Source organism: Muntiacus reevesi, chromosome 3 (assembly GCF_963930625.1).
Source record: "Muntiacus reevesi chromosome 3, mMunRee1.1, whole genome shotgun sequence".
Lineage (NCBI taxonomy): Eukaryota > Metazoa > Chordata > Mammalia > Artiodactyla > Cervidae > Muntiacus > Muntiacus reevesi.
The window spans coordinates 258,610,467-258,898,824 of record NC_089251.1 but is presented as its reverse complement, the minus strand read 5'-3'; the positions used below and the strand labels follow the sequence as shown (position 1 = coordinate 258,898,824).

The 288,358-nt window shown below is 36.8% G+C and overlaps 2 protein-coding genes across 3 annotated transcripts; one reads left to right on the top strand and one right to left on the bottom strand.

The window, feature by feature from the left end:
• The first annotated feature begins 11,552 nt into the window (after positions 1–11,552).
• LOC136163511 (cyclin-I-like) lies at positions 11,553–13,175 on the top strand. Of its 2 annotated transcripts, none has more exons than XM_065927945.1 (2): positions 11,553–12,334; positions 12,414–12,731. In XM_065927945.1, the coding sequence occupies exons 1-2, from the start codon at positions 11,877–11,879 to the stop codon at positions 12,583–12,585; spliced, it is 630 nt and encodes a 209-aa protein (XP_065784017.1). In that variant the 5' UTR covers positions 11,553–11,876; the 3' UTR covers positions 12,586–12,731. The 2 variants fall into 2 exon arrangements, with proteins under 2 accessions (XP_065784017.1, XP_065784016.1); XM_065927944.1 differs by having other exon boundaries at positions 11,555–11,833; positions 11,991–13,175.
• Positions 13,176–70,722: 57,547 nt separating this feature from the next.
• FSIP2 (fibrous sheath interacting protein 2) lies at positions 70,723–205,162 on the bottom strand. Its single transcript, XM_065929002.1, has 23 exons — positions 205,064–205,162; positions 204,595–204,720; positions 198,082–198,243; positions 197,325–197,414; positions 196,214–196,353; positions 191,750–191,891; positions 188,141–188,251; positions 173,499–173,625; positions 165,568–165,588; positions 160,844–160,956; positions 159,960–160,005; positions 158,445–158,551; positions 154,871–154,931; positions 122,709–122,766; positions 117,557–117,593; positions 105,548–114,491; positions 94,140–103,618; positions 90,891–91,382; positions 89,245–89,345; positions 82,057–82,100; positions 78,744–78,787; positions 74,471–74,540; positions 70,723–70,862 (listed from the first exon to the last, which is right to left on the bottom strand). Exons 1-23 carry the CDS (start codon positions 205,160–205,162, stop codon positions 70,723–70,725), a joined length of 20,754 nt encoding a protein of 6,917 aa, XP_065785074.1.
• Positions 205,163–288,358: the final 83,196 nt, after the last annotated feature.

The following is a 288,358-nucleotide window of genomic DNA, read 5'->3' as shown; positions in this document are numbered from 1 at the left end:
GAGAAACCTGGAGATGCTTCATATCTCACCTGCAGCGGGACTATTCTCCTCAAACTTACATTTCCTTCAAGATTGTCATTTGGATGCTTAAGAGTTACGTCAGATTTTCTCAGACAGTTCTACACATTCCATGGGAATTGTATTTATATAGACATTTCTGGTATTTTCCAGTAATCGGTTTGAAAATATTATCTATTTGGCAGTTAGTTATTCATTTATTAATGGGCTTCCCAGGTGGTGCTAGTGGTAGACAACCCATCTGCCAATGCAGCAGGCATAACAGATGTGGGTTTGATCCCTGGGTCAGGAAGATTCCCTGGAGGAGAGCATGGCAACCCATTCCAGTATTCTTGCCTGGAGAATCCCATGGACAGAGGAGCCAGGGGGGCTATAGTCTATGATGGTGCACAGAGTCAGAAATGACTGAAGTGACTTAGCATGCACCCACATTTATTAACTCTATTTTTCACTTTCTCTCAATGGACTTCAGTGAGTAAAAATGATTGTCTGGATATTTTGGCATTGAATTAATTTAATCTTTACTAAATGAATATACATTAATTATGGGATATAAAGTTATTACAGAAAGACTTGTTATAGTTTCAGAATCACCATGATGTTTGAATGAATGTGATAACTTTTAAATAAGGATGCCATTTAAAATGTTGAACTAGTTAATATGAAACAAAATATGTGAAAGAGTGCTTTATTCTGTATATTTTTTATTTATTGGCATGATTCTTGGAATCCTACTAAGTCTACTTACTATCTGATCATGGGTTTTATTTACCATTTTTTGAAAAAATTAAAAGAGTAGAAAGACCAGGAGAGCAGGGGGAAAAGGAGAAAAGAAGTAAAGAAAAGAAAAGCCGCAAGGGGCAGATGCAATCGACAATAGAGAAAGTGAAGTGAGAAACAATGTCAAAAGTTTATCTTACATGAATCGTGTTTTTCCTGCTTCTGCTAGTCATGCAGACATTTCAAAATTTCTTTGAATGTGCATATTTTCTTCCCAGAGGGGCTTTGTCCACGTCGTTTCTCTGCCTAAAACATTTTCACTATTCTGTTGATCTTACCCTTCAAACCTGAACTGAACATCATATCCATAAGGAAACATCTCCTAGAAGTTCTCCTGTTTTATGTGCTCATCTTTTTTTTATACCATCATTCAATGGCAATATTGTAATGTGAGGTTTATTTCAGAATATTCCACTTTGGGGTTTTTCTCGTTGCAGAAAATAGAGCTTTGGAAATGAGCAAAATAAATGGTCAGTGCTTCTCCTCCTCACCAGTCTTAGCTGAATGCTAAGAGAAGAGACGCAAAATTTTATAGTCAAGAGAACAATTTCTTTGGTAGGTAACATGTTTGATAACTGGAGCAGAACTAGGCATCTGAAAATTTTCAAGTGTGCTCAAGTTGCTTTTCATAGAGCTAATTCAATGGCCAATATGTTGTTTTGAATTCAGTTCTTAGAATTAACAATTAGTGAGTGTGTGTGCCTTGATTAAAAACACTAATAAAGAAAAATTACTTTAAGGGAGATTATTTATAATAGAAAGTGCACAGTATTTAAATTCACAAGATATGATTGGATCTAAACTTTGCTGTTTACTAGTTACATAGCTGTAAGAAAATAATTTAAGCACTCAAGCCTTCTGTTCATCGTCTATAATAATAATTATAAATGCTTATATACTAAGAAGGCTGTTAGTATGATAAAACAGTAGACTCTAAATGTTATAAACTACAAGCTCTAAAGTTATATTAGAAATATACAGCAATAAAAAGTTAGTTTATGATTAAGTACGCCATTAGCTTTATAATAGAAATGGTCATATATTAGCAATTTCCAACCCCATGGGCTATACAGTCCATGGAATTCTTCAGGAAAGAATACTGGAGTGGGTAGCCATTCGCTTCTCCAGGGGATCTTCCCAACCCAGGGATAAAACCCAGGTCTCCCACACTGCAGGCGGATTCTTTACCAGCTGAGCGACCAGGGAAGCCCTCTTTATATGTTAATTAGTTATATATGTAGGCAGAGTTCCAAAGAATGGCCAGGAGAGATAAGAAAGTCTTCCTCAGCGACCAATGCAAGGAAATAGAGGAAAACAATAGAATGGGAAAGACTAGAGATCTCTTCAAGAAAATTAGAGATACCAAGGGAACATTCCATGCAAAGATGTGTTTGATAAAGGACAGAAATGGTATGGGCCTAACAGAAGCAAAAGATATTAAGAAGAGGGGGCAAGAATACACAGAAGAACTATACAAAAAAGATCTTCATGACCCAGATAATCACGATGGTGTGATCACTCACCTCGAGTCAGACATCCTGGAATGTGAAGTCAAGTGGGCCTTAGGAAGCATCACTATGAACAAAGCTAGTGGATGTGACCGAATTCCAGCTGAGTTATTTCAAATCCTGAAAGATGATGCTGTGAAAGTGTTGCACTGAATATATCAGAATACTTGGAAAACTCAGCAGTGGTCACAGGACTGGAAAGGTCAGTTTTCCTTCCAATTCCTAAGAAAGGCAATCACAAAGAATGCTCAAACTACCACACAATTGCACTCAATCACACACACTAGTCAAGTAATGCTCAAAATTCTCCAAGCCAGGCTTCAGCGATACGTGAACCATGAACTTCCAGGTGTTCAAGCTGGTTTTAGGAAAGGCAGAGGAACCAGAGGTCCAATTGCCAACATCTGCTGGATCATCAAAAAAGCAAGAGAGGTCCAGAAAAACATCTATTTCTGCTTTATTGACCATGCCAAAGCCTTTGACTGTGTGGATCACAATAAACTGTGGACAATTCTGAAAGAGATGAGAATACCAGACCACCTGACCTGCCTCTTGAGAAACCTATATACAGGGCAGGAAGCAATAGTTAGAACTGGACATGGAACAACAGACTGGTTCCAAATAGGAAAAGGAGTATGTCAAGGCTGTATTTGTCACTCTGCTTATTTAACTCATATGCAGAGTACATCATGAGAAACACTGAGCTGGAAGAAGCACAAGTTGGAATCAAGAATGCCGGGAGAAATATCAATAACGTCAGATATGCAGATGACACCACCCTTATGGCAGAAAGTGAAGAGGAACTAAAAAGCCTCTTGATGAAAGTGAAAGAGGAGAGTGAAAAAGTTGGCTTAAAGCTCAACATTCAGAAAACTAAGATCTTGGCATCTGGTCCCATCATTTCATGGCAAATAGATGGGTAAACAGTGGAAACAGTATCAGACTTTATTTTTTGGGGCTCCCAAATCACTGCAGATGGTGATTGCAGCCGTGAAATTAAAAGACGCTTACTCCTTGGAAGGAAAGTTATGACTAACCTAGACAGCACATTAAGAAGCAGAGACATTACTTTGCCAACAAAGGTCCTTCTGGTCAAGGCTATAGTCTCCCAGTGGTCATGTATGGATGTGAGAGTTGGACTGTGAAGAAAACTGAGCGCCAAAAAATTGATGCTTTTGAACTGTGGTGTTGGAGAAGACTCTTGAGAGTCCCTTGGACTGCAAGGAGATCCAACCAGTCCATCCTATAGGAGATCAGTCCTGGGTGTTCATTGGAAGGACTGGATGTTGAAGCTGAAACTCCAACACTTTGGCCACCTCATGCAAAGAGTTGACTCACTGGAAAAGACCCTGATGCTGGGAGGGATTGGGGGCAGGAGGAGAAGGGGACAACAGAGGATGAGATGGCTGGATGGCATCACTGACTCGATGGGCATGAATTTGAGTAAACTCCGGGAGTTTGTGATGGACAGGGAGGCCCGGCATGCTGTGATTCATGGGGTTGCAAAGAGTTGTACAGGACTGAGCGACTGAACTGAACTGAATTGAAATACAGGGATTAAATGATGTTTATAATCAAGTTATATCAGAATATGGAGAAAGTAAATCCAGTATACAAAATTTTTCTTCAGGTATTAAAAAAAAGTAAGTTTCAAGCATCAAATATAATTGTTTTGCCTGTGCTTATGATCTTTCTTTCTGCATCATACCTTATGCCCCAAGTTTCTTAAATTCTTAGTCTCTCAAATTTCTCTTATGCATTTTAGTTTCAATTTCTGATTTTTGAGCTGGGAACACAGACTGTAAATAAATACAGAATATACTCAGTATAATGATGACAAATATTAAATACTAGACTCCCCAAAATACCACTGAAATGACTTATTAATAAGACAAAGGTGAGTCCTTTACTTTCTTTTTTAAGAGTGAGCACTACCTAGATAAGAGACACAGCATCACAGAGGGAGACCAAGAGTTGTGAGATTTATGAAAATTTTGATATTATTGTCTGATTAGGATACAATTAGGATTGGGTAAAAAATGATATGATAACTCAGGACTTGTGGATACAGCAAAGTGAGGGTTTTGAAGAAAGGGTTTAGAAGAGTCTAGGCCTGGAAAATTCCATGGTCAGAGGAGCCTGGTGGGCTACAACCATGGGGCTGCAAAAAGTTGGACATGACTGAGAAACTGAGCACCAGGACATCATAAGGTAGTTCTAATTATTCCACTTCTGAGTATTTATTCAAAGAAAGCAAAAACACTAATTTGAAAAGATATATGCACCCCTATGTCAATTACAGTGTTGTTTATAAAAGCCAAGATAGGTAGGCAACCTAAGGTCCATTGATCAGTGAATGGATAAAGAAAATGTGGTGTGCGTGCGCGCACACACACACACACACACACACACATATGTCACTTTTATGATGACAGATGGCAATTGTCAAAGTAGACTTATTGTGTTGATAATTTTGTAATGCATATAAGTGTTAAATCACTATTTTGTACACTAATTTAATATTGTATGTCTAGCATACTTCAAAAAAACAAACCAAGAGTTTGGGGAAAGAAAAAAATCATTTGGGATTGTTGATTTAATTACTCAATTATCTGATGTTCAATGAAGAGATCTTTCACGAAGTCCCTGAAATGAGTAATAAAATTCTTTATGGCTTTTTTCTTCCTTGGCAAGAATTTCCCAGAAAACACAGCAAAAACCTTGAAAGCCATAACTACTTTATGTAAACTTGGTCACGGTGATGAAGTAACTAAGTCACATAAATATAGACAGTAAACTGTGTGGATATACCCTCAGTTCAGTTCAGTTCAGTCGCTCGGTCGTGTCTGACTCTTTGCGATCCCATGAATCGAAGCACGCCAGGCCTCCCTGTCCCTCACCAACTCCTGGAGTTTACTCAAATTCATGCCCATCGAGTTGGTGATGCCATCCAGCCATCTCATCCTCTGTCGTCCCCTTCTCCTCCTGCCCCCAATCCCTCCCAGCATCAGGGTCTTTTCCAATGAGTCAACTCTTTGCATGAGGTGGCCAAAGTATTGGAGTTTCAGCTTCAGCATCAATCCTTCCAGTGAACACCCAGGACTGAACTCCTATAGGATGGACTGGTTGGATCTCTTTGCAGTCCAAGGGACTCTCAAGAGTCTTCTCCAACACCACAGTTCAAAAGCATCAATTTTTTGGCGCTCAGTTTTCTTCACAGTCTAACTCTCACATCCATACATGACCACTGGAAAAACTGTAGCCTTGACCAGACGGACCTTTGTTGGCAAAGTAATGTCTCTGCTTCTTAATGTGCTGTCTAGGTTGGTCATAACATTCCTTCCAAGGAATAAACGTCTTTTAATTTCATGGCTGCAATCACCATCTGCAGTGATTTGGGAGCCCCAAAAAATAAAGTCTGATACTGTTTCCACTGTTTGCCCATCTATTTGCCATGAAGTGATGGGACCGGATGCCATGATCTTAGTTTTCTGAATATTGAGGTTTAAGCCAACCTTTTCACTCTCCTCTTTCACTTTCATCAAGAGGCTTTTTAGTTCCTCTTCACTTTTTGCCATAAGGGTGGTGTCATCTGCATATCTGAGGTTATTGATATTTCTCCCAGCAACCTTGATTCCAACTTGTGCTTCTTCCAGCTCAGCGTTTCTCATGATGTACTGTGCATATAAGTTAAATAAGCAGAGTGACAATATACAGCCTTGACATACTCCATTTCCTATTTGGAACCAGTCTGTTGTTCCATGTCCAGTTCTAACTATTGCTTCCTGCCCTGTATATAGGTTTCTCAAGAGGCAGGTCAGGTGGTCTGGTATTCTCATCTCTTTCAGAATTGTCCACAGTTTATTGTGATCCACACAGTCAAAGGCTTTGGCATGGTCAATAAAGCAGAAATAGATGTTTTTCTGGACCTCTCTTGCTTTTTTGATGATCCAGCAGATGTTGGCAATTGGACCTCTGGTTCCTCTGCCTTTTCTAAAACCAGCTTGAACATCTGGAAGTTCATGATTCACGTATTGCTGAAGCCTGGCTTGGAGAATTTTGAGCATTACTTGACTAGCGTGTGCGATGAGTGCAATTGTGTGGTAGTTTGAGCATTTTGGGGGATTGCTTTATTTAGAACTGGAATGAAAACTGACCTTTCCAGTCCTGTGACCACTGCTGAGTTTTCCAAATATTTTCAACATATTGCGTGCAGCACTTTAACAGCATCATCTTTTAGGATTTGAAATAGCTCAACTGGAATTCCATCACCTCCACTAGCTTCGTTCATAGTGACGCTTTTAAGGCCCACTTGGCTTCACATTCCAGGATATCTGGCTCTAGGTGAGTGATCACACCATCATGATTATCTGGGTCATGAAGATCTTTCTTGTATAGTTCTTCTGTGTATTCTTTCCACCTCTTCTTAATATCTTTTGCTTCTGTTAGGTCCATACCATTTCTGTTCTTTATCGAACCCATCTTTGCATGGAATGTTCCCTTGGTATCTCTAATTTTCTTGAAGAGATCTCTAGTCTTTCCCATTCTGTTGTTTTCCTCTATTTCTTTGTATTGATCACTGAGGAAGGCTTTCTTATCTCTCCTGGCTATACTTTGGAACTCTGCATTCAAATGGGAATATCTTTCCTTTTCTCCTTTGCTTTTCACTTCTCTTCTTTTCACAGCTATTTTTAAGGCTTCTCTGACAACCATTTTGCCTTTTTGCTTTTCTTTTCCATGGAGGTGGTCTTGATCCCCGTCTCCTGTACAATGTTATGAACCTCAGTCCATAGTTCATCAGGCGCTCTTTCTATGAGATCTAGTCCCTAAAATCTATTTCTCACCTTGACTGTATAGTCATAAGGGATTTGATTTGGGTCATACCTGACTGGTCTAGTTGTTTTCCCTATTTTCTTCAGTTTAAGTCTGAATTTGGCACTAAGGAGTTCATGATCTGAGCCACAATCAGCTTCCAGTCTTGTTTTTTCTGACTATATAGAGCTTCTCCATCTTTGGCTGCAAAGAATATAATCAATCTGATTTTGGTGTCAACCATCTGGTGATGTCCATGTGTAGAGTCTTCTCTTCTATTGTTGGAAGAAGGTGTTTGCTGTGACCAGTGCGTACTTTTGGCAAAACTCTATTAGCCTTTTCCCTGCTTCATTCCATACTCCAAAGCCAAATTCTCCTTTTACTCCAGGTGTTTCTTGACTTCCTACTTTTGCATTCCAATCCCCTATAACGAGAAGAACAGCTTTTTTGGAGTGTTAGTTCTAAAAGGTCTTGTAAGTCTTCATAGAACCGTTCAACTTCAGCTTCTTCAGCATTACTGGTTCGGGCATAGGCTTGGATTACCGTGATATTGAATGGTTTGCCTTGGAAATAAACAGAGATCATTCTGTCATTTTTGAGATGCATCCAAGTACTGCATTTTGGACTCTTTTGTTGATCATGATAGCTACTCCATTTCTTCTAAGGGATTCCTTCCCACAGTTGTAGATATAATGGTCATCAGAGTTAAATTCACCCATTCCAGTCCATTTTAGTTCACTGATACCTAAAATGTTGATGTTCACTCTTGCCATCTCCTGTTTGACCACTTCAAATTTGCCTTGAATCATGGACCTAACATTCCAGGTTCCTATGCAATATTGCTCTTTACAGCATCCGACCTTGCTTCTATCACCAGTCACATCCACAACTGGGTATTGTTTTTGCTTTGGCTCCATCCCTTCATTCTTTCTGGAGTTATTTCTCTACTGATCTCCTTTAGCCTATTGGGCACCTACCGATCTGGGGAGTTCCGCTTTCAGTATCCTATCAATTTTCCTTTTCCTACTGTTCATGGGGTTCTCAAGGCAAGAATTCTGAAGTGGTTTGCCATTCCCTTCTCCAGTGACCCAGATATACCCTAAATGGTTTCAATTCTCACACATCTTAAAAATGGACATTTAAAATGTAAATAAATTATTGAAAACTATTTTCTCCAAGTTAGTGTGACTGTTCAGTGTGTGTGTGTGTGTGTGTGTGTGCATATTGGTATACTGGATGCGTATTAAGGTTTATAGGAGAGAACAATATTTGAGAGGTCATCTGCTGTCTGTTTAGGGATGATAATCCACTTGAGCTTCCCCGGTGGCTCAGTGGTGAAGAATCTGCCTGCCAGTGCAGGAGTCACAGGTTTGGCCTTGGATTAGAAAGATTCCCTGAGGAAGGAAATAGTAACCCACTCCAGTATTCCTGCCTAGAAAATTCCATGGCCAGATGAGGCTGGTCAGTTACAGTCCATGGGATCTCAAAGAGTCAGACACGACTTAGCAACTCAACAACAACAACAAGAAGCACTTGAAAGCAAGAACAGTATTTTATTCATATGCCATATTTTGTCTTTTGGTTAGAGGGACCAATTATCTTTTTCTGCAATATATATGCATGTAAATTTTAGTAAATCAAACCAGTAAATACCAAAATATAAAATAATAATATGAGAAAGAGTGTAACATGTCGGGAACCGGCGAGAGAAACCCCGCATGTGATAAGGTCTGCGTTCAAGGAACTGGCACGCAAAGGCGTCCGGACTTCCGGGGGATTCTTGGGACCGCCCTGCCATACACTCCCAGGCCTTCGTCCTTTCATCTTCTGATGCTTGGCGTTCTCCTATGTTCCCTAAAAGCTAGTCTGGCTCTTACCTAAAAGCCCTCCTTGAAACCTCTGCATGGCAGCAACGCAGTCCCTGGGGGCACATGGGTCCCAATAAACAGGCCTATCTATTCCATAAGCAACAGTAGATAGAGTCCGTTAAGAGATTGAGAAGATTCCTTAGGGTGTGATCAGGAGGGAATTCATGAGACCTCTGACCCTTAGGATTACTTACCAGAGCTAAATCCTCCCGGGGCTGATCTTCCCAAGATAAGGTTTGTAGATGGCTTTTCACAGTTGACTAGCTGCTGCCATTGAATTGTTTTAAAGTTACGTGTAGGTATTGACTGTTCTGGAAAGTTATTTATGGTGTAACCCATGGTTATGCACCTGGTACAGTCTTATCACCCACCCCCCCATTGCCCCCCCCACCCCGCCTTAACCTCTTTAAAGGATTATTGGTTTTAGGGTATATAAGCCCTGATGTAAAAGAATAAAGTAGTCTTGATTCTGCACTCAATCAAGGCTCGACTCGCTTTCTTTTCTTCGCAGACGCCGCTCATCCAAAAGGAAACTCTGGACTCCGCCAGGGCTGGACCCGGGCAGTAACACTACACAAAGATATACACCTGGTTAGTATTTCCGACTGTATAAAATATGGGTTCTTGGCTCAAAGAGATAACTGAATTTAGGCAGTTTGGATAGATATTATGGTATGGATGATGTCTGTTCTGGGACATGAAAGACATATAGACTTTCAATAATTAAAATCATCAAAGGCAGTCATATATACGTAGATGAACAAGAGTGCTAAGGTGGCACCTGGTACATAGTAGGTACTCAATGATTTGAGTAAAATTACAAGTGAGTTATGTGTTGGTAAACATTCCTGGTGGCTCAGATGGTAAAGTGTCTGTCTACAATGCAGGAGACCTGGGTTTGATTCCTGGGTCGGCAAGATCCCCTGGAGAAAGAAATGGCAACCCACTCCAGTATTCTTGCCCGGAAAATCCCATGGATGGAGGAGCCGGGTAGGCTACAGGGTTGCAAAGATTTGGACACAACTGAGTGACTTCACTTTTATGTGTTAGTAAGTAGACTCGTGATCTTTAAACACAAATTTCCTGTAAGATATTAATGGGATATTTGATTGAAAAACTATTTGGGCAAGGTTACAAAAAACATTAAGTAAGATAATGAATGTAGACAGTTTTCTTACAGGTAGTAGAAAATTGATGACTCTTGCACAGAGAAATCATTTGAGGGTGTTTTTTGAAAGAATAAGAAAGAAACACTATGCTGGGACAATTCAAAGAAGAGAAGCTGGTAGTGGTGGAAGTAGTTGGAAAGAATGTCAATCTAAAATGGAACCAGAGGTATAAAATGGAAAATCTCAGCATGTGCCCTCAGGTAAACAAAACTTAAGGACTGAGAAACTGATTCCCTGTAAATGCTTGATTTACAGATGACTGATAATGGAATTTTCTTAAATAATAAGGAGTGGTTAAGGTTGCCTCATATCAACGTTGGGAAAATTTCCTTATGTTTTCCAGAGGCATGAACAAGAAATGACCCAGGTCTGGATGGTCTTGAAAAAATAAGCTGAATTGAAATTTGTTGATATGATTGGACTGGACTTGTCTGCTCAAGGAATTTTCAAAGCTGGTCCCCTCTGTGTGTTTTTATTTTAACAGACTCCGAATGCACTTTCTCTTTATATTCCCTGTCCATATATACAGCCTACCTCAAACCCTCAGTGGGCTTACCAGTTTGCCTGTCTGGAATTGTAGTTCCTCTGTTATTCCAGAATAAACTTTTCCTTTTGACAATTTTCAGCTTGCTTTGTTTTATCTTAAAAGTTTAGACTGACAGAAGTTTAATACAATATCCCATAAAGAGCAATATGCTACCTTTGTCTTAAGAGGAAGGACAATAAATGGTTGTTTATTGAACATTTAAAATATGTGATTCATTATGTAGTGTTTTGGAAAACTGTAGTAATTTAATGCACAGCACTCACCAGCTTATACTTGACTATGACAGAAAGGATGTTACCTGGTTAGATCTTGACATCACTTTTAGGTTATTTACAAATAAGCTGAAATGCATATTAAAAACACATAATTTTTTCTGGATATAAAATTATAAACTTAATTCTAATTTATCAACTATTTACCATTCTGTTCTTATAACTGGACATGTGAAAAGGGTGAACATCTTTGACAGGATAAAAGGGGTTATAAAATGTTTAATTAAATCCAAGCATTGCTGTTGATAATTTTGTGGCTAACTTGAGATGCAGTGGTTAATGTGATTTAATTTGTTGGCATTAAAATCCTAATTAAAAAGAGGAGTACAGCCCCTCCCTCCCCAGCCTTCCCCGCGAGCGGACGCAGCATCGCCTCTGTCTCGCTTTTTTCTTATTTTTCTCCCCCCTTTCCCCTTCCTTTTTTTTTTCTTTTCATTTTTCCCCCCTTCTCCCCCTTTCACCATTTCCCCTCGGAGGCGCTTCCCCTGGGCAGGGGCAGAGCCGGTCTCACCCCCCGCCTCTCCCCGGCCCCCGCCGCCCTATGGCGAGAGGGAACCCCCTCCCCACTCGGGCACAAGCGGCGGCGGCGGCCTCAGGTCCGGGGGCGTCATGGAACTAATTCGCTGACCAAGCCACCGGCTGCAGCCGCGCGTCCCGCTCGAGCGCCAGCGCCCGCGCCCTCCGGCCCGCTTCCCCCTCTTCTCGCTCCTCAGTCGGCCCGGTCCTGGTCCCGCGCGTCTCGCCGCCGCGCGCAGAGGAAAATGAGGTGGTAACGGGCCCCCGGATGACCCCTCGTCACCACTTTGAGGTCTACAGTTCTGCCGGGGTGGAGGAGGAGGAGGAAGAAGAGGAGGAGAAGGTAGCTACATCAAGCTGGGTGGCAGGCAGATCCAGAGGATATCATGAAGTTTCCAGGGCCTTTGGAAAACCAGAGACTGTCTTTCCTGTTGGAAAAGGCAATCTCTAGGGAAGCCCAGATGTGGAAAGTGAATGTGCCGAAAATACCTACAAATCAGAATGTTTCTCCATCCCAGAGAGATGAAGTGATTCAGTGGTTGGCCAAACTCAAGTACCAATTCAACCTTTACCCAGAAACATTTGCTCTGGCTAGCAGTCTTTTGGACAGGTTCTTAGCTCCTGTAAAGGCCCACCCAAAATACCTGAGTTGTATTGCGATCAGCTGTTTTTTCCTGGCTGCCAAGACTGTTGAGGAAGACGAGAGAATCCCAGTACTGAAGGTGTTGGCAAGAGACAGTTTCTGTGGCTGTTCTTCATCTGAAATTCTGCGGATGGAGAGAATTATTCTGGATAAGTTGAATTGGGATCTTCACACCGCCACACCATTGGATTTTCTTCACATTTTCCATGCCATTGCAGTGTCAACTAGGCCTCAGTTACTTTTTAGTTTGCCCAGTCTGAGCCCATCTCAACATTTGGCGTTCCTTACCAAGCAGTTACTTCACTGTATGGCCTGTAGCCAACTTCTGCAGTTCAAAGGATCCATGCTTGCCCTGGCGATGGTTAGTCTGGAAATGGAGAAACTCATTCCTGATTGGCTTCCTCTTACAATTGAGCTGCTTCAGAAAGCACAGATGGATAGCTCCCAGCTGATCCACTGTCGGGAGCTTGTGGCACATCACCTTTCTACTCTGCAGTCTTCCCTGCCTCTAAATTCCGTTTATGTCTACCGTCCCCTCAAGCACACCCTGGTGACCTGTGACAGAGGAGTGTTCAGATTACACCCCTCCTCTGTCCCAGGCCCAGACTTCTCCAAGGACAACAGCAAACCAGAAGTGCCAGTCAGAGGTCCAGCAGCCTTCTGCCACCATCTCCCAGCTGCCAGTGGGTGCAAGTATGCCTCTGCTAAACGCAAAGTGGAGGAAATGGAAGTGGACGACTTCTACGATGGGATCAAACGGCTCTATAATGAAGAGAATGCCTCAGAAAGTGTGGGTTATGTGTGTGGCACTGATCTATCACGGCAAGAGGGACAGGCTTCTCCTTGTCCGCCTCTGCAGCCTGTTTCTGTCATGTAGCAGCAAGGGTTAGCTTCAAGTGCAAAAGCTAAGGTAGATGACTCTGGGGAGGGGAGCATGGAAAACCAGGATAGGCTATGTAAGGTATATATCTTTTCAGGCTGATTTGAAACGAGTCAGAGAAAAAAACCCAGTTGATTTGTATGACTAATTATAATTCAACAATATTTAAGCACTTAAAAACCAAAAAAAAGTCTAAAATTAAGATCAAAAAAATTTTAAGTAAAAAATTCCTTTGTGGTAAAAAAAAAAATAAAAAAAAAAAAAAAAAGAGGAGTACAGCCTTTTGTCATACATTAAATGAATTTTCTCTGGTGTGGTCCATATGGTATATGACTTAGGCAGATATTTTCATAATAAAATGATGGGGGAGAAAAGCCTTTACATTTTTAACAACAGTAATTAAACCATATAGGTTTGTTGGCCAAAAAGCCATTGTAAAAAGCCATTTATATATTTCCCTTTATAGATTATTTTAAAGTTAAGTGGAAATGAATAGATATTTTGAAGCAGGTTTGCAAACATATTAGTAAGTTTCACTGGTAGCATCATAAATGAAAACATAAAAATTATTGAATGTGTCATTTGTGCAGAATTCTTTAAATAGAAAGAAGATAACACATAAATTATACTCTAAAACATTCAAGGTGGAAAAATGACTAGTAATTTGTGTTATCTTTTAAAAAAGCAATCAAATTCTCCTTGAAATTTTGTTATTCATGCACATGTCAACTACTTGAAAAGAGATTTTTGTCTTAATTACTTTCTGCATTCCCAATAGTACTTTTTATATTTTAGCTTATTAATTACTTAACCATTATTGATAAATTTATATTGAATATAGAGATTGTTTAGATCAAAGTTATAGTAGCTAAATTAACAAGCATGTATCATTATATTTTATAGTAATTTATTAAAAATTAACTTAGAGTTTGCCTTTTAGGCCCTATACAAAAAGTCTTTATTTCTCCAGAAATCATCTAAATTTTATTTTCCTGGGTTTTATAATTTTGTTTGTCATATCTGGGTATTTAATCTACCTGGGGCTCACTTTCATATATGATGCAAGTTAGTGATAACAGCATCCTATTTTTTTCATGAAGTGAGTTAAATTTCCCCCCAAAATTTATGGAACATTGTATTGCTTTCACATTTATTTCTGATGATACATCTACACAAATCATACTGATTCCTGGATTCTATTTGTTCTATTTATCTATATAAGTTCATTACTCTCGTAATTGCAATGATTCCAGCTAACTTAACAGCATTTAGGGTGCATTTTCCTTGGTTTCTCTTATGTGTGTTCCTTTTAATTTATTTTGCTCACTGTGGGCATTGGTTTTCCCATGTAAAGCTTAGGACCCTTTTATATAATTGCATATTTTTTTCAAATTTCTTTACATGTATAAGTTAAATTTATTATTTAAATATATATACTTTATTTTGGAGAGATTGGCATCTTTTCAGTATTAATATTTTTCATCACTGAATGAAAATGATATATGTCTGCATTTATATAGGTGTTCATTTCTGTTCTTTAACTGGATTTTTAAAAAATATGCATAAAGGTATTATATATTTTTGTTAGGTTAATGTATTTATGCTTTATGTTATCATTGATTACCTTTATATTGAAATTCATAAACTCTTCTTGGATCCAACATTTCCTTTTTCTGTTTGTAGTCACTTGTTTCCATTTATGTCACAGAATTTAAATTGTTTGAGACTTTATCCTTGTATGGCTTTAAATCATATCATATTTTCATAAATATCACAGTAGTCCTTGAATTCTCATTTACATGGGCCTCAGAATTCTCATTCTGTATAACTTAACTTACACAGAAAGTTTCTTGAGAACAAAATTTCAGTACTGAGTCTGTTGTTATTTTTCTTTATGAAAACCTTGCACTTTTTTCTGTTTAGTTATATACATTGGTTTATTTTATAGATTCCACATATAAGTGGTAAAATACAGTATTTGTCTTTGTCTGACTTATTTCACTAACAGTAATAGTCTCTAAGTCCATCCTTATTGCTGCAAATGACTATATTTCATTCTTTTTTAAGGTTCAGTAATATTCTATTACATATGTATACCACTCTTCTTTATCCATTCTTTTGTTAATAGGTTCTTTTTGCTTCCTGTACCTGGATATTTGTTTCCTTCTTCTGGCTTGGGACAGAAACATTGAATTTTTGTTCAGAGTAGTAATTATTGTTATAGTGAGCAATGCAGAATTTGGCAAATGTTACTAGCTTCCATATCTTAACGTTGAAGTGCAAATATACAATAAAATAGCAAGATATCAGAGAAGGTTCCTCTTCCCAGTGTGTAGCATCTTTCCTTTTGGGGAATTACTCTCTTGCCTGTTATGTCATCCTGGTAAGGCATTTCCAGGTTTTAGAGGGAATGATAACCAAGATTAGACCAATTATAATTTCTCTTTGTCAGCAGTGTTTGTCAAAGAACTATGCATGTAATGTAAACGGTGCCAATGAAATATACTCTCAAATATTAATTTTAAGAAGCAAAGAAAGAGGATGAAAACAAACTTCTGAGCCTGCTAAACTATGAGACATAGTGGTGAGGCCTGTGGTGGCCCTCTCACCTATTTGGAATGGTGGGAGCCCATCCGTGGAACTCACAAAAGGAGCCCTACACAGTAGGAAGCAAAGCTGAGTAAGTAGGAGAGGAGAAGCCTGCATTCATTTTCTCTCTTCAGATTCTCAAATTAGGCACTATATTTTCTTTTCTTAGAACTTGTCTGAGAGGTATTGGTATCATTTGCCATCAAAAGTTTCCTAATTCCTAATCTGATACTTGAAGTAAAGTGTTATATCTGACAGGCTCTAAAGTATGAAATTTTTGGTGGTGTCAGAAGGATGGGAATATTTTAACACCTTCCCTAATAGATGGGAATTTGGCAATCCATATTTGGTAATAAAGTCCCTGCTTAAATTATCTGTGTGTGTGTGTGTGTGTGTGTGTGTGTGTTGGGGGCAGACGTATGTTGTATGCCTTCAGAGATTGGAAGTTTAAAGATCTAAATAGAAAAATGTCAGACTGTAGAATTGTGTTCACTCAACCATGTGACCTTTAATACTGTCTTGAAAGAAATAGGGACAAAACTTTACTGAGAAGCAAAGACCTTGGAGGATCATTCAGACCATTGTGAGAACTGTGGCTTTCGCTTTGAGTGAAATGGGGAGCCACTGAATGGCTCTGAAAAATAGAGTAAGATGATCTCAATAATGATTCTAAAGGCTCACTCTGGCTTTTGAGTAGACAATAGACTTAGAAATAAAAGGAAAGACCAATGAAAAATCTGTAATAATTACCCAGCTGAGGAATGGTGGTAGTTACTAGCTTTGGATATAGCAAGAAATGGTCAGAGTTTTAGATAATATGTGTCTGTCAAGATATGCTAACTATAAAAGATGACCAGCCAATGGGCAATCACATACTGATCATCCAGAGAAACTGAGTGACAGATAACCTAACATACCTATGAATACTGATCCCTTCCAACACCATGAAGATGCCTGCATGCCCTTTTCAACTCCCTTGGTGAGTACAGTACCAGGTGGATATATATGAGAGCCTTTGCTCCCTAGAGGGCAGAATACTTAAGTAAATTTCTCCAGGTTCCACTCAACATGATTTCCTATTGTCATACTGAAAGGTTGTTGCTGAACGATAAGACGCCGGGATTCTTGGCCTCCGGTGGAGACGAATTCAATCCAGGGCCAGAGACGCGGCTGGATCGCTCAAAGATTTTGTGTAATAAAGTTTTATTAAAGTATAAAGGAGATAGAGAAAGCTTCTGACATAGGCATCAGAAGTGGGCAAAAGTCTTAAGTCTTTAGCTGTATGTTATATAGTCACTCACCATCTGTTAATGAAAAGAAAGGAATGTCATAAAATTTAGAATGGCACCAGATAATTCATCCCTGGCCATAAAATGATTGACTTGAATCTTGTAGAAGGGCAGATTACCAACAAATAGTTTCATTTAAATAGATTAGGGGAACAATACCTGAGTAAGTAGGTTGGGCCATTTGGCGGAACCAACTGGAAGATAGAGTCTGGGGTACATTAACATAGCTTAAGACAACATTTCCATAAGAAAAAGAAATGTATTGGTTAACTTAAGGTTTGAGAGTAGTTAGCTTCAGGTGAAACCAGGTGTCATGGCAACACAGCATTTTAAGAGAAACCTCCTTTTAAATTTGTATAGAGAAGAAAAAATATCTCTGGTTTGTTTCCTCCTGCAGCTTAAGAGAGATAAAAATGTCTGGCACTTGCAGCCTCTTTCCTCCGTTTGGAGACCCCTGGCCTTCCTCCCTGTTACCCTCTCAATACCAGCCAATAAAGGTACAAGTGTTCGGTGATGCTGCTCTATTAAAGCTGTATATTACAAATATAGACCAAAAGAGCTGACAGATACGTTGTGACTGTTTATTAATGTATCCACTTAAACCTAAACATTTTTTAATGTGTATTGTTAAACTGGTATTCTGTTGTTTAAAAAGAATTTAAATGTTTATATATATGCACTTTTCAGTCTACTACAGAGATAATCTATTAAAAGAAAATTTGCTTTTAGCCATACAGAGTTGTATATTTCCCTCTTGAGAATTGTATTGTCATACTCATTAAGTGGTGCATCTGAGAAGAATGAAAGTGCTAATTATGTTTATAATGAATAATAATAATATATAAATAAAATGGGTTGATGTCACATTAATAAATAATAAGAACATTAAAAAAGGTTTACACTATGCTTATTGTAGCAAGTATTGTTAATTTGCACCAACATTTTAATTTTCACCTGTAATCTAGTGAGAGAGATATCTCAGTGATGTGAACTAGATACAGAGAGGGAATCAGACAATATTATATTTTTTTTATTTAAGAATTATTCTGGACTTATGTATTTTAATGAAGAAAATTATTGATTAAAACCTTGTTGGCCAAGTTGTTTTCTCATATTACAATCAAACTAATAATTTGCATTTCCTAGAGTAAGCAGTTTTGAAAGCTAAGCTATTTTATTCTGTATAATACTAATTTTTAGCAAGATACTTATATAAAACATGGCAAATATTAGATTCTATCAAAACCTCACTGGAAGTTCTCAGAAACTCATAAACTGGTTCTCAAACTGATAAGAAAGTATGAAGAACTGAGAAAACCCAAAACATTTTAGAAAAAGAAGAGCAAATTTGAAGGATGTAAGCTGCCTGATTTCAAGATTTACTATAAAACTACAGCAATTAAGATAGTGTACTATTACTTAAGTATTAGATGTTTATATTGGTGGCATGAAATAGAGAGTTCAGAAATATTCCTGCACATATGTGATCAAATCAGTTTTGACAAAGGTGCCAGAGAAATTCAGTGGGAGAAATGATAATCCTAAAAAAAGTGATGACAGGAAAGTTGAGTATTCACATGGGGAAAAAAATTGAACCTAAAGGCTCAATTTACACATTTATAACACTTAATTCAGGGCTTTCCAGGTGGTGCCGTGGTAAACAATTTACCTGCCAATATGGGAGATGCAGCAGACATGGGTTTGATCCCTGCGTCAGGAAGATCTCCTGGAGTGGAAAATGATAACCCACTCCAGTATTCTTGCCTGGAAAACTCCATGAAGAGAGGTGCTTCGTAGGCTACAAGTCCAAGGGGTTGCAAACAGCCAGACATGACTGAGCACATACAGCAATGATACCAAAGTTAGAGTTGATCAGTGACCTAAATGTAAAAGATAAAACTGTAAAACTTCTAGTAGAGAACAAAGAAATAAATCTTGTGACCATGGAATAGGCAAATACCTCTTAGACTGGACCAAAAAAAAATCACGAACTATAAAGTTAAAAAAAAGGGGGGGGGCGACTTTATCAAAGTCAAAATAATGATGCTTTTCATTTGTCATTGTAAGAAAATAAAAAGGCAAGTCATAAAATGGAAGGAAATATTTTCAAAACATTTCTGATAAAGGTCTTGTGTATGGATATATAATGTACACTTATAATTCAATAATAAGAACACAATCTAAAAGTTGATGATAAAAAGATTATGTTGTTGCTATTATAGTTTTGAAAGTATTTTCTTCCATTCTATGGCTTGCCTTGTGACTTATCTACTGCTGTGCACCGAATTACCCAAGACTTAGCAACCAAAACCAGAAACATCTGTAAGCCCAGAATCTAGAAAGAGTTAGCTAGATTTCCTACCTCAGAGTTTCTCATAAGATTGCAGTCAAAGTAGATGAAGGTTTCAGTCATTTTCAAACTCAACTGGGAGTGAATTAGCTTCCAAATTCATTCTCACAGAGGCTGAAAAACCTCAGATCTATTCGCAGCCTCAGTACATGGACCTCTCTCCACAGAGTTGCCTCAAGAGAGGGCAGGTGAGTGACCCAGACAGAAATCTTTTAGTAACATAATCTCAGAGTGACAGTCCATTATTTCTGTCTTACTCTATTCATTAGAAGTGAATCAGTGAATTTAGGGCATATGCAAAGTTAACACGTTACATAAGGGTGTGACTACCAGGTGACAAAGAATGTTGGGGATCATCATAGAGAAACCAACTGCAGTATACTCCCTGGACCTCTTCCTGCATACAAAATACTCATATTTGGGCTTTGTTTACTTGTTTTTTTAATAGACCTTTTTTTTAAAAAAATTGAGGTATAATTGACAATAACATTATATTTGTTTTGGGTATACAACTTGATTCAGTATTTGTCTATATTGTAAAATGACCACAAGTTTATTTACCATCCATCACATGTATAGTTAGAAAAGTCATTTTTTTGTTGTTGTTGTTGCTGACAGCTTTTAAGATACATTATCTTAGCAACTTTCAAATATGCAATACAGTATTATTAACATCCCCATGACGTATTCATTTTATAACTGAAAGTTTGTGCCTTTTGACCTCCTTCACCCATCCCCTACCCCTGCTAACTCTGGTAACCACCAGTTTCTTCCCTGTATCTATGGGTTTGACCCTCGTTTGTTTACTTGTTTATTTATTTATTTTTTTGATAGTGTCTGATTCTTTGAGACCCCATGAGCTGTAGCCCACCAGGCTTCTTGGTCAGATTTTCCAGGCAAGAACACTGGCGTGGATAGCCATTCCCTTCTCCAGAGGATCTTTCTGACCCAGGGATCAAACTCAGGTCTCCTGCATTGCAGGCAAATTCTTTATGGTTTGAGCCACTAGGGAAGGCCTATTATAAAATAAGAAAGATCAAATGGTTTTTTTCTTTCTCTGTTAGACATTTCACTTAGGATAATGCCTTCAAAAGGGCAAAATTTCATTTTTTTGTGATTGAATAATATTCCATTATATATAAATTTGCTACAACTCCCTTATCCTCTATTCTACAGAGATACACTGAGGTTGCGTCCATATCTTGGTTATTGTAACTGTTGCTGCAATGACCATGGGGGTGCATATATCTTTTTGAGTGAGTGTTTTTCCTTTATTTCAGATAAATATGCAGAAGTAAAATTGCTGGTAAATATGATAATTCTAGTTCTAATTTTTGTGGAACCTCCATGCCATTTCAATAGTGACTGTACCAATTTGCATTTCTACCAACAGTACACAGGGTACTTTTCTCCATATCCTTGCCTACATTGGTTATTTCTTAACTTTTTGATTATAGTTACTTTAAGAGGTATGAGGTTATAATTCATTGTATTGATTTGCATTTGTTGAACATTTTTTCATGTACCTGTTGGTCATCTGCATGTGTTTTTTAGGTCATCTGTATGTTAAGTCCATGAATCAAGGCAAATTGGAAGTGGTCAAACAGGAGATGGCAAGAGTGAACTTAGACATTTTAGAAATCAGTGAACTAAAATGAACTGGAATGGGTGAATTTAACTCAGATGACCACTATATCTACTACAGTGGGCAAGATCCCTTAAAAGTGATGGAGTAGCCATCATAGTCAATGAGAGTCCAAGATGCAGTTTTGGATGCAATCTCAAAAATGACAGAATGATCTCAGTTCATTTCCAAGGCAAGACTTTCAAGATCACAGTAATCTAAGTCTATGCCCCAACCAGTAATGCTGAATAAGCTGAGGTTGAATGAAGTTCTAGAATGAGGTTCTATGAAGACCTATAAGAACTTCTAGAATTAACACACCCCCAGAAATGTCCTTTTTATTAAGGGGATTGGAATATAAAAGTAGGATGTAAATGGATACCTGGAGTAACAGGCAAATTTAGCCTTGGATTACAGAATGAAGCAGGCAAAGGCTAATAGAGTTTTGCCAAGAAAACACATTGGGCATTGCAAACACCCTCTTCCAACAATGCAAGAGAAGACTACACATGGACATCACCAGATGGTCAATACAAAAATCAGATTGATTATATTTTTTGAAGCCAAAGATGGAGAAGCTATATCCAGTCAGCAAAAGCAAGAATGGGTGCTGATTGTGGCTCAGATCATGAACTCCTTATTGCAAAATTCAAACTTCAGTTGAAGAAAGTAGGGAAAACACTAGACCATTCAGACATGACCTAAATCAAATCCCTAATGATTATACAGTAGAAGTGAGAAATAGATTCAAGGGATTAGATCTGATAGAATGCCTGAAGAACGATGGATGGAGGTTTGTGACATTGTGACAGGGATCAAGGCCATTCCAAGAAAAAGAAAAGCAAAAAGGCAAAATGGTTGTCTGAGGAGGCTTTGCAAACAACTGAAAAGAAGAGAAACAAAAAGCAAAAGAGAAAAGGAAAAATATACACATTTGTATGCAGAGTTCCAAAGAATAGCAAGGAGAGATAAGAAAGCATTTCTCAGTGATCAGTGCAAAGAAATAGAGGAAAACAATAGAATGGGAAAGACTAGAGATCTCTTCAAGAAAATTACAGATACCAAGGGAATATGTCATGCAAAGATGGGCACAATAAAAGACAGAAATGATATGGACCCAGCAGAAGCAGAAGATATGAAGAAGAGGTGGCAAAAATACACAGAAGAACTGTACAAAAAAGATCTTCATAATCCAGATAATCATGATGGTGTGATCACTCACCTAGGGCCAAACATCCTGGAATGCAAAGTCAAGTGGGCCTTAGGAGGCATCACTACAAACAAAGCTAGTGGAGGTGATGGTTTTACAGTTGAGCTATTTCAAAGCATAAAAGATGATGCTGTGAAAGTGCTGCACTCAATGCCAGAAAATTTGGAAAACTCAGTAGTGGTCACAGGACTGGAAAAGGTCAGTTTTCATTCCAATCCCAAAGAAAGGCAATGCCAAAGAATGCTCACCTACCGCACAATTGTACTCATCTCACAGGCTAGTAAAGTAACACTCAAAATTCTTCAAGCCAGGCTTCAAATGTACGTGAACCATGAATTTTCAGATATTCAAGCTGGGCATAGAAAAGGCAGAGGAACCAGAGATCAAATTGCCAACATCCACCAGATCATTGAAAAACCAAGAGAGCTCCAGTAAAACATCTACTTCTGCTTTATTGACTACGCCAAAGCATTTGACTGTGTGGATCACAATAAACTGTGGGAAATTCTGAAAGAGACAGGAATACCAGACCAATTGACCTGCCTCTTGAGAAACCTGTATGCAAGTCAAGAAGCAAAAGTTTGAACTGGACACAGAACAATAGACAGGCTCCAAATCAGGAAAGGAGTACATAAAGGCTGTATATTGTCACCCTGCTTATTTAATTTATATGTAGAGTACATCATGAGAAACACTGGACTGGATGAAGAACAGACTGGAATCATGCTTGCCAGGAAAAATATCAACAGCCTCAGATATGCAGATGACACCATCCTTATGGCAGAAAGTGAAGAAAAACTAAAGAGCCTCTTGATGAAAGTGAAAGAGGAGAGTGAAAAAGTTGAATTAAAATTCAATGTTTGAAAATGAAGGCATCTGGTCCCATCACTTCATGGAAAATAGATGGGGAATCAGTGGCTGACTTTATTTTTGGGAGCTCCAAAGTCACCGCAGATGGTGACTGAAGCCATGAAATTAAAAGATGCTTGCTCCTTGGAAGAGTAGCTATGACCAAGCTAGACAGCATATTAAAAGGAAGAGACATTACTTTACCAACAAAGGTCCATCTAATCAAAGCTATGGTTTTTCTAGTGGTCATGTATGGATATGAGAGTTGGACTGTAAAGAAAGCTGAGCGCCAAATAATTGATGCTTTTGAACTGTGGTGTTGGAGAAGACTCTTGAGAGTCCCTTGGATTGCAAGGTGATCTAATCAGTCCATCCTAAAGGAAATCAGTCCTGAATATTCATTGGAAGGACTGATGCTGAAGCTGAAACTCCAATACTTTGGCCACCTGATGTGAAGAACTGACTCATTTGAAAAGACCCTCATACTGGGAAAGATTGAAGGCAGGAGGAGAAGGGGACGACAGAGAATGAAATGGTTGGATGGCATCACTGACTCAATGGACATGAGTTTGAGGAAACTCCAGGAGTTGTTGATGGATAGGGAGGCCTGGCATGCTGCAATCCACGGGGTCACAAAGAGTTGGACATGACTGAGCGACTGAACTGATACTCATGACTTCTTTGGAAAAAATATTAAGTTCCTTAGCCCTTTTAAAATTGGGACTGTTTGTTCTTTTTCTATTGAGTTGTTTGAGTCTATATATATTTTAGATATTAACCTCTTATCAGCTATATGATTGCAAGATTTTCTCCCATTCAGTAAGTTGCCTTTTCATTTTGCTGATGATTTCCTTCATGGGCAGAAGCTTTTTAGTTTTATGAAGTCCCACTTGTTCATTTTTGCTTTTTTTTTGTCTTTGCCTTTGGTATCATATGATGCTTATATGATTTTTATCCTTCATTTTGTTCATATGGTATATCACATTGATTGGTTTGCAAATGTTGAACCGTTTTTGCATCCTGGACTAAATTTCACTTTATCATTGTCTATGATCCTTTCAATATATTGATATTTTTGTTAATAATTTGTTGAAGATTTTTGCATCTATCAGGGATAGCAGATTGGCTGTTTTTTGTTTAAACAGGATGTGTTATGATTGTGCTTTTATGTTCACTAGACTCTCAATCATAAGTTAGTTTAATGAAACCTTTATAACTCAGTTAAGGAAGTGGTTTGAATAGAATGTTTTTAATCATTCCCTTATTCTTAAAATGTGTTTGTATTAACACATGTACAAGTATTTGCTTTCAAAGAAAAATGTCTTTTTAATTTTGCCAAATGTCTTTCATTTCTTTTTTGATTTTAAATAAAACACTAGTTTTTTTAAAAATATAATATACTCTGATAACTGCCAAGTAATTCTTCTTTAAAATGACTTAGCATAATCTTTATTTATATTTCTCATTCTCTAATCTGAATCAAATTGCTACTTCTAAATTTGAGAAATATGAAACTGATATAATTTTGAAATATGAAATAAAATGATTTATTTTTCAAATTTTGTAAGAAATCATGTTTAATAGCATCAGTGGATATTCATCAGTTGATCGTTTGATTTTCCCGACTTTGAATTAAATATTAACTACTTTTCATTTCAAACGGTTATGAGAGACTTGAACTTTCTCCTCCCTGTGCTTTTCAAGAAAACAATGAAGTTTGGATGATTTTTGAAAACTCTTTTCCAATTCCAAACAGTTCTGTTTTCTGATATACATCCTATAGCTTTCCTAGTGGGCTCTTTATTGCATTTTTTAATCAGTTCAAAGTCCAGAATCTTATCACATAAATCATGTCCACACAAGGGTCAGTTCAGTTCAGTTGCTCAGTCGTGTCCGACTCTTTGCAACCCCATGGATTGTAGCACTCCAGGCTTTCCTGTCCATCACCAAATCTGAAGCTTGCTCAAAATCATGTCCATTGAGTCGGTGATGCCATCCAACCATCTCATCCTCTGTCGTCCCCTTTCCAACCCACCTTCAATCTTTCCCAGTATCAGGGTCTTTTCAAGTCAGTCAGTTCTTCACATCAAGAGGCCAAAGTACTGGAGTTTCAGCTTCAGCATCAGTCCTTCCAATGAATATTCGGACTGATCTCCTTTAGGATTGACAACTTTGATCCTCCAGTCCAAGGGACTCTCAAAAGTCTTCTCCAACAACACAGTTCAAAGGCATCAATTCTTTGGTACTCAGCTTTGTTTATAGTCCAACTCTCAGATCCATACATGACTACTGGAAAAAACATAGTTTTGACTAGACAGACCATTGTTGGCAAAGTAATTTCTCTGCTTTTTAGTATGCTGTATTGGTTGGTCATAACTTTTCTTCCAAGGAGCAAATATCTTTTAATTTCATTGCTTCAGTCATCATCTACAGTGATTTTGGAGCCCAAACAAATAAAGTTAGCCACTGTTTCCCCATCTATTTGCCATGAAATGACGCGACCAGATGCCATGATCTTAGTTTTCTGAATGCTGAGTTCTAGTTCAACTTTTTCACTCTCCTCTTTCACTTTCATCAAAAGACTCTTTAGTTCTTCTTCCCTTTCTGTCATAAGGGTGATGTTATCTGCATATCTGAGGTTAAATTGATATTTCTCCTGGCAATCATAATTCCAGCCTGCTCTTCATCCAGTCCAATGTTTCTCATGATGTACTCTGCATATAAGTTAACTAAGCAGGGTGACAATATACAGCCTTCCTTTCCCAATTTTGAACCAGTCTTATTCCATGTCCAGTTCCAACTGTTGCTTCTTGACCTGCATACAGGTTTCTCAGGAGGCAGGTCAGTTGGTCTGGTGTTACCATCTCTTTAAGAAATTTCTTTAAGAAAATTATTTAGGAATTTTCCACAATTTGCTGTGATCCACACAGTCAAATGCCTTGATGTAATCAACTAAGCAGAAGTAGATGTTTTTCTGGAGCTCTCTTGCTTTTTCAATGAACCAGTGTATGTTAGCAATTTGATCTCTGGTTCCTCTGTGTTTTTTAATCCAACTTCATTTCATTTGTTATATTCTTAATTTTAAGATCATGTACTTCCTGGAGTGGCTGGAGATTTTTTAAATCTTCAAGTTCTGGTTTGAAGAAAGAAAGAACCTTCTTTCTTTCCATTTATCTCTTTCCTCTTACAGTTCACTATTAGCATCATAATTCCTAGAAAGTAGGCTGTACCTTCAAAACTTTTCTTATACATCTCATTTGTTAACATATTTCTTTTCTTAAACATCTCTTCAGGGAGATCACTCATCTCATTAAGCACATGTTCTAGTTTCTACACAATCCATTTTAGTGTTGTTAATCTTTCTGTCACTAAATTCACCTTATTCCTGTTTTCAGAAATACTTTCCTCATTTTCTAATTCCTTCACCACAGTATAAAATCCAAAGTTCCACAGACAGAATGTTGAAGGCACTTCAAGTTTTTACTAACACTCTCCTCAAAGTCCACTGCTCTTTTCGAAGCTTTTTCCACATTTTAGGTTTTTGTAATGGCAGTCCTCACATTCAAATACCAAAGTCTGAATTAGTAATCTACTTTTGCCTCATACATTACTCCAAACGCAATGGTTGAAAATAGCAAACATTTATTATTTCATGGTTTCTGTCAGTCAGGAAACCAGACACAGATTTGCTGGGTATTTCTGCTTCATGGCTTCTCAAGTGTCTGCAGTCAGGGTGTGAGCCGGGACTACAGTTGTCTCATAGCTCAACTAGGATAGGATTCACTTCCTGACTCTCTTTCACAATTCTTGCTGGGCCTCAGAAGTTCTGCTTGTCGGCACAGTGACGTGGACCTCTCCACCTGGCTGCAGCTGGTTCACTTCTGAGTGGGCAGTCCAGGACAGAGCACAAGAGACTGAATCTCGTGTCTGTTGTATCATATTCACTAGAAATGAGCAAATAAGTCCAGGCCATATTCAAGGGTAGAGTATTACAGAAGGGTTTGAATCCCAGCAGGCAGGGATAGGGGAGGGATGAAGTGGGTAGTATCTCCAAGGCTACATCCTGTAGTAGTTTTTTATACATATATATGAATGATTGCCTGTAAGGTGATTTGGGATTGTGCATAATATTGGGTTAAATATTACCACAAAGTGAAAGATTTAAAAAAAAAAATACTATATACTTCGTATCTTAAAGAGGAATCCACAGATCTTGAATGAATGGAAAGTTTCCTCAATGTATCTTCTAAGTTATAATTTTGCTTCATTTTAGTCACTCAGTCTTGTCCAACTCCATGCACTGTAGCCCTCTGGACTCCTGCGTCCATGGGATTTCCTAGGTAAGAATACTCAAGTGGGTTGCCATTTCCTTCTTAAGGGGATCTTCCTTACCCAAGGATCAAATCCACATCTGCATTTCAGGTGGGTTTTTTTTTTTTTTTTTTTTTTTTTTTTAACCACTGAGCCACCAGGGAAGCTCCAAGGTATAATTTAGCAGACTACTTAGATGTTGTTGAAGTTAGGTTTTCTCATACTTCCTAGGTCATGTTTTGTATACAGATATACTGTGAAGAAAAAGATATCTACTTAAAACTGTGATTGTCTTAAACGTGTATTTTTAAACTGATTTTCCAGTATAGGAATTTCAATGCTTGACTTGTTCTCTTATGCTATCACATCTTTTCATGTCCTGTCTTCACAGTGTTCATGTTTATATACTAAGGTTTATTGCTATATAAGAATTTATATTCCACTCCCCCCTAGTTCTGAGAAAACATCCTGTATCAGTCAGGGTCCCGTTTTAATACAGAGATTAAACACAGTCAGCTGTTTTCACAGGTGGAGCCCAACAGAGGATAAAGGGTGCTTAGGACACACAGAGAATCAAAACTGCATAAAGTTCCTACCATTGTTTAAACAGGGAAACCAAAGGGAAGAAGTGCTATCATGAGTCTGGTAAGCCTGAGTAATCCTGATTCTGATGCTTGGACCTGTGATGGAGGGCTGTGACTGATGATGTTCAGAGAGCAGATGATAGGTGTATGCAAGTCGGTGCTTCTGAAACTCTGACTCCTCAGTTCATGTTCCTGGCTGCTCTTCATGCTCCAGAGGGGGAGACACATGACCGCGAGGTGTGTCAAAAGATGCCGGATTCTAGATCTAACTCTCCTAACCAGAGAGAGGTCAACCAGACTAGTGAGCTCCTCATTCTAGCTTTCTAATCTTCCATCAGTGACTAGTAGGAGAGAGTAATTCTCAGCTGGTAAAGGAATTGGCTGAATATAGTTTGCAGACAGAGGGGTAGGCTTGATCGAAGAAACTAAAGGCCAAGTTTCCTAACAGAAAGTGTAGTGTTTTGAGGTTAATAATGACCTGCCCACAGATAAAGTTCTGTGAGCTCTTAAAAATGTCATAATGGTTTATTTAGATATTGGTATAACAAAATTGCCCCAGGTTGGGTTTCTGATAAACAGGTACTGAGAAAGAATTGGCCTGCAAGATATTTATTAGAGATTAATATCTATTTCCCTGGTGGCTCAGACAGTAAAGAATCTGCCTGCAATGAGGGAGACCTGAGTTTGATCCCTGGGTCGGAAAAATCCCCTGGAGAAGGGAATTGTAACCCACTCTAGTATTCTTGCCCGGAGAATTCCATGGATAGAGGAGCCTGATGGGCTACAATCCATGGTGTTGCAAAGAGCTAGACATAACTGAGCAACTTTCACACACATACACACACAGACACACACACACACACAGTATCAGTAGTGGGAGGGAAGAGAAAGAATGTAAGAGAGCCAACTTCAGCATCCACCAGAATTACCCAGAAATTGCTAATATCCACTCCTAGAATATCTGATTCAGTGTTTCAGAGATCAGCTGAATCTGCATTTTTAAAAAGATCCCAGTTACACTGCTGCTGCTGGTCTGGTCTTTAAGTCGAAAAACTCTTGAACTGTAATGACAACACAAAAAAAGCCTTGGTCAACCTGGAAAGAAGCTCTCAGGAGTGTTGCCCATCAGATCATACCCAGCTGGGCCCAAAGGATCGGTGCTTGTCTTCTTATCTCTTTCAGTCTGGATACAGGTGCCCTGGGAAGGGCATGAGGGTTGGATAAATTCAGCTCTTTGCAGCTGAGGCAGGCTCTGAGGAATTATGAGCTGGAAACTGCAGACCTTCTCTCTACTGTTAGGCAAGTAAACCTTCCTGATGGAAGACCTGGTTGTACATCTCTACGTCTACCAAAAATATTGAAATAATGTTTCTTTGTTGTCGACCATTCTAAGTGTTTGAAATTTTCAATTAAATTAATGTAGTGTCCAATATTCAAATCAAATACAAATTTTAGAACTGCAGTTCCTCACAGAAGCATTACACAATGGAAAGAAATAATGCTTATAAAATGAATGTGATATCTCTGTGTCCTCATATTGTTCTGAAATAATTGTGCAATAAATCTATAAACAGAGCTATTTTACAAAAATAATACAGGATGCAATTAAGGATGTTAGAGCTCTTTTGAAGGATATAGACGTAAAGTCCAGGTATAATAGGTAAAATTTATGATTCAATTACACAAAATACTCACTTTGTTGCAAACATAAACCATGTTCAGACCATGGTTGGTCTAATTATGAATTCATACTGAAACCAAAAATAAGCTTGTTGATAAACTATAGCATATTTCAACATTAATATTAAAGTATATTTAAATATACTGTATCTTCAGATTAATTTTGGAATCTACATATATTTTGAAGCATTAAAACTTTCTGTTTGCACATATCCAGGACCACACAAATATATTTTATTCAGAAGGTAACTACCAGGTTGTTATTATTTTGAGAAATGAATGAATCATTCACTATAGTGAATTTTAATGCATAAAATTATCCCTTTTATTTTGAAATCCAATCTTAAGAGAATGAATTAGACTTTTTATTGTCAGCTGCACTTTGCAAATCCTACTGTTGCTGTGTACATCTCAGGTGTTCTTTTGTAATGGCCATTCTCAGCTAGGCACTTCCAACTCTATGACTTACTAACAAGCTTGTTCAAAAGTTGCCGTGAAAACTCTGATATTCAGATTAAAAGATGCAACACCTAAAATAATCATAAACCTGGTTGAAATTAATGACAAGATCTAAGGAAACTTATTATACGAGAATGTCCCATTCTCCATGTTGTTCACTTTGAAAACTAAAAGTGACTCCTTAGAGATTTGGAGCTAATCTTCATACAAGAAATGATATGGGAAAAGAGCTAAGATGCCAGAGGAATAGGACGGGGAGACCGCTTTCTCCCCTACAATTCATCAAAAGAATATTTGAACGCTGAGCAAACTCCACAAAACAACTTCTGACTGCTAACAGAGGACATTAGGCATCCAGAAAAGCAGCCCATTGTCTTCAAAAGGAGGTAAGACAAAATATAAAAGATAAAAAGAGAGACAGAAGAGTTAGGGACGGAGACCCATTCAGGGAAGGGAGTCGTAATAGAGGAAGTTTCCAAACCCAGGAAACCCTCTCACTGGCAGGTCTGGGGGAAGTTTTCGAATCTTGGAGGGCAACCTAACTGGGAGGAAAAACAAATAAAACCCGCAGACTACATGTCTAAAAGCAACTCCCAGCAGAAAAGTACCCCAGACGCTCGCATCCGCCACCAGCAAGTGGGGGCTGAATGGAGAAGAGTGGGTGGCAATACTTAGGAACAAAGGAAGGACTGAGCAATTCCAGAGAAAAGCTAGCTGGCGGCGGACCGGCCCATTCCCCGCTGGAGGCAGGAGGCAGGGGGTAGGGGAGAAGGGCAAACTCGGTCCCAGAGACGGCATCCCCTACCAAACTGCAAACAGGCTCCCAGTCTCTAACCAAAGACTTCTTGAGGTTCTGGATGGTTGACATCCGCCAGGAGGGTCGCAGCTAGAGATCAGCTCCCCAGAACAGACACAAGGCGCACCCAACCAGCGCGCAGAAACTGAGGCTGGGACCACGGAGGGGATAAGGCACACCACACCCGGGAAGAGTGCACTTGTCAGGCTCCTGGTTGCCTGAGCTGCTCCAGCTGGGGAAGGCACAAAATGCAGGCTCAACCGAATCTGTGCTTTTGTGGAGTACCTGAAAACTGGAACCGCACGCAACTCAGGGCCCACTCCCTATAGAGCAGCCTGGAGCCTGAGCAGTGTAAACGGGGAAAGCACACACCAGTGAGCGGGGGCAAACCCAGTGTGGCCGGAACACTGCTAGTGCTCCCCACACAGGCCAGCGATATTTGTCTGCAGCCCCTCTCCCTCCCCACAACACGACTGAACAAGCGAACCTGAACAAGAGACCACTCCGCCCGCTTGTGTCAGGGCAGAAATTAGACACTGAAGAGACCAGCAAACAGAAGCCAAACAAACAAAGGGAACCACTTCAGAAGTGACAGGGACAACAGATTAAAATCCCTGTAGTTAACACCAACTATACCAGAAGGGGCCTATAGATATCCAGAAGTGTAAACTGGAACGAGGAGCTATCTGAAACTGAACCAAACACACACTGCCTGCAATAGCTCCAGAGAAATTCCTAGATATATTATTACTATTTTTTTGTTAATTAAAAAAAAATTTTTACTGTTTTTTATTTTTATTTTTTAATTTTTCTTCTATTTTCTTTTAAAATGCCCTATTACTCCTCTATTACTCCTTACTTTTTATTTTCTTTTAAAGTCCTCTGTTACTCATCTCTCACTCCTTAATTTTCATTTTCATTTTCATATATATTTATTTTTTCTTCTTTAATTAAAATTTTTTTTCTTTTTTTAAGTTTTTTTCTTTTATTTTCTTTTAAAGTCCTCTATTACCCCTCTATTACTCCTGAATTTTCATTTTTATTTTCATATATTTTTACTATTTTTCTTTTTAATTAAAAAAATTATTTTTATTTCTTTTCTTTTATTTTCTTTTAAGTCCTCTATTACTCCTCTATTACCCCTTAATCTTCATTTTCATTTCACTATAACCTTGCAAAAAAAAGAAAAGACCATATTTTTAAAGCGAACTTCATATATATTTCTTAAATTTATTGTGTTTTTGTTTCTGTTTTTAATATTGTATTTTTAAGAGTCTAACTTCTACTCTAGATTTTTAATCTTTGTTTTTCAGTATTTGATATCAATTTTCGACATTTGAATCCAATATTCAGTACTCATTTTTACTCAGGAGTGTGATGACTACTCTCTCCCCGTTTTGACTCTCCTTTTTCTCCCCCAGATCACCTCTATTTCCTCCCTCCCCCTTCTCTTCTCAATCCAATTCTGTGAATCTCTGTGGGTGTTCTGGGCTACAGAGAACACTTAGGGAATAGAGTACTGTATAGATCTGTCTCTCTCCTCTTTAGTCCCCCTTTTTCTCCTCCTGCTCATCTCTATCTCCTTCCTCCCTCTTCTCTTCTTCATGTAACTCTGTGAACCTCTCTGGGTTTCCTTCACTGTGGAGAATCTTTTCACCATTAACCTAGAAGTTTTATTATCAGTGCTGTATAGTTGGAGAAGTCTTGAGACTACTGGAAGAATAAAATTGAAATCCAGAGGCAGGAGACTTAAGCCCAAAACCTGAGAACACCAGAGAACTCCTGACTACAGGGAACATTAGGCAATAAGAGATCATCCAAAAGCCTCCATACCTACACTGAAACCAACCACCACCCAAGAGCCAATAAGTTCCAGAGCAAGACATTCCACGCAAATTCTCCAGCAACGCAGGAACATAGGCCTGAGCGTCAACATACAGGCTGCCCAAAGTCACACAAAACACATAGACCCATCTCGAAACTCTCCACTGGACACTCCATTGCAATCCAGAGAGAAGAAATCCAGTTCCATGCACCAGAACACCGACGCAAGCTTCCCTAACCAGGAAACCTTGACAAGCCAATCGTCCAACCCCACCCACTGGGTGAAACCTCTACAATAAAAAGGAACCACAGACCTCCAGAATACAGAAAGGCCACTCCAAACGCAGCAATCTAAACAAGATGAAAAGGCAGAGAAATACCCAGCAGGTAAAGGAACATGAAAAATGTCCAGCAAGCCAAACAAAAGAGGAGGAGATAGGGAATCTACCTGAAAAAGAATTTAGAATAATGATAGGGAAAATGATCCAAAATCTTGAAAACAAAATAGAGTTATAGATAAATAGCTTGGAGACGAGGATTGAGAAGATGCAAGAAAGGTTTAACATGGACTGGAAGAAATAAAAAAGAGTCAATTAAAAATGAATAATGCAATAAATGAGATCAAAAACACTCTGAAGGGAACCAACAGTAGAATAACAGAGACAGAAGATAGGATAAATGAGGTACAAGATAAAATGGTGGAAATAAATGAAGCAGAGAGGAAAAAAGAAAAAAGAATCAAAAGAAATGAGGACAACCTCAGGGACCTCTGGGACAATGTGAAACACCCCAACATTCGAATCATAGGAGTCCCAGAAGAAGAAGACAAAAAGAAAGGCCATGAGAAGATACTCGAGGAGATAATAGCTGAAAACTTCCCCAAAATGGGGAAGGAAATAGTTAGACAGGTCGAAGAAACCCAGAGAGTCCCAAACAGGATAAACCTAAGGCGAAACACCCCAAGACACATATTAATCAAATTAACAAAGATCAAACACAAAGAACAAATATTAAAAGCAGCAAGGGAGAAACAACAACTAACACACACAGGGATTCCCATAAGGATAACAGCTGATCTATCAATAGAAACCCTCCAGGCCAGAAGGGAATGGCAGGACATACATTAAAGTAATGAAAGAAAATAACCTACAACCCAGATTACTGTACCCAGAAAGGATCTCATTCAGATATGAAGGAGAATTAAAAAGCTTTACAAACAAGCAAAAGTTGAGAGAATTCAGCACCACCAAACCAGCTCTTCAACAAATGCTAAAGGATCGTCTCTAGACAGGAAGCACAGAGAGGTTGTATGAATGCAAACTCAAAACAACAAAGCAAATGGCAACGGGACCATACTTATCAATAATTACCTTAAATGTAAATAGGTTGAATGCCCCAACCAAAAGACAAAGACTGGCTGAATGGACATGAAAACAAGACCCCTGTATATGCTGTCTACAAGAGACCCACCTCAAAACAAGGGACACATACAGACTGAAAGTGAAGGGCTGGAAAAAAAATATTTCACACAGAGACCAAAAGAAAGCAGGAGTCTCAATACTCATATCAGATAAAGTAGACTTTAAAATAGAGAGACAAAGAAGGACACTACATAATGATAAAAGGATCAATCCAAGAAGAAGATATAACAATGATAAATATATATGTACCCAACATAGGAGCACTGCAATATGTAAGACAAAAGCTAACATGTATGAAAGGGGAAATTAACAATAACACAATAATAGTGGGAGAATTTAATACCCCACTCACACCTATGGATAGATCAACTAAACAGAATATTAACAAGGAGACACAAACTTTAAATGACACAGTGGACTAGCTAGACCTAATTGATATCTATAGGACATTTCACCCCAAAACAATCAACTTCACCTTTTTCTCAAGTGCACACGGAACCTTCTCCAGAATAGATCACATTCTGGGCCATAAATCTAGCCTTGGTAAATCTAAAAAAAAAAAAAAAAAAAAAATTGAAATCATTGCAGTCATCTTTTCTGATGACAATGCAGTAAGATTAGATCTCAATTACAGGGAAAAACATATTAGAAATTCAAACATATGGAGGCTAAATAACACACTTCTGAATAACCAACAAATCATAGAAGAAATCAAAAAAGAAATCAAAATATGCATAGAAAAGAATGAAAATGAAGACACAACAACCCAAAACCTATGGGATACTGTAAGCAGTGCTACGGGGAAGGTTCATAGCATTACAGGTTCACCTCAAGAAATAAGAAAAAAGTCAAATAAATAACCTAACTCTATTCCAAAAGCAAGTAGAGAAGGAAGAAATGAGGAACCCCAGGGTGAGTAGAAGGAAAGAAATCTTAAAAATTGGGGCAGAAATAAATGCAAAAGAAACAAAAGAAAAGAAACAAAAGAGACCATAGCAAAAATCAACAAAGCTAAAAGATGGTTTTTTGAAAAGATAAACAAAATTAACAAACTGTTAGCCAGATTCACTAAGAAACAAAGGGAGAAGAACCAAATCAACAAAATTAGAAATGAAAATGGAGAGAGCACAACAGACAACTCTGAAATACAAAGGATCATAAGAAACTACTACCAGCAGCTCTATGCCAATAAAATGGACAACTTGGAAGACATGGACAAATTCTTAGAAAAGTATAACTTTCCAAAACTGAACCAGGAAGAAATAGAAGATCTTAACCGACCCATCTCAAGCATGGACATTGAAACTGTAATCAGAAATCTTCTAGCAAACAAAAGCCCAGGACCAGATGGCTTCACAGCTGAATTCTACCAAAAATTTAGAGAAGAGCTAACACCTATCTTACTCAAACTCTTCCAGAAAATTGCAGAAGAAGGTAAACTTCCAAACTCATTCTATGAGGCCATCATCACCTTAATTCCAAAACCAGACAAAGATGCCACAAAAAAGAAAACTACAGGACAATATTACTGGTGAACATAGATGCAAAAATCCTTAACAAAATTCTAGCAAATAGAATCCAACAGCATATTAAAAAGATCATACATCATGACCAAGTGGGCTTTATCCCAGGAATGCAAGGATTCTTTAATATCCACAAATTAATCAATGTAATACACCACATTAACAAATTGAAAGATAAAAACCATATGATTACCTCAATAGATGCAAAGAAAGCCTTTGACAAAATTCAACACCCATTTATGATTAACACCTCCAGAAAACAGGAACAGAAGGAACATACCTCAACATAATAAAAGCTATATATTACAAACCCACAGCAAACATTATCCTCAATGGTGAACAATTGAAAGCATTTCCCATAAAGTCAGGAACAAGACAAAGGTGCCCACTCTCACCACTACTATTCAATATAGATCTGGAAGTTTTGGCCACAGCAATCAGAGCAGAAAAAGAAGTAAAAGGAGTCCAGATAGGAAAAGAAGTGAAACTCTCGCTGTTTGCAGATGACATGATCCTCTACATAGAAAAACCTGAAGACTCCACCAGAAAATTACTAGAGCTAATCAATGAATATAGTAAAGTTGCAAGATATAAAATTAATACATAGAAATCCCTTGCATTCCTATACATTAACAATGAGAAAACAGAAAGAGAAATTAGGAAACAGTTCCATTCACCATTGCAATGAAAAGAATAAAATATTTAGGAGTATACCGACCTAAAGAAACAAAAGACCTATACATAGAAAACTATAAAACACTGATGAAAGAAATCAAAGAGGACACAAATAGATGGAGAAATATACCGTATTCATGGATTGGAAGAATTAATATTGTGAAAATGAGTATACTACCCAAAGCAATCTATAGATTCAATGCAATCCCTATCAAGCTACCAATGGTATTCTTCACAGAACTAGAACAAATAATTTCACAATTTGTATGGAAATAAAAAAAAAAACCTTGAATAGTCAAAGCAATCTTGAGAAAGAAGAATGGAAGTGGAGGAATCAACCTACCTGACCTCAGGCTCTACTTCAAAGCCACAGTCATCAAGACAGTATGGTAATGGCACAAAGACAGAAATGTAGATCAATGGAACAAAATAGAAAGCCCAGAAAGAAATCCATATAACTACGGACACCTTATCTTTGACAAAGGAGGCAAGAATATACAATGGAAAAAAGACAACCTCTTTAACAAGTGGTGCTTGGAAAACTGGCCAACCACTTGTAAAAGAATGAAACTAGAACACTGTCTAATACCATACATAAAAATAAACTCAAAATGGATTAAAGATCTAAATGTAAGACCAGAAACTATAAAACTCCTAGAGGAAAATATAGGCAAAAAACTCTCTGACATAAACCACAGCAAGATCCTCTATGACCCATCTCTGAGAATATTGGAAACAAAAGGAAAAATAAACAAATGGGGCCTAATGAACCTTAAAAGCTTTTGCACAACAAAGGAAACTATAAGCAAGGTGAAAAGACAGCATTCAGAATGGGGGAAAATAATAGGAAATGAAGAAACAAAGGATTAATCTCAAGAATATACAAGCAACCCCTGCAGCTCAATTCCAGAAAAATAAATGACCCAATCAAAAAATGGGTCAAAGAACTAAACAGACATTTCTCCAAAGAAGACATACAGATGGCTAACAAACACATGAAAAGATGCTCAACATCACTCATTATCAGAGAAATGCAAATCAAAACCACAATGAGGTACCATTTCACACCAGTCAGAATGGCTACTCTCCAAAAGTCTACAAGCAATAAATGCTGGAGAGGGTGTGGAGAAAAGGGAACCCTCTTACACTGTTGGTGGGAATGCAAGCTAGTACAGCCATTATGGAGAACAGTGTGGAGATTCCTTAAAAAACTGGAAGTAGAACTGCCTTATGACCCAGCAATCCCACTCCTAGGCATACACACCGAGGAAACCAGATCTGAAAGAGACACGTGTACCCCAATGTTCATTGCAGCACTGTTTATAATAGCCAGGACATGGAAGCAACCTAGATGCCCATCAGCAGATGAATGGATAAGGAAGTTGTGGTACATATACACAATGGAATATAACTCAGACATTAAAAAGAATACATTTGAATCAGTTCTAATGAGATGGATGAAACTGGAGCCCATTATGCAGAGTGAAGTAAGCCAGAAAGATAAAGACCAATACAGTATACTAACACATATATATGGAATTTTAAAAGATGGTAACGATAACCCTATATACAAAACAGAAAAAGAGGCACAGATGTACAGAACAGACTTTTGGACTCTGTGGGAGAAGGTGAGGGTGGGATGTTCTGAGAGAGTAGCATTGAAACAAGTATATTATCAAGGTTGAAACAGATCACCAGCCCAGGTTGGATGCATGAGACAAGTGCTCAGGGCTGGTGCACTGGGAAGTCCCAGAGGGATGGGATGGGGAGGGAGGTGGGAGGGGGGTTCAGGATGGGGAACACATGTAAATGCATGGCTAATTCATGTCAATGTATGGCAAAAACCACTACAATATTGTAAAGTAATTAGCCTCCAACTAATAAAAATAAATGGAAAAAAAAAATTACTTAACTTAAAAAAAAAAAAAAGAAATGATATGTTTTCTACAAAAGGGAACATATAAGCTATATTGTTGACAGTCCTACAAGATTTCTTATGTGAATATTTTATATTGCAATACCAAATGAAGCAACTCAATTGCTATATTTTGGTATTATTTATTCTACTCTTTATGTACTTAAAGCATTAGAATATATGAATATGGAAAAAATATTTTAGGAATATTATTCCAATAATATTTATGTCTATTTTAGTTACATTTAAATGTGCATAGGTAAATGTGAGTTTATGTGTGCTTTTGTATCAATGAGTCTTTATGCTCTTGGATATGGGTATGTATGGATAGTTTGAATATGATGTTAGAATAATGGATGTAGAAATGAGAGAAGGTGCAAAGTGTTTATGAATGAATTGGTGTTTACATATTTGAAAAGTTCCAGTTCTTGTCCCTCTCAGTCTTCCTTTTATCCTGAGAAGAGGAGACCTCTCTAACCTCTCTGTCAGATTTCCCTTCTGACACCTGCTTTTGGGGCCCTGCTATTTCAGGGTCTCTGACTACAAACCTGGCTCTGAAATAGTTATGTCCACATCACCTGGGAATCATAGGAGTCCTGTTTTGTGTATAAACAAGGCAAAGATGGCCTCTATCTATTGGCCCTATGTTGGTTATTTCTTCATAACAGGCTGGGGGCCCTTTAGCTCAAAAGCCCACAGTCACCAATGTCAGATATTTTAGATTAGGCCGTTTAGAGACTGTCTGCTTTGCATACTCTGCAAAACTGCTCTCAACACCTTCTAGCATCCATATTATAGACCTCAGTCTATACGAGAGCCCAGGCTGCTACAGTCCTTCAGCGCCTCCAGCCCAGAGAGTACTGAGCTCTGACTGCTGGGTCAGAGGCTGTGTCCCCACAGTGCTACTGAGCAAAATCACCTGTGCTGACAGATTCTGCTACTTACATTAGAGTAAATAATATTTTACTACTTAAAGTTTTCTTTTAGAGCCACATTGATGTTTGGTCACAAAACATTTTTTTCTCTTTTCCTTCAATACTAATAGCAATAAGAAGAATATTAAGAATAAGAACTCATTTATTAAGTGCTTGTTATATTGCAGGCTTTTTCCTAAGCATTTGTATATATTAATTCTCACCAAAAAAAGTCAGCTTTGCTGTAGGTCTTTGTATTATTCCAACTTAAAGATGAAGAAATTTAATCACAGAGAGGTTAAATAATTTCCCCAAGGTCATAGAACCAAGATCAAACTCAAGCATACCTATCTTAGATAATTACAACCTTGCTTGCATTGGATTTCACTTTACTGGGCTCTCATCTGTTATTAAAATTATAGCAAGACAAACAGAAATAAAAAACCTAAGCAAAGTAATACCTTCTACTTACTTTTGTTTTAAAAATTCTCTCCAGAACTGTTCTCATTATAGCACCTTAGATGAACAAGGCAAATATAATAGTTCATCTTCTTTTATACATGCCACATATGTATATATATACACATATATGGAAAGGCATCCCCAGTGTTTCAGAGATAAAGAATCTACTGGTAAGGCAGGAGATGTGTGTTCAATCCCTGGGTTGGGAAGATTCCCTGGAGGAGGAGACGGCAACCCGCTCCAGTATTCTTGTTGGGGAAATCTCATGGACAGAGGAGGCTTAGGGACTATAGTCCACAGGATCGCAAGGAGTCAGATATGATTGAGGGACTGAGTACAAATACTTATATGGGGAGAAGGGAGGGGGAGACATTGATAAGGATAATTATTTTTCTTCTATCTTGCCCTATACTGCTAAGAGCACCCAGTGTAATACTTTGGAAATAAAATCAGGTCATTGCTTTGCTCAAAATATTTCATGGTTTCCATTTGTCAATATGGCCATGTTGTTCTTGACACAAACATACTAAAAATTCACTGACATGCGTGGCAGTCCACAAAGTTCCTTCTATCAAACACACCCTTCTACATTTCCCTCTGACTTTTCTTCTCTTTATTTTCAGGTCTATGTTTAAAGGTTACTTAGTTGACGAAGTTATTCCTGGACCTCTCCCTATAGAACACACTCCTCTCTGCAGTATCATTAATTCTTACTTTACCCTAATTCTTCTTTGCAGAATTCATAGGGCTCCATAATGCAACTATCAAACCAGGGATTGTGTCTGTTTGGTTTACTATTGTATCCCCAGTGTTTAAAATAGTGACTAGACTGTATTCAGCACTCAGTACTTATTCCTTATGTAAATGTATATTTATAGCTAACTTTGATGAGATATTAACCAATGTGCTGGGTGTTATGTTTAAGTGGTTTAAATATATGGTACATAACCATGAGAGGAATTCCATGCCATAGAGAGAAAACAGCCAGCTTATAAGTGACAGAGGTAGGATTTGACATTAGGTAGATTTTAGAGATTACCCTATTAATCATCATATCAAACTACCAGACTATGAGAAATCTCTTTTCGTGTTTAAATTATTCTCTTCTCTGAGGTTTTGGTATTCTTCATTCTTTCAAATAAAGAGAGCAAATTTAATTAACCTGGTTGAGAGTTTAAAATACTGTTTTCTTCAATCATTAATTCTATCAATGCCATGGGGTATATGCCTTCTCTAACATGCTGTTACAAGTGGTTAGTTGATTTACCCCCCCCCCCCTGGGGAAAATGTGGCAAATTAATATATATATACTCTGCCTTTAGGATCTCTAATCTAACCTTGTGTTATGCTCTATCTGTGACTTGCATTCACTCTCCTCTGGGAAACTCTAGGCTTAGACGTTTCTCACCTCAGTGTCTTATAGTACCTCCATGCTTATTTCACTTAATTTTGTGCTCTGTGAATACTTTTCCTACTTTACAATGTAACTTTAATGCTAACTATATATTTAATGTTAATTTTACTTTCAATTCCACATATAAACTCAAAAAAAATGCAAAAGAGTATATGTTTCTTGGGCTTTATTCAGGAATTGACAGTATAACTTGGTCATAAAATTCTGCACTAATGTTTCACTGCTTTCTCACTGAGAGATTGAATATATAAATGGACAGTAGCCAAACTAACCTGAGCATTTGGACTTTTTAATCAAATAGAAATTGATAAAGAGGCCAGACAGGAAACTCAAGCAAGGATTTATTGGGACTCGTGCTGCAGTAAGGGGGAGCAAAAGCAAGTAACAGTTGCCCTTGCTTTCTCCTTGAGGGTGGGGCAAGCTGGTTCCTTTAATGGGGTGAGGATAGGGGCAGATTCATGGGTCAGCCTGATGGGTAATCTGCCCATCCTCTTGGTGGCTGTGTGCAGGGATCATGTGCAGTACCCTGCTTTTGCTCCTGGAACCTCATAAATGTCAGTTTGTTTTTAGACTTTTTATATCTTACTGTTCATTACTTGCCCCAATTGTGCATACTTGCAGTTATTTTTAATGCCTTAGAGTTTGTTTGTATTCTGTTGCTCAAGGAGGAGATGTTTGTCTAGGAGCAAGGACTCTAGTAAAGGGTTCCAGGTCCCAACCTGTCTCAAAAGTATATATAACAGTAGAATTCTGACCCTCAACCTGCAGCAGCCAATCCAGGAAGCTAAATAACAGCCTCAGTAACCTTTGACCCAAAATAGCCAGGACTTGATGGGTAACTGGGAGCTTCTCTAATTTTTGCCCCTGCTTCAGATTTAGGATCCAACCAATTATACAGAGTGCCCGCTTCTAGTTTGCTTACAGCTTCTCCACGGCAACAGCCTCCAGTCAGAGGATACTTGAAGCCTTCCCTTCCCTTTTTTGCTGTATAAAGCTTTCCTAGTAATCTGTCTGCCTTTGAGTCTCTGCCAGTCAAAGAGTTGATGGCTGACTTCCTTGCTATCTCAAGTTCTGAGTAAATAGCATTTGGATAATTCAAATGAGAATATCTCCTTCTCATTTGGATAGTCTTTTGTTATTTCCACAGTTCCTTTATTAGACTCTTACAATTAAACTTATTTTAGTTGCTTCTAGAGTATGTGTTCCTAATATTATATTTAAAATGTAGACTTTCACCTATTTACATATTTATACATTTTATTCCTGAACACCCATTTTTGAGACTGTAACTATGGAGAGAGTGTCAGTCAAGGACACAACCCCCCACTGCTGGACTGGCCTTGATCACCTGTTTATCAGCATTCCTAAGGGAGGCGCCTTCATGCAGAGACCACAGCTGAGGCATATTTTAGGTGCCTCAGCTGAAACATTCTTACTAAGAAATTGTCTCCACTCTGACTCAGCACATTTTCACTCCTAATACATCTCCTTCCCGCAGCTCCTAGCTACCTAAGCCTATAAAAGGCAGGAGAGCTTTTTTTGCTTCCTAATTTTTTTTTCTTTTTCAGGATCCTCAGCAATGAGTTGGTTCCCCCACTGTGTTGGGTAATCTAACTGACCTGCTCTCGGTAGCATTCCACGGGGAGACATGGAACACTGGTTAGCTTGTCCTGTTTTCTTTGCCTCTTGCCTGCACTGTCACAGTATTATGGGCTCAATTGTGTCCCTGAACAGTTTGGGACCCCTGGAGAGAATTTTAGGATGAAGACACACAGAGGGAAGATCAAGTGAAGGTGGCTATCTACAAGCTCTGGAGAGAGGCCTCAGAAGAAATAGCCCTGCCAACATCTTGATTTCTAACATCTAGACCTGTAAGTTTAAACAACCCTGTGGTATGCTGGTCCCTTGTTATGGTAGCCCTAACAAACAAATACACACAGTAAGTGAACAAAGGCTTGATTGACTTTAGGTATGGTGCATTGTCCTGATCTACCTACCACCTTGACACCTGGCAGCTCAACATTTTTTCTCATCCATGTATAAAGGATGTCTTTTGAAGAATGATTTTTTTTTTTTAATGAAGTCTCAGTTTACAATTTTTTTCTTTTATGCTCCATGTTTTGTTTAGTTTATCAAAAAAGAAAATCTTTGTTAGATAACAAACTGCTTTCTTTGTGACATTTTATAGTTTTTGGTTGAATGTTTAGGTACGCTTTTCATTTGAGTTCATTTTTTACGCATGGTGTGATAAAAGGGAGAATGCTCAGTCTCCCATACAGATTAAATTTAATTGCTTTGGTATCTTTGTCAGAAATAAATTGAGCCTATATATGCGGGCCTGTGTCTGGATGTTCTATTTTGCTACATTGGTGTATACATCTATCTTTCACTAATACCAGTTTTTATTTTGTAACCTTATTCTCAAACTTACGTGGAATAAGTCTTTAAGAATTTTTTTTTTTTTTTTTAAATCATTGTTGAATCAGCTTATCAACTTGTATATTTGGGGTTGTCTTTAATGCATAGTTGAAATGGGGGGGGCTTTACTATCTTAAAAATGTAAAATGTTTCAGTCCATGAATAATGAATATTTCTCTATTTTGTAGCCTTCATTTTCTATCACTAATGATTTGCAATTTATATTGTTGGGAAATAGTGCATCTTGGGCATTTTATTTCATGTACAGTGAATGGAAATTGAAATGTTTTACTTCTTAATTCTCACTGGTTAGTAAAAATACAACTGATTTTAGTATTTTTATCTTTTATCCTTGAACTTTGCCAAATTCATTCATAAATTTTAGTATTTTTGTGTGGATTGCATGGAATTTTCTATTTGCATAATCATACTCTCTCAGTTCAGTTCAGTCGCTCAATCTTGTCTGAATCTTTGTGACCCCCATGGACTGCAGCATGCCAGGCTTTCCTGTCCATCATCAACTCCTGGAGCTTGCTCAAACTCATGTCCACCGAGTTGGTGATGCCATCCAACCATCTCATCCTCTGTCACCCCATTCTCTCCAGTAGCATATTAGGCACCTACCGACTGGGAGAGCTCATCTTTCAGAGTGAGAGTCAGTTCTTAGGCAGGTTGATAAAAAGTCTGGGGTCCCCAAAGAGGTCAGAGAGGTCTGGGGTTCTCAAATAGGAGATGGGGTCTGGAATTCTCAAGGAGGAGGAAAGGACAAATGAATTTTTCCTCTACCTTCCTTAGTCTTAGTCACATAAAATGTTTTTTTCTTTAAGCCCAGAACTGACAATTATACAACAAAGAGCTCAGTTTAAATTCTGTACTAAGGATTATATAACAACAATGTATCCTGCTTAAGGATAGTTTCTCCTTCTTGAGAACCTTCTGGCTAATACTGTTATTTTAGGATGTATATTCAGAGAAGGCAATGCACCCCACTCCAGTACTCTTGCCTGGAAAATCCCATGGACAAAGGAGCCTGGTAGGCCGCAGTCCATGGGGTCGCCAAGAGTTGGACAGGACTGAGCGACTTTACTTTCACTTTTCACTTTCATGAGTTGGAGAAGGAAATGGCAACCCACTCCAGTGTTCTTGCCTGGAGAATCCCAGGGACAGGGGAGCCTGGTGGGCTGCCGTCTATGGGGTCGCATAGAGTCGGACACGACTAAAGTGATGCAGCAGCAGCAACAGCAGAATGTATGTTAAGGGAGTAGTTTCGGTACGATCTTGTCTGTAAGTTCTAATCCTGTCATTTTAAAATGTAAATTGTGGCAGTGGGCCTAGTAAGATCTTTACAAACTTGAGACATTCATTTGATTTGTTGTAATAACCAATTAAAAAGGTATATAGCAAAAAAAAAAGTATATAGCTCCCTCGCTAAGAATAGCAAGGGGGGCACGCTCCATCCCCCTTCTAGAAGTGGTCTATGTCAGAAGCTTTCTCTGTCACTTTTCATACTTTAATAAAACTCTGCTCCACAAAAGCTCCTAAATGATCAAGCCTGGTCCCTGGTCTGGAAACTAAAACTTCTTCAGAGATCAAGAATCCGATACCTTCCACTACCAAGTGTCGCATCTTACTGCCTTTCATACTGTTCATGGAGTTCTCAAGGCAAGAATACTGAAGTGATCTGCCATTCCCTTCTTCAGTGGACCACATTTTGTCATCACTCTCCATCGTGACCCATCCTTCTTGGGTGGCCCTACACAGCATGTCTCAAAGTTTCATTGAGATACAGAAGGCTGTGATCCATGTAATCAGTTTGGTTAGTTTGCTATGATTATGGTTTTCATTCTGTCCTCCCTTTGATGGATAAAGATAAGAGGCTCATACTCTCTGCAAAAATTTATTTCTTACTTTCCTGTCTTTGTCTTTTATTGATGTTTTTGCCTTATCGCAATTGCTAGGACCTTCAGAACAATGTTGATCAGGAGTGTTGAAAGTGGGAATCTTTACCCTTTTCCTCACTTCATGAGAAAATATTCAGGTTTACTTCATTAATGAAGATATAGGCTATACATGTTTTTAGATTCATTTGATCAGATTGTGGAAGTTTCCTATTTTTAATAGCTTTGAGATATAATTGATATACATGCTGCATATATTTATTTATTTTAATTGAAGTATACATGATTTATGTTGCATGTATTTAGTGTGTACAATTTGATGAATTGGGACAATGAAATCACCATGAAGGAAACAATAGAATGGGAAAGACTAGAGATCTCTTGAAGAAAATTAGAGATACAAAGGGAACATTTAATGCAAAGATGGGCTGAAAAAAGGAGAGAAATGGTATGGACCTAACAGAAGCAGAAGATAAGAAGCGGTGGCAAGAATACACAGAAGAACTGTACAAAAAAGTTCTTCATGACCCAGATAATCACAATAGTGTGATCACTAACTTAGAGCCAGATATCCTGGAATGTGAAGTCAAGTGGGCCTTAGAAAGCATCAATACGAACAAAGATAGTGGAGGTGAAGAAATTCCAGTTGAGCTATTTCAAAGCATAAAAGATGATGCTGTGAAAGTGCTGCACTCAATATGCCAGCAAATTTGGAAAACTCAGCAGTGGCCACAGGACTGGAAAAGGTCAGTTTTCATTTCAGTCCCTAAGAAAGGCAATGACAAAGAATGTTCAAACTACAGCACAGTTGCACTCATCTCACATGCTAGTAAAGTAATGCTCAAAATTCTCCAAGTCAGACTTCAGCAATACGTGAGCCATGAACTTCCAGATGTTGAAGCTGGTTTTAGAAAGGGCAGAGGAACCAGAGATCCAATTGCTGACATCTGCTGGATCATCAAAAAAGCAAGAGAGTTCCACAAAAACATCAATTTCTGCTTTATTAATTATGACAAAACCTTTGATTGTGTGGATCACAACAAAAGATGGGAATACCAGACCACCTGACCTGCCTCCTGAGAAATCTGTATGCAGGTCAGGAAGCAACAGTTAGAACAGAACATGGAACAACAGACTGGTTCCAAATAGGAAAATGAGTACCTCAAGGCTGTATATTGTCACCTGCTTATTTAACTTATATGCAGAGTACATCATGAGAAATGCTGGACTGGAGGGAGCACAAGCTGGAATGAAGATTGCTGGGAAAATATCAATAACGTCAGATATGCAGATGACACCACCCTTATGGCAGAAAGTGAAGAGGAACTAAAAAGCCTCTTGATGAAACTGAAAGAGGAGAGTGAAAAATTTGGCTTAAAGCTCAACATTCAGAAAACTAAGATCATGGCATCTGGTCCCATCACTTCATGGTAAGTAGATGGGGAAACAGTGGAAAGAGTGTCAGGCTTTATTTTTTTGGGTTCAAAAATCACTGCAGATGGTGATGGCAGTCATGAAATTAAAAGACACTTACTCCTTGGGAGGAAAGTTATGGCCAACCTAGATAGCATATTTAAAAGCAGAGACATTACTTTGCCAACAAAGGTCCATGTGGTCAAGTCTATGGTTTTTCCAGTGGTCATGTATGGATGTGAGAGTTGGACTGTGGAGAAAGCTGAGCACCGAAGAATTGATGATTTTGAATTGTGGTGCTGGAGACGACTCTTGAGAGTCCTTGGACTGCAAGGAGACACAACCAGTCCATCCTAAAGGAAATAAGTCCTAAATATTCATTGGAAGGACTGATGCTGAAGCTGAAACTCCAATACATTGGCCACTTCATGCGAAGAGTTGACTCATTGGAAAAGACCCTGATGCTGGGAGCGATTGGGGGCAGGAGGAGAAGGGGATGACAGAGGATGAAATGACTGGAGGGCATCACCAACTCAATGGACATGGGTCTGAGTAAACTCTGGGAGTTGGTGATGGACAGGGAGGTCTGGCAGACGGCGATTCATGGGGTCGCAAAGAGTCGGATATGACTGAGCGACTGAACTGCACTCAACTGATGGTATAAGATCTAAGATCTGTAGTCAGCAAACTCGAGATGCAGGAGAGCCAGTGGTCTAAGTTTTAGACTGGGTTTGACTGCATAAGACTGATTACTTGAAGACAATGAAGCAGTGAGAAATAATTTTTTCTTATTCAGACTTTTAGCCTATTCACCCCTTCAGTGGGTTGGATGAGGCTCCTACACGAGTCTTCTTCAGCACCACAGTTTGAAAGCATCAGTTCTTTGGTGCTCAGCCTTCTTCATGATTCAACTCTCACATCTGTACATGACTACTGGAAAAACCATAGCTTTGACTAGATGGACCTTTGTTGGCAAAGTGATGTTTTTGCTCTTTAATATGCTGACTAGGTTTGTCTTAGCTTTTCTTCCAACAAGCGTCTTTAATTTCATGGCTGCAGACATGGTCCACAGTGATTTTGGAGCCCAGGGAAATAAAATCTGTCGCTGTTTCCACTGTTTCCCCATCTATTTGCCATGAAGTGATGGGACCAGATGCCACAATCTTAGTTTTTAAGTGTTGAGTTTTAAGCCAACTTTTTCACTCTCTTCTTTCACCTTCATCACGAGGCTCTTTAGTTCATCTTTCTGTCATTAGGGTGGTGTTATCTGCATATCTGAGGTTGTTGATATTTCTCCTGGTAGTCTTGATTCCAGGATGTACTCTATCCAGCCCTGCATTTTGCATGATTTACTCTGCATATAACTTAAATAAGCAGGCTTGACATATTCCTTTCCCAATTTTGAATCAGTCCGCTGTTCCATGTCTGGTTCTATTGCTTCTTCATCTGCATGCAGGTTTCTCAGGAGGCAGGTAAGGTAGTCTGAATTTCCCATCTCTTTAAGAATTGTTCATAGTTCATTGTGATCCACACAGTCAAAGGCTTTAGTATCGTCAATGAAGCAGATGTTTTCTGCCTTGGTTTTTTTGTCTTGCCTTTTCTATGATCCAACAGATGCTGGTAATTTGATCTCTGGTTCCTAAGCCTTTTCTAAAACTGGCATGTCCATGAGGAATTTCTCGGTTCACATACTGATGAAGCCTAGCTTGAAGGATTTTGAGAATTACCTTGCTAGCATTTGAAATGAGTGCCGTTGTGCAATAATTTTAACATTCTTGGCAATGTCCTTCTTTGCAATTGGAATGGAAACTGACCTTTTCCAGTCCTGTGCCACTGCTCAGTTTTCCAAATTTGCTGGCATATTGAGTGCAGCACTTTCACAGCATCAACTTTTAGGACTTGAAATAATAGCTCAACTGAAATTCCATCACCTCCATTAACTTTGTTCATAGCAGTGCCTCTGAAGGCCCACTTGACTTCACATTCCAGTATGTCTGGCTCTGGGGTGAGTGATCACACCATCATGGTTATATGGGTCATAAAGATATATTTTGTGTAGTTCTGTGTATTCTTGCACCTCTTCTTAATATCTTCTGGTTCTGTTAGATCCATACCATTTCTGTCCTTTATTGTGCCCATCTTTGCATGAAATGTTCCCTTCGTATCTCTAATTTTCTTGAAGAGATCTCTAGTCTTTACCATTCTATTGTTTCCTCTATTTCTTAGCATTGTTCACTAAAAAGGCTTTCTTATCTGTCTTTGCTGTTCTTTGGAACTCTGCATTCAGATGAGCCTTTCTTTACTTTTTCCTTCGAGTTTCACTTCTCTTCCTTTTTCAGCTATTTGTAAAGCCTCTTCAGACAGCCATTTTGCTCTTTGTATTTTTTTCCCCCCTTGGGGGTGGTTTTGATCCCTGGCTCCTGTACAGTGTTATGAATCTCTGTTCATAGTTCTTAGGGCTATGTCTATCAAATCTAAGCCCTTGAATCTTATTTTTCACTTCCACTGTATATCATACAGGATTTGATTTAGGTCATACCTGAATGTTTTAGTGGTTTTTGCTACTTTCTTTAATGTAAGTCTTAATTTTGCAATAAAGATTTCATATATATATATATATATATATATATATATATATAGATAGATAGATAGATAGATAGATAGATACACTTAAAAAATCATATACATATTTTCCATACCAAGAAACTAGAAATTTTATAATAGCCTGAAGTATCCATTTTATCTTTGTTTTCCAGTTTTACTCACATTTTTTGGACACATATTGTATGTTAAATCAATGCTTTTTAAGTGAAAATATAACTTCATATATCTATACTCTAGAAATTGTAAAAGACAGGATTATGGGATTATTCAGATAATGTAAGATATGCCAATCTACTTCCCATATTATGTAATGTTTTCAAATTACCTTAGTCTTAATATTAGCATTTTCATGTTATAGGTTGTTTCTAACTTCTGATTATTTTAAATATTTTGCTTTATAAGGGAGGAAAATTACATTCATAAAAAAAATTCTAATGTGCATGTGCTGTTGAGTGGTTCTCAAAATTTGTAGTCAGGAACATCTTAGATCTACTTTTTCTAATGCCAAAGAAGAGAATGCTATTACTGAAGTCACTTAACATATCCAATTTGACCATAGCCAGAATATTTGCATATTTTCTCTCTACTTCAAAATAGTCTCCTGATACAAGTAAATTTTATAGTCATTTACCAATATAATAATAAACTGTCATGACAATGAAAAGTAAATTTCTTTACCTACAGTAATAAACTATCAAATAACAAATTTGACCCACATTTCATTTACCTACGTTTAATGATAATTTATGAACATTTAAAAAATATTCCATGGAAAATATTTATTCTAAAATATTTAAATTTAGAATATATAGTTTTTAAAAATATTTTAAATTTAAACTTTAAATTAGTAGACCAGACAAAAAGAACTCATTAAATTATATGTAGCATAAGCAGAGCTCTCTGCCCATTTGAAAAGATGAATATACTATGGGCCTGGTGTAACACACTCTATAACATATTTTATGGAAGGGGTTCTCGAAACTTGCTCTCAGAAAAAAAATTCTTAAAAATTGTGGAGAACCTTAATGTGGGTAAGTTCTATCTACGTTTAAGTTAATTTTTACTGGAGTATAGTGGCTTTACAATGTTGTGTTAGTTCCTACTGTATAGCAAAATGAATCAGCCATGCATACACATGTATCCCCTCTCTTCTGAACTTCCTTCCCATTCAGTTCACCGTAGTGTTGTTAAGTAGAGTTCCCTGTGCTATACAGTATGTTCTCAGTAATTATCTATTTTATACATAGTATCTAATTAATAATATGTATATGTATCTAATAGTGTATATGTATCAATAATAATCTCTTAATTCCTCTTCCCCTCCCCTCCTTCATATGCATATATGTGTTCTCTATCCATATATTTGTTCTCTATGTTTTTGTATTTCTGCTTTGCAAATAAGATCATCTATATCATTTTTCTAGATTCCATGTCTCTACAAATGACCAAATTTCATTCCTTGTTATGGCTGAGTAGTACTCCATTGCATATATGTATTACATCATCTCTGTCCATGCCTCTGTGATGGACATTTAGGTTACTTCCATGTCCTGGCTGCTGTAAATGGTGCTGCTATGAACATTCAAGTACCTGTATCTTTTTGAATTATGGTTTTCTCTGGGCATATGCTCAGAAGTGGGAATGCTTGGTAGTTCTAATTTTAGTTTTTTAAGGAACTTCCGTAGTGTTCACCATAGTGACCATTATCAATTTACATTCCCACCAACAGTACACGAGGGTTTCCTTTTCTTCACACTCCAACATTTGTAGATTTTTTTAGTGATGGCCATTCTGAATGGTATGAGGTGATACCTCACTGTAGTTGTAAATTGCATTTCTCTAATAATTAGTGATGCTGGACATCTTCTCATGTGTTTGTTGGCCATCTGCATGACCTTTTTTTTGGAGAAATGTATATTTATTTCTTCTGCCCATTTTTTTTACTTCTTTTTTTTTTTTTCTAATGTTGAGCTGCTTGAGCTGCTTGTATATTTTGGAGATCAATCCCTTATTAATTGCTTTATTTGCAGATATTTCCTTCCATTCTAAGAGTTATATTTTTGTCTTACCTATGGTTTCCTTTGCTATACAGAAGCTTTTACATTTAATTAGATTCCATTTGTTCATTTTTATTTTCATTACTGTAGGAGATGGGACAAAAAATCTTGTGATTTATGTCAAAGAGTGTTTTGCCCATGTTTTCCTCTGAGGGGTTAATAGCATCTGGCCTTACACTCAGGTCTTTAATTCCTTTTGATTTTATTTTTTGTGTATGGTGTCAGGGAGTGTTCTAATTTCATTCTTTTACTTTTAGCTGTTCAGTTTTCCCAGCACCACTAATTGAATAAACTGCCTTTTCTCCATTATATATCCTTGCCTCTTTTGTCATAGTTTATGTGACAGTAGATGTGTGGATTTATCTCTGGTTTTTCCATCCTGTTTCACAGACCTAGAGTTACATTCAGGTTTCTTTTATACTAAAAGGGGAGAGGGTATGGCTGATTGCTGCAAGCTTGGTACAGGCATCCTTTGTTCTGTATCTATCTGTTCACTGGGCTGTTCTCAACGTTCCTGTAAACCTCCAACAAGACAAGTGTTATTCTCTATTCTGCAACTTTTTATCTTTATATGGGTGGGAAAATGTTACACTTTTAAAGGTCAGAGCCTTGAGAATGGGTTATCATATATATTTCAGGCTACAGGCAACATTCTTTTACAAAGGTGCAGAACCAGAATGACTAAGCATGGGCAACAAAGCACATGGGTTGGAGCCAAAGGCATAAATCCAATATGAATAGACTTGTTTTTCTCTGTTATACTCTCATTTCTATCTTATATAGCTATTAAATATATACAAAAATGTAACATAAACTGTAAGGTGATATCCAAATATAAGCTATTTCAATGAAATGTGAACACAATGTTGGCTCTTACTTGTTGACATATGCATTAATAAATTCAAGATACATACCTGAATTCATGAATAGATGATGTCTTGGTCTCTATTATCCAAATATTAGTGTGAGAATGTGATTGCAGGTTGATGGTTCAAAAATAACTTGGATAGTTGCATGGTTTCTCTAGAGAGCAATGGTATTAGAAAATTGTCTAACCATAGATCCTTAAAATCTAATAGTTGTTGGAAAATACAGATAGTTCTAAAGTTTATTGCTTTGTGGTAGCAGCAGTGGACTACATTTGGCACTCAGTTGTTATCAGTGACCTAAGTGAAATAAGATAGTTTCTTGGTAGAGCAGCAGTAGCAGTGAATTCAAAAGGAAAGGGCTTAAACATTTTCCACAGTAAACTTAGCATGCCCTTGGAGGATAATATAGCTGATACAGTGGCAACCTAATTTCCCAGTGAGTATTCACTTTAGCCATACCAGCTGCTAGGCTCTACCACTAACAACAGCTTTGCTATTAAATAAAGATAGTCATTTTTGTAAAGAAGTAAATTGCTTTATTTATTACTGATGTTCTTGCCTCATATATTGAAACATTTTGTCACAGCTGGAGAATGCAGCTGCTTTTTTCCTTATATTGCAATAAAAAATAAATCATAAGAGAAATATATTAGAGAGTAAAATAGTTTATTCAGTGTTTAAAATAGGCTGTCAGCAAGTTAGAGATATATAATTTTCAGAAAATGAGTAATTTAAAGCAAAATGTATTGATAATGATCAATTATCTGATTATATTATAGTGTTATTTTGTAATTAATTTCTTAGTTAAGACAAAGAATATCCATATTTTAGAAATTTTTAAAGAAATTAGTTTGAATTTTGGAATCCTTTGTGTAATCATCTATAAAACATTATCAGATGTAAAATTTTTATAAATATATCAGAGTCTGGCACATACTAGCAGTGTGAGTCTTAAACACAAAATATAGTTACTCTGAATAACATGATGAATCTGTTTAGAATATCAAAAAATGATTTAACTAAACTGCACTCCTCAAGTCAATAAAAAGCTAATTTCATACACTCTTAGTTTTTTTTTCCTAAGGTCAGGGATCTTTAGACTTGGTGTTTCAGGCTCAGAGGAAATTGATGTGCTCCAAAAGGAATGTATACAAAATGCTTTTGATCATGAACTGAACTGACTAAACCCTAGTGCATAAAATACTTTAGTTGACTAGAACCTGGTAGAAAGTTTTCAACTAAAATTGCCTAATGGCTTTCTAATAACATAATTTTAAAATGAGTAAAAACAAAATAATAACTTCCCTTTTCAACTATGAGAGAGCAATGGACAGGATTTACCTTCTCTACTTAGGCAAAATCAAAATCTAGAGTTAGGCAAAAAACATGAAATAATTATTTTCAGGCATTGCACAAAATGCAGTGTATGTCTGTGATCCTTTGAGAAAAGTAAAACAAACAACATGAATCTTGTTAATTTTTCTAATTACCTGAAAATAGTTTTTTCACTGCAATGAAAAATGGGCCTCTGAGTATGGACTGGGGGAAGGTGAGAATTTTACTTTTTCTTATGTTTTATAGCATATGGAACATCTACATAAGACTCAATAGTGGAGTGACTATTTCTGGCCTGTGAAGGAACATTAGGGCATTCTTCTAAATTATGGAATTGAGGATATTTGATCTGGATGAAAATTATCCATGAATTATATGTCAATTTAATGAAAAAATTGATAATGTTAAATTGAACTAAAATTCATCAACATACTATGTAGCAAAGTAGCTGTTATTTAGAATAAATGGTTGTAAATCTGGTCTTAAATTTTATAATCTGTGACCTTAGATAAATCTACTAATTTTCTCAATCTCTTGTTTTCTCATCTGTAAAGTGAAATTGCTAAACAAAGTCAGTAGTTGATAATAATTGGAATAAAAGTTATTGAGCATCATTTACATACCTCAGTAATTTTGACAACATTTCTGTGAAATGGGAATTTTTAGTACCCCATTTACAGTGAGAATAAGCAACCTGATCAAGGTAGTGGATGAAAGAGAGGTAATATGCACACAGGTACGTTTGTTTCTCAACTTTGTCGTTATTCATCACATTGTAACATTTAAATATTGGATTAACCAAAAACCACTTGTTTGTATATGTACTTCATGATAGGAATACAAAATAGTAAGATAATTAATGTAATAACAAAAAGAATACAGTTATTCTAAATATTTACAAAGCCAAATATGAAAAACAAAGATTCAGTCTGATCTCTTGGGCCAAAATATTTTGTCAGTTCAATAAACTTCAGTTATGGCAATGTTATTCTGCTCATTTAAGAGAAGTTCTGTTTAGTGGGGTTAAGCCACGGATAATAATTTATGTATATATCATATATTGAAAATTAAGCATGGTTTATTTTTTGCTATTTAAAATTATAGCATAGTATTCATCCTTGTACAAATATCCTTTTATATAAGAGTTTTGAGTTATTTATATAAAATAATTTATTGAAAGTATAAAATTCTATGTGCATGTGTGTTCAGTCATGTCTGACTCTGCAACCCCATGGGCTGTAACCCACCAGGCTCCTCTGTCTGTGGAATTTTCCAGGCAAGAATACTGGAATGGTTTGCCATTTTCTCCTACAGAAGATCTTTCCAACCCAAGAACTGAACCTACATCTCTTGCATTGGCAGTGGATTCTGAAGGTAAAGTTCATATCCATCATGCCAAAAAGATTCCTTATGCACCTTTGCAGCCTATTCATTCATCTTCTCGTGGATTCATGTATCACTAAATGTTCTTTGTCACTATGTATGTTTCCATTTTCTGGAATTTTACTACAAAATATAATCAGTTTAGATGCTCAGTCGTGTCTGACTCTTTGCAACCCCATGGACTGCAGCAAGCCAGGCCTCCCTGTCCATCACCAACTCCTGGAGCCTGCTCAAACTCAAGTCCATTGAGTCGGTGATGCCATCCAGCCATCTCATCCTCTGTTGTCCCCTTCTCCTCCTGCTCAATCTTGTCCAGCATCAGGGTCTTTTCCAATGAGTCAGTTCTTCACATCAGGTGGCAAAAATATTGGAGTTTCAGCTTCAGCATCAGTCCTTCAATGCATATTCAGGACTGACTTCCTTTAGGATTGACTGGTCTGATCTCCTTGCAGTTCAAGGGACAAAATGTAGTACTGACATTTTTTAAATATATTTTTACACAGGAAAGTGATTTTTAGATTTATCCATGTTGTTGCATGTGGCAGTAACAATTCATTTTACTGATTACAGAGTTGTGTATCATTGTATAAATAGACCATTGTTTTCAATCAACTTACCTGCTGAGTATATCATGTGCTTACTGGCCATCCATAAATATTCTTTTATAAAACTTTTGTTAAAATACTTTGCCTACTTGTGAAAAATTTTTTTTCCTATGCTAGATGGCAAAGAAGTTCCTAATATTTTCTTTTGGAACTTTTATATTTTAGCTTTTACACTTAGATCTATGATCCATTTAGGGTAAATTTTTGTGTATTATGTGAGGTAGGAGTTGACGTTGATTCTTTTTGTTTCTTTGCTGTATGGATATCCATGCTTGTGTAATCAGTCACGTATGATTCTCTGCGACCCCATGGACTGTACTGACAGGCTCCTCTGTCCATGGAATTTTCCAGGCAAAAATACTGGAGTGGGTTGCCATTTCTTCCTCCAGGGGATCTTCCTGACCCGGGAACTGAACCTGCATCTTCTGCATTGATAGGCAGATTCTTTATCACTGAGTGACCTGGGAAGCCTATGCATATCCATACGGAATAAATTTAAGTAGAAAGTTTGTAATACCAACTCATCTTTTTTCCCCTATTACCCCAGTGTCTGCTGACTTCATCTAATTTCTTCTAATTATTCTTGAACCATGGTGGGGGGAAATGTAACTCCAAAAAAAGAAGTTTACAGTTTTTCATGTTCTTTTCTTCCCTGAACTCTTGAGTAATAACACAGAGGCTGGTTCAAATCCAAGAAAACATTCTCCCAAATGCTTTTGGCTTTGTGTTTGAATCCTTTTCCTTCTGTCTTTGTTCTCTGTGTTTACTGAACTGAGTGGGTAGATGGTAGAAAGTGGTTTTTCCTCATTCAGTTTTTTTTTTTTTTTTTTTAATCTTGCATCAAATTAGGTAGTTGATGACATTTTCTAGCACTACTACAAACAATATTAAAATGATATTTTAGAAATGATACTTGCTAGTTGACCATTATTTAATTTAACTGGCTTCCATGATGACTCAACATGTGAAGAATCTGCCTGCAGTGCAGGAGACAATGGGTTTGTTTCCTGGGTCAGGAAGATTATTTAGAGGATGAAATGTCAACCCACTCCAGTATTCTGGTCTGGAAAATCCCATGGACAGAGGAGCCTGGACAGCTACAGTCCAAAGTGTTGCAAAGAGTCAGACACAAGTGAGAAACTGAGCCTGCACATGCACATTATTTCACTGCTTGTATTCATTTAAAGTTATCTTAGGATTTTTGTCACCATTGTTTAGTTCCAGCATATGTTTAAAGTTTTCTATAAGTAATTTTTTCTTTTGTTATTTTGTCAAGTTTTGGCAAGTAATGGTAGAGGGAAGGTATTTGCTATGTGGTCAGCTGCTGACATATTCCCTAGTTTTGGAGTATTCACTCATTGACAAAATTATTCAGAAGAAGAGTTTCAATTCTTCCCTTGGAAACATCACTTCTTAGTGTTTAATATTTAATATTTAGCATCATAGAAAGATTTTCTAAACATCCTTAATAACAGGTTCTATCTACTTCACCTATTTTTCTGATATATATATATATAATTTTTTCCTTGTATTTCACTTCCTGTTTTTCGTTTTTTTTTTTCTAGTCACAGCCAAATGATATGAGTTAATTTTTTGGCCCAATGAGATCACTTAAACTTTTGCCAGTTCATATGCTAACATTTAGGAAAGAATTAAAAATAGGTATTTAGTAATGTTTTTTAAATGAATTAATTTAGGAAAGTCATCAGATAAACAGCTATTACAGTGTAGGTCTTATTCTCCAATCATGTAGTACTTTGCTCAAATAGTATGACAAAATTCAATGAGAGTGTACTGCTTATACATTGCACATTTGATTAGACTAGTGTTAACAGGGTTTTGGAAATGTGTTGCCTTTGCTTATTTATTAGGAATTCATTAGAAATAGGTTTTGAAACATCTTTACCCATACAGTGGTTGAAATTGAGGAAAAGTAGACAATGTCCTTTTGTTCCTCTGTACAGATTTCATTTTGTTTAAATATTAATAATCTTAGGGAAATGCAATGAAAATTTAATTCATCTTGTGTAAATGAGCTAAACATATTGATTACTGTGCTATACTGAGCATCAGAACAATGCACTTATTACCTAATATGTTTTATTAATAATTAAACATGGACTCCCAGCTTAGTCAAAATGTAACAGAGAAGCATAATATTTGGCAGTTCACAAATATGTTTGAAAGGCAAGTATTTAAAAGAAGCACTAAATGGATATTTGTGAGAGAAGTTATATTTTTGTCTTTTTTTCCTCATGTTTATTTTATAGGAAAAAATTAGTTGATAAAATTCTGACTATAAATCTGGAAATTTATAAAATTAAAAAACTGATTTTCTTCACATAATGTAATTGTGTAATATGGTGAGGGGTTATGCAACTAGGAACTAAGCACTTCTGTGGAAGATAGAAAATTAAAATTTATGTTCTAAAATTTACCTACACATTTGAGGTACTGAGAGAAAGGTGACTTATAAGTATGCATCTTTATATAATTATTTTTCTAACATTGCTAAACTTACCCTTATTTCAAGCATTTTAATGGTTAAATGTTCTTGAAACTCTTTGACATTGAAATATAAAAGAAATTATTTTTAATGTTAAAATTTGTATTAAAAAGATGGTAACAATAACCCCATATGCAAAACAGAAAAAGAGACACAGATGTACAGAACAGACTTTTGGACTCTGTGGGAGAAGGCGAGGGTGGGATGTTCTGAGAGAATAGCACTGAAACAAGTATACTGTCAAGGGTGAAACAGATCACCAGCCCAGGTTGGATGCATGAGACAAGAGCTCAGGGCTGGTGCACTGGGAAGACCCAGAGGGATGGGATGGAGAGGGAGGTGGGATTGGGGGGATCAGGATGGGGAACACATGTAAGTTCATGGCTGATTCATGTCAATGTATGGCAAAAACCACTACAAGACTGTAAAGTAATTAGCCTCTGACTAATAAAAATAAATGAAAAAAAAAGATATATAATATTTGTATTTTATGAGGTATTTAATTTCACTTATTAATTTTAACCCCAAGAATATTTTATAAAAAAAATGTTCCCCAGAGCTAACACAACTTTTTCAATTTCCTATAACACCTTCCAGACTTCTGCTTATATACATGCCTATTTATAAAAGTTTCTTTACAGGTTTTTAAATCTAACTTCCAGATTCTTTTCTACAATGTTGATATAATGTGGTTCTTTACCCCCTGGAGAAGGAGATGACGATCGACTCCAATATTCTTGCCTGGAGGATCCCATGGAGTGCTGTGGCGGTTCTGGTAACCTTCAGTTGTTTCAGGCCCCCTGATGACATCCACCAATGAAATTCCTCACCCCAAATTTAATTTTTGGTCAGAAAGTTTAAAGCTGCCTTGCAATTATAATAGTGTTTAAATATTTATATGTGTGTGGGTGTACTTGAATGGGTGCATGTTTATAAAAAATTCATAGCATTGCTAATTTATTTGATATATTTAAGAAGTTTGGTGACAAATTTTCTAATCATTATGTTTTTCTTCACACTTTGTTTGAAATACTTGAGTGTTTGATGTTTTAAATTTAAAAGTCTGATATATCAATTTAAAAGAGTTTTGTAGGTGACAGGAAGACTTTGTTGTCTATATTGAGATGTAGAAGTTTTGAATGCTTGAGAAAAATAGACTAATTATTTGCATGTAGCTTGAACTAACTCAAGGAACTTGCATAATGAAATTTGTAAACCATGGTAAATATTTAAGGTAATTCTCTACCCTCAAAGTGATAAACTAATTGAGTATTATTTGAACAAAGAGTATAAGTAAAAGTGAGTACCTTTAATTTCAACACAGATTTCTATATATACAAGTGATTATTGTGACAGATTTTTAAGTTGTGTTACAAGTTGAAGAAGACTTAGGTTTATAAATTTAATAACTGAAGACTAAAAATAAAAATGCAACTATTAATCAGTGAACTTTTGAGCCTATAGTACAGACACTGTACTGTTGTTAACTCAGTGCCTGTGTCCCAATTAAATAACACATTCCAAAAATCTGATCCATTGTATCACTGCACAACAAACTTGGTATTAAGAAAAAGAAACAGAAATCAGGGAAGCAGGAATAGAAAATCAGATGGAAAAGGGGAGTCTAAGAACTGATTATATAAGATGGTCAGGGATGGAGGAGTGGTCAAGAAGTCAAAAAAGATTGAGGGTTGATCACCATTTTCCTCAAAGTTTTATCAAGGGGCCCATCTTGCCATATGCTTAACTTACATCTGAGATTCATAGTTTTTACTTGCTTTAATTAAATATAACCAGCAAATAAACTTAGATCCTCTTGGATATGTGAGGGTGAACTCATAATTTTGCATTATTCCAGTAATGCGTCTCCTTTGTTATGTGGGAAAAAAGGAAGTCTAATATTAAAGTACAATTTGATATAAATTTAGGAAAAAATCCACAAAATTTCCTTGGAAATTATATAAGCCAGCAATCTGACCATGCTGTAATGGGAAATTGCACATTGTATTTAGTAATGATATCTGCATAAAACAATTAACCTGGTAAGCTCCTTATTCAAACTGATGCATAAAATTCACAGCATTGAGATAGGAAGCTTTGCATGCTAAGTTGCTTCAGTTGTGTCTGACTCTTTGTGATCCTATAGATTGTAGCCTGCCAGGCTCCTCTGTCCATGGGATTCTCCAGGCAAGAATACTGGAGTAGGTTGCTATTCCCTTCTCCAGGGGATCTTCCTGACCAGGGATTGAACCTATGTCTCTTAGGTTCCTGCATTGGCAAGTGGGTTCTTTACCACTGGCGCGACCTAGGAAGCCAGGACAAGATAAAAGAGGGAAGAAGTCAGTTTTATTATAAGAATGTGAACAGATATGAGAAAAGTTTATATAATGCAAGTACAATAAGAAAAAGTGAGGGAAAACCTAGTATTTGAAGTCTTATTAGTATTATTAAATAACAGTACTATTTCTGCTTTATTGACTATGCCAGAGCCTTTGACTGTGTGGATCACAATAAACTGTGGAAAATTCTGAAAGAGATGGGAATACCAGATCACCTGACCTGCCTCTTGAGAAACAGATCAGGAAGCAACAGTTAGAACTGGACATGGAACAACAGACTGGTTCCAAATAGGAAAAGGAGTAGGTCAAGGCTGTATATTGTCACCTGCTTATTTAACTTATATGCGGAGTACATCATGAGAAATGCTGAGCCGGATGAAGCATAAGCTGGAATCAAGATTGCTGGGAGAAATATCAATAACCTCAGATATGCAGATGACACCACTCATATGGCAGAAAGTGAAGAAGAACTAAAGAGCTTCTTGAAGAAAGTGAAAGAAGAGAGTGAAAAAGTTGGCTTAAAGCTCAACATTCAGAAAATTAAGATCATGGCAGCCGGTCCCATCACTTCATGGGAAATAGATGGGGAGACAGTGGAACAGTGACTGACTTTATTTTTCTGGGCTCCAAAATCACGGAAGATGGTGATTGCAGCCATGAAATTAAAAGACGCTTGCTCCTTGGAAGGAAAGCTATGACCAACCTAGACAGCATATTAAAAAGCGGAGAAATTCCTTTGCCAACAAAGGTCCATCTGGTCAAGGCTATGGTTTATCCAGTGATCAAGTATGGATGTGAGAGTTGGACAGTGAAGAAAGCTGAGTGCCGAAGAACTGATGCTTTTGAACTGTGGTGTTGGAGAAGACACTTGAGAGTCCCTTGGACTGCAAGGAGATCCAACTAATCCATCTTAAAGATCAGTCCTGGGTGTTCACTGAAAGGACTGATGCTGAAGCTGAAACTCCAATACTGTGGCCACCTGATGTGAAGAACTGACTCATCTGAAAAGACCCTGATGCTGGAAAAGATTGAGGGCAGGGGGAGAAGGGGATGACAGAGGCTGAAATGGTTGGATGGTATCACCAACTCAATGGACATGGATTTGGGTGGACTCCAAGAGTTTGTGATGGACTGGGAGGCCTGGTGTGCTGCAGTTCATGATGTCACAAAGAGTCAGACACTACTGAGTAACTGAACTGAACTGAACTACCATGAACTAGATTTAAAACTAGCAGAGATAGATTTTCTATTATTCTGTTTACTTTCTCTTTTGCATCCCTATAGTGTCATGATAAAGAATATCCATAATAAAGAATTGCAGAAACTGTAAAAAATTGCATTTCTTCTGAGTTGTCAATGAAGATTACAATTTCAACCTGTCAATTTTACTATATTTCCATTCCCAAAGTTTATTTTAAGAGGGTAACAGAAGGACTGTATCTCACTGGCCACCCATTTCTTCTCATCATTGCTTTTTTTCACATACCTTTAAAAACATTACATCCAACTGTCTAGGTTTATCTAATGAAATAGGTCTTTCTGCTTTCTGCATTACATGTGCATAGTAAGTAACACTTCTCACTTATTGATGCTTTTCTCAGTTGAGTTATTCTATGACCAGTTCCAGTTTGATATCACATCTTCAGTTGAGGCTTTTAAATTTCTCTTGTGATAGAACATAGAATATTTGACATTTAATATATATTTGAAGTGTAAGATTCAAAGGCATGACATTCACAGTGTCAATAAATCATCCCTGCTATTTCCAAAAATGTCTCAGTAGTCCAAGTCAAAACTACCACAATTAAGCAGTAATTGTAAGCAGTGATCCCCATTCCTATCTCCAACCCTTGTTCCTGGTAATGTTTAATCTACCTTTTATCTTTATGCATTTGCCTATTGTGTACAATAAGTAATTTAAGTAGAATATATTTTTGTCATGAATCTGGATTATTTCACTAATTTAGAATAATATTTTAGAGGTTCATTTCTGTTGTCACATGTATCAGGGCTTCATTCTTTGATGGCTAAATAATATTCCACTATATGTATAGATCACATTTTTTGGGTATATTTATCTGTTGATAAATAGGTGAGTTGTTTCCACATTTGGCAAATAGTACTGCAATGAGTGTTATTGTATAAGTGTTTGAGTTCCCATTTTCAGTTCTTTTTGGCATATATATAGGAGTGGAATTGCTGAGTCACATGGTAATTCTATGTTCAGCTTTTTGAAGAACCACCAAACTTTTCCACAGCAGCTGCCATTCCCAAAAACAATTTACGAGTATTCTGTTTTCTCTATGTCCTGGTCCACTCAACTTTCTTTTCTTTTGTCCTTAAAAAAAAAAAAAAAGTTATCTTAGTATGAATGAAATAGTAAATGATTGTTGTTTTGATTTCAGTTTCCTAATAGTTAATGAAATTGCATGTCTACAAAATCTTATGGCCATTTTTATATCTTATTTGGAGAAATGTCCATTCAAGTCTACACCCATATTTTAATTGTTTTTGAGTTGCATGAGTTCTTTGTATATTCTAGACATTACACCTTTATCAGATACTTGATTTGAAAATATTTTCATCCATTCTACAGGTTGTCTCTTCACTTTCATGATAATATTCTTTGCAGATAAGTTTTTAATTTTCAAGTCTAGATTTGTTGCTCATGGTTTTGGTGTCATATTCAGTAATCCATTGCCAAAAATATAGGATCATGAAGATACTTTCCATTTATTTAGTCCTTTTAAAATTTCTTTTCTGAAACGTTATAAACTTTTTATTATAAGTCTTTCACATCCTTTCTTGATTGATTCTTATTTAGGTGATATTGTGGGAACTGCTCTTAATTTTCAGGAGGGGGTGTATTTATTTCAGGTACATAGAAATAACAGTAGGCTTTTTGTATTTATCTTCTATCCTGTAACCTTGCTGACTTCACTTATTAGTTCCAGTAGCCTTCTTGTGGATCTTCTTTGGGGATCTCTACTTATATATGCAAGCAGAGATAGTTTTACTCTTTTCTCTCTCACTTCAACAATTAGACAATTTATTGTCTAATTGCTTTGGTAAAAAAGTTATACTATGATGTTGAATAGTAGTGAATGAAACAGGGCATTAAACACCTCCCAACAGAGAAAAATCCAGGACCAGATGACTTCCCTAGTGAATTATATGGAACACTTAAATGGGAATTAACACCAGTATTTCTTAAACTTTTCCAAAAATCAAGAGGAGGAAGGAACATTTCCTAATATATACTATGAGGCCAGGATTACCCTGACACAAAGCCATATAATGACATCACAAGCAAATAATTAAATATCAATATTTTTTATGAACAAAATCCCTGTCCATCATCAACTCCTGGAGTCCACCCAAATCCATGTCCATTGAGTTGGTGATTCCATCCAACCATCTCATCCTCTGTCATCCCCTTCTCCTCCTGCCTTCAATCTTTCCCAGCATCAGGGTCTTTTCCAATGAGTTAGCTCTTCGCACCAAGTGCCAAAGTATTGGAATTTCAGCTTCAGCATCAGTCCTTTCAACGAACACTCAGGACTGATCTCCTTTAGGATGGACTGGTTGGATCTCCTTGCAGTCCAAGGGACTCTCAAGAGTCTTCTCCAACACCACAGTTCAAAAGCATCAATTCTTCTGCACTCAGCTTTCTTTATAGTCCAACTCTCACATCCATTTGTGACTACTGGAAAAACCATAGCTTTGAGTAGATGGACCTTTGTAGGCAAAGTAATGTCTCTGCTTTTTAATATGCTGTCTAGGTTGGTCATAGCTTTTCTTCCTTGGAGCAAGTGTCTGTTAATTTCATGGCTGCAATCACCATCTTCCGTGATTTTGGAGCCCAGAAAAATAAAGTCAGTCACTGTTCCACTGTTTCCCCATCTATTTGCCATGAAATGATGGGATCAGATGCCATGATCTTAGTTTTCTGAATGTTGAGCTTTAAGCCAACTTTTTCACTCTCCTCTTTCACTTTCATCAAGAGGCTCTTCAGTTCTACTTCACTTTCTGCCATAAGGGTGGTGTCATCTGCATATCTGAGGTTATTGATATTTCTCCTGGCAATCTTGATTCCAGCTTGTGCTTCATCCAGCCCAGAGTTTCTTACGATGTGCTCTGCATGTAAGTTAAATAAGCAGGGAGTCAATATACAGCCTTGACATACTCCTTTTCCTATTTGGAACCAGTCTGTTGTTGCATGTCCAGTTCTAACTGTTGCTTCCTGACCTGCATACAGGTTTCTCAGAGGCAGGTCAGGTGATCTGGTATTCCTATCTCTCAGAATTTTCCACAGTTGATTGTGATCCACGCAATCAGTAATTGCATGGAAAATCTCATTTCCTGTACAGCTTTATTTCCTCTCCTTCCCTGGACTTATTGTATGCACAATACATATAAGCATTGTAAAAATATATATTTATACATGCTATGGCCATACCATTGAATTATTATTTTAATGTACTTGTCTTTAAAATCTTATAGGAAAAGATGCAGCTACGAACCAAAAATAATCTCTCTCTCTCTCTCTCCCTCTCCCTCTGTCTGTCTCTCTCTTCCTCCCTCTGGTTAATTCTCTGGAATGTAGGAACCGCTGAGCTCACTCTCCTGTCTGGACTTTCAAGATCTCCTTGAGAGGGCGCCCTGTGCCTTTGTGAGCGGTGCAAGCCCTGTTCTAGGGTTTTACTGGTTCTCTGTGTGAACCAGGGAACATTAGCTTCTTCCCCTCTTTCAGTTTCTTATCGTCCACTGCTGACCACCAGGTTCTGGTCCATTAAAGGACCACAACATCTATCATCTCTTTTTTTCAATCTGAAGGATTCTTATCAATTCTTGTAGGGTAGGTCTAGTGGTAACATAATTCCTCAGTTCTTATTTATCTAGGGATGTCTAATTTCTCCCTCTTTTAGGGACAGTTTTGTTTTATGTAGAATCCTTAGTTGAGAGTTTTCTTTTTTCTTTAACACTTTAAACATGTCATCCCACTGTTTTCTGTCCCACATAGTTAGATGAGAACCTACCTGTTAATCTTACTGAGGCTCCTTATAAATGAATGTAAGGTATCACTCTCACTGGTTTCATGATATTTTGTCCTTTGACAGGTTGATTATATTTCTTGGTGTAAGTCCCTGAGTTTACCCAGTTTTGGAGCTTACATTTGTAGATTCATGAATTTCAATAAATTTGGAATGTTTCTGGCCATTATTTATTCAAATATTCTGTTCTTTTTTTCTTCTCCTTCCTGTATTCACATAATGCATATTTTGGTCTGCTTGACAGTATCACATAGGTTCTTATCTCATATATGTTCTTTAGGCTCTATTTATTTTTTTTCTGTTCTTTAGATTGAATAATTTTAATCTTTCTATCTTCAAGTTTACCTTATTTATTTCTTCTATATTTTTAGTCTTATGTTGAACCCATCTAGTGAATTTTCCATTTTCATTATTGTGCTTCTCATCTCCAGAATCTATGTTCCATTTTTTACATGCTATTTATTTATTATTATGGTAAAAATATAACAAAATCTACCCTTTTACTTATTTTCAGTGTAACTCAGTGACATTAAGTACATTTACAGTGTTCTGCAAACATTACCTCTCTCCATTTCTAGAATTTTTCCATCATTCCAGAAAGAAACTCTGTGCCCATTAAGCAGTAACTTCCCAATCCACACTCTTTCCAGTTCCTGTTAAAATCTGTTCAACTTTTCTCTATAAATTTTCTGCTTCTGTGTAGCTCAGATAAGTGGAACAATACATTAACCTTTTTTGAGTCTGGTTAATTTAACTTAGTGTAATGCTTTCAAGGCTCATCACTGTTGTAGTGTATATCAGAACTTTATTACTTTTCAAAGTTGAATAATATTTTATTGTACATTTATACTGTATCTTGCTTATCTCTTCACCTATTGATAAATATTTAGATGTTTTCACCTTTGACTATTGTAAATAGTGCTGCTATAAACTTATCTGTAAGTATTTGAATCCCTGGTTTCAGTTCTTTGGGTATTTACCTAGAAGTGGAATTAATAGAATATGTGGCAATTCTATGTTTCACTTCTTCAGAAACTGTCATACTTTTCCACGGTGGCTGTTGGAGTCCGTTTTATAATTTTTACTTTTTTATTGATACACTCATTTAGTTCATGCATTGTTTTCCTGATTTCCTTCAGTCTTTGTCCAGGTTTTCCTTTGGCTTTTTGAGCATATTTAGTATAATTGTCGGAGAAGGCAATGGCACCCCACTCCAGTACTCTTGCCTGGAAAATCCCATGGACCGAGGAGCCTGATAGAGTGCAGTCCATGGGGTTGCTAAGAGTCGGATGCTACTGAGCGACTTCACTTTCACTTTTCACTTTCATGCGCAGGAGAAGGAAATGGCAGCCCACTCCAGTGTTCTTGCCTGGAGAATCTCAGGGACGGGGGAGCCTGGTGGGCTGCCATCTATGGGGTCACACAGAGTCGGACACGACTTAGCAGCAGCAGCAGCAGTATAACTGTTCTATGATCTTTATATATTACTGCAAAGTTTGGGCTTCCTGAGGGAAGGTTGCTTAATGTTTATTTTGTTCTTCTACAGGGGATATGTTTCCCTATTTCTTTGTATTCCTTGTGGGAATCTGGGGGGTTGATTTTGTTGTTGTTGAAAACTGGAAAATTGTGATTCATAACGTGGTAACCCTGGAAATCAGGTCTCCATCTTTTCCACGTTTATTTGTTTGTTTGTCTTTGATTGTTGAAGGCTATAGTAGCCCATTTGTTTAGTGAATTTCTTAAACTATAGTTTCAAAGGATGTATTTCTTGTCTTCTGTGGTCACTGACGTCTGTTCCTTATATTAAGCTAGAGTTTTAACAGAGGTTCTTTGAACACCAGAAGCTAAAAAGCACACATCCTAGTCTTTGCAGGATCTATGAGGGGAACTACTTAAAACACTTAGCTAGGCTTAGCTAGCCTAATGATTGGCTTGAAGTGAAAGCTTAAGGTGTTTCATATCTTTTCTGAGCATGAGTTTTGCTGTGGGCATGTGCATGGCTTTCTGTATTCCTCTCATAGATGCTTCTGAATGTCTTAATTTCTTAATGAAACTACATTAACTTTTGTTCCTCGGATTTTGGTATCTGTTTTATGTTTCCTTCATATTTTACCCCCTAAGCATCTGTGAGTTGTTAGCTTGGTTTGCAGTTTTTTGAGTGATGTCTATTGATTTTCTGCTCTGAGTTCCCAGTTAGGATGAACTGGGAACAAGTGCTTTGCCACTATTTCATGCAGCTCCCACATAGTTTGTAACAGACAAACACAGCAATTTTCCAATGAAGTCTGCTCTGCTCCTTCCAGAAGCAGGGTCCAATGACTTACACACAAAGAATGCAAGTTTCTTTCTTTTAGGACTGCCACTGTGCTGGGGAGAGAATGAGCAAGGACAAGTAAAAACATCATACATTTTTGCTACCATTTTCCAGTTACCTTTTTCTTGATTCAGTGTTTGATTAGTTACTGTAAACATTTAACTGTTTCACAAAGTTCTGAAAAGTTGAGTTTGACAGTTTTTGCTTGTCAGTTGTTTCTGTAGGGGGTTGGGAACTTTGAGCTGCAATCTAGACTGATGTTGAGAGGTTTTCACAAATGTGACTACGAAGTGTTCTGAAAATATGTCTGGATCCATTTTGATTGGCTATTTCTAAGGTAAGAAAAAATTTTTACTGAAAATTCAACTTCAAATTTAATCTTGATGTAAGTTTTTCTAATTCAAGGTAGCACGTACATGTGCCTTTTCAGAAATGTATTCAATAATAAAATTACAAAAAAGATGAATATTTGAACCTTATGTATTAATTTTTTGTAATATATTTTTAAACTTCCTTAGTAAAATTTCACTGCTTGTTTGGCTACACTGCATGATTGTGGGATTTTAGTTCTCCTACCAGGGACTGAACCTGGACCACAACAATGAAAGTACCAAGTCCTAACCACTGGACTCCCAGAAAACTCCCCAAAGTCATTGTTTTTAGAACTATTTTTAATATCTTTAATATAAAAGTATGTTTGATTAGTACTAGTATCTTTAATATCAAACTCAGTTAACTTATGGGTCCCAAATTTTCACAGTACATGAGTCAGGAAACTACCACCATGGGACATACCTTGCCTACCATCTCATTTTGTGAAATCTGTGAATTAAGGATGGTTTTATAATTTGTTTAATCACTGGAAAAAAAAAAAAGACGTTCTGTGATGTAAACATTTTAAAATTCAAATTTTACTTTTCATAAACTGAATTTCCAGCCATATTCACTTGTTCATACATTAACTATGGTTGCTTCTGTGCTAGAAAGGCATAATGTAATAGTTCTGACAGAGACCATTATACTCTCCAAAAGTATGATGCTCACTATCTAGCCCTTTATGCAAAAGATTTGCCAACCTCTGTATTAGTACAGCAGAAATGGAATAAAAAACCTGAGAAATTATTCCCATGCTTTATGGATTTAAAAAATATTTTTCAGTATCAAAAGTTCATTACTTATAGAAATTTAAGCTACTACAGATTTTATCAGGTAATATGCATTTCCTTCAACTCAGTCCTTGATATTTTTAGTATCTTTTCTAATATTAGCTAAACAGCTACAAAGTTTATTCAACACGTGACATGTAATAGAAACTTTTCTGGATTAAGGTTTTTCCTTGAACTTAAATTTATGAATAATTTAAATCCCTTTTTTCATAACTTTGACAGCTTCAAGAATTCTGAACTTTATGCTTCTTTTTCTACCTCAGTTGGAGAAAATTGGGAATTTCTTTTATCATTAAAAACTTATCAGAGAGTACATTATTCTTACATGTTAAATCTTTAGAGAAGTATGTGAATCAGAGTGCCTTTGAATCAGATTTGCTAAAGATTTGCTTATTTCCTTATCAACATTTGAAAACATGGATAAGAGCTTTGATTAAAAATAATTTACAGTAAAACTTTATGTTAAAAGACAACCTGAAAGAATGGGATTTCTAAAGCTGGGGACAATCAGTGGTTTGTTTGGATGACATTTATAAGGATACACTTGAGTGTCAATTTATGCATACTGGTAGAATTAGTTCTCCTGAAAATAGTTTTCATCTGGACTGCCAATCATTTCTTATCAACTATCATTTTTTAAAAGATCTACATCTATAGTGTACATGATTTTGTATGATCTTTGAGATCAAATAATTTATAAGAAATTATTATAAATAGAATAAATGATGAATTGAGTATCTTCATCATCACTGGAATATAAAAATTCTTTACAATTACATTTTTTCCTCTGGAACTATCTGTCATAGCCTCACTGACTAAATTTATTAAAGGAAATCCAACTGTGTAAAACAAAATTTTCTCAGATGTTTCTGCTTTAATGCTGGCTACTGTCAAGAATATTATATAGAGAAAAGAAGAGATATCACATTTTCTGAAAATGTATGAGTCAGCACTGGGATAGCCAATGGTGATAACTGACATTCTTTATTGTTTGGTCCACCTTTTGGATCTTTTAAAAAAGACTTTTAGAACCCAGGAGCAAACATGCTGAATACATTTGGATCCATATCACCAAGTAGGAAGTTAACTGGTATTAAAAAATTTCCTTTATCACTGTACTAGTGACGCATCTTGTTAAGTTTTCCTCCATGCGTTTTATGTTCTTACAAATAGAATGTTGAGAGCTGTGTTCCTATAAGGTGTCTATATAAAGAATTTAGTAACTTTACTGATCAGTGATTTGTTTATTGATGGTATTTTATCCACAAACGTACCTTGTCTGAAAGGGTTTTTAAGGAGAGGGGTCATCCTATGTATATATAATATTTCTACAGTGATTCTTTACTTCTTGATGGTTCTTTATCAATAGTTACATATTTTTATTTGTGAGGTGTTTTATAAACTGATGAAATTTTACCTGTAGTTGGTAAGAGATACTTCTTATTTGAACATACAAATACATCTTTTATAGTGAACCAATCAGTTTCATATCTGTCAGAATTCAGCTTGAGTTTTATCTCAGCTTGCTAACTATTTTGGTGAACATACCCTCTGAAAATTTAATAGGAAAAAATTCAAGTTCATTTTCTGGTGGGTAATGAGGGCTGATTGATTTACTTGATATACTTTTTGTCTCTTTATTTTCATGGCATGCATGTAATACCAGCACTCAGCATCTCCTTATACCAAAATTCTAATCAGAAGCATTGTCAAAATTTTGCTACTCAGGCCTCTCTTTCTCCTGCTCTTAATTTTTTGCTCAGAGTTATAAGAATCATCTGATTGGACACTATGTTATGTTTTAAAAAACATTTTATTTTCTAAGGGAAGTAAGCAGAGTAATATCAGGTATAAAAACTTCAGTGCTCATTCTGGTGAGGTGGTGAGGAAGATCTGAAAATATTGGTGTTAATATTTCGAGAAAACACCTTTGACAGAGCTGAAGATACCTTTGCCAGCATTTTAGATCCTTGTTTGGGAACATCAGACCTGGAAGTTTCTGTGGACAAAGCAAAGATATTTATTAGACATTCTAGTTGAGGCAGTAATACCATAGGATTAATGATTTAGAATTCAGAAATTGACATTTATAAAATAAATTATGGGATTTAAAAAATATTCACAAAGATTTTGTTGATTTGATTCTTCTAACACCCCTGTGAAGGAAACAGAATGATATCTCCATTTTTGGTTATGAATCTTGATGAAGTCAGAAACTGTGCCTATGGTCACGATAGTAGAAAGGCATCATCCTTTGACAGGGTCCAGCTTTCTGACTCTCATGGCATCATCATGCCTGCTGTACTCAGATGCTTCTCTAGTCAGGTGTTCAAAGAATACCTTTCTTTTTCTAGCAGAAGAACCTCTGAAAAAGGCTAATGAGCGAAACTCACATAGAGTACTGATAACTTTCAACTCTACACAGCGAGACTGTCTATTTCAGAGTGCTCAGTTGAAAACAGAAGTGCATTAAAACTGCTGTTATTTCTCACAACTTTGGGCAAATTTTTAGTTGACTGACTTCAAGTGATTTTTTTGTCATGTGAAAGAAGACTGTATGGATAATAAAAGTTTCCATTTGGAATTATTGTTCTGTATCACTTCTTCAGGGCATGGACTCTTAGACAATATCATATTAAAATTTAAAAATGAGTATTTTACATGTAAAGATGGAGGTGAATATTTATGTATTTTTATGAAAACTTATGATAGGATGTGACAGGACATGAAAGCACACATAATAGTAAAAGCCCATCTTTTCTTAATTCTAGTACATGCCAGAATTCAAGACTATACCTTTTATAGTTATTAGATTTGTTTTTTCTAGCAAGGTGATCTTCTACAGTTAAAGCTAAAATGTTGTTTACTCACTAAGTCATGTCTGACTCTTTTGTGACCCCATGTACTGTACCCTGCCAGGCACCTCTGTCCACGGAATTTCCCAGGCAAGAATACTGGAATGGATTGCCATTTCCTTCTCCAGGGGATCTTTCTGACTCAGGGATCGAACCCAGGTCTCCTGCGTCTCCTGCACTGGCAGACAGATTCTTTACGTCTGACCCACCTGGGAAGCCCCTTAAAAGCTAACACAGCTAACAGCAAAGTTAAAGCTGTCAGACGTGAAAAGTGAAAGTGTTAGCTGGTCAGTCGGTCCCACTCTGTGACCTCATGGACTGTAGCCCGGCAGGCTCCTCTGTTCGTTTAATTCTCTAGGCAGACATACTGGAGAGCGGGTTGCCATTCCCTTCTCCAGGGGCTCTTCCTGACCCAGGGTTCAAACCTGGGTCTCCTGCACTTCAGGCAGATTCTTTATCATCAATCACCAGGAAGTCCAAGAAAGCCAACAGAATAAAGAATAAGAGAAAGTATGTTTAGGTTTTCTGTGCATGCCCAGCTGGTCAGCTGTGTCCGACTCTTTGCAACCCTACAGACTGTGGCCCACCAGGCTCTTCTGTCTGTGGGATTTTTTGTTCAGGCAAGAATAGTGGAGTGTGTTACCATTTCCTTCTACAGGGGATCTTACCAACCCAGGGATTGAATCTCCTGCATTGGCAGGCAGATTCTTTACTACTGAGTCACCTGGGAAGCCTCTGTGTAGATTTTTACCATGCTATTGTTTTTTAAATTATCTAAAAATTAAAAAGGAAAAAGCCAAAATCTGCAGGAAAAAGAAGTATGGATGAAAGAGAAAAATGTACATTCTGAAAAGGAAAGGTAAAAATTTTTCTAACATGACTGAGGCATTATGACAAGGCTTCTGAAATTCTCATTGGAGAGGTAAGGGTTAATGTTCTGAAAACTTGGTGGTCTTGTTAAAAATGCATATTTCTGTGCATCATTACTCCAAGATACTAACTTAGCCAGTCTATAAAGGGTCTGGGAATCTTCACTGTCAGAAAGGTATTCTGGGTGGTTCCAGTGTTGTAAAGCTGTTTCTAGAAACACCAAAGACTGCCCAAATCCATATTCTCTAATAGAAGACTGGTGGGTGGCTGGTGAACTAGGTTAATAGCATCATTCGCAGAGTGATCAGTGAACTCTGTGTTTATCAATTAATGGTTCTTTTCACAACAAAACTATAAGCTATCTTTGGTCATTACCCACTGAGAGGGTAACAGGCAGGAAGGCCAGGGGTCTCCAAATGGAGGAAAGAGGCTGCAAGTGCCAGGCCTTTTTCTCTTAAGTGGCAGGAAGAAACAAACCAATGATATTTTTTTCTTCTCTATACAAATTTAAAAGGCGGTTTCTCTTAAAATGCTGTGTTGCCCTGACACCTGGTTTCACCTGCAGCTAACTACTCTCAAACCTTGAGTTAACCAATACATTTCTTTTTCTTATGGAAATGTTGTCTTAAGTTATGTTAATGTACCCCAGACTCTATCTTCAAGTTGGTTCGCCAAACAGCCTAATTTACTTACTCAGGTATTGTTCCCTTAATCTATGTAAACGGAACTATTTGTTGGTATTCTGCCCTTCTACAAGATTCAAGTCAATCGTTTTATGGCCAGGGATGAATTATCTGGTGCCATTCTAAATTTTATGACATTCCTTTCTTTTCATTAACAGATGGTGAGTGACTATATAACATACAGCTAAAGACTAGGAGGGGGGTACTCTATTGCCCCCTTCTGATGCCTATGTCAGAAGCTTTCTCTATCTCCTTTATACTTTAATAAAACTTTATTACACAAAAGTTCTGAGCGATCCAGCCTCGTCTCTGGCCCCGGTTGAATTCATCTCCTCCGGAGGCCAAGAATCCCGGCGTCTTATCGTTCAACAACAACCTTTCACCACTGAGGACCTAGTTCTGGGATGCAATGGCAACTATATGGATCCACAGTGTAAAGAGAAGACAGAATGTAGGATAAAAGTAAGAAGATATGTTTTTGAACCCTAAAAGCTCTTCATTTGTTGGCTGTATAACCTCCGATAGTTATTTACCTCCATTTTCTCATTTGTAAATTAGGGTTCTAAGACTTGCAGGGGGAACATTATATGGTGTAGGAGATATAAACAAGTTTTGTCCCATTCATCAGGTGTTTTGAAATTATGTCATAAAATCTGAAAGCCAGGATTTTTCACACAAAATTGTCTCTACTTTCTTCTGAAAAAGGCTAAGACCTGAATTAAAAGGCCTGGCAAGAAGCCAGCATGCCAATGACTGGACCTGAGTAACAGCTCCCTTCTTTAGATGGGGCATGCCATGGACCCCTGCTCAAACTACTGTTCTTGTTTGTCATTTGTGATCATTTGAGTATGTCAGCTATGGTCATGCTGAATGAGCTCAGGCTTTGAAGTCTGGCAGATCTGTATTTGAACCCCAGTGCTGTAGCTTACTAGCTTGGGGTGACCTTGAATAACTTATTCTCACTTTCTCTTTAGTAAAATGAAGATAGCTGATACCTAATCAATGTTAGATCCATTACCCATTACCTCTTTGGTTTAAGAATTGCATAGTAAACTGCAAGTGGAAATAATATCTTAATATTTATATATAATATTTGTATTTTTATATATAGCAATCTCATACTGATAACATGCATCAAAACTGCAAAGGAGAAACTACTCATTCTAGAAGTAATATTAAAAGCATAACATATTTTGTACCTGAAATGACTTCTTTTGAGGGATTCACACTGTGAAGAATATTCTTGTTTCCTTCAAAAATGGTGACAAACTGCAAGACAAAGTACTGATTCAACCTTTTGTTAGATACTACATACTAGAGATATCTAAAAATCCTCAAGAGATGTAGCATAATCATTATGGCATTTTATATGACTTCTGTGTTCTGCAGTTACAATTATTCTCTGAGACTCATACATTTTGCCAATTATATGGCTAGGACTGACCCTTATCATAGATATGAACCTTGACTACCAAATAATTGAAGGCTCAGGTATCATAAGAGACAAAAATATGTCAGCTTTGTCTCTCCCTCCTCCTCTTTGAGATAAATTGCAATGAGTAGTAAGTTACAGATTATTTTCTGATAATAAAGACAAGAGAAGGAAATAGATGTTTATTACATAACTCTTAACTTCCTTTTATGGAAGGAAAGCTGTTTCCAAAGAGAAGTCAAGTGGCTGTGTGGATCTAGAGCAGGGAACATGGCTCAGATACTAGCTTTATTCCAGATGACTTTATCACATCTTTGAATGCAAAAGAAGCAATTTCCCCAGCAAGGCATGAAATAGCCTGGAACAGGTAGCAAGATTTCATTGTAGCTATTCTAGAATACTAGTAATTTAAAAAGGAAATGTCAATAAAGTAAGGCTAAAATGCCTTGCGTATAGGTTATGCAAAGACCACCAGATGTTAATGAGTTCTACCACAGTTCCTCCAAGAAGATTTGAGGCAGAGTTTGAGATATTTTGAACAGGATGCTTGAAGAATAAAATGGAGCAGAGACTGTGTAAAGAACTTATTCTCAGCATTGGCTGCAAAGTAGAATTATCTATGAAATTTTTTTTTTAAATATGAATCCCTGGGTCCCATACCACCATGGAATTGAAGTCCCTGAGGGTGGGGCAGATATTGATACTAAAGAAAAACACATGACTAATGTGTGAGAATCAGAGTTGATAATACCTATTCTATAAGGAGGAAGCAGATGCTACCATGTGTCTCAGGTGAATAAAATAACTTAGGTTCTGCTAAGAACTTCCAGCATTACATTAGATTCAAGAGTATCTGCTGTTACTTCATGAAACATTGTTAACATAATTTTTTAATAAAAATTTATAGGTTGTTTTAAAAATTTTATTGTAGTTGTTTTACAGTGTTAGATTTTACTATGTAGCTAAGTGAATCAGCTATACCTGGATCCCTCTTTTTTGGATTTTTTTTTTTTCCCCCATTTAGGTCACCAGAGAGCACTGAGTTCCCTGTGCTATACAGTAGGTTCTCATTAGTCATCTATTTTATACATAGTAGTGTATGTACGGCAGTCCAAATCTCCCAATTCATCTCAACCCTCACTTCTCCGCCACCCTTGGTAACCATAAATTTGTTCTCTACATCTGTGTCTCTATTTCTGCTCTGCAGATATTTTCATCTGTACCATTTTTCTAAATTCACATGTGATATTATACAATATTTGTTTTCCTCTCATATTTACTTCACTCTGTATGACAATCTCTAGGTCTATCCATGTCTCTACAAATGACCCAATTTCATTCCTTTATATGGCTGAGTAATATTCCACTGAATATATATGTTCCACATTGTCTTTATCCACCTCTCTGTTGATGAACATTTAGGTTATTTCCATGTCACATCTATTTTAAACAGTGCTGCAATGAACATTGGGGTGCATGTGTCTTTTGATCATGGCTATTCTGACTGGTGTGAGGTGATACCGCGTGGATTTGATTTGCATTTCTCTAATAATTAGTGATGTTGAACATCTTTTCATGTGTTTGTTGGCCAACTGTATGTCTTCTTTGGAGAAATGTCTATTTAGGTCTTCTTTCAATTTTTTGGTTGCATTATTTCTTTGATATTGAGCTGCATGAAGTGTTTGTATATTAAGGAGGTTAATCCTTTGTCAATTGCTTTGCAAATATTTTCTTCCATTCTTAGGGTTGTCTTTTTGTCTTATTTATGGTTTCCTTTGCTGTGCAAAAGTTTTTAAATTTAGTTGGGTCCTATTTGATCTTTTTGACTCACCTCCTAGAGTAATGACAATGAAAACAAACATAAATCAATGAAGTCTAATTAAATTTAATATCACTTAAAGTTTTTATTTGAAAATTTAAAAATATTGCCTATGTTGGAGTTGACATCTTTGTCCTTCCCCTTTAAAGTTATAGACCCTGTCTTAGTTCTTTGTATGTTGAGTAATATTGTATTGTATCCTGACCATTTTAAACAATTTATATGATTTTAAGAACTGTTAAAATCCTCTGTAGAGGGTTGACTTTTTTTTTTTTAAGGTAGTTAATTAACCCATTAAAGTTCAGAACACACATCCTACCCTGTCTTCTGTGACTGTGGTTCCAATGTAAATTTAGTTTTCAGAGTCTTGGCAGTATTTTTTAGTGTGTATCTCTATTAAGACTGTAGTTCAATTTCTCATAGCCTTTTGTCTATAGAACCTCAAGTCAGTTCCTTGCATGCACATCTCAGGAGACTTATAAAAACAGACTTGGAGGGGCTCCTTTTTCATGTCCCTCTTTGATTTCAGTGTCTCTGATTCTCAAGAGTCCCCTATTCTGACTCTATGTTTAGAATGCTATGGCTCTAGCCTTCCTGTGTACTGTCTCATACATCCCATGATGGTATCGATGTCCAGGGTAAAGTAACAAAAGAAGGCAGAGAAAAACATAGCAGGTTTCCCCCTAGTATTCTTCATGTTGCTGAAGACTAATTCCTCTGGTCAGAGAGAAATATTTTCTCTCAGTCTTAAGTGCCTCACAGCTTCATTGCCACTGTTGTGCAGGTTCATGGCTAAAACTTCCCTTCAGACAGGGCAGAAGAAGGGGAAAAAGTGTTCAGTGAAAAGTGAGCTTCCCTACTTTCCATTTCACAGGTACTTCTTCCTGATTCTGGTAAGAGAGCCATGGTTTCTCTTGGAGCTTTCTTATTTTATCCATTCCCTCTATGTAATTACAGGATTTGAACTGCCCTGGGCCTATGCTAGGAGATGTGAGAGGAAAAAACACATGAAACTCATAATGGTTTTGGAGTTCTGATCTCCTGCCTCAAACTACTGAATTACTTGCTTTTCAGTACCCTCAGTAGTTGTCTGGAGAGTTTTTAATCAGTGAGAGACACAATTGGAATGTGCTTTACTTTACCTTACTCAGAACTGGGCTGAATAAAAATTTTAAGCATAATTTTACCATGGAAAAGTGTTAAGTAAGGAAAAAGGACAAGAGCCAAAAGGGTGCAGACTAGCCAGCAATTCAGTTTGGCACAAGAAATGGCCTGTTAATCAGGTCCTTGGACTAGAGATTGTCTCCATTTTAGTGACATATGATTTTACTTGGAAAATATGGCCTAAGTGAAGCCTGAGGTTGTCAAATAGATGTTTAAGTTAAAAAATGAATATTAGGTTGAGTGAGGAACTAACCCAACATCTTTAGAGATGTGGTAAAAGTTATTTTAAGTATGAGTTGTAAGATTTGACTCTGAAAATTACTCTGGTAATGAGAAGTGACTCATTACCAATGAGAAGTAATGAGAAGTTACTGATTACTCAATCAATGGATTGTCTGTCATGGGGTTGGGGAGATTTGCTTAAAAATAGGATTAAATTGAGCCAAGAAACAACCACAACATAAGAGGATTTGTTAGCTTGAAGATTCATTGGAAAGTTTCTAAAAAGGATTAGGAAGCAGGACACTTTCTAAGTTTACACTGGAGCATAGCTCGGTCTTCTGGAAAACTGTCTTCAGGCAGTCAGTCCTTAGGAATGCAGAGAAATAGATGGAATCAGCATTTATCTCTTATAACCTGCTCTCTTCCATTTTTGAAGCTTCTGTTTCTTCCCTGCCTCCACCAAACCCCTCACTTGGGTCTACTTGCCCTAAGAAGGGCCACGTGACACATTCCTTCTCAGATTTCCTCCACTGACTGTGGTAACAGTTAAGGAATGGAATTGTTTTCAGGTGCTAAGAAAGAACAGTGGCTTATCCTGTGCACTTATGCAAGGAATGATAGCTTAAGGCTAAGGTGAGAATTGACGGATTTCTTGTGTACCATGGACAAGTCTTAGCCTGGAGGAGAGATTTGAGCATGAAGAAATTGCAAATAGGGGAATATTTCCTGGTGCCCCTCAAACAGTACCACACAGTCATTGATTTGACCTTGAAAAATAAAATATACCCAAATGGCCTCATATATTCTAATTAGAGGCTATAGAAACAATACTTACCTTAACACTATTTGAATTTTCTGGCATTTGTTCCTGAGAACTTGCTGTGGAGAGGAAGAAAAAAATAGGAAAAAAAATACTATTCTTTCTGAGGCACAAATAATATTGACACAAACCTCATCTTTTGTTTTTCACTGAAAAGTCATAATTAGGCTAATAGAAGAAATTGTTTTAGTACATTGACAATGTGAACAAAACTGAAATAGGTGAGATCCTTAGATGTATGTGGCATATTTTAGCCCTTCTTTTAGGAATTATGAAAGATGAAGTGTGATGTCATAGGAAAGACAGATTCTATAACTTAATAACTATAAATCTATGAATGACCATTCAATCCCTATGTGCCTCTTTATTATTTATTTTGCATATAAAATAAGAAGTTACCCTATACGTGATTCCTTAAGGGCCTTTCCAGTTTTAGCGCTCTTTGATTTTACATAGCTAATTAAAAGCAGACAATTGGAACAAAGAGGAAGCTTATTCTAAGAGCTAGTCTTATGAAAGATTCTGAGTGAGAATGAGGAGAATTTTGAGACAAGGCCAAGAGGGAACCTGGAGGAGTTGCTGCACAACTGAAAGTTGCCTGGCCTTCAGGGGAAGTCAAGACAGCAGTTAGACAATTCAGCCCAACAAGGTAGAAATGATACCATGAGATAAGTCTCAAAGACCCACCACTAAGACGGCAGTGCACCTGCTAGGGCATCAGAAAACCCGAGTTTAAGTCTTAGCTTCACTGCTTAGAGCTGTGTGGATACCAGTGAATTTAATGTGACTTCTCTCTCAGTTTCCTCCCCTTTGTAGACTGTCAACGAGACTATTTTCCTGTCTCTGTCTCAAGAAGACTTAATATCTCATGTATAAAAAACTATGCATTTTATAGACGTGTACTCATCAAGAGTCAACACATGTCTGTTAGGATCAATTTAGGTTCTGGGGAAAAAAAAAACAAAACAGTAGCAAGACCTCAGTTAATTCAAGAGAAGAGCTAATTATCTGACTTACCTGACAAGGTTGGCAAAATTTCACTGTTGGTTAATAATATTTCTAAAGTATCTAACTCTATATTGCACATAACTGAACTGACTTTTAATAACTGAGGACATTTGGATTTACTACCATGGCTATCATTCCAACCACTAGTTTTTATCTTTCTAGGTTAGGTGACTATCAACTTTCCAGGATGTACTAGGAATTTGTTTTGATGAAAAGTCACAGAAAAATTCCTGCTAGTTTAGGATCCTAGGATATTCAGATTGAAGTCATTTGAGATTTTCATCTATATTCTATATAAAACTATAAACTAAAATTAGGAATATTTTATAGTGTATATGAAACTATAAACTAAAATGTTCAACCTTAATCTTGTCATTCAACTCAAGATTTAAATATCCTATGGCTCATGTGACATCTCAGCTTTAATATCTAATATCTTAACATATTCAAAACAGAATTCTTATGCACTCTCTTTAGTTAGTCCCATAGTCTCTCTTATTTACTGCCTCCTCCTACTATAAGCTTGTTTTAGGCCCTTGGGGATATGGCTGTGATCTTCATGGAGCTTATATTCTAGAAGGAGATAGTGAAAAAAACAAATACAAAGTCTGTCATACAGTAATAAGAGCTAGGGAGACAAAAAGCAAAGAAGTGAAATATGCAGTGCCATCTTGACAATAAGGTTACAATTTCAAAGAGTGTGGTCCAAGAAGACTTCACTGAGAAGGTGACATCTGAGTTTCAGAAGGTGAAGAATAAGCAATGTAGATACAGGAGGAAGAGCATTACATGAGGATTAGCAAGTGGACAGATCCTGAATTCCTGGAATGTTTAAGGACTAGAGAAGGTCATTGAGGCTAGGACAGGGTGAGCCAGAAAGGGAAACCAAGGAGGTGATAATAGGGGTTTGGGTTGATGTCCAGATGATGTAAGGTTTTGCATGCCACTGTAATTTCTTTGGTTTTTGTTTCATATGGAATGGGAAATACTTATACCTGTAATTATCTTGGCTGCTCTGCCTCAAGTTACAAGGTAAATTCTATGATGTTGAGGACTCTATCAGTCATGTTCAAATATGGGATTTTAGAACACAAAGGAGGTGCTCAGTGAATTTCTGAATTAATGAATTGGACAGCTTCAATATTACTGAAGGATCTAAGAATTTAACTTGATCATTGCAATGAAACTGGAATAAACAAAACACTGAATTTAGGGTCATAAGACTTGGGATCTAGACTAGGCTCTGCCTGTGACTTAAAGTAACCTTGGACAAGTCACTTCCTCATCCTTAGCTTGAATTTCCTCATGTAAACAATGAAGGAAGTTATATTAAGTGATTTTTGTCTGACTCTAAACAGCCTAGGATTCTATAATATGGGAATCATACAGTGATTATTTTGAAACCAGGTTATAGTACGTTTATAGAATTCTGGTATACTTACTGTTATTTTATGAACCATCTAATAAAAACGATTTCCTCTTTCAAGTTGAGAGAATATGTTTCTTAAGTAACACCTTGAGTGAGCTGTATGTTCAAAATACCCAGGGTAAACTTGTGGTTCAGATTTAAAGGCCACTTTATAGTAGGCACAAACTCAAATTCTTGGACATGCTACCACTGCTAGAACCATGTTAATTACCTGAGCTTTCAACAAATAGAGTGCTAGACAGTCCTCACACAAATGCTCTAAGCACTCAATATAATTATAGGTTGAAAAAAGAAAACCAAAAAAACTAAGTGAGGTCCATACTGCTGCTGCTGCTAAGTCACTTCAGTCATGTCCGACTCTGTGTGACCCCATAGATGGCAGCCCACCAGGCTCTCCCATCCCTGGGATTCTTCAGGCAAGAACACTGGAGTGGGTTGCCATTTCCTTCTCCAGAGGTCCATACTAGCCACATTTAAATGTAAGCATATGAATTTAGCTCTAAAGGCCTTTTTCAGGGGTACATTTTGATTTGGTTAAGCACAAAGAAAGGATAAGTTCTCAAATAAATTGTTAAATCCTAGTATCATGGTTTCTGGTTCAGCTAGAAACTATGATATATACCCTGATTTTGTGGATATTTCTCACAGGAGCATGGTAAACATAAATTCATTTATCACATCATATTCTTGACCAAAATCATTAATAATAACATAAAATAGTTCACTAATTTTAACACCTGCATGATATAGTACTGGATCCTTTCTAAAAGTAGGTGAGCTCATAGGAAAAAGTAGTATCAACTTAAGGCTTGATAACTTAAACTGATCAGAGCAGTAGAGTATCCTTCTTAATAGTTTCTACTTTAAATTAAGAAAAAGAATAAATCCAACCTTCCAAAATTTTAGTTCTCTCTGCAGTATGATCTTCAGTTTCACTAAAACAGAAGAGAAAAAGAACATTTCATTTTTTTGTGTATTTAATGAATCAAGAAATTACTGGTTAAGTAAAATCACAATCGGTCCTCATTCTCCATACAGCGGTAAACCTGGAATAATGTATCAATGAGTTTCCAAGTCAAATGCAGATTAATTCTAAATTGACTTTCTTCCCACTTTAAAAATTCTGGTTAAATACACATAAAATTTATCATCTTAACCATTTTTAAGTGTGCAGTTTTATACTTGAGTACATTCATATTATTGTGCAACTATCACCATCATCCATCTCTGGAACTTCTTCATTTCCCCAGAATCTGAAACTCTGTACTCATAAATCCTAATTCATAAATACTAACACAGTACACCCCTCTCTCTCCATCCCCTGGAACCCATATTTTACCTTATACCTATGTGATCTGACTAGTTAGGTATCTCATATAAGTGGAATCATAAATTTGCTATTTTGTGATATTTAGCATAATGTCTTCAAGGTGACATGTCCTTGTCAGGATGCCCTTCCTTTTTAAAACTGAGAAATATTCTGTTGAAATTATATTTCATCTATACTATACTATAGTACTATATTTTGCTAATCCATTCATCCATCAGTGGACTCCTGTGCTGCTTCCAAGATTTGGTTATTGTGAATAATGATGCTATGAATATAAATATAAAAATATTTGTTTGAGTCCACGTTTTCGATTCTTTGGGAATATATACCCAGAAGTAGAATTGCAGATCATATGATAACTCTGTGTTTAATTTTTTTCTTTTTTTTTACAAACTCTCATACTGTTTTCAATAGTGCCTGTACCATTTTAAGTTTCCAGTGCATTGTGCGAGGGTTCTGATTTCTTCATATTCTTGCCAAAAAAAAAAATTGTTTTTTGATTATAGTTCCCTCATGGGTGTGAAAGAGCATCTCGTTGTGGTTTTGATTTGCATTTCCCTAATGATCAGTGATGTTGAGGATATTTTTACCTGTTTATTGCCCATTTATATATCCTCTTTGAGGAAGTATCTATTCAAGCTGCCCTTTGCCTAATTTTTTAATCAGGTTGTTTTTTGTTTTTGTTGAGTTATAGGAGTTCTTTATATATTCTGGATAGTATTTCCTTATCAGATATATGACTTAAAATTATATTCTCCCATTCTATGTGCTGACATTTTATTCTCCTTTGAAGTGCAAAAATTTCTAATTTTGGTACAAACTTATCTAATTTTTTTCTTATTTATTAAAAAAAATTTTTTTCTTACTGCTTGTACTTTTAGTATCATATCCAAGAAATTATTACTAAATCCAATGTCATGGACCTTCCCTATATGTTTTCTTACAAGAATTCTACAGTTTACTTAGGTGTCTTTGACCCATATTGAATTAGTTTTTCTACATAGTATAAGGTAAAGGTCTACTTCACTTTCGTATGTGGTTACCTAGTTTTCCCAATGCCATCTGTTGAAAAGACGTTTTTCTCTATTTAATGGTCTTGGGATGATTATCAAAAAGTATTTGATGATATATTAAGGATCTGTTCTGGGTTATTAATTTTATTCCATTGGTCTACATATCTGTCTTTATGTCAGCACCACATTGCTTTGATTACCATGATTCTGTAATAAGTTTTATAATCAGGAGTTCAAGTTTGTTCTTTCTTTTCAGGATTGTTTTGGCTACTGGGAGTCCTTTGAGATACCATATAAATATTCAAATGTATTTTTTCTTTTTCTGCAAAAAGTCAGAATTTTTATAAGGATTCCATTTAATCTGCACAATCCTTTGGGTATTATATATTGAAATCTTAACAGAATATTTCCATTAATTTGTATCTTTTTAAACTTCCTCCAGGTATGTTTTTCAGTTTTCATTGGAGTATAGAAATGCAATGGTTTTCTTCTGGGTTGATTCTATATCTAGCAACTTTGATTAACTCACATATTTCTTTTAAAAGCATTTTTCTTTTTGTTTTGGTATGGCATTGTTAGGTTTTCTACATATAAGATAATATCATCTATGAGCAGAGCTCATTTTAACTCTCTTCCAATTTAGATACCATTTATCCCTTGCCTAATTGTTCTGGCTAGGACTTCTGGTAATACATGAATAGAAGTGATGACAGTGTCAGCTATTGTTGAATAAAACTGGAGAGAGTAGACATCCTTTTCTTCTTTCTGATCTTAGAGGAAATGCTTTCAGCTTTTCATGGTTATATATAATGTTACCTGTAGGTTTGTCAGATATTACCTTTATTATGTTGAAGAATGAAATCCCTCACTTGCTCCACTGCTGCCTTCCTTCCTATTAGTTGAGGTTTTGCAGAGACACATTTTGATTCCCTTTTGGTTTCCTTTCATGCATATTTTATAGTTATTTTCTTTGTTGTTAACACAGAGAGTACATATAACATCTTAAAGTTATGATAAGTTGATATCAATTTAACCTCAGTTGCATACAAAAACTCTACTCCTTGATAGATCAACCGCCATCCCTTTGTTACTGCTGTCCCAAACTATGGCTTTATATAAATTCCATTTAGTCTTTGGGCTTCCCTGGTGGCTCAGATAGTAAAGAATCCACCTAAAATTATTATAATACTGGTTTTTACATTTGTCCATATATTTAACTTTACAAGAGAATTTAAAATTTTCATATGGCTTTGAGTTACCATCTAACATCCTTTAGTTTCAATTTGAAGAACTTGTGTTAACATTTCTTGCATTTCATTTTCTATTTTAGAATGTTCTGATTTCTCTTTCATTTTGAAGAGTATTTTTTACTGGTAATAAAGTTCTCACATGATAGTTTTCTCTTTTAGCCCTTTAAATATATAATCTACTGCCTTCCATCCTGCAAGCTTTCCTCTGAAAGTTTTACTGACAGTTTTATGGAGATCTCTTGTACAAGCAATTTCTATGGTGCTACTTGAAGATTCTCTTTTGTCTTTAGCTTTTGGTGGTTGTGATTATGCCTCAGGTAGTCTCTGTGTACTTATGTTACTTAAAATTCACTGAACTTATGATTTGTATATTCATGCTTTTTCAAATTTGAGGAGGTTTTAGCCATATTTCCTAAAATAATCCCCTTGCCCTTTTTCTCTCTTTTCTCTGGAACTCACCATAGTGTCTGTGTGTGGGTGTGTGTGTATTGGTATGCTTGATGATATCCCTTAAGTTTCATAGAATCTGTTCACTCTTTTTTTCAGCCTCTTCTTTTTGCTTGTCAGACTCAATAATTTCAAGTGACTTGTGTTCAAATTCACTGATTATTTCTTCTGCTTGATTGTGACTGCTTTTGAGCCCATCTAGTGAATTTTACAATTTAGTTGCTATATTTTTCAGTTACAGAATCTGTTAGTTTTGACCAGTTCCTTTTTTTAACAGGTTTTAATCTCTTAATTTTTATTTATATTATTTTTTTGGTATACTTTTCCTTTGACTTCCTTTAGTTCTTTGTGTTTCATTTATTTTAAAATCTTTGTTATATGTCCATTTGGTGTGCTTCTCCACAGACATTTTCTGAGGATTTGGTTTCTTAAAAATGTGCCAAATTTTCTTGTTTTTTAGTATACATTGTGATCTTATGATGGAATTTGAGCATTTAAAGAAACAATTATCTATTCCAGCTTTTGGAGATTGGTGTAGAAACCCTTCATTAATTAGCAGAATGGGGAACCTTGGGAACAGATGGAGGTAAAGCCTTCAGGTGTTCATTTTGTTCTGGGCCTATGTCCTTCTGGGCCTATGTATGTACTTTTGTTTTTCCTTCTTCACTTTTCCCTACCTGCTGTTAAATGTTTTGTTTCCTAAGAGTATCATCATGTTTCTTCTCAGTTTAGTGCAGTCGCTCAGTCGTGTCTGACTCTTTGCGACCCCATGGACTGCAGCATGCCAGGCCTCCCTGTCCAACACCAACTCCTGGAGCTTGCTCAAACTCATGTCCATCAACTCAGTGATGCCATGCAACCATCTCCTTCTCTGTCGTCCCCTTCTCCTCCTGCCCTCAATCTTTCCCAGCATCAGGGTCTTTTCCAATGAGTCAGTTCTTTGCTTCAGGTGGCCAAAGTATTGGGAGTTTCAGCTTCAGTATCTGTCTTTCCAATGAATGTTCAGGACTGATTTCTTTATGATTGACTGGCTTGATCTCCTTGCAGTCCAAGGGGCTCTTAAGAGTTGTCTCCAACATCACAGTTCAAAAGCATCAATTATTCAGGCTCGGCTTTCTTTATAGGCCAGCTCTCATATCCATACATGACCACTGGAAAAACCTTGGCTTTGACTGGACGGATCTTTGTCAGCAAAGCAATGTCTCTGCTTTTTAATATGCTGCCCAGCTGGTCATAGCTTTTCTTCCAAGGAGCAAGCGTCTTTTAATTTCATGGCTGCAATCACCATCTGCAGTGATTTTGGAATCCAAGAAAATAAAGTCAGCCACTGTTTCCCCATCTATCTGCCATGAAATGATGGGACCAGAGGCCATGATCTTAGTTTTCTGAATGTTGAATTTTAAGCCAGCTTTTTCACTCTCCTCTTTCATCAAGAGGCTCTTTAGTTCTTCTTCACTTTCTGCCTGAGGTCTCTTCTCAGAGCCTTAGCTATTCTGCTGTTTCCCTCTATCTCTAATCTCTTGCCTTCAGGTGTCTGCACATCTGTAGTCCCTTGTGATTTCCATGCACCATGGCATCCATCTACCGACTTCTGTGGCTTCCAGGCTTAGAGCCAAACTATGCCATCATTCCCAATCTGTGCTTCTTCAGGTGAGACAGAAATAGTCTCTCAGGTAGTCCACAGATAGATCCGAACATTGCAAATAAGTTCCAATCGGCTCTTTCCACTCCAAGAGAAAAAACTGAGAATTGGACCATTTCTTCCCAACTACGCCACATCATTTTGCAGAAGGGGATTGGGCAATGATAAGAAAAGTGAGTGGAATTTCCTGCCACTTTGAATGTGGCCTTTCTTTGGGCATTCCCTTGGTTGATGCTGTTATTTGATTGGTTTCTAGAGCTCTTATGAAGTTGTTTTATCAGTCTGTAGTTATTTTTGTTTCTACAAGAAAATAAGGGTTTGCATTTTCTTGGCTTGCTAGCTTGCTCTAAATTGACTTTTATTTGGTATTATCTGTGCCCTCTGTCTTCATTGATATAAATAGTAGAGGAGTGCCTGCATTACTATTTTGCCTGTTGATACAATCAATCATTATTTAGGAACAAGAGGCAATAATTTGGCCAGGAAAAAATGTCCCAAAATAGTGTGTCAAAAAGAACTGCATCATGATGTGTGGGGAAAAATTATAACCAGGTGGATTTTTCTATTTATACCTATTGCTTCCCCCACAATAGAAATACTTCCATTTCTAGGTTATGAATACTCTTATAAACTTAAGAATAATTTTAGGCAACTTCTGTTCTAGATATAGTTTCTAATTAGATTTCAAGTCTGTTGCTGTTGTTCAGTCACCCAGATGTTTCTGGTTTTTTGCAACCCAATGGACTGCAGCATGTCAGACTTCCCTGTCCCCCACCATCTCCCGGAGTTTGCCCAAGTTCATGTCCATTGCATTGATGATGCCATCCGGCCATCTCATTGTCTGACACCCTCTTCTTCTGCCCTCAGTATTTCCCAGTATCAGGGACTTTTCCAAAGTATTGGCTCTTCACATCAGGTGACCAAAATACTGGAGCTTCAGCTTCAGCATCAGTTCTTCCAATTTGTATTCAGGGTTGATTTCCTTTAAGATCAACTAGTTTGATCAACTTGCTGTACAAGGGACTCTCAGGAGTCTTCTCCAGCACCACAGTTTGAAGATATCAATCTTTCAGCGCTCTGCCTTCTTTACGGTTCAGTTCTCACAACCATATGGGACCACTGGGAAGACCATAGCCTTGACTATATAGACCTTTGTTGGCAGAGTAATGTCTCTGCTTTTCAACACACTGTCTCTGTTTGTCAAAGCTTTCCTGCTGAGAAGCAATCATCTTCTGATTTCATGGCTGCAGTAACCATCACAGTAATTTTAGAGCCTAAGAAGAGGAAATCTGTCACTGCTTCCACTTTTTCCCCTTCTATTTGCCATAAAGTAATGGGGCTGGATGCTATGATCTTAGTTTTTAAAATTTAGTTTTGAGCTGACTCTTTCACTTTCTTCCTTCATTCTCATCAAGAGGTTCTTTAGTTCCTCCTTGCTTTCTGAGATTAGAGTGGAATCATCTGTGTATCTGAGGTTGTTGATGTTTCTCCCTCCTATCTTGATTCCAGCGTGTAACTCATCCAGCCCAGCATTTCTCACGATGTGCTCAGCGTATAAGTTAATAAGCAGGGTGACAACAGACAGCCGTGGTGTACTCCTTTCTCAGTCCTGAACCAATCAGTTGTTTCATACCGGGCTCTCACTGTTGCTTCTTGACTCACATACAGGTTTCTCAGGAAATAGGTAAAAGGGTCTGGTATTCCCATCTCTTTAAGAGTTTTCCACACTTTGTTATGATCCACACAGTCAAAGGCTTTAGTGTAGTCAAAACAGAGGTAGATGTTTTTCTGGAATTCCCTTGCTTTCTCTATGGTTCAGTGAATGTTGGCAATCTGATGTCACAGCTACACAGTTCAGACGTTGCTCTGATAATCTTCCAAACTTGGGTTGCCTTTTCATATAAACGGTGTCTATCTATACAGACCCACATCAAACTACATTGTTTTCTAGAATTCATCTCTGAATGCTCCAACTTACACTGTTCCCTGTCTTATTTGGATTCTTATTTGGATTCATACATACTGGAACATTTAATTACTTAAAGAGAGTTGAGTAGGAACCCTTTGGGCCGAAAGGCACTGGGTCGCATTCGTATCTGCACTATCTTCCAGATTAAAAAAACAAAACTGTAACACACTAGCAAACTCTTAATTCAAGACACTGTTAGACTAGGAAGAATGTAGAAGGCAGGTAACTAGGAATGGGGCATCAGATAGAATGAAAAGGCCTTAGAGAATGAGCACAGTGGAGAGGTAGGGGAGGAAAGGACAAGAAAGAGTGAAGGAAGTTGTAGGGTTGAATACTTGCCCAATCAAGTATTACCAGGGCCTTCATTCTTCCCAGAAGCATTACCCTCATCTCAGATTGCTATTTTATATTGCTTTAATTTCATATACCTGGCATATGAAATCAGATCTTCTTGGTTGTATGAAGATGAACTCATAACTCTGTGTATGAAGTAATGTGTCGGCTCAGTAATAAGAATTTTTTCTTCTTTCTGGAAAAAATGCAAGCCATGTATTACATTTGATATGCACTTTATCATATACTTGGCATTTTCTCCCCTCTTAACATACACTATAATTAGAAAAAGTTTCAGAGATTACTTAAAAATGGATGGAACCTATAGTTCTAATTAAAATGTCTTTTTCCAATATCGGTTTTAGGAAATGGCTAGTGAAAGGTTCTAGATGATAATGTTGAAGGTTGAGTAAATGCTAAAGATAAACATAGCACAAAGTTTGATGTATATGGTTTTCTAATTCTATACTTTACAGGTATTTTATGAAAACTTAGTTCAAAAAGAACAGAGATACAACTTTGGTCAGTTCAGAAGCTTGTCAACCCAATCATGTGAACCTGTACTCTGATCTGTTTGTTGGGAAGTCATGTGTGACTTTAAGGCCATAACTTTTATAAGTTATTGTTATAACTTTTATAGTGTTGTGTCTATTATAATCTTGAAAAAATAGACTACTATTACTGGGATTACTGCTTATATAATCCATTTTTACTTTTGTTAATGTTATAACAATTATTTAGTTATCTGTGAAGCCAGTACTTCTGAATATGAGGCTCAAGGAAACTACTCTGCAGACTGTATCTAGTCATGTAATCACATTGATTCCCAAAAAATAGTTCAGAGTATGTGTTAAGATGATCTACCTGGGAAGCTTTTGAACTGAACAGAGTTGTATTTGTTGTTTCTGGTTCATCTCAGCTTTTGTGTTAACCTGGGAATCATGTCAAATGGATAATCGATAGGATTATCCCACCAGGAAACCCTAAATCAAATATACTTTTCAAAAACATACTTCGGTATATGTTTTTGAACAGGAACCACCCAAAGAGTCACTTAAGTTCAAACCATTATGTGAGGCACTTGGTACCAGGGATGAAAGTTGTTCTCCATGAATACAGAGGAGTTTATGGGCTGATTGCAAGGGTGATGTTTAAAATATTTTGATTAACTTGTTAACTTTGGGCAAGTTGGTTAAGTAACATGTAGGAAAAAAAATGCTATGTAACTTCCCCAAAAGATGCATAGCTATGAAAGATGGGATTCAAACCCAGGCCATCTGAAGTTGTATTTTTTCTTTTTTTTAAATTACCTCCTACCTCGACCCATCTTCTGGTCCTGCCCTACTTGTTGAAAATGTATTTACTAGTCAAAATATAAAAGGGATGAAATTTTCTAAAATACAAAAATAATTAACTTTCATTTCTCTTAAATACCTTCCTTTTCTGTCATCCTTGGCTTTTAATTATTCTATGTCTGTTTTATTATCTGCTTTCCTTCAATTGTGTTCTATGCATGCTGTAAATATTTTTAGAAAAGTTTCTTTCATTTTGCAAATTTTTCTTGCATACTTTATACATTTCTTGCATACTGTAAATGTTGCCAGACTTAGGAAGAGACTATCTGGAACCATTTTAGTATTTTTTTCTACTCAGTTAATGGGTGCATTCTTGGACAGAATCTCTTAAGACCTCTACTCTTTCCACAAACATCTGGTTATTGAGAGTTATGGTTCTCACTCACCTTACTCTGTGACTTTTCCTCCCAATTAGAATTTGTTTCAGTGAAGGTTCCTGAGCAGGGGGACATGTTGAGTTCAGCAACAGTTCTTTTAATTTGTTCCTTCTTAGGTTCTATGACATGGTTTGACATTGCTCCAGTATTTTCCACATTTGCGCTGGGCTTACATTTACTTAGTGAAAAAAACTTTTTCAGACTCCTTGTGCTTTGTGTTGGCTTGGGAGAAACAGCTTTGCTTTCTACTGGCTTTGTGGAATCTTTCACTTGATCTTCAGTATTTTCTCCTGAGTGTTCTTGTACAATCTCTCTTAAAACAACTTCATCTTCATCAGATGAAGTTAGCTCCTCTTCTATGGTACTTTCTGAGATTTCTTGTTCAATATCATGAGCTACTAACCGAAGGATAAGTTCTTTTTTGTTCTGAACATCTTTTAAAAGCTCCACTTTGGTGATATCAGGCTTTCTTATATTCTGAAATGAATTTCTGCAAACAGCCTAGAATTGAAGGTATAATGAATATCAGAAACAAATGCCTCAATCACTTTTCCTGTGATTCTGTTATAAAAGAGCTATTTCAGTATGATTTCTAGTTTTAATGTAAAATAATATCTTCAGATGCTATGTTTACATTAGCAATATTTTAAAAAAGAAACATGAAAATTGTAAGAAACATTTGTTGGTATCATTTCTTTTACATTCAGGGATTGTATGTAATCTATCATACCATTTTATTAATCTACCATAATTTACTCCAGAGTTTAATGAAGCACTAACACAGGTTCTTCTTTGTCTCTTTTTCCTTAAACTTTGTATCTTGTTGCATCATGTATACTTTTTTTATTCTTTTACTTTGGAAGTTTGTGAGAGAAGTAGACATGATGATATATTTTTCTAAAAGTGTGGATAGGTTATCAAAAAGAAACTGAAATATACATATTTTCAATAGAAAAGCAATGTATTATCTGCTCTTGATTTTTAAAAATGATGAATGACCAAGATTGTGAAAGTCTCTGACTCTTTAACCTCTATTATTCCACTCTTGATTCTTTGGATATGTTTTCCAAAAGAATCTTCAAAACATAAGTCTTCATTTTTTCCTCACCTCCCTAGACAAATCTCACCTTTCAATTTCAATGTCTAAAGACAGATCTAAATGTCTAAAGAAAAGACAATTGAGTAATATAACATCCCCATTTCAGTAGCCTTTGATGATGCCACAGAACCTCCAAATTGTTCCTAATCCTAGACCTCAACATTCCTTTGGAACACTGCAAGCCAATTTTTAAAATATTGGTACCAGAAAAGAATATTTTCTATGGAAACAAAATACCCAAAGAGTCTCCTTAAGAACTTAAAACATAATCAGTTTTGATTTTCTGTGTTATTGGCGGGGGTGGGGTGGGGCAGTGGTTTAGAAAATCCAAAATCATTCTATATGGCTTTGAAATGTTACTATATATAGTTTTAACATGTACATTCCTCGTGTGTTAAGAATTTATGGTATCTCAAAACAGAAAATAAAGCCCTGGGGCACAGCCAACAAATACCTAGATTCTATCCTCTAATCTACTGTTGTTTAGTCTTTTTGTCCCTGTGCAGGAGATTGATAGCATGGATACCCAGACTGGGTCAAATCATGTCTTATCAGAGTTGTCTAGGTCTGCTTCTTTATTTGTGCTTTATTTTTTGGATGAATTTTCTCCTCCTTAAGAGGAAAATGGCCATTATTTTTGTTTAAATATTCTCTTCCTGCTTTCTGTGGTCTATAAATGACTTAATGAAAGAGAATGGGTAACCAAGAGTGAGATTTGTGACAGACAATTCTACATATAAACTATTTTTCAGCAATGTTATTCTATGTCTTTTAACACAAATTTTACTAATGGATTACATATATATATATATATATATGTATATGTATATATGAATGAAGACTACCAAAAAATATGCTAATACAAATGATGAGAATCCATGTAAGGAGTAACTTTTAGATCTTAAAAAAACCAGTCATCTGGTTCAAAAAAGTTAAGGCCAAGATTAAATTAATATGTTTTTCCATAATAACCTCAGTACTTGGATATGAAAACATAAGAGCCAATTAACATATTTAACAGCCCTGATACCTAGTTCAATGGGTTGCAGGACAGTGCTGGAGAAAATTTAATTCAAGTGTCTGCTCCAGGGAGAAGAGTTCTATAAAACTTGGCTCATTGTGCAAACATAGATTATACCACTAAGCACACTCATTCCTCTTATGAGAGAACACGATCTGTACAAGGGGCTCTGATAAAAATGTGTAGATTAGTGTAATTCCATTGGCCACACCATCCTTTGTCCTCAGTTGTATAGTTTCCTTCTAACAAGAACATCATTTTTGCATTTTAAAGTTTCCACTACTTTAATATATTTGGGGCCTAAATATGGAACTGCACAGCAGAATTAGGGATTAAAACAAGAGGAAACAGATTCATAAATATGGAAACATTAAAGCAGCTAAATCTAGAAGAAGTATAAGAAGAAACTTAACACTTCTTGAGATTATAGAGGAACCTGAGGAAGACTATTAAAGTGAAATAATAAGAAACTAGTATTATCTAAGAGTTTGTATTCTGACGTGTGTTGACAAATGTTGCTAAAAGTAAAAAGAGTAGTATTACTGGTGTAGATCCTTATATTTGAGAAACCTATTTTAGATAGTTTTATTATTTTAGTCAGCACGATTCTGCTGTCAAGAGTGTGTGTGTGTGTGTATGTGTTTGTATGAGAGTTGCTCAGTCATGTCCAACTCTTAATGACCCCATGGACTATAGCCTGCCAGGTTCCTCTGTCCATGGAATTCTTCAGGCAAGAATACTGGGATGGGTTGCCACACCCTTCTCTAGGGCATCTTCCTGACCCAGGGATTGAAACCCGATCTCCTGAATTGCAGGCAGATTCTTTATTGTCTGAGCCACCTGGGAAGGCCGGTCAAGGGTATATCCCTGTATTCTCATTATTCTTTTTGTTTTTTTAAGTTTAAATTGATTGTCCTAGGAAAACTAGCCTGAGACTTTTAGAATGAGCCTCAGAGTTGGTGTGGCAAGTCCCAGTAAGTCATGTAACTATACAAATAAACTTGTGCCACCAATTTTCCTGTTGGGCTGGACAATAACAAAAACAGAAGACACATTCTCAAATATCCATCTGAGGAACAGAACATAACAACCATTTCTCACTTTTTTTTTTTTTTTTTTGCTATTTTTTTATACTTACCTCAAAGGGTTTTATATCTAGTCGTCCTGTCTTAGTCAATGAGGTCCGTCTTTCTCTCTTCAACTCTCTTACAGTAAATGTGCTTGAAGGATAACTTCTTCCACTTACTGATGCTCTTCTCAGTTCTGCTATGCTATGTCCGGTATTCTTTAAACATTCTGTCTGAAGTTTCTCAAGGGGTTGAGTTTTTATAGAAATTACTGCTAAGTGTTCTGAGATAATGTTTGGATCTATTTTGAGGGGTTTACTCCCAACATGTGGAACTATTTTAATTGTAGAGTCCTCTACAATTGAATATTTAGTTAATTCTTTATCTAAGTCAGGAATCATGTTAACAGAATGCTCTTGTGCCTTTTGAACAATTCTGTTAATGTTTAGATCTCCAAAGAAACCAGCATTTGAATTCTTTGGACTAACTGAATCAAAGGGAAAATTTGAAACTTCATTAATAATTAAATTAGCCACTTTTTTAGGGAAAACTCTGTTTGTACTTTTTATATCATGATAAAGATCCTTTTGTGTTCCAGATTGTTGTAGTACATTACTATAAATAGAATCAATAACCTGAGAAACCATTTCTATACTTTCTGGATTTAGAAAGTGTTCTTCAGAATCATCAGCAACAAGACTAATATTACTTTTTGAAATTTCAGCCGTCACAGATTTTGTCAGTTGAGATGCAATTTTATTTAATTCAGGTTTTGACAAGTTTTTTGTATGTTGGCTTGAGCCACTTGGCAACCTTATTATTTTAGCCAAGAACAAGGCCAGTGCTTCCTCTAAAAACATGGCATCTAACATAGAACCTTTTTTGGATGAAGACTTTTCCTGGGACTTAAATTCATCAACCATTTTGACTACTTTTTCCATAATTTTAACAGCTTCCAGAGCTAATTCTGGACCTGAAAATTCTTCCTGTACTTGAGGCTGAAATTTAGATTTGGAAATTTCTTTCACCATTAAAAACCCTATTATATCAGAGAGGACATTACTCTTACCCATTAAATCTTTAAATATAGAAGTGAGCGAGCCAGAGTGTTTTAAAATACTGGTATAAACAGAATTAACTACTTTTTCAATAGCTTCATTGTCAGCTAAAGGTGCAGTAGGTATTTCCTCTGCCAGTGATACAACTTTAATCTTATTTTTGGAGATAATTTCTTGTATTGAATTCAATATTTTTGATGTTACTTTTTGCATTTCAGCTTCTAGGGATTTGGGTCTTTCCTTATCGACCTTTGGAAACACAGATAAAAGCTTTGATAAAAATTTTACAGCAATTTCTTCTATTATGTTATAAGGCAGTATACGTGCCTGCGATGGATGAGGCTGGGGAATGTCAGTCGTTTGGATCACATCTTTAAGAATATTTTCAACAACACTGTCAACTTCTGCACACTGATACGGTGTTAGCTCTCCAGAAAAGTAGTTCTGCAACTGATTGCCAGTCACTTCTCGTCGAATTAAGTCAACTATGGTTTCTGAAAGAATTCTACATCCACTGGCTGCACAATTTTGTATACTCTCTTGTGACCCAAATTGTGACAAGAGATTATCATAGAGTCCATGAACCACTAATTGAATAATTTCATCATCATTGGGATGTAAGGATTCCACATACTGTATAATCATATCTTCATCTTTGGAGATCTCTGTTGTAACTGTACTTAGTAACTTCATTTGAAGGAAATCCAGTTCTGTAAACCAGCTGCCCTCAAATGTTTCTAATTTGGTGTTTGATACTGTTGAGAAAATTTTAGATAAAAGAGTAGAAATCACATTCTCTAAAAATTCATGAGGCAGCATGATGGTATATGGTGATGATGTCTGACATTCTTTGCTGGCTGTTTGAGCCACTTTTTGGACCTTTTTAACAATATCCTTAGTTTCCAGAGGCAAACATGACAAAGCTGGAAACTCATCACACAATATCAAATTAAGCTTATGTTGAAAAATTTCATTTATCATTGCACTTGTTAGTCTTCTTGCTAAATTTCCCCCTTTACTCTTTATATTCTTACAGATGGAGTCTTGAGATTTATATTCCTTCAAAATATTGCACACAGAGGCATGGACAACTTTGTTGACCAATGTTTTATCAATTGATGACATTTTATCTAAAAAAAGTATCTTATTTGAAGAGGGTTTTTCAGCCATTGTGTGACTCTTATCCACAGTTATTCTCTTAACAGTGCCTGGTGCTTCATCTATATTTGATTCTTTATGCCTGGGATATTCCTTAGGAACTGATGACACTTTATCTGCAGATGGAAAAAACTGATATTCTTTATCTGGCCTAAATACCTTAATTTGAGCATCAGAAAACTCCTTTAACAGGGAATCAATAAGTCTCATAGCTGTGTCATAGAGTTCAGCTTGATTTTCATCATCACATACATTTTGACATCTATCATATGTTTGTGTTTCTGGTGAGGAAGAAAAGACCAATTTGTTAACCATTTCAGTAATAACATCTTCTAAAAATTTAGCAGGGAAAACTCCAGGTTCACATTTTGGTGGGTACTGAGGGCTGTCTGGTTTACTAGGTTCCTTTTTAATATCCTTAACTTTCACTCTGTCATTTTCCCTTTTCCCTCCTCTCTCCTTCTCCCTCTCTTTTTCTATTTTGCTTGCATTCTCTTTTTCTTCTTTCTCTTTGGCAGGGAGATTTTTGTTGGCTGACAGGGATAAATCCTTTGTTAAAACAGACTGTGCAAAATCCTCGCCAACCTCTTGAGTTCCAGGCAATGCTTGAGTTATAGGTGATGCTGAATGACTTGGAAGACTTTGTTGTTTTAAATAATCTGCTGATTCTTGAGAATGGTACATTCTGAAGATATTGTCATAAATATTTTCAGTGACATTTTGGACTAATTCATAATCTGAGTACTGTCCTTCCTTTGTGTCTCTTTGAGCTGAAGAGTCTTTCTTTTCCTCGTCGTTTGGCTTCTGGGTAACTGCTTCTGAAAATCTCTCTATTGTGTTCTCTGTATTTCTCACTTTGGCTATCAAAGATGACTGAAGGGGGTTGTCTTCTGTTTTTAATGAACTTTCTGTTTTGTCAACCTTCTTCTCATTGTCTGTTTTAAAATCTAGTTGAAAGATTTCCCTTTCACCATCAGTAGCTACTGGAAATTGTGTGTGTACCACCTTACCTTGCCCCTCTTTATCTGAAGCTGATATTCTTTTCTTGTCAGTTTCATTATTTTCAAGTGTTCCCTTCAAATATGGCTCCCCTTTATCTTTAGTTTTCACACTAGTAGTTGGACAAGTAACTTTGGATACATTGTATTTTTGAATTGGAATTCCCATCTTGTTTTTATTCTCTTTATTTGCCACACCTGCAGCTGGCCCTAACAGGTTAACTATGTTGCTTTTCATAATACTAGTTACAGAGGTAAGGACTGGATCTTGGATATCACCTGTTTTCATTGATGTCTTCTTAGTTTCAAAACGTTTCTTTTTGCTCATTGCACCTTTATCTACTTCCAAAGCATCCAATACATTTTTCTGGTCTGAAGTTAGAGACCCGTGTTTACGTGACTGTTCTGGTAAGGTAAGTTGATTCTCTTTTAAGCATCTGTTTATCTGTGTAGAAGTTTGCTGTGGAAGGTGTTTAACCCTTTGAGTGATGTTATCTGGATTTAGAAATGAAAAGAAAGTAGACCACCAGTCTCCTGAAAAAAGTGGTTGAATCTTGAAAGCAGAGATTGCTTTCTGGGCTAAAGTAGCAATCATTTCTATAACAATGTTATTTTTACCATTCTTCTGAATATCATTAGATTCATACGTTCCTATGAACTGATCATACACAAAATCGGATATCTTATCAACTGTCTCTTTATCAATTGGTGGAAAAGAAAACATTTCTTCAGCATTTGGCAGAACTTTAATTTCACTTTTCCTAAATTCTCCTATCAGAGAGTTTGCAAATTTTATAGCCAAGCTCACAACATCTGACTCTGGTTTTTCTTTTTTCTTAATCTCTTCAGTAATACTTGGAAGAGAATAAAATTTGCAAACAAGGTCAACAATTACATCTTCCAAAAATGTAGCTGAATATAGAGAAGGCTGTGTCTTTTTCTTACCAGGTATAGTATGTACAGAGACATGGTCATAATTAGATAAGCTATTGGAAGATGATTCTTCACTATGTAAAAATGGCTGCAGATGATGATCCATGATTTCCTTCATAATGAAACCAGCTATTTTACTGAGGAATGAGACTCCATTTTTGTCTGCATCTTTCTGGACTTCAGCTTGAAATTCAGATTTTTTCAAAATATTATTACATATAGAGTTAATCAAATCTTCAATCACTTCTAATTGCACACTTTCTGCATTCTCCTCTGCTGTAGCAAGACGGATCTCATGTTCAGAAATTTCTCTGATGATTTCATCAGTTAGTTTTGATGCTGCATCCATGAACTCATAATCTGAAACATCTTCCTCTTTCAGTTCACTTTCAGTGTCAGTCAAAGGGAAGATATGCACTAGAAGCTTGTAAATCATATCTTCTAAAAGAGAACGTGGCAACACAGTAATACATGATGGTAAGGCATGGCTATCTCTCATGATGACATTGAGTACATTTCTGATGATTTTATCAGCTTGAGGAGAAGAATAGGAAGAAGATATTGATTCTCCTGAAACTAATGACTTTACCTGGTAGTCATACATTTCTTCCAAAAGGAAATTATATATTTTTCTTCCAAAACAAGCAGTGTCACTTTGCATAGCCCTATATATTTGAATCAGAGATTTATATTCATCTAATATTTTTTTATAAGTAAGGTTCACTGTTCTTTGAACCATTTCTTTATATTCTTCTGAAAAACACATATCAGCATCAAAGCTATCTGCAAGAAAAATCTCTGCTGTGGTGAACTCCAGAACAATTGATTTTACTAATGTTGTAACAATGCCAGTAACTTTGGCTTTTATTGTATCTGGGTTTTCAGCAGCCAAGACATTGTGTGAGAATGCATAAAGGAGTTTACATAAAAGTTCAGAAATTACTTCTTCCAAAAAGACAGCTGAGTTCATGATGAAGGATGGCTCTTTTTCTTTAGGACCTAATACTTTCTGTTTATAAGTCTGATCAACTGCAGCTGAAAGGAGAGTTTTATCTCCAGATAAAAATGACTGAAGATGATGGTTAAAGATTTCTTTTATTATAAAACTTGCTATTTTTGAAACAGGTATATTACGCATATCTTTTTTATCTTTTGTAAGAGATTGGTATATACTTGAAGAGGAAAGAGCAGAATAAATGGAATCAACCATGGATTCGATATCTTTTTCTGAAATCATACTATGTTTTTCATTCCCATGTTTAATAATACATACTGCATGTTTTGAAATTATTGACATGATTTCATTTATCAGTTTTATGACTGGATTACTTAAGTCTGATTGAGAAGTATCTGGGTGTTCTGTACTGGAGGCAAATGGACTCATCTGAGATATAAGCTGAGACACAATTTTTTCCAAATGAGTATGTGATAACATAGTAGTATATATTGTTGAAGCCTGTCTTTGGGATCTTGATTTAGTAATGTCATGGTGAACTTTCCTTATCAAAATATCAGTACTAAGTTTGGCTTGTGACCCAAATGGAAGCTTTTCTCTAAGATTCTGATGAATTTGGAAATCAGAGGTTTCTGATAGGATGATTTTAGTTATCTTTGCAGCCAGTGTCTTTGTATCACTTAGAAAATTTTTATCAGGCATTATTTCCATTTCATATTCTTGCACAACTTTGCTGTACACCTTGTCAATAATGTTTTTGACTATATCTCTCTCTACTGGAGGCAAACATAAATTTTTCTCTGCATTCTCTAAAATGCTAACTTTAGCTTTTGAGAATTCCTCTGTTATGAAATGTATGAGCTTTTCAACTTTATCAAATAGTTCATCTTCTGAATCTCTTATTGATTTTGTTTGTACAATGCCTAACCCCCTGTGGAATATTTTGCTTAAAACCCCAGAAATTACATCTTCCAAAAAAGCTGAGGTATACACACTGGCATAAAACCACTGCCTTCTCTCATCGCCCAGATACATGTATGATGAAGGTAATGACTTTCCCTCCACAAATGGCTGAAGATGTTGTTGACAGACATGTTTAATGATAAAACCTGCTATCCTGTCAATAAGAACATCATTACTACTTATGATACTTGGCTCAACTGATTCTTGAGACTCAGAGTTTAAAATATTTTTGAATACTGAGTCCACAAGATGGTGGATATCATCTTCTGAATAAAGAAACTTGGTTTCTTCTTCATCTTTTGAGAATCGAATTTCATGTTGGGAAATTTTCCTTCGAATATCACTGATTATATCTGAAGCAATTTCATTGAAATTAGCTTTTGATCTATCTTTTGGAATTTCTCTGTTTGCAACAATGCTATGTGCAGAGGGAAAAATTCTAGATAATAGTACTCTGATTATGTCTTCTAAAAATGTGTATGGCAGCAAGGTGTTATATGGAGATAAACTCTGACTTGGCTTGGTAGATCCACTGATGTTACTAAGAATGTCTTGAACAACATTGTCAGTTGTTGAAAGAGAATATGAAGATGACAAATTCCCAGAAAACAGTGGATGAAGAAGGTAATCTGAAATAGCTGCTACAACTAAGTTGGTAATTTTTTCCACAAAAATACTGCTGTCTTCAGACTCTTTATCAAACTCAGGATGGAATCCATACTGTTTTAAAACATTTCTATAAACTGAGGTGACCAGTTCATCCACAATATCTGTATCCACAGAGGGGTAAGACTGTTCTTTGTCATTATATAGAAGGTGAACTTTAGCTTTGTCAAAATGATTATTTACTGAGTATATAATTTTTTGGGTCATGTTTTCCAGCTCAATTTCAGTGTTATGCTTTGGACTGAAAACTTTTGACAAAAGTCTGGCAATAATTTCCCTTACAAATGTCTCAGGGTAAATACCTGGAGCTAATGGTGTCTGGGGTCTATGTGACTCTATGACTTCATTGAGAACTTGTTTAACCATATTCGAGATAGCATCTGAAGGAGTCTTTGGACGAGGTAAACCTTCTCCACACAAAAATGGCTGAAGGTGATTTTCAATAATCTCTTGGATAATAAAACTGGCTATTCGGTCAACCAAAACTGGGCTTCGGCTGAGTATACTTTTCTGTATTGAAATAAGAGAGTCATATGCTTGCATAATATTTCTATAAACAGAATCCACCATCTTCTGGAGGCTTTTTCCTTTACACAGATATTGATTATCATATATAGTGAACCAAATTTTATGTTTTGAAATGGCTGATATAACCTTATTTATTATACATGTAGACATCTCATTAAAATCTGAACTCATGAAATAATTTTTTTCCAAAGAGGAATCTTTACTGGGTGGAGGAATGAGTTGATATAAAAGTCTTCTGATGATATCTTCTAAAAATGATTGTGATAACATGGTGCTATAGTCTGTTAAAGACCTAGGTTTGGAAGTAAATTCTCTCAGGTTATTTTGAAGTTTCTGTAATATAATTTCAGCATTGAGAGGGTAATATGAATTGTGTAACAGCTTTTCCCTGAAGCAAGTTGGGAGTTGGTAGTCCAAAATATCTAACAATATGCTATTAGTTATTTGTTCTGCTATTGAAGTACTGTCACATGCCAGATTATCACCACAGGTCACTTTTGATTTATATTGCTGTAAAACACCATAATAAACTGAGTCAACAATCCTACTAATAGTTTCTTTATGGACTGGTGGAAAACAGAGCCTTTCTTCAGAATTCTGTAAAACAGTGACCCTTGCCTTATTAAACTCATTCACTACACTGTTGACAAATAATGTATTCATCTCATTGAGCTGGGCATCCGTGATGTTTTCATTTTTGCCCAGCAGTGAAATAGAGAGATTAAAAAACAGTTCTGAAATTATGTCCTCTAAAAATGTGGCTGAATAAACACCTGTATTCATATCTCCTGGATATTGCTTATTATGGATGGCAATTGTATTCATATCCTTTGTTTCCTGTCTTTTAAGAGGTGGCATATTAGCAAAATTTACTGAATACTTCTTGCCAAATGGTGCTTGTATTTTGGAACTAACTACACTGGGATTATTCAGGGGTCCTGTCAAAGCATGGACATAATAACTCATGGGTCCTAAGGAGCCTCTAGCTTTTTCCAATTCTGTTAATTCTGGCCTTTTTGCTTTTATAAAACTAGACTGTATTTCTCTTGCTCCATACTTCAAATGCTTGTTTGCAAAAGGTGGACTTTGGGGGAGTTGTATACCATGACGTAGTTTATCCATCAACGATTTAACCAAGCTGTGGGAGATAACAGTAAGCATAGAGTCTGATGACAATAAATCCTGATCCATTTCTGCCAGATTTTCCAAAATGTCTGACATATAATCCCCTTGAAATTGTTCACAGTCCATTGCTCCATTACAGCAGTCAAATTCTTCATCTACACTTTGAAGTATTTTTAAAAGTTGACATTCTTCTGCTGATACCTCTTCAGAGAGAGGGCAATTATCAAGAAAGACAGAGTTTGTGCATTTTTCTAAAAGTGTTCTGATTAGTTTCTCACATACAACATTGAGAAGGAAAACTGATTTAGGGGAGAGCCCTAAGTTATTTCCAAGTGTGTTATTACATTGCTCTTCATATGATGATGAGAAAAATGTTCTTGCTTTTATTTCAGAATCCATAGCCTCATCTGGCTGTTCATCTGGTAAAAACAAATCTAAAACAATACTGAAAACTCTGTTGACTATTTCTTTGGATTCATGAGTTTTTAGGCTACCAGTCAGACTATCTAACTTGTGTGCCAAATAATTTAATTTATTTTTTTGAATGATATGATCAGTTTGGTGAGTAGCTAATCCCCAGTCTCTGGAACCTTTCTGTCTTTGCATGGTATTTCTTCTGTTGCAAATGGACACACTATTACTTCTAAGCATGGGAAATGGTCTGTTTCTTCCACTGTTTTCAAGGTGATGGTTTAACCCTATTTTTTTGGACAGTACATGAATCACACCTATTAAGAGGTCCTGAAAGAGATCATCAAAGTCAGAAGCACCTACTCCTGGGCAGTAAATGTACTTTCTTGTTAATGAAAACATTTGCTGTGCAGTGTCAGTCTTTATGATGTTACTATTTAACAGGATTTCAGTGATGATTTCAGAGATACTTAGAGCAAGTTCTCCAACAGAAATTGATCTACTCTCAAACACTTGAGAATCAATTGAAATAATAGTGTCAAATGCAGCATTTTGTCTTTCCGATGTTTTCTCTTTTACTCTAATATCTGTGATGCTGCCAGAAATGCTTGACATTAAATGGCAAATGACAGACTCAGTGAGATGTTCACAAAATTGATAAAGTGAAGAATCACTATATATGCTTCTTAGAGGCGATTTTGATTCATATTTTTTCCTTGACAGTGTAGAAACAATAGACATCTTCTCACTGGAAACTTAAAAAAGAAAACATTACCATTTTAGTATGCATTAAGGGACATGTGGAAAATTCAGTATTTTGATAATTACTTATGTATGAATTTCATCTTTGGAACACCTCACTAAAAAAAAAAAATCTAGTCAAGAAAAATACTGGGTTTTCTTCAGATACTTATTTCTCACCTGTGGAATCTTAATTTTAGCCATAAAGTTGATATTCAAATATCAATTAATTTTAGCTATAAAGTTGAATTCAAATATCTAAGTCTACTGCTGGTATCTGTTTGCTTAGATGGTTAAGGTGCTCTAAAGAGCTGGAATTCCTGGGGCAGAGAAATGATTTCCAAGTGTAGTGTAGTGTTATATCTTAACAAGTGCACAGTGATCTCTGTGGAATCAGGCAAGACCAGCGGAGAGTGGAGGCTTTAAGCTGTACTTTGACAGTTAGACGGGTTTTAGATATCTTGAGGTGAAGGAAGTAAGGAAACGGAGCTCCACATGGAAGGAGCATGAGTGACATCACTGAAAAACCCTGGACATGTCTGGGAATGGAGAAGAGACATGATAGAAAGAAGGGGCTAGTGGTAATGAATCTGATCTGCCAAGGCAGTTTTGATCAAACTGGTTTGATCCCTGGGTCGGGAAGATCCCCTGGAGAAGGAAATGGCAACGCACTCCAGTATTCTTGCCTGGAGAATCCCATGGGCGGAGGAGCCACAGTCCATGGGGTCACAGAGTCAGAGTTGACCTTGTCACTAAACCACCACAGAGACAAACACCAATGGGATGGGATTACGAATCTTATCTTCTCCTGTTTTCTTTGTTTTTCTTTATTCTCTAAGTTCAATTAGGCGGTGCTTGAAGAAATTCTACTTATAAGCTTGGAATTGCAGACACACCCAACTGTCCACCTTGAAATAATACCAGTTTTAATTACAGGAAATGGCCTCATCGTACAGGTAGTTAGGACTGATAATATGTGTTCTACTATTTCAATGATGGTTAGGTGATGTATCTAGACTGGTAAAGTAGCAATGAATTACTGGTGACTGGAATTAATGATCCAGCTCAAGGCTATAATAGTGTTAGATGGAATTTTATGAAACCGCCAATAATTATCAGGTTTGACATCATGTGGCAATCATATAATTCAACCAAACATATAGATGTATGCATGCTCAGTCACCAAGTTGTGTCTGACTCTTTTGCAACCCTGTGAACTGCAGCCTGCCAGGCTCCTCTGTCCATGGAATTTTTCCAGGCAAGAATACAAGAAAGGGATACCATTTCCTCCTCCGGGAGAACTTCCTGACCCAGGGATCGAACCCATGTATCCTACATCTCCTGCATTGGCAGGCAGATTCTTTACCACTGAGCCATCTGAGAAGCTAAATATATATAGATAAGTCTATCTTCACCCCCTTTTAAAAAAATGCTTTCAAGGATATGTATAGAGTATTATACCTAAAAGGAATATAATAATACTGGAATACAAACAAAACAAGAGGCTTAATACCACTGTTCTTATAAACTGTGACTAACCATAGCAATGGCTTCAACTGTACACCTTAAAGTTGAAATACAACTTTCAACCAGTTACCTCTATGTTTGGTATAATTATAAAGAAGTCACGCATGAGAACTTTATAAATGTTTAGAACTCAGACCTCAAGTTCAAACCAAAATCTCCTAATTTTCAACAGTCACATTTTCTCTCATCTGCAGATATGGAAAAATTAGCAATACACCTTTTCAGATTCAAACCATATGAATGTTTAACTTTTTTTTTTTTTTTTTTTTTTTTAGTATCTGGTTATATTAAGAAGTGATTAAACACCCTCCCTCTAAGGCTGTTTTCAGAAAAACAGTAAATGAAGCTTCTTGAACTGGAGCTCTTTTACATATATTTGATTATTTTCTTTCTAAACTAAGCCCACTCTTACTTACCTCTAGTTTCAAAGTTCTTGAAATATGTGACCACAGATGTGGTGACATGTCTTGATACCAGATGAATTTCATTTGGACCCAGTTCATGGTCAGCAAAAGCAATGACTTCAACTTCCTTCAGAGGCTTTATTTTCAGGTAACTCTTATTTTCCCATTTTTGCAATAAAGAAAAATCTTCCCTTCTGACCTCAGCTTTTTTGTTTTCTTCTTCAAGTATATAGCTGATTCTTTTATCCCACATTCTAAGCAGACTTTTCTCATTCTTTTGTCCTCCAGATGTTATAGACAAAGGGTTTTGCTTTGATATGAAAAATGGTTTCATTGTTTCCGTGCTTTCACTAATGTGTGGTTGATTTGGAAATCCATAGCTTGACAGCACAGTACTGACAATATTTTCTGCAGCTAAACAAATCTTGAGTGGAGAAACAGTTGTCTGAATTTGGCTAGGCTCAACAACTGGTTTGGAGATCTCGTAATGAAACACTCTTGGATTTTCACCTTTTCTCATTTCTATAAATGACATTACTTGCTTTAATGCTGTTTCTGTGGATTCATTTGCTTTCTTTAGCAGTTTTTCTAAGACACTCCCTTCAGGGAGGGAGCTATTTCCTTTCATAGCTTGATCAAAATAGCCCAAGTCAGATTCCTTTGGGAGAGTGTCTAGGACTTTGTTTCTAGAAGATGAAGGTCTATTTTCTGAATCAGGCCTTCTCATTGGCTCTGAGTTTCTAACTGTGTCTTCTACAGAGGCTCTGGAATATGAGGGTAAATTTGATGAAGACTTATAGCTTTTTTTCATATTTTCCTCTGAATAAAAACCCAAACCTGGAGCACTGCTTTGTGGAAGATTATTCCCAAAACTTACTTCCTTTAACTTTGACATGGGCATTTTCGTATTAGTTGCTAACTCAACCTGGTTAACAATGTAAGTATTTTCTACTCCTTGAAACAAATTTTCCTTGGGAAGGTTTTTGATTATAGACTCACTGAAATGAGCACACTGGTCCATCAGCGTCCCAATGATCTCACTTGCTGCAGTGTTCTCTTTTACTATGCTGACAGAAGATGGTTCCTCTTGGCTTATTTCTTTGTCTAGCTTGTTCTTAATTACACCAAGCATGTTGCAGACAATATTAATAGCATATGTAAGTAACGCTGAATGGAATGAATGAACCTGTAGAAGGGTATTCTGTACATTTTCCTTGGAAACAATGGTACTTGACTTGGATTCATTAGAAAAATTTTTCAATGGTTGTAACTTTGGCAACATCTTTTTGCTTAATAGTCTTTGTTGGACAGGAAAAAGATTTTCTACAGGCATTTTCACTATTTCAGAAAACTCATATTTAGAGGTATGTTTAAACTGTAAGTCCACAAATGACTCTAACATGTTTAAAACCCGTTCTACAATTTCTTGAACAATTTGGTTGCTAGAGCCCAAAGGACTTTGGTCTTTGGTTTTAGTGTTATATACTGGTACATTGCTGAGGGTGTCCTTGGTTGGAAAATCATATTTACTTTTAGTAGTAATGTGTTCTTTCCTATTTGCTGGAGTTTCTTTACCATATAGGGTGGGCATCTGGGACAAAAAGCACAGCTGTAATTTTTCAAACAGCATTTCAACAATTTCCCTTCCAAACATATTAATTTGTGCTTTAGTGTCTTCAGCTCTAGTAGAAGCTCCCTTAAAACAACTATGAAATCGGTTTTCACAGTCCTCAAGATGTGGCAGATTTAAAAGCGAAAGAGAATTTTCTAATTCTTTTGCTTTTATTGAAATTTCAGTCAAACCATTTTCAGCTATCATCAAGAGCTTACACTTTTCGTTTTCCATGTCATTTGATTCAGTTTGCCACTTGTCAAACATTTTTTTAAATATACCTTCTTTAGGAAAAATCTGTTCTAACTGTGAAGAAACATTTTCCAAGTAAAAACAGGCTTGTGGTTTGGCAAGAGACTTTGCACCTATATTTCCCTGTGAAAGTTTGGGATCATCCAGATGTGAGAATTTGATAGGATTAGCCGAATTGTGGTTATTGATCACATATAATCCTTGCAAAACTGTATTAACTATTTTATTTGCTGCCATGATTTGATCAGATGGTAAAGCTCTATTGTTTACCATTGCTCTAGTTCGTGTCACCTTTTCCAATTCTTTAACAGTTGCTTTCAGGATATTACTTATTATATTCTTGGCATACATTTTTAGCTCCGAAGTAGGCAGTTTCATTTCCAGTAAGTTTTTGGCATCTCCTGATGATAGGATGTGTGGCAGCCTGATATCCGTCTTGGCCCAAACGTCTTTTGGGGTCTTCTCTCCAGGACTTAATTTGGTCCTGCTCTTGGCCTTAGCACGACTAAGTCCTATGTGTGGTTTTGTTCTAAATTTAGGCAAAGGAGTAACTTTTGATCTTGCTTTTAAACTTGTTGTAACACTTGGCTTAGGGCTCACTTTAGAACTGTGTAGTCTTAAAGGTTGCAACTCATCAGAACAACCTTCAAGGGACACAGTCCCTTCTAGATAAAATGAGGCAAAATTTGTGATCTTATTGAGAACCACTTGAACTAGATCTTTCCCCACTTGTGATGGTGAATATCGTAAAAAAGTATTTTCCAATAGAGAGATATTTCGACTGTCTGCATAAGGATAAACCTGTGGTAGCACAAATCTAGTGACACTACTTCCTATTCCTGCTTTAATTTCTTTGATGCATGGTGATTTCTTTGGTAAAATATTTTTGTCAGCTGGTTCTCCTTCATTATTTTCATATAATGATGTCACGATTACAGAGTACATTTTCCCCAAAACATTTTCAATTATGTCACTTGCCGCATTGTTGATATGTGATTGACAGAAGTTTTTATGTGTTATGTCTGATGTTTTAGAGTTAGGTATAAAGTGGGGTATTTCATTAAAGGAAGGCAAGTGGCCTATGATTTCTATTATTTTTTGATACACTTTATTTATAACTTCTTCCACTGCACTGAATAATGCAGTTCTTTCTTTTTGTTTTGATTTTTCATTTCTCATAAATATTTCTTCTAAAACAATTCTTTGGCTTTCCCTTTCCCATGACATTTGGTTTTGTTCTAATGCATACTTTGAAGACAAAGACAGTTTGGTGTTTTTTTCCTGAGCTCTTTGTCCCAGTGATATTTCATTTGATACGGTGAACTGTGAAAATAAATTAGGATTGTCTTTTGAGTAAAAACTGATTTCCTTTGCAGATCTTTTATTATATAAACTCTTTAAGATACCATTGATAATTTCACTTACAATGGTAATTTCTTGGAATGAAACATTGTTTGGATATGGATGCATCTTTTGGATTTCAAGGTCTAAGTCATTTTTAATAAAATTCAAAATGGCACTGGCAATGATGTCAGAATATTCCTTAAGACTAGTTTGTGATAGATGAATTGTAGATCCAAGTTTTTCTCTGTAACTGGCAAAAGTGGAATCCATGAGCTCTTGGCTGAGAATATTTTCATTTGATATTTTCAGAATACTCACATTTGATTCCACCTGGCTTGGTTCATGAAAGATGATGCCATCTTGCTTACAGTTTTCCAGTTCTGGTCTCAAAAATGACTTTTTTTTAGGCTGGAAAGCAAGCATAATTAACGAATCTATTCTTTCTGTGGCAAATGATTCTAACCAATTAAAAATACTTTGAGTGATGAAGTTAGCACTTTCCTCACATGAATCAGGAACAAATTTCTTGGGGTCTTCTTTCTCTACTATAGTTATCTGGCTATCACTAGCATAAGCTGGTTTAAGAATTTTTGAAGATGGAAAATGCTCTGTTTTCCTTTCACTTTCTGACTCCATAAGAAGAGACTGCCGACACTGTGCTTTTGGAAACGTATTACAAAAGGTCAGAGGCAATCTAGTAGAAGTAGGATCCTTTGCATTTATGCTAAGCATGACAGCAGAACTGAGATTATGAAGTACAATATCTACTATATCATTGGATATCAAAATAACATCAGATTTAGGGACTGAAAACTTTGGAAGAATTTTATTTACACCCTCAATGTCAGAATTTGCTCTGGGATGTTTGCCAGCTATGCTACATTTCAAAGTGGGTGTGGCAAATGAGAGATTATTCTGGTTGAGTGTTTTTTCATAAATATCACATAAGACACTTTCAATGGTATCCTGTATTTGAAACTGAAGTACTTTTCGATACTCAATCTTATTAAACAGTTTTTCAATAATACCTTCTTGCTGATCTGAACTGATCTCTTTGTCAGAACTGTTCTTGTCACATTTTCCTTTGGATGATACAATATCTAACACTGTGTTAACAATTTGACTTGTAATACTTTCAGAAACCACAATATTATTCATTAAGAAAGGAGTTTCCTTCTCTTTATCTAATTCATTTTTGATTCCTTTTAAAATTTTTCTGGCCACTTCTGTTGCATATGTATTTAATTTGTTCAAAGAGACCTGACAAAATGAGTTAGCGTTTTGTGACATAACATTATCCACTGAGCAAGAGGAAAACTGACCCTCAGAATACAAATCTTTGGCTGACAAAGCTTTGCTTAATGTACTCTTATCCTGTTGAACAGGTAAAGCCATTGGAACTGTGAAGTTGATTTGGGGACAAAAAAGAGACTGTACTTTGGAAGTAGCAAAAGTTTCTAAACTCGTTAATATTGCCTGCACGATATCTTCAACTATGTTTCCTTTAGCCTGTCTGTCAATGTTGAATCTGGACTGAAGAGAATAGGGATTCTTGTTCAGTGCAGTGATGGAGGGTTTTCCTCTTCCATAGGTGTGTTCATGGAAAGAAACATTTGCTGAGAACGTGATGGTTTTATAGCTATTTTCACTTGCAATTGTCTCTGTCTTAGCAGCTGTATAGAGTTTATCAAATACAGTTGTAACAACATCATCTGCCACTATGGTTACATCTGCTTCAGACACCATCATTTTATCTATAAATGGAACAGATGTTTGAGCAACTGGCTCACCAACATTGTGAGGGATGTCGCTTAAAAGGGAGTGGGAGAGAGAAAGCATATTTAATTGACTGACCAAAGCATTTTGAAAGATCTCATTCAAAATATTTCTTATAATGGGAACAACTGGAGATTTCTGTGGTTCTTTGAGCTTCACTTCAAGTTTGTTTAAGGTTCTTTCTAGAACCCACTGTTGAAGAGAATCTGATTGAGTCTCTTCTGTTAGTGGTATTCTCTCACCAATGAATTCTTTCTCTGTGTTTGTAGCATCTTCTAGAAATGAATCTGATTCAGCTCCACCAGGAAGAAAATTTCCATAGATTGGCCTATATCCATTAGTTTCACTGTCTCTCTCTTTAGGTTCAGTTTCATTAAGCATATCTGAGGATACTGCATCTAAGATTAAACTGACTATATTCTCTAGCATTTGTTTCTCAGGTGGTGGTGTTTTCACACTTGTCCTCAAATCTAACGGGTTCATATTTAATTCTGTTTGAATAGCTTTCAAAATAACACTTGATACTTTCTTTGCATTTGTGTATAAAGCTGACTGCAATAGTTCTTCATGTGCGTCTGTGAAAACTCTGAGGCTTTCACATTCCACGTTCATCTTACTGTTTTTTTTATTTTCATCGTTAGTAGAATCCAGAGTTTCTAAATTTCCATTGGCAAACCCTTCCAGTTTAGCAAAAACCATATTAAGAATATCTGAAGCTACCGCTTTTAGCTTATTTGAATGCATTTCTTTTGTGCTCCCTGTTTTGGAAGACTTGGCAGCAATAGGTTTTTCCATGCTTTTAGTCATCTCTTTATTACCCTCTTGAACCATCCTGGAAACTATGCTGGAGATTATTTCAGTGCATTTGGCCATTTCCTCAATAATTGAAGTAAATGATAGGTTGTCAATATCGAGAGGCTCTGAGATAGCTTTACATCCACAACTGACAGAACTAGTATCTGTGTCGACACTACATAATTTTGCAATGATATATTCCAAAATTGTTGTGGAAATGAGCTGAATATTAGACTGCAATTCAGTGGCTCTTTGCTGATTCTTATCGGTCTTCTCTCTGCTTAGCTTAGAACAAGATGCCTGACAGTGAGGGTGAGCCCCTATGAGCTTGCACAACATTTCATAGAGTGTTTCCCCAATATTATCTAACACTTGTAATCTGGAATTCTCTTTGAGATCATTTCCATTAATGACACTATGGAGAGCACATGGAGTAGCTAAAACTTTGTAAAAAGATTTTTTATCCTGTCTGCTTGGCAAAATGTTCCCTTTATCAACATTATCAGATCCATGTGAAGCTGCTGGCTTTGAGTTATCTGAAGAGAGTGAAATACTGCTTTGATCTGAATGTCCACTTGATAGTATTTCACAAATACAAGTTAATAATGGTGATTCCAAGATGTCACCATTGAGATCTGAGACATGAGATTCTAATTTCTTAGTGTCAGTAAAACATCCTTTACCTGTGAGGGATTTGGTATGGTTTCTTTCCCTAAGATTTAGGTTTTTCTCACTGAGTTCTAGTTCATTCTGGATAGCATGCAAAACGATGTTTACCACTTTAGCTGTGTAAGTACTAAGTTGAGATTGCAATGAAGATTTCTCTGCAAGTGAAGGTTTAGAGCCCATTTGCAATTTTGGACAAATAAATAACTTCAGCTTTTTAAAAACTGCATTAATGATCTTATCAGTAATTTCATCTGCAAGTTTTGGTTCACTCTCTTCAGATTTTAACAGGGAAGGTTTTGCCAGATCTCCATCGAGTAAAGATAAATATTTCATTTTCTTTTCACTATCGAACCATTTTTTTAGTGGTTTTTTATTTGGTGCTGCTTTGACCATATGGAGAGTGTCAGGACTCTCTAGAGAAGCTGGATGAACTGATGATGAAATGGAATTTTTGGTGGTACTGGGAATGCAGCTTGCATTATGAAGTATGTTTAATATAGTGTCTGTTATTTCCTGAGCTACTGTACTAATTTCTGACACAGAAAACAGCTGGTCCATCCACTCTTGATGTGATGGTTCATGAGATTTTTCTGAAACAAGAACTGAAGCTTTGTCAGTTCTGCTTTCTAAGTGACCAGGAGGAACAGAAGATATATCCTTGAGCATTTCTGTTAAAATACTTTTAACTGTGTTTTCTGAAGCCTTTTGTATTTGATGCTTTTGATCTTGGCTGAAAAGTAGAATGTCTTTATTTAAACAGGGTTTTTCCTTCAAAATTTTTCTATCCTTAAAAAATGGTAACTCAGTCCTTAATCTGCGACTATGAAACGCAACTTTGCTTCTTGGAGAAGTAGGCTTTGTAGGTAGTTTGCTATTTCTTTGGTATTCTAGACAATCATTTCCTTTTGTAAACCAATGCTCAGAAATTTGTTCTTGTGATTTTGCTTTTTCATCTTTGAAAGATGAATCAAGCACATTTTCCACAATTCTGTCTATTTCTTCATTATCATCTTCAGAATAAAGGACCATGCCAGGAACATTAACAGGTGGAAATGGTCTTCCAGACCTAGGGCCATTAGATAATCTAGTGCTAGTGAGTCTGTATTTTACTTCAGTGTCAGAAGGACTTCTCAGTGTAGAATGTCTACATTTTTGATTACCTGCTTTTACTGGTTCCTGATGTAGCTGAGTAAAGATATCATCAAGCAACTTAAGGAACACTACTGTTTCTTCAGATGCAATAAGTCTCTCATTATTAAGTTCAGTTTGTACAAATCCTAGTATAGTGCTGATTGCTTCCTCTATATAGCCAACCAAAGAGGACTGGGAAAGAATATTTGACATTAAATTTTGTATCTTTTCTTTAACAATTAAATTAGCTGCATCAAGTTCAGGATTACATTTCTTTTTGTCGGCTTTTATATGGCGCATACATGTTGGGTCTGCCACATGTTGCTGATAGGAAAGTTTAGTTGCCTCTTCAAGATGAGGAAGCTCAGTTTGCTTACAAGCTGTAAGAGTCATCAGCTTTTCTAAAATGGCATGCACCATATCCTCTGCAACATCACACATGGGTTCCGCAGTAGCAGGCACTGAAGCTATTAAAGGTTTTTCATATGATAGAGTGAGAGATTCTCCACTGGGTGTTAGACTTGGTTGAATGTTGGCTGATAAATCTTGTGAATATATCTGGACACATTTTTTCTCAACCGCAGACTGTAGCTTCTCAAGCATATTTTCCACAATTTCTGAAGCTACTGAGCAGATATCAGCATTGGAAACCAAGTCTCCTCTTATAGGCTCACTTTGGTCAACAAAAACTTCAGCAGTAACAGAAGAAATAGAGGGAATGGCATGTGTTAAATCAGACATTATTTCTTGAAAAATACTTTCCAAAATCAATTCAGTTTCCCCTTTTAAGTGACACTTAAAGTTAACAAAAACATTCTTTAAACTCTTCATTTCATTCATGGCTTTTGCTTTTTGATCAGAAAACAATGGTTTCTCTAAACCATCTGTTTCAGTGGCAGCATCCTTTGATTTTTTGGGGCCTGTTTCAAGTGATGCTAGAAGATGACTATCAGATTTACAACTTCTGAGGTCAGGGTATGTATATATCATGCTTGTTTCATTATATTTTATTCCATTTGTTACAGACTGTCCTGTAATGTGACATGTTTCTCCCACAACTGCTTTTTCCACATGGGCAGATGGCTTTAATGGTGTGGTTGATCTCCTTACTGATATGTCAACTGCAAATGCACAGGGCTCTCTCTTAAATGATTTCGTTGTTGCAGAAGTGTAGCTTCCATATGTAAACTCTTCACTGCATGTGCTACAAAAACTCGAACTATCTGAGGAGAGGACAGAGTCATCAGACACTGGATATGTATTATTTTTCAACCTTTCTTCATACTTTGTGATGGCTGGGTATAATATGCTGGTAACTGTAGCCACAACCCAGGTCATTATATTCTGAATTATGCTATTCAGTTCTTCAGAAGTTACCTGGTTTGAGGCAAGCAGGAATGAAAAGAAAATCATTTAACTATCTACTCTAGGATGCAACAGAAGGTAATATTTGATGTTTTATATCAAACAATGCATAGCTTGATATCATCATGGTTATAAAGAGAACATGGTAAATATATATATTTAGAATTTCAAATTAATTTCAAGTTGGTTTATTCTCTACTAAAGTTAAAAAAATATATATAAGTTTCCATTTGGCTCCCATTCCCTCAGAACATTTTTACTTATTTATTTTTTCCTAACATTTATGGCTGGGATAAAAGAATTTTTGGTTAAAAAGAAAGAAAATGAAAAATCACTAAATTGCTGTCTAGACACATTATATTACATGCATGTATTTTTTAAAGAAGAAACATAGTGTCTACAACCTAGCAAAATTATTTTAAAATGATCCAGGTTATTTCTAACAAATTATTTCTCAAACAGATATGGTCAAACATTTGGGTGCCTTCAGAGGCATCTGTCTAGCTAAGAGTAAGGATGGAAAAGAAGCCAGCTCTCCTCTCATTCCCTGATGCAGAGGTGAGCCTGTGATTTGTTTACAGGGAAAGGACTACAGCTAATTGTTAAGAATCTAATAAGCAAAAAACAAAACAAAAAAAAGTTCATGCTTTATGGAGATTGCATGGGTTTGTATCTAACAAGATACTATGAATGGAAACTATGAATGTCATAGAAGGCAAAGAAAAGGTGATACAGTGATACAGTGAAGGAACAAATGAGTTTAGATAGAAAATAAGGGAAGCTAGAATTGCAATTCAAAGAGTCAAGAGGGTTGAGCAAGGATAGGTTTAGAGAATTCCTCCTTTTGAGCTTGATATAAAACCTCAGGGACTAGATTTGAATGACCATTTCCTTAGTGGTCAAAGGTGCTATCCTATGTTTAAGTTTGGGCTTTCCAGATAGCTCAGTTGATAAAGAATCCACCTGCAATGCAGGAGACCCTGGTTCGATTCCTGGGTCAAAAAGATCTGCTGGAGATGTGATAGGCTACCCACTCCAGTATTCTTGGCCTTCCCTTGTGGCTAAGCTGGTAAAGAATACGCCTGCAATGCAGGAGACCTGGGTTCTATCCCTGGGTTGGGAAGATCCCCTGTAGAAGGGAAAAGCCACCCAGTCCAGTATTCTGGAGAATTCCATGGACTGTACGGGGTCAGAGTCAGTCAGACATGACTGAGTGCCTTTCACTTACTTAAAGTTAGACTAAGAGCCTCAGTAACAGAATCCATACTTCTGCTATGTACTAAAAACATACTTTGGATTTGTATTAATAAAAATCCTCTTGCCTATAATAAACTAATCAGTTCAGTTCAGTCGCTCAGTCATGTCCAACTTGTTACGACCCCATGAATAGCAGCACGCCAGGCCTGCCTGTCCATCACAAACTCCCGGAGTTTACTCAAACTCATGCCCATCGAGTCGGTGATGTCATCCAGCCATCTCATCCTCTGTCGTCCCCTTTTCCTCCTGCCCCCAATCCCTCCCAGCATCAGGGTCTTTTCCAATAAGTCATCTCTTCGCATGAGGTGGCCAAAGTATTAGAGTTTCAGCTTCAGCATCAGTCCTTCCAATGAACACCCGGGACTGATCTCCTTTAGGATGGACTGGTTGGATCTTGCAGTCCAAGGGACTCTCAACTAATAGTCTGTTCAAAATTGTTATGACTCTTAAAACAAAAACTAGTAAACATAAGTAACTGGCAGCAAAGCCTGGAAAGCTGTCATGTGGGCAGGAGAATAAAAAAAAAAAAATAGGATTTCTGTAATGGGGCTGTTCACACCCAAAATACTGCCTTAAGTCAGCATAGAAAGCAGAGACATCACTTTGCTGACAAAGGTCAGTATAGACAAAGGTATGGTTTTTCCAGTAGTAATATATGGATGTGAGAACTGGATCATAAAAAAGGCTGAGTGCTGAAGAATTGATGCTTTCAAATTGTGGTGCTGGAGAGTCCCTTGGACGGCAAGGAGATCAAACCAGTCAATCCTAAAGGAAGTCATCCCTGAATATTCATGAGAAAGACCTATGCTGAAGCTCCAATACTCTGGCCAACCTGATGTGAAGAGCCAACTCCTTGGAAAAGACCCTGATACTGGGAAAGACTGAGGCAGGAAGAGAAGGGGGCAACAAAGGATGAGATGGTTGGGTGGCATCACTGACTCAACGGACATGAGTTTGAGCAATCTCTGGGAGATAGTGAAGGACAGGGAAATCTGGCGTGCTGCAGTCCATGGGGTCACAGAGTCGGACACGACTTAGCAACTGAACAACAAGCACACAGTTATACCCATATTAGGCCAATAATCAAAGATAAGTTAACATCTATGCAGCATACTCTCTTTGACACATGGTGTTTGGGGGCACCCCAGGGAAAACCATTATATTCTGCTCTAATCCTTGAATCTTCTCATACATTTTGCATTTATTATACAACATCCAAAACATTATATAACATCCAAAATGAAATGTTTTGAATAAAAACAATTTACTATAATCTACTATGACATATAAACTGAGACATTCAATATATATATTGCTTTTTGCTTTTCTTACTACCAGAGATCATAAATGATAGAACTACATTATTATTCTTAGGGTAAGTATGACATATGAAAGAAAGCTATTCCTAATATGTTTTGCTCTTAGGTGATTAGGTCCCTTCCCACCAAACTGACTCGGGACAAATACAGGCATCCCAACTCATGAGCCGAGTCTGCAAAGTGATGTGTAGTGGCTTCCCACGTTAAGAATGGGTTTATGGTTATTTGACACTATTCTTATAATGGCTAGGTCCCTGAATGCTCCTCCCCTGACTTCCTGCCCAACTCCATGAGACCTCTTCCTGAATGGGCAAAATTATCTTTTTATGAGAACCTTACTGCAAAATCTAAGAATTAACTGAAAGTTAACTTTAAAGAAGAAAAAATGGGCAAAGAGGGACATTAATATCAGTAAATGATTGCATAGTTTTTTTTTCTACTATTAAACATTTAAAATTATCATTAATATGCTGCTTTATCAATGAGTTTTATGATACATACTTTTTCTTGCAAGTAGTTTTGTAGGAGATGCTGTTTTCTGTAAAGTCAAGAAAGGTTGATAATTTTGCTATTATTTAGGGTCAAGAATTTATGTAGCTTTTTCCAAAACTTATAATCACTGAATCAGTTTTTTCTCTTTATATCTGAAAGATTTTTTTTAACAGAAATTCAGAAGAATAAACTGTATTTCCATCCCCCACCACCTATTTCTCTTCCTTCTTTGATACTGGCCCATATGCCTTAATACTCAGAAGCAGAATTATAGCTGTTGCATAAAAATGTCTATTTGAAAATTCTACTTCTGACCCACTTTAGACATTCCTGCTGTGTGGTCCTCTGGGAAAGGACACAGACTTGGAGGGAGAAGGTACGCTAGTCTTTCATGTTTGCTAAAAGGCAGCATGAAGTGGCAAGACTGACCAGAGCTTCAGATAATCCTATACTTACCCTTTCAAATCCCATAGTTTTACCTATGCTTTCATCAAACAGCAAGGAATTATGTGATAACTATTCAATAACCATGGGTTAAAATAATACATTTATAGCCCTCTTAAATAGAAATTTAGATGTAGCTCTTGTCTATGTATGACAATATTCTATCATTTATTCTAGTCAGATTTTTATCATGATAATGAAGTCAACAATGCAATTTTCTCACTGGTAACAAGAACTCAATGAAAATTATAGAATAGTTAATAAAACAAAATCTAAGATTTAGTTCTTACTTATTTTTGTATATTTCAGGTATTTATTTTCATGTATTTCAATATAGGCCCTTTGTTTATCTTTTTCATAATTACTCATAATAAAATTAATACACCTTTTTTTTACTTTTTCTAGTCCTGTACTTTGCATTATAAAATCAGGCACTGAGTTTGTGTTGGGTGATGAGACATTGAGTTTGCAGTGATGAGACATGGGCTCCTGCTCCAACAGCAATGAGTGTCTCTGAACTGTGAGGTCACATGCAAAGGAAACAGATTTGGAATGAACTCAGTGTTCGCTTGCTCATAAACTGGATTCTCCCAAGATCTCTGGAGAACATGTATACAGTTAAATAGATGCTTTCAGAAGGGTGACGAGATGGCAGAGTAGAAGGACTTGAGCTCATCTTCTCTCAAAAAAACACCAGAGAGGCAACTAACTGCTGAACAATCATCCACAGAAAAGACTAGATCTACGAGAAAAAAGGTATTCTACATCTAAAGACATAGCAGAAGCCACAACGACACAGTAAGTGTGCTTCTGTGAGATAATCAAATCCCATATACACTGGGTTGGTGACCCACAGACTTGAAACATATTGCAGTTTCTCCCAGAGGTCTGAGAGTTCTGAGTCCCACATCAGGCTTCCCTGCCTAGGGGTCTAGCATCACAAGTAGGAGACCCCATGGAATTTGGTTTAAAGGCCAGCAGGGCTTGACTGCAGAAGCCCCAGGACTAGGATAAACAGAGACTCCACTCTTGGAGGGTGCATGCAAGGTTTCACATGCACTAGGACCCAGAACAAGGCAGTACCTCCATAGGAACCTGGGCCAAACCTACCTGTGGGTCTTGAAAGGTCTCGCTGGAGTTGGCGGAAGTCCCAGGGAATATTCCTCAGTGTGAGCTCTCCAGGAGGTCACCATTATGGCACTGAGAGTTGGCCCTATCTAACAGCCTTCAGGCTTCAGTGCTGGGATACCTCAGGCCAAACAACCAACAAGATGGGAACATAGCCCCACTCATCAACAGAGAGGCTGGCTAAAGTTGTCCTGAGCCCCGTGGCACAGCCCTGTCCACCACGGGCACAAAATCCAGCACCACCCACCAGTGGGCAGGTACCAGTCCCTCCCAACAGGAAGCCTGCACAAGCCTCTAGACTGACCTCACTCACCAGGGACAGACAGCAGAAGCAAGAACTATGATCTTACAGCCTGTGGAACATAAACCACAAACACAGAAAGTGAAACAAAATGAGCCATCAGAGAAATATGTTCTAGATGAAGAAACAAGATGCAACCCCAGAAGAACAAGTAAGTGATGTAGAGATAGGTAATCTACCTGAAAGAAAATACAGAATAATGTTAGCAAAGATGATCCAAGATCTTGGAAAAAGAATGGAAGTATACACTGAGAAGATATAAAAAATGTTTAGAAAGCACTAGAAGATTTAAAGAACAGAGAAAAAATAGCTAAAATAAAAAATACACTAGAAGGAATCAATAGCAGAATAAATGAGGCAGAAGGATGAATAAGTAAGTTGGAAGACAGACTGGTGGAAATCACTGCTGCAGAACAAATAAGGAAAAAAGAATGAAAAGAAATGACAGTCTAAGTGATTTCTGGGATATTACACACACCAACACTCCAATTATAGGGGTCCCAGGAAGAGGAGAAAGGGCCTGGGAAGGTATCTGAGAAGACAATAGCTGGAAAAATCCCTAACATGGGAAAGAAAACATGCAAGTCCAGGGAGTGCAGAGTCTCATACAGAATAAACACAGGGAGGAGAGCACAGAGGCACATACCAGACTGATAAAACTTTAGACAGAGAAAATAATTAAAGCAGCAAGGGAAAAGCAACAAATAACTTACAAGGGAATCTGTATAAGGTTATCAGCTGATTTGTCAGAAGAAACTCTGCAGTCAGAAGGGAGTGGCATGATATATTTAAAGTAACAAATGGGAAAAACCCACAACCAATAAGGCCCTTGTTCACATTTGAAGGAGAAGTCAAGAGCTTTACAGACAAGCAAGAGCTAACAGAATTCAATACCATCTAACCAGCTTTCGGTGCAACAGAATGGGAAAGACTAGAGATCTCTTCAAGAAAATTAGAGATACCAAGGGAACATTTTATGCAAAGATGGACTCGATAAAGGACAGAAATGATATGGACCTAACAGAAGTAGAAGATATTAAGAAGAAGTGGAAAGAATACACAGAAGAACTGAACAAAAAAGATCTTTACGAACCAGATAATCACAATGGTGTGATCACTCACCTAGAGCCAGATATCCTGGAATATGAAGTCAGGTGGGCCTTAGAAAGCATTACTACGAACAAAGCTAGTGGAAGTGATGGAATTCCAGTTGAGCTATTTCAAATCCTGAAAGATGATGCTGTGAAAGTGCTGCACTCAATATGTCAGCAAATTTGGAAAACTCAGCAGTGGTCACAGGACTGGAAAAAGTCAATTTTCATTCCAATCCCAAAGAAAGCTCAAACTATCACACAATTGCACTCATCTCACACACTAGTAAAACAATGCTCAAAATTCTCCAAGCCAATCTTCAGCAATGTGTGAACCATGAACTTCCAGATGTTCAAGCTGGTTTTAGAAAAGGTAGAGGAACCAGAGATCAAATTGCCAACATTCGCTGGATCATCGAAAAAGCAAGAGTTCCAGAGAAACATCTATTTCTGTTTTATTGACTACACCAAAGCCTTTGACTGTGTGAATCACAATAAACTGTGGAAAATTCTGAAAGAGATGGGAATACCAGACCACCTGACCTGCCTCTTGAGAAATCTGTATGCAGGTCAGGAAGCAACAGTTAGAACTGGACATGGGACAACAGGCTGGTTCTAAATAGGAAAAGGAGTATGTCAAGGCTGCATATTGTCACCCTGCTTATTTAACTTATATGTAGAATACACCATGAGAAACGCTGGGCTGTAAGAAGCATAAGCTGCAATCAAGATTGCTGGGAGAAATATCAATGACCTCAGATATGCAGATGACTCCACCCTTTATGGCAGAAAGTGAAGAAGAACTAAAGAGCCTCGATGAAAGTGAAGGAGGAATGTGAAAAAGTTGGCTTAAAGCTCAACATTCAGAAAACTAAGATCACGGCATCCAGTCCCATCACTTCATGGCAAATAAATGGGGAAACAGTGGAAACAGTGTCAGACTTTATTTTTCTGAGCTCCAAAATCACTGCAGATGGTGACTGCAGCCATGAAATTAAAAGACACTTACTCCTTGGAAGGAAACTTATGACCAACCTAGATAGCATATTAAAAAGCAGAGACATTTGTCAACGAAGGTCTGTCTAGTCAAGCCAATGGTTTTTCCAGTAGTCATGTATGGATGTGAGAGTTGGACTATAAAGAAAGCTGAGTGCCGAAGAATTGATGCTTCTGAACTGTAGTGTTGGAAAAGACTCTTGATATTCCCATGGACCGCAAGGCGATCCAACCAGTGATCCTAAGGGAAATCAGTCCTGGGTGTTCATTGGAAGTACTGATGTTGAAGTAGAAACTCCAATATTTTGGCCACCTGATGAGAAGAGCTGACTCATTGGAAAAGACCCTGATGCTGGGAAAGATTGAGGGCAGGAGGAGAAGGGGACGACAGAGGATGAGATGGTTGGATGGCATCATTGACTCAACGGACATGGGTTGGGTGGACTCCAGGAGTTGGTGATGGACAGGAAGGTCTGGTGTGCTGCGATTCATGGGGTCGCAAAAAGTTGGACACGACTGAGCGAGTGAACTGAACTGAAGCTGGATCTTATTTGGGTAATTGCTTTTTTTTTTTTTAAAGGTAACAGTGTTGGGTCTAAAATGATAGTCTCTCAGCTCTAACATTGAGAAAGCCTTATCTAAATACCAACAGAAACTGATCACCACCAGTTTCAGGAATAAAAACCTCTGAGGTACCCCAAATCTCTTTTTCAAAGTCTGGCAAGTTCCATCACTAAAGATTATTATTTTGGATTATATGGCAAACACATTTTAGGATAAGAATGACTAATTAAAAATTAAAAAATTAAAACTAATCTACCATATTTAGGAAGTCTGTAATCTCAAAAGGTTCAAGGAAAGGTAAATGTTTAAAAGGGGATAAAGGCAAAGAGAGAAGTCTAGATTCTGGAAAGCTACCTGAAGAAAAGAGGTCATATTTGAAAGTGGCATGAAGACTCTAAATATAGGGTGAGTGAAGAGCCACAGTGGGATAAGGAAATAGAGAAGGAAATGGAACAATATTCACTTGTCTACTTTACAATTTAACCTTAGTGATGAGAATCTGCAAAATACATCAGTTCACTAAATCTAAGTAGAACTACAATGGAGGATCCCATGCAATTATTTGCTTTTTAACATTACTCATGTACTTCTTAGAATATTAATTTATAATTATATATTAACTTTCTTAGATACTTACGTATTTGAGAAAACACAAGAAGGGAAAATACCCTGGGCTGTGGCAGGAGCCTGAAGTCCTATTTAGCAGAAAAAGAACAATTAGTTTGCATCCTTCCCCAGCAAATTATAAAACGGCAATTCATGTCCTTTAATAGGTCTTTTTTCTGTTATCAGTCTTGTTTAAAAGTCTCCAGGGACTCTCCACAATGAAATCTAAATTCCTTAGCAAGGCATAAGATATATCGTAAAATCTGATGTTCTTTCTTAGCTCTCTAGTGTCCTCACTGGCAAGTCTTCCATATATATTCTATGAATCAGAGGCACAGAATTACTTACTTCTTAAGTGTATGGTATTTTCCATGGCTCTGGGCCCTTGTTTTGCCATTTCCTCTGTCTGGAGCACCCTATGTCCTCTTTTAACTTATCTTTTTAGTCTCATTCAGCTTATGTTAACTCTTCTAGCAAGACTTCTTTGGAACTAAGTAAATGAATATTGGGACTTGCCTCATAGCTCAGCTGTTAAAAAGTCTGCCTGCAATGCAGGAGACCTGGGTTCAATTCCTGGGTTGGGAAGATCCCCAGGAGAAGGAAATGGCAAGCCACTCCAGTATTCTTGCCTGGAGAGTCCCGTGGACACAAGAGCCTGGTGGGCTCCCGTCTATGGGGCCACAAGAGCCGGCCATGACAGAGCAGCTAGGCACACACAGCATGCGTGGACACTCTGCTCCAGGGCTCCTAGAGCGTTCTGCTGGCCCCACTGTACGCCGACTGTGGTGCGCTGAGACTGAAGGTCTGCTCTTCTGTCCTCCCGAGTACGACAGAAATCCAACACTGTATCCCCAACATTCATTTTTTGAGAATACTATTAATGTTTCCTCAAAATTTATTCATTGATTTATTGGCCATTAGTCTTCTCTCACTCAAATATCATCTAATTTGCCTTGTATGTAAACTAGTAAAATTCCATTACTGGGTTTTAAGTTGGTGCAAAAGTAATTGCGGTTTAACATTGAACTTTACAGTTTGATCATGGAATCCATTCTTAAATAAATGTGGTTATAACTGATATACATCCTTTTAATGCACATTTCTCACCTTATTTATTTTTTTTTTTTTTTGCTAATTATTTGTTACTTGCTGCTTATTTTAGACTATAAAAATGATGTTAGATAAAAAGCAAATTTGAACAAATTTCTTATTTGAGTTCAACATGGGTCATAAGGCAGGGGAGACAATTCACAACAGCAACATGTATTTGACTCAGGAACTGCTAATGAATATACACTGCAGTAGTAGTGGTTCAAGAAGTTTTGCAAAGGAGATGAGAGCTTTGGATGAGGAGCATAGTGGCTGGCCATTGGAAGCTGACAACAACCAATACAGAGCCATCATTGAAGCTGACCCTCTTAACAATGACACGAGAAACTGCCAAAGAACTACATTCTACAGTCATTCAGCATTTGAAGCAAATTGCAAAGGTGTAAAACCTTGAAAAGTGAGTGCCTCATGAACTGACCACAAATCAAAAGATCATTGTTTTGAAGTGTCATCTTCTCTTATTCTGCACAAAACAATGAACCATTTCTCTATCAGAGTGTGACATGCGAAGAAAAGTGGATTTCATACAACTGTCAATGACCAGCTCAACAGCTGGACGAAAAAGAAGCTCTGAACCACTTCCCAAAGTCAAACTTGCATCAAAAAAAAAAAAAAAAAAAGTGATGGTCATTGTTTGGTGGTCTGACGACCTTCTGACTCACTACAGCTTTCTGAATCCCAGTGAAACCATGACATCTGAGAAGTATGCTCAAGAAATCGATGAGATGCACCAAAAACTGCAACACCTGCAGCTGGTATTGGTCAACAGAATAGGCCCGATTCTTCTTCACAACACCACCCAGCTGCAATTATCCTCCACAACAATGCCCTACTGCACAACACACAACCAATACTTCAAAAGTTGAATGAATTAGGCTATGAAGTTTTGCCTCATCTGCCATATTCACCTGACCACCTGCCAACTGACTACCACTTCAAGCATCTCAACAAGTTTTTGCAGGGAAAATGCTTCCATAACCAGCAGGAGACAGAAAATGCTTTCCAAGAGTTCATTGAATCCTGGAGCACGGATTTTTGCACTACAGAAATAAACCAACTTATTTCTTATTGGAAAAAATGTGTTGATTATAATGGCTCCTATTTCGATTAATAAAGATGTGCTTGAGCCTAATTATAATGATTTAAAATTCATGGTCTGAAACTGCAATTGCTTTTGTACCAACCTAATAGTAAAGATTCTGGATACAGGTGACAGGAAGTTTTTACATACATCTCTACAGGCACAGAGGATTTAGTGTTTGTTAATTATGCAAATGTAGGAATGAATAAAAATTTTAGACAAAAAGAATGTGTTGGATACAGAAAAGAATTAATGATTAGAGCCTGTTCAAAGTCAAGTTTAAGTGGTAATTCTTGGTTCTCCCAATGAATGAGTAACAATAGGTAACAATGATGTATATAAAAAGTCTTACTTAAATCCTATGGACCTTTTTGTTTGTGCAGATATATTTGTTGTGTGTGTTCAGATTTTGAGAAGTAGTACTTCAATTTAAGATTTCATATAACTGAGAAATTAAATGTGAGGATAATACAATCTTAAAAGCAAAATAAAATAAAAACTCTTCTATGGTTTTCATTAATATGCTGTAGTAAATTAGATATTTTCCTAGAATTCTGTATAAACATTATAGCTATCTTCTTTAAAATGCTAAGGTTTAAAGTAGGAAAGAGAAGTCTTTTAGGGTAAAAAACTGGGGGAACATAAATATAGAACTATAAGGAAATATTGAAGCTGATACCTGCCCTCTGCCCAACAGCCATAACTACAAACTTAATGGAGAGCCAGGGAATTAAAATATATCAGGCTCAAGTCATTTGGGAAATTGAAACCTAGAGCTTATAAAAACATATTGGATCCCACAGAACTACACTCTTGGTGAAAGAGCTGTCTTTAAAAAAAATTTGTGGCACATGATACCAAGGCACAAACACATTATGCCTTGGTATCAGTGTGGAAGAGGGAGAAAAGGAGAAAATAAAAATATATCTTAATAATTCACAAACATAGATTATCTCTTATGTGATTTTCAGGTGTAAATTCACTTTATGGTCCATAAACCTCCAAATGAGAAATTGATTTAAAATGAATCTGTACTTAGAGCTCTCCCAGATGCCTAGCAGAAGTATATTAAAAAATTAACAGCTTTACTGAAGTATAATATTCCAAGAGCTGTACATATTTAATGTGTGCAGTTTGAGTTTCTACATAGTAATACATCCTATCAAAATGTAGAATTCTGTCATAAATGAACTAACATGTAACAACACATCCCTGTCATACACATAGACAAAAAAAAAAAATCAATGTACCTTTTATCAGGAAAAAGAAATATTAAAATTAGACCTCAAAGATTTCATATATCTGAATTATCAGATATATAAAATATATGCATTTCATATGTTTAAATACATAAAGAAGTAATTGGAAATCATAAAACCTATCAAAAAATCCAGTCAAATCTGGAAAATGAGAAATTTTATAATGTATAAAATACACTTTACATATTAAAATATATTATGTATTAAATAAATATAAAGTACATATTTATAATATATAAAATGTATATGTTTATTCTATAAACTAAAAGCATATTGAATAAATATAATAGTAAAATAGATATAACTGAAGAGAGAATGGTTGAAATGGAAGACAAACTCAAGAAATTAACCAGAATGCTATAGAGAGAAATGGAAAATACAGTGGTTTTTAGAGGATGTAGAAGTAGAAAGGGAAATACACACACACACATGCATACATACATATTTGGAATTTTAGGAGAAAAAAATAAAATGAGAAGAGGCAATATAGGAGTGAAATATAGCTGATACATATCTGGAACTGCTCATCATAGTGATACTAAAGTGCAGCAAGATCTTAAAAGCAGCCTATGGTGTGGTGTGTGTGGCAGGGGGTGGGAAGGTCAGGGAGATGGATGATCACTCTTTGATTACATGAAATTAAGTAGAATGGAATGTAGATCATTTAAGTAGAACAATCTTCTTAAAGTGCTAAAATATATTCATTAATGACATTTCTAAAGAATTGATATACTTTAGGAAGAATGAAGGTGATTCCATAAAGTATGAAATGCAAAAAGGAATGATGAATAACAACAAAATGATAAATATATGAGCAAATATAAATACAGCTTGACTGTATGAAAAAAAGGAAAGTAGTTTACTTTTGAATGTTTTACTTGATAAATTATTAGATAAATATGAGATTGTGATTAGAAGTAAAATATACCCACTTTGAAATATTCTAATTTTATGTATACATGTTAAAATTTAAGGATAATTGTCAAAAGAATATACATTTTCAGAACAGTAGAGAAAACTGTATTTAAAATACATTTAATATTCTAAAAGAAAGGAGGAAATAAAAATATATATAATATGCTTAATTTAAACATATATATTATGCATGTATTAAAAAGGAGAATCAACTTCAAGCAAAGGAAGGAAAAATCTCCCAAAGATCTATAATTAACATAAACATAACTAGTTTACTTCAGTTAAAAATCAGAAATGCTAATACTGAATAACATGATGGAAAATACAGAAATATTTTTAAGAGCTACATCTAAACATTAAAGATTGAAAGTGTATACAACTATATTAATATTAGACAAGGTGAATTTAAAACAGAAAGTATGCCTCATGATAAAGGTCACTACACAATATAAGAGACTCAGTTTACCAAGATAAACCTGGATATGTCCCAGATGTTCAAGCTGGATTAGAAAGGGCAAAGGAACCAGAGGTCAAATTGAGAACATTTGTTGGATCATCAAAAAAGCAAGAGAGTTCCAGAAAAACATCTACTTCTGTTTTATTGACTCGGTCAAAGCATCTGACTGTGTGAATCACAACAAACTGGAAAATTCTTATAGAGTTGGGAATACCAGACTACCTTCCCTGCCTCCTGAGAAATCTGTATGCAGGTAAAGAAGCAACTACAATTACAGACAACTAGCCACTTTGATCACATGGACCACAACTTGTCTAACTCAATGAAACTAAGCCATGCTGTGTGGGGCCACCCAAGATGGACAGGTCATGGTGAGAAGGTCTGACAGAATGTGGTCTACTGGAGAAGGGAATGGCAAACCACTTCAGTATTCTTGCCTTGAGAATCCCATGAACAGTATGAAAAGGCAAAAAGATATGACACTGAAAGATGGACTTCCCAGATCGGCAGGTGCCCAATTTGCTACTGGAGACCAGTGGAGAAATAACTCCAGAAAGAATGAAGGGATGTGGCCAAAGCAAAAACAACAACTAGTTGTGAATGTGAATGGTGACAGAAGCAAGGTTTGATGATGTAAAGTACAATATTGCAGAGGAACCTGGAATGTTAGGTCCATGAATCAAGGCAAATTAGAAGGGGTCAAACAGGAGATGGCAAGAGGGAACATTGACATTCTAGGAATCAGCGAAATAAGATGGACTGGAATGGGTGAATTTAACTCAGATGACCATTATATCTACTACTGTGGGCAGGAATCCCTTAGAAGAAATGGAGCAGCCATCATAGTCAATAAAAGAGTCCTAAAGGCAGTATTGGATGCAATCTCAAAAACGACAGAATGATCTCTGTTCGTTTCCAAGGCAAACTGTTCAATTTCAAGGTAACCAAAGTCTATGCCCCCATCAGTAATGCTGAAGTAGCTGAAGTTTAATGGTTCTATGAAGACCGCCAAGACCTTTTAGAACTAACACGCAAAAAAGATGTCCTTTTCATTTTAGGGGACTGGAATGCAAAAGTAGGAAGTCAAGAAACACCTGGAGTAACAGGCACATTTGGCCCTGGAGTACAAAATGAAGCAGAGCAAAGACTAATAGAGTTTTGCCAAAAGAATGCACTAGCCATAGCAAATACCCTCTTCCCACAACACAAGAGAAGACTCTATACATGGACATCACCAGATGGTCAACACCGAAATCAGACTGATTATATGCTTTGCAGCCAAAATGGAGAAGCTCTATAGAGTCAGCAAAAACAAGACCGGGAGCTGACTGCGGCTCAGATCATGAACTCCTTATTGCCAAATTGAGACTTAAATTGAACAAAGTGGAGAAAACAACTGGACCATTTAGATATGACCTAAATCAAATCTCTTATGATTGTACAGTGGAAGTGACAAATAGATTTAAGGGACTAGATCTGATAGAGTGTCTGGTGAACTATGGACAGAGGTTCATGACAATTTACAGGAGACAGGAATCAAGACCATCCCCAAGAAAAAGAAATGCAAAAAAGCAAAATGGCTGTCTGAGGAGGCCTTACAAATAGCTGTGAAGAAAAGAGAAGCAAAAAGCAAAGGAGAAAAGGAAAGATATATTAATTTGAATACGGAGTCCCAAAGAATAGCAAGGAGAGATAAGAAAGCTTTACTTAGTGATTAATGCAAAGAAACAGAGGAAAACAATAGAATAGGAAAGACTAGAGATATCTTCAAGAAAATTAGAAATACCAAGGGAACATTTCATGCAAAGATGGACTCAATAAAGGACAGAAATGGTATGGACCTAACATAAGCAGAAGATATTAAGAGGAAGTGGCAAAAATACACAGAAGAACTTTACAAAAAAGATCTTCATGATCCAGATAATCACGATGATGTGATCACTCACCTACAGCCAGACATCCTGGAATGTGAAGTCAAGTGGGCCTTGTGAAGTATCACTTTGAACAAAGCTAGTGGAGGTGACAGAATTCCAGTTGAGGTATTTCAAATCCTGAAAGATGACGCTGTGAAAGTGCTGCACTCAATATGTCGGCAAACTTGGAGAACTCAGCAGTGGCCAAAGGACTGGAAAAGGTCAGTCCTCATTCCAATCCCAAAAAGGCAGTGCCAAAGAATGCTCAAACTACCACATAATTGCCCTTATCTCACACGCTAGTAAAGTAATGCTCAAAATTCTCCAAGCCAGGCTTCAGCAATATGTGAATTGTGAACTTCCAGACGTTCAAGCTGGTTTTAGAAAAGGCAGAGGAACCAGACATCAAATTGCCAACATCTGCTGGATCATTGAAAAAGCAAGAGAATTCCAGAAAAACATCTATTTCTGTTTTATTGACTATGCCAAAGCCTTTGACTGTGTGCATCACAATAAACTGTGGAAAAAGAGATGGGAATACCAGACCACCTGACCTGCCTCCTGAGAAACCTGTATGCAGGTCAGGAAGCAACAGTTAGAACTGGGCATGGAACAACAGACTGGTTCCAAATAGGAAAAGGAGTATGTCAAGGCTGTATATTGTCACCCTACTTACTTAACTTATATGCAGAGTACATCATAAGAAATGCGGGGCTGGAAGAAGCAAAAGCTGGAATCAGGATTACTGGGAGAAATATCAATAACCTCAGATATGCAGATGGCACCACCGTTATGGCAGAAAGTGAAGAAGAACTAAAGAGCCTCTTGATGAAAGTCAAAGAGGAGAGTGAAAAAGTTGGCTTAAAGTTCACCACTCAGAAAACTAAGATCATGGCATCCAGTCCCATCACTTCATGGCAGATAGATGGGGAAACAGTGGAAGCAGTGTCAGACTTTATTTTTCTGGGTTCCAAAATCACTGCAGATGGTGACTGCACCCATGAAATTAAAAGACGCTTACTCCTTGGAAGATAAGTTATGGCCAACTTAGACAGCATATTAAAAAGCAGACATTACTTTGTCAACAAAGGTCTGTCTAGTCAAGGCTGTGGTTTTACCAGTAGGCATGGATGGATGTGAGAGTTGGACTATAAAGAAAGCTGAGCACAGAAGAATTGATGCTTTTGAACTGTGGTATTGGAGAAGACTCTTGAGAGTCCCATGGATCTCAAAGAGATCTAACCATTCCATCCTAAGGGAAATCAGTCCTGGGTGTCCATTGTAAGGACTGATGTTGAACTTAAACTCCAGTATTTTGGCTACCTGATGTGAAGAACTGAGTCATTTGAAAAGACCCTAATGCTGGGAGGGTTTGGAGGCAGGAGGAGAAGGGGATGACAGAGGATGAAATGGTAGGATGGTATCACTGACTTAATGGACATGGGTTTGGGTAAACTCCAGGAGATGGGGATGGACAAGGAGGCCTGACGTGATACGGTTCATGAGGTAACAAAGAGTTGGACACGACTGAGCGACTGAACTGAACTGAAAGCAGCAAAAGTTAGAAATGGACATGGAACAACAGACTGGTTCCAAATTGGGAAAGGAGTACGTCAAGGCTGTATATTGTCACCCTGTTTACTGAACTTATATGTAGAGTACACCATGTGAAATGCCAGGCTAGGTAAAGCGCAAGCTGGAATCACGATTGCTGGAAGAAATATCAATAACCTCAGATATGCAAATGACACCACTCTTATGGCAGTAAGTGAAGAAGAACTAAAGAGCCTCTTGATGAAAGTGGAAGAGGAGAGTCAAGAAGTTGGCTTAAAACTCAACATTCAGAAAACTAAGATCATTGCATCTGATCCCATCACTTCATGGCAAATAGATGGGGAAACAATGGAAACAGTGCAAGACTTTAATTTTTGGGCTCCAAAATCACTGCAGATGTTGACTGCAGCCATGAAATTAAAAGACGCTTGGTCCTTGGAAGAAAATCTATGACAAACCTAGACAGCTTATTAAAAAGCAGAGACATCACTTTGCCAACAAAGTTCCTTCTAGTCAAAGCTATGGTTTTTCCAGTAGTCATGTATGGATGTGAGAGTTTGACTATACAGAACACTGAGCACCAAAGAATTGATGCTTTTGTGCTGTGGTGTCAGAGAAGACTCTTGAGAGTCCCTTGTACTGCTAGGAGATCCAACCCAGTCCATCCTAAGGGAAATCAGTCCTGGGTATTCACTGGAATGACTGATGTTGAAGCTGAAACTCCAATACCTTGGCCACCTGATGCAAAGAGCTGACTCATTGGAAAAGACCCTGATGCTAGGAAAAATTGAAGCTGGGAGGAGAAGGGGATGACAGAGGTTAGATGGTTGGATGTCATCACTGACTCAATGAAGATGAGTTTGAGTAAGCTCTAGGAGTTGGTGATGGAAATGGAAGCTTGGCATGCTGCTGCCTTTGGGGTTGTAATGAGTCGGACACGACTGTGCGACTGAACTGAACTGAAATTAATCAATGTTATAAAACAGATTAACAAATAGAATAAAAACCATATGAAGATCTAAATAAATGAAGAAAAAGCTTCTGACAAAATTCAGCATGCATTTATGATAAAAACTTTCCATAAAGTGGGCAAGGAAGGAACCTACCTCAACAAATAAAGGTCATATAAGACAAATGCATAGGAAACCTCATTCTCAGTGGTGAAAAATTGAAAGCATTTCCTCTGAGATCAAGAACGAGGCAACGATGTATACTTTTTTCACTTTTATTCACAGAGGTATGAAAGACCTAGCCACAGCAATCAGAAAAATAAAAGGGTTCCAAATTGGAAAAGAAGTAAAACTATCACTGTTTGCAGATGACATGATGCTGTATAAAGAAAATGCTATCTGCTACCAGAAAACTAGTAGTTGATCCCTAGTAGGGCTCAATGAATTTGGAAAAGTTGCAGGATACAAAACAAATGCACAGAAATAACTTGCATTCCTATACACTAACAACTAGGGAAGAACAGCATGGAGGTTTCTTAAAAATTAAAAATAGACTTACCATTTGATCAAGCAACCCCACTCCTGGGCATATATCCAGAGAAAACCATTATTCAAAAAGATACATGCACCCCAATGTTCACTGCAGCTCTATTTACAATAGCCAGGAAATGGAAGCAACCTAAATGTTCATCAAATGATCAATGGATAAAGAAGATGTGGCTAATATATACAATTGAATATTACTCAGTAATGCAAAGAGACAAAATAAAAAAAATAATTGCATTTGCAGCAACATGGATGGACCTAGAGATTGTCATACTAAGTCAAGTCAGACCTAGAGAGACAAATTTCATATATTGCTTACATATGGAATCTAAAAAAAAACAGTACAAATGAACATTGTGCAAAACACAAATAGAGTGACAAATTTAGAAAATACATGGTTACCAGTGGTAAAAGGTAGGGAAGGGATAACTTGGGAGACTAACATATACACACTACTGTATATAAAACAGATAATGAATAAGGAACTACTGTATAGCACAAAGAACTCAATCCTCTGTGATGTGCAAAGGCCTATATGGGAGAAGAATCCAAAGAAGAGTGGAGATATATATTTGTATAACTGATTCACTTTGCTGTATACTAGAAAGTAGTAATAAATCAACTATATTCAATAAACATTTAAAAAACCAGCACTGCTGGTCCTGGGTTGCTCTAGATTCTGAAAGTAAGACAGAGCTACAAACTATACCTGAAGTGAGGCAGGGAGTGAGAGACCTTCCCTTACCAGAAGGCTGTTTATGATCCTATTCATCCTGTCCCCTTAATGCAGAAATAATTGTGGTTTCCTTTACTTGCTTTCTGCTAATATATAGGCCTAACTATATTTGCCATTTCATGGAAAATATATGGGGGAAATGTGGAAATAGTGTCAGATTTCATTTTCTTGGTCTCCAAAATCGATGCAGACAGTGACTGCAGCCATGAAATTAAAAAGACACTTGCTCATCAGAAGAATAGGTATGGTAAACCTAGACAGTGTATTAAAAAACAGGGACATCACTTGGCCGACAAAGGTCCATATAGTCAAAGTTACAGTTTTTCTGATAGTCATATATGGATGTAAGAGTTGGACCATAAAGAAGGCTGAGTGCTGGAAAATTGATGCTTTTGAACTGTGGTGCTGAAGAAGTATCTCGAAAGTCCCTTGGACAGCAAGGAGATCAAACCAGTTAATCCTAAGGAAATCAACCCTGAATATTCACTGGAAGGACTGATGCTGAAGCTAAAGACCCAATACTTTGGCGACCTGATGTGAAGAGATGATTCACTGGAAAAGACCCTGATGCTGGGAAAGATTGAGGGCCAGAGGAGAAAGGAGCTATAGAGGACGTGATGGTTTGATGGCAGCACCAACTCAAACTCAGGGAGATAGTTAAGGACAGAGAAGCCTGGTGTGCTGCAGTTCATGGGTCAGAGCAGAGCTGGACATGACTTAGCAACTGAACAAAAACAGCTGAGAACATAACGTATGAAGCAGAAGAGAAAATTTTAAAACTCACTTAATAAGAACTCAGCAATAATTGGGCTAAGAACCACATATGACATTCTCAAAAGCAAAACTGATGAAAGACTCAAGCTATGCCTACTGACTGCATATTACCTACGACTGATTTCCAGCTTAACTGGCAGAGCTGAATAGCTCCAAGAGAAACTTTATGACTGCCAACACATGAATTAAAACATTACATTTCTCAGAGAATGTTTTTTGATATATCTGTGAAACGTTTAAAAACAATGATGTGGGCTTCCCTGGTGGCTCAATGGTAAAGAATACATCCACCAATGCAGGGGACATGGGTTTGATCCCTGGTCAGATTCCACATGTCATGGAGCAACTAAGCCCATGTGTCATGACTATTAAGTATGGGCTCTAGAGCCCAGGAACCTCTGAGTCCTGGAGCTACCAAAGCCTGTGTACCCTAGAGCCCAATCTCTGCAACAAGAGAAGCCACTGCAATGAGAAGCCTGTGCACTGTGACCAGATAGTATCACCTAGTCGCACAACTAGAGGAAAGCCCATGCAACAATGAAGAGCCAGCACAGCCAAAAATGAATATATAAATAAAAGTATTAAAAAAATATTGATGCATATTTGGACATGAAGAAAACTGAACTTCATTGAAGAGAGTTTCAAGGGCTATTATTTTTCTGATATTAATTTAAGGAAAATAAAAATAATAAATACCCAAATTATTTACTAGAGATTTAAAAAAATATACACACAGATAGATGCTTTATTGAAAAATAATGAGGAAAAGTAAAATATATATATAAATCAATAAAAAGCAGAACAATTTACAGCACAATGTATAGTATTGAGCTGTACAAAAAGAAAATGTCTATCATAGAGGCTATTATTATAATGGAATTAAAAAACAAAATCCCACAATCTTGTAAGACATAGTTAAAAACTTGGTTAAGAATGTTCTGTCTTTCAGTTCAGTTCAGTCGCTCAGTCATGTCGGACTCTGTGACCCCATGAATCGTAGCACACCAGGCCTCCCTGTCCATCACCAACTTCAGGAGTTCATGCAATGTGCATCGAGCTGGTGATGCCATCAAGCCATCTCATCTTCTGTCATCCCCTTCTCCTCCTGCCCCCAATCCCTCCCAGCATCAGGGTCTTTTCCAATGATTCAACTCTTCGCATGAGGTAGCCAAAGTATCAGAGTTTCAGCTTCAACATCAGTCCTTACAATGAACACCCTGGACTGATCTCCTTTAGGATGGACTGGTTGGATCTCCTTGCAGTCCAAGGGACTCTCAAGAGTCTTCTCCAGCACCACAGTTCAAAAGCATCAATTCTTTAGCACTCAGCTTTATTCACAGTCCAACTCTCACATCCATACATGACCACTGGAAAAACCTTAGCCTTGACTAAACAGACCTTTGTTGGCAAAGTAATATCTCTGCTTTTTCATCTGTGGAAAAATTAATGTTTGACTTCTTTAACCTATTAAATTTTCCTTATTTCTTTTTATTGAAGTGTGATTTATAATATTTCATTAGTTTCAGGTATACAGTAAAGTGATTCAGCTATATATATTTCTTCAGATTATATTCCATTCTATATTACAAACAGTAAATAAAATTCCCTGTGCTATACAGGAAATCCTTGTTGCTTATTTTATGTATAATGGTTTGTATCTGTTAATCTCATACTTTTAATTTGTCCCTTCTCCCTCCCTCTCCCCTTTGAAAAGCATAAATATATTTTCTGCATCTGTGAGACTGTTGCTGTTTTTAACATAGAACTGCTTTTGCTGGATCCCATAGATTTTGTATGGTTTTGGTTTCATTTTTGTCTCAAAGTATTTTCTGAATTCTTCTTTGATTTCATCATTGGTCCACTGGTTTTTTAGTATGATGCTGTTTAGTTTTCATTAGTAGTCATTCCTTTCCCATTTTTCTTTCTGTGGTTGATGTCTGGTTTCATGTCATTGTGGTCAGAAAATATGCTTGAAATAATATCTGTTCTCTCAAATTTGTTGAATATTGTTTGGTTACCTTAGTGTGTGGTCTATGCTAGGGAGTGTTCCATACATGATTGGAAAGAATGTGTATTCACTATTTTTTTGAATGTAGTAACCTGTAGATGTGAATTAAGTCAAATCTATTGTGTCATGTCTGTTGCCTTATTTGATATTCTAAGAAGAAAAAAAATATGTGAATTAAATAATCTAGTTTTAACATATCAAGGAACTAATTAAAGAAGAACAGCCTAAGCACAACAGGTGAAACAATAAATATCAGTGTAGAAACACAGCCTCAAAAGAAAATAGGAAAGATTATAAAAACAAATACTCTTTCTTAAAAATTAACAAAATAGACAAACGTTTAGCTAGACTTAACAGAAAAAAAGGAGAAAAGACTCAAAATCAGAAATGAAAATGGAAATATTAAAATTAATACCACATAAAGTCAAAGGATAATAAACTATCATGAATAATTATATACCAACAAATTAGATAACCTAAGGGGAAAACAGGATAAATTCTTACACACATCCAACCTGCCAAGGTGGAATTATTAAAAAAAAAACACACACATACAGAAAATCTGAGAGATCAATTACTAACAAGGAGATTGAATCTGTAATCAAAAAACCTTCCAGCAAAGAAAAGTCCAGGACCAGATAGTTTCACTGGTGAATTGACCAAACATCTAAAGATGAATTAATATTTGTTGTTTAGTTGCTGAGTCGTGTCTGACTGTTTGTGGTCAATGGAATGCACCACACCAGGATTTCCTGTCCTTGACCATCTCCCAGAGCTTATTAAAACTCATGCTCATGTTCATTGAGTTGGTGATGCCATCCAATCATTCCATTCTCTGTCATCCCCTCTTCCTCCTGCCTTCAGTCTTTACTAGCATCAGGGTCTTTTCTAATGAGTCAGCTCTTTGAATCAGGTGACCCAGAGCTTCACCTTCAGCATCAGTACTTCAATGAATATTCATGGTTGATTTCCTTAGGTTGATTGGTTTGATCTCTTTGCAGTCTAAGGGACTCTCAAGAGTCTTCTCCAACACCACAGTTCAAAAGCATCAATTCTTCAGCACTCAGCCTTTTCTATGGTCCAACTCTCACATCCATACATGGCTACTGGAAAAACCATAGCTTTGACTATAAGAATTAATACTAATCCTTATCAAACTCTTTTGGAAAAAACCAGAAGCTTGAGAATCACTTATAAATTCATTATAAAAGGCCAGCATTACTGAGGTATGAATGCCAGACAAGAATACACAAGTAAAAGAGAACTGTAGGCCAATAGCCTGATGAAAGTGAAAGTCACTCAGTCATGTCTGACTCTTTATGACCCTTTGGACTATAGCCTGCCAAGCTCCTCTATCCATGGAATTCTCCAGGCAAGAATACAGGAGTGGGTAGCCATTCCCTTCTCCAGGGGATCTTCCTGATCCAGGAATTGAACCAAACCGGGGTCTCCTGAATTGCAGGCAGATTCTTTCCATCTGAGTTACAGGGAAGCCCATCTATGATGAACATGGATAAAAGAATTCAAAACAAAGCATTAGCAACTGATTAAATAGCACATTAAAAGGAACATATGCCAGGATCAAATGTGATTTGTTCCTGTGATGCAAGAATGGTTCAACATAAGCAAGTGGTTACCTGTGATACACCATATTAATGAAATGAAAATTAAAAATTATATGATCATCTCTGGATGCATGAAAAGCATTTGATAGAAATTCACATCATTTCATGATACAAATTCTCAACAAACTGAGCACAGAAGGAATGTTCCTCAACATAATAAAAACAGCACATGACAAGTCCACAGCCAACATCATATTCGATAGTGAAAATCTGAAAGCTTTCCCTCTGGGTTAGGAACAAAACAAGGGTGTGCAAACTGGGCACTTTTATTCACATAGTACTGGAAGTCCACTAGTCAAGAAAAAGAAAATATGGCTAAATCAGAAAGAAAAAAAAGAAGTAATATAATCTCTGTTTTCAGATGACCTAATATTATATAGAGAAAATCCTAAAGAATGGACGAAAAAACTGTTGGAGATAATAATAATCAACTTTAGTAAAGATATAACATACAAAATCAGTATATAAAAATCAGTTATATGTCTGTATACTAACAAATATCAGAAAAAGAACCCAGGAAAATAATCTGTCATGAAATGATGAGACTGGATGCCATGATCTTCATTTTTTGAAGGTTGAGTTTTAAGCCAGGTTTTTCATTCTCCTCTTTCACTTTTAGCAAGAGGCTCTTTTGTTCCTCTTCACTTTCTGCCGTAAGGGTGGTGTCATCTGCTTATCTGAGGTTATTGATAGCTCTCTTAGCAATCTTCATTCCAGCTTGTGCTTCATCCAGCATGGCATTTCACATGGTGTATTCTGTATATAAGTTAAATAAGAAAGGTGACAATATACAGACTTGACATACTCCTTTCCCGAGTCTGCTGTTCCATGTCCAGTTCTAACTGTTGCTTCCTGACAGACATAAAACTTTTTCAGAGGCAGGTAAGGTGGTCTGGTATTCTCATCACTTTAAGAATTTTCTACAGTTGACTGTGATCCACACAGTCATAGGCTTTAGCATAGTCAATGAAGAAGAAATAGATGTTCTTCTGGAACTCTTTTGCTTTTTCTATGATCCAACGGATGTTGGTAATTTGATTTCGGGTTCCTCTGCCTTTTCTAAATCCAACTTGACCATCTGGAAGTTCTTGGTTCACATACATTTGAAGCCTAGCTTTGAGAATTTTGAGCATTAATTTGCTAGCATATGAGTGCAATTGTATGGCAGTTTGAACACTCTTTGGCACTGCTTTTCTTTGGGATTGGAATGAAAACTGATCTTTTCCAGTCCTGTGGCCACTGTTGAGTTTTCCAAATTTGCTGGCATATTGAGCACAGCACTTTCACAGCATCATCTTTTAGGACTTGAAACAGATCAGCTGGGATTTTATCACCTCCATTAGCTTTGTTCATAGTGATGCTTCCTAAGGCCCACTTGACTTTGCATTCCAGGATATCTGGCTCTAGGTGAGTGATCACACCATTGTGGTTATCTAGGTCAGGAAGATTTTTTCGGTGTAGTTCTTTTGTGTATTCTTGCCACTTTTTAATATCTTCTCCTTTTGTTAGGTCCATACAGTTTCTGACTTTTATTGTACCTATATTTGGATGAAATGTTCCCTTGGTTTCTCTAATTTTCTTGAAGAGATCTCTAGTCTTTCCCATTCTATTGTTTTCCTCTATTTCTTTGCACTGATCACTAAGGAAGGTTTTCTTAGCTATCCTTGCTATTTGAATCTCTGCATTCAGATGGATGGATCTTTTCTATTCTCCTTTCCCTTTCACTTCTCTTTTCTCAGCTACTTGTAAGGCCTCCTCAGACAGCCATTTTGCCCTTCTTTTTTTTGCGGGGGGATAGTTTTGATCACTGCCTCCTATACAATGTCATGAACCACCATCCATAGTTCTTCAGGCACTCTGTCTATCAGATCTAATCCTTTGAATCTATTTGTCACTTCCACTGTATAGTCATAAGGGATTTGATTTAGGTCATACCTGAACAGTCTAGTGGTTTTCCCTACTTCCTTCAATTTAAGTCTGAATTTGGCAATAAGGAGTTCATGATCTGAGCCACAGTAAGCTCCCCATCTTGTTTTTTTGCTAACTGTATAGAACTTTTCCATCTTTGGCTGCAAAGAATATAATCAATCTGATTTTCCTCTTGAACATCTGGTGATGTCCATGTGTACAGTCGTCTCTTGTGTTGTTGGAAGGCATTTGCTATGACCAGTACATTCTGTTAGCAAAACTCTGGTAGCCTTTGCCCTACTTCATTTTATACACCAAGACCAAACTTGCCTGTTAATCCAGGTATCTCTTGACTTCCAACTTTTGCATTCCAGTACCCTATGATGAAAAGGACATCTTTTTATGGTTCTAGTTCCAGAAGGTCTTGTAAGTCATCATAGAATTGTTCAACTTCAGCTTCTTCAGTATTACAGGTTGGGGTATAGACTTGGATTACTGTGATATTGAATGGTTTGCTTGGAAATGAACTGAGATCATTCTGTCATTTTTGAGATTGCACACAAATACTGCATCTTTGACTCTCTTTTTGATTATGAGGGCTGCTCCTTTTCTTCTGAGCGATTCTTGCCTACAGTAGTAGATTCAATAGTCATCTAAATTAAATTCGCCCATTCCAGTTCATTTAAGTTCACTGATTCCTAAAATGTCGATGTTCGCTCTTGCCATCTCCCATTTGACCACTTCCAATTTGCCTTGATTCATGGACCTAACATTTCAGGTTCCTATGTAATCTTGATCTTTACAGCATCGGACTTCCATCACCAGTCACATCCACACCTGGGCTTTGTTTTCACTTTGGCTCCATCTCTTCATTCTTTCTGGAGTTGTTTCTCCATCTTTTCCAGTAGCATACTGGGCACCTACCGACCTGGGGAGTTTATCTTTCAGTGTTATATATTTTTGCCTTTTCATACTTCTCACTGCAGATGGTGATTTCAGCCATGAAATTAAAAGACACTTTCTCTTTGAAAGAAAAACTCTGACAAAGCTACACAGCATATTAAAAAGCAGAGACATTACTTTTCTGACAATGGTCCAGTTGTCAAAGCTAATCTGCCTGCAAAGCAGTAAATCTGGGTTCAATTCCTGTGTCTGGAAGATCCCCTGAAGAAGGAAATAGGAACCACTCCAGTTCTTGACTGGAGAAACGTATGGATAGAGGAGCCTTGCAGGCTACATTCCACTGGGTCACAAGAGTCGGACATGACTTAGCTACTAAACCACCATCATGGTTTTTCTAATAGCCATGTATGGATGTGAGAGTTGGATTACAAAGTTGAGCAATGAAAGCTTGATGCTTTTGTACTGTGATGTTGGACAAGATTACTGAGTCCCTTGATTTGCAAGATCAAACCAGTCAATCCTAAAGAAAGCAGTCCTGAATATACATTGGAAGGACTGATGCCAAAGCTGAAGAACCAATACTTTGGTCACCTGATGTGAAAAAGTGACTCTTTAGAAAATACTCTGATGCTGAGAAAGCCTGAAGGCACGAGGAGATGGATATGAAATTACAAGAACTCTAAAAGCTGGTAAAACTTTAAATTGGTGAGCCCCTTCATTAATCTACTTAGACATATACAAAGCAATGGCCAAGCAATTTTATTCTTACATATATATCCATAGAACACACCACAGCACACACAAATGTACTAGAAAGTTCATAAGTTTTACTCATAACAACTCATACTGGAATATCCATAAACAGTAGAAGAGATAAACAGTACATTCATAAAATGGAATACTATATAACAAAATGAATTATAATTGCACACAAAGATAACATAAATCTCAGAAATATAATATTGAGGGAAACCACCAGAAACAAACATACCTTGATTCTATTTATAAATAAATTTCAAAAATGGAATATTAATCTACTGTGGCAGAAATCAAGAAAATAAAAAGGAAGCAAAATTCTTTAATTTCAGGGAAAAGAATGAGGAATTTGACAGTGCAGATAATTTTATATCATTGGTCATATCAGAGGGTACAAAGATTTGTGTGCTTTGTGATGATCTATTGAACAGAAATTTGTATTTTCTGAGTACTTTTAATTAAAAGTTAAAGTACTAGTAGGGTATATATATGAGATCAGTTCAGTTCAGTTCAGTCGCTCAGTCATGTCCGACTCTTTTCGACCCATGGACTGCAGCACGCCAGGACTCCCCGTCCATCACCAACTCCCAGAGTTTACTCAAACTCATGTCCATTGAGGCGGTGATGCCATCCAACCACCTCATCCTCTATCATCCCCTTCTCCTCCCGCCTTCAATTTTTCCCAACATCAGGGTCTTTTCAAATGAGTCAGCTCTTCTCATCAGGTGGCCAAAGTATTGGAATTTCAGCTTCACTATCAGTCCTTCCAATAAATATTCAGGACTGATTTCCTTTAAGATGGGCTAGTTAGATCTCCTTCCAATCCAAGGGACTCTCAAGAGCCTTCTCCTAAACTACATCTCAAAAGCAGCAACACTACCGTACTCAGCTTTCTTTATAGTTCAACTCTCACATCCATACATGACTACTGGAAAAACCATTGTTTTGACTAGATGGAGCTTTGTTGAAAAGTAATGTCTCTGCTTTTTAATATGCTCTTTAGGTTGGTCATACCTTTCCTTCCAAGGAGTAAGCATCTTTTAATTTCATGGCAGCAGTCATCATCTGCAATGATTTTGGAGTCCAAAAAAATAAAGTCAGTCACTGTTTCCACTGTTTTTCCATCTAATTGCCATGAAGTAATGGGATCAGATGCCATGATCTTAGTTTTCTGAATGTTGAGCTTTAAGCCAACTTTTTCACTCTCCTCTTTCACTTTTATGGAGAGGCTCTTTGGTTCTTCTTCACTTTCTGCCATAAGTGTGGTGTCATTTCCGTATCTGAAGGTATTGATATTTCTCCCAACAATCTTGATTCCAGCTTGTGCTTTATCCAGCCTAGCATTCTCATGATGTACTCTGACTATAAGTTCAATAAGCAGGGTGACAATATACAGCCTTGATGTACTACTTTCCCAATTTGGAACTAGTCTGTTGTTCCATGCCCAGTTCTAACTATTGCCTCCTGACCTGCATACAGGTTTCTCAAGAGGCAAGTCAAGTGGTCTGGTATTCCCATCTCTTGAAGAATTTTCAACAGTTTATTGTGATCCACACAGTAAAAGGATTTGGTGTAGTTGATAAAGCAGAAATAGATGTTTTTCTGGAACTCTCTAACTTTTTTGATGATCTAGCAGATGTTTGCAATGTGATCTCTGGTTCCTCTGCCTTTTCTAAAACCACCTTCAACATCTGGAAATTAACAGTTCAGGTATTGCTGAAGACTGGCACGGAGAATTTTGAGCATTACTCTACTAGCATGTGAGATGGGTGCAATTGTGTGGTAGTTTGAACATTCTTTGGCATTGCCTTTCTTTGGAAATGGAATGAAAACTGACCTTTTCCAGTCCTGTGGCCACCACTGAGTTTTCCAGATTTGCTGGCATATTGAATGCAGCACTTTCACATCATCATCTTTTAGAATCTGAAATAGCTCAACTGAAATTCCATCACCCCCACTAGCTTTGTTCATAATGACACTTCTTAAGGCCCACTTGACTTCACATTCCAGGATGTCTGGCTCCAGGTAAGGGATCACACCATTGCGATTATCTGGGTCATGAAGAGCTTTTTATGTACAGTTCTGTGTATTCTTGCCACCTCTTCTTAATATCTTCTGTTTCTGTTAGGTCCATACCATTTCTGTCCTTTATTGTGCCCATCTTTGCATGAAATATTCCCTTGGTATCTCCGATTTTCTTGAAGAGATCTCTATAGTTTTTCCCATTCTATTGTTTCCCTCTATTTCTTTGCACTGAACACTGAGGAAGGTTTTCTTATCTCTTCTTGCTCTTCTTTGCAATTCTGAATTCAGATGGTCATATCTTTCCATTTCTCCTTTGCTTTTCGCTTCTCTTCTTTTCACAGCTATTTGTAAGGCCTACTCAGACAGCCATTTTGATTTTTTGCATTTCTTTTTCTTTCGGATAGTCTTGCTCACTGTCTCCTGTACAATGTCACGAACCTCCGTCCACAGTTCATCAGGCACTCTGTCTACCAGATCTAGTCCCTTAAATCTATTTCTCGCTTCCACTGTATAATCATTAGGGATTTGATTAGGTCATACCTGAATGGTAAAGTGGTTTCCCTGCTTTTCTCAATTTAAGTCTGAATTTGCCAATAAGGAGTTCATGATCTGAGCCACACTCAGTTCCTGCTCTTGTTTTGCTGATTCTATAGAACTTCTCCATCTTTGGCTGCAAAGAATATAATCAATCTGATTTCAGTGTTGGCCATCTGGTGATGTCCATGTGTAGAGTCTTCTTTTGGTTTGTTGGAAGACAGTGTTTGCTATGACCAGTGCATTCTTTTGGCAAAACTCTATTAGCCTTTGCCCTACTTCATTCTGTATTCCAAGGCCAAATGTGCCTGTTACTCCAGGTGTTTCTTGACTTCCTACTTTTGCATTCCAGTCCCATATAATGAAAATAACATCTTTTTTGGGTGTTAGTTCTAGGCTCAGCTGGTAAAGAATCTGCCTACAATGCGGGAGACCTGGATTTGATCGCTGGGTTGGGAAGATCCCCTGGAGAAGGGCTAGTCTACCCACTCCAGTATTTTGGCCTGGAGAATTCCATGTACAATCCATGGGGTCGTAAAGAGCCAGACACGACCAAGCGACTTTCACTTTCTAGAAGGTCTTGTAGATCTTCATAGAACTATTCAACTTAACTTCTTCAACATTATTGGTCTTGGCATAGACTTGGATTACTGTGATACTGAATCATTTGCCTTGGCAGTGAAGAGATCATTCTGTCATTTTTGAGATTGCATCCATGCACTGCCTTTTGGACTCTTCTGTTGACTATGGTGGCTACTCCATTTCTTCTAAGGAATTCCTGCCCACAGTTGTAGATATAATAGTAATCTGAGTTAAATTCACCCATTCCAGTCCATTTTAGTTTGCTCATTCCTAAAATGTCAACATTCACTCTCTATCTCCTGTTTGACCACTTCTAATTTGCTTTGATTCTTGGAACTAACATCCCAGGTTCCTATGCAGAATTGCTCTTTGCAGCATCAGACCTTGCTTCTATCACCAGTCACATCCACAACTTTCTGTTGTTTTTGCTTTGGCTCAATCTCTTCATTCTTTCTGGAGTTGTTTCTCTACTGATCTCCAGTAACATATTGGGTACCTACCAACCTGGGGAGTTCATCTTTCAGTGTCCTATCTTTTTGCCTTTTCATATTGTTCATGGGGTTCTCAAGGCAAGAATACTGAAGTGGTTTGCTATTCCCTTCTCCAGTGGACCACATTTTGTCAGGATTCTTAACTGTGATCTGTCCATCTTGAGTGGCCCGACAAGGCATGGCTCATAGTTTCACTGAGTTAGACAAGGCTGTGGTCCGTGTGATTAGATTTGTTAGCTTTTTGTGATTGTGGTTTTCAAAGTGTCTGCCCTCTGATGGAGAAGGATAAGAGGCTTATGGAAGCTCCTGATGTGACAGTCTGACTGAGGTGGAAACTGGATCTTCCTCTGATGGTCGGGGCTATGCTCAATAAACCTTTAATCCAATTTTCTATTGATGGGTGGAGCTGTGTTCCCACCCTGCTATTTACCTGGGGCCAAACTATAGTGGAGACTTTCCTGGTGGCTCAGAAGAGTAAAGCAGTAAAGCGTACAATGTGGGAGACCCAGGTTCAGTCCCTGGATTGGGAAGATCTCCTAGAGAAGGAAATGGCAACCCATTCCAGTATTCTTACCTGGAAAATCCCATGGAGGAAGAGCCTGGTAGGCTACAGTCCATGGGTCACAAAGAGTCAGAGATGGCTGAGTGACTTCACCATCTCACAAACTATAGTGGAGGTAATGAAGATAATGGTGATCTCCCTCAAAAGATCCCATGCATGTACTGCTACACTCCATACCCCCAACCCTGCAGCAGGCCACCACAGACCCACATCTCTGCTGGAGACTCCCGGACACCCACAGGCAAGTCCTGGTACACACAAGGTTCTGCTTGTGCCCTCCAAGAGTTTATTTCCCAGTCCGGTGTAAGTTCTGGCAGCTCTTTGGTGGTGTTAATGGCGACCTCTTCCAAGAGGGCTTATGCCATACCCAAGTCTGCTGCACCCAGAGCCCCTGTCCCTGTGGCAGATCATTGTATATGTGTATGTATTATATATGTATATATATATATATATATATATGATATACTATGGATAATTTTATGCTAATACATTTGGAAACTTAAGTTTATCAATTTCTAGAAAAAGATAACTTACCACCAGGACAAATAGCTAAATGATCCTATATTTAAAATCTTTAAATTGTAGAAGTAGCTATTGAACAACCATTGACAGGAATATGCTGGAACCTACCAAAAAATGATACCCCACATCCAAAGACAAAGAAGAGACGTCAGTGAGACAGCATGAGGGGCACAATCATGAAGAAATCAAATCCATACCCACCAGGTGGGTGACCAACAAATTGGGAACAATAATACCAAAGAAGTTCTCCCACTGTTGTAAAGGCTCTGAACCCCACATCAGGCATTCAAGCCTGGAGGTCCCACAATGACTAGGACTCCCCAGGGAACCTGACCTTGAAAGCCAGAGGGATTTAATTATAAGACTTTCACAGGATTGGAGGAAACACAGACTCCTGTCATGGAGGGCACAAAGAAAACCTTGTGATACCAAGACTCAGAAGAAAGGAGTAGTGACCCCAGAATTCAACTCAGTCACTCAGTCGTGTCTGACTCTTTGCGACCCCATGAATCGCAGCATGCCAGGCCTCCCTGTCCATCACAAACTCTCGGAGGTTACTCAAACTCATGCCCATCGAGTCGGTGATGCCATCCAGCCATCTCATCCTCTGTCGTCCCCTTCTCCTCCTGCCCCCAATCCCTCCCAGCAACAGGGCCTTTTCCAACGAATCGACTCTTCGCATGAGGTGGCCAAAGTACTGGAGTTTCAGCTTCAGCATCAGTCCTTACAATGAACAGCCAGGACTGATCTCCTTTAGGATGGACTGGTTGGAGCTCCTTGCAGTTCAAGGGACTCTCAAGAGTCTTCTCCAACACCACAGTTCAAAAGCATCAATTTTTCGGCACTCATCTTTCTTCACAGTCCAACTCTCACACCCATACATGACCACTGGAAAAACCATAGCCTTGACCAGACGGACCTTTGTTGGCAAAGTAATGTCTCTGCTTTTTAATATGCTATCTAGGTTGGTTATAACTTCCCTTTCAAGGAGTAAACGTCTTAATTTAATGGCTGCAGTCACCCCAGTGACTGCATCTGCAGTGATTTTGGAGCCCCCCAAAATAGTCTGACACTGTTTCCACTGTTTCCCCATCTATTTCCCATGAGGTGATGGGACCAGATGCCATGATGTTGGTTTTCTGAATGTTGAGTTTTAAGCCAACTTTTTCACTCTCCTCTTTCACTTTCATCAAGAGGCTTTTTAGTTCGTCTTCACTTTCTGCCATAAGCGTGGTGTCATCTGCATGTCTGAGGTTAATGCTATTTCTCCCGGCAATCTTGATTCCAGCTTGTGCTTCTTCCAGCCCAGTGTTTCTCATGATGTACTCTGCATATAAGTTAAATAAGCAGGGTGACAATATGAAGCCTTGACACACTCCTTTTCCTATTTGGAACCAGTCTGTTGTTCCATGTCCAGTTCTAACTGCTGCTTCCTGACCTGCATACAGGTTTCTCAAGAGGCAGGTCAGATGGTCTGGTATTCCCATCTCCTTCAGAATTTTCCACAGTTTATAGTGATCCACACAGTCGAAGGCTTTGGCATAATCAGTAAAGCAGAAATAGATGTTTTTCTGGAACTCTCTTGCTTTTTCAATGATCCAGCAGATATTGGCAATTTGATGTCTGGTTACTCTGCCTTTTCTAAAACCAGCTTGAACATCTGGAAGTTCTCAGTTCACGTATTGCTGAAGGCTGGCTTGGAGAATTTCAAGCACTACTTTACTAGTGTGTGAGATGAGTGGACTCATGTGGTAGTTTGAGCATAAGACTGAACCAAAACTACCTGCTGGTGTTGGAGGGTCTCCTGTGGAGCTGTGGTTCAGCAGGGGCTCACCACAGAAATGGAGGCACCAGTCTGGAAAGATCTCCTGTGGTGTAAACCCTCTTGGAGTTCTCCATTGAAAAGAAAGTGAAGTTACTCAGTCATGTCAGATACTTTGCGACCCCATTCACTATAGCCTACCAGACTTCTCCATCCATGGAATTTTCCAGGCAAGAATACCAGAGTGGGTTGCCATTTTATTCTCCAGGGGATCTTCCTGACTCAGGGATGAATCCAGGTCATTACAGGCTCTGAGCCACCAGGGAAGCTTAACCCAACCATAAAGCCTTGGGTTGCCTCAAGCCAAAAAATCAGGGAGAGAGCACAACCCCACCCATCAGCAGATAGTTGGATTAAAGTTTTACTGAGCAAGGCCCTGCCCACCAGAGCAAGACCCTGTTTTTCCCATCACCAGTCTCTCCCATCAGGAAGCTTACACAAACTTCTTAACCTCCTCCATTAGCCGGTAGACAGAAGAACAACCACATCCCCACAGTGACTAAAGAAAAAAAACACATTACAGAAAGGTAATCAGTGTGAAAAAACAGAAAGTTATGTCCCAGATGAAGGGACAAGATAAAACCCAAGAAAAACAACTAAATGAAATGGATATAGGCAACCTTCCAGAAAAAGAATTCAGAATAATGATAACAAAGATGATCTAGAATCTCAGAAACTGAGAATGGAGGCAAATATTGTGAAGATGCAAGAAATGTTTATCAAAGACCTAGAAGAACTAAAGAACAAACAGATGAATAATACACTAGAAAGAATTAGTAGCAGAATAACAACTAAGGCAGAAGAACAGATAAATGCCCTAGAGCACAGAATGGTGGAAATCACTGCCACAGAATACAATATAGAGAAAAAGAATGAAAAGAAATGAAAACAGCCTAAGAGACCTCTGGGACATTAAATGCACCCACATTTGCATTATAGGGGTCCCTGAAGGAGAAGAGAAAGAGGAAGGACCTGAGAAAATACTTGAAGAGGTAATAGCTGAAAACTTCCCTAACATGGGAAAGGAAATAATCAACCAAGTCCAGGAAGCAGAGTCCCAGGCAGGATAAATAAAAGGAGGAACACACTGAGACACACAGTATTCAAACTGACAAGAATTAACGACAAAGAATAAGGGAAAAACAACATATAACATACAAGGGAACTCCCATCAGGCTATCAGCTGATTTCTCAACAGAAACTCTACAGGCCAGAATGGAATGGCATGATATATTTAAAGTGATTAAAGAGAAGAACCTACAACCAAGAATACTCTATTGAGCAAGATTCTCTTTCAGATCTGATGGAGGAATCAAAGATTTCTAGACAAGCAAATATTAAGATAATTCAGCACCACCAAACCAGCCTTACAACAAATGCTAAAGGAATTTCTCTAGGCAGGAAACAAGGAAAAGACTTACCTATAGAAAATAAATCTAAAGCAATTAAGGAAATGATAATAGGATCATACATATCCATATGTTGTTCTTAGTAGCTCAGTAATGTCCAACTTTTTGTGACCCCATGGACTAATGTCCACCAGATTCTTCTGTCCATGGGGATTTTCCAGGAAAGGATACTGGAGTTGATTTCCATGCCCTCCTCCAGGGATCTTCCCAACCGAGGGATCAAACACAAGTTTCCCACATTACAGGCATATTCTTTACTGTCTGAGCCCCCAGGGAAACCCAAGAATACTGGAATGGGCCTATCTCTTCTCCAGGGGATCTTCCCTATCCAGGAATGGAGCTGGGATCTCCTGCATTGCATGCAGATTCTTTACCAGCTGAGCTACCAGGGAAGCCCATATATATCCATAATTACCCTAAACGTAAATGGATTAAGTACACCAATCAAAAGACATAGACTGACTAAGGAGATGAAAACATGTGCATGTATGCACTTCCACTTACCACATCACTCTGCTTGATCCCCCCAAATTGTATGTAATTATTTTATATTGTTAGGTTAATGATGTTCCCATTATGGCTTGTGATTGTACTTATCTTTTATTTTTTGTCTGGCTATTGATTGTGAAAACTGATCAACATCTTTCACTACAGCAATTATGTAACTATTACTCAATACAGCTGTATCATGACTGGTTAACAGAAAAATAACAGAATTCTGTGTCACCAAAACTGCCATTTAATAGAAAAACCTGTAATAACTTTTTAAAATCCAGATGCTAATCAGAACTATCTTGGAATTTTTTGAAAAATACAAATGCCCAGGTATGGCTTTTTCTTTTACCAGGGCTCCAGATATGCTTCTATTGAGCAGGAATGTTTAAAAACAACTGGGCTATATGAAGATCTTTTACTTTTATCCAGTTTGTTTCACTTTATTTCATATTCAGTGCTCCCATTTCATTTAGTTTATGATTTCCAATTTTTCCATCTCTTTTTTTTAATATTCTTTCTCGAGCCTTTATCATGTGTAGTAGAAAACCTCTTGTATACATATATATAAATAATATGTATAATATATATTTTAGAAAACATCAATTTCTGCCTAACTAAAACATTTATGACATTTTAATTCTACTTGTTTGACTTACTGTAAATAGAATACTAGATTTCTAATTTAAAAAATAGATATGCAACAAGCAACAAAGGCTTACTGTATAGCACAGGGAACTATACTCAATATCTTGTAATAACCTATAATGGAAAATAATTTAAAAATAATATGTGTATATATTATAACTGAATCACAATATTTAGTAATGTTTATCTTTTTGACAGTTTTCCTAAATATCCTATGGACATGTAATAACAACACAGGAAATACAAAATTTAAACATATTTGTGTAGGATATAAGATTAATATAAATATAAATCTACTATATTTTATTTATTAATGGTATCATTAAAGATGTTACTATTCTTATTTTTTTCTGCACTAGATAAAATATTCTCAGAGAAATGTCAATATGATTATATACTTTTTTCATTTTCTTTTTATCTCTTCTTATTTTTGCTTTATGTATTTTTTTGGTTAGGTGTCTAATGGTTTATGATATCTATCTTCTTTGTGAAAGTATCTTTTACCATTAAAAATACTCATTTTCATTTAAAAATAAATTAAAAAAAACAAATTCTACAGACTTTAAAAATGAAAAATAAATTGTTTTAATTGTAATTAAGAACTACCTAAAAAGTAACTCCTAGCCCAGATAGCTTCACAAATAATTCTATAAAATGTTGAAGGAAAAAAAAAATCATTCCAATATTCTACCTAGCTCTTTCAGAAGAAAATAAAGGATGAAACACTAATGAGAATAGCATAAACATGTCAAAAAGGTATGAGAAGTGAAAGTTATAAGCCAATCACTGTCATCACTACAGAAGCAAGAAATGAAAACCAAACTTAAGCAGACTGAATCCAGGTGCAGAGAAAAATAATACATAATGATCATATGGTTATTATTTCAAGTAAGAAAAGTTTGAACTCTTCTGGTAGCTCAGATGGTAGAGAATCTGCTTGCAATGCAGGAGACCTGGATTCAATCCCTGGGTTGGGAAGATTCCCTGGAAAAGAGAATGGCAACCCACTCCACTTTGGTATTCTTGCTTGGAGAATCCCATGGATCTGGGAGCCTGGCAAGCTACAATCCATGGGGTCACCAAGAGATGGACATGACTGAGTGACTAACTCTTTCAAAAAAAGTTTGGAGCAACATTTGAAAATCAACATAATTCATTAACCAGATAAAGGAAAAAAAATCATATAACCATCTCAATTGATGTAATACAAAAGCAAAATCCAGGTGGAAAAAACTCAACATCCATTCATAATGCAAGATCTTACTTAGCAGGTTAAGGCTTTAAGAAAACATTCTTAATATGCTAAGATCTAAAAAGAAAAATAAATTAGCAGACATTTTTGCTAAGTTTTCACTCCCAGATTGGGAATAAAAAACTGCCTTGTTCAGCACACACTAATGCTAGTTCAGTTCAGTTCAGTCGCACAGTCATGTCCGACTCTGCAACCCCATGAATCACAGCACTCCAGGCCTCCCTGTCCACCACCAACTCCCGGAGTCCACCCAAACCCATGTCCATCGAGGTGGAAATCAGATTGATATTCTTTGTAGCCAAATGTGGAGAAGCTCTATACAGTCAGCAAAAACAAGACCGGGAGCTGACTGTGGCTCAGATCATGAACTCCTTATTGCCAAATTCAGACTTAAATTGAAGAAAAGTAGGGAAAACTGAAGCGACTTAGCAGCAGCAGCAGCAGCAGGGAAAAGCACTGGACCATTCAGGTATGACCTAAATCAAATTTCTAATGATTATACAGTGGAAGTGAGAAACAGATTTAAGGAACTAGATCTGATAGACAGACTGCCTGATGAACAATGGATGGAGGTTCGTGACACTGTACAGGAGGCAGGATTAAGACAATCCCCATGGAAAAGAAATGCAAAAAAAGCAAAATAGCTGTCTGAGTAGGCCTTACAAATAGCTGTGAAAAGAAGAGAAGGAAAAAGCAAAAAAAAGGAAAGATATATCCATCTGAATGCAGAGTTCCAAAGAATAGACAGGAGAGATAAGAAAGACTTCCTCAGCGATCAATGCAAAGAAATAGAGGAAAACAACAGAATGGGAAAGACTAGAGATCTCTTCAAGAAAATTAGACATACAAAGGGAACATTTCATGCAAAGTTGGGCTCGATAAAGGACAGAAATGGTATGGACCTAACAGAAGCAGAAGATATTAAGAGGTGGCAACAATACACAGAAGATCTGTACAAAAAATATCTTCACTACCCAGATAATGACGATGGTGTGATTGCTCACCTAGAGCCAGACATCCTGGAATGTGAAGTCAAGTGGGCCTTAGGAAGCATCACTACGAACAAAGCTAGTGGGTGTGATGGAATTCCAGTTGAGCTATTTCAAATCCTGAAAGATGATGCTGTGAAAATGCTGCACTCAATATGCCAGCAAATTTGGAAAACTCAGCAGTGGCCAAAGGACTGGAAATGGTCCGTTTTCATTCCAATTCCAAAGAAAGGCAATGCCAAAGAATGTTCAAACTACCGCAATTGCACTCATCTCACACGCTAGTAAAGTAATGCTCAAAATTCTTCAAGCCAGGCTTTAGTAATACATGAACTGTGAACTTCCAGATGTTTAAGCTGGTTATAGAAAAGGCAGAGGAACCAGAGATCAAATTGCCAACATCCGCTGGGTCATCGAAAAAACAAGAGTTCCAGAAAAACATCTATTTCTGCTTTATTGACCATGCCAAAGCCTTTAACTGTGTTGATCACAATAAACTGTGGAAAATTCTTAAAGAGATGCAAATATCAGACCATATGACTTATCTCTTGAGAAAGACTAATGGTACTAGACAGTTAAAATGTCAAAAAAAAATAAATAAATAAACAGTTGAAAAGGAAGAAATACTGACACTTGTAAGAAACAATGATATTTGTAGAAACTCTAAAATAATCTGCAAATGAATTATTAGGAATAATAATTGAGGTTACAGAGGTTTCTTACTAATATAGAAAACAATTTTATTTCATTAGACTATTGATAAATATAAAAATATAAATTTAAAAGATACTATTCAAATTATCATTAAAAAAATCAAGCTCCCAGGAATAAATCCAATAGATATATTTAAGACAAAAAGCATTAAGTATTATTGAGGGAAATTAAAGTAAACTTAAATATATTCTTGGAAAATTTACATGGAAAGGCAAAGGGCCAAGATACTCTACTTGCTCTACTGGACATCAAGATATGTTACAAGGCTTTTGGAATGAGGACAGTGGAGTATTGGTTTGATAAGAAGATGGTAGGGACCTGCACTAATATATACACATATATATATATATATATATGTGTATATATATATATATACACATATAAACTATATCAGAATAGTTTATATGATAATGATAGTATTTGGTGAGAAGAGAGAATATTGCTTGGGAGTGAGTATAACTAGGCTTTCCTTCTGCTAGATTTGCAATGTTCTATATCTCCTATGTTGTGGTTTCATGGGTGTTTTCCTCTGTTAATTCATTAAGCTGTATTGTTTTTTGTAGTCTTTCCTGATTATGTTTTACTTCAATTTAAAGAATATACAAAAGTAAAATATGAGTGCAATTTATTTCTGATTAGGAAAATAGTATATGATAGAATCTGTCAATATGATCCTTATAAATCAAAGGAGAAAATATCACATGATTATATCAATAGGTACTAGAAAAGATTTTTAAAATGACTTTATTTCATAAAATAAATTCATAATTTCATCATCAGCCATAATATTCCTAATAAGATAGGAAAAACACTATTTAAAGATAATAAAAGTGTATTTACCAAAACCAGTGGCAAATACCCTAAATGGTGAAACATCAAAACTATTTCAGGTAAAACACAAAATTTAACAGGCATATTGTTAACTACCATGCCACTTAATACTGGAAGTTCCAGTAATTATATTTAGAAAGGATATTAAAATGAGCACAAACACTTGGGAATTAAGAATTTTTTCACATAATTATTAAGAAAAAAGAGATGAGCAAAAATATTAAAATCAGCAAGAGATTTTCATAAGATAATTCAATAAAAGATTAAAAACTTTGTGTTTCTCTAGCATTAGGAACCTATTTATACATGAATGTAAAAAATTTACAAAACTGATAAAATTATTTAGGAATAAACTCGTGCACAAATCAATCTATCTCATGTTTCACATATTTATGTGTCATCTATGTATATCATAAAACAATATTCAAGGCAACTTCTTGATAGAAAAGTACTCAATATTTAGAGAAAGAACAATTATTAAAAAGTATCAATTTTCTCAAAATTAAAATAGAAAATTCCTTCTCATCCTTCATGTCTTAATTATGACCTATTCTGTAAAGGCTTCTCTGAGGACCCTAGGTAGATCTAGGCATTGTCTTCTTTATATTTCCTCTGCTATGTATGCATACCTACTTTCTTTACTGTACTTACCTTACTGGGTGTGGCTATTGGCATGACTATCTCCTTACTACACTATAACTGAACTATGTGTTTTCTTTTTTCAGTCTTTAGCACCACTTGGCATGAATCAGGAGCTCAATAAATGTTAGTTGAAAAAATGAATTAACAGACTGCATGATTTACTCAACAGCTGTTGATATTTACCTGATTCGCAGAACAGGTTTGTTCTCTTTGATCTTCCATTCCAGTCAACATTTATCTCCTTCTACATAATACAAACAACAAAACAAATATCTTCAAATACATTTCTCCAGGATCTGATCAACTGTTATATATTTAGAACACAAAGATTTACGATTTTTGAGAACTCTTAAATTTTTTAAAGTAATTTTTAAAGAAATGCATGTATTTTGATGGTTATATTACATCTATTATTTACAGAATTAAACAAGTTTATACTTATATTTATATATAATATAAATATATTTATGTTATATTGTATATTATATATATATTATATATATTATATTATAGGAGGGCCACAAGACTATGCACATGTGGTAATTTGCTGAGACTCATGGGACTCAGAATATATTTGTACTCACATCTAATATTTATTATATTGATAGTAAAAGGATACACTACAGGATAATAAGGGGGAAAGACAGGAGGAGTCTGGGAAAATACAAGCACAGTTGCTTTCTTCCTCCTGTGAAAGGACACATTTGAACATGCTCTTTTCTCCAGCAATAAAAGTACATGTGTGTAATGTTTTGCCTCAGAAATCCATTAGAAACTCAGCACGTAAGGATTTTATTGAAGGTTCATCATGAAGACATCCTCTGCCTAATGCATATCTGAAATTCTAGCCTCCCAAAAGGAAATCACATGTTCAACAAAAATCACATTTTCTGCAGAGTCTAGGTACATGTATGTACCTGTTCAGTTAGGGAATTTTCATATCAGTTAGAGAATGTTAGAAAAGCCAGGTTCCCAAATACTAGCCATAGGCCAGTCTTGCAAGCAAGTCACTACAAAGTCAGCAGTCTCAACCTTGTTCTTTTCTGCACAGTATCATTTACTGTTAAATTAAATATCTTTGGAGTGCACTGATTAGTAAGGAAGCTAACTCAATGGAATAAATGAACAGGTACATTTTTTTTTTTAACAACACTTAAAGAATAAACGTTTAAGTAGAGCTGGAAGGCAGAATGCAGATTCTCTGAATATACGAGAGTTTGAGAGCAGTGAATCAGGTGCAATAGACTTTTTCCTTTTTGGGGGCTGCACTGTATAGCTTGCAGGATCTTAAGTTCCAGACCAGGTATGGAACCCAGACCTCCAACAGCAAAATGCGAAGTCCTAACCACTGGAGTGCCAGGGAATTTCCACAATAGGCTTTAAAACTATATATTTTTTTAAATTGAAGGATAGTTGCTTTACAGAATTTTGTGGTTTTCTGTCATGTGTCAACAAGAACCAGCCATAGGTACACCCGTGTCTCCTCTCTCCTGGGCCTCCCTCCCAGCCCACACTTCAGCCTGTCGCAGAGCCCCTGTTTGGGTTGCCTCAGTCATACAGTAAATCCCCATTGGCTACCTCTTTCACACATGGTATTATAAATTTCTATGCTACCCTCTTCATACATCTCCCCTTCTCCCTCCTCTCATCCCACCATGTCCATAGGTCTATTCTCTGTGTCTGTTTCTCTACTGCAGCTCTGAAAAGAAATTCATCAGTGCCATCTCTTCAGACTCCATATATATGTGTCAGTATGCGATATTCACATTTCTCTTTCTGACTTAGCTCACCCTGTATAACAGGTTCCAGTTTTGTCCATCTCATTAAATAGATTCAGATGTGTTCCTTTTTATGGCCAAGTAGTATTCCATTGTAATATTTACCACAGCTTCTTTATCCATTTATCTGTCAATGGACATCTAGGTTGCTTCCTTGTTCTAGATATTGTATAAAGTGCAGCAATGAACACTGGAGTACATGTATCTTTTTCAATTTTGATTTCCTCAGGGTATATGTCTAGGAGTGGGAATCCTGGGTCACATGGTGGTTTTATTCCTAGCTTTTTAAGGAGTCTCCATACTGTCTTCCATAGTGGCTGTATCAGTTTACATTCCCACCAGCAATGCAAGAGGGTGCCCTTTTCTCCACACCCTCTCCAGCAATTATTGTTTGTAGACTTTTCGATGATGGCCATTCTGACTGGTGTGAGGTGGTATCTCACTTTAGTTTTGACTTGCATTTATCTAATAATGAGTGATGTTGAGCATCTTTTCAAGTGCTTATTAGCCATCTGTATATCTTCTTTGGAGAAATGTCTTTTCAGGTTCCTTTCCCACTTTTTGACTGGGTTGTTTGCTTTCCTGGTATTGAGTTGTATGAGCTGCTTGTATATTTTGAAATTAATACTTTATCATTGTTCCCTTTGCTATCATATTCTTCCATTTCAAGGGTTGTCTTTTCACCTTGTTTGTAGTTTCCTTTGCTATGCAAAAGCTTTTAAGTTTTATTAGGTCCCACTTGTTGAATTTTGTTTTTATTTCTATTACTTTAGGATGTGGGTCACAGAAGATCTTGCTTTGATGTATGTCATTGAGCATTCTGCCTGTAAGAGTTTAATAGTTTCTGGTCTTACATTTAGTTCTTTAATCCATTTTGAGTAATCCATATCTTTGTGTATGGCATTAGGAAGTGTTCTAATTTCATTCTTTTGCATGTAGCTGACCAACTTTCCCAGCATCACTTATTGAAAAGGCTGTCTTTGCCCCATTGTATATTCTTTCCTCCTTTGTTAGAAATAAGGTACCTGTAGGTACGGGGGTTTATCTCTGGGTTCTCTATGTTGTTCCAATGGTCAATATTTCTGTTTTTGTGTAAGTACCATACTGTCTTGGTGACTGTAGCATTTAAGTATAGTCTGAAGTCAGGAAGGCTGATTCTTCCAGCTCCATCCTTCTTTCTCAAGACTGCTTTGGCTATTCCATATGAATCATGAAATTTTTTGTTCTAGTTCTGTGAAAAATGCCATTGGTAATTTTATAGGGATCACACTGAATCTGCAGATTACATTTGGTAATATAGTCATTTTCACAATATTGATTCATCCTATCCAGAAACATGGAATATCTCTCTATCTCTTTATGTCATCTTTGACTTCTTTCATCAGTGTCTCATAGTTTTCTGTATATAGGTCTTTTGTCTCCTTAGGTAGGTTTATTCCTAGATATTTTATTCTTTCTGTTGCAACGGTGAATGGTATTGATTCCTTAATTCCTTTGTGATTTTTCATTGCTAGTATATAGGAGTGCAAGTGATTTCTGTGTGTTGACCTTGTATCCCACAACTTTGTTGAATTTGTTGATTACTAGAGCAAGCTGGCAACCCACAGAGAAAGGTATCTATGCATTTATGTAATACCCAGAAGTCACACCCTGAACTTTTGCTGGTAACTTTTCAAAAGCAATTAACTGATCATTAGTCAAAAGGGAATGGGAAGAGATGGTCTGTCTCAGAACAATCCATCAGCACTATCCAAAGCCCAATCAAATAAGCCTAATTTGATACTTTCTCTGAAGGTTGCAGGTATGTACCATGAACTATATGTTGCAGCCTATTTGGGGGAATTTTAGGATATGATTAATTTCAGCGAGTAAAGCTGTTCTATATAGTAGCTTCATGAATGAATTTTTTTAACCAGTGTTGATCATAAAACTGTACTTCATTTATTATTTGCATTTAGAGCAAAGGAAATATTATATACCTCAACTTTTGAACGATTCAAATAAGACAGTGAAGATCTGGGAAAATTTCTCGTAGCTGAATTCCGAGGTGAAATCATTGAATCTTGAATTGAGACATATGGCTCCCCTGGGCAAAGAAGGGAAACAGTTACATACAAAAAGATAATATTGCTGGATTAAGGATGAATGTTCATGAAAAGAACTGATTCAATGTTCTCCCTGCTGACTGAGCACAATCGCTGGGTTACATCAATCAGGGATTCCTCTGAGTTAAGGAAGTATCACCAAAAATAACATGTGCTTTTTTGATGTTCAGTGCCTACAAATTTCTAATGGCTCACCACTGCCCTCAAAACCAAGTCTGAGATCCTTAACCTCTGATCCTAATTCATATACTACTATGCCAATTTAATTCCTATAATCACAAACCACTGGCAGGTGTAACTGGATATTTGCATTTCATTTAGCCTGCAATGGAAAACCATTCACAACTTGAATAGGTGAATAACCAAAGCTGTGTTTTCGGAAAATTGCTTTTACACCAAAACATATAGTGAATTAAAAAGAGGAGGAAGAGGTTGGGGAAAGATTACTAAAATATTCAAAGATGGACAAAACAAAGTCAGCTGTTTTGGGAATGGAAAAGAGGAGAGGGGAAAAGGAATTAAGGAGGTAGGTTAGACAGAGACTGGTAATGTTGGGATACAAAATTTAAGAAAGAGGAAGAGTCAAAGATTAGTCAAGTTTTGTGCCTGGGTAAAGACAGAGGATGAAGAGTTTGATTTCTGTATTGAATCTGAGGTGGTCATTGGCTACGACGTGGAGGGTTCTAGCATGTTCTATGTGTGTATACTGTAGGATATGCATGGAAGTACTTTGAGTGACTTCCAGAAATCTAACAACATGCAGAAAAACTTAGCTTTTGTATATTCCACTCACGAGTAGATACAAATTAGGATATATTGCCTATAAGGAATATATGGCAGTGGAATATGAGGGCCTTCCTGGGAAGTGCTCTGTATTGTAACCTACTGAACCATAGTATGTCAGTACCTTACTCTACTTATTACTGGAACAGCTACAGCAGGTATGCTAACTTGTCCACACCTCACAATTTTTTTTTTCCCCATTTATTTTGATTAGTTGGAGGCTAATTACTTTACAATATTGTAGTGGTTTTTGTCATACACTGACATGAATCAGCCATGGATTTACATGTATTCCCCGTCCCGATCCCCCCTCCCACCTCCCTCTCCACCTGATTCCTCTGGGTCTTCCCAGTGCACCAGGCCCGAGCACTTGTCTCATGCATACACCTCACAATTTTCAAAAACCATACTCATCAAGAAATAATTCAAATTTTTAGGCTAATTAAAAAATCAAAATTCATAAATAGTTTCATATCATGCTTTATTTTCCAAAATAACCATGAGTTTTATAATCAAGTAAAACAACGTGAGAAACTATAAGGTGAAACCATAATTAGGTACTTAACAAATAACAGAACAATTATGAAATGTTTTTTATTTTCTTACCTCTATCATCAAAACCACTTGGTTTCCTACTTGTCTCTCCATCTTTCTAAATGGCACAACATTAAAGATAAGAACATTCATTAGTAACTTTACTTCTTAAAGAGATTTGCCTTCCATCAATCAACCAAATTAATACAGATTTTCTTGTCTTTAATCTTCTAACTCTCTCATGAAAACTATCTCAGGGGCAATACTTAATACCAGCCTCCTATAGTACTTTCTACAGGTAGGTACTAGTTCTATAGGTATTTCACTAGTTCAAAATTGAGTTTAGTATGTAGCCATGTAAAAATCTGCTCCTCTTCCAGTATTCCATACTTTGTTTAAATTCATGGTAATCTATTTAATGGCTGATTCTAAAAATTTTAGTCATTTGCTTTGTTTCAGGGAAATATAATCCAAACTATTCTAATCCAATTAGTGCTTTAAAAACACATTGCTTAGAATCAAAATAAAATTTATCTTTCCATATTCTTTATTTACGGTAAAACATTTTTTTCTGTTTGTCTGCTTCCCTAAACAATAAGTCCTCAGGAGGACTATGTATTCTTCTCCTTTGTATCCTGTGTGACTGGTTTATTCATTTTCCCTTCCTTCTGGAAAAAGCCATAGGGTTTTGGCCAAAAGATGCACAATAGACATTAGATACTATTATCATTGCAGTTGCTAAATGATTGTTTGGATCAGTTTCTGCTAAATTACATAGTGAGTTTAGCACAAAGGTAAATCAACCCATATAGGGAAAAGGATCAGTTCTCAGGAATAGACCCTAATATCCCTAACAGATAAGTTAACATGCTAGAGAAGGAGATGGTTCATAGAAGCAACAGTTAACAAGATAAATTAATAATCAGCATACAAAAGTTTGAGACATAACTTTATACCTTTTGTTCAGCATCATCTTGTGCGTCCGGCTGACAAACAACAGCAGGTACAGTTTTTTTGGCAACGTTCTTTGAACTACTTAGAGATCTATGAAGAGTGTTTACAGAGGGTCCTGAAAGAAATGAAAGAGAAACAGCATATTTTTAAAAAGAAATCACTGAAGTATAATTGAAGTAACATAAACTGTACTATTTTAACTGAATGGTTTCCTGAATTTAAAAATATGCTCATAACTGTGAAGCCATCACTACAACCAAAATAAAATTTATAATACCCCCTGAAAGTTCTCTCATTCACCTTTGTAATCCATCTATCTCTTTCTTCCCATTCTCTGACAACACTCCTCTGTACTTCTAACACAAGATTTATTTCCATTTTCTAGAATTTTATAGGAATGGGATCATATAGTATGTATTCTGTTTTTGCCTGCTTTCTTTCAGTTAACATAATATTGTGTGTTTTAAAAATTCATCCCTTTTATTTCTAAAAATTATTCCATTGCAATGGATTTGTCACAATTATTTTTACCTATTCCCCTGCTGTTTGAGATTTACAGTTTTGGCAACTTACAGATATTTATGAATTTACCTGCACAAGTTTTTGTGAATATATGTTTTCATTTTTATTGAGTAAATACATAGTAGTAGATGGCTAGGTCATATGGTAGGTATATGTCTAATTTTTAAGAAATGTCAAACTGTTTTCCAAAGTGGTTGTACCATATCATACTATTCAGCAGTGTATCAAATTTTAATTCTTCCACATCCTTGTCACACTTAATAGGCAGAAGAAAAGAAATAAGATCCAAGTGAAAAGGAAATAGAAAAACAAGAGAAAATAAACAGTTTAAATAAAACTCATAAGTCAGACTGATCAGAAAAAAGAGAAGACACAGAGATAATGGCATAACAGAGTCTATAGATAATACTGAAAATAATAAATTATGAAAAGGTATAGCAATAAGTTAAAAAATGAGATATGTTTTCCATAAAAAGCAAAAAAATGACCAAATCTCATTCATGAACAAATAGAAAATATGAAGAACATCATATCTATTTAATAAATGGAATGTGTAGTTTAAAACATTTCCACAAAGAAAACTCTAGGCTCAAATGACTTTCCTTCTGAATTATACACCATACCAAAGAAAAAATTTACACTAATTCTACACAAATTCATCCAGAAAAATGAAGAGGATTAAACTCATCTCCTAACTCAAACTTTGAGACCAGAATCACTCAGATATAAAAATCATATAAAAATTACAAGACATTACAAGAAAAACTCAGTTAATATCCTCCCATGCCAAAAGATGTAACAATTATAAATAAACTGAATCTAACAATATATACTAAAAAATAATACATAATGAATAGTGATGCTTATCTCAAGAAATATGGTGGTTTATTATTCAAAAATAAGTCAAAGTAACTTCCTACAGTAGGAGCAAATTTAGATGATTACCTCCAAGATGCAAGGAAAAACATGGGAAAACTCAACACCCATTCATGATGAAACTTCTTAGTGAATGGGAGTATGAGAGGATATGTCTTTCTTTTGATAGAAGTTATCTTCAAATCTCTAGAGCTAATATTTTAGTTTATATTGATCACTTAGCCTTAAATTTTAGAACAAGATCAGGATGTACACAATCACCTTTTTGTTCAACATTGTTCTGGAAGTCCTGGCCAGCAAGAAAAAAAAAATGAAAGGTGAACCCACAAAAATTCCAAGTGACTGTTGTAGACACTGGAGAGCTGAAAAGACACATGCATGCCAATATTCACAGCACTGCTATTTACAATAGTCAAGATACAATAATCCAAGTTCCCATCAACAAATGACTGACTTAAGATACACACACAAACACACAAAATGGAATATTAATATTATGTGGCCATAAAAAGAATGAAATATTGCCACTTGCAGTAACATGGATGGGCCTAGAGAATATTAGGCTTAGTGAAGTCAGTCATACAGAGAGAGACAAAATACTTTATGATACCACTTATATGTGGAATCCAAAAGGTAATACAAGTGAATCTCTACAAAACAGAATCAGACTTACAGGCTTAGAAAACAAACATGGTTACCACAGGGGAGACGGAGTAAGGGAGAGACAAATCAGTATGGGATTAATGGATACAAGCTATATTCATAAAATAGATAAAACAACAAGGATTTCCTGTATAGCACAAGGAATTATATTTAATAGCTTGTAATAACCTATAAAGGAATATAATTTGCAAAAAACCGTGAATCATTTTTACACCTAAAACTAGCATAATATTGTAAATAAACTATACTTCAATTAAAAAATTAAAATTTCTATGGAAATGCAATGGCCCTAGAACAACCAAGTTAACCTAGAAAAACAATAAATGTTGGAGCACTCAAACTGCCAAATTTCAAGAGTCATTATAAGGCTACAGTAATTAACAGGATACTGTTTTCATATAAGGGCAAACAGACCAATGAAACAAAAGACCATGTCCAGAAATAGGTCCAACTATATATATCACTTCATCTTTTCAACGATGCCAATGAAATTCACTGGTTGAAAACAACTGAATGTGTAAAGGATAAGCTTCTGAGTTAACAAGAAAGCTAACAAAAATCAATAGGGTTATGTCAAAAAGGACTTAATAGTTATCTTGAAGGGGCTCTTACTTGCTAGAGCTGTCACAATTTCAGCATAAACAAGCACAGTAATAGCAATATGGGCAGTTTCCCTGGTAGCTCAGTGGGTAAAGAATCCACCTGTAATGCTAGAAACTGCCAGTAGTGCAAGACAGTCAGGTTTGATCTCTGGGTGGGCAAGATACCATGGAGGAGGGCATGCAACCCACTCCAGTATTCTTGCCTGGACAATCCCATGGACAGAGGATTCTGATGGGCTACAGTCCATAGCGTTACAAAGAGTTGGACATGACTGAAGCGACATAGCACACACGTATGGAAGATGCTACTGAAATAATTGCTTTGAAAACTAATAAATGATGCTAAAATATTAAGCATCAGTATGCTTTTCTTAAATACCTGTATCACAATGTAACCAATCAGAAGTTGAGAGTAAATTTCTTTTTATTAGACTATTCTAATTTATAAAAGAGAGATGATAGAATTAAAATAACCCAATTTTGAAATCTATAATTAATCCATGGATCAGGCCTTGAGCACAAATGGTTGTTAATATCACAAAGAGAAAAACAATGTAATATTATGGTGCTTCCTGATAGAAAGATACACGACCATCTATGAATCAACCTTGCTAAAGAACCTGAACCTGAAAGTAAATAAATTAATACTTTACTAGAAATACAGAAGAAATAACATACACTATAGAGATGCAATCAGCAAAAGTTCAGTCACTGAGGAGCTCAACAAGGCAAACAATTCAGTTTCTGAATCAAAAAAAATAAACTGTAGTTTGAAAAAAGAGGAGGAAGGGGAAAAAAAAAAAAAAGAAAAAAGAGGAGGAAGGGAAGGAGGGAAGAAGAGGGATATTTGGAAGGAGAATCCATAGATTAAAAGAGACTCAGAAGATATACAAACTACTGTAATATTTGTCAATGTAGATTCAAAGTAACTTCCAAATATTTTTGTGATATTTATGAGATTACTGGAAAGCTGAATAGTGATTTAATGTCTGATTACATTAAGGAATTCCCTTAAGGGCATCCCTGGTGGCTCAGATGGTAAAGTGTTTACCTGCAATGTGGGAGACCTGGATTCGATCCCTGGGTTGGGAATATCCCCTGGAGAAGGAAATGGCACCCCACTCCAGTACTCTTGCCTGGAAAATCCCATGGACAGAGGAGCCTGGTAGGCTACAATCGCAAAGAATTGAAAACAACTGAGCAGCTTCACTTTCTTTCACTTTACATTGATGACATTCATTTGTGTAATGTGATCATGGTATTGTGGTTATGCATTTAAAATAATCCTTATCTTTTAGGTACATAGTAATATATTGATGGATGAAATAATGTGTGTGAGGTGCTCTAAAACAATAGGGCACCAGGGAGAAGTTGAGGGCACAGACAAAACAAAATAGTTCATGAATTGTTGAAATTGAAAGAGAGGCACATAAGTATTCTGTTTTTGCTTATGTTTGAAATGTCTAATAAGAAAGGCTAAAAAATGCCATTAACAAAATGATGAAAATATTTCCCACAAATAAGGTAAAAGGTTCATAATTTTTCAAAATCAAAGAGAATTCATACAAATGAGCCTGAAAAAGTAACAAAATATACAAACTATAATGAAAATATATGAAATTTTATTGTACTGAATTAAGAATTTCTTCACATCAAAAAATATTTGAAAAAGAATAGATACATGTATATGTTACTTTTCTGTACACCTGAAACTAACACAAATTGTGAATCAACTGTACTCCAACAGAAAAATAGTTAAGATAAAAAGCATAAAAACAAACAGAAACATCAGGGGTTAAAAGGCAACCAAAATGTAAATTATTTGACTAAACCTAATAGATTGTCTACCTCTATTTAGTTATTTAAATAATGATTACTTTGTGTGAGTGGGTGTTTGGTGTATGTAGACGTACTATATAAGGTACCTAATAACAAAGCGGAGAGGAATAAGGAATAAAGAAAATAGTGCTAAGATTTCCACATTTTACACTTTACATTTTACATAAAGAGGTAGAATGTCTAGTTAGAGTTGATTGTGATAAGCTAAGTAAGTATACTATTACCTTGAACAACCACTAAAATATCTGTACAAAGAGATATAGTAAAAACAATAGCCACAGACAACTGGGAATCAAATTTTTAAAATACCATGTATAATAGTACCAAAAATGAAGCACTTATTCATAAATATAACAGAACATATACAAGATTTCTAAGCCGAAAACTACAAAACACTTATGAAAGAAATCAAGGGTAACCTAATCAAATAGGAAGAAATATTATGTTTATGAACTGGAAGACCCTATAAGGATTTATTTCTCTTTCATTCAAAAATCCTGGCATATTTTTTTATGTAAACCTGAGTATAAAACTTATACTCAGGCAAGTGAATTAAAATGGCCATAAAAACTAGGAAGAAAAATAAACTTGCTGGAAATTATACTACTTCATTTTAAGACAATAACAAGCTACAATAATCAAAGTGCAATATGGGCAAAAGGATAGACATACTGAATAATTAGAAATGGAAAATTGAAAGGCAAGTCACAGATTAAAATATTTTCAAATCACATACCTGAAAAAGACTTATATTCAGAATACAGTAGTAACTTTCAAAATTCAATAGTAAGAAAACTGTCCAAATAAAAATAAGGAAAAGGCTTCAACAGCTACTTCACCAGGCAGGATTTACAAAAGGCAAAAAACATATGAGAAAATACTCCTCATCGTTAGACATCAGAGAAATACAAATGAAAGCCACAATGGTATATCATTACATCTATTTAAATAGCTAAAATAAAAATTACTGATAATATCAATGGATGCAAGGAAGCATAGTGAATAGATCTCTCATTCATTACTAATGGGGGATACAGAATGTTATAGCTACTCTGAGAAACAGGCAATTCTTTATAAACTTCAACATACGTAATAATAATCCCTTGTTCACACAAAAAGCTTAATGTATACTTAATGTATATTTCTGATCTTTCTATTCATAATCACCCAAATCTGGAAACAACGAAATTTTCTTCAACTGATATATGCGTAAATAAATCCATTGCATACACACAATGGAAATAAAAAGGAGTAAACTACTGACAAATGAAATAATTTGATTGAATTTCAAAGGCACTATGTTGAGTGAAAGGAACGATTATCAAAATGTCCATTTATAAGACATTTTCCAAAGGAAAAAGAATTGTAGTGATGGGCAACATATCAGTGGTTGTCTGGGCTTATCAGTGGCAGGGAGGAATACAAGACTGCCAAAGGACATTTCTGGAACGTTGGAAAAGTTATGATTGTGATAGAAGTCACATAATTTCATGTGTATTAAAACTCATGCAATTACATAAAACCATTCCATTTTGCTTTAAAGTAATTTTAAAACCAAAATAAATTACCTCCAGATCTTTTGTTAAGAATGTAAAAATATAGAGACAAGAAGCAAGAACTGTAGAGAATTCTGACCTCTGAACTCTGCTTGGATTGTTGCTAATTACAAAATGCTGAGAAAACTGCCCAATAGTGGAAAGGCTATTACACCGTATGGAATTCATACTCAATTCAACGATGAGAGGCAAAGTAAGGAGGTTTGATTATGGTGAATGAGCGAGAGGAACACTTTTAATATATAATTGTGATACCACTACCCTACATCTCTAAAGTTCATAAAAAAGAATGATTCACATGCCAATCACTAGAAGTGGAAAGTAGAGATAGTACCTCCCCGCCGCCCCCAGATAAAGCATTAATACAGTTTTAGAATTCATCTTTGTCTTTCAGTTATACTTAGTTAAATTTATAGTTTTGATACCTGGAGAACTGTCACAGATAGACCAGTACCCTGGTGAGGCTGAAAATAGTACTTTCCATTTACCACTCTCTCGACCAGTATCACTGAGATATTCTGACATCAATGAGAAGTAAATGGCAACCCACTCCAGTACTCTTGCCTGGATAATTCCATGAACAGAGGAGCCTGGTGGGTTACAGTCCATGGGGTCACAGAGTTGGACATGACTAAATGACTAACTTTCTTTTCTTTCTAAGACGAGTCTGACCTGCATTCAACACTACAGTTTTAGAAAATCATTCTGCATAGGATAACTGCTTCGGAAACTGAGAATTTAGTTTTATTGTTTCTATTTAGTGGATATGTGGCTTGTGTTATCATAATTGTATATGTTGTAAGGAATTCTTTGGTGTTTTATTAAAAAAAAAAAAAACTTTGGATTTTAAAAATGGGACCCACAAAGTTTAGAGCTGAATTAAGTAAACTACAGTAGTCCTGATTGGAAGACAGCCTTAGCTCAATCCTGTTTCACCCTAGAGACTTTATGAGAATAATCAAATTACACCCTCGGGTAAGAAAGATTTTAAACTTTTTATTTAGAATTTAACTGATAAATAAAAATGGACTTAATTTCTATACTTAATTTTTCCTTGGAAATTTAATATGGGAGAAGAATTCATATTGCTCAATTTAAAATAGTCTTATACTTTTGATAGTGTATTATTTGGAAGATATATATGCTGTTATTTGGGTTCCTGGTCTAATCCAACGAGCTCTAACAGACAACATGAAGTAATATAGAATGATGTAAATAATAAAGCGATGTTTCACTGGAGTTCATGGTGAACTGAATTAATGTACTTAATTTCTGATCCACTTCATAATGTCCAAAAATCATTTTGGGCAATATAAAAATTATCTTGAAATTTTTTGTTTCACATATTGTTCATTCAGCAGCAATAGACCATTTAAGTTTTCTAAAATGATGATATAAGGCTAGAATACTAAATTAATAATTAGAGATAAAATTCTGGAAGCGATAGAGTTGTATCATTATTTGTAAGCATCACCCTAAATCTGTCATTTGACAAAAAGGAATAGAGGAATTATCTGCATTTAAGCCAAAAAAAAAAAAAAAAAAAGGCCATCCAAATTTAGTCTTCCCTAAAAATACTATCTAATATTTCTTATTATAATATTAAATTACCATATGCTCCTCTGTTTGGTTTCTGGTCAGCAACAGCATAAACTACCTTTATGTAATCATTATTCTTCTTTTTCTTCTTTGGAGAAAAAGCTTTAAAATGCAACAAAACATTTATTTTTAATAATGGTGATGACAGAATTACCCAAGATACACTCTCTTATCACACCATAATAAGAAATGAGCCCACATACTAATTATATTCAGCATTTTGGGGAGGTATTGTAGAACAAGAAGAAATGTGAAATGGGATTACTCTTCAAATATTATCCCTTTAGGTTAAAAGATATACTTGAAGGGACAGAATTTTCTTCTGACAGAAAAAATATACCCGGGCTATTAACTGTAACTTACTGTTTCCTTTTCATAGAGATGGGATATCAATAGAGCTACTGGCTGGAGACCCACTAGCCCACAGTGACAACTGCAACTCTTGAATGTGCCTCACAAATTAGCAAAAGTAACCACATACATATTCCTTCTCTGTAAAAAAGGAAATGATAATTCCTGCTTCTAACCAATTAGGAGGACAAAGGAACTTCATAGAATGTGTGCTCAATGTTTTTTCAGTAAAATTGTCACATATGAGAGTGATCTTTCCTCTAACTAGACCAGGTTCAGCCAATATTCCTTTCTCTCTTATTCTCTCTGTCCCTCTGGAAGCTATTTGGAAGATGACAACATCACTATAGAGGTATAACTCAATTTGTCACCTAGATAAAATAATTTATATACCACTTTCTCAAAAGAGGAGATTTGAGGTAACAATTTGTTTCAAGTGTCTTCTTGACCACATTCACAAACACACAGACACACACACACAGAATACTTAGTACTCTGTGAAACACAAAGGTGGGAGTTACAATATTATGGGTAATTAAGATAGTAGGAAATATGGAATACATGGATTAAGAACAACACAAAGTATTAGAGAGTTCAAAGGAGAGGTATCTTCCAATTACAGACATCAAGAAAGATTTTTTTATTGTGTCATTTATGGTGAATATTTAAAGAACAGTAGGATTTGAATAGATGAACAGTAAACATGGCATTCCAGGCTAGAAACTTGGATAAAGAGAAGCACAGAAGTATAAATGGTAACTTGTGTTTTGGGAAAGGTCAGTAGTCTCATTTGATTAGACAATTAACAGAATGCTTGCTATGGGCTAGAACTTTTGGGCTCTTTATGGGATTTAGAAGTATTATCTTCTCAGATGATAAAACTGATTCAAAGATGTTACATAATTTGTATAACCTATTTACAAGGCTAGAAAATGATAAAGCCAAACTTCAGTTTGGCTCCAGTTTGGGTGCATATCACCCCTAGAACATATCCATCTTCTTCAAGGAGGTAATGTGAAGTAAAGTTAGGTTTTAAGTTTGACCCTCGATGGTGATGAACGGTTGCTTAAGAAGTCTGAGCTTCATTTAAGAGTCAATAGGAATCTAAGTTTGGCAGCCAGGAGAAGAAATTAACAGAGTAGACCTTTACATATAATTATGTAATAGAATAAAAAATGGATTTGAGGCAGGTAAAAATAAGACCCAATGGAGACTAGTTAATAATCTACTGGAGTGACAAAGGGAGGCTCTCACCAAGAAACAGCATTGATGGGACAGAGACAGGATTGATGGGATGCTGTGATAACTCATGGAAGATTATTATGTTCTTCCCTGATACATATACTCACAGATAATTAAAAATAAACCTACATATTTTTATTCTGGCCAAGAAATTTTAATATAATTAATTTAATAAATACTACTATGGTCTTATAATGTTAGAAATAAGAGGGAGCTGGTAGATATTGGGCATAACAAAGTAATGACCTGAAGTCCTTCCTTTAAACTTTCTTTGTTTCTTCCTTTATTCCTTTTTCTTCCCTTCCCTCTGTTTTTCTACTTCCTCCTTTCCTTCATCTTTTTTTTTTCTGGTACTATCTATTTTTTATGACTGACAAAATAGTAGAACATCATGTTGGTAGGTAATAGCAATTATTTACAAATTTTTAGTTTCAGTAGCACAAAATATTACAGGTTCCTATGCAATATTGCTCTTTACAGCATCAGCCTTTACTTCCATCACCAGTCACATCCACAAGTGGTTGCTGTCTTTGCTTTGGCTCCATCTCTTCATTCTTTCTGGAGTTATTTCTTCACCAATCTCCAGTAGCATATTGGGCACCTACCAACCTGGGGAGTTCATCATCACTGTGCTATTTTTTGCCTTTTCAAACAGTTCATGGGATTCTCAAGGAAAGAACACTGAAGTAGTTCACTGTTCCCTTCTCCAGTGGACCACGTTTTGCCAGAACTCTCCAACATGACCCGTCTGTCCTAGGTGGCCCTACACAGCATACTCGTAAGTTCATTGAGTCAGAAAAGGCTGTGATCCATCTGATCAGTTTGGTTTGTTTCCTGTGATTGTGGTTTTCATTCTGTCTGCCCTCTGATGGATAAGAGGCTTATGGAAGCTTCCTGATGGGGGAGACGGACTGAGGAGGAACTAGGTCTTGTTCTGACAGGCGGGGCCCATCACATTGATTATATTCTTTACAGGCAAAGATGGAGAAGCTCTATACAGTCAGCAAAGACAAGACCAGGAGCTGGCTCAGATCGTGAACTCCCTACTGCCTAATTCAGACATAAATTGAAGTCAGTAGGGGAAAATACCAGACTATTCAGGTATGACTGAAATAAAATCCCTTATGATTATACAGTGGAAGTGACAAATAGAGTCAAGGGATTAGATCTGATAGAGTGCCTGAAGAACTATGGACGGAGGTTCATAACATTGTACAGGAGGCAGTGATCAAGACCATCCCAAAGAAAAAGAAATGCAAAAAGGGAAAATGGTTGTCTGAGGAGGCCTTACAAACAGGTGAGAAAAAAAGAGAAGTGAAAGGCAAAGGAGAAAAGGAAAGATATACCCATTTGAATATAGAGTTTCAAAGAACAGCAAGGAGAAATAAAAAAGCATTCCTCAGCAATCAATGCAAAGAAATAGAGGAAAACAATAAAATGGGAGAGACTAGAAATCTGTATAAGAAAATTATAGATACCAAGGGAACATTTCATGCAAAGATGGGCACCATAAAGGACAGAAACGGTATGTACATAACAGAAGCAGAAGATATTAAGAAGAGGTTGCAAAAATACACAGAAGAACTGTACAAAAAGGATCTTCATGACCCAGATAATCATGGTGGGATCACTCACCTAGAGCCAGACATCCTGAAATGTGAAGTCAAGTGGGCCTTAGGAAATATTAGCATAAACAAAACTAGTGGAGGTGACAAAATTCCAGTTGAGTTATTTAAAATCCTAAAAGATGATGCTGTGAAAGTGCCAGACTCAATATGTCAGCAAATTTGGAAAATGGAGCAGTGGCCACAGGACTGGAAAAGGTCAGTTTTCATTCCAATCCCAAAGAAAGGCAATCCCAAAGAATGCTCAGACTACTGCATGATTGCACTCATCTCACACGGTAATAAAGTACTGTTCAAAATTCTCCAAGCCAGGCTTTAACAATACGTGAACTGTGAACTTCCAGATGTTCAAGTTGGATTTAGAAAAGGCAGAGGAAACAGAGACTAAATGCCTACATCCACTGGATCCTCAGAAAAGCAAGGGAGTTCCATAAAAACATCTATTTCTGCTTTATTGACTATGCCAAAGTCTTTGACTGTGTGGATCACAACAAATGGTGGAAAATTCTTAAGGAAATGAAAATAACACACCTGACCTGCCTCCTAATAAATCTGTGTGCCTGTCAAGAAGCAACAGTTAGAACTGGACATGGAACAAAAGATTGGTTGCAAATCTGGTAAGGAGTACGTCAAGGCTACATATTGGCACCCTGCTTATTTAACTTATATGCAGAATACATCATGCGAAAAGCACAGGCTAGAATCAAGATTGCCAGGAGGAATATCAATAACCTCAGATATGCAGATGATAACACCCTTATGGCATACAGTGAAGAAAAACTAAAGGGCCTCCTGATGAAAGTGAAAGAGGAGAGTGAAAAAGCTGGCTTAAAACTCAACATTCTGAAAACTAAGATCATGGCATCACTTCATGGCAAATATGGGGAAACAATGGAAACAGTGAGAGACTATTTTTGGAGGGCTCCAAAATCACTGCAGATGGTGGCTTCAGCCACGAAGTTAAAAGACACTTGCTCCTTGGAAGGAAAGCTATGATCAACTTAGACAGCATATTAAAAAGTAAAGACATTACTTTGTCAACAAAGTTCTATCTAGTCAAAGCAATGGTTTCTCCAGTAGTCATGTATGGATGTGAGAGTTGGACTATAAAGAAAGCTGAGCACTGAAGAATTGATGCTTTTGAACTGTGGTGTTGGAGAAGGCTTGTGAGAGTCCCTTGGACTGCAAGGAGATCCAACCAGTGTATCCTAAAGGAAGTCAGTCCTGAATATTCATTGGAAGGATGGATGCTGAAGCTGAAAACTCCAATACTTTGGCCACCTGATACAAAGAACTGACTCCTTGGAAAAGACCCTGATCCTGGTAAAGACTGAAGGTGGTAGGAGAAGGGGATGACAGAGAATGAGATGTTTGAATGGCGTCACTGACTCAATGGACATGAGTTTGAGTAAGCTCTGGGAGTTGGTGATGGACAGGGAAGCCTGGAGTGCTGCAGTCCATGGGGTCACAAAGAATTGGACAAGGCTGATCAACTAATTTGAACTAAGCACAAAATATATTTTAAGTATAAGGAAGTTGGCTAGAACTGCAGTATAGGGATGACTCTGCTGAACCACTTGATAAGGCTATTCTAGTTTGTTTTAATTTATATATATATATATGTCTACATTTCAACTTGAACTGTGATAGGGAAATTCCTAGAATCCTGCCCTGGTACAAAGCAGATAGCAAGCATGAGTAATTGTTTCGCAAAAGAATTTTTTACATAAATATATAGTCAAGTACTTTCTACATAGCTACATTAGATATTAATATTCTCACATGCATAATGTTGTTCATCTTGTTCTCTGTAATCATTTGTATTTTTCCTCATATCTTCTTTTTTAATGCCACTTTCTTGCATTTTTTGTAAATGATAAGCCATTTTCTTCTCTAGAAGAGCTTGTTTCTAAAATATTAAACAAGTATATTGGTTAACATCAACTTGCTGTTTAAAGAAACAAATAAATATTTAAAAATGTGACAGTATGTTGGAAATGAGCAGTTATTCCTGTCCTGTGACTTGTAAGGTTATTCTGAACATAAATTTGGGAGGGTGGTAATGGGTAAAATTCCATATGTTGTCAAACAGGAAGAATATATTTAACCCTCAGATGCAGTTGTTCTCATTGCACACCTTCAGGGTATCCAGTTGCAGATCAGACATCATCTCAATGTATTGCTCTTCTGTGATTTTAGGCAATTTCTAAATCATCTTCAGTTGGAGAATTCCTTTACTAAAAGTCACTCAGGTCAAACACATATAAACAGAAAATCATACATGAAATCTGGCTTCTTTTTGTATATCTCTGGACTAATATTGACACTAGAAAAGAGACAGCTGCACAGAGAAAGAGCCCCAGTAATCTTCAGAGAATTTCCTAGAGGAGCAGTCAACAAGAGAATGGATTAGTACTTATATGACTTTTATGTGAGAAACTACCCAATACCAAAGACAGGCCCATCCCAAAGGAATCAAGAAAAGAATACTTGACACCAATCTATGATGCTTATTCACATGAGGCTACCCAGAAAAAATTCATTAAATCATAGGGCATTGAGTAGAGTACTAAAATGGGTCTTGCCTCTGCAGTGATGAATAACTCACCCCAGGTTCAATATGGTTCTGTTCTCATCTAACAAATATTAAAAAGCAAGACTTGTAAAAATCAAACCATTTCCAAATAAATCTATCTACATCTAAGAAAAAAGAGCTAAAGAGTATTATACAAAGATGAAAACACTCAGCACACACAATAAAAAGTTCACAATATTTGACATCCAATCAAGGAATACCAAGCATATAAAGTAGCACAGAAATATGACCCATAAAGAGAGTAATCAATCAAAAATAACTCAGAAATGATACAGATGTTAGACTTAAAGATAACATTAAAACAAATAAGCTGAAAATAGAGTTACCATATGATCCTGCAATCCTATTCTTGGGCATATATATAGAGAAAGATACACTCACTTCAACATTCACTGCAGCACTATTTACAACAGCCAAGACAAGGAAGTAATGTAAATGTCCATTGACAGGTGAATGGATAAAGAAGACACGATATGTGTGTATACACATACAATGGAATATTACTCAGTCATAAAAAGAATGACAATGCCACTCGCAGCAACATGGATGGACCTAGAGATTATCATACCAAGTGAAATAAGCCAGAGACAAATATACATCAGTTATATGTGAGATCTAAAAAATAATACAGATAATCTTATTTACAAAGCAGAAATAGACTCACAGGCACAGAAAAAAAAAAATTGAAAACTGCCAAAAAGGGTAGCAGGCAATGGGTAGAGACAAATTAAGAGTTTGATATTAACATATACACACTACTATATATAAAATAGGTAAACAAGGACCTACTGCATAGCACAGGGAACTTTATTCAGTATTTTCTTATTATCTATAGTGGAAAAGAATTTGGAAAAGACTTTATATATACACATGAATATATATGTGTGTGTGTGTGTGTGTGTGTGTATAACTGAATCACTTCTGTACACTTAGAACATCATTATAAATTAACTACACCTGAATTAAAAACATACAATAACTGAATTCCAAATATTTATAAGATAAACAAGAGACACAGAAAGTACAGAAAGTGCCCAAATCAATTTTAAATGTGTGAGATAAGCAGTGCATTTGGTGCATTAATGGTAGAGTTCACATTGAAAGGGAAGAGATTAATATATATTCAGAAAAAGAAACCATCCAAAAAGAAATACTAAGAGAAAAAAAATGCAAAATTAGGGAATGTGGATAAGATGGTAGAGAAGGGAGACCCCAGGCTTCCTTCCTTGATCATGGACATACCAAAATTAAAACTATTTTCAGGGTAACTAAGAGAATGACAGGAAGACTAGCAGAAAAGACTTTCCATAACTAAAGACAGAAAAAAGTAGCCACAATGAGATTGGTAGGACACAAAGAGATGTAATATAGTCTAGAGCCTCACCTTGGGTCAGTGACCCATAAACAACAGAATAATCACAACTGAAAAGGTTCTTCCCAAGGAGAAAAAGGTCCAAGCTCAACATTAGGCTTCCTAGCCAGAGAGGTCCTGCACCAAAAAGACAAACTTCAAGAATATCCGGCTTTGAAACTTAGCAGGGCTTGCGTATGGAAGAACCAGAGGGTGGTAGGAAATAATGACTTTGCTCTAGAAAGGCACATGCAAATATATGTTTTGAGGCCCAGAGCAGAGGCAGTAAGGTGAAAGAAGCATGGATCAGACCAGCTTGTTCATCTTGGAGAGATTCTTGGAGAGACAGGAGGCAAGTGGCATTCCCTTTGGGGATGGGGATGAGGGTGGCAGCCACTTTTGGAGGCCTGATTTACTACAAGGATACCAATGCTGCTAAGTACCATTTTGGGGTCCTCCTTTTAGGTCTTTAGCACTGAGGGATGACTTGCTAACAAGGGAGCTGGCAACAGTCCTGGGACCCATCTGGGCTATACGACCATCCTGATTGGGACCCATCATCTCCCAACAGGGGCCTGGTACCTGCTCCATTTACCAGAGGTCCCACAGCCACTCTTACTAGGACACGCGTTGTCTACCAGTCATCTGGCTGAGGCATGGGACCCTTGGGCCTTTCAACCAGCTGCACCAGGACCCAGTGCTGTCCACCAGTGGGCATGGCAGCCATCGTGTGATGCAGAACTTGGCAGTCAACCAGGCCATGTAGATCTGATATGGGACACCTTTTGAGCACATAGTTCTCATGACCAGAAGAGAGTGTACCGCTGTGCCTCAAAGGATATTACCCACATAAGTACACATCTTCAGGACTTGGAAATGTAACCAATGTATCTAATACATAGAAATAAATAAAAAGAATTAGGCAAAATGAGAGAAATATGTTCCAAACATAAACAAAACTTCAGAAAAGAACTAAATAAGGGGAGACAAGCAATCTACCTGATAAAAGAGTTCAAGATTATGGGCATAAGCTGCTCAAGGAACACAGAAGAAGATGGATGAACCAGTGAGAAGTTTAACAAGCGTTAGAAAACAGAGAGAGGAATCAAATGGAACTAATAAAATAGCTAAAAACAAACAAACAAAACACGAGAAGGAGTTAACTGATTAGCTGATACAGAGGAAGGGATCAGTGAATTGTAAGACAGAGTAGTTGGAATCACCTAACCGGAACTGAAAGAAAGAAAAAAAGAGTTAAACAAAATGAGAGTTTAAGACAATTCTAGACATCAGTCATACCATAATTTGCATTACAATGGTCACAGAAGGAGGAGAAGAGAGAAGGAAAGTGGCTGAGGACTTAGATGAAGAAAAAAATAGATGAAAACTTGTCTAATGTGGGAAAGAAAACAGCCATCCATGTCCAAGAAGCACAAAGAATCCCAATCAAGATCAACCAAAGAGGTTCACACCAATTTCTGTCAAAAATTAAAGAAAAGAAGGAATCCTGAAAGCAGCAGGGGAAAAGCAAATAGTTATATATCCATAAGACTCTGAGCTAACTTTTCAGCAGAAATTTTGCACTTCAGAAGAGTGGTACAATACTTCAAAGTGATAAACGGAAAAGTTACAACTAAGAATATTTAGCAAGGCTGTCATTCAAATTTGAAGGTCAGTCCATGAATTTTGTAGGTAGGTGCCCAATATGCTACTGGAGATCAGTGGAGAAGTAACTCCAGAAAGAATGAAGGGATGGAGCCAAAGCAAAAACACATCCAGTTGTGGATGTGACTGGTGATAGAAGTAAAGTCCAATGCTGTAAAGAGCAATATTGCATAGAAACCTGGAATGTTAGGTCCATGAATCAAGGCAAATTGGAAGCAGTCAAACAGGAGATGGCAAGAGTGAACATTGACATTCTAGGAATCAGCAAACTAAGATGGACTGGAATGGGTGAATTTAATTCAGATGATGATTATATTTACTACTGTGGGCAGGAATCCCTTAGAAGAAATGGAGTAGCCATCATAGTCAACAAAAGAGTCCAAAATGCAGTACTTGGATGCAATATCAAAGATGACAGAATAATCTCTGTTCATTTCCAAGGCAAACCATTCAATATCATGGTAACTCAAGTCTATGCCCTGACCAGGAACGCTGAAGAATCCAAAGTTGAATGTTTCTATGAAGACCTACAAGACCTTTTAGAACACTCAAAAAAGATTTCTTTTTTATTATAGGGGACTGGGAATAAGTCCTGGGTGTTCACTGGAAGGACTGATGTTGAAGCTGAAACTCCAATATTTTGGCCACCTGATGTGAAGAGATGACTCTTGAAAAGATCCTGATGTTGGGAAAGATTGAAGGCAGGAGGAGAAGGGGACAACAGAGGATGAGATGGTTAGATGGCATCACTGACTCAATGGACATGAGTTTGGGTAAACTCTGGGAGTTGGTGATGGACAGGGAGGCCTGGCATGCTGCAGTTCATGGGGTCGAAAAGAGTCAGAAACGACTGAGTGACTGAACTGAACTGAACGGAAAAGACAACTAAAAAGTTTTATAAGAAATGTGAAAAGGACTGCTCTAAGCAGAAAAGAGCATATGAAATATGAAAAACACAAAAGGAAAAATCTCATTGGTAAAGGCACACACACAGTAAAGGCAGTGGATCAAGCACTTATAAAACTAGTAGGAAAGTTAAAAAACAAAAGTAGTAAAATCATATCCACAGTAAGTAGTTAAGTCAAAATGAAAATTGGTTGCATGGTTGTGTCCAACTCTGTGATCCCATGGACTGTAGCCCATCAGCCTCCTCTGCCCATCAAGTTCTCCAGGCACGAGTACTGGAGTGGGTTGCCATTTCCTTCTTCAGGGGATCTTCCCGACCCAGGGATCGAAGCTGGTTCTCCTGCATTGCAGGCAGATTCTTTACCAGCTGAGCTACTAGGGAAGCCCAACCTGGGGGTCCAGCAAAGTGACTCAGAACCCCTAGGGAATTTGACTTTGGAGGCCAGTGGGATTAGATTACAGAACTTCCATAGGACCGGGGAAACAGACTCTTGGAGGGCACAAACAAAACCTTGTGCACATCAGGAGCCAGGAGAAAGGAGCAATCCTGACGAGAGACTGAGTCACACTTGACTGTGAGTGTAGTTAAGTAGTTAAGGGATGTACAAAAAGTAGTTACGGGATACCCCAAAATATATAAAATATAATATGTCAAAGCATTAAAAATGGAGGGGAGAATAAAACTATAGGATTGTTAGAAAGCATTTGAATCAAAGAGATAATCAACTAAAGCAATCATATGTAATGCACACACACACACACACACACACACACACACACACACACACATATACATATATATATATGATTTTACACACACACACACGTTTTATGCTTCCCAGGTTGCTCAGTGGTAAAGAATCTGCCTGCCAATGCAGGGGACACAGGAGATGCAGGTTTGACCCCTGAGTTGGGAAGAGCCCCTGGAGTAGGAAATGGCAATCCACAAAAATATGTGTATGTGGAGGCTAGATAATATGCTACTAAAAAACCAATGGGTCACTGAAGCAGTCAAACTAAAAATATCTGGAGACAAAAGAAAATGGAAACACAATGACCCAAAATCTAAGGGAAGCAACTTTTCTAAGAGGGAACTTAAAAGAAGTTCTAAGAGGAAGTTTACAGCAATAGAAGCTTACATCAGGGAACAAAATTCTCAAATAAACCACCTAATCTACACCCAAAGAAGCTAGAAAAAGAACAAACAAACTCAGAGTTAGTAGAAGCAAGGAAGTCATACAGGTCAGAGCAGAATAAATGGAACAAAGACTAAAAAAAGTTGGAAAAGATCAATAAAAATAAGATCTGGCTCCTTGAAAAGATAAAAAAATTGAAAAATCTTTATCCAGGCTCATCAAGAAAGAGAGGGCCCAAATAAAATTAGAAATGGAAAAGAATTTATAATCAACACCATAAAAGATTATGATGAACAGTTATATCCCAATAAAATATACAAGCTAGAAGAAATATACATTCCTAGAAATGTATAATCTCCCAAGACTGAAGATAAAATATGAAAAAAGAAATTGCCAGTAATGAAATTTAATCAATAGGACCAGAAAGCTTTACTGATGAATACTACCAATATTTAAAGAACTTAGTATCTATCCTTCTCAAACAATTCCAAAATATCAAAGAGTAAGGAAGGGTCTTCCAAACTAATTCTAGGAGACCAGCATCACTCTGAAACAAGACAAAAACACCACTCAAAAAAGGAAATTACAGGTCATTATCAATGGTAGACACAGATGTAAACAGCCTCAAAATATTAGAAGTCAGAATTTGACAATACATTATAAGGATCACACACCATGATCAAGTGGGATTTGTCCAAAAAGTATAAGAGTGTTTCAGTATCTGCAAAAAAATCAATATGATACATATTAACAGTGTGAAAAATAGAAATAATACAATTATTTCAATCAATGCAGAAAAAGGTGCTAATAAAATTCAATATCTATTTATGATAAACACTCTCCTATGGCTGACTCATGTTAATGCTTGGCAGAAATCAACACAATTATGTAAAGCATTTATCTCTCAATAAAAAAATAAAAAGTTAAAAAAAAAAACCTCTCCACAAAGTAGGTGACAGGGGAAGCATACCCCAACATAATAAAGGTCATATGTGATAATCCTACAGCCAACATCATAGTTAATGCTGAAAAGTTGAAAGCATTTCCTATAAGATAAGGAATAAGACAAGGATACCCCATTCCACTACCTTTATTGAACATAGTATTGGAAGTCATTTTGAAGAGGCAGAGGAACCAGAGATAAAAGTGCGAACATTTTTGTTGGTTCATGGAGAAAGCAAGGACGTTCAAAAAAAAAAACATCTACTTCTGCTTTGTTTACTACACTAAAACCTTTGACTATCTGGATCACAACAAACTGGAAAATTCTTATAGTTGTGGGAGTACCACACCACCTTACCTGTCTCCTGAGAAAGCTAAATGCAGGCCAAGAAGCACAAGACAGAATGGACATGGAAGAATTGACTGGTTCCAAATTGGGAAAGGAATATGACAAGACTGCATACTGTCACCTTGCTTATTTAACTTAAATGCAGAGTACATCACACAAAACACTAGACTGGATGAATCACAAGCTGGAATCAAGATTGCTGAAAGAAATATCAACAACCTCAGATATGAAGATGATACCACTTTAATAGCAGAAAGTGAAGATGAACTAAAGCGCCTCTTGAGGAGGGCGAAAGAGATGAGTGAGATGGCTTGAAACTCGGTGTTCAAAAAACAAAGAACATGGCATCTGGTCCCATCACTTCATGGCAAATAGAAGGGGAAAAAGTGGAAGCAGTGACATATTTTCTTTTCTTGGGCTCCAAAATTACTAAAGATGGTGACTGCAATCATGAAATTAAGACACATGCTCCTTGGAAGAAAAGCTATGGCCAATCTAGACAAGTATTCAAAAAGCAGAGGTATCACTTTGCTGACAAAAGCCCATACAGTCAAAGCTATGGTTTTTCCAGTAGTTATATACAGATGTGAGAGTTGTACCATAAAGAAGGCTGAGTACAATTCAATGCTTTTGAATTGTGGTGCTGTTCACAGAAGACTCTCGAGAGTCCCTTGGACTGCATGGAATTCAAAACAATCAACCCTAAAGGAAATCAACCCTGAATATACATTGGAAGGACTGATGCTGAAGTTCCAATGTTTTGGTCACTTGATGCAAAGAACTGACTCACTGGAAAAGACCCTGAGGCTGTAGAGACAGAAAGCAAATGGAGAAGGGGACAACAGAGGATGAGATGGTTAGATAGCATCACTGACTCAAGGGATATGAATTAGAGTAAACTCCAGGAGATAGTGGAAGACAGAGGAGCCTGGTGAGCTACAGTTCAGGAGAGAGCAAAGAGTCAGACATAACTTATCAACTGAACACTGGAAGTCCTAGCCATAATACTTAGACAAGTAAAGAAATGAGCTGTGTCCAAATTGGAAAAGAAGATGTAAAACTGTTTTGCAGATGACATTTTATTATATAGAGAAAATCCTAAAGATGCCCCCAAATTTATTAGAACTAATAAATTAATTCAGTAAGACTGCAGGTACAAAATTAATAATCACAAGTCATGTTTGTACAAACCAACAATGAACTAACAGAAAGAGAAATTAAGGATCAATCTCATTTACAATTGCATCAAAAAGAATACATTACCTAGGAATAACTCTAACAAAGGAAATTAAAGACTTAAAATCACAAACTCTAAGACATTAATGAAATAAATTTAAGACAACACAAAAAATTGGAAAGATATACTGTGCTCACAAATTGGAAGAATTAATATTGTTAAGATGACCGTATTTCCCAAGGCAATGTACAGATCCAATGTAAACCCTATTAAAATACCAATGGCATTTATGGAACTAGAACAAATAATTCTAAAATTGGTATGAAAACATAAAAGTTTTTGAGATAGATGAGCGTCTTTTCTCAAAACAATCTTGAGAAAGATGTTCAAAATCATAATCCCTGGTTTCAAACTATACTACAAAACTACAGTAATCAAAACAGTCTGGAGATGGCACAAAAGCAGAAACATATATCACTACAACAGAAGAGAGCATCCAGAAAGAAACCTGCACTTATATGGTCAATTAATGTACAACAAAGGAGGCATAAATATACAACAGGAAAAAGATAGCTTCTTCAATAAATGGTGTTGGGAAAACTGGACAGTTAAAGGGAAAAGATAAAACTGATTTACTTTCTCATATCACATACAAAAACAAATTCAAAATGGATTAAGGATTTAAATGTTTAACATTCCAAACCAAAAAACTCCTAGAAAAAACAGGTATTATGATCTTTGAAATAAATTTTAGCATTATTGTTACTATTCTGATCTGGCTCTTCAGGCAAAAAAAAAAAAAAAAGCAAAAATAGACAAATGAGACTGCAAAAAACTAAAACTTTTTTGGACACATAGATTCTTGGCAAAACAGAAAGGCAATTTACTGAGTGAGAGAAGATATTTGTAAATGATATACATAATAAAAGGTTAGTATCCAAAATATAAAATGGAATCATATAACTTATCAAAAACAAATAAACAACCCAACCAAAAATGGGCAGAGGACTTGAATGGACATTTTTCTAAAAAACACACTGATGGCCAAAAAATACATGAAAAGATGCTCAACATCACTAATCTTCAGGGAAATGCAAATCAAAATCACAATGAGTACCACCACACCTCTGCCAAAATGGCTATCATTAAAAACACTAATAACAAATGGTAAGGATGTGGAGAGTAAAAAAAGTTGGCTTAAAGTTCAGCATTCCGAAAACTAAGATCATGGAATCTGGTTCCATCACTTCAAGGGAAATAGATGGGGAGACAGTGGCAACAGTGGCTGACTTTATTTTTCTGGGCTCTAAAATCACTGCAGATGGTGATTGCAGCCATGAAATTAAAAGACACTTACTTCTTGGAAGAAAAGCAATGATCAACTTAGACAGCATATTAAAAAGCAGAGACATTACTTTGTCAACAAAGGTCCATCTAGTCAAGGCTGTGGTTTATCCAGTGGTCATGTATGGATGTGATAGTTGGACTATAAAGAAAGCTGAGTGCCAAAGAATTGATGCTTTTGAACTGTGGTGTTGGAGATGACTCTTGAGAGTCCCCTGGACTGGAAGGAGATCTAACTAGTCTATCCTAAAGGAAATCAATCCTGAATATTCATTGGAAATTGGTGAAATTCCAATACTTTGGCCACCTGATGAGAAGAGCTGACTCATTTGAAAAGACCCTGATGCTGGGAAAGATTGAGGGCAGGAAGAGAAGGGGACGGCAGAGGATGAGATGGTTGGATGGCATCACCGACTCAATGGACATGAGTTTGGGTAGACTCCGGGGTTGGTGATGGACAGCGAGGCCTGGAATGCTGCAGTCCATGGGGTCACACAAAGTTGGACATGACTGAGTGACTGAACAGAACTGAACTGAAGGATGTGGAGAAAAGGGAACCCTCAAGGCACTGTTGTCTGGATTATAAATTATAAGCTGGTAGCAGCCACTACAGAAAACAGTATGTAAAATCCTAAAAAAATTTTAAATAGAGCTACCATATGATCCAGCAATTTCACTTCTGGATATTTAATCAAAGGAAATACAAACACTAATACAAAAGATGCAGGCACTCAAGTGTTCACTGCAGTAGTATTAACAGTAGCCAAGAAAAGGAAGCAATCTAAGTGTTCATCCATAGTCAAATGGATAACTAAGATGTGGTCACACACAATGGAATATTATTTAGCCATTAAAAATATTCAATCTTGCCATTTGTGACAACATGGACAATCTGAAAGATATTATGCTAAGTGAAATAATTCACAATAAGACAAATGTGACATAATATCAAATGTAGAACCTAAAAAATAAAACTAACAAATTCAGATACAGACAACAAGAAACAGGTGGTTTCCAGAAGGAGTTTGGTGGGAAGTGGATGTAGGGATGTAGGGTATTAAGAAGTACAAATCTCAAGTTATCTAATGAATTAAAGGGACAAAATATACAGCATCTGGAATACAGTCAATAATATAAATGAGCTTGTATAACAAAGTTTACCAGACATATTGTGGTGATCATTTTACAATGTATGGGTGTGTCAAATCATTACATAAAACACCTGAAGCTAACATAATACTGTACACTGACTATTTCAATTAAAGTACTACAAAATGAAAAACATCATTAAGGTCTGGTGCAATGTCAAGCAGTCTAATATCTCTGTAGAGAGGCAAGACAGGACAAAATAAATATTTGACAATAATGTCCATTATAATTTCTTCTAATAAACGTTTATACTGGAGGTTCTAGTCAATGCAATCAGGCAAGAAAAGGAACTAAAAAAGCATCCATGTTTAATGAGCACCAAGATCATTTGTAGCACCATGATCATTTATGTAAAACATCAGTTGGCACCCACAATAAAACTACTAGAGCTAGTAAGTGTTTTTATCCATATAAGATGAATATTAAAAATTGCTTTCCTATATCCTAGCATAAAATAATTGTAATTTAAAATTAAAAATACAAATTATAATACATTAAATTATGAAATATATAGGAATAAATCTAGCAAAAGATGTGTAAAAGCTGTACACTTCTAATTATATAAGAAAAATTAAGAAGACATAAATAAATAGAGGTATTTGGTTCATGAGTTGGAAGATCCAATGTAATCAAGAGATCAGTTATGCCCAAAATGACCTATACTGTCAATACATTTCCCACCAAACTCTCAGCAAACTTTCCTGGCAAACATTGACAAGATGGTTTTAAAATATAAATATAGAAATATAAATGTAAATATAGATTAAACAAAATAACTCTGAAACAGAAAAACAAATTTGGAATACTAAAATTACTGATTTAAAGAATTATTAAATGTATAATCAAGAGAAGACAAATAGGTCAAAAAACAGAAAAAAGGAGTAAAGCTAGACTAATGAAACTCATTTTTGACAAAGAAGCTAAGATAAATCTCTTATCTTAAAAGTTTTTGATAACTCTGAAACACACACATAATTTGAGTAAAAATATAGGTAATGTCAAATCTAAAAGAAAAGAATATAGATTATACTAAGAAACACATAAAATGAATTGAAAAGCTTTTATATTAAAACATAATTCATAGAGACAATTTGGAATAGCTGCACTGGAATTCAAAAAGCCAATTTAGAATAACTGTACTAGAAATACCAACAATTCAAACTGCTCTGCCATTAAGATGCCTCAAGCAGCCTGTCATACTAGCATGCCTACCATCAGTGGTCATGTTTAATGGGTATGCCCAGTGCCAGAATTTGATTGAGACTAAAGTTTATGGAGACACAGTAAATGTCATCAGGTGAAAATTAAGAGGAAACCTGGGGCATTCTATTGCTACACCTAAAAGAATGAAATTTGAATATTCACTAACACCATACACAAAAATAAACGCAAAATGGATCAAAGACCTAAATATAAGGCCAGATGTTATAAGACTCTTAAGAGGAAAATATAGCCAGAACACTCTTTGACATAAATCACAACTATATCTTTTTCTTGATCCACCTCCTAGAGTAATGAAAAGAAAAATGAAAAAAAAAAAACAAAGACAAAAAACAAATAGGACCTAATTAAACTTAAAAGCTTCTGCACAGCAAAAGAAACCATAAACAAAAAGGGAGAATAAATTTGCAAATGAGACAGAAAAGGAATTAAGTCTCCAAAATTTACAAACAGTCCCTTCAGCTCAGTTAGAAAAACACACAGTCCAATCAAAAATAAGCAGAAGGTCTAAACAGACATTTCTCCAAAGACCAACAGATGGTCAAAAAGCATAAGAGTGTAGTTCTATTTTTAATTTTTTAAGGAATCTCCATACTATTCCCCATAGTAGTTGTACCATTACATTGCCATAATAGTGTAGAAGGGTTCCCTTTTCTTCTCCACACCTTCTCCAGCATTGATTGATTGTAGACTTTTTGATGATGACCATTCTGACCAGTATGAAGTGATATCACATTGTAGTTTTGATTTGCATTTCTCTGATAATTAGTGGAGAATAATATGGAGATTCCTTAAAAAACTAAAAACAGAACTACTATATAAGACCTAGTAACCCTGCTCCTGGCCAAGTATCCAGAGAAAACTATAGTCCAAAAGGATACACACTCTTCAGTGTTCATTGCAGCATTATTCACAACAGCCAAAACATGGAAGCAATTCAAATGTCCATTGATAGAGGAACGGATAAAGAAGATGTGGTACATGTATACAACAGAAAGTTACTCAGCCATAAAAAATGAAATAATGCCGTTTGTAGCAACACAGATGACCTGGATAGAGATGATCATACCAAGTCAGACAGAAAAGACAAATATTTTATGATATCACTCATATGTAGGATACAAATTTAAAAAAAAAATGAACTTATTCACAAAACAGAAACAGACTTACAGATATGGAAAACAAACTTATGGTTACAAAAGAGGAAATGTGAGGGGGTGGAGGAATAAATCAGAAGCTTGTGATAACACACACAAAACACTACTATATACATGATAGATAACCAACAAGGACCTATTGTATAGCACAGTAAACTCTACTCAATATTCTGTGATGACCTACATGAGAAAAGAATCTAAAATGGAATGAATCCCTTTTCTCTACACCTGAACCTAACTCAACGCTGTAAATCAATTACTGCTGTGCTTAGTTGCTCAGTCGGGTCCGACTCTGTGACCTCACAGACTGCAGCCCACCAGGCTGCTCTGTCCATGGGGATTCTCCAGGCAAGAATACTGGAGTGAGCTCCCACGCTCTCCTCCAGGGGATCTTCCCAACCTAGGGATTGAACTCAGATCTCTGGCACTGCATTCCAATAAAAAAGTGGTGAAAAATTAAATATTAGAAAATAATAATTATAGCAAATTCAAGTAAGCTGAGATTGCCATATGAAAAACGAGTCACCAACAATACTAAAATGTACATGTAATAAGTCTATAGGGCTTCCCTATGGTTGCAAAAGAGTCGTACATGACTTAGCAATTAAACAACAACAACAGAATGGTAGAATAAAAGATTAATATATTTCAATTTCAATATTTAAAAAATTATATAGCAGTGTATATCAGTATAATCAAACTATGTAAATCTTACACTAACACATAGGTTTGTCGACAAGAAATTGCCTAAAATAATTATTTAGATTATTTTAGATAACATTTATTGACACAGAGTTGTCAATGTTATTTTGTTAATAAAAAAGCAATCTACAAAAAAATCTGTAAGGAATAATAACATGAATGTATGTATTCATTCAAATATATAAACAATCATAGAAGTATTACACAATGTGTAAGAATACAGTTCTGTGTGTATGTATACCAATAAATAAATATGGTGGTGATGGAATTACAAATGAATTTTATTTCTCTTTATACTGATTTATACTCTAAATAATAAAATATTATTATTTAAAATATTATTATTATTATATTATTATTTAAAGTTCAAAACAAGTATTCTGAAAAGATTAACTGGTGGGGAGAAACTGAGAACTTGCTTCAAAATTCTAATTCTAATAAAAACAATCAGTTATATAAAATTTTTCTATAGGAATTACAAGTGTAGTTTATGGTGTGAGATAGTCAAAAGTAGTTTTATCAAATAATAGGGAAGTACTTTTTATATTACAGTCACAATATAATATGACCAAAATACAATAAAAATTTTTATAACTTTCACTTTGTATAATACAAATCATTTGGGATAACTGTTCTATTGCCATCTCATAAAGTGAACTACATTCAAAAATCAAAACTATCAAAAGCACATCCTCAATCAGCCCCAACCAAGGTTAAATCTCACCCTACCTTCTTGTCAGTCTCTTCCCTGCTTTTACGCCGTTGTTCCTCTATCCTAGCTTCTCTTTTAACATCTTCTCCAATCCTTGTCAGAAGTAACATTTCTTTTGTCCTCCATTCCTAAAGAGCATCATGTTACCATATTCAGTATGCATACACAATTAACCTCTGTATTTTATCCACTACCAACAAATAAGTTATTTAGAACAAGTCAAGAGCCTAACAGAAATCAGACAAAGCATAAGTATTAGGTTGGTGAAAAAGTAATTGCAGTTCTGTGAATTTTAAATCATTAAAAATAGGCTTACACACATCTTTATTAATCAAAATAGACACTGTTACAATCAACACATTTTTGCCACTGAGAAATAAGTTTGTTTACTCCTGTAGCATAAAAATCTGTGCTTCGTGCTTTGAGATTCATTGAACTCTTAGACAGTATTTTCTGCTTCCTACTGGTTGTGAACAACAAGCAAAACGTTGTTGAGATGCCTGAATAAGTGGTAGTCAGTTGGTGAGAGGTCAGGTGAATATGGTAGATGAGGCAAAATTTCAAAGTCCAATTTGTTCAACTTTTGAAGCACTGGTTGTACGATGTGTGGTTGGGCATTGTCAAGGAGAAGTGGACACATTTTCATGACCAGTGCCAGCTGCAGGCATTGCAGTTTTCGGAGCATCTCATTGATTTGCTGAGCATACTTCTCAGATGTAATGGTTTTGATGGGGATTCAGAAAGCTATAGTGGGTTAAGCTGATAGCAGATGACCAAATAGTGACCATGACATTTTATTGGTGTAAGTTTGCTTTGGGAAGTATTTTGAAGCTTTTTCTTGGTCCGACAACTGAGCTAGTCATCTCATTGCCAGTTGTCACATAAAATTGACTTTTCGCCACACATCGCAATTTGATTGAGAAATGGTTCATTGTTGTTGTGTAGAATAAGACGACACTTCAAAGATTTTTTAATTTGCAGTTAGCTCATTAGGTATCCACTTAACAAGCTTTATTCACCTTTTCAACTTGCTTCAAAAGCCGAATGACCATAGAATAGTCAAAGTTCAGTTCTTCTGCAACTTCTCATGTAGTTCTCTTTAAGATCAGCTTCGATGGAAGATCAGCTTTGATGATCTTCGCAATTGGTTGCTGTCAATTTCCGATGGCTGGTCATTGTGCTCGTCATCTTCAAGGCTCTGATCTCCTTTGCAAAACTTGAACAGCCACTGCGCTACAGGTTCATTAGCAGTTCCTGGGCCAAATGCATCATTGATGTTGTGAGTTGTCTCCACTGCTTTATGACCATTTTGAAGCTGAATAACAAAAGTGCTCAAATTTGCTTTTTGTCTAACATCATTTCTGTTTGCCGCTGTTGTTCAGTCACCAAGTCATATCTGACTCTTTGCAACCCCATAGACTACAGCATGTTAGGTTTCCCTGTCCTTCACCATCTCTCAGAGTTTGCCCATGATCATGTATATTGCATTGGTGATGCCATAAACCATCGCATCCCCTGCCACCTTCTCCTTCTGCCAACAATCTTTCTCAGCATCGGTGTTTTCCAATGAGTCAGCTGTTTGAATCAGGTGGCCAAAGTATTGAAGCTTCAGCATCAGTCATTCTAATGAATACTCAGGGTTGATTTCCTTTAAGATTTGATTGGTTTGATCTCCTTCCTGTCCAAGGACTCTCAAGAGTCACCCCCAGCACCAGAGTTCGAAGGCAATAATTCCTCAGCAGTCTCCCTTCTTTATTTTCCAGCTCTCACAACTGTACCTGACTACTGGAAAGGCCATAGCCTTAACTATATGGACCTTTGTTGGCAAAGGGATGTTTTTGCTTTTTAACACACTGTCTATGTTTGTCATAGCTTTCCTACCAAGAAGCAGTTCAGTCAGTTTAGTTATTCAGTCAAGTCCGACTCTGTGCGACCAAATGGACTGCAGTATGACAGGCTTCCCTGTTCATCGCCAACTCCTGAAGCTTGCTCAAACTCATGCCTATACAGTTGATGATGCCATCCAACCATCTCATCCTCTGTTGTCCCCTTCCTCTCTTGCCTTCGATCTTGTCCAGCATCAGGTTCTTTTCCAATGAGTCAATACTTTGCATCAGGTGGCCAAAGAATCGGGATTTCAGCTTCTGCATCAGTCCTTCCAATGAATATTCAGCTGTCCATCATGCTTTCCGTTAGGATTGACTGATTTCCTTTAGGATTGACTGGTTTGAACTCTCTGCAGTCCAAGGGACTCTCAAGAGTCTTCTCCAACACCACTGTTCAAAAGCATCAATTCTGTGCTCAGTTTTCTTTATAGTCCAACTCTCACATCCATAAATGGCCACTGGAAAAACCACAGCTTTGACTAAACAGACCTTTGTTGGCAAAGTAATGTCTCTGCTTTTTAATATGCTGTCTAGGTTGGTCCTAGTTTCTCTTCCAAGGAGCAAGCATCTTTTAATTTCATGGCTGCAGTCACCATTTTCAGTGATTTTGGAGCCCTCCCCCAAAAAAGTCTGTCACTATTTCCACTGTTTCCCCATCTATTTTCTATGAAGTGCTGGGACCAGATGTCATGAATGTTTTTCTGAATGAAGTTTTCTGAATGTTGAGCTTTAAGCCAACTTTTTCACTCTGCTCTTTCACTTTCATCAAGAGGCTCTTCAGTTCTTCGCTTTCTGCCATAAGGGTGATGTCATCTGCATATCTGAGGTTATTGGTATTTCTCGCGGCAATCTTGATTCCAGCTTGTGCTTCATCCAGCTCGGTGTTTCTCATGATGTACTCTGCATATAAGTTAAATAGGCAGGGTGACAATATATGCCCTTGACATATGCCTTGCCCTATTTGGAACCACCAAATTCTCTGTGATCCAGCAAATGTTGACAAATTGATCTCTAGTTCTTTTGCCTTTTCTAAACCCAGTTTGAACATCTGGAAGTTCTCAGTTCACGTAATGCTGAAGCCTAGCTTGCGGGAATTTGAGCAGAGCCTTACTGGCATGAGTGCCACTGTCTGGTGATTTGAACATTCTTTAGTACTGCGCTTCTTGGGAATTGGGATTAGGATTGACCTCTTCCAGTCATTTCCCTAGTCTAAAATAAATATACAAGTAATAAGTCATTAGCAAAAAACATAAAGGAAGAAATGTACATTAAATGTGGTTATATAACATAACCACATTTACTCAAGAATGCATTCCAATATCAAATAGCAACATTCAGCAATGCAAAATTGCAATTACTTTTGCACTAACCTAATAAAATCATTCATTGGCTCTAGAATGGGCATTCTTTACTTTACTGTACTCTTATTAGGAATGCATGGGTATTTAAATCTAAATTTAAAATGGTTTCCTCTCCACACTGAGGGCTATAATGGAGTAGAACAGTATCTAGTAACTTTCTCCATCATCACTTTAAGAGCAGATACTGGCTCATATACATAGTGTATGGTGTTATCCTTACTTTCTGTAACAACTTCTGATTACAGCTGTGGAGAAAGATCAATGTGGATAAAATGTTTAGACCTGACATTACCTGAAGAAGCATGATGGACAGCTCAACTTATTTACAAATGAACAACTGTACACAATTTTTCTCTATTTTAAATTTGCTGTCTCTCACCTCTTCAATTTTTCTACGAAGACTAAGTTTTCTTCTTGCATGTTCTCGCAGTCGTCTTTCTTCTCTATCCATTCGGAGTAGGCGTTGCTCTTCAGCTGTGTGCTCAAGATGTTCTAACTCCCTCCTTATCATATCCAGATATCTAAGTAAAAGCAAATGTAAGTCACGGTGAACTAGGAATTTTGCTTACAATGACATCATCTGCTTTGATACTCCAAAACTACCTCTTTGTTTGGTTTATTTCTTGAGCTAATATATATTATGTATATGTATTATATGTGTGTATATATATATATATAAGTATCTGTTATTGTAGCCAAGAAAAGGATAAATGTGGGGCATATTATTAAAAACATTTTGTATAGTACATATTCACAATAGGTTTAGGAATATGTATTTGCAAAGAAGGTTGAAATAACTGAAACACTGACTTCAAATTTGGAAAAACGATTAGAATTTTCTAAGAAAAGATGTATGTTGATTCCCTTGTAATTTGAAAGGCCTTGAACACACCTTCCATGTATAGTCTCGGTCTCTGGTATGTCTCTGTGTTACAAAATTACCATGGAACATAGCTGTTAGGAAATGCAGCTTAACTCCACATCTTAATGCGGGAGGAGGGAAAAAAATAAAATATATTTTCACTTCCTAACCAATGGTCTTGACCATGGAAAGGTAATGATTGAACATGAATAGATGGCATCTAAAGAGCTTGCCCCTTCATGGATCACTGCCTTGTCATGATGGAGGGACTTGCATAACTCAATGAAGCTATGAGCCATGCCATGTAGGGCCATCTAAAATGGACATATCATAGTGGACAGTTCTGACAAAATGTGATCTACTAGAGGAGGAAATGGCAAACCACTCCAGTATACTAGCCATGAGAACCCCAAGAACTGTATAAAATGGCCAAAAAGTATGACACCAAAACATGAGCTCCCCAGGTTGGAAGGTGACCAATATGCTCCTGGGAAGAGTGGAGAACAACTACTAATAGCTCCAGAAAGAATGAAGCAGCTAGGCCAAAGCAAAAATGATGCTTGGTTGTGGATGTGTCTGGTGATGAAAGTAAACTCCAATGTTGTAAAGAAGAGTATTGCATAGGAACCTGGAATGTTAGGTCCATGAATCAAGGTAAATTGGATATGGTCAAACAGGAGATAGCAAGAGTTAACACTGACATCTTAGGAATCAGTAAACTGAAATGGACAGGAATGGGTGAATTTAATTCAGATGACCATTATTTCTACTATTGAGGGAAAGAATACCATAGAAAAAAATGGAGGAGCCCTCATAATCAACAAAAAATTCTGAAATGCAGTACTTGGATGCAGCCTTAAAAATGACAGAAGGATCTTGGTTTGTTTTCAAGGCAAAACATTCAACATCACAGTAATCCAAGTCTATGCCCCAACCACTGATGCCAAATAAACTGAAGTTGATCAGTTCTATGAAGACCTAGAAGACCTCCTAGAATTAACACCCCTCCCCCAAAAGATATTATGTTCATTATAGGGGACTGGAATGCAAAAGTAGGAACACCAAAGATTCTTGGAATAACAGGCAAGTTTGGCCTTGGAGTACAAAATGAAGCAGAGCAAAGGCTAACAGAATTCTGCCAAGAGAACACACTGCTCATAGCAAACACCCTTTTATTTTTAACAACATAAGAGATGACCTTACACATGGACATTACCAATGGTGTGAAATGAGATTGATTACATTCTTTGGAGCCAAAAATGAAAAAGCTGTATTCAATCAGCAAAAACAAGAACTGGAGCTGACTGTGGCTCAGATCATCAGTTCCTCATAGCAAAATTCAGGATTAAATAAGGTGGGGGAAACAACTAGGCCAGTCGGGAACAACTTAAATTACATCCCCTATGAATATACAGTGGAGTTGATGAATAGATTCAAGGGATTAAATCTAGCAATCAGAGTTCCTGAAGAACTAGGGACAGAAGTCTGTAATATAGTACAGAAGGCAGCGAACAAAACCACGCCAAGGAAAAGAAATGCAAGAAGGCAAAGTGGTTGTCTGAGAAGGCTTTACACATAGCTGAGGAAAGAAGAGAAGCAAAAAGCAAGAGAGAAATGAAAAGGTACACCCCATTAAATGCAGAGTACCAAAGAATAGCAAGGAAAGACAAGAAGGCATTTTTCAAAGAACAATGCAAAGAAATAGAGGATAACAACAGAAAGGGTAAGACTAGAAGATCTCTTCAAGAAAACTGAAATATCAAAGGAACATTTCATCCAAAGATGGGCACAAGAAAGGACAGAAACAGTAAAGACATAACAGAAGCAGAAGAGATCAGGAAGAGATGGAAAGAATACACAGAACTGTACAAAAAAAGATCTTAATGACCCAGATAACAATAATGGTGCAGTCTTTCACTCAGAGCCAGATAATCTGGAGTGTGAAGTCAAGTCAGCCTTAGAAAGCACTGCTGCCAATAAAGCTAGTGAAGGTGATGGAATTCTAGCAAAGCTTTTTAAAATCCTGAAAGATTATGCTATTAAAGTGCTGCACTCTTTAGGTCAACAAATTTGGAAAACCCAGCAGTGGCCCCAGGACTAGAAAGGGTCAATCCGCCTCCCAATTGCCAAGAAAGGAAGTACTAAAGAATGTTCAAACCACCAGACAATTGCACACATCTCCCATGCCACTAAGGTTATGCTCAAAATTCTCCAAGCTAGGCTTCAACATTACACGCACCGAGGAACTTCCAGATGTTCAAACTTGGTTTAGAAAAGGCAAGAGGAACCAGAGATCAAATTGCCAACATTTGCTGAATTATAGGGAAAGAAAAGGAATTCCAGATAAAACAAAAAACAAACATCTACCTCTGTTTCCTGACTATGCTAAAGCCTTTAACTGTGTAGATCATAACAAAACTGTTGAAAACTCTTAAAGAGATGGAAATACAAAGACCATTTTAACCTGTCTCCTGAGGAACTGTATGCAGGTCAAGAAGCAACAGTTAGAACCCTGTAGCACAGCTGACTGGTTCAGGACTGAGAAAGGAGTAGGACAGGCTGTTTATTGTCACCCTGTTTATTTAACTTATATTCAGAGCATATCATGAGAAACGCCAGGCTGGATGAGTTACAAGCTGGAATCTAGATTTCTGGGAGACTTCTCAGTGCACCAGGCCAGAGCACTTGTTTTTGGAAAAAAAAAAAAAAATTCTAGGAGAAATATCAACCTCTGATATGCAGATAATACCACTCTAATGGCAGAAAGCAAAGAGGAACTAAAGAGCCTCTTGATGAGGGTGAAGGAGAAGAGCAAAAAAGCCAACTTAAAACTCAATATTAATAAAACTAAGATTCTGGCATCTGGTCCCATTACTTCATGGCAAATAGAAGATGAAAAGGTGGAACAGTGACAGATTTCCTTTTCCTGGGCTCTAAAATCACTGCTGATGGTGACTGCAACCATGAAATTAGAAGATGATTACTTCTTGGCAAGAAAGCTGTGAAAAACCTAGACAGTGTGTTAAAAAGCAAAAACATCCCCTTGCCAACAAAGGCCCATATAGTCAAGGCTACAGTCTTTCCAGTAGTCACGTACGGATATTAGAACTGGACAATATGGAAGGCAGAGTGCTGAAGAATTGAATTTTTCGAAATGTGATGCTGGAAAAGACTCTTGAGAGTCTCTTGGAAAGCAAGAAGATCAAACCAATCAGTCTTAAAGGAAGTAAGCCCTGAATATTCATTAGAATGAGTGATGCTGAAGCTCGATTATATTGGCCACCTGATTCAAACAGCTGACTCATTGGAAAAGACCCTGATGCTGGGAAAGACTGTTGGCAGAAGAAGAAGAAGGTGACAGAGGATGAGACTGTTGGATGGCATTACCAATGCAAAGGACATGAACTTGGGCAAACTCCAGGAGATGGTGAAGGACAGGGAAGCCTGGCATGCTGCAGTCCATGGGGTCGTGAAGAGTCGGACATGACTTGGCAACTGAACAACCACAACAACAACAAAGAGCTTGCAGTTTGTTTAAACAATAGCACATGTTTTATCAGTATTAAAGCTATATCTAACCTCCTTTTTTGAATTTGCAGTAGTTTCCTCAAACAATGCTGCCAGCTCTTAAAGATGACCCAATAAAAACTATTAAAAGCATATGCTAAAGATACTTTCCCTCCATTTCCGACTATAGAATGGATTTTGGATTTGATTATTTATTCAGTTAACAGCTCAGATTACCTCCTGAACTCCCAGAAACTGTATCTTCTCTAGCAGAAATTCATGATTATAGAACTCTTGGTACCAGAGTTCCCAATTCCCGGACCTTTTAGTCTCCCTTCCTCTCCATACTGAAATAGTGAAGTTAAATAGCATCCCGTACTTTAAAAAAAATCCTAGCTTCAATTATTTCTAGCATTTTGCAACTTATTTGGATCCACAATATATACATAAAATATGCATTAACTTCAATCTCACCTGTGCCTTATTAATCGTTCTTGGTCCTTACTAGACGGGGCGCCTTCCTCTAACAACCAATTTTGGAACTGTGTAACATCAGAACGTCCAGGTATTTGATTGTCTTCCTGTAGTTTATTTACTTGTTTTGCAAGCATTTTCTATTAAAAAAAGTGTGTGACATATCTATATATATATGTATATATAGACGTGTGTATATATGTACATACAATTTTTTAACATTGCCCAGAAATAAAAATGCCTTTTGATCTGCTTTTTTTATATTTAATGTTTAGTGAAATTCCCATATTTTGTAAATAACTAATTCCGTTTAACTGCATTTAAATCTATTTTGAATCCACTGTAGATAAGGACAATTGAATCAAAATAAAGATTTCTCTGTTTCTGAAAATAAAAAAAAAATATTTCAGCTTATTTTTCTATCCATTCTAAAGAAATTAATTTAAAAAAAAAGAAACAAGCAGAGGAGACACTCCCAGCACAGAGGAGGAAATGAGGGGAAATAGAGAACACTTAAAAGTTAGGGGAATCATCTTCATTTCTATACAACTCTTGACCTTAGAAAATAAATCTGTAAAACACACATATGTGCAGCTTTTTCATTTTTATCCAACTCATGACTCTAGTCTGAATTCACTTACACACACATGGGCAGAGGCTCACATGTTTTAGTGGATGAACACAGCCACACATGTGTACAAACATACAGTGTACATATTCTTGCATTTTTAGGATGTTATAACTATTCATACTTTTCCTCTCCTGTTACTTAACCTGTGTTGGTTTCCAGCCTAAGAATCTTGCTGCCACAACAGACTCTTCCAGTTGGTCCCAAATCAGGTAGATGGGGCATATCCTAGTGACAATTTAATTATTAAATTTTGCCAGCTACCACTGGCATATTAATAGGTGACCTGGTGGTCCCTTTCCCTTTCTTGGCCCAAAATAGCAACCTCAAAATATTACCTTCTTCTGCTCTAAATTTTTACTTGGAGGAATTATTTAGGTGACCAAAATTAAAGGTAGAATATTATAAGAAAATACTCAGCCCACAAGCAAACCTTTGTCCCAAACCCCATGTACAGAAACCAAAGGTAAATATTCAACTTACTTGTTCTCTTATATAGTTTCTTTCAAAGTCTAATTTTAAACTGGTAAGATATTGCCTGTACTTATTCAATTCCCTCAAGGTACACACAATCTAAAAAAAAACACAAGATAAAAACAAAAATATATAAATATCTTAAAATCAAAGCAATTACTTTATAGAAGTAAAATAACACTCTGGTACTGAGTAAAAAAACTGCTAACAATTTCGCAAGTAATATCTCTCTAGAATTTTTAATCAACAGGAAACTGCTATTCAAACAGCATTACTTTATTTACATGACTTATGCTATGGCAAGGAATTGAGTACATACAGTTATTAAACTAAAATAACAATGTAATAATAATGTTCAACCTCAATAAGAACAGAGTGTATTAGGACTGTATCAGGCTGATTTTTCTAGGTTCTTATTTTGTCTTAATTTTTTAAAAAGTACATGGGAAATAATCCTTGACAAGCATACAGTGCCATTAGAGACAAAGAAAACTATGATACAGTTGGGAAAATTCTTTTTATATCTTCAAATTATTTGGTAGTCATCTTTTGATATTTCAAGGAAAAAAAGTTAAAGGAAGAAGTAGTTGGAAAATAATTACTGTCTGATTTTCTTTGACCCAAATACTGATTGATTTAATGGAATTTTCCATTAAGTATCTCTTCTGACCAAATTAAAGGTGATCCAGGTCCCCCAGTGAGGAACAGAAGCAAGCTATTATCAAATCTTAGAGGTTTTCAATGATTAAAGTTATCTTCAACTCACTTTATTATTGCTGGTGATGTAACCACCTTTCTTTAATCTTCTCAAGATGTCCTTACGCTTATGGTAGGCTCTTAAATGTGGATCATGGAGACTTTTGTACTGGTTTTCCAAAAGTCGACAGTAAGGATCAGTCAGGTTAAAACTGTAAGAAGGTTGAAAAAGCTGCAGAGATTTAAGCATATTATAAATGTACAATTAATCAATTTCTCTTTTAAATATCAATGTATTAAAATGAGCAGACTATATATAGAAAATAAAGTATGTAAGAATGTGAAGTGGGAGAAAATCAGAAAAAGAATTTGGAATGGGCAGTGTTAATTGCTTATCCCTACCTTTTTTTCTTCACTAACTGCAATTATTCTAAAACCCTGCCCTCACTCAATTAATCCCCCCCATCTTTATCAGTCCCTAGCCCAAAGCTAGAAAAGCAAGGAGGAAATGAATAGAAAGCATAAAGTATAAACTTTATTTTAATGTATAAAGCCAAAACTAAGACTCTCTCTTTTCCTCTTCCCGCCTCTAGATCCAGGATCTGCATTCAAAGGATAAAGGGATAATATCAATATCATTATTGTACCTCATATTCTGACAATAAAGGAAAACAGAAAATATTCCACAAAGGTTTACTGAAACAACTTTGACAAAAAAAAAAAATAAAAGAAAAGTAAAACTCATATGTTAAAGATGATGAATTAAAGAGTTATTGTATTTTGAACTTTTATCTAAGAAACCCAATGATTTCTGAGTGCTACAGTCAGGAAAAAGTTACCACTCTATATTATAAAGTTCAATATATTGAAGAATCAATTATAAAGAATAATGCTAGGGATTGAGATTTCTCCATACATGTAAAGACCAAATACAACCTTATGAAATAGCCATTACCGTATCAAAGAAGGAAAATAAAAAATAGTCATGTTAGTTTATCTGTTACTCTAGAGGAAACATGAATAATTTAAGCTCATATGTAAGTTAAAACATTACCAAGGTGAGGCACTTTAAAATCTGCCAGGGGGGATATGTCAGTACTTAGTTCATTTTTTCAAAAATTTTTCAATAGTAGGATGGTGATAACAGGTAATGGGAAAACCTCTGAAAGGGGAAAAGGAGAGGGTAGAAGTAAGTGCGGAAGTCATCCAAATGTTGTCTTTGCATCCTATATTTACACTATCCTTTAGATCGTCTTGGCCAGACAACAGAAATTTTTAGTCTAAATTTAAAGTATCACTTCACTGTCTTAAGTAAAAGGCAACCGGAATGTGTGGGAGATGTGGCAAACTTGAGAGCACACCATGCCCTGTGCAGGCATGCTATTCAAATTCTGTGATCTGACACACCATGCATCTTTGCACACTGGTATCTGTCTGCGGGTACCAATTTGTGTTCAGTCTGTGTTCTGTCTGGCAGTAGCCACCTCAGTCAGATTCTGAACACTAAAGAGCCTGGCTTGGGTGGGACCCTAAAAAGAACTCCTTCATGGTAAGTTGAGGATGCTTATGTGAAAAAAGAGGGAGACTGGGGAGCTGACAGGATGCTAGGATGCCTTATCCATTTAAAAGTTCCCTTGATAAAATCTAACAATTTGCTTAATACTAGACTTTACTCTCTTCCAAGGCATCTACGTTTTAAAGCAGAATTCCCTAATTACCAAAGATTCATTAAGAAAGGAAAAAAAAAAAAAAAAAGGAATTCCATAGGGCAATGTCAGAAATTCAGTGAGACCAGAAGTGAAGTCCGTATCTTTCTCTAAGGAAAACAATCAACAATCGTGAGTTGTGAGTCATGAGTCAAGAAGTGGATTGTTTCTTTTAGAGATATTTACCTGTCAACTTCTTTTATTCAGTTCAGTTCAGTTCAGTTCAGTTGCTCAGTCATGTTCAACTCTTTGAGACCCTGGGGACTGCAGAATGCCAGGGTTCTCTGTCCATCACCAACTACTGGAGCTTGCTCAAACTCATGTGCATTGAGCCGATGAAGCCATTCACCCATCTTATTTTCTGTCATCCCCTTCTCCTCCTCCCTTCAATCTTTGCCAGCATCAGGGTCTTTTCCAAGGAGTCAATTCTCTGTATCAGGTGGCTAAAGTACTCAAGTTTTGGCTTCAAAATCAGTTCTTCCAGTGAATATTCAGGACTCATTTCCTTCAGGATGGACTGATTGGATCTCCTTGCAGCCCAAAGGACTCTCAAGAGTCTTCTGCAACACAATTCAAAAGCATCAATTCTTCAGTGCTCAGCTTTCTTTATGGTCCAACTGTCACATCCATACATGACTACTGGAAAAACCACAGCTGTGACTAGATGGGCCATTGTCAGCAAAGTAATGCCTCTGCTTTTTAATATGCTGTCTCGGTTGGTCATAGATTTTCTTCCAAGGAACAAGTGTCTTTTAATTTCATGGCTATAGTCACTATCCATTAGTGATTTTGGAGCCCCCCAAAATAAAGTCTGTCACTGTTTCCATTGTTTCCCCATCTATTTGCCATGAAGCAACAGGAGTGGATGCCATGACCTTCATTTTTTGAATGTTGAATTTTATACTACCTTTTTCACTGTTCTCTTTAATTTTCATCGGAGGCTCTTTAGTTCCTTTTCAATTTCTGCCTTCGGGTGGTGTCATCTGCTAATCTGAGGTTATAGATATTTCTCCCAGAATTCTTGATTCCAGCTTGTACTTCATTCAGCCTGGCATTTCACATGATGTACTCTGCATAGAAATCAGACCTGACGTACTCCTTTCCCTATTTGGAACCAGTCTGCTGTTCCATGTCCAATTCTAACTGTTGCTTCTTGACATGCATACAGATTTCTCAGGAGGCAGGTGACGTGGTCTGGTATTCCCATCTCTTTAAGAATTTTGCACAGTTTTTTACGATCTACACAGTCAGAGGATTTGGCATAATCAGTAAAGCAGAAGTAGATGCTTTTCTGGTATTCTCTTTTTCCTTCTACATCCAACGATGTTGGCAATTTGATCTCTGGTTCCTCTGCCTTTTCTAGACCCAGTTTGAACATCTGGAAGATCATGGTTCACATACTGTTGGAGCCTGACTTCAAGAATTTTGAGCATTACATTGCTAGCATGTGAGATGAGTACAATTGTGCACTGATTTGAACATTCTTTGGTACTGACCTTCTTTGGAATCTTTTCCGGTCCTGTGGACACTGCAGGGTTTCCAAATTTGCTGGCATATTGAATGCAGTACTTTCACAGCATCATCTTTTAGTACTTGAAATAGCTCAGCTGGAATTCCATCACCTGCACTAGCTTTGTCTGTAGTGATGTTTCCTAAGGCCCACTTGACTTCACATTCCAGGATGTCCAGCTCTAGGTGAGTGATCACACCATCGTGGTTATCTGGGTCATGAAGATCCTTTTTGTACAGTTCTTCTATATATTCTTGCCACATCTTCTTAGTATCTTCTACTTCTGTTAGATCCATACCATTTCTGTCCTTTACTCTGCCTATCTTTACATGAAATGTTCCCTTGGTATCTCTAATTTTCTTGAAGAGATCTCTGGTCTTTCCCATTCTGTTGTTTTCCTCTATTTCTTTGCATTGATCACTGAGGAAGGCTTTCTTATCTCTCCTTGGTATTCTGTGGAACTCTGAATTCAGATGGGTATATCTTTCCTTTTCTCCTTGGCCTTTAGCTTCTCTTTTTCCTCAGCTATTTGAAAGGCCTCCACAGACAACCATTTTGCCTTTTTCATTTATTTTTCTTGGGAATGGTCTTCATCACTACCTCCTGTACAATGTCACGGACCTCCGTCCATAGTTCTTTGGGCACACTATCAGATCTAATCCCTTGAATCTATTTGTCACTTCCACTGTATTTTAGATACTGAATTTTAGCTTTGATGATCTCAGTTCAGTTCAGTCACTCAGTCATGTCTGACTCTTTGCGACCCCATGGTCTTGGCATTGACTACAGCATGCCAGGCTTCCCTGTCTATCACCAACTCCTGGAGCTTGTCCATCGAGTCCGTGATGCCATCCAAACATACCACCTTCTGTCTTCCCCTTCTTCTCCTCCCTTCAATCTTTCCCAGCATCAGGGTCTTCTCCAGTGAATCAGTTCTTCACATCAGATGGCCAAAGTATCGGAGATTCAGTTTCAAATTCAGTCCTTTCAATGAATATTCAGGACTGATTTCCTTTAGCACGGACTGGTTGGATCTCCTTGCAATCCAAGGGACTCTCAAGAATCTTCTCCAACACTACAGTTCAAAAGCATCAATTCTTCGGCACTCAGCTTTCTTTATAGTTCAATGCTCACATCCATACATGACTACTAGAAAAACCATAGCTTCGACTAGACAGACCTTTGTTGGCCAAATAATGTCTCTGCTTTTTAATATGTTGTCTAGGTTGGTCTTAGCTTTTCTTTCAAGGAGCGAATGTCTTTTAATTTCATGGCTGCAGTCACCATCTTCAGGGATTTTTGAGCCCAAGAAAATAAAATCTCTCCCTGTTTTTATTGTTTCCTCATCTATTTGCCATGAAGTGATGGGACCAGATGCCATGATTTTCATTTTAGGAATGTTGAGTTTTAAGCCATCTTTTTCACTCTCTTCTTTCACTTTCATGAAGAGTCTCTTTAGTTCTTCTTCTTTTCTGACATAAGGGTGGTGTCATCTGCATATCTGAGATTATTGATTTTTCTTTTTCCTCCCAATAATCTTGATTCCAGCTTGGGCTTCCTCCAGCCCAGCATGTCTCATGATGTACTCTGCCTATAAGCTAAATAAGCAGGGTGACAATACACAGCCTTGATGTACTCCTTTCCCAATTTGGAACTGTCTGTTTGTTCCATGTCCAGTTCTAACTGTTGCTTCTTGACCTACATACAGATTTTTCAGGAGGCCGGTTAGGTGGTCTGGTAGTCCCATCTGTTTAAGAATTTTCCACAGTTTGTTGTGACCCACACAGGCAAAGGCATTGGCATAGTCAATAAAACAGAAGTAGGTATTTTTCTGGAACTCTCTTGCTTTTTTGATGATTCAGTGGATGTTGGCAATTTGATCTCTGGTTCCTCTGATGGTCTGTGTTTCTCAAAATCAACCCTGGGCTACTGATCAGTAAACAAAGAACATCTTTTATACAAACCCATTCCTTAGTGTCAGGGTAATCCTTCTGCTGTCAATTAAAACTGGGTAAAAAAAAAATTGTAAATATAAGGCACTACTTCATTGAGGAGATTTTACTGAAAGAAAAAGAAGGCTATCACAAAGTCAGTCTTCAGGGAAATTTTGCCTAATTATGGTTAATGAAGAATTTGAGGGAAAGGAATATAATAAAGAATAGAGAATGTCTTTAAAACCTAGTTGACAACTGAATTAATATTGGACAGAGAAAATGTTAATACAGCAAATAATATATTTGAGGAAGCATTTGGAAGACAGGGCTAAGTTTATATAATAAGAGAAGTGATATAGGTTGAGCATTCTTTCATAAACCTGGCTTGTGTGGCTATGATGCAATCAAACTGTGTGTGGTATCATATTTTCAGGTAATTTGCTCTATTCTAATAGATTTTTTTTAAAAAAAGAGATATTACATATTTTCCAAAAGCAAAGTTTCACTTTAAAAAATTATGTTTATTAGGCAAGGATCAAATACGGAGGGTCCTACTCATTTCTGATGACATCACAGATACTATGTTGGGCTTCCCAGTTGGCATTAGTGGTAAAGAAACTGTCTGCCAATGCAGAAAACGTAAGAGAGGTGAGTTCGATTGCTGGGTCTGACGAAAATCCGCTAGAGGAGGTTACGGCAACTCACTCCAGTTTTCTTGCCTGGAGAATCCCATGGCCAGAGGGACCTGGTGGGGTACAATCCATGTAGTCGCAAAGAGTCGGACACGACTGAAACAACTTAGTATGCACGCATGGCGGTTAACTGAAAATTCTTTCCGGTAGAATTTTTTTGCCATATTGATGAAAGCAGATGGTTAAAAAGAATGCATTGCACTTCCTGCCCTGTTAATTACTGAATCAAGGAGTGGGGAGGTTTGAGGGAGGCTGTTACACTGAGGAATAAATACATTGAAGGGTTTGAGGGGCATACACACTATAACCTAGTAAGATTTAAATTATAAAATTATAGTATTGGGTCGACTTATACAAACCAAGGGCAATGCAAATTCTAAGGAAATAAACACAAATTAGGGGCTGTAACAGTTGAAAAGAAATCTTGAAAGATGGTCCAAGTTCATAGATGGGGAGGAGACCAAAGGATAGGATTGAACCTAGGTCTCCCGCACTGCAGGCGGATTCCATCGGATTCCATTAGAGCCACCTGAGGGTTATATCTCTGTGTGGGGAAGACTCATTGGAGAAGAAAATGGCAACCCACTCCACTATTCTTGCCTGGAGAATTCCATGTACAGAGGAGCTACATGGACGGGCTACAGTCCATGAGATCACAAAGAGTTAGACGCAACTGAGCAACTAACACTTAATTTTCAGAAAAGAACGAAGTCAATGTAAGAAAATTAAACATCACCTTACCTTCTCACTTAATTTCGTGGTATAGTATAAACTACTGCTTCCTGGGATCACAGGCAGCTTGACCCCAAGAGGCAGATCCAGTAGCTGAGCCGCTCCGACCTCCGAAAATTGAATTTTGTGCTCACCCTGTCGGATACAATTGGAGAGTTTTGTCGTTCCTTTAGGTATGTTAGTTTAGGCCAACTTAACTGCTACTCCAATTCTGAGGAAGGAAGAAACGGAAAGGTCCCGCCCTGGCAGGCCGCCTGGAAGATCCTGGCTTCCAGTTAGCAGCTCTCTCGGCGGCAGCGCCGTGCCAGCACCCGCCCAGCCCCGCCTCCTGCGGCGGCGCTGCTTGAGGGCCTCGGAAGCTGGGCCGTTACGGGCCTCACGGAGGGCACGTGACCATTCGCGGCCCTCCCCGGCCCTCCCTCCCAGGCTGGAGGCCCGGCAGAGGGGGACAGAGCTGACCAGCCTGGGGGCCACTCACGTCTCCGCACTGCTGGCTTTCCGAGGTCAGGCCGCTGGTGGCCGTCTTGGTGGCTGCGACGTTGGCGGCCTTGGAACAGGCGCTGAGGTACAACTCCATGGCCGGCTTGGGCCCCTCTGCGCCCCCGCTGTCCTCCCCTCTCACCTCCCCTCATACACCCCGTCCCTGACGTTGTCCCTCCGTCCCCACCTGACCGAATGACCAGTATCCTGCATCCCAGAGGCCCACCCCCGCAGCGTTCCAGGCTCCGAACGTGCGGGTGCTCAACTACGCAGAACAGAGCGCCCTCCCGAGGGCGAGCCCCTCGCGTGCGCGCGCTGGCTTTGGAGCCTCAGAGCCAGAAATCAGGGCGCGGGGCCTGGTACCTACGTGCCGAGGGCGCCATATTTCTCTAGCAAACCTACAGCCCTCAGCCACACCAAACCAAAGTCAAAACTTACAGAATTTCCCTGGCGCATTAGCTGGCTAATTTCTCCTCTTCTCCAAGAAGGTTTGGTTCTATGCAGAAAACAAACAAGAGTGATTGTGCAGCCCATTTTAGAGCCAGAGGCCTGGCAAATACACATGGCTCCCTTGTAAACTGTGACCACATCCCACCCCCCCAGGTTTCCATAATAACCTCTTCCCAATCCACTCCAGGTCCCACATAACTTACTGTCCTTCCTCCTCTTCTAGTCTCCCTCTTTCATTTCTAGCTCTCTTTTTACTTTCTTCCTGTCCCTATTGCCTGCCTCTCTTGTGTTCTCCTGTGGGCTTCTTTTTCGTCCTCTCAACCTTCCAGTGAAAATTTATCAAGTGCCTGGCTCCTTTAGGCCAGTCATCTGAGCTGGGAATTTAAGGATACAATGATGAGAAAAAAATATGGTCCTGCCTTCAGGGAGCTAACTAGGCTGTGAGTACTTTAAAAGCAGAGACTGTATCTGATGTTAGGAATTTGAAGTTAGCCCCTTAGATTCCTTGATCTATTCTTATCCTTTTATTTTTTTGCCATTTAATAATAGTACCTACTATTTATTAAGAATCTGCTAACTCCAGGTACTGTGCTAAACAGTTTGTGCATTAATGGTTTTAACACCCTTGTCAATTATCCCATTTTTTCAAAGATTAAAGAAGGTCAATATTAAATAGTGGCCCAAGAGACAGTTTCTTAATCATTACACTCTTCTTTTATATCTGCTTTATTTGTCTTAACATCACACATATGCTTAGGACTTTCGAAATTTGAAATCTAAACTTTGGTTATAATCCACAAGGATTTCTCACAATCAACTCAGATTCAATATATTCAAATAACCCACACTTTTCACCACAAGACAAAACAAAGGCCCCATTCTTCCTTCATTTCCTGTCTTACTGACAGTACCAGTGTCTACCCAAACCAGAAGATGAGAAATCCTCCTAGACTGACTTCTCCTTATGAGCTCCCTAACTCAAAACTCGCTATCTTGCTGTGCTGCTTTCTCTTCCTGACAGCCCTTCCCACTTTCTTGGATAATTTCTTGGATAATTTCAGTCAGCCTTTAAGACTGCTTAAGTATTCTCACTTCTAGGAAGCCTTTCTGACGTTTTAGTTAAGTTCAGTTGCTCAGTCATATTTGACTCTTTGCGACCCCATGAACTGCAGCACACCAGGCCTCCCTGTCGATCACCAACTCCTGGAGTCCACCCAAACCCATGTCCATCGACTTGGGGATGCCATCCAACCATCTCATCCTCTGTTGTGCCCTTCTCCTCCTGCCCTCAATCTTTCCCAGCATCAGGGTCTTTTCAAATGAGTCAGGTCTTCCCATCAGGTGGCAGAAGTATTGGAGTTTCGGCTTCAACATCAGTCCTTACAATGAATACCCAGGACTAGTCTCCTTTAGGTTGGATCTCCTTACAGTCCAAGGGACTCTCAAGAGTCTTCTTTGACACCACAGTTCAAAAGCATCACTTCTTTCGTGCTCAGCTTTCTTTATAGTCCAACTCTCACATCCATACATGGCCACTGGAAAAACCATACCCTTGACTAGATGGACCTTTGTTAACAAAGTAATGTCTCTGCCTTTTAATATGCTGTCTAGGTTGGTCATAACTTTCCTTCCAAAGCGTAAGCGTCTTTTAATTTCATGGCTGCAATCACCATCTGCAGTGATTTTGTAGCCCCCCAAAATAAAGTTTGCCACTGTTTCCACTGTTTCCCCATCTATTTGCCATGAAGTGATGGGACCAGATGCCATGATCTTAGTTTTCTGAATGTTCAGCTTTAAGCCAACTTTTTCACTCTCCTCTTTCACTTTCATCAAGAGACTCTGTAGTCCTTCTTCACTTTCTGCCATAAGTGTGGTGTCATCTGCATATCTGAGGTTATTGATATTTCTCCTGGCAATCTTTTTTTTTCATTTATTTTTATTAGTTGGAGGCTAATTACTTTACAATATTGTAGTGGTTTTTGCCATACATTGACATGAATCAGCCATGGATTTACATGTATTCCCCATCCCAATCCCCCCTCCTGCCTCCCTCTCCATCCCATCCCTCTGGGTCTTCCCAGTGCACCAGCCCTGAGCACTTGTATCATGCATCCAACCTGGGCTGGTGATCTGTTTCACCCTTGATAGTATACTTGTTTCAATGCTGTTCTCTCAGAACATCCCACCTTCGCCTTCTCCTACAGAGTCTAAAAGTCTGTTCTATATATCTGTGTCTCTTTTACTGTTTTGTATATAGGGTTATCATTACCATCTTTTTAAATTCCATATATATATATATATATATATATGTATATATATATATATATGTTAGTATACTGTATTGGTCTTTATCTTTCTGGCTTACTTCACTCTATATAATGGGCTCCAGTTTCATCCATCTCATTAGAACTGATTCAAAGGAATTCTTTTTAATGGTTGAGTAATATTCCATGGTGTATATGTACCACAGCTTCCTTATCCATTCGTCTGCTGATGGGCATCTAGGTTGCTTCTATGTCCTGGCTATTATAAACAGTGCTGCGATGAACATTGGGGTACACGTGTCTCTCTCAGATCTCCCGGCAATCTTGATTCCAGCTTGTGCTTTCTCCAGCCCAGCATTTGTCGTGATTCACTATGCATACAACTTAAATAAGCAGGGTGAAAATATACAACCTTGACATACTCCTTTTCCTATTTGGAACCAGTCTGTTGTTCCATGTCTAGTTCTAACTGTTGCTTCCTGACCTGCATGCAGGTTTCTCAAGAGGCAGGTCGGATGTTCTGGTATGCCCATCTCTTGAAGAATTTTCCACAGTTTATTGTGACCCACACAGTCAAAGGCTTTGGCATAGTTAAAGAGCAGAAATAGATGTGTTTCTGGAACTCTCTTGCTTTTTTGATGATCCAGCGGATATTGGCAATTTGATCTCTGGTTCCTCTGCCTTTTCTAAAACCAGTTTGAACATCTGGAAGTTCACGGTTCATGTATTACCAGAGCCTGGCTTGGAGAATGTTAAGCATTACTTTACTAGCGTGTGAGATGAGTAGTGCATTTTAAGCTTTTGTCAAATTATCTTCCTCTGTTATTGTTGTTGTTGTTCAATCACTGAACTAGGTTCAACTCTTTGCCACCTCATAGACTGCAGCACACCAGGCTCTTCTGTCCTTTACTGTCTCTTAGTTTGCTCAAATTCATGTCCATTGAGTCGGTAATGCTATCCAACTATCTCATTCTTTGCTTCCACCTTCTCCTTTTGCCTTCAATCTTTCCCACTTTCAGCGTCTTTTTCCAGTGAGTTGGCCCTTTGCATCAGGTGGCCAAATACTGGAGCTTCAGCTTCAGCAGGATTCGTTCCAGGAAATATTTAGGGTTGATTTCCTTTAGGAATGACTGGTTTGATATTCTTGCTGGCCAAGGGACTCTGAAGTCTCCAGCACCATGATTCAAAAGCACCAATTCTTCTCTTCCTCTGTGCTTCCCTCCATTTTAGCACTTTTCTTTTTTGGTAACACTTGAAATATTTACTAATTAAGACAACCAACACTTTTACTTTTATTTGCATTTATTTTCTGCGGCATTTATTCCCGGACCTTAAGTTTTTGTTTCTTCAGTTTCTTCTGGGATATCTTTTAGAAAATAATGTCTATCACTGTTTCCATTGTTTCCTCATCTATATGCCACGAAGTGATGGGACTGGATGCCATAATCTTAGTTTTTTGAATGTTGAATTTAAACCAGCTTTTTTCACTCTCCTCTTTCACTTTCATCAAGAGCCTCTTTAGTTCCTCTTCACTTTGTGGTATAAGGGTGGTATAATCTTCATATCTGAGGTTATTGATATTTCTCCCTGCAATCTTGATTGGGGGAGAATGTATACATACATGTGTATGGTTGAGTCCCTTTGTTGTTCATGTGAAACTATCATAACATTGCAAATGACCTATACCCCAGTACAAAATAAAAAGTTAAAAAAATAATATCTCTTTACCTGTCACTCCCCTTTAATGAAATATAAATTTCTTGAAAGCAGGTCTTTCTTTATTCAACTTTATATGCACGGTACTTAATATAGTGCCTGAAAGTGAAAGTGGCTCAGTCGTGCCTGACTCTTTGCGAACTCATGGACTATACAGTCCATGAAATTCTCTAGGCCAGAATACTGAAGTGGGTAGCCTTTCCCTTCTTCAGGGGATCTTCCCAACCTAGGGATTGAACCCAAGTCTCCCACATTACAGATGGATTCATTACCAGCTGAGCCATGAGGGAAGCCAAGTATAGTGCCTAGGAAGAATTAGCAACAATCTTCCTAAATTGTCTAGAATTGCTCATGGTAAACAAACTGGAATATAGAGATTTTTGGGTAATGCTTGGTTGGAAATGTTATGTTTTCTGTGTAATCCTCTCAGTGTAAAACACATCTCTTAATTTAACTGGCTCGTTCTATGAAAGTAAAGCATTTCTCACAAAAATAACTTGTCTGTTATATTGAACCAGAGAGCATCTGGTGTATAGTAGGACTTGGGGGACTGGACTAGAGGTCTTGGGCCTTTGTTTTTTCACCTGTGTGTTATGATTACATATATCCCTGAAATTATTAGTGAAGGTTGATACTGGGTGAGATCTGAGTCCTTTGAATCTGAATTATCAATCTAACCCTTTATATTATCTTAAATTCCAATATGTATTGATTTCTATGACAGCCCTTCTCAAAGTTCATCCTATTAATTGATTTAATCATTTAATGTCCCTCAGAAGACATAAGAAGCAGGATTTTGTCTTGGTAAAGGCTTAACATATGTGGATAAAAATCTGAACACTCAAAAGTAAATTAATTCACCCTTTTCTCGGATCTCAAGACTCTCAACCCAGAAGCAAACAACTATATTCTGTGTGTCATTATGTACATACAAACAAATCTTAATGAAGCATTTAGTGTTCGTTTTCACTGAGAAATATGTCTTGAAGATCATTCCATATGAGCTCACTGTAATTTAATTTAGTTTTTAACTGCACATGTATAGTGTGTAATGCTGTAATTACCATAATTTATGCAACTAGTCTTACATTTATGAATTTTTACATTTGTTAGAAAAATTCTATAATAAGCATCTATTTAAATAGATTCCTAGATTAAAGAGTTGCTGATTTTATTTTCAACTTATAGATATCATCATGTTTCCCTGAAAACAGTCACACAAGTTTATCCTCTCACAAGTGGAGATTTGGTAATGTATGTGTCTGAATAGATACTTCTCATGGGTTGTGTTTCAAGTAACAGCTAAAACTAGTTTTTTTCTTTTTTCTTTTTTTTTGCTTCAGAGATAATATAGATTCTTTTCTCCCAATTTTCTTGCTGATTTTTTTTTTTTTTTCATTTTGTGTTTTGAAACTTTTACTCTGCTAAATTTAAGCAAAATCACTGGATAACTTTCTGTTGCATGTATTTATTATATAAGCTTAGGGGAAGAATAAGAGGAAAGTAGTGGCCAAAGTGATTATGGACTAACCAGCAAAATATTTTTGTCTCCTTAAAAATCAAAGTAATATTTAACAACAATAACAAACATGTTATATGCAGTATGAAATATACCATAAATTAAAAATAATCTTGAACTTGTCAGTCTATGTACAAAAGCATTAATACACTTGATCTGAGCCTGCTATCTTGTTAGAGAAACCTGCTTTCAAGATTCTCTCATGACTGGAATCTAGGTACTTGGCAGCTGAGCCATTCACAAACTGATTACGTGGATTCACTGTGCCTAGATTGTTTGTAAAAACAATGGTTATGCTGGATACATGGTTTCTATCTTGGTGTCTGGGATTTTGATATGTGCTAGCGAGCAGGTGCTATCTGATTAACTACCATAAATTGTGTTCCCCTATAATTCCTATGTCAAAATCCTAAACCTAGTTCCTCAAAATGCCACCATATTTGGAGAAAGGGTGACTAAGTTAAAATGAGATAACTAAAACAGGCTCTAATTTAATATGACTGATATCCTTATGAGAAGAGATATAGACAGGCACAGAGGGCAGATAATATGAAGACATAGGTCTCAGTTCAGTTCAGTCATGTCTGACTCTTTGCAACTCCATGGACTGCAGCATGCCAGGCTTCTCTGTCCATCACCAACTCCCAGAGCTTGCTCAAACTCATGTCTGTTGAGTTGGTGATGACATGCAACCATCTTATCCTCTGTCATCCCCTTCTCCTGCCTTCAGTCTTTCCCAGCATCAGTGTCTTTTCAGATGAGTCAGGTCTTTGCATCAGGTGGCCAAAGTATTGGAGTTCCAGCTTCAGCATCAGTCCTTCCAGTGAACACCCAGGATTGATCTCCTTTAGGATGGACTGGTTGGATCTCCTTGCAGTCCAAGGGACTCTCAAGAGTCTTCTTCAACAGCACAGTTCAAAAGCATCAGTTCTTTGGCACTCAGCTTTCTTTATAGTCCAACTCTCACATCCATACATGACTACTGGAAAAGCTATAGCTTTGACTAGATGGAACTTTGTTGACAAAGTAATGTCTCTGCTGTTTAATAAGCTGTCTGAGTTGGTCATAACTTTTCTTCTAAGGAGCAAACGACTTTAATTTTATGGCTGCAGTCACCATCTCAGTGATTTTGGAGCCCAAGAAAATAAAGTCTCTTATTGTTTCCACTATTTCCCCGTCTATTTGCCATGAAGTTATGGGACTGGATGCCATGATCTTAGTTTTCCTAATGTTGAATTTTAAGCCAACTTCTTCACTCTCCTCTTTCACTTTCATCAAGAGGTTCTTTAGTTCTTCACTTTGTGCCATAAGGGTGGTGTCATCTGCATATCTGAGGTTACTGATATTTTCCCAGTAATCTTGATTCCAGCTTGTGCTTCATCCAGTCCAGCATTTCTCATGATGTACTCTGCATATCAGTTAAATAAGCAGAGTGACAATATACAGCCTTCACATACTCCTTTCCCAATTTGAAACCAGTCTTTTGTTCTGTGTCCCTTAACTATCAGTTCTGTTCAGTTTTTAAAGAAATATGTAAAATAATGATATGAAAAACAAATATAAGGAGAGTAAACTATAGGGTGGTTATAATGTGTTTGAATTTAGAGAGAATCAAATTTAGTCATATCTATTTAGGAAGTTATGTATGTATCTCATTGTGAACACAAATCAAAAGAGAAAGGGATCCAAGTACTGAACACAGTTGAATTATATTAAATTATAAGAGAATAGAGTAAAATGAAAAATGATCTATAAAACAACTGGAAAGCAATGAACAATATGGCAGTAATTACATAACTATCAATGCTATGTGTGTTAAGTTACTTCAGTCATGTCCAACTCTTTTGACCCCATGTACTGGAGCCCACCAGGCTCCTCTGTCCATGGGATTCTCCAGGCAAGAATACTGGAGTGGGTTGCTATTTCCTTCTCCAGGGGATCTTCCCTACCCCGGGATTGAACCTGCATTTCTTGAGTCACTTGCATTGGCCACCAAGTTCTTTCCCACGAATGCCACCCAGGAAGCTGGCCTATCAATAGTTACTTTAAATGTAAATAGAGTAAATACTTCAATCAGAAATATAGAGTGCCTAAGTTGATGAAAAAGCAAGATCATGTATATGTCAGTCTACAAGAGACTTACTTCAGATTTAAAGACACACACAAAGTTGGCAGATGGAAAAGACATTTCAAGAAAAATGGAAAGAAGGTCGATTAACTATCAGACAAAATAGACTTTACTAAAACAATGATGGTACACGAGACAAATAAGTATATACTATAAAGGGATCAATCTAACAGAGACATAATAATTGTAAATATATGTACGCCCAATATAGGAGCACCTATGTTGTACACGAGGTAGTGAACAAAGCCATCACAAAGAAAAAGAAAAGCAAGAAGACAAAGTGGTTGTCTGAGGAGGCTTTCAGAATAGCTGAAGAAAGAAGAGAAGAAAAAAGGAAGGGAGAAAGGGAAAGTCAATGCAGAGTTCCAGAGAATAGCAAGCAGAGACAAGGCCTTCTTCAATGAACAATGCAATGGATTAGAAGAAAGCAAAAGAAGGGAAAAGACTAGAGATCTCTTCAAGAAAGTTGGAAATATCAAAGGAACATTTCATCCAAACATTGTGCCATTTCATAGGCACAATAAAGGACAGAAATGGTAAAGACATAACAGAAGCAGAAGAGATCAAGAGGAGATGGAAAGAATACACAGAAGAACTGCACAAAAAAGATCTTAATGACCCAGATAACCACGATGGTGTGGTCATTCACCCAGAGCCAGACATTCTGGAGTGTGGAGTCAAGTGGGCGTTAGGTAGCACTATTGTCAATAAAGCTAGTGGAGGTGATGGAATTACAGCAGAGCTTTTTAAAATCCTAAAAGATGATTCCATCAAAGTATTGCACTCGATATGTCAGCAAATTTGGAAAACCCAACAGTTGAAAGCAGATGTTAGCAATAGGAGATATTGACAGTCAGTCAGTCAGTTCAGTCACTCAGTCATGTCCGATGCTTTGTGACGGCATGAACTACAGCACGCCAGGCTTCCCTATCCATCACTAGCTCCTGGAGTTTACCCTAACTCATGTCCATTGAGTTGGTGATGCCATCTAACCTTATCCTCTGGTGTCCCCTGCCTTCAGTCTTTTCCAACATTGGGGTCTTTTCACATGAGTCAGCTCTTTGCATCAGGTGGGCAAAGTATTGGAGCTTCAGCTTCAACATCAGTCCTTCCAATGAACACCCAGGGCTGATTTCCTTTAGGATAGACTGATTGGATCTCCCTGTAGTCCAAGGGGCTCTCAAGTGTCTTCTTCAACACCACAGTTCAAAAGCATCAATTCTTCGGCGCTCAGCTTTCTTCACAGTCCAACTCTCACATTCATACATGACCACTGGAAAAACCATAGCCTTGACTAGACGGACCTTTGTTGGCAAAGTAATGTCTCTGTTTTTTACTATGTTGTCTAGGTTGGTCATAACTTTCCTTCCAAGGAGTAAGTATCTTTTAATTTCATGGTTGCAATCACCATCTGCAGTGATTTTGGAGCCCCCCAAAATAAAGTCAGCCACTGCTTCCACTGTTTCCCATCTATTTCCCATGAAGTGATGGGACCAAATGCCATGATCTTAGTTTTCTGAATGTTGAGCTTCAAGCCAACTTTTTCACTCTCCTCTTTCACTTTCATCAAGAAATTTTTAGTTCTTCCTCACTTTCTGTCATAAGGGTGGTGTCATCTGCATATCTGAGGTTACTGATATTTCTCCTGGCAATCTTGATTCCAGCTTCTGCTTCCTCCAGCCCAGCATTTATTATGATGTATTCTGCTTATAAATTAAGTAAGCAGGGTGACAATATGCAGTCTTGACGTACTCCTTTTCCTATTTGGAACCAGTCTGTTTTTCCATGTCCAGTTCTGACTGTTGCTTCCTGACCTGCATACAGATTTCTCAAGAGGCAGGTCAGGTGTTCTGGTATGCCCATCTCTTGAAGAATTTTCCACAGTTATTTGTGACCCACACAGTCAAAGGCTTTGGCATAGTCAATAAAGCAGAAATAGATGTTTTTCTGGAATTCTCTTGCATTTTTAATGATGCAGCGAATGTTGGCAATTTGATCTCTGGTTCCTCTGCCTTTTCTAAAACCAGCTTGAACATCTGGAAGTTCACGGTTCATGTATTGCTGAAGCCAGGCTTGGAGAATTTTGAGCATTACTTTAGTAGTATGTGAGATGAGTGCAGTTGTGCGGTAGTTTGAGCATTCTTTGGCATTGCGCTTCTTTGAGATTGGAATGAAAACTGACCCTTTCCAGTCCTGTGGCCGCTGCTGAGTTTTCCAAATTTGCTGACATATTGAGTGCAGCACTTTCTCAACATCATCCTTTAGGATTTGTAATGGCTTAACTGGATTTCCATCACTTCCACTAGGTTTGTTTGTATTGATACTTTGTAAGACCCACTTGACTTCACATTCCAGGATGTCCTGGCTCTAGGTGAGTTATCACACCATCGTGATTATCTGGGTCATGAAGATCTTTTCTTTATCATCCCTCTGTGTATTCTTGCCACCTCTTCTTAAAATCTTCTGCTTCTCTTAGGTCCATACCATTTCTGTCCTTTATTGAGACTATCTTTGCATGAAATATTCCCTTGGTATCTGTACTTTTCTTTAAGAGATCTCTAGTCTTTCATATATTGGAGAAGGAAATGGCAACCCACTCCAGTGTTCTTGCGTGGAGAATCCTAGGGAAAGGGGAGCCTGGTGGGCTGCCATCTGTGGGGTCGCACAGAGTCAGACACGACTGATGTGACTTAGCAGCCTCAGCATCAGTCTTTCCTATTGTATTTTTTCCCTTTATTTCTTTGCATTGACAGTCATATGACAATAATCAGAGATTTTAATACCCTATTATATCAATGGATAGCTCATCCAGAAAGAAAGTATGTTAGGAAATCCTGGCCTTAAACAACACATGGGATCATATTGATTTAATATATCTATAGAGCAATGCACATTCTTTTCAATTGTGGTTGAAGCATTCTTCAGGATAGATCATGTGGTAGGCCCAAAATTTAAGAAGACTACAGTCATCTAATGCATCTTGACACACTATGGAATGAGAAATCAACTACAATAAACACAAACACATGGAGGCTAAATAGTATGCTACCAAACAATGGATCACTGAAGAAATCAAAAGGAGTTTAAAAGATACCTGGAGATAAATGACAGTGAAAACACAATGATTCAAAATATATGGGTCACAGGATAAACTGTGTAGGAGTGAAGTTTATAGCAAGCCTACCTCAGGAGACAAGTAGTGTCAGATAAAAAACCTAACATACCTAAAGGATCTAGAAAAATAGCAAAGCCTAAGGTTAGTGGAAGGAAAGAAATGTTAAAGGTCGAAGCAGAAATAAATGAAACAGAGAGTTAAAAAAACAGCAATGAAACTAAAGCTGGTTCTTAGAAAAAATGAATAAAATTGATTAATCTTTAGCCAGATTAATAAAGAAAATAAATAAAGGTGAAAAAAAAAGAAGTTATAATGTGTACTAGAGAAATACAAAGGATCATAAAAATTATTACAAACAAATTAATCAATTTATACACCAGTAAAAGGGACAACATATAAGAAATGAACAAATTACTAGAAATATACAATTTCCCAAGACAGATTCAGAAAAAAGTAGAAAATATGAACAGACCAATTCCTAGTAATTAAATTGAACCAGTAATCCATACACTCTATATGGATAAAAGACCAAGACAAGAAAGCTTAAGAGGTGAACTTTATCAAAATTTTGAAAGAAAAATTTAACACTTTTCTTTCTTAAACTATTCCAAAACGTGGAAGAAGAAAGAATGCTTCTGAAACTATCCTACAATGTTGTGCATGCATGATGAGTCATGTCCGACTCTGCGACCATGGACTGTAGCCTGCCAGGCTCCTCTGTCCGTGTGATTTTCCCAACAAAAATACTGTAAAGTGAAATTGTTAGTCACTCAGTTGTGTCTGACTCTTTGCGACCCCATAGACTGTAACCTGCCAGGTTCCTCTGTCCATGGGATATTCCAGGCATAAATACTGGAGTGGGTTGGTATTTCTTCTCCAGGGAGTCTTCCTGACCCAGGGATTGAACCCATGTCTCCTATATTGCAGGCAGATTTTTTTTACCATTTGAGCCACAAGGAAAACCCAAGAATACTGGACGGGATGCAATTTCTTCCTTCAAGGGATCTTCCCAACTTAGGAGTTGAACCAGTGTCTGCTGCCTTGGTAGGTGGATTCTTTACCTCTGAGCCACCTGGGAGTCCATTCTACAAGGTTAGTGTCACTCTGATACCAAAACCAGAAAAAGACATTGCAAGGAAAATTACAGGCCTATAATCACTGATTCCCAGGTGGTGCATGGGTTAAGAATCTGCCTGCCAATGCAGGAGATGTGGGTTCCACCCCTAGGTCAGGAAGATCCCCTGGAAATGGCAACCCATTCCAGAACTCTTATGTGGAAAATCCTATGGACAGGGGAGCCTGGCAGGCTGCAGTCCATGGGGTCGCAAAGAATTGGATACAACTGAACACACATGCATACAATTACTGATGAAAAGGCTGCATAAATTCAAGATACCAGGAAACCTAATTCAATAATATGTTAAAAGAACTGTAAAACATAATAAAGTGGGTTTTATCTCAGGGATGCAAGGATGGTTCAATAGCCCAAAATCTGTGTGATAAAATACTTTATCAAATTGATGAAAAATCATTTGATCATTCTAATAGATGCAGACAAACCTTTTGACAATATTTAATATCCATTGGTAAAAATTCAACAATACAGGTACAGTGGGAACATATCTCAACATAATAAAGGCCATGTATGAGAAGCCAACAGCTAACATCATACCCAATGAAAAGCTTAAGGAATTTCCTCTAAGATCATGACATGATCTTAGAACATGACACTCTCATCACTATTATTCAGCATAATATTGGAATTTCTAGCACATCAATAAGAAAAACAAAAGGAATCCAAATTGTAAAGGAAGAAGTAAAATTGCCACTGTTTTGCAGATGACAATATATTGAAATTCCAAATATGCCACCCCCAAACCTATTAGAACTAGTAGATGCATTCAGTAAATTTATAGGATACAAAGTAAATGTAAGTCTGTCACATTTCTATACACTAGCATTATATCAGAAAGATAAATTAAGAAGCAATTGAATTTGCAATTGCATTAGTGTCATCAAATACCTAGGAATAAAACCATCCAAGGTTGTAAAATATATTCAGAAAACTATAACATTCATAAAATAAAGACAACAAAAACATGTGAAGATGTACCATGTATCATGCTCAAGAATATTGTTAAAAATGACCAAGTTACCTAAGGCAATCTACAGATTCAGTACTCTCTCGATCAAAATACCAGTGGTATTTTTTACAAAACTAGAGCAAGTAATTCTAAAATTTTTATGGAAATGCAAAAATTAAAAAAAAAAAAAACCCTAAAAAAAGCAAAAATGATCTTGAGAAAGAACAAGTCTGGAAGTATCACACTTTCTTACTTACTGAATGGGAGGAAATATTTTCAAATGATATATCTGATAAGAGGTTAATATAAAAAATATCCAAAAATCACATAACACAGCATTAAAAAAAAAAAAAAAAAAAAAGAAACACCTGACTAAAAAATGGGCAGAGGACCTAAATAAACATTTTTCCAAAGAAGAGATTTAACTGGCCAAGAGATACATTAAAAGATGCTCAAATTCAGTAATTATCAGGGAAATTCAAATCAAAGCCACAACAAAATATTACCTTACATCTGTCAGAATGGGTATTATAGAAAAGATAACAGATTTTTAGACGCTGTGGGAGAAGGCAAGGGTGGGATGGTCTGAGAGAACAGCATTGAAACAAGTGTATTATCAAGGGTGAAAGAGATCACCAGCCTAGGTTGGATGCATGAGACAAGTGCTCAGGGTTGGTGCACTGGGAAGACCCAGAGGGATGGGATGGAGAGGAAGGTGGGAGGGGGGATCAGAATGGGGAACACATGTAAATCCATGGCTGATTTATATCAATGTATGGCAAAAACCACTACAATATTGTAAAGTAATTAGCCTCCAACTAATAAAAATAAATGGAAAAAAAGATAACAAATAACAAGTGTTGATACGGATGTGGAGAAAAGCGAATCCTTTTGCACTGTTTGCAGAAAAGCAGAAATGTAAATTGGTGCAGCCACTATGGAAAACAATAGAGAAGTTCCTTAAAAAACCTTAAAATACAATGACCATATAATCCAGAAATTCCGTTTCTCGGTATTTTCCTAAAGAAATCAAAACCACTAATTTGAGAAGATAAATGCACCTTGGTGTTCATTGCACTATTATTTACAATAATCAAAATATGGATGCTATCTTTGACAGCTAAATGGATAAGAAAGACATGGAGTACATATACAGTTAGCCATAAAAAGTGAAATCTTGCCTTTTGCAGCAGTATGGATAGATAGAGAAGGTATAATGCTAAGTGAATGAGAAAGGACAAATATTGTATGATATTACTTATGTGTGAAATCTTAAAAAAAAAAAAAGAACCAACATAATGAAACACAAACAGTCATAGATACTGAGAACAAACAGGTAGTCGACAGAAGAGAGGAGAATGGCTTGAACTATTTGAGAAAAATTAAGAGGTACAGTGAGTTTCAACAAACTCTGGTAGATAGCGAAGGACAGGTAGCCTAGCATGCTGCAGTCCATGGGACTGCAAAGAGTCAGACATGACTGAGCAACGGAATGACAACAACAAAGAAGTACAAACTTCCAGTTACAAAATAAATGAGTCATGAAATATATGGCTATGAAATAGTCAATAATGATCTTTTTGCATGGTGACAGTAAACTTATCATGGTGATCATATTGTAATGTAAAGATATATCAAATCACTATGTTGTTGACTTGGAACTAACAGTTCCATATAGGTCAATTATACTAAATAAATACCAATGGATTAAGCTTGGTATGTACAGGATGCTTTCTTTTGATTTACATAAAATCAACTGATTAGGGACGTTAATATTTATAAAATCCCTTTACAAAAGTAGAACATAGAAAAATGTTTGACTGAATAATCAAGAGAAGGTGAGTATATGGTAAAAGATGACTATAATCACCTTTCTTTTAACTGTCTCAAGAAAATATTCCCTGAAGCTTACTCTATACACTAGGAAGACAATTTTGAAGAATATTGTTTAGCCGAGTCGATACATCAAGAAGCCATCACGCAGTGACCCGAAACATCTTAAAACAGGGGACACGTTTCACTGAAACATTTCCCATTACTCACCTCAAAGTTTGTATGAATGATAGTCCAGCTGTCATCTTGACATTCTGGAATCTGACTTTCTCCTCATATGAATTTAGACATAGTATCTTTGTGACATTCTTCAGTTCAGTTCAGTTGCTCAGTCGTGTCCGACTCTTTGCGACCCCATGAACTGCAACACGCCAGGCCTCCCTGTCCATCACACCTGGGCACAAATCTACATGAATTTTCAGTGATATAATGAAGAGATGGTCATAACAGAAAAATCAAGTGATACAATGCTTGCTTATTTTATATAATATGGAGTATTGAATAAAAATTACAACATAAGAATATTGAAGAATGGATTTTTATAATATGCTGCCAACATACATATGACTTCCTAAGTCACATCCAAAGTATGAGCAACCTGTCAAAGACTTTCCCTTTGCCTTTCTCATGAAGTTTGTATAATTCTTGGTTTACTGTCCTGCCTGAATGTTTAAGATACTTTAGAAAAGTGACTAGGTTTTGCCTATAATGCTTTATTAAAACTAACTTATTTTAATTGGAGGATAATTTCTTTACAATATTGTGGTGGTTTTTGCTATAATCAACATGAGTCACCCATGGGTGCACATGTGTCTCCCCATCCTGAACCCCTTCCCACCTCCTTTCCCATCCCATCCCTCTGGGTTGTCCCAGAGTACTGACTTTGAGTGCTCTGCTTCATGCATCAAACTTGCACTAGTCATCTATTTTACATATGGTAATATACCTCTTTCAATGCTATTCTCTTAAATCATCCCACCCTCACATTTTCCCACAGAGTTAAAAACCTGTTCTTTACATCTGTGTCTCTTTTGCTGCCTTGCATATAGGATCGTCATTACTGTCTTCATAAATTACCTATTATGTGTTAATATACTGTATTGTTGTTTCTCTCTCTGACTTACTTCAATCTGTATAATAGGCTCCAGTTTCATCCACCTCATTAGAACCAACTTAAATGTGTTCTCTTTTATAGCTGAGAAATATTCCATTGCGTATATGTACCAAAACTTCCTTATCCATTCATCTGCCAATGGACATCTAGTTTGCTTCCATATCTTAGTTATTGTAAACAGTGCTGCCATGAACATTGGGGTACCCGTGTCTCTTTAAATTCTGGTTCCTCGGTGTGTATACCCAGCAGTGGGATTTCTGGGTCATATGGCAGTTCTATTTCCAGTTTTTTAAGGAATCTCCACACAGTTCTCTATAGTGGCTATAACAGTTTGCATTCCCACCAACATATATAAGTGTCAGAGGGTTTCCTTTATTCCACACACTCTCCCACATTTATTGTTTGTACATTTTGATCATGGCCATTCTGACAGTCATGAGATGATACATCATTGTGATTTTTATTAGCATTTCATTAATAATGAGTGCTGTTGAGCATCTTTTCATGTGTTTATTGGCCATCTGTATGTCTTCTTTGGAGAGATGTTTGTTTAGTTCTTTGGCCCATTTTTTGATTGGGTTGCTTATTTTTCTTGTATTGAGATGCATGAGATGCTTGTATATTTTGGAGATTAATTCTGTGTCAGTTGCTTCATTTGCTATTATTTCCCCCCATTCTGAAGACTGCCTTTTCACCTTGCTCATAGTTTTCTTCATTGTGCAAAGCTTTTAGGTTAAATAAGGTCCTATTTGTTTATTTGTATTTCCATTACTCTGGGAGGTGGGTCATAGAGGATCTTGCTGTGATTTGTGTCAGAGTGTTCTGCCTATGTTTTCCTCTAAGAATTTTATAGTTTCTGGTCTTACATATAGATCTTTAATCTGTTTTGAGTTTGCTTTTGTGTATGGTGTTAGTAAGTGTTCTAGTTTCGTTCTTTTACACATGGCTGACCAGATTCCCCAGCACCACTTGTTAAAGAGGTTGTCTTTTGTCCATTGTATATTTTTGCCTCCTTTCTCAAAGAAAAGGTGTCAATAGGTGCCTGGATTTATTTCTGGGCTTTCCATTTTTTTCCATTGATCTATATTTCCATCTTTGTGCCAGTACCATACTGTCTTGATGACTGTAGCTTCATAGTATAGTCTGAAGTCAGGCAGGTTGATTCCTCCAGTTCCATTCTTCTTTCTCAAGATTGCTTTGGCTATTCAAGGTTTTTTTGTGTTTCCATACAAATTGTGAAATTATTTATTCTAGTTCTGTGAAAAAGCACCATTAGTAGCTTGATAGGTATTGCATTTATTCTATATATTGCTTTGGGAGTATACTAATTTTCACTATATCAATTTTTCCAATCTATGAACATGGCATATTTCTCTATTTGTGTCACTTTGTTTTTTTCATCAGTGTTTTATAGTTTTCTATATATAGGTCTGTTTCTTTAGGTAAATTTATTCCTAATATTTTATTCTTTACATTGCAGTGGTGAATGGAATCAGTTCCTTAATTTCTCTTGCTTTGTTTTTCATTGTTGATGTATAGGAATGCAAGGGATTTCTGTGTATTAATTTTATATTCTGCAACTTTACTATATTCATTGCTTAGCTCTAGTAATTTTCTGGTGGTATCTTTAGGATTTTCTATGTAGAGTATCATGTCATTTGCAAACAGGGAGAGTTTTGCTTCTTTTCCAACCTGGATTCCTTATATTTCTTTTTCTTCTCTGATTGCTGTGGCTAGGACTTCCAATACTATGTTGAATAGTAGTGGTGAGAGAGGCATCTTTGTCTTGTTCCTGATTTTACAGGAAATGCTTTCAATTTGTTCACCATTGAGGATAATGTTTGCTGTGGGTTTGCTGCATATGGCTTTTATTATGTTTAGGTATGTTCCTTCTATTCCTGCTTTCTGGAGAGTTTTGATCATAAATGGGTGTTGAATTTTGTCACAGGCTTTCTCTACATCTATTGAGATAATCATAGGGTTTTTTATCTTTCAGTTTGTTAGTTTGGTGAATCACATTGATTGATTTGCAAATTTTGAAGAATCGTTTTATCCCTGGAGTAAAGCCCATTTGGTCATGATATGTGATCTTTTTAATATGTTGTTGGATTCCGTTTGCTAGAATTTTGTTGAGGATTTTTGCATTTATGTTCATCAGTGATATTGGCCTGTAGTTTTCTTTTTTTGTGTCATCTTTGTCTGATTTTGGTATTAGGATGATGGTGGCCTCATAGAATGAGTTTAGGAGTTTACCTTCCTCTGAAATTTTCTAGAAGAGTTTGAGTAGGATAGGTGTTAGCTCTTCTCTAAATTTTTGGTAGAATTCACCAGTGAAGTCATCTGGTCCTGAGCTTTTGTTTTTGGGAGTTTTTTGATTACAGTTTTGATATCCATCCTTGTGATGGCTCTGTTAAGATTTGTTTAATATGCTTTTGTTGAACTTTATTTTTAATTTTGTATGTAAGATTCAAAAGTTTGACATAAAATGTTGGAAAATTAAGTTTAGCCATATATTGTAATGCTCAGATGATCAGGGCTTTGTTCAGTTATTCTTTATTGAGATTCTACTGTCCCCATACTTTTACTAAACAGTTTACATGTAGTGAATACTAATGTACATTGTCTATTTTCAAAAAACTTATTTTCAAGGGATGAGGCATTACAGTCAGATACTTAGAATAAAATATGATGAGTGCTTTACATGAATACTATGGGAGGACATATGAGTCTTGACAAAGCACTGGGGGAAAGAGTGATCTAAGCCAGAGGAAGCATCTAAATGTTTAAGTAGACCAGTATTGAGAAGAATAGAATATCTATGTCAAAACTAGACCATTTTAAAAAGCAGAGACATCACTTTACCAACAAAAGTCAACACTATGGTTTTTCCAGTCATCATTATGGATGTGAGAGTTGGACCATAAACAAGGCTGAGTGTCAAAGAACTGATGCTTTCAAACTGTGGTGCTGGAGAAGACTCCTGAAAGTCCCTTGGACTGCAAGGAGTTCAAACCAGTCAATCCTAAAGGAAATCAACCCTGAATATTCATTGGAAGGACTGATGCTGAAGCTGAAGTTCCAATACTTTGGCCACTTGATGCAAAAAACTGACTCACTGGAAAAGGGGACCGTGATGCTGGGGAAAAAAAATGAGGGAAAGAAGAGAAATGGGTGACAGATAATGAGATGGTTGGATGGTATCACTCACTCAATGGAGATGAGTTTGAGCAAACTCATAGACATAGTGATGGACAGAGAAGCCTGGTGTGCTGCAGTCCAAGGGGTCACAAAGAGTCAGAACTTAGCAACTGAACAACAGCAATAAGAAGGATTGAGAAGTAGCAAAGTAGTGGAGAAACAAAGAATTTAAAATAATTGGATTTTGTAGAAATAGATAAGCTCACTGAAGGGTTTTAAGGAAGATAATAAGATGATTAACTGAGTTTTAGCAAGGTTAGCCATACACACATACACACTGGTCCCAGAGTATATATTAAATAAATACTGGATAAATGAATGAGTAAATGAATGCAATACAGGGAATGAATTAATTTGCAAAAGCAGGTCAATCAGTCAGTTCAGTTGCTCAGTCATGTCTGATTCTTTGCGACCCCATGGACTGTAGCACATGAGACTTTCCTGTCCATCACCAACTCCCAAAACTTGCTCAAACTCATGTCCATTGAGTCGGTGATGCCATCCAACCATCTCATCCTCTGTTGTCCCCTTCTCCTCCTGCCTTCAGTCTTTCCCAGCATCAGGGTCTTTTCAAGTGAGTCAGTTCTCCACATCAGGTGACCGAAGTATTGGAGTTTCAGCTTTAGCATCAGTCCTTCCAGTGAATATTCAGGACTGATTTCCTTTACGATGGACGGGTTGGATCTTCTTGCAGTCCAAGGGACTCTCAAAAGACAGGTAGTCCAGATCATAGGTTATTGAAGTAAACTAAGCTAGAGCACATGGGCTTAGCTAAAATTGGCCTGATGGAGAAAAGGTATAGATTCTAGAAATATTAAGAAAGTAGATCAAGAGATACTTCATGATTTAGTTGTTTAGTATAAGAGTGGATAAAGAAAAGGAGGAAATGAATTGAAAATTTGTGGCTTAAGTTACTGAGAATGGAAATATATGATGAAGAGAAGATATGAGTATCAGTGAAGAATAATTCCAGTAATATTTTTATTACTGGTGTCTAGAGAGGTTGAAGAAATCAGATGTTATTAAAGGATACATAGTTGCAATTTGAAGGTGAATAAGTTCTAGAGGTTTAATGCATAGCGTAATAATTATAGTCAATAATCCTGAATTATATTCTTACTTCAAAGATGCTAAGAGACTAAATCTCATCCCTCACCCAAAGAAGTTATATTATGTAATATGATAGAGGTGTTAGTTAATGCTTTGGTGATAATCATACTATAATATATAAATTTATCAAATCAATACATACATCTTAACTTACACAATATTGTATGTACATAGATCTGTACACATGATGGTGGGTGGATTGAAGGACCAGTGGTTTCCACAACCCCAGCAGTTCTAGGAACATCAGTTGTACCCATGACCCTGGTGCCCTTAGCAATAGTAGCAACACCTGCAGCCCTATCTCCCCCAGCTGTGGTTGTGGTGTTTGCAGCACAGGGCACCTTGGTTACCCCAGCAATGATAGTGGTGCCTATGATTCTGACAAACCTGTAAGCAGCAACAGAACTGGTGACCTTTATGGTGCAAGAAAGGACAATGGCATTTGCAACTCCTCTGGCAGAAGGAATAGGGGGTGGAAGTGTGCACTCCCAAATATAGCTGGAGGCAACTCATAAAAACAAAAGAAAATGTGCGCTACAGTGCCACCTTCTAGGAAAGAAAAGAAAAGCCTCTAATTCCCAAGGTAAATAAAGCTTCATTAAAAAAGAAAGGTGTCCCTAGTTCAAATGTGCTGGTAGAGGCACATCTCATCAAATACCATGAAAAAAAACCCACAGTGATATGGTTTCACAAAAAAGAGAATGGCAGTTTTCCAACAGCCAAACTCAAAGTATGGAAGATTGGTATCTAACTAATAGAGGATTCAAAATAGCTGTTGTGAATTCAGTGAGCTACAAGAAAACTCAGAAAGGTAATCCAGTGAACTCAGGAATAAGATTAGTAAAGAGATGTAAATTGCCCAAAAAAATACTAAAATTATAAAGAATAGAAAAAATTCTGAAGTTGAAGAACTCAATGTATGAGATGAAGAATGCACTAGAACACATGGAAACAGATCCAGTGGAAGAGAGAATAAGCAGTCTGGAAGATAGGAATCTAGAAATGATTCAGTTGGAATAGGAGAGAGAACTAAGATTTTAGAAAAGTAAAGAAACTTTATGAGAACCATCAGACTCCATTAGGAGAACTAACAGAAGAGTAATAGTTGTACCAGAAGAAGAGAAAGAGGAGGGGACAAGGAGGATATTCCAGGAAATAATAGCTAAGAACTTTCTAAACCAAGGGAAACATGCAGACATATGGTCCATGAGGATAATTGATCATCTTACTATCTCAATGCAAAAAGACCCCCTCCAAGATACATTACAATTAATCCATCAATCTCAATAATGAAAGACTATTAAAGGCAGATGGGGAAACCTATAGATGAACCTCCATTAGACTATAAGCAGATGTCTCAGCAGAAATTCTACAGACAGAGTGGAATGACATGTTAAAAGTATTGAAAGATAAAGACTTCCAGACAAGATACTCTAGTCAAGTTACCCCTCATATATGAAGAGTAAATAAAAACCTTTCTCAGATTAAAAAAAAAAAAAAAGCCAAGGGAGTTCACCATTAACTACTAGATCTGCCTTAAAAGAAATGTTGAAAGGACCTTTTCTACTTAAAACAATAAGACAGAAATACACAATACTTTGAGTAAGCTGGTAAAGACAGAATCAGAAAACTGTAATGCAATTATAGAATAGGATTCTAAACAACTATAGCATTGAGGTTCAAAGGGGAAAAAAGCATTAAAAATAATTATAATGACTACTGTTCAGTTACAAACTCACAGCATAAAAAGGGATCATTTGTGACAGCAAAAATATAAAAGGGGGTGGGAAAAATGATGGGACCTCTAAAAACAAATGAAGATAAGTTGCTATCAGGAGAAGAAAAGACTATTTTATCTATAATTGTTTATTCAAACCTCATGGTAACCACAAAATACATGTCTAGAGCAAAAGCACAAAAAAGGAAAACTGAACAAATCATTCTAGAAAACTACCAACCCTAAAAGGTAAACTGAAATATAAAGTAAAAAACAAACAGTAGAGATGCAAAACAATCACTGGTGGCTCAGTGGTGAAAGACTCACTTGCAAATGCAGGAGATGCCGTTTCAATCCCTGGGTCAGGAAGATCCCCTGGAGAAGGAGATGGCAACCCACTCCAGTATTCTTGCCTGGAAAATCCCAGGGACAGAGGAGCCTGGCAGGCTACAGTCCATGGGATCACAAAAGTGTTGGACATGACTTAGCAACTAAATAACAAGTCCTTATATATCAGAAATCACCCTAAGTGTAAGTGAGTTGAACTCAGAGGCTGAGTGAGTTCAACTTATCACTGCCTTAGGAGACTCAACTCTATAGACAAACAAATTTTAAAGTGAAAGAGTAGAAGATGATACTCCAAGTGAATGTTACCAAAAGAAAGCAGGTATAGCCATACTGGTATAGTACAAGCTAGAATCAAGATTTCCAGGAGAAATATCAATAATCTCAGATATGCAGACAACACAACCCTTATGCCAGGAAGTGAAGAAGAACTAAAGAGCCTCTGGATGAAAGTGAAAGAGGAGAGTGAAAAAGGTGGCTTAAATCTCAACATTAAAAAAACGAAGATCATGGCATCTGATCCCATCACTTCAGGGCAAATAGATGGGAAAACAATGGAAATAGTGACAGATTTCATTTTTTTTTTTTGGCTCCAAAATCACTGCAGATGGTGACTGCAGCCATGAAATTAAGACACTTGCTCCTTGGAAGGAAAGTTATGACCAATCTAGACAGCATATTAAAAAACAGAGACATTACTTTGTCAACAAAGGTCTGTCTAGTCAAAGCCATGGTTTTTCCAGTAGTCATGTATGGATGTGAGAGTTGAACTATAAAGAAAGCTGAATGCCAAAGAATTGATGCTTTTGAACTATGATGTTGGAGAAGACTCTTTAGAGTCCCTTGGACTGCAAGGAGATTCAACCAGTCCATCCTAAAGAAAATCAGTACTGAATGTTCATTGCCAAGACTGATGCTGAGGTTGAAACTTCAATATGTTGGCTACCTGATGCGAAGAACTGAGTCCTTGGAAAAGACCCTGATGCTGGGAAAGATCGAAGTTGGGAGAAGGGGAAGCCAGAGGATGAGATGGTTGCATGGCATCACTGACTCGATGGACATGAGTTTGAGCAAGCTTCAGCAGTTGGTGATAGACAGGGAAGCCTAGCATGCTGCAGTCCTTGGGGTCTCAAGGAGTCAGACATGACTGAGTGACTGAACTTAATATCTAAATGAAGTTGACAGCTGAATATCAACATCTGAAAGAAAGTAACTTGAAAGAATTGCATTTTAAAATTTAATCTATTGCAAAATATGCAAGAAAAAGTGATACACCCATAAAACAATCACAGGGAAACTATGATTCATTTAAGTAGAAATAATATATAGTATTTATAAAATCTAGAGTAGATAGGTCATTATCAATTCATAAGGTATAAAACCTTATATGAAATTGATATGAAAATAAAAAGAAAAAATTGACTGTTGAAATTGATTTTAACCAGCAAGTTAGACAAAGCTTCATAAAATATCAACCTGGTCAAAATTTAAGACATATTTATTCTTGATGACATATTATGTACAAATGAAGGAAATTATTATTTAAGTATTTCATTTGCATATGATATTTTACATATTGTACTTATTTTATTTACTTATTAATCTCCCATTCTGTCTCCAGAATTATATCTTGAACTTCCAACTTACTTTGATTAAAAAGTAGTAATTTACTATGAAAACTTTAAAATTTGACAATTATGTAGCAACTGGATTTCAGGTTTTATTGGTTAAATTATATTTGAGCACTTAAAATCTGAGGTGTTTGCTATCAGAGCCATATGGAGAAATTCAGTGGCTGAATTAAGCTTAAGCAGTACTAGATATGTAGGATTCACTTCTCTAGCAAAATATTCACTATACAATAGACACACAATATTCATTTTTCCAGTTTTTCTACCTCCATATTTCCTCTATTAAAATGTTTTACATGTCTGAGCATTTATGAGAATTGTAGAAATGAAAAGGACTACTGAAATAGTTGTACTAATAGAATGGTTGTCTATAGAAGATGCACAAATAGCCTGAATTCATTTGGTACTGGTTCAGTAACATAGTTCAGATGAAAGATAAAAGGTCCAAAAAATTCCTGTTAGGAAAGTCAGCCCCTTTAATAACAAGCTGATATTTGTGACACTTTAAATGACAAGAATTTTAGTTTGACACAGCAAAGTCTATACATAATGGCTGTCAGAATTGTTGTCAGCCACAGAGGAATAAGCATTTAACACCCTGGTCCTTCCACAAATTAGTTATTAATAATCTGCAGGGAAAACACAACGGAACACTTCTTGGGGGCTATGTGTCAACCTGGAGTGATTCTCACAATAGTTGCAAAAGTGGCAGCCCTGAGTTCCAAAAGCTTAATAGAAAAAATGTGAAATCTTTGAAGCTAGGGGAACCTAGTGAAGAAGCACCAGGAAACCACAGCTGCTGGAGAGTGAAGAAGGAATCTCCAGTAAGGGGAAAGTCAGGAGAAACCCAATTCCTTCATTAATAAGCTCATGTAACTGAATGGTCCCTGAACAAGACACATGAAGGTCACAATGAAAGTAGCTTGCAACCAAAGATTAAGAAATCTAGTGGATATCTAAGCTGACACGGAATGCATGCATGAGTCAGCAATTTAAGTTTAATAAACTAAAACAAAGCATTTGTATTCTTGGAGAAATATAATAGAATCTAGAATGTACCAAACATGCTATTCACAATGTTCAGGACAAAATACAATTATTCAACAGTCAGGGAGATGTGATCTAGTATTAAAAAAAAAAAAATTTCATCAACAAATGGTGATTGCTAATTAACTCAGATGCTGCAATTTTCAGACCAATACTTTAAAACAATTTTATTAGCTGTTTCCACTGAAGTAAAGGAAAATATGCTTATAACATGTGAAAATATAGGAAATGTCAGTAGAGGAGGAATAATCAACTAATATACTGTTGGTTGAATGTAAAATGGCAAAATAGCTGTGAAAAACAGTCTGCAAGCTTTTTTACCCTTCTTTTTAAGTAAAAATGAACTACTCTTTAACCCAGCAGTCCCCTCCTGGGTATTTATTAAAAATAAATAAAACTTATTTTCACAAAAATAAGTGTAGATGAATGTTAATAGCAGTTTTATTTCATAATAGCCAAAAACATGGAAATATCCCAAGTGTCTTTCAACAGGAGAATTGCTAAACAAATGTTGTACATTCATCGGATGGAATACTACTCAGAAATGTAAAGGAACAAATTAATATTTCACAAGGTTCCAGTAGCTAAATATTTGCCTAAATTCTAAAACGGTTTACCAGCACTTTGCAAAACTGTGTCAGCATGACTAACAAGACTTTTCTCATTTTAGTTTAGTTTTTTTCCCTAAAAAAAGAAGCTACGATATAAATATTGTGAACCAAAGGTAAAAAAAAACAAACAAAATGTCTGCTTACATTCCATATCTCTTAAGGTCCTAAGGAAAGAGCAAAAAGAAGACATAAAAGGAGGCGGGTAAAACAACAAGGTTGGAAAACATGAAATGGAAAAACTATAGTCCAAGATGCTGAAAAGCAGACTGATAGAAAAAATAAAAACCAGGGAAACACTCAGCCAAGAGAGCAGAGGAAAGCATAGTTCCTCCCGAAAGAGCTTGGAACCAACTGCAGCAGAGAAACAATCAATATAAGGAGCAGGTGGGGACCTCTGGCCCACGGGCAGGTTAACTACTAATAACTTTTATTCATGACAGCTGGCTCCATGAGTGCTCCTTTTTCCCACTTCTTGGGCACAGGGAACAGGTTAACTACTAACATTTATTCTTGACAGCTGGCCACGTGGACAGCGCCTTTCTTCATTCCCAGGTTCTGTAGAGAAAAGTTTTAACTTCTTGAATAAAACTTGAAAACCACTCTCAAAAGTAAGCAATTTGTGTGTGTAGCAAAACAGTGTGGGTTGTCAAGCCCATGGTAAAAGAGCACAGCTTGAAGAAACTCTGGACTTGATATCAGATGCCGAAAAAGAAATACATGTGTAACAAGTGTTGAAGCAACTTTACCCAGGAATATATGCCAAATGTTATCTCTGGAGAAGAACCTTTATTTTGGCAGTTGTGGGGATCCACAGCCTGGTTCCCTCTGTGTTCCACCTACAGCCAGGCACACTTCCAAAAAACACCCTATGGTCCATCAATTAATAGGAATGGATATTAGGAAAACAAATCTACAGCAGCAAAGGAAAACCACCAATACAGCTGTATTCATCAATCGAATTCTTTGTGGTAAGTTGTAAGATGTGATCACTGAGTTTCTGAGGAAAATTAATAGAATATGTTAAAAACAAGATAACAGACCCAAAATGGAGACACATGCTAAGCTATGTGTGGTCAACCAAGGCAAACTTAATTATAGCTTCAGCTGTCTAGGAAACAGAATCTTAAACCTGTCACTCAGGAATCACCTGATCAGCACTAGTTAGGTAAACTGCCTGAGATACTCCTGCCATCCCCTAAAGGAAAGTTAACTTTGTAATAACTAACCTACTTTTATTTTTTTGCATAGCATAATTTCCTTGATTCCACACCCCTCTACCTGTAAAGCTTGCATTTCATATGGCTCTTCCGAGTTGCTTTCTACCTCCTAGATGCTACCTGACTCTAATGGATTTTTTCTCAAATAAATCACTTAAAGTAAATGAATAAATAACACTAATCAGAAATAAAAGGAAAAAATTAGTGATATATACCACAGCATGGGTGTATTGTAAAAATACTTTGTTGAGTGAAATATACTTTCTCTAAAGAATACATATTGAATGATTCAATTTATATGGATCTGTAGAATATGGAAAACTAATGCTTAAGGGGGACGTCATACAATGCTTATATTTGGAGTGTAGGTAACAACTAAATGTAAAGGGAAAGAAAGGATATTTTTGAGGTGATGATAATGGTCTTTATTCTCATGAGGATTTTGCTTACATAGGACTGTTTATTCAAAACTCTGTCAATGTACACTTAAGATTTGTGCATTTTATTATGCTTGAATATTGCATAAAGACGTGAAGAAATTGGATAACAGAAGTTAAAATAATTTTCAATCCCCAAATTAAACAAGGGGAAAAAAATAGAAGAACTCAGTGCAGTATACTTTGTAAGATTTTTTTTTTTTACATGAATCATTTTTTAAAGTCTTTTTTTAGTTTGTTATAACATTGCTTCTGGTTTTTTTTTTTTTTTTCGCCCTGAGGCATATGGGATCTTGGTTACCTGATCAAGGAATGAACCCACATGTCTTGCATTGGAAGGTGAAGTCTTAACCACTGGACCACCAGGGAAGTCCAAGTGCCACTTAATTTTTAGATAAATATGAAATATTCCAAACCCAGAGCTGCATCCATATGATTACAGTGAGTTGGAGAGCCTTAAGTATCTCCCTAATAATATTTAAATGGAAGCCTTCTTCTACTTAGAACCTGCCCATTTTTTTCAGACCTTAGGTTTACTCTTTGCATGTTGTTTGCAACCTCCTACCCATTCAAAAGAATAAAATGCCAATACCAATACTAAGCAACATTATTTCTTTATTCATACATATGAAATACTAATCAAGGATTAAAGCCAGGTATAGAAAGAAAAATATCAGGCTATAAAAACTGAACTACAGATTCCAAAACTTATTGAGATAATGTAAAGAATGGGAGAGTCATTTTTTAAAATATAATTAATATTCCTTAGAAGGATTAAGAGTATACTATATTCAGTTTTTTAAATAACTAAAAAAAAATCCTAAAAACAAAATGATTAAATAATAGTAATACTGTCAGAGGAAAAGTTATTGTAATTTGTTCAATGAAATTGAAGTTTAATAAAAGTTGAACATGTTTTTTATACATTATGAAATCACCGAGTATAATTTGAATTTGTTAGGCAGTAATATTTGAGAAAATACTCAAATAGCATGGTGAACAGCAATGTAGTGTGAGTGATGTTGGTGATCTAGAGAGCACGTTATGATGATGGGAAATAGGCAGTGTGCCTCAGTGGATTAAACTAGGAATTATGAGGCTCAAGTTGCAATTTCAGCCCTGCCTCAAATTTATGGTATGAATTGGCAAATACTTTTCCCTCATAGATGACAGTTTTTTCTCATCTACAAATTTAGTTTTGATCATATTTGAATTTTGTATTATTATCATGCAATTCATGGCAATATTTGAATAATACTTATAGTGTGTTTAAATACATGAACTTTAGATATTCAAGAGAGTGAGTTTAAGTTTTTATCTTTAATAAATATTTCATGCCTTTTATATTTTCCTTTACTTTTTTCCTGTCTGTGTATTCTTCTGCTGCAGGATCTGTAGTTTACATTTTTGTAGTTCATAATTCTTTCTGGCTCCTGTGCCATATTCACCTTGGTGCAGCATCCACCTCTTCTGCATCTGCAGCTCTCACAGGGGTGGTAAGCTGGAAAGGATGGATGAAGTGTCTGATTGCAGCCATGACTGGCATACTCAGACAAGCAAGCCTCTCATATTCTTTTGTTTGCTTAACAAATCATGTAGGACAAATTAAAGCAGCAGGCCAAACATGCCTCAGCTGTACCCCCAGGGTGCTGTCCCCATATTCACGCATGGGCACATGCTCTATTGTGACCCTTTGTAGTTTGTTCAATGAACTTATCATTTTCCTTATCCTGTGTGCCAGATGTGCTCTAAGCATTTATAACCAAAATTCAAATACACTGCAGAAGATAAACTCACATACTTCAAAATAATACAATTTTCAATATTCATTTTCTCTCTTAATTTGAAGGAGGATAAATGAATAAATTCTCAGCCTCCAATCTTGATTTCAGCCAATTATTGCTATTCCATGCTGGAAGGTAAATGGAACCAGGCACAGAAGCCAATTATTGCTATTCCATGCTGGAAGGTAAATGGAACCAGGCACAGAGAGTATCTGTTTTATTCAGTTACTTTGTGTAGAAGACATTTAATAAGTGTTTATTATAAAATAGCAAAGTATCAAATCTCTCTCGTTCAGAATCCACAAATCATCTTCAATGGATTTATCATTTAAGCAGTTGATAATTAAACTTCTTTCCCAAATAGTGATGCCACTGGTTCTTTAAATAGTCCCCAGGAGAAAGGAAAGCATTCATGAGAACACTTAAACCAATTTTTCAATTATATACAGAAATAACAAAAAAATCTACCATTGATTATGAAATTTATTTTATTTCAATGTTAAATTTCTGGAAACTACCATACTTTTAAAGAGGACATTGATATAGTTACATGGGCCATTCAAATATAAGCAAAAAACTTTTGAAATACAATAAACACATTGGAGTAATTTCTCTATTAAGTATTCTCATGAAAGAAAAGTGTTTTTCTGTCTTTTCTTAGTGTATACCCTATTTCATCTTAGTTCAGCATTAAATATAAAATATCTGAGAACTGATGATTGATCAAATGGAGTAAATTCTCTTTCCTTTAAAGGCAGTTAGAGCTAACCTGTCTGGAATGGAATACTTTTGTTTTTATTGGGCCATATCCCTAAGTCAGTGCTGCCTAAACTCTAGTGTGCCCAAGAATCAGCAGGCACTCTTTTAAATATGTAAATTCCCATAGACTCAGATCAGTCAATTATCCCATTAAATAAATTATTGGTATATTTGTAGAAACATTTTCTACCCCTTTCTCATCAACATTACTTATTCACAAAGATGTAACCTCACTCAATTTTTTCTTTGTGTGGAAGAAAATTTACTCTAAAACAATCACTTTAAAATGTATTTTGAAGTGTGGCATGGCAATTCTAATTCTTACTTCATGGAGCCAGAAAAGGGAGCTACATAGGTATATAAAAAAAATCTACCATCTTCACATTTGTGTCTGACTCAAAGCTGGAGCATCTTTTTGCATCTTTAAAAAAATATTTATTCTTTTCTGGAACTTGGTTGTTTCTCTTTATTTTTATCTCAAATATGTATTGAATATTTTATATTTTATTGCCTCTCAATTCAGTGAATCTGGCCTAGATACCAGTATACTTCATTTCTTATCAAGGTAGAGGTAGTGTGAATCTGGCAGGCTACAGTCCATAGGGTCACAAACAGTCAGACACGTCTAAAGCAACTGAGCACATAGGTAGTATAAAACTCATCGTTTCCTCCCAAAGCTCTCAACTGCTCAGTTTTCACTATAATGATTCAAGCATCTATTCTTCATGGAGCTAGTTATCACAGAGGAATTTTGTAGTGTATCCTTATCTTCTCCAGTTACTCTATCCAACTTTATATATCCACGTATATTTAAAGCAACTTCTATGTTATTTTGTACTTGGGAAACTTTATTTGATTTATTTTCACTTTTTCCACTTTGTATCTGTTCCTTCTTGATAAAATATAGATTTAGGCTTTGAAAATATATCACATATCATCTATTTAAAATCTGTAATATTGGGATCGGGATGGGGAATATATGTAAATCCATGGCTGATTCATGTCAATGTATGACAAAACCCATTGCAATGTTGTGAAGTAATTAGCCTCCAACTAATAAAAGTAAATGAAAAAAAATAAAATAAAAATATCTTAAAAAATAAAATCTGTAATATTTACAGATAAGGATACATTTAATCTAGATTATTCAGGTGACATGAGAAATCCTTTCTGACTACATTTCAGCATCTTCAAAAATGTTTTTGAAGTGTTGAATGATGTTCCAAGGTGGGCCCTTGGAACAAGAACAAGTAAATATTCATAAGTATAATCTAAGGGTTAACATATCTAAAATTATTTTGCTGAAAATAGAGCAACAGGTCTTAACATCGGATGAAAGCAGGTGTTAGAGCTATGTGTCTACTATATGATAAGTATTGTACAGAATATAAAAAGTCATCAGTATCTAAATGTAATATTTGAATTAACTAATAGTCCTATTCAATATTTGAAATTACTTGATCTCTCTTGAGTTGATCTCTCTTATTTTCTTCCTCATTAATGTGTTTTTCAAAAAAGTGGTGAAACATTTATAAAATATAATTTTATGTATGTATACTTTCTTATTTAGAAAGAATTGCAGAAATTTACAATTTACCAATCATGGTATCTGGTAAACATGAGTATATATTCTCAAATATATGTTAATTGATCAAATTATCTCAGAGGCTAAATAAGTATTGCCTTACAAGAAATCAGCAGTTGTTGCATTTCTTTGTCAGATTTGAAGAAATATCAGAGCTCTTAAATGATTTCCTATATTTGTAGAATAAAATTTTTCTGTATTTTAGTTGGTCTAAACTTTGTTTTTGACTATGTAAAATAGATTGAAAATAAAAATTGATAGAAAATTTATAGAAATATGAAGAATTTTCATGCTTGTATTAATACATAATTGCTTGCTAATTATCAACCTGGAGTAATAGAAAAGGGTGATTCTGATTTCCTTGATATCATCATATTTTGGCACAATTCAAAGTTATTTCAAATGTATTTTCAGATGTTTGGGTATTTAATTATTTGCTTCATGATGTGGCTATGTTTATAAAATAGTTTTTAATTAAAGCTACAAAAGTTGTTTGTGTTTTATTTAAGAAGACTAGTTTGCCTCTGTTCAATCTATTAAAGTAGCTACCAAGCAAAGTAATATAACAACTATATTATTCAACATAATTTCAGACAATTCATAAAATGACCTAATGAGGAGCATAAGGAATTAGAAACAAGTAGGATGTATTTTTCTTTTTTCAGAAGTGGGCCATCGTCATTCTTTGAACAGGACATTTGTTTGCACAGCTCTAATTAGCCATGTTTTGTTAATTTAATATTCACTGAATAAATGAATGATGTAAGTGAGCATAGAAAAGGGATGCTTATTTCTCAGCTATCACTGTGCATTGATTTGAAAAAAATGTAGTCTTTGAAATGATGCTGAGTACATTGGATTACTAAAGATAATGCTGTAGAATGTAAAACTTCTAGATTCTGAGTTCACACTGTACTTTTTTCTAATATTCCCACAAGATTTCTTTAATAGTTTTTATAACTTATTTCTGAAGTATTTCATTAAATTAACAAAATTCAATTTGAAATAAATCAAATTGAATAGTTATACAAGGTATAACTGTTTGTAAAACATACAAATGCTAGCATTTACTTTCTTTTGTTAAAAGTTGTGTAGTATTCCATGTGATTATATCTTTTCAATAGAATAAAGCCATAGTGATACAAGGAGTTGCACGCTTTATATTGCATTAGATATTATGAGGCACAATGCATGCTTGTGTTTGGCGATACTTTTAAAAAATAAATTAGATCCTGTAGTATAGGGAGAAAGAGTAGATGTAAAAGCAATATTTCTTTATGGCCATCTGCTAAACATATGGTAATGTCATGTACTATGAAGGGGCTGAAGTTTTACCCTACTCATAAGTTAACAACTTAGCAATGTAGCTTGAGACTCTTTTGTCAGAGATGAAGGATTTATTACTCACAGCATAGAAGGCAATATGAATTTTATGTTTGTATTAGTTTACTTTGGCCCCAGTCTCCCAAGGAAAGTGGAAGAGGTCAGAAGTAGATGCTAAATACACAGTGGGTTTATGTTACAGTTGAGTAACCCTGAGTTTAGGAAATCCAAGTTCTTTATCAGATTCTCCAAGCAAGCCTGCCCAAGTTTTGCCCTGGAGGAAGACACTGTCTTTGTAATACTGAAGAGGAAATAAGTCTGTTGTTTATTTCAACGGGAGATACTATCTCCATCTTCCAAAACTGTTTGCTATACTAACATCCTCAAAAGGGTGCTTTGAAGTTGTCAGTGTCTCTGCAGAAATGCAAGAGGCCCCTAGAGAAGTTTCTTTCAACAATATCAACCTCTCATTTCTACACTGTCTGAGCCTCTGGTGAGTCTTTCATGTATATGTCAATTACTCTGATTTATCTGATTGACAAGGATTGGGACCGAATTTGTAAATTTGTTGTAGGCAGTGTATAATTAAGACCACTATCAAGACTAGAATCAGCAAGATGAGTCAACTGCAATATTGGCTTCAACCTTGCACTGCAGAGTCCTAGAATCAACTTACTGAACAAATACTATATGCTATCAGAGTCTCATTTAGAGAGTTATGTGATTATCTTTTAGTTTCTGTATTGGCCTTTCCATTTAACCAAAGGCATTAATCTAGATATAACAGGATGTATTAATCATTGTACAGAGTTTAACTTGGGCCATGAAAAGGACATCTGAGCAACACTTATCTCTAGCTACATTGTCTAAGCAATCATAACTGACCTGAATAACTTCCATGGCCAATATTGTGTCATTGATTGCTTCAGCTAAAATGGGGGGTAAATTTTGTGTTCACTTTCTTAATTGAACAACTCCTATTGCAGGGAAGCTGCCTGCAGCATGCACATAAATAAAGAGAGCCTCATTTTGGAGAAATTTCCTCAGTTATCTGACAGCTATATATGATGTGCTTGTAAGTTGCTTATGAGCATCCCTGAGTTAAAAGTCACTGTGTTTCAGATGACAGGACCGTGTATCCCTGGCTTCCACATAAGATGTACAATTCTGGGAGCATATATGTACGGCCAGAAAGAAAGTGGTGTTTACAGTTGCTGTGCCTCTCCCCAGTGGGACCTTTATCAGACAGGAGGCACAGTTGGAAAGTGTCTCTAATGTGGCCTTGCAGCAGGCTGGTAGTTCTTAGGGACCCCCAATTCAGTTTAAATAATTGAGTCTAACTCTTGTTTTTGTTTGTTGCCTGAAAACAGTTAATCTAATGTGTCCTATTTGTCCAGGCTGCCAGTCAGGTGGCCTTCTTTCCATATATGTGGAATAATGGGGAGTGAAGGTGTGGAAGATCTGGAAGCACTTTGCAAGAGTTCCAGAAACTGGAGCTATTTCCTGATTCTTTTGATAACCCTTCCATTAAGGTGAAAGGGAATGGCAAGCGTGCCATGACCAGAATTATCTGGAGGGCTACTGCAGACCAAGCAGTTGATTTAAATGTATGGTGCTTGCAAGTTTGAGCATGCAGTTTGGGAGAGCCTACCAGAGTATTTGCCTTCAAGAGAAAGGATGCAGGGGCAGTGCTAAAAGATCTTCAGTGACAGTAGTTCATTAATGCTTTCTCTCCCTCATCCCTCTCAGGACCTAAGATGTTCTCTCCCCAGTGGAAAGGTGCTCTCCCTGTTCATGGCGCAGAACCTGTATGCACCATTAGAGTAATTATAACTATCTTTTGTCCACTTATTTCCTACTGAAATGACTGACCTTTCATGCAGAAGAATCAGATGCAGGAGACAGTGGCATTTGTATAGAAACTAACCAAGTATTCTTGGATATAGAAATCTATAAAATAATCTTTCACCTTGGAGAATGTAGAAAGGGGCAGTCATTCAGATGAACAATCTGGCATGTCTCAGTCTGATTAATTATACTGATACCCTGTATCCTAGCAGTTGTGATCCTAGCTGTATGTTTTACTCCTCATTCTTGTCTGTCACAGACTTCTCATATAGTTCAGTAATGGGACATGCATTGCAATGCTTATTAAAGTGCTACTTGTGCTGTTAGCAAGATGGAGAAAATGTCAATGTCAATTACTGAGTTAGTGTAACACAAAGAACTGAAATGGGCATCCAATGTGTACTGGGACATACACTGCTGTGGTCGCAGAAAACTGATCACAATTCTGAGCAGTTTCAGTATTGTTCCTCCACCTTACTTTGGGAGTAAGCAAGCTGTGCACACTCTTCATGAGTGGAATATAGGTTTCTTACAGTCCTACCGTTAGTCACACTGATTTTCAAACCATGTAAGGAGTCTTATTTATCCAGTGTTAGACTCCAGGGCTGGGTTGCCCAATATGTGGCTTTAATGGCTCACTTCTGAGGAGCCCATTTAATCTAGTGGTTCTTCTGTGCTCCCTCCAACATGATTGCTTCTCTTCCCTTCCCACCTGACTCTGCAATATTTCTTAAAGATTTGGTTGTATAAGTGTCTTTCTGCCAGTCTCCAGTTGTTTTCAGTGAGAATTGTTCCAATGTAGATGCATGTTTGATGTGCTCATGGGGGAGGTGAGTGCCATCTACCCCTCTGCCATCCTGTTCTCCTCCCAGCGGCAGGTTTAGTAAGCAAGGAAACTTACCAGGTTTACCTTGGGTGGCCACAGGACGTTGATTTCTACCCTTGCTTGCCAAATATTAAAAGTTTATATAGAGGATTTAACTGAGTTCAGCCAGTTATACAGTCAGTGTGGTCTGGACACCACATTACCCTCTCAAGGCTGTGTCCTTTGGCAGCTTCCAGCTCAAGAAGAGCAAGTGGAACACACATTCCAAGGACAGGAGTGGGGATGAGGAGCTCCTGATTGCCCAAGACCAGGTCACAGGTCAAATGGGCAGTCACATCTTATTAGTAACCACCTGCAACAGTTTTATGTTCACTTAAGGTATTAAACATAATTTTTAAACCTCCCCTACATAGTAACTAAAACCTGTCAATTGCTTGAATTGTTTGAATTTACCCCTTGTCAAATTTTTTCAATATTTTGTTTAAAATGCCAAGGTTATCATTTGAGCCACCAAGGGAAATTGAACATCTTAAGATAATCTTAGACTATCACAAAAAGAGATTTTAAGCAGATTTTAAAAAAAGAAAAGAAAGAAAAGAAAACAGAAAGATAATTCACCTGCATTAAGGAAAACAAACAAACAAATAAACAAAAAACCTCCAACCAGCCAAACCCTCCAACTCTAGAAGGAAGGCTTGGTAATTAGAATCTGAAGTAGCCAAGAGTTCATTAAGGATTTCAGTTTTGAATGAGAAAATGACTGCTTAAATTAAGCTATGAAATTAAATATGAGACTTTAAGTTTCTGACAAGATGACACACTTAGCAAGGTGTTGTCCTCCCTTTCTCCCACAGAGTCCAAAAGTCTGTTCTTTATATCTGTGTCTCTTTTGCTGTCTCACATATAGGGTCATTGTTACCATCTTTCTAAATTCCATATATATACATTAATATAATGTATTGGTGTTTTTCTTTCTGATTGACTTCACTCTAAAATAGGCTCCAGTTTCATCCACCTCATTAGAACTGTCTCAAATGCCTTTTTTTCAATAGCTGAGTAATATTCCATTGTGTATATATGCCACAACATTTTTATCCATTTGACTTCTGATGGACACCTAAGTTGCTTCCATTTCCTAGCTGTTGTAAACAGTGCTGCAAAGAACATTGGGGTACATGTGTCTCTTTCAATTCTGGTTTCTTCGGTGTGTATGCCCAGTAGTTCAATTGCTGGTACATATGACATTTGTATTTCCAGTTTCTTAAGGAATCTCCACACTGTTCTCCATAGTGGCTGTACTAGTTTGTGTTCGCACCAACAGTGTAAGAGGGTTCCCTTTTCTCCACACACTCTCCAGCATTTATTGCTTGTAGACTTTTGGATAGTAGTCATTCTGATTGGCATGAGATGATACCTCATTGTGGTTTTGATTTGCATTTCTCTGATAATGAGTGATGTTGAGCATCTTTTCATGTGTTTATTGGCCATCTGTATGTCTTCTTTGGAGAAATGTCTGCTTAGTTCTTTGGCCCAGTTTTTGATTGGGTTGCAAGGGATTTCTGTGTATTGATTTTATATCCTGCAACTTTACTTTATTCATTGATTATCTCTAGTAATTTCATGGTGATATCTTTAGGGTTTTCTATGTGGAGGATCATGTCATCTGCAGTGAGAGTTTTACATTTTCTTTTCAAACCTGAATTCCTTTTATTTGTTTTTCTTCTCTGATTGCTGTGGCTAGAGTTTCCCAAGCTATGTTGAACAGTAGTGGTGAGAGTGGGCACCCTTGTCTTGTTCCTGACTTTAGGGGAAATGTTTTCCATTTTTCGCCATTGAGGATAATGTTTGCTGTCAGTTTATCACATATGGCTTTTATTATGCTGAGGTATGTTCCTCTATGCCTGCTATCTGGAGAAATTTGATCATAAATGAGAGTTGAATTTCATCAAAGGATTTCTCTGCATCTATTGAGATAATCATATGGTTTTTATCTTTCAATATGTTAATGTGGTGTATCATATTGATTGATTTGCAAATATTGAAGAATCCTTGCATTCCTGAGATAAAGCCCACTTCGTCATGATGTATGATCTTTTTAATATGTTGTTGGATTCTATTGGCTAGAATTTTGTTGGGGATTTTTGAATCTATGTTCATCAGTGATATTGAGCTATAGTTTTTGTGGTGTCTTTGTCTGGTTTTGATATTAGGGTGATGGTGGCCTCATAGAATGAGTTTGGAAGTTTACCTTTCTTTGCAATTTTCTGGAAGAGTTTGAGTAGGATTGGTGTTAGCTCTTGGAACTCACCTGTGAAGCCATCTGGTCCTCAGCTTTTGTTTGTTGGAAGATTTTTGATTACAGTTTTGATTTCTGTGCTTGTGATGGGTCTGTTAAGATTTTCTATTTCTTCTTCATTAAGTTTTGGAAAGTTCTACTTTTCTAAGAATTCATCCATTTCTTCCAAGTTGTCCATTTTTATTGTCTTATAGTTGCTGATGATCCTGTATTTCTGTGTTGTCTGTTGTGATTTCTTCATTTTAATTTCCAATTTTGTTTATTTGATTCTTCTCCCTTTTTTTTCTTGATGAGTCTGGCTAATGGTTTGTCTATTTTATTTATCTTCTCAGAGAACTAGTTTTAGTTTTGTTGATTTTTGCTATAGTGTCCTTTGTTTCTTTTTCATTCACTTCTGCTCTGATTTTTATGTTATCTTTCCTTCTAACTTTGGGGTTCTTAGTTTCCTCTTTTTCTAGTTGCTTTAGGTATAAAGTTAGGTTATTTATTTGATTTTTCTCTTGTTTCTTGAGGTAAACTTGTATTGCTACGAACCTTCCCCTTAGCACTGCTTTTACTGAATCCTATAGGTTTGGGGTTGTGTTTTCATTTTTATTTGTTTCTATGCATATTTTGATTTCTTTTTTGATTTCTTTTGTGACTTGTTGGTCATTCAGAAGCAGGTTGTTTAGTCTCCCTATGTTTGTATTTTTAATAGCCTTTTTGCTGTAGTTGACATCTAATCTTACCTCATTGTGATCAGAAAAGATGCTTGAAATGATTTAAATTTTTTTTAATTTACCAAGGCTAGATATATGGTCCAGGATATGATCTATCCTGGAGAATGTTCCATGTGCACTTGAGAAAAAGGTGAAATTCATTGTTTTGGGGTGGAATATCCTATAGATATCAATTAGGTCTAACTAGTCCATTCAGCAGCTATGCGGTGCAGGAGCAGCAAGTGGCAGTTTCTCTGGTAGTCATGTATGAATTTGAGAGTTGGACTATAAAGAAAACTGAGCTCCAAAGAATCGATGCTTTTGAACTGTGGTTTTGGAGAAGACTCTTGAGAGTCCTTTGGACTGGAAGGAGATCCAACCAGTCCGTCCTAACGGAGATCAGTCCTGGGTATTCATTGGAAGGACTGATGTTGAAGCTGAAACTCAATACTTTGCCACCTGATGCAAAATCTGACTCGTTTGAACTGACCCTGATGCTAAAGATCGAAAGTAGGAAGAGAAGGGGACGCCAGGGGATGAGATGGTTGGATGGCACCACTGACTCAATGAACATGAGTTCGGGTAGGCTCTGGGAGTTGGTGATGGACAGGCAGGCCTGGCATGCTGCAGTTCATGGGGTCACAAAGAGTCGGATACGACTGAGTGACTGAACTGAACTGAACTGAACTGGTCCATTGTATCATTTAAAGGTTGTGTTTCCTTGCTAATTTTCTGTTTAGTTGATCTGTCCATAGGTGTGAGTGGGGTATTAAGTCTCCCATTATTATTGTGTAGTGTTAATTTCCCCTTTCATACTTGTTAGCATTTGCCTTACGTATTGAGATGCTCCTAATTTGGGTGTATATATATTTATAATTATTATATCTTTTTCTTGGATTTCTCCTTTGATCATTATGTAGTGTCCTTCTTTGTCTTTTTTCAAGGTCTTTATTTCAGTCATTTTATCTGTTATGAGATACTGTTACTCCTGCTTTTTTTGGGTCTCCATTTGCATGGAATATCTTTTTTCCAGCTTCACTTTCAGTCTGTATGTGTCCCTTGTTTTGAGATGGGTCTCTTGTAGATAGCATATATAGGGGCCTTGTTTTTGTATCCATTCAGTCAGTCTTTGTCTTTTGGTTGGGGCATTCAACCCATTTACATTTAAGGTAATTTTTGATAAGTATGATTCCATTGCCATTTACTTGGTTATTTTGAGTTCAGTTTTATAAATTTTTTCAGTATTTCCTGTCTAGAGAAGAGCCTTTAGCATTTTTTGAAGAGCTGGTTTGGTGGTGCTGAATACTCTCAGCTTTTGCCTGTCTGTAAAGCTTTTGATTTCTCCTTCATTATCTGGATGAGATTCTCGCTGGGTATAGTAATCTGGGTTATAGGTTTTTCCCTTTCATCACTTTAAATATGTCTTGTCATTCGCTTCTGGTCTGAATCGTTTCTATTGAAAGATCAGCTGTTATGCTTATGGGTATCCCCTTGTGGTTTTCTTTTTTTTTTGGTGGTTGTTGTTTGTTTGTTTGTTTTGTTTTGTTTCTTTTCCCTTGCTGCTTTTAATATTTGCTCTTTGTGTTTGATCTTTGTTAATTTGAGTAATATGTGTCTTGCCTTGGATTTATCCTGTTTGGGAATCTCTTGGTTTCTTGGACTTGGCTGGCTATTTCCTTCCCCATTTTAGAGACATTTTCAACTATTATCTCCCCAAGTATTTTCTCATGCCCCCCCTTTTTTTTGTCTTATTCTTCTAGGACACCTATAATTTGAATGTTGTGATGTTTAACATTGTCCCAGAGGTCGCTAAGGTTGTCCTAATTTCTTTTGATTCTTTTTTCCTCTTTGCTTCATGTATTCCCACCATTCCATCTTCCACGTCACATACTCTCTCTTCTGCCTCAGTTATTCTACTCTTGGTTCCCCTCAGAGTGCTTTTGATCTCAGTTATTGCATTATTCATTATTGGTTGACTCTTCTTTATATCTTCTAGTTCCTTGTTAAGCATTTCTTGCATTCTCAATCCTTGTCTCTAGTCTATAGCTCTATTTTGTTTTCAAGATTTTGGATCAACTTTACTATAATTATTCTGAATTCTTTTTCAGGTAGATTCCATATCTGCTCCTCTTTTGTTTGATTTGGTGGGCATTTATCATGTTCCTTTACCTGCTGATTATTTCTCTGCCTTTTCATTTTGTTTAGATTGCTGTGTTTGGGGTGCCCTTTCTGTAGGCTGGAAGCTCATGGTCCCTCCTTATTGTGGAACCTGCTCCCTGTGGGTGAAGTTGGACTAGTGGCTTGTCAAGGTTTCCTGGTTAGGGGAGCTTGCATCTGTGTTCTGGTGGGTGAAGCTGGATCTCTTCTCTTTGATGTGCATTGAAATGTCCAGTAGTGAGTTTTGGGGTGTCTATGGATTTGGCATGGCTTTGGGCAGCCTGTCTTTTAATGCTCAGGGTTGTGTTCCTACTTTGCTGGAGAATTAGCATGGTATGTCTTGCACTGAAACTTGTTGGCTCTTGAGTGGAGCTTGGTTTCCGTGTAGGTATGGAGATTTTTGGGTAAGCTCTTGTCTATTAGTGTTCCCTATGATCAGGAGTTCTCTGATATTCTCAAGTTTTGGAGTTAAGCCTCCTGCCTCTGGCTTTCAGTCTTTCTCTTACAGTAGTCTCAAGGCTTCTCTATCCACACAGGTCAGATGAAAAAACAACTACATTAATGGTGAAACAGTTATCCACAGCGAGGAACCTTTCTCCACAGAAAGGTTCACAGAGTTACATAGAGAAGAGAAGAGGGAGGAGGGAGATAGAAGTGACCAGGAAGAGATGTGTGGAAGTCAAAAGGGGAGATAGTAATCAAGCCAGTAATCACATCCCTAAGTGAAAATGGATACTGAAGATTAGATTCTTAAACATACAAAATTGATAACTGAATATCAAAAAGCAAAGACTAAAAATCTAGAATAGAGGTTAGACTCTCAAAAATACAGTATAAAAAATACAAAACAAAATCAATCACAAAAAATAAAATATATATATGAAATTTGCTTTAAAAATAGGGTCTTTTTTGGCAAGGTAATAGTATGTTATAAAAAATGAAAATTAAAGGAGTAATAACTTAAAAAAATTAAGATGTGATAGTAGTAAAAATATATCTAGGGATTTCTCTGGAGCTGTTGTGGGCAGTGTGGGGTCAGTTCAGTTTCAGATAGTTCCTTGTTCCAGCTTGTACTTTTTCTCAGGGTCTATAGGCCCCCTCCAATGCTTAGTCAGTAGTAACTACAGGGTTTTAATCTGTTGTACCTGTCACTTCCAGAGCAGTTCCCTCTTTGTTTATTTTGACTCCCTCTGTTTCCAAGTCTCTTCAGTGTCTAATTTCCACCCTGACACAAGGGGACGAAGGTGGTCACTTATTTAGGCTCACTTGTTTAGTTGTGTTGTGGGGAAGGAGGGACACTGCAAACGAATATTGCTGGCATGTGTGGGGTGTGCTCGCAGTGTATGGACCACACTGGGTCTGCTTCAGCTCAAGATGGTGTGTGCTTCCCGGGTCTACACTGCTGAGGCTCCAGGGTGATCTGCAAGGGCACTGTTTGAATTGGGCCCTGTATTTCCCAGGTCTAAGCCACTCAGGTTCTCGGGTACCCTGCAAGGGCACAGACTTGGTTGGGTGTGCATCATACCCTTTCTTGGTCCAAGCAGCTCAGGCAAACGTGCTTAGTGAGCATACTGTCCCAGGTGGACTGTGCGCCTTAATCATCTCCCTGGTTCTGGCCGCTTCGTTTCCTGGGTGCGCTGTGAGAATACTGTCTCAGGTGTGCTGTGTGTATCCTCTGGGGAGCTGATCTCAGGGTGACCCTCCTGGCGGATGTCAACCATCCAGGATCACAGGAAGACGTGGTTAGCAACTGGGAGCCTGCTCACAGTTTGGTGGAGGATGCCATCTCTGGGGCCGAGATTGCAGCAGCCCCTTCCCTTCTGGCTCTGGCTGTTGCTTGCCCACCTCTCTGCCTCCAGTGGGGAGGGACCTGTACACAGCCGGATAGCTTTTCTTTGGTATTCACTCAATCCTTTGTTTTGTGAGCAGGCCAGGCTGCGTGTAAGAGTCTTTCATAGGAAAGTTCTCTCTCTCTCTCTTTTTTTTTCTCTCTGGCTATCCCACAGTTTGGGTTGCTATCTCAGGTTAGCTCCCTCAGATTGTCCTCAGGGCATTCATGCCTGGTCCTTACCCTAAGCACTAATGAAGCAACTCATGCCTCCCTGTCCCGCCCCTGCTCCTGGTAGTGGATATGAGCATCGGGGCTATTCTCTGCTGGCAGTTGTGGTTAGGTATGTATTCTGTGTTTGTTTGTTTGTTTGTTTCTTCTCCTCATTATGTTGCCCTCTGAGATTCCAAGACTCCCTACAGACCTACCTGTGAGAGGGTTTCCTACTGTGTGGAAACATTTCCTTCTTCACGACTCCCTCCCCAGGATGGATCTTCATCCCAAACTCTTTGTCTCTCTTTTTGTGTTTTGTATTTTGTCCTACCTCCTTTTGAAGAGAATGGGCTGCCCTTCTGGGTGCCTGGTGTCCTCCACCAGCATTTAGAAGTTGTTTTGTGGAAGTTGCTCAGCATACAGATGATCTTTTGATGAATTTGTGGTGGAGAAAGTGGTCTCCCTGTCCTATTTCTCTGCCATCTTGGGACCACCCTCCCTGAAAGTATTCTGATTAAAGAATAAGCAAATCATGGAAAACAGGGATTATGAATTGTGGGAAGGATAAGTGATTGACTCTAAACAACTTAGACCTGATAGTGTAATAAGCAGTGATATTAAGAAAGAAAATATCTGCACATTCCTAGCTAAAAGCTTGAAGTAAAATAATGTTAGAGAATGAGCAGAGGAAAGTGATAGAAGATAAATCTGTAGGTTTTGGATGAAATAGAACATTGCTAAATTGAAAAATAAGTAAGTAAAAATAACAATGGATTATGTTAGGAAAAATCAGAATGAAAAAAATAAAAATGGAATTTTTCAAGCTAGTAAAATTTTATGTATTTGGTATATATAATTGAAAACCAAAAGAAAAATGTGATTTTGGTTAGATGTTAAGAAAACATTTTTCTATTCTTCATAAGAATTTGACTTGACATTTTCACTTTCCCCACTATAAACCTGCTGAAGTTGGAGTGTTAGCTAAGCAGCATTACTTATGATCAAATTAATTTCTGATTAGTAAATTGAAACTGAACTTGGAAAAACTATAAATATTAAGATGTAGCCTGAACTTTGTGTTTTCCTGATGTTGGCCCTCATACCTTCTTAAGAGGTATTCTGGACTTGTTACAAGAGATAACAGCTCTTGCGTGGCTTGAGATTTCCAAACTAAATGAATCCATAACCAGAGGTGTGATCCTGGTCTCCTTACACCTGAAGAGGCTTGAGGGCTCAGAGAATATCTCCTGGATAGCTATATAAATGATGCAAGGACCATTCCTAATGTTGTGGAAAATCTGATACTTTTTGATGGTAAGTTGTTCTCTTTTACCCTATATACATTAAAGTAATTCTGATAGTTAATGTGAATTTTTAGTCTCATAAACTTGAATGTTTGGTTAATAGTTACAGTACAGAGCACTGTAATGGTAAACAGAAAATAGATAATAAAATTAAAACTTAATATAGTGTTAATTAGACAATGCTTTAAATAAGTTACATTATTGATCAAATTCAAATTATCTGATTTGATGTAATAATTAATAGCATATATTATATGGCAGATATATAGAAAATGAAAAGACATGATGATTTAGAGGATTTCAAGGATGGGAAATAAATACATAAAAATTGGACCAAAACTTACCAGGCAGTTCAGTGATTCCAAGGCAAGGGGTGCAGTTTTGATCCCTGGTGGGGGAACTAAGATCCTGTATGCCACTGCTGCTGCTGCTAATTCGCTTCAGTCGTTTCCGACTCTGTGCAACCCCATAGACGGCAGCTCACCAGGCTCCCCCGTCCCTGGGATTCTCCAGGCGAGAACACTGGAGAGGGTTGCCATTTCCTTCTCCAATATATGAAAGTGAAAAGTGAAAGTGAAGTCACTCAGTCGTGTCTGACTCATAGCGACCCCATGGACTTCAGCCTACCAGGCTCCTCCATCTATGGGATTTTCCAGGCAAGAGGACCCAGAGGAGTCGGGTGGAGAGGGAGGTGGGAGGGGGGATCGGGATGGGGAATACGTGTAACTCAATGGCTGATTCGTGTCAATGTATGACAAAACCTACTGAAGTGTTGTGAAGTGATTGGCCTCCAACTAATAAAATAAAATTAAAAAAAAAAAAAAAAAAGAGTACTGGAGTGGGGTGCCATTGCCTTCTCCGCCTGTATGCCACAAATTCCCCTAGATTCTACTGCTATAAGTTTGAGTTAGAGCCAAAGAAACTACATTGTGAACAAGCATTTAAGGTGATATTGTTGCTGTTAGTCTACCGAAACCAATTTTGAACCTCAACTATGAAAAGTTATGTGAAATACTCCTTGGAAAAAAAAAATGTGTAGTAATTGTTACCCACACTAATTTGTGTGATCATTTTTCTTGTCTGATAATTTTTGTTAATATTATTGAACTATTCAGTTCAGTTCAGTCCAGTTCAGTCGCTCAGTTGTGTCCGACTCTTTGCGACCCCATGAATCGCAGCACGCCAGGCCTCCCTGTCTATCACCAACTCCCGGAGTCCACCCAAACTAATGTCCATCGACTCGGTGATGCCATACAGCCATCTCACCCTCTGTCGTCCCCTTCTCCTCCTGCCCCCAATCCCAACCAGCATTAGGGTCTTTTCCAATGAGTCAACTCTTTGCATGAGGTGGCCAAAGTATTGGAGTTTCAGCTTCAGCATCAGTCCTTCCTATGAACACCCAGGACTGATCTCCTTTAGGATGGACTGGTTGGATCTCCTTGCAGTCCAAGCGACTCTCAAGAGTCTTCTCCAACACCACAGTTCAAAACCATCAATTCTTCAGCGCTCAGCTTTCTTCACCATCCAACTCTCACATCCATACATGACTACTGGAAAACCATAGCTTTGGCTATATGGAGACTTAGTCTATTAGTGAATAGTATAGTATATTCATTATACAACATCTGCTTATTCACTGTCTTAGATTTTGTAGTACATAGATCCATGAAGATATTATACTGAGTTTTTTCTTGCTATCTAAATGCATATTGTTATCTTTATAACCAATACATTTCTAAACTTTGAAAACAAATATTTATTGAGTACATACTAAGTGCCAGATAATCTTTTAGTCATTTGGAACTTATCAGTGGCCAACTCAAACAAAATTTTTGCATTTCTCAAGTTCAATAATAAGAGATAGATAACTTGTAATAAAGATAATAAATAATCTAATGTATTATAAGGTGATAAGTGTTGTGGAAGAAACTAAACAATAGAACAGGAAGAAGGCTGACAAGTTTGTGGAGTGAGATATTGCAGAATACAGTATTAAATATAGTGGTAAGAGCAGAACTTATTGAGAAACTCCTTGAAAAAAATTAAGGGATTTCTATGCAGATATCTGCATAGAATGGTTGAAGTGTTGCAGACAGAGGACAGAGCTAAAGAAAAGCTGCAAATGTAGCATTGTACCTGGTATACTCAGAGGCAATGTGAAGGGAATAGAGAACATGGAGAGGTGATTTATCCTGGAACTGAGGAGAGGATGATATAAAATGACATCACAAATATTTTGGGTTTTATTTAAGTGAAATGGGGACTGAAGTGGCATATTTTAAAATGATTTTCTACTAAAAGCATATTGGGATAGGGGAGGGTGTCACACCAGGAAGAACTTTAAGAAGCTATTTTTGTTTTTCAAGTGAGAAGTTGTAGTGGCTGAGCTAAATTATAGTTGTGAAGTTGTAAGGAAGGGGAGGAGTCTAGATATGTGTTCAAGGAAAATCAGTGGATGTCCTGATTATTTAATATAATGTATAAGAGAGAAATAAAGGGGTTAAGGAAACATTAAGGTTTCTCACCTAAGCTATTGGAAAGAATGGAATTGCAATTAACTTTAATGCAAACACTCAAAGGCAGGTCTGGCTCAGTCTCTGTGGGGTCTCTAGGTCCTAGTGCACACAAGGTTTTGTTTGAGCCCTGTGAGTGCCTCTGGTGTGTATAGAGTTTGATTCTAAATGCAATTTCGCCCCTCCTACCATCTTGCTGGGGCTTCTCCTTTACCCTTGGATGCAGGGTATCTTTTTTTGGATGTGATCCAACATTCTTCTGTCAATGGTTGTTCAGCTACACGATGCATTTTGGAGTTCTTGCAGGAGAAGATGAGCACACATCCTTCTACTCTGCCATCTTGCTCAGCCTTTCCATGTTTGACAAAACTGACTTTGAGTGTTTGAGTGTGTCCTGCGGAGGCACAAGCCAGCAGTGGCCTGCTGCAGGGGCAGGGGTTCAGGGTGCAGTAAAGCTGGGTCACACAGCGTGTGGCATAAGCCCGCTTGGAGAAGGTCACTGTTAATCTAACCATAGAGCTGCCAAGCAGATGACCCACGAACTGCAGAACAATTATACCAAATAAATTCTCACACTGTTAAGAAACCTCGAGGACCCAAACATATTTCCCAACCTGGGGATCTGGCAAAAGAACTGAGAACCCTGGGGAATTTGACTTTGGAGGCTAGTGAGATTTGATTCCAGAACTTACACAGGACTGCGTAAGCATTCTTTTGGAGAGCACAAGCAAAACCTTGTGCCCACCAGGACCCAGGAGAAAGGAGCAGTGACCCCACAAGAGACTGACCCAGACTTGCCTGTGAGTGTCCAGGAGTCTCCAGGAGGTGTGGATGACAGTGGCCTGCTGCAGGGTCAGGGGCACTGAGTACAGCGTGCCTGCACAAGTCCTTTTGAAGGAGTCACCATTATCTTCATTACCCCTACCATAGTTTGGCCTTAGGTCAAACAACAGGGAGAGGACACAGAATAAAATTGTATTAAACAGAAACAAAAAATTGTATTAAAGATTTACTGAACATGGCCCCACCCCCTCAAAACAAGACCCAGTTTCCCCCACTGTCAGTCTCTCCCATCAGGAAGCTTCCATAGATCTCATCCTTATCCACCAAGGGCAGACAGAATGAAAACCTCAATCACAGAAACTAATGAAACTGATCTCGTGGACCAGAACCTTGTCTAACTCAATGAAATATGAGCCATGCTTTGTAGAGCCACCCAAGATAGACAGATCATAGTGGAGAGTTTGAACAAAACGTGGTCCACTGGAGAAGGGAATGGCAAACCACTTCAGTATTCTTGCCTTGAGAACCTCATGAACAGTATGAAGAGGCAGAAAGATATGACACTGAAAGATAAACTCCCCAGGTAGGTAGAAGTCCAATATGCTATTGGAGCAGATTGGAGAAATAATTCCAGGAAGAATGAAGAGATAGAGCCAAAGCAAAAACAATGCCCTGTTGTGGATGTGACTGGTGATGGAAGTAAAGTCTGATGCTGTAAACAACAATATTGCATAGGACTGGAAAGATAGGTCTATGAATCAGGGTATATTGGAAGTGGTCAAATAGGACATGGCAAGAGTGAACATTGACATTTGAGGAATCAGTGAACTAAAATGGACCAGAATGGGCAAATTTAATTCAGATGACCATCATATCTACAACTGTGGGCAAGAATCCCTTAGAAAAAATGGAGTAGTGCTCATAATCAACAACGAGTCCAAAATGCAGTACTTGGGTGCAATCTCAAAAATGACAGAATGATCTCTGTTTGTTTCCAAGGCAAACCATTCAGTATCACAGTAATGCAAGTCTATGTCCCAACCACAAATGCCAAAGAAACTAAAGTTGAATGGTTTATATGAAAACTTACAAGACCTTCTAGAAATAACACCAAAAATCGGTGTCCATTTCATCATAGGGGACTGGGATGCAAAAGTAGAAAGTCAAGAGATACTTGGAGTAACAGGCAAATTTGGCCTTTAGTACAAAATGAAGTAGGGCAAAGGCTAACTGAGTTTGGCCAAGAGAACACACTGGTCATAGCAAATGCCCTCTTCAACAACACAAGAGATGACTCTACACATGGACATCACCAGATGGTCAATACTGAAATCAGATTGATTATATTCTTTGCAGTTGAAAATGGAGACGCTCTATACAGTCAGCAAAAATAAGACTAGGAGCTGACTGTGGCTCAGGTCATGAACTGCTTAATGCCAAATTCAGACTTACATTGAAGAAAGTAGGGAAAACCACTAGACCATTCAGGTATGACCTAAATCAAATCCCTTATGACTATACAGTGGAAGTGAGAAATAGATTTAAGGGACTAGATCTGATAGACAGAGTCCCTGATGAACTATGGATGGAGGTTCGTAACATTGTACAGGAGACAGGGATCAAGAACATCCCCATGGAAAAGAAATTCAAAAAGGCAAAATGGTTGTCTGAGGAGGCTTTAGAATAGCTGAGAAAAGAAGAGAAGTAAAAGACAAAGGCGAAAAGGAAATATATACCCATCTGAATACACAGTTCCACAGAATAGCAAGGAGAGATAAGAAAGCCTTCCTAAGTGACCAGTGCAAAGAAATAGAGGAAGGCAATAGAATTGGAAGGACTAGAGATCTCTTCAAGAAAATTAGAGATACCAAGGGAACATTTCATGCAAAGATGGGTACAATAAAGGACCAAAACGGTATGAACCTAAGAAAAGGTGGCAAGAATATACAAAGGAACTATACCAAAAAGATCTTAATGACACAGGTAACCATGATGGTGTGGTCTCTCACCTTAAGCCAGACATCCTGGAATGCGAAGTCAAGTGGACTTTAGGAAGTATCACTATGAACAAAGCTAGTGGAGGTGATAGAATTCCAGTTGAGCTCTTTCAAATCCTAAAAGATGATGCTGAGAAAGTGCTGCACTCAATATGTCAGCAAATTTGGAAAACTCAGCAGTGGCCACAGGACTGGAAAAGGTCAGTTTTCATTCCAATCTCAAAGAAAGACAGTGCTAAAAAATGTTCAAACTACCGCACAATTGCCCTCATTTCACACGCTAGTAAAATAATGCTCAAAATTGCCCAAGTCAGGCTTCAACAGTATGTGAACCAAGAGCGTCTAGATATACAAGCTGGATTTAGAAAAGGCAGAGGAACCAGAGATAAATTGACGACATCATTCGATCACAGGAAAAACAAGTGAGTGCCAGAAAAAATATCTACTTGTGCTTTACTGACATGCCAAATCCTTTGACTGTGTGGATCACAACAAACTGTGGAAAATTCTTAAAGTGATGGGAATCCCAGACCACCTTACTTGCCTCCTGAGAAGTCTGCATGCATGTCAAGAAGCAACAGTTAGAACTGGGCATGGAACAAATTGGAGAAAGTGTCTGTCAAGTCTGTATATTGTCACGCTGTTTATTTAACTTCTATGCAGAGTGCATCTTTTGAAATGCTGGGCTCTATGAAGTACAAGCTGGATACAAGTTTTCTGGGAGAAATATCAATAACCTCAGATAGGTAGATGACACACCCTTATGGCAGAAAGCAAAGAAGAACTATAGAACCTATTGATGAAAGTGATAGAGGAGAGTGAAAAAGTTGGTTTAAAATTCAACATTCAAAAATTGAAGATCATGGCATCCAGGCCCATCACTTCATGGCAAATATGTGGAGAAGCAAATGAAACTGTGAGAGAGTTTATTTTCTTGGGCTCCTAAATCACTGCAGATGGTGACTTCAACCATGAAGTTAAAAGACTCTTGCTCCTTGGAAGAAAAGGCATGACCAACCTAGACAGCATATTAAAAAGCAGAGACATCACTTTGCTGTCAAAGTTCCATCCAGTCAAAGTTATGGTTTTTCCAGTAGTCATGTATGAATGTGAGAGTTGGGCTATAAAGAAAGCTGAGTGCAGAAGTGTTGGTGCTTTTGAAATGTGGTGTTGGAGAAGACTCTTGAGAGTCCCTTGGACTGCAAAGAGGTACAACCAGTCCATCCAAAGGAAATCAGTCCTGAATATTCATTGGAAGGACTGATGCTGAAGTTGAAACTCCAATACTTTGACCGCCTGATGTGCATAACTGACTCCTGGAAAAGACTCTGATGCCTAGAAAGATTGAAGGCAGGAGGAGAAGGTGATGACAGAGGATGAGATGGTTGGATGGCATCACTGACTCGATGGGCATGAGTTTGAGCAAACACTGTGAGTTGGTGATGGACAGGAAAGCCTGGCATGCTGTAGTCCATGGGGCTGCAAAGAGTCGAACACGACTAAGCAGCTGAACTGAACTCTACTTAATGGCAAACATTGAGGGAAGATTTTTGTTTTGAAATACTGTGTTTGGTTCATTTGTAATAAACATACACATACAAATGTAGAGTAGTCAGTTTGCAATATAAATCAGAATTAGTAATATCGTTGTTGGTGGTGGTTTATTCCCTATGTTGTGTCTGACTTTGTAACCCCATGGACTCTAGTCTGCCAGATTCCTCTGTCCATGGGCTTCTTAAGCATGCATGCTGGAGTGGTTGGCATTTCCTTCTCCAGGGAATTTTCCTGACCCAAGAATCAAACCCAAGTCTCCTGCATTGCAGGTAGATTCTTTTCCAACTGAGCTACAATGGAATCCCAAGTTTTAGTTGCTCAGTCATGTCCAACTCTGCGACCCCACTGACTGTAGCCTGCCAGACTCCTCTAGAGGTTAATGTGATTTCCCAGGCAAAAATACTGGAATGGGTTGCCATTGGGGCCAATTAATAATGTTGCAGAAAATATCTGACTTCCATAGCTTTGAAATACCATGCCCCAATTAAGTTTCAGGAAGTACTGTAGCAAGATTACATTTTTACCTTGTGCCTTCTGATTTTGAATATTCAGTCTCTTGATTTATGCATTTCAGATAGCTGGTAATAAGTTATTACTTTTGTTCTAGTTCCTTCTGCTTCCTAACTCTAAGTTCCCATTATATTTCCATAGTTACATCTAATTTATTAATTTTTAAAATGTCCTACCAGAGAAAAGTTTAGAAATACATGCCAGGTTCAGAGTAAATTTTAGCAGTCTAGGTGGAAAACAGAGTTACACAAATATTCCAGTTTCATATCTGAGTTTTATATCAGAAAATAAAATGCAAATGTGACTCATACCCGTGAGATTTTAAAAGAAAATAAACCAAAATAAAAAAGAAGGAAAGCACAGTTTAACTTTCTATCATTTTGAGTTATTAGAAAGAATGCAATAAGATAAATATTGTTTCTGCTAAACTGTTTTCCTTAATCAGGTAATTTAAAAATTCATTTAAATATAAACTAATGTTAAGAAGTTATAATAAAATATGCCCTACCTGTCTACATTGGAAAACATAAATCATGAAGGCAGAGCTGAAAATTTCTATTAAGGAATAGGGAATATTTGAGTAGAGATCAAAAGTTATTAGAAGAATATGTTTGTTTTTCTATCCTTGAGGGAAGGAGAGATAGATATAAGTTAAATACTAATAAAATGACCCTATCATAACTCTTTATTAGCATTCATATTTCTACAGTTGATTTAATAAACTGTATGTGTAGAATACATATATGTATTTATGTATATATGTAAAGGTATATATAGACATAAAACCATCACCTCATACTTTAATTTGCAATTTTGTGTTAGTTTCAGGTGTACAGCAAAATTATACATGCATCTTCTTTGCCAGATTCTTTCCCATTATAGGTTAGTACAGGATAGTGAATATAAGTCCCGGTGCTATAGAGTAGATCTTTATTGTTTATTTTATATATAGTAGTGTGTATCTATTAATCCATAACTTCTCATTTATTCTGTCAAGTACTTTTCATTATAGAATTTGAAGAATAACTAACCTATATTACATATATATTGAATCATTGTTGCTTTTTTTTTTTTTTAGTTTAAACCACTTTTTGTGCCACCTATCTTACTTGTGGCTGCAATATTGATGTGGTGTCATCTGAACAGTTTCTTACACACACACACACACACACACACACACGCCCTGGAAAAAAAATCAACAGTAATCAAGGCAGTGGAATCAAAATAAGGTGTTTTTGAGATTTGTCTTAGGATGTGAGAGTTGGACCTTAAAGAAGGCTGAGCCCTGAAAAATTGATGCTTTCAAACTGGGGTGCTGGAGAATACTCTTGAGAGTCCCTTGAACAGCAAGAAGATCAATACAGGCAATCCTAAAGGAAATCAACCCTGAATATTCATCAGAAGAACTGATGTTGAAGCTGAAGCTCCAGTACTTTGGCCACCCAATGTGAAGAACTGACTCACTGAAAAAGTCCCTGATGCTGGGAAAGATTGAGGGCAGGAGGAGAAGGGGTGACAGAGGATGAGATGCTTGGATGGCATCACCAACTCAGTGGACATGAGTTTGAGCAAACTCTGGGAGACAGTGAAGGACAGGGAAGTCTGGCATGCTGCAGTCCACAGGATCGTGGAGAGTAGGACACAACTGAGAGACTGAACAACAACAAATTTCATTAAGGGCATAAAATAGCTAGGAATCCTTGTTTTCAGATGTGACTGGAATACTTACAACCATGCTGATAATTTTTAGTGGTTGAATAGACTGTCTCAATAATTCATCAATATTTCTGTAACTTTATTAGAGGCATTCCTGTTGAAAAACATGAAAAATACACAGTAAACCAAATTTAAAGTGGGAGTAAGGTTAAGATTTCAGAAAAATGTGAGAGTCAAATGGATGCCCATTCTGGATTTGCACCAAATCGTGAAAGACTCCTTTGATTAAAAACCATACAATGAATTATTCATATTGCATTCAGTAAGTTCATATTGGTTCATAAATAAAAGTTCATGTTGGTTGATAAATAGTTGATTTTAAAATGTAATTGTATATGTATCCATTTTACTGTTTCATTTTGCTGGTTAAGAAACTCAGTCAAGCAAGCAGGGAGTAAAGTGAGCTTTGAAAAGATATTTAGAAAAATATGTTTATGTAGACATTTGCAGTAAGTATATGTTCATTCTCTAATATCTGCTCTATGTACATTTCAAGTATTGTGGCAGATGAAATTATAATGAAAATATCAAAAGACATATTAGAATTTTCTTTTGTTTCTATGATATCTGCCATGATCAAAATGAAATCAAACTTCAGGTTTGCTGTCTCTATTGTTATACCTACTACTGCGGGCAGGAATCCCTTAGAAGAAATGGAGTAGCCATCATGTTCAACAAAAGAGTCCAAAATGCAGTACTTGAATGCAATCTCAAAAACGACAGAATGATCTCTGTTCGTTTCCAAGGCAAGCCATTCAATATCACAGTAATCCAAGCCTATGCCCCAACCAGTAATGCTGAAGAAGCTGAAGCTGACGGTTCTATGAAGACCTATAAGACCTTTTAGAGCTAACACCCAAAAAAGTTGTTGTTTTCATTATAGGGGACTAGAATGCAAAAGTAGGAAGTCAAGAAACACCTGGAGTAACAGGCAAATTTGGCCTTGGAGTAGGGAATGAAGCAGGGCAAAGGCTAATAGAGTTTTGCCAAGAGAACGCACTGGTCATGGCAAACACCCTCTTCCAACAACACAAGAGAAGACTCTACACATGGACATCACCAGATGGTCAACACTGAAATCAGATTGATTATATTCTTTGCAGCCAAAGATGGAGAAGCTCTATACAGTCAGCAAAAACAAGACCAGGAGCTGACTGTGGCTCAGATCATGAACTCCTTATTGCCAAATTCAGACTTAAGCTGAAGAAAGTAGGGAAAACCACTAGACCATTCAGGTATGGCCTAAATCAAATCCCTTATGACTCTACAGTGGAAGTGAGAAATAGATTTAAAGGACTAGATTTGATAGAGAGCCTGATGAACTATGGACGGAGGTTTGTGACATTGTACAGGAGACAGGGATCAAGAACATCCCCATGGAAAAGAAATTCAAAAAGGCAAAATGGTGGTCCGAGAAGGTCTTAAAAATAGCTGTGAAAAGAAGAGAAGTGAAAAGCAAAGGAGAAAAGAGAAGATATTCCCATTTGAATGCAGAGTTCCAAAGAATAGACAGGAGAGATAAGAATGCCTTCCTCAGCAATCAAAGAAATAGAGGAAAACAACAGAATAGGAAAGACTAGAGATATCATCAAGAAAATTAGAGATACCAAGAGAACATTTCACACAAAGATGGGTTCTATAAAGGACAGAAATGGTATGGACCTAAAAGAAGCAGAAGATATTAAGTAGAGGAGGCAAGAATACACAGAAGAATTGTACAAAAAAGATCTTCACGACCAGATAATCACGATGGTGTGATCACTCACCTAGAGCCAGACATCTGGAATGTGAAGTCAGGTGGGCCTTAGGAAGCATCACTACGAACAAAGCTAGTGGATGTGATGAAATTCCAGTTAAGCTATTTCACATCCTGAAAGATGATGCTGTGAAAGTGCTGCACTCAGTATGCCAGCAAATTTGGAAAACTCAACAGTGGCCACAGGACTGAAAATGGTCAGTCTGCATTCCAATCCCTAAGAAAGGCAATCCCAAAAGATGCCCAAACTACTGCACAATTGCACTCATCTCACACCCTAGTAAAGTAATGCTCAAAATTCTCCAAGCCGGGCTTCACCAATACATGAACCATGAACTTCCAGATGTTCAAACTGGTTTTAGAAAAGGCAGAGAAACCAGAGATCAAATTGCCAACATCTGCTGGATCATCAAAAAAGCAAGAGAGTTCCAGAAAAAACATCTAATTCTGCTTCATTGACTATGCCAAAGCCTTCGACTCTGTGGATCACAATTTATTTTCCACAATAAATTGTGGAAAATTCTGAAAGAGATGGGAATATCAGACCACCTGACCTGCCTCTTGAGAAACCTGTATGCAGGTCAGGAAGCAACAGTTAGAACTGGTCATGGAACAGCAGACTGGTTCCAAATAGGAAAAGGAGTACTTCAAGGCTATATATTGTCACCCTGCACATCATGAGAAATGCTTGGCTGGAAGAAGCACTAGGTGGAATCAAGATTGCCGGGAGAAATATCAATAACCTCAGATATACAGATGACACCACCCTTATGGCAGAAAGTGAAGATGAACTAAAAAGCCTCTTGATGAAAGTGAAAGAGGAGAGTGAAAAAGTTGGCTTAAAGCTCAATATTCAGAAAACTAAGATCATGGCATCTGGTCCCATCACTTCATGGGAAATAGATGGAGAGACAGTGGAAACTGTCAGACTTTATTTTGGGGGGCTCCAAAAGCACTGCAGATGGTGACTGCAGCCATGAAATTAAAAGACGTTTACTCCTTGGAAGGATAGTTATGACCAACCTAGATAGCATATTAAAAAACAGAGACATTACTTTGCCAACAAAGGTCCGTCTGGTCAAGGCTATGGCTTTTCCAGTGGTCATGTATGGATGTGAGAGTTGGACTGTGAAGAAAAGTGAGTGCTGAAAAATTGATGCTTTTGAACTGTGGTGTTGGAGAGGACTCCTGAGAGTCCCTTGGACTACAAGGAGATCCAACCAGTCCATCGTAAGGGAGATGAGTCCTGGGCGTTCATTTGAAGGACTGATGCTGAAGCTGAAACTCCAATACTTTGGCCACCTCATGTGAAGAGTTGACTCATTGGAAAAGACCCTGATGCTGGGAGGGATTGGTGGCACGAGATAAGGGGACGGCAGAGGATGAGGATGGCTGGATTGCATCACTGACTCGATAGGCATGAGCTTGAGTAAACTCCGGGAGTTTCTGATGGACAGGGAGGCCTGGCATGCTGTGATTCATGGGGTCGCAAAGAGTCGGACATGACTGATTGACTGAACTGAACTGAACTGATTGTTAAAAATATATAATTTTATACATCTTAATATAGCAGTTAAGAATCCCTGAGGGAATTAAATTTTGATCTTTTCTAGAAGCAGTAAATATCAATGTATTCTGGAAATGTTAAAATTATCTATGATTGATCAAATACACTAAATTCATAACAAGTGTCTTCCCCCAGGAGTCAGAGGCTTTTTACAAAAACCCTTGCTTTTTCTCAAATAAGAAAAATTGTAGTGAAAGTTGCTGGTACAGTGCAATGGGCACAGAAAGGGGAAAATGTTATCAATAACACAAGGAGTAACAAAGGAAGGACATGTAAAATTCAGAGAAAGTGTGAAATTTAAGATTTCGGTGGGAAGCTTACTTCATGCACACACTGCTGTATGTAAAATGAATAACCAGCAGGGACTTACTCTATGGCACATGGAGCTCTGCTCAATGTTATGTGGCAGTCTGCTTGGGAGGGGATTTTGGGGGAGAAGGAACACATGTATGTATATGACTGAGTCCCTTCCTTTGTTCTGAAGCTATTGCAACATTGTTAATCTGCTCTGAAACTGAAAGTGCTAGATACTAAGTCATGTCTGAAGCTTTGCAATCTCATGGACTGTAGCCCACCAGACTTCTTTGTCTATGGAATTCTCCAGGCAAGAATACTGGAGTGGGTTGTCATTTCCTTCTCCAGGAGATCTGCCCAACCCAGTCATTGGACCCAGGTCTCCTGCATTGCAGGCAGATTTTTTATTATCTGACCCAAGCTGCTTTGAACAGCTATATCCCAATATAAAATAAAAAGTTTAAATTGAGAGAGAGATGCTACCCAATATCTCTTTCAGAGGGTTTAAGTTGGTCTGAATACCCAGTTAATATGGCTTAGAGGAAGTGAGGATGGAGTTGGGAGAGTATAGATGGGTGGCAAGGTGAAAGTAGGGGAAAAGACCTGGAATTAGTGCATATTTGGGTACTGATGGGTTTTTTTGAGGATCCACTGTTCCATATTTCTCATTACCTCCAAAAAAAAGACCAAGAACATTGTTCTAAAGATGTTTATGTATGAAGATATATTTATATGTATTTTCAGAAACTGCCAGCAAGTATTCCCAGTTCTACAATATGTTGTTTGCATCATAGAAGCATTTAAAATATTTAATATTAAAATAAAATTCAGAAACTTGGAAATTTAGATCTATTACAAAATGATTCTTTTTGAGAAATGCAACTTTCAATGAACTTTTGTTTTTACATTTATTTAAATTCTAAAATTTATTTTTTCATATTAATAATGTATTCTTTCTAATTATATGCCATCATGGCCTCACAAATGCTATATTTTATCATGCCTTTTTATATTTTAGAGATTCCTCATCTTTTAATTCTGAGATTATTAATTAAAAATCATTAAATTTTTCTTGTTTCCCCCCCCCTTGGGTTTTATTTATTTATTTATATGTTAAAGTTTGGTATAGTTGTCTTTTTCTCCAATGCCAATATCAAGTTATTTTTTCACCTCTTCTGCATAATTATTCCACTTGTTAAATGCCTATAGTTTGAAATATATTTATTATATTATTAAAATAATATACAATCATAAACAATATTCAATTGTATAGAAAAGGACACATTTCTTGGGTTTTATGCTTAAGCCTTTTTCACCTGACTTTTACTCTCTTCCTTTTTCCCCCTTATTTAATTGTTGTAAGAGCATTTTTGCTTGGTTTTCATTTTAGTTTTTTCTCAAGTTGAAGGCCTTGTTGAAATGTCTGGTCCATGGCTATCCATATAAATTTTACAGTGAGGAGCAAAAGGGTACCGGAAGGCCTAATCAATTAGAAACTGTCACTGCAGAGTGATCAAGTAGGCGATAAAGGTATTTTGATGGAGAATCCTATTGTCAATAAGTATGGATCCTTTCTTTTAGGCCAGTCAGTTTCTGCAGAGAGAAATCCTGCACACTTCTAGTGGGAGTACATAGGGTAGCTCTCCTTTTTGGACTAAGATAGAAAAGGGAGATAATAGGCAAGGACAATGGGGTTTTTATCTTGTAGTCACTTTTTTTTTTTTCAATTCAGCGCCCTGACCACTATTGTATTCAAAGTTTTTAAGTCCAGAATATGTTCAATTTAGAAGCTCTGGGGAAAAAAAAAATCAACTCATGACAGAGTTAGTAAATAGTAGTATTTGTCTGCCAGGATTTGAGAAATTGCATCCAGGGATATAACTGTTCTCTATGCAGACCTTAAACTCACATAGAACTCTTTTTCTTCATAATTCAATTCTTATTAACATCTCAGAATTACTGCAATATGTTAAACATCATCATGACATTTCAGGTATAGTGGTAAACTACCATGTTCCAAATTTCATCAGATCCATATCAGACACATTTAATGAGCAGCAAATACTTAGAAAATGGGCTTTTTTTCCTATTTGAGATGCCATGTAAACATCCGCTGGAAAAAGGCCTACATTAAACTCAGATTTGTCAATATCAGACCTGAAGGCTGTGACTTATTTGATTTTTTGTTAGAGTATTTAGCCTATTCTTCTTCAAAGAGCTAGAATGGGGAAAACAATTCACAAATTGCAGTGATTGTACCAGATGGCATTGCACTTTTAGAAATTTCAGTCTATCCCTCGTTAGTTATAATCCCCATTGTGAAAGTCTACATACAAACTGCAAGCGTGGAAAGCTTACCAGTGGCTTTCTTTCTTGGTGGATCCTAAACTACAGTCTTTCTCCTTGGTATTACAAGAGTGTCAAAAACTGTTCTGCTATTCAGTGTCTTTTTCTCAACTTGTTAACCTCTTGCTCTGCTTAATAAGAAGTCAGCAAAAGCTTCAAGGAAAAAACTGCTATGTGCCATGCTTGCGTTTATTCACCTACATTTTCTCAGAGATCAGACCTCTTTCCTTTTCAAGTTCTTGATCTCTTATGTCCTGGTTCCTTAACATTGACAATCACCTGGCCTATTTATTCTCTTATCATTTTAGTGAAGTCTGCTGCCAGAAATTCCTAAAGAGAAAAGTTGGACACAGAAAAATAAGTTTGCCCAGAAAAAGTCCTCTTCGTCTCAAGATCTTGGCCCTTCAAGCCCTGATACATTTGTAGTTCTCTGATTCTTTTAAACTAAAAATTTTAGGTGATAAATATTTAAAAATATATTATTGCTGTTCTTGATCTGAGCATTGTCCTGCTTACATGATATTCCATCATATATTGAAATTTGGGTGAATGGTTAGCTGAAGAAAAAATGTTTCTGAACCAAGCGAGCTTTGAAGAGTGCAGGGTCTGAGTGGAATGTCCTCAAGCAGGAGGAGGCAAAGAAAGTATGACATGGGAGAGAAGAAAATAAATTCATGTCAGAGTCATCACCACTAGCTGTTCCTGAACTATGCTGCTCATTCATCTCATGTGCTGCAGAGAAACTTGGTAAGACTAAAGTTAGGAGTCAAAGGACTATCTACCCCTTGTTTTCTCACCTAGAGAGAAGTAAAGTGGGCTGGGTTATGGAGACATTACAGGAGATTTGCCACTTGAAGTAGCATACAAACACTTATGCACAGGTCTCTTGATTACAAGTGATATCTCCTCAGAATTTTTTGGCTTACATGATTATATCAAGTGCTTTTCCCATAGCTTTTCTGTTGTTTCCCAGTGTTTCCATATGCTGTGCTTAGTCATCAGTCATGTTTGACTCTTTGTGACCCTTTGGACTGTACCTTACAAGGCTCCTCTGTCTATGGGATTTTCCAGGCAAGAATACTGGAGTGGGTTGCCATTTTTTTCTCCGGGGATCTTCCTGATTCTGCTATTGAACCCATGTCTCCTATATCTGCTGCATTGCAAACAAAAATTTATCTGCAACAAGAATAAAACTTATTGCTTCTATATCTCTCCCATGACTAGAATTCTCCTGACATGCTGGGGTTGCTATGGTTCTAAAATTTAACTGGGACTTATTACTTTCCATGGGTTTGGGTATTAAAAATAGTTTGAATATTTTGTATGGGTTGAGAAATGTGTTACAAGTAGTTTGACTCAATTGGGGCAAATATCAAGTATGATTGTTATAGTCTCCTTGTTTTCAAAAATATGCCTTCATTGAGATACTTCATGCTTCTATTTTGGAATTTCTTATCCAATCAGTTTTAAAAAAAGAAATCTTGGAAGTGTTTCTGGTTCAGGCTGGTATTCTGGCCTTATGTTTGTACTTCATCAAGCATAACACCTCTATATTGGTAAAAACATTACAGGCTAAACTGCTATACCAAAACTTTATAAATCTCTATCAAGCCTGTAAAAAGCTTGATTAATTCTTACTTTTCAGCTGAGGAATATTGAGGAACTGAATGCAGACATACTGATAGGCTGTTCTGTTCCCATGGTCACCCAAATACCCAGGTTACTTCAACTTTCTTGGTCTGCCGTCTGCTAGGTTACATATCTGCTCTGTCATCTGTAGAGTCAGTAATAATATTGCAGCTTTGTGAAATTATAAATGAAAAATAAATAGTAAAGGGAATACTCATCTAATCATTTCACAGGCAAATTGTTTGTGCTCCTGTTTCATTGGTAAAAACTTAGTTACATAATCAAATGAATCTGTGAGGTGAGCTGGGAAATATAATCTCTAGGTGGATGGCATGGGCTTGGTGAAAGCTTAGGGAGTTCTATTCATCAAGAATAGAGGAAAAGACTTTCTACTGGAAGATAATTTGCCATCTTTGACCCCACGTTCATCAGGAATTCTTAATTTTCTTATGTTATTTAAGTGCTATAAAGATTGTAAAGGACTACTAGATGTTTTTTGTTAATTTTTGCAACCAAGAACCTATTATACCCTCACTATTTCAAAGGGTTTGGAATTTTACTTATTTTCAATAACTTCTGATTCTTACATGGTGGCAATAGTACTGGCTGATAATTTTGGTTTTGTGATAAAATTATAACATTTCTCTCTAATATGGGTCTAAGGCAAATCTGACCAAGAACTGGATGGGATTCTGGGTCAAAATCCTGGGTCACAAAATAACAGGAAAACTGAAGAGGGTTAAGCTATACGAATTATTGAAAGAATGTCATGGGAATTAAGTTCCCACCAAATCCAAGGTTCAAATTACACTCAGATTTGGTCAGCTACACTATGAGTACTGGGTAGTGGATGATTAAGATTATTAAGGCATACATTTTGTGCTTACTTGTGAATTTATATGGACGAGTCAGATATTAATTAGATTACTGTTAAGAGGATATATTATTGGAAAGGAACACACTGAAAAAATAAGAGTTTATATGAGGACATAGTAAAGGAAGCTGACTTGGACTAGAAGATCTGGGAAGGAATACTTCTGTAAAATTCACTTCATAGTAATAAAGCTAGCCCAGGCAGGTTGTTGTATGCTATGTGTGGAAGAAAATAGTACCTGTTAATCAGAAATGCATTTCCTTTTCTTCGTGGCAACCATGCCAGACTGTATCCTCTGATCTCCTTGCAGTTAGGCATGCCAGTGTGACTCTTTCCAGCCAAACAGATGTGAGCATAAATCCTGTGTGCAGTTTTGGCTGATATTGTTAAGAGACGATGTACTACTTCTTTATTAACTCTTGTTTTTTTGCTGGCTAAATACAATGGCAATGAGGCCATAAGAGATAATTGGGCAATACCATAGAAGGAATGCAGATTCTTATTTTCATGTAAATAACAAGAATCTTCTACTGCATTTTACACTTTACAAAGCTTCTACAGCTAGCTTTACTCTAAGCAATATACTGTGTGGCCATACTCTTTCTAAGTTATAACACATACTGGTACAAGCACTAGATTTGATGCAGAAGTAGCTCATCCATTAGCAGGTCAAAAGCTGTGATTTGGTTGGGAAAGAAAAAAAAAAAAAAAGAACTTGAGTAATTTAATTTTATTCCTGGGTAGAGCCAGTTTCATAAGTATGTGACCCTTATAGTCCTCACTTAGAAATACACCTTCCCTGGTTCAATATTCTGCCTTTTGAAATTCTTAATAATTTTTGAAGATGGGGCCCCTTGCTTTCAATTTTCACTGGGCCTTTCAAATTATATAGCTGGCCAAGTTACTGAAACTGAGTAAATGAGAACGTCCTGCTATGTCAGAGGAATTAAAAACATAGAGAAAAGGGGAATGTTGAGAAAACATTTGAGAAATGTTGAGAAAAAGGGAAGCTAACTCAAAAAGTCAATTAGGTGAGATGGGAAACAGAATAATGTAAAACTGAAGGGCCATGAAAGAGAAAAGTTAAGAAATGGCCAGCATCTTAAATAAATTTAGTTTCTGCTCTCCCTGTGGCCTGGATTCTCAACTACTTGTTTTTAGTAAGTCCTTTATTTCCTCAGAAAATTGGACTATTTTTTATAATCAGAAGAGCTTGAGAATACATATATCAGGCTGTCTTACATATTAATTTTCCATCTTGCTAAATCGTACTTGATACTAGGAAATGTCGCGACTGGAAATTTGGAAGACCTCAGTTTTATATCCATAGCCCCCAGGTGAATATCATCATGTTTTGGCTACCAGTGGGACTGTGCATTGTTAGAGCTACAACCAGATCTAGAAATTTAATGGCATAAGGTAGTGTGATAAAGATCTTCCTGGTTGAACTTGTATAGCTTTTGAATAAACAGATTTTTAGTTCAGGTTTGAAGTTTAGGTACTTTACTACATAAAAGAGGGACACATTTTAGTATGTGAAATTATGTTAATTGCTTATTACTTTAGTTCAATATTCTTAAATTTTCACTAGTCGTTATAACTTATTCATGATATTTCTGTATTTATAGTGTCATCCCTAGTAGTTACTGTGAGAATTCACTCACCCACCTCCTAATGCCTTGCCTCCACCCCCCATTGAAATTATCAGCAGCTTAAGTTGCATCTGCCATAAGAAAATTGCCAGGAGAAAAATGTTCCTAGAAATGTCATTTATATGCCAAGATATGACTTCCTATATTTTTCTAGGCTATATCAAAATAATATTTTATTACTTTAAATATATAAAAATAAAGGTTTAAACAAGAATAAAATATTTAGATATACATTTAGGGTCAGCTATATGTACTCATTAGTGTTGTGATTTTAAGAGTGGAGATACTCTGACTCAGTTCTGTTTTGTGAAATATCTTCATTAATCTTTTCTTGCTAATACTTTTTGAGAATCAGGCTTTGCGTCCTCAATTTTTGCCTTTTTTGTTTGTTTGTTTCTTTACTGGCAAGAAGATTTTGATGGCAACACTTTCAAATATTTCTTTTGTACTTTTGCTGAAGGTAGCCTGGTTTTTGTATTTGTAGTTATATATTTTACATATTCAGACCTTTGAAATCCCAAACAAAGCTAAGGCAAAATTCATGCCCAATTAATATCATGGAACATCCTTGATTTTAGATTTATGCATAGGAACCCTCTGACTTATTTTTAGAAAATCTCATGTACTATCTGACACCTGTTCATTTTCTCCTTGATCATATTCTTAATATCAGTATAATTCAAACCAAAAGTTCTAACCCAGGCTGCTTTATCAACTTCAGCCTCTTTATTCTTTCCATTGCATAATGTTCTAACATTTACCAAGCTGGCTTATTGTTCATTGATTAGTGCAGGGATATTTCCACCTCAGAAATCTCACACTCTCTGTTCCCTCTGTCTGGGATACTTGTCTTCCACTGCTTTCAGTCAAGATCTGTGTGCAAATGTCTTGGTTCTGGAGCTTTCCCTACCTTCCCTACCTAAAATATTTTCTACCCCTTCACCACTACCCAAACTCTTTGTATCTGCTTCCTGCTTATTTTTCAGCATAGTATTTATTATGACCTAGTAGTACACTGGGGGCTTCCCAGGTGGCTTAGTGATGAAGAATCCGCCTGCAGTGCAGGAGACGCAGGATACATGAATTCGATCCCTGGATTGGGAATATCTCCTGGAGGAGGAAATGGCAACCCGCTCTAGTATTCTTGCCTGAAAAACCTCATGGACAGAAGAGTCTGGTGGGCTACAGTCCCTGGGCTCACAAAGAGTTTGACATGACTGAACTGTTAAGCCTGCGATAGTACATTGAATGTTTGTTTATTAATGTCTTGTGTTTCCTGTCAATATACTGTAAGTTTCAAGAGAATGGGCACTGTGGGCATTGTGTCTTTCTCCCCCCACACCATTGAATCTAATAAGTAGAATTGTTCATTTTTTTACAGTAGATACTTAAGAAAAATTTCTTCAGTGAAGGAGTGAATGGGTTTGCCAAGTAATTGGAAGGATGCTTTTCTAACAAGACTTAGAGAAAGCACTAGGGTTGATATAGAATAAAAAAGACATGATTAAGATTCAGTGAAGTGGTAAATAGGTGGAAATATAAAAAGAGTTGGGTTTTCTTTGAAGAAGTATAATTTTTAAGAATGAATAGTTATCTTACTTAAAGATATCAGAGAATCTCTTTATTGCAGTGTGCAGGAAGTATTTGGACCTTGATACTTGGAACTTTCCAATTCGTGTTTCCTTCATATAAGTCATGCATCATGAGTAAGTTCAGTTCAGTTCAGTCACTCAGTCATGTCCAACTCTTTGTGACCCCATGAATCGCAGCATGGCAGGCCTCCCTGTTCATCACCAACTCCCGGAGTTTACTCAACCTCATGTCCATTGAGTCGGTGATACCATCCAGCCATCTCATCCTCTGTTGTCCCCTTCTCCTGCCCCCAATCCCTGCCAGCAACAGGAGTAAAGCAAGTTCTAAATAGAATGTAGCTGAAAGAAAGGAAGGAAGAAATGAAAAGAAAGTAGGAAAGGAAGGGTGATTATATAAATCAGAATTTACCACAATTCAATTTTTGTAGGTAGGAATTTCTTTTTTAAGTGGACTTGCAGCAGCACCAGATTCAAAGTTCAAGATCTGTGTTTTAATAGACTTATTAATGTCCATCCCACACAGACTGGAGATATTTTCTTAATTGGATATACCATCCATGACCTTGAAATGTAAGAAAGCTTATTTAGAGTCTTATCATAATAAATGTCTCTTCATTTCCTAGACTCAAACATTACTCCTTTTACAGAAAACAATTACAGAGTACAGAAAACAATTTTAAGAATATCAGGAGACAATAATACAGAAAAAAATTTCTTCAGTCCTTTCTTTCTAACCCAAATAATTTTGAATAATAATAAAATATAACCTTCACTGATTTTCAAATCATTTTGAAATATTTCAAATTCTTTTTCAAATAGTGACAGTATATAAACTCAATTCTTCACAAATGAGAAAGAATAGTTACATGGAAAACATCCAAAATATGCTATACTCTTAAATTCAAAAAAATTGAAATCACTTCAAGCATCTTTTCTGATCACAGTGTGGTAAGAGATGTCCACCATCGGGGTGGGGGGAGACTATTAAAAATACAAACATATGGAGACTAAACAAAATGCTTCTGAGTAACCAACAAATCACAGAAGAAATAAAAAAAAGAAATCAAAATATGCATAGAAACAAATGAAAATGAGAACACAACAACCCCAAACTTATGGGATTCAGTAAAAGCAGTGCTAAGGGGAAGGTTCATAGCAATACAAGTTTACCTCAAGAAACAAGAAAAAAATCAAATAAATAACATAACTTTACACCTAAGGCAACTAGAAAAAGGAGAAATGAAGAACCCCAGGGTTAGTAAGAGGAAATAAATCACAAAAATTAGGGAAGAAATGAATGAAAAAGAAACAAAAGAGACTAGAGCAAAAATCAACAAAACTAAATGCTGGTTCTTTGAGAATATAAATAAAATAGACAAACCATAAGCCAGACTCATCAAGAAAAAAAGGGAGAAGAATCACATCAACAAAATTAGAAATGAAAATGGAGAAATCACAACAGACAGCACAGAAATACAAAGGATCATAAGACTACTGTCAACAACTGTATGACAATAAGACGGACAACCTGGAAGAAATGGACTAATTCTTAGAAAAGTAGGACTTTCCAAAACTGAACCAAGAAGAAATAGAAAATCTTATCAGACCCATCACAAGCATGGAAATGAAAACTGTAATAAAAAATCTTCCAACAAACAAAAGCCCAGGACCAGATGACTTCACATGTGAATTCTACCAAAAATCTATAGAAGAGCTAGCATCTATCCTACTCAAACTCTTCCAGAAAATTGCAGAGGAAAGTAAACTTCCAAACTCCTTCTATGAGGCCACCATCACCCTAATACCAAAACCAGACAAAGCTGCCATAAAAAAAAGAAGAAAAGAAAACTACAGCCCAGTATCACTGACGAACATAGATGCAAAAATCCTCAACAAAATTCTAGCCAACAGAATCCAACAACATATTTAAAAGATCATACATCACGACAAAGTGGGCTTTATCCCAAGGATGAAAGGATTCTTCAGTATTTGCAAATCAATCAATGTGATACACTACATTGACAAATTGAAAGGTAAAAATCATGATTATCTCAATAGATGAAAAGAAAACCTTTGACAAAATTCAACATTCATTTTGATAAAAACCCTCCAGAAAGCAGGCATAGAAGGAACATACCTCAACGTAGTAAAAACTATATGTGATAAACCCACAGCAAACATCCTCAATGGTGAAAAATTGAAAGCATTTCCCGTAAAGTCAGGAACAAGACAAGGGTGCCCATTCACACCACTACTGTTCAACATAATTTTGGAAGTTTTAGCCACAGGAATCAGAGAAGAAAAACAAATAAAAGGAATCCAGATCAGAAAAGAAGCAGTAAAACTCTCATTGTTTGCAGATTACATGATCCTCTACATAGAAAATCCTAAAGATACCACCAGAAAATTACTAGAACCAATCAATGAATATAGTAAAGTTGCAGAATATAAAGTTAGTACACAGAAATCCCTTGCATCCCTATACACTAATATCACTAATCCTCTCAGTGACTTTGAAAGTTTTCAATTTTCAATATTATGCAGAGAATATTCTTTTCTTTTCATTTATAATCGAATTGTGTACAGGTTTTGTGCTGCAGCTGTTGTGTGTAAACAACATTTGGTTTGGCATCATGAGACTTGCATTCAAATGACAACTGTCCATATTCCTGCTATGTGTGTGACCTTGGTCAAAATATATCATTCCTGTATCCATGATCTTCATTTCCTTCTTTCAGAAAATGAGTTAAACTTGCATAGAGGTAATAGGAAATATGAAGGCAATAAAGTATTTGGAAGTATGCAATACATTTTCTGTCTCATTGCAAATACTCAATAATAGTTAAAATGAATTATTTAATTGTCTTTTGTCAACATTAAAATGCTGGTTTACAATCTTAAATTCCTTTTTTTTTTTTTTTTTCTTTTTGCCATACCGCTTGGCTTGTTGGATTTGTGTTTCCTAGCCAGGAATCGAACTTGCACCCTTAGTCATGAAAGCAATTTCTTAACCACTGGACTGCCAGGGAATTCCATTATCTTTTTTTTTTTTTTTTTTTAACAAGGTAAGCTTTATTTTATTTTTTTTCCCACTTATTTTTATTAGTTGGAGGCTAATTACTTTACAATATTGTAGTGGTTTTTGTCATACATTGACATGAATCAGCCATGGATTTACATGTGTTCCCCATCCTGATCCCCCCTCCCACCTCCCTCTCCACTGGATCCCTCTGGGGACCAGATGGCTTCACAGCTGAATTTTTCCATTATCTTTGTAAAGATTTCAGTGTATTAACTAAAACTTTCTTCAATAAAATCATCTTTTATATCCTCAAAATATTTATTTTAACTTTGCCAAGGTCAGTCAAATGTACAGAATATTTTATCATATCATAATAAAATAAGCCCAAACTTGAATAAGGAAAGATTGTATTCAGAAAGACCATGGTAATGGGAGAATGCTCTGACCAAATCTACAAATGTCTAAGAGTAAAGAAAGAAGGGGATTCCTTTTTCTTATAGGGGGAAGCAAAACAATGTGAAAAAAACTAGGTATGGAGAAGTAGGGTGAGCAAGTAGCATGGTCAAAGAGCTGAACAAAAAACAGTCTTCTTTGTGGTCATCTGATTTTCAGAAGGTGTCATTAACAGGATACTGATCTTCATTACAGTGCTTAAACTCAAGTATGGGACAAAGTTCAGGGGTCTAGTAAGAGAATAGAAGCCTGACTAAAGTTTGGTCAAGTCAAGTTTGCAGGTGATTGAGGAACATTTGGTCAAACACAAATATAAGAAGGAAAGCATTGAGCAATGTGTCTTTTTCATAATACTGAATGTCTTAGGAGTACTACAGTAGAATAGTATAGATTGTGTAGCTTAAACAACAGAAGTTGATTTTTCACAGTTCTGTGGCTAGAAGTCTAACATTAGACTAATAGTGTGGTTGATGAAGATTCCCTTCCTGGTTTATATATGGCTTCTTCTCATGTCTTCACATGGTGGAGAAAGAGATTACTTCTCACTTGTCTCTTTACTTGTCTCTTTTTGTAAGGTCACTAACCTCATCATGAGGGTTTGACCCTCATGACCTAAATACCTCCCAGAATCTCTGCCTCCTAATATTAAGGGTTAAAATTTCAACATATGATGAGAGAATGTCAGTACACCCTTTGGCATATAGTTTTCTCATTTGAAATGACTAATATTGTATAAAATACAAGAATTACTCAAGTTAATCATGAATAACTTAATTTCAAAATATTCTAATAATAAATGCAGTCATGTTAGATGTTATAATAAAAGGTATGGCTATTCAAGAAACTGACAACATAAATATGCCTTCTCTTGCTTCCTGCCCCAACCCTATTACAGTCATCTTCCACTCTTGGTTCAAACACCTATTTATTCCAGTATGTATAGGTCAAATCTAGGGGATGCAACTAAGAGAAGCCCTGCAGGATTCTTTTCCATCTAGTCTTATGAGATCCTGGAGAATAGGATAGGACATCTAAACAACTAGGATCAGAAAAGAGTAAGTAAATCCTCCTTGGGAGAACCAGAGAGGTCTTAGAAACTTTGGAAGGGCCACAGTGATTCCTTTGGATGAGCTTCCCTCCCTGGCCCTCAGAGGCATATGTGTATAATAAACCTAGGTGTCGAATCAGAGCCTCTGTTAGTTATACTTTTTATAATCTATATTGACACTTAATAAATAGGTATCTTAATGAATAAAAATATTATTAATATATTATATCACAAATATAAACACAATATTGTCCATTGGGTGGCAGACTACTTTAGCATTCTTGCCTTGAGAACTCCATGAACAGTATGAAAAGGCAAAAATATATGACACAGGAAGATGAGCTTCCCAGGTCGGTAGGTACCCAATATACTACTAGAGAAGAGTGGAGAAATAGCTCCAGAAGGCATGAAGAGGCTGAGCCAAAGCAGAAACAATGCCCAGTTGAGGATGTGTCTGGTAGTGGAAGTAAAGTCCAATGCTATAAAGAATAATATTGAATTGGAAACTGGAATGTTGGGTCCATGAATCAAGGTAAATTGTAAGTGGTCAGACAGGAGATGACAAAAGTGTATATCGACATTTTAGGAACCAGGGAACTAAAATGAATGGGAATGGGTGAATTTAATTCAGATGACCATTATATCTATTACTGTGGGCAAGAATTCCTCAGAAGGAATGAAATAGCCCTCAAAGTCAACAAAAGAGTCTGAAATGCAGTACTTGGGTGCAGTCTCAAAAACCACAGAATGATCTCTGTTTGTTTCCAAGGCAAATGTTCGTTTCCATTCAGTATCACAGTAATCCAAGTCTATACTTCAATCACTAATGCTGAAGAAGCTGAAGTTGAATGGTTCTGTAAAGACCTACAAGACCTTCTAGAACTAACATCAGAAAAAGATGACCTTTTCATCATAGAGGACTGGAATGCAAAAGTAGGAAGTCAAGTTTGTGGAGTAAAAGGCAAGTTTGGCCTTGGAGTACAAAATGAAGCAGGGCAAAGGCTAATAGAGTTTTGCCAAGAGAATTCACCAGCTACAGAAAAGACCCTCTTCCAACAACACAAGAGACAACTCTACACAGGGGCATCATCAGATTGTCAGTTTCAAAATGAAATTGATTATATTCTTTGTAGTCAAAGATGGAGAAGCTCCATAAAGTCACCAAAAACAAGACCGGGACCTGACTGTGGCTCAGATCATGAACTCCTTATTGCCAAATTCAGATTTAAATTGGAGAAAGTAGGGAAAAAATACCAGGCCACTCAAATATGACCTAAATCAAATCTCTTATGATTATATGATGGAAGTGGCAAACAGATTCAAGGGATTAGACCTGATAGAAAGCCTGAAGAACTATGGATAGAGGTTCATAACATTGTACCAGAGGCAATGATCAAAACCATCCCCAAGAAAAAGAAATGCACAATGGTTGTCTGACAAGGCCTTAGAAATAGCTGAGAGAAGCAGAGAAGTAAAAGGCAAAGGAGAAAATGAAAGATATACCCATCTGAATGCAGAGTTCAAAGAATAGTGAGAAGATATAAGAAAGCCTTCTTAAGTGAACAATGAAGGAAATAGAGGAAAACAATTGAATGGGAAAGTTCTCTTCAAGAAAATTAGATATACCAAGGGAACATTTCATGCAAAATAGGCACAATAAAAGAAACGGTATAGACCTAACAGAAGCAGGAGAGATTAAGAAGAGGTGGCAAGAATACACAGAATAACTATATCAAAAATATCTTAATGACCTGGATAACCACAATGGTGTGAACAGTCACTTAGAGCCAGACATCCTGGAGTGTGAAGTCAAGTGGGTCTTAGGAAGCATTACTATAAACAAAGCTAGCGGAGATGATGGAATTCCAGCTAAGCTATTTCAAATCCTAAAAGATGATGCCGTGAAAGTCCTGCACTCAATATGCCAGTAAATTCGGAAAACTTAGCAGTGACCACAGGCCTGGAAAGGTCAGTTTTCATTCCAATCTCAAAGAAAGGCAAAGTCAAAGAATGTTCAAACTACCACCCAGTTGCACTCATTTAACATGCTTGCAGGGTAATGCTCAAAATCCTTCAATCTAGGTTTCAACAGTATGTGAACCAAGAACTTCCAGATGTACAAACTGGGTTTAGAAAAGGCAGAAAAAAGCAGAGATCAAATTGCCAACATCTGTTGGATCATAGAAAAAGCAAAGGAATTCTAGAAAAGCATCTACTTCTGCTTCATTGACTACTTGAAATTCTTTGACTATGTGGATCACACCAAACCATGGAAAAGTCTTAAAAAGATAAGAATACCAGACCACCTTACTCTGTCTCCTGAGAAACCTGTATGCAGATTGAGAAGCAACAGTTACAACTGTACATGGAACAATGCACTGGCTCCAAATTGGGAAAGGAGTACATCAAGGTTGTATATTGTCACCTTATTTAACATATGCCCACTGCATCATGCAAAATTCCAACAAGCTGGAATCAAGATTGCAGGGAGAAATATCACTAACCTTAGATATGCAGATGAAAACACTCTCATGGCAGAAAGTGAAGAGGAACTAAAGTGCCTCTTGATGAAGGTGAAAGAGGAGAGTGAAAAAGCTGTCTTGAAACTCAACATTCAAAAAAATGATTATGGCATCTGGCCTCTTCACTTCATGGCAAATAGATGTAGAAACAGTGAAAACAGTGACAGATGTTATTTTCTGGGGCTCCAAAATCACTGCAGATGATTACTGCAGCCATGAAATTAAAAGAGCCTTGCTCCTTGGAAGAAACGCTATGAAAAACCTAGACAGCCTATTAAAAAGCAGAGACAATATTTTGCTGGCAAAGGTCTGTAAAGTCAAAGCTATGGTTTTTTCAATAGTCATGTACCGATGTGAGAGTTGGACCATAAAGAAGGTTGAGCTCAGAAACTTTGTTGCTTTTCGAACTGTGGTGTTGGAGAAGACTCTTGAGGATTCCTTAGACAGCAAGGAAATCTAACCAGTCAATCCTAAAGAAATCAACCCTGAATTTTCATTGGAAGGACTAATGCTGAAGCTGAATCTCCAATAGTTTGATCATCTAATGGAAAGAACCAACTGATTGGAAAAGTCCCTGGTGCTGAGAAAAACTGAAGGCAGGAGAAGGTAAGGACTAAGGATGAGATTGACTGATGGCATCACCGAATCAATGAGCATGAGTTTGAGAAAATTCTGGGATGTGGTGAAGGACAGGGAAACCTGTCATGCTGCAAATTATGGGTTGCAAAGAATGGACTCAGTCATGATTGAGTGACTGAACATTGTGAATAATCTTACTAACTCATCATTTGACATATATAAATTATCCTCTTTTCATTTGTATTTATGATTAGAATTTTTTTTTTTACAGTTTCCCTGCTTCAATTATACATAGGATGTTTTTATTCTAAAAATAGCAATTGGAATTATATACAGGAATTAAATTATTTCTTTATTTCAGATGTGCCCTTTTCTGGTGTACAACCTACAAACAGTGAAAACTATTAGATCCACATAGAGATCTTTAAAATGGTAATACACTAAATAAACTAAGATATTTTTATGTTAAATTATTTATGCAAGCTCTTTTATTTTAGCTGAGCTTTTAAGGAAGACCTTTCCATTGAGAATAGTACTTATCTTTAGGTTGAATTTTGTATAAAAGTTGTCTAGCATTACATACAATACTGAAACTCTTCTTGCAGAAGTCAGCAATAATTGTACATTGCCAGAGGCAATGGCCTGTTTTGTCTCTTGTCTTTCATTTGTCTAGCATCTGTGACACTGTTTGCTCATTCATCCTGTCCTTCATGAACATTTTTTCTATCTTGGGATCTGTGAAACCCACCATATTAGAAATTACTTCTTAGTGTTTATAAGCTTATTTTTTATCCTTTTCTTACCTAGATAACTCCTCTTGCTTAGATAAGCCTTACACAGATTAACTCCTATAAATTTACTCTTAGTCTTATTTTTCTACTCTCCTTTGAGACACTTTACCTACCTGCATATTTTCTGGAACTGTTATCAAAGTTTTATTCCAAAGAAATTTGTTTTGGAAAACACAATTGACATTCACTTAGGATAAAAGGTGAGTGCCTTTTATGGAGACACACACACTCAAATATCATTAGATTTCTAATTGACAGAATGAATAGGAAACTGGGAGTGGTAGAAGAAGAGAAGAAAGGAGAGAGAGAAAAAGAGTGGGATATAGTTAGGATAATATAGACTAATTGAAGAACGCCCAAGGACAAAGTTGTGTAATGTTTGATTAATATTCATTTTATTTTAAGTTAACTATCATCTCTGTCTTCTCTCTCACCAAGTTACATAGCTTCACATTCAGGATTAGGTCATCAGTTTTTGTTTGTTTGTTTTTTTAATTTTGATTTGTGTGTATTGATGAAAGGAACTGAGCACTGCATTTGTGTCATTGAAGAAAATTACACTTGCAAGGTGCTGAACCAAGAAATGAGCCATATCACCAAGTAAATGTTTCTCCTTTAGAAAGTTGCAGAAACTTGTAGAAAACATTAGATTCTTTTTTTCATAAGCCTTCCTGCATATTTTTGCCTTAACACTAATCATTTTCCAGAATTTTATCACCTATCTGTTGTCCCACTGGACTTCAAACTACTTTAGCACGGAAGCCATGCCCTTTGGTACTAAAATAATAACCTACTTCTACTAGGAGCTTAAAAATGAGCGACTACAGCAATGAAGGACTTAATGTTGGCTGTCACAGGCATATTGGGCTTAAGGGAGAAATCAAGAAGTAGACCCAGAGCATTGACCTAGTTAAAGAATTGGACGTCATGAGGTGAGCCTTCAGTCCTAATTACCATGTTCAAGAAATTGTGAAAAACCCAATTTTCTGTCAGGCAATGGGATAGAGGTTAAGAGTACTTCTTTTGGAGTTATTCAGACTTGTGTTTAAGCACTAGCTCTCTCATTTACTTCCTGTAATTTGTTTTCACTTAGCTCTTCTGAATTAAAATTTAGTTCATTTTAATTCACAGCATTACAGGAAGGATTAAATTGTTTAACACATGTAAATGAGTTAATGTTCAACTAAGGTAAATTTAACGCCTTGAATGTTTTTGCAGAAGTGGAACAATATTACAGCAACTGTAAACAAATGTTGCTTACTCTGCAGTTTCACCTGGACCCAGTTGTGCCACGAGGCAGTCACTATTTTTGTCTGAAAAGTTTATTGCTGAAGAACTGGAATCAAATTTCATTTTTGTTTAAAGAACCCAACTTTTGCTATTGAGATATGCAGCCAAATCAGATGGACAAGTGGGAATGGGTGTGGTTATTCTCAAGTCTGGGCTTGGTGAACGTGTGGATTATAGGAAGAGGGCAAACCTTGGATTCAGCAGCAATACTCTAACATGCCTCTTCCCCAAGACTTCGTGAAATCAACTATTCATGAGGAAAAATAGACCAGGGAAAGCAACTTAATTCATTTTCTTTAAAACATTTACTTTGTATTAACCTACTATCTAATTCATAGGAGATGGTGAAATGAAAAAAGTCTGAAATGTGCCTGAAATGTAGTGTTTGGTTGTTGCTGCTATAAGAGGAAATATATCTGTAATTTATTTTGCAAAGCCCATTTCCTGTTACTTGCTACAGAGATTGCTGCCACATCTAATTGTGTTTGTGTAGTTCCTTAATTTGCATGAAAGAAGATAACATAAATGAAAAACTCAGGAGGAAAACTAATTCAGATTACTAGCCCAGGCAAGCTAATTTGTTATTCATTAAATGCTAATGAACTCAGCACCAATGTTTTGTTTGCTCCACTCTGAGATTTGAAAGGTCTTTTAACATAGTTAAAGTCTACAATAAACAGATATATGAAAGAAAAGCATTCCTTTTCTCTTGTGTCTGTTTGGTAGATGTGCAGTTATTTCTGGACTAGGAAAATCAAGTAAATCAATATGAAAAAAATTGTTTTCTTTCTGCTTAAGAAAACAAATTTACTAAAATTAAGCCATTTTACATGTATCCTTTCTTCAATTCCATAGCATCTAGACATTCTATATGTCAGTTTTTGGGTCAACCCTACTTTAAAAAAAAATCTAAAAGTGAAATGGACTGTGAGTGAAGTGAAACCTATTATATATATGTATATGTGTACATGTGTTTATATGTATATACTATACATACATACATATATAAAATTATGTAAACTATTTTTAGTAGGTTTTTTTTTTTTGGCTGTATTTTCTGAGACTGATTTTTATAAAATGTAGCAATTAGAAAGTGATGATGGCATATGTAATCAGGGTAGTTTTGTTGTTTATTCTTTCACCTAGTGTTTGCATTAATTGGTGGATTATTCAATGGTGAACTTGACTGATATGTAGAATTACTGAGTTTACTTACTACTACTGAGGTAGCCAAAGTATTGGAGTTTCAGCTTCAGCATATGTCCTTAGTTTATTATAAATTCTTCTATATGCTTTATTGGCTATTATGTTACAATATTCCATACAATAAGTTCAAGATCAGAATTATATTTCAGTCATCACTTCTCATGTACCATTAAAATCATGGGTGTTTACCTACTTGTTATCAGTGCTCTTCTCATTTATATGAACTTTGACTCACGAGAAGATGTAATTAAGAAAAGGATAGCAATTATTACTTTGGCCACCTGATGCGAAGAGCTAACTCATTTGAAAAGACCCTGATGCTGGGAAAGATTGAGGGTGGGAAGAGAAGGGGACAACAGAGGATGAGATGGCTGGATTGCATCACCGACTCAATGGACATGAGTTTGAGTAAACTCTGGAAGTTGGTAATGGACAGAGAGGGCTGGCGTGCAGCAGTCCATGGGGTCGCAAAGAGTCGGACATGACTGAGCGACTGAACTGAACTGAACTGAACTAGCAATTAGTCTTTCTCCTTCTTGTATAATGCGTATAGTAGAGCCGGAAATCTACTAATATTCCATAAAGTAGGCTATCAGGGGCACTTACAACTTTCAGTGGGGGCAGGTAAGTTTTAGCTTTTACTGAGGATCACTCAGATGGTTAATTAACAACTGATCTAAGATGTGATGTGGTTTGCTCGTAGAGGGCTATCTATACAACTTCTATATCGGAGCAAATGGCAGTATGTTGGGCCAGGTTATTCTTTTTTAAGCCTATTATCTTTCTATTATCCAGATATGAGCAACCTTTAAGGGTACTGAATGACCATAGGAGAAAAGTGTTTCATTTCTTGCAATTTAGGCAATTTTTCAACAAAACTTCTTACAGCTGCTACAAATGCTAACCATTTTAATTTTTTTATAGACCACTTTTAAAGGCCTCAATCCATTAACAGGCATAGAACTAGCTGTTCCATCTAATTGTCAGCTAATCATTTTTAAAGAAAGTTATAATTTTGGGGAGTGGAGCCATGAACAACTTTAAGAGAAAGAGCACCTATGGGTTTTGGAGAAACAAGAGAAGGTTTTAAAAAGGACTCAATTGCTTGTTAGCATCTTGATATTTTTAATATAACTATACCTCTGTTTTTTTATCTGTCCAATTAGAGTAATCACACTTTACATCATTATTATACATATGCTTGCTTAAAAGTCCCTATGATATCCACCTGTACATTGCAGGGACTTACTTCACATTAGCTATAATTGAAAGTTTATAATCTGATCAACTTTATTTATCTATAGATTTCTTTATTGTGTACTTTAAACAAATGAGGTCAGAGCCCTGTCTATCATGTTTGTTATTGTTTCATAGCACCTAGAACAGAGCCTGTTGCACAATATCATTCAATAAGTATTTGTTAAATCAATGAATGACTTGCTTACAGGTCTTATATTGTTGATTTTGTATCAGTTCCAAAAGAGGTTGGCAATTATAAAATGTTGTGTTTCTAAAACTTCCCCTAGGATTATTTCTGTCTTAGAATATAAGTAACACAGTGAATATTTTTAAAATTTAATTAAAAATATTTCCATTCCACTTTTATTTTGGAGAAGGGAATGTCAGCCCATGCCAATATTCTTGCCTGGAGAGTCTCATGGACAGAGGAACCTGGTGGGCTTCAGTCCATGGGGTCATAAAGATTTGGACATGACTGTGTGACTAACACTTCCACACTTCCACTTTTATTTAATTTTTAGAAATATCTTAATAACAAAATTAAGTTTTGGCATGTTATTATAGTATGAGGCAATTTTGAAAGTGATTGGTAATTGGTAACCTTTGAAAATATGTCCTCAAGGACATATGTTTACTACCACTAGTTTATAAATAAACCCACTCTTTCTAACTGCAATTTGATTTACTGTTATTAAATGATATTGCAAGGTGAGTACTATTTTAAAATGTATAAATGTCAATGAACTTTCTGCAACTCAGAAGAAAAAAAAAAGAAAATGTTTCTTGATCTCTTTGGCCTTATGGTTAAAGTCTAAATTACTTCTTGGAAAAAAAAAATCACTACTTAGAAAGCAAGATTAAGAAATAAAGAATAGGACTAATGTATTTTGAATCCTATCCCCTAATGAAATATCTGTGACAAGTTTAATCTTCCAATGATGAAGAAATTTATGATAAATACTGATTTTATTGGTTTGTTAGACAGTTCAACTTTATATCTGTGTATCAAATTTAAGTGAATGCTTTCATTTCTCAATAAAGCTTTATGAAGGGGGTGAAAGGTCATGTGTCTTTGCTTATGGTTCTTGCAGTGACACAATTGCCACAGGTTACAGATGTCACAGACTTTTGTGAGGTTAAAATTGCAATACAACTTGGTTAAGACATTAAAAGTCCCTGTAAATGAGCCTAAGTGATTTTTTTTTTTTTTTTTTTTAGTTTCTACCAGTTGACAGTTGTATATCTATCCATCCTTGTCATAAAGCTCCTCTCTGCTAACTCCACTCTTATCCTGCTCAGGTCAAAATCTAGGAAGTAACAAAAAGCACCTGGGCTTCCCAATGGCTCATCAGGTAAAGAGCATACCTGCAGCACAGGAGACGCAGGAGTCTCAGATTTGATCCCTGGGTGGGTCTGGAAGATTCCCTGGAGGAATGCATGGCAACCCATTCCAATATTCTTGCCAGGAAAATCCCATGGGCAGAGTAGCCCAAATTGCATACACAAAAAGCTCCAGAATTTTTTTTTTTTTTTTTTTTGCATATAAGAAAAGGGAGAAAGACCTTGTTCTTTCTTACTATCTGCAACCCTGTGACAAGTCATTGACTTTTTAGAAAGAAAGAACCTAGGCATTTCTCCAGATTTTTTTCTGGTGATAGAGCACAGGAAGGGACCAATGTAAGTGGCTGAGTGTAGTCTGACAGAATTAGAATGAGTGCATTGTCTAAATAACCTGAAGTCATGGGGAACTATCACAAGCTGGAATCAGATGGTGTAGAGAAACATCAACAATCTCAGATATACAGATGATACCACTATAATGGAAATAAAAAAGCAAAGAGGAACTAAAGAGCCTTTTGATGAAGGTAAAAGAGGAGAGTGAAAAAGCTGGCTTCAAATTCAACATTCAAAAAACTAAGATCATGGCATCTGGTCCCATCACTTCATGGTAAATAGATGGTGAAAAAAATGGAAACAGCGACAATTCTTCCCCCCACCCCCACCTTGGGCTCCAAAATCACTGCGGATGGTGATTGCAGCCATGAAATTAAAAGATGCTTGCTCCTTGGAAGAAAAGCTATGACATACCTAGACTTTTTTTTTTTTCATTTATTTTTATTAGTTGGAGGCTAATTACTTTACAATATTGTAGTGGTTTTTGTCGTACATTGACATGAATCAGCCATGGATTTACATGTATTCCCCATCCCAATCCCCCCTCCCACCTTCCTCCCCACCCAATTCCCCAGGGTCTTCCCAGTGCACCAGGCCTGAGCACTTGTTTCATGCATCCAGGAAAGATGGTAATGATAACCCTATATGCAAAAACAGAAAAAGAGACACAGATGTACAGAACAGAACTTTGGACCCTAGACAGTTTTTAAAAAGCAGAAACATCACTTTGCTAGTAAAGGTCTGTATAGTCACAACTAAGGGTTTTTCAGTAGTCATGTATGGATGTGACAGTTGGACCATAAAGTTGGCCGAGTGCCAAAAAATTCATGCTTTTGAATTGCAGTGCTGGAGAAGACTCTTGAGAGTTCCTTATACAGCAAGGAGATCAATCCAGTCAATCCTAAAGGAAAACAATCCTAAATATTCATTAGAAGGACTGATGCTGAAGCTGAAGCTCAGATACTTTGGCTACCTGATGTGAAGAGGTGACTCATTGGAAAAGACCCTGATGCTGAGAAAGATTGAAGGCAGAAGGAGATGTGTATGACAGAGGGTGAGATAGTTAGATGGCATCACCGACTCAATTGACATGGGTTTGGGCAAACTCTGGGAGATAGTGAAGGACAGGGAGGCCTGGCATGCTGCAGCCCGTGGTGTCGCAAAGAGTCAGACTTGATCTAGCGACCAAACAACAACAAATGGGGAACTATGATGATATTTAATCTGTGAACACAGAGGTATTATAATGTGGTGCTAAATCACCAAGTATGAATTATATCATAGTTGGGGCCACCAGGAGACAATCAGAGTTATGTCAAAAATCAGTGGACAAATAAAGAATCATTAAAATAATCATTCAGATTATGCGGCAGTATTGAAAGATTTTTAGAAAAATACTGAGTGCAAAAGCAGGGTACATAATTGTACATACTCTGATTATATATCTATATAACATATTTGCAAAAATAAATGGTACATGAAATAATGAAATATTAAAAGTAATGTTTTGGACAATTATGTTTCAACATACATTTTGACAAAATAACAGTATCAAATTGTACAATTAAAATTTTAATGAAATAGCTTGGACTGTACTATTAGCTTAGAGTAATTCTCTGAAAGTTGGACCATAGTAAATGTTATTAGAACTATATACATACGTAAGTATCCTTGAGAAAAATAAGCTTATGGGAAACGAGTGTATGGGTAGATCACTCACATAAAGTTCTCTATCTCAAGAGAGGTTATGATATCAGTGAATTGGGAAAATTAGGCTAATATAAATAATTTATTTCAATAGATTAATTTCCACTTATAGTTAAAATATTTTTCCATTACTGAAAGCTATCCATATTTATCTTTTTCTATTCTTATATCTTGGCTAGCAGAGAAAGAAATCATAAAGAAAGTGTGGGGCAAGAAGGACACTGTTGGCTTATATTATTATTTTGTGTAGGTATATTGTGACTTAGAAAAGGGAATGGGATATGGTAAGGTCATGGCCTCAAATGAAAAAGATAAAAATATTCTTTTATTAATTGTAATTAAAAGTAATGCATCAAAATTTAATAAAGCATTATTTCTATATTAATATAACTTGCTCATTCAAAGTATCAGTGTCAGTTTAGCAGAGGTAACAGCTGGAAGAAGGCTAAAGACTAGAATTACAGAGGTGAACCTTTTGGTACAAAGGGACTGATTCTTTTACATATGTATTTAAGTAAAAGACATTAACCCTGCCTAAACTTTGACTATATTTCTATTCTAAATAAATAACTCTTTTTTATTGCCTTTAAGAAGCTAAGTTATTCTCTGTTGTTTCATGAAACATTAGAAGGACTTTTACATACATTACTTTTTGTTATCTTTTTCTGGCCATTGATTATTAAGAAGGGAAATTTTAATCACCAAAAAATAACATCAGAGTTTCTTCTTTCGTTGTTATTTGTGTGACAGTTAATATTTTTATCCTTGCAGTGCTCAGGAGAAAGGAAAATGAGTTCTGGGCTCTAGGTTGACACATCAACTCTTGTGTGATTTATAGTTAAATGTTGAGTGACATTTTATACCACTTGTATCATTTTGCATTATGATATGTAATCATTGTGGCTCCTACAAGAAAAGAAGTAAGAAAGTTCTTTTTCTTAAAATTTTGCTTACATTACTCTCACCTGCTGACAGTTAAGAAATAAAAAGAAACTAGTTCTATTTTACATGAATAAAGCATGCCAGCACACCATGAGTATAAAACCTGGTACGCAATCATTTCTGAGAAGTATATTTTTTACTGCCTTTATAAACTGAGACACAATCTGACATTTCTCCTAAATAAATGAGCAAGATATGAAAGCAATGTATACTTATTGATAAGTGATCTTTTAGTGTAGAAAGGGATAGTATTTATATGTCAAAGAACAATTGTTCTATATTTAAGTGAGACCAAAACATAGAGACATTAAGATATTTCAATTAAATAGAACACAAAATTGGTTACAATTTTTTTCTTCCTTGAAAGTAAGGAAATAATTCAGGCAAAAGTTTCATTCCTTTACTTATATTTCTCTTGTTTTATTTTTATTTTTTGTTTCCTCAGCTCTTGCCTGCTCAGTTGCTCAGTGGTGTCTGACTCTTTGCAACCCTGTGGTCTGTAGCCAGCAAGGCACCTCTGTTCATGGGGTTCTCCAGACAAGAATACTAGAGTGGGTTGCCATGCCCTCCTCCAGGGGATCTTCCCGACCCAGGAACTGAACCTGTGTCTCCCGAGGCATCTACATTGCAGGTGGATTCTTTACCGCTGAGCAACTAGGGATACACTTTTGCCTCCTTAGGTAGGTTCCAATTCAGTTCAGGTCAGTCTCTCAGTCGTTTGCAACTCTTTGTGACTCCATGGACTGCAGTGCGCTAGGCTTCCCTGTCCATCACCAACTCGAAGTTTGCTCAAACTCATATTCATAGAGTTGGTGATGCCATCCAACCATCTCATTCTCTGTCATCCCCTTCTCCTCCTGCCTTCAATCTTTCCCAGCATCAGGGTTTTTTCCAATGAGTCAGTTCTTTGCATCAGGTGGCCAAAGTATTGGAATTTCAACTTCAGCATCAGTCCTTCCAATGAATATTCAGGACTGATTTCCTTTAGAATGGACTGGTTGGATATCTCTGCAGTCCAAGGGACTCTCAAGAGTCTTCTCCAACACCACAGTTCAAAAGCATCAATTCTTTGGTGCTCAGCTTTCTTTATAGTCCAAGTCTCACATCCATACATGACTATAGGAAAAACCATAGCTTTGACTAGATTGACCTTTGTTGGCAGGGTAACGTCTCTGCTTTTTAATATGCCATCTAGTTTGGTCATAGCTTTTCTTCCAAGGAGCAAGTATCTTTTAATTCCGTGGCTGCAGTCACCATCTCAGTGATTTTGGAGCCCAGGAAAATAAAGTCTGTAACTATTTCCACTGTTTGCCCATCTATTTGCCATGATGTGATGGGACTGGATGCCATGATCTTAGTTTTCTGAATGTTGAGTTTTAAGCCAACTTCTTCACTCTCCTCTTTTCACTTTCATCAAGAGGCTCTTTAGTTCTTCTTCACTTTCTGCCATGAGTGATGTCATCTGCATATCTTAGGTTATTGATAATTCTCCCACCAGTCTTGATTCCAGCTTGTGCCTCATCCAGCCCAGCATTTCTCATGATGTACACTGCATATAAGTTAAATAAGCAGGGTGGCAATATACAGCCTTCACATGCTCCTTTCCTGATTTGGAACCAGTCTGTTATTCCATGTCCAGTTCTAACTAGTAGGAAACTGGTAGGTATGTTTAATCCTAGGTATTTTATTCTTTTTGATATGATGGTAAATGGGATTGTTTTCTTAATTTCTTTTTTTGTCATTTTGTTTTTAGTATATAGGAATGCAACAGATTTCTGTATGTTCATTTCTTACCCAGCAAGTTGACTAAATTCATTTATCAGCTCTAGTATTTTTTTGCCAGCATCTTTAGGATTCTCTATGTATACTATCGTTTGTTA

Coding starts and splice junctions, on each gene's coding strand:
- LOC136163511 (XM_065927944.1), top strand. CDS start 11,759: ATGACCCCTCGTCACCACTTTGAGGTCTACAGTTCTGCCGGGGTGGAG. Junction 11,834..11,990: donor AGGAAGAAGAGGAGGAGAAG/GTAGCTACATCA, acceptor CCTACAAATCAG/AATGTTTCTCCATCCCAGAG.
- FSIP2 (XM_065929002.1), bottom strand. CDS start 205,162: ATGGAGTTGTACCTCAGCGCCTGTTCCAAGGCCGCCAACGTCGCAGCC. Junction 74,541..78,743: donor AAAATTCAAATAGTGTTAAG/GTAAGTATTGTT, acceptor TTTGTCTTGCAG/TTTGTCACCATTTTTGAAGG. Junction 70,863..74,470: donor CTCAAAAGAAGTCATTTCAG/GTACAAAATATG, acceptor CTTTGTCCACAG/AAACTTCCAGGTCTGATGTT.